At 35.7% G+C, this 288,358-nt stretch overlaps 1 protein-coding gene across 3 annotated transcripts; it reads left to right on the plus strand.

The window, feature by feature from the left end:
• The first annotated feature begins 35,525 nt into the window (after positions 1-35,525).
• LOC150101559 (uncharacterized) lies at positions 35,526-201,573 on the plus strand. 3 transcript variants are annotated; one of them, XM_090400083.1, is made up of 14 exons: positions 35,526-36,693; positions 46,409-46,723; positions 84,120-84,291; positions 124,672-125,102; positions 161,228-161,405; positions 168,371-168,580; positions 168,830-168,923; positions 189,591-189,788; positions 191,446-191,595; positions 191,702-191,788; positions 191,921-192,074; positions 195,541-195,703; positions 197,527-200,998; positions 201,139-201,573. In XM_090400083.1, exons 2-14 carry the CDS (start codon positions 46,470-46,472, stop codon positions 201,345-201,347), a joined length of 5,772 nt encoding a protein of 1,923 aa, XP_090256209.1. In that variant the 5' UTR covers positions 35,526-36,693; positions 46,409-46,469; the 3' UTR covers positions 201,348-201,573. The 3 variants fall into 3 exon arrangements, with proteins under 3 accessions (XP_090256209.1, XP_090256210.1, XP_090256211.1); XM_090400084.1 differs by lacking the exon at positions 35,526-36,693 and adding an exon at positions 45,529-45,661; XM_090400085.1 differs by lacking the exons at positions 35,526-36,693; positions 46,409-46,723 and adding an exon at positions 53,219-53,720.
• Positions 201,574-288,358: the final 86,785 nt, after the last annotated feature.

Raw genomic sequence — 288,358 nt, forward strand, 5'->3', positions numbered from 1 at the left:
GTCTAACGAGTCTAGCAATCGTATTAGAAACTGTCCCTAACGTATAACGTATGTCATCTCGTTGTCTTTGTGTGGGGGGGGGGGGGGTCAGAGAAAAGTCCAATTCACTCTAGAACTTGAAAAAGATAATCAATTACCATTTCTGGACACTTTAATTAAGAAGCTAACGAATGGTGGTATCAACCTCTCAGTTTTACCGCAAACCTATCAATACAGAACGTTATTTATACTTCACTTCCTCCCACCACATTTCTCAGAAACTTAGTATTGTACACATGTTGAAGAACCGTACCTCTCTCCTTACAACAGATCAACAAGACCTCCAGGAAGAACTATCCCTGATATCTAACCACCTTACCATGAATGGATTTCCTCGAAGACTCGTCAACAAGATACTTTTCTCTGCCCCCCCCCCCCCACAATGACAACGAAATGACATACGTTATATTTCTTTCATCGTCATTCCATACTTAGGGACAGTTTCGAATAAGATTGCAAGACTCCTTAGATTACATAAAATAAGGGTGGCCTTTAAATCTACACAAACGATTAGGCAATTCTTAAGATCTCCAAAAGACAGCCATGCTTTCTTCAAATATGTCGGAGTTTACAATATACCCTGCTCGTGCGGCTTGAATTACATCGGCCAGACTTCAAGGAGCCTTGAAATTAGGCAAAAAGAACACATTGGTGACGTCAATAATAACAGAGAAGAAAAATCGGGGTTAGCTTTTCATTTCTCAAGAACGAACCATACCATAGAGTGGGATAGAAACACAATTCCTTACATAGAGGAGGACTTCCGCTCCCGAATTATTAAAGAAGCCACAGCAGTTGCCCGCTCTACACAAATCCTTAACAAGGACTAATCTTGCCCGTGATCTGGAAGACCCTTATTAGATCTCTCAACTCGCCAGAACTGAATTACAGTGCCAACTATAGAACGTTCCTAAATAACAAGTGAGATCATGCACGCTCTATGCATGTATTGTACGCGCTCTGTTCTTTGTTTATTATAATTGGAATCGGTTGTTTATAGTTTGTAACAGTTTTTAACTTTTTAGTGCCTTACATCAGTTATGTACCCTGAAGATACCAACAGCCTTAGTTGGTGAAACTAGTTGGTATACCATAGTTGTTTATTATATGCACTTGATCAATATAATCCCATTAAAAGTCATTTCCATAGCTTTTGTGGTCAAGAAAATTAAACGTTTTTAACATGAAAAGATCGTTCTATGTTCGATTTTAGACGTTTTTCTAAGCCTTCCTGCGGCCGGTCCATCTTTGTCACTGGCAAGTAGATTTTGTATCGTCCAGAAACTCAGGATTTTTTTAAACTCCCTATCTTAAAAAAAAAATCGGTCGTAGAACTCTCATTACATACAATAATGGGTTAGGATTTATGGCCATGATACGATGGCAGTTGTCTGATTCCCTCTTTGGGGAATAAGTGTTGCTGATTCATTTATTGTGAATTTATTTATTTGTTTATATAACAATATGGTGTATTAACTGCTAACCATCTCGAACGAAAGCAATCATGTGTGTGTTAGAAAACAACACAGTTCCATGAGTGTTCGGTAGATGGCCTTGGGATCAACAATGCTTAACGTATGACTGGTCTCAAGCTTATCCCATTGTAACGTAATAAATCATACGAATTAAACAGAGGCTATTATCATGTGTAAATCACACGTATGTTGTCTAAGTTACAGATACTGTTCGCAGTATAGCATTACATGGTGGGTAATTCATTTACCAGTACGTTATGCAAGCTATAATTTGGAGATAAACTGAGGTATCGATTGTTCGCGCCATAGCAGATGTGAAGATCATTCTTGGAGCTGTTAAGAACAAAAATAATAATGCACGGCAATACATGTTTCTTGTTAATGCAAAATTATTCTTCCGAGATGGATGAATTGGATAAATTGCCTAATTTTTGTCCTAATGTTCTTATTAGCCATCCAAATAGGAATATTATTTCGCTATCCAAATATGATACAGAAAACTCACCTACACTCATTCAGCCTGCTATTGACATTTTGTCCTTGTTCCGGTCCTTTTTATATTTTATTTAACCACAATCTATGATCTCATAACTGAAAACAAGGCTCGCACCTCTTTTATGGCAATTATTACTGATGTAGAGAGATTGTCACGCGATCTCCGAACTTGAACCCACTTGCCCATCGTAGCAGTGGCGCGAATTTCATGGGAAAGTGAAGCCAGATCTTCAGTGAATCATTCTTGCAGTAATTATCAATTATTGCTCCCCCAGCTGGCTTGTGATCTAGTGGCGCAGCAACATCCAGAATGCAGTGATGCACACAAAAAAATCAGCGTTGCATCTTTTGTCCGATTCATCCCTCGTTTTCGGTATTTAGAGCACTTTCTCTTTTGTCGCACCCGCCTTCGTTGTGCTTTACAGGAAGCGACCAGAATGGTTTCCACGTTTTGCCGCAAAGACCGGAGCGTTTTGAACCGTAGGACGGAACTTTCGGTATCAATCAATGGAGGCAACGGTTGAAGGAATTTAATGGTTTATAGTTCTGTTTATTAAGTATTTTGGCAATCTGTTGTTGTAGGTATTGTTTAGGAAAAATATTTTTAGATAGGGATCATACCTTGAACATTTTAAGAGATACTTTTATAAACTCCATAATAAGTAGCAATCTATAATATTTAAGTCTGTTTTTAATAGCGTATTGTATTGTGATTTACGTAATTCTATTAAAATATTTGAGCAGACAAATCGCTATGTGAGAGTTGAATGATTAACATGATGAACAGTTTGTTTATTCGAACAATACTTTTTTTTAGGCGACTGTTAACAAGTGTCTATGGTTTTAAAATCACACGCAATTTCACCACTTAAAACGTCCTGTAAACTTTTTGAAAGCATCTTAAATTAGAAAACTGTTGTAATTCTAAGGTAGCTCTCATAGTAATCTATTTCTATCAGCTAACTATTACAAGTAATACACCAATACAAATTTGTAAAATTTATTCATTTGATAATGCTCTCTGGTCCTCCCGCATATGTAAAATATAATAATACTAATAATAAATAAAAAAACTGTACTGCTTCATGTTGTCCCAGAATGTATAGAATCAGTCTATAACTGGTAATTTTCGTCTGATAAAATAAGCAATCCAAACCGGAGTACGCATGAAATTCAGACATCAGAGGTAATAACAAAAAAAAAACTGTTTTTCTTTGTTGTTGTTATTGTTGTTAAAATCTCTGAAGTCAAAGATAACTGTGTTTACCTGTCTGTTGTTCTCTTACAACTTGATACAGCGAACCAAGCTTGTATTATTTCTGAAAACTTTTGCTAAATTTTTGTTCGAACTAGTAGTGTTACTATTTTCTTTTTCAATCAAGATATAATGTAATTATATCTTCCAAGTTTCAACATGAGTTTTATAAAAAGCTCCAGAACTCCAGATCTATAAATAATAATTAAAACAGCATCCATTCAATTTTTGGCTAAAAATTTTTACAGATAGAAAGAAGAATGAGCAGGTGCATTGTCGTGATGGACAAACTGCATCGTTACTTATATCGTGTTCAGCACATCTCACCGTACAGACAGGGGGAATGTAAACAGAAGTGTTATCTAACCTTTGCTATTTACTATCTGAATATCAAAAAATTAAAACTTGTTAAACAATGTTTGAATTTCATTATTTCTTCTCCTAAAGAAAGCTTAAGATATCGAAGATTTTTCTGCTTTCAAATCACAACAACCATTACAATTTACGAGCTATTACTTCTCAATGCCTCAATCTATAGCTTTGAAATAAACGACAAATGACACAGCAGATTCTATTCCACTTTCCACGAGCGAAATTACTTTGGATGGGATAGAAGGGAGATTGTTGTTTGGATTAGTGTGAAGGTATAAGGCCATGTAAGTAAGAAGCTCACACTAATCCAAACAACAATCTCCCTTCTATAACCAGAAATGAAACCGAGAAGGTCCAGGATGCTAGAATTCATGTTAAAATGAGTGATTGAATTCTGATAAACTCTATTAAGGAAGAGATCAAAACATATCATTACATCATTAGAGGTTAACTCTTACGATTATTTAGAATCATAAACAGTTATGTATATCGATAAATTTAACTGGAAACAGTTGAAACTCTAGTTTTCTGAAGACTGGATGATATAATCATTTTTGGAGGCGAAAAGAAGGGCAATGAAAAAGATAATGTGACCCCTTATTCTTCCCCTTAACATATTAGGTTTAATAGCCTGTCCCGTTGGAAGCGACCTGGCTTTACAGAATGAATGAACTGACAAATGAATGCAATGATAAATTCGATTGGTTGGTTTGAAACAACCGAAACAACTCAAGCTATGAGGCCAGTGTATTGTGTCTGATAATTGTATGTGTTCTAATGGCTGGTTTGCCTGTTTCCCCCGGATGAAAAACCCTGCCACCTCCATATAAGATGACCTACCTCACCTATAGTCGAAAAGTCCTGATAAAGGTTCTTCGGGGTCCTATTCGAATCCAGGGTTTTCCAACCACCTCAGTCGAAACCAACTGAGCTATGAATTCTCGTTATGATCAATTTAATTTGGTTGGGTTTACAGAGATGTAAATAACGCCGTGAGGCCAAGAATTTATGTGACCAGACAAGATGGAAACTAAGGTTTACGGAAAAAGGGAAGGAGGAACTTCCACGTCTATAACGGACTCACCTTCCGTTGAAATGTCTTTATAAATATATCGCATATTTAAGAGGATTCATATGTAGGCGTTTATAAATATAGGACGTATAAGATATCTATTGCATTCTGGAATCACTTTGAATAATTACTAGAAAGAAAATAATAATAATAATAATAATAATAACCCTGAAAATTTCAAAATTACTGTCTTATAGGAAGATATACTGATCTTAGTTTATACTATGCATTTCTTATAACTAACGCATTTAAACTATTTCGTTTATCCTTCGGAAGTGTGCGTAATATCATTCTCATGTCAGAAACTCTGGCATCTGTAATGTGATTTCCATTGGACCCATTGCTGCACAAATGACTAATGAAATATGCCCATAAAAGTCACTCATTTCCCAGCTCGAGTGATGAGTCAGAACCTCTTACAAGACTTGGCTACAGTGGACACTAACAATGTGTATCGAAGCATGAAGAGCTCAGCTGAAATAATGACCTTTACGAACAAGCGAGGCCACTGAGGACTTCTCCGGCAATGCATGTGGAGTAGTACGGAATAGATTTGCTCTTCTGGTTAAGCCGCGTTCGGTATGTCGTCAGGGATCACATCAGCTGTTCAAAACTTTTGTTTTCTACTACGGAAAACTTCTTTTTTTTTTTTTTTCTGTGATTAAAAGGGAGATTTTGGATAGTTTTTCTTTTTCTTTTTCTTTTTTTTTTTCAGGGTGCGTCTGTGTACTCGCACGCGCAAACAATTAGCCTCCTGTCTTTCTCCATAATATTTTTATTATTTTTATGTACATTTCCGCAGCTTCTCATCTTTCTCCAAGAGTCTCTCCATTCTCCCATCCATCATGACGCATTTTGATCCCTGCCAATCATCTTTTCATAATTACTCTCCTCTAACCTTCACTATTCAGTTGCTTGTTGTGGTTTTTCCATCGAAACTGTCTCCCCGTCTCCATTAAGATGTTTCTTGAACAATGAGAACGTAATTATCGCATCATTCTCTACTTACTAACTAATTAGCAGCAGACAGAGTGGCCATCTTGACATATCGTTGCCCAATTAGGTTCGAGGTTCCGGTGTCACCACGACACAGAAGGTACCATTCTAGCCATGACCCTGCAGGTAATCAATCACCAATAGCGGGCAGCTCGATAGATGCCTCTTCTGAGAAGGGGTTGTTAACGCCCATTCCGGATCACATATCGCACACTTGGGGTCGAGAAAAGGGTTAATTATCGTCGGAAGTTCGACAGCTTACACAAACCAGGCGGACACTTTACATTTCCGTGTGCCACCGTAGCTTGTTAAACCGACTGTTGCGCCGATCTTAGCCACCGCCAGAGGGCAGTGATGAATGTCATGAACGCTAAGCAGCTACAACACGTTAGCATTATGTTAAATACCTCAGAGTGATTGTGAGATGGTGTGTCGCAGCCTCTTTATTGACAATTGTCTTGTGCATACAAAGAAATTTGATTACTTAGAACCTCGCATAAGAAGTTATGAACAGTAAGGAATGTCTCTGATTTAGTTTCGGCTACAAAGTTCAAACATTATCAGATTACACGACTAGAAAAGCGAACTACTAAGTGGCCATTAAGGTACTAGGAAGTTGATGGCAATTTTGATCAGTTTTTTTATATTTTTTTCCATTGTCTCGTGGTCTTTAAAAAAAAGATGTAAAGCTCCTAGACATATTTATTTATTTATATCAGATTGGATTATTTTACACTTCTACCTATCGGACACCGTACAGCTGCATTCTGAGTCGGCTATAACATATCGTCATAATTAATGTAAACAGTTTGCATTCCTGTCAATTTTGGGGAGCAGGATGAACAAATACAAAGAGTACATCTAAATGTATAGTCATAAATAAGCATACTACATGAAGACGAGAGAGCTTCAAGTACAATTAAATGGTACTTTGGAACGATTCGTTACATCGTTTCATGTTAACTTCAATTTCAATCCATAAACTCGTAATTTGCTTCGCGACAACACCACATTATACAGCGAGCTATTGTTAAGTGTAGTCTGAGTGGGTTTATTATTTTCAATAATAAAAACTACAAATTATAACAATGTAAAAGAATTTCTGATCGCATCTCGCATCAACCTACTGATTCAATACAGTTCAGTGACGTCACAGAACTAAACAAACATATCACCGATGTGCTACTTATTGTTATAAGTATCACTTTCCATGGAACTGTTTGTTTGGTCACGTGTTCTTGGAAGCGGTTTCAATGGTTGCATTTCTGTTACCATAGAAACTTGTAATGTTGGTTACGAAGGCGAGAATATTTCAGTGTTTTAAACGAGAGTTTTGCATACAGAACCGAATGGCGCTATGATTTGCTGACTATTCAACTTAGCGTCAACAGTTGCTAGTAATATCAGGGATACGGTCGAGATGTGTGGGGGGGAGTAGGGGGGTGGGAGAAAGAATCGGATTCATTCGACAGTTGTATTTCGCACCCGACCAACTATATTCGTCATAAACAAAAACCTTTCCCGCAGCTGCTGTCACGCGCCTTTTCGGGGGATTCTGAAAAGCCGTTTGAGTGTATTACTCCTCTCCAACTTCACTATAGAAAAGGGAAGGGAAAAAAACTCCTTTTATTTTCTTTCGCTCTATTTTACGTATCACTTTCTGAAGAGCCAGTTGGCTGCACGAAAAAAAAAAAAAAAGACTGGAAAGCCACAGAAAATCGGAACAACCCCCACATGCACTGTTCCTCTGTCAAAGGGAGGTAGAAACTGTTTTTCCTCTATAAAAGCCAGATGGTTCAATCTAACAGCGTGAATAACACATAACAAGACGTACATAATATTCATAAGATTAGAAATGATGTTGCCATGGTAACCCATAAAACCATTGCATTTATGAATACAACATCTTTATATAAATAACTATCGAAGAAAAATTTTCTTTGATTACTTACGTTTTTACATGTACCTCCTATGCTTACAAATATAGTGAGCTATTTCATTACCAAAAAAAAAAAACTTGTTTTTTTTAATATTTTTAGTAAGTGCCGCTAGAGGGCCAAGCATAGCAAGTCATTTAATTACCTAAAAAATGTATTGGATTTTTAATATTTTCAATTTCTGCCGCTAGAGGGCCAATATACACAGATATCTGTTAGGAAATTCAGTTATCAGATTTTTTCTTGATCTCATAAAACAAAAAGTATGTTTGCTTAAAAAATATGTACGTATAAATAAATGCTTGAAATATTGCAAAAAAAAAAAAAACATACTGTAGGAATGCATTGCTTTACATCAACTAGAAGAAAACTGAAAGATCATTAAAGATGGCAAGTTTGTAAAACTTGGTATATATGTATGTATGTAAATCCCGAACAGTTCTCCTGAGACTTCTGTGGATGATGCAACCCCTGGATATCGACTGAATTTTAGAAGACACGCATGAAAAAAAAGGTAGTGGTAAGGAAGATATCCACACATCTAACCGTGCCAGTAGTGTGTCACTGGAATTCCCAGAAAAGACGCCAAAACGTGTAGGAAGAAAAACAAAAAGTAAAATAAAATAAATGTGGTGAATACTTAAATACATGGACGAGATAATTTTTAGTAACTTACATACGCATGCAGCACCATCTGAGTCTTGTTTAGAAAAGGAATCTGTAGAATAATCCGATATATATAGTTTTATATATATTAACCACCATTGTAAATAAATAATAGTTAATATTCTGACGAAGAAGCATTCAAAGAATGCTCAAAATTGCTAAAAATGTTAAAATAATAATAATAATCAGTGTACCAGGAAAGAAGATATTATCCTGCATTGAGTTTGGTTCTTTTCATCAAAAGCTGGTAAGCATATCTCTGCCATTCTACGCATCGCATCGTGTGTCATCATAAATACAACTCCAGCGTGAATCTTACACGCGCAATAGCATTGTTAGTCAATTTCAAATACTGTATTTTGTATTATTGATACCGTTAACTCGATTGTTGCAAAGCCCATTCAGTGTAATATCAGTTTAGTTGTTTTAGGATCTCTTCTAGTTTCGTGTGCGAAACTAGAAAGGATCAAAATTCAGATTGTTCAATATTTTCCATTTGTATATATATATCGGATATAAGATTTCAACACATTTCCCATCCACATAAGTCTCTGAAACAAGATTATTGCTAACTGTAGAGATAGATCTAGTGGATCAAGAATTGTTAAAAAATTCAATGTTGGGAAAAACCATTATTTTGGATCATCACGTTAGGACTAAAAGTGCGATACTTTTTCCAAATCCAAAGTCCATAAGTTTGTTTAGTGTAGGTTTCATTCTACAGGAAAATGTGTTTCTTTAAGCTTTTTTTTTATAGGGAGCATATTCTTCCGAATTAATGAACAGAAAATGGGCTTCTTAACAATTTGAAAAGAAAATAAGAGTGCTTATTCTAGAACTAATCGAGTTGAATGGCTAATAAGAAAAAAAAAAGTGACTTTTAGAGAACAAACCCCAACTAATGGACAAGAAAAAACTGAGATCAACGCAAAGCAGGGAAACACGGAGAAGCTTCGGCACTATAATTAGTAGCGAAGAAATTGTGGACTAATATTTACATTGTTTGCAATCCACTAGTTCCTTTGAAAACAATCTCCTCGAAAGATAGAGGTAGATCTCAAATATTCACCAAACACTTGATGCATTCTACACATAATTTACTAGAACGCCTGGCGTAGCAGCTGTGTTTCCTAATTAACCAGAGGATTGGCAACAACGTTCAACACATTAACAATGGGTGTCTACTCGTCACAAGAGCCCTCGTACTATTGACGGTAGCATCACAAACTCTACTGTTGCATTAACTGCAACACTCCAGCGCTAATTAGGAACCACTTAGAAGAGGTTAAATATTAGCAGTACCTAGCTTCAAGAAGATGGTTCAAATAAGAATATCCGAGACGGAGACTCGCGAAGATGGTGTTGTAATTAGCAGCCTTGTTAAGTGGATACAATTTTTGTGTTTATACTCCAAAACGGCTTCAGTTATCCTATTAAACAAGCCCAAAGAGTTTTCTAAAATCTATCTTTCTTTAGTCTTGTATCTCTCTATCTAAACTGTCTGCTTCTAATTGTTCTTTCTATTCGTCTGTCTGCGTGGATAGAATGTGTACATAAAAGTTTTTTTTTTTTTTTTAATTCTAACGACACTTAAGGAACTGCTGTTTCCATCCATCTATCTGTTGGCCACTCTATCTATCCATCTGTCTGTCATCACTCTCTTGGCCTGTCCGGTTAGCACGTGTCTTGTTCTTCATCCACGCCCTCTCCTCTATTGTTTGCTATCCCGTCTCCCAGATGGGAGGTTTAGAGGCGAAGGGGGGGGGAGGATGATCTGCATGCCTGAGGCACAAGAAACATGATGAGATTGCCGTGTGACCTATAATCTCTTGATAGAACGACAGCTCTTTCCTCCCCCTTCACCTTTCATCAGTCCAATCCACGCACACCTCCCTCTTAATTCTTCACCGGTGACCGTGTGTAGTCCGGAGGGAGGACTGTTTCCCTGCGGTACGCTAATTAGGATTGTGACGAGTCTCAGGAATAGCAGTGACTAATCTTAATGTTTGAAGTCTTCACGGATCACCAGCATCCAGCTTTCCACTTTACTACAGGGAGTCACTTTTTTTTCCTTTTTTTTTTTTATTCTTCCCTCCAAATCAGTAAGGCTTTTAATAGTGTTGTTCACTGATCTGTTCCGAGATAACTTCTTCAGATCAACGGATCCGTCCTCTCTCCTCCTCCTCATTGATGGACTAATAGGACATGAAACAGATCAGTATTTAGTAATATTGAATAGCCAACGGGGCTTCAAGTTCCTCTATTTCCTATAGAAGAATGGCCTTATGTATGTTTGGTCGGAATACTAGGTTATAGTAAATCGCCTCGGATCGTAAAGAGATTGTCAATTTTAACAGCAAAAATCAGGATTTTTTTTTTATTTACCTTCAAAGGTAATATCTTTTGATAAAACTCTTTCAGTAATAACTGAATATTTGAAGACAAACTTTTACCACAAATCACACGGATTCCCCAGCCCTGAGAATTCTAAGCTGTAATTACTTTTTCAGAAACAGGACATTATTTTTATTTACTTACTGCGATTATGCTTTGCATTATGGGATACATACTAAGGCAAGTGATATGAAGTCATCAGCCTCTAAATGCAAATAACTCAGAAGTGAATATATTTCACGCGCAAAACTTTGTTTTGCTTCCTTGGGAAAAGGGTTAAAACCAAGTATAAACTTTCTTGGTATCTTTAACGTATAATAAATCCAAGGTAAAAAAACTTTCTACATCTTTCTCTCATCCGGAGATGTTTATTAATAAGGTCAACGTTGGTAGACGCTTTTCCCTGGAATATGAGAGGCTCTGCTCGGTGGTAGGGTGAGCCTGAAATTTTGTGTGGAGCCAACGCTGAGTTGGACGATCTTTCGGCCACTATGGAGTGGTCTAGGGATCGTTCTAATTTTTATACAGGGCTTTACTTAACAATCGCCTCTAGGTCGAAACCGGTTGGATGCCTGGGTGGTGGATAGCAATGCTGCAGCCAATGAAGTTCATTGAGGCACAGCTGTTGCTGCTACCCAGGTGGTGGTGTGTGTGTGTGGGGGGGGGGGGGTAATGCTGTAGCCTATGAAACTAACTGAGGCACACGGCTGTTGCTGTTACCCCTCAGATGAAATCCGAGCGGCTTTGCTCAGTGGTGGTGGGGTGAGCCTGCCACTGGGTAGAGCCAACGCTTAGAGTTCTTCTCGGTGACAGGGTGAGGGGAACAATGTTGAGTTTTTGATCCTTCGGGTTGCTCATTGTTGGGAGATCGCACCAGTTTTTGGAGATTGATCTGTACTTAAATACTCAATAAAGGTCGAGACCGGTCTGGGTAGTGACCCTTCCCATTATGCATTGCATCATACACGTCCGAAATGAGTGTGCTTTGCATTATGGGATACATACTAAAGCAAGTGATATGAAGTCATTAGCTCTATATACGAGTAGCTCAGACATGAATATATATATTTCAGCGGGAAAAAGATTAAAACCAAGTATAAAATTTCTTGGTATCTTTAATATATATATATATATAGTTTAACTTCACTTCCTGTAGCATCACAGGGATGAATTATTATGAGACATTCTGAGAAACAAACAAAAAATGTTGCACATGGTTTGATTAACTGCTAAGTATGCTGTTCTGTTTTTAATAGTATATATTTAGTTTATGAATCCTGAAAATGTTTCTACCATCCCTATCAGATAAAATTTACATTTTTTTTTTCAATAAATAAAATCTGTCGCTATCCGTTTATACTTAAGATCCTATATCTTTATATAATACTCATTTGTTGTTTCTTTTTTGTTTGGGATACAAGTAATTGCCTTTCCTCAACTAGAATGGTTGAAAACGGTGCTTGTAAGAACCCAGGGGGGAGGGAAGTAGAGTTTTGCATGTGGATGTCAAAGAGAGGATAGAAACGAAAATTCTTTAAATCCCATTTTTTTCTATTGGCTCCGTTGAAGTAAGTGAGCTGAGAAAAACCATTTACAGCATACCGGATTTCCGAGTTAGTCAAAACGAACTAGAAATATAAAAGAGAAACTCAGGATTACACCAAACAGAAACGCGTTCACCATTTACCACTTCCTACAGTGCGATTTTTCTCTCCGAACAAACTCTTTTGGGTGACAAAGTAAACTCTGTTCGAGACCTGATCGATGGAATTGAATAATTTGCTGGAGATACCTGACGGAACAAAATATATGCAAGTGTCTCCATCTCTCCAGTGAATTAGATGCGAATTTAAATGGTAAACGGAAGTCGATTTATTCAATTGAATACCTCATTACAGTTGCATCCTTGATTATGCAAACGGGTCTGCCACATTCTCCCAATTCCAATATTATTGATCGGAGTTGGCTTTTGAATAAGTACACAGAAATCCTGCTAAGTGTATCGCGCCGACTACGGTGAACACACATACACAGACGACTCCATTGAACTCATTAGTTATCCACTGGAGGACTTAATTTTCAAATGGACAGGAAATAGGTGGGAAGGTAAGTTAGCGAGTGGGGAGGGGGAAGATTGAACACGGGGGGAGTTTGTATACAAGGTAAATGTTTGCAGCTATCCCAGTGGACGGTGACATCAAAGCACCAGTTAAAACTAAAAGACTGGAATAACGGAAACAGATCTTGAAAATGGAGCTTCTATTCCCCTCCAGGTCGGTACTAGTAATTCCCTTTGATCTTCTGCGTCACGTTTCGCTCTCTCACACATCCCGCCCGCATTCTGTCGGCTGTTTGGAACGTGATGTATCGAACGATCGCCCAGTGGTTAAGCCTCTTTTCCAAGTCTTGCCATTAAAAAGTAGTAGGTGGGCAATAAATGGAGCTCGCAAAAGAAAACGTGCGTCAGGAAAACCACCCTGTTCAGAGCTATTTCTTTAACCGTTTCTTTCTCCGCTAACTCACTTTCTTAAGACATCAAGGAGGTAAGAAATGTTTTTTTGTTTTTTTTGTAGGTCGTTATGGATTTCCAATTTCGTGAGTTTGTGTGCATGCGTCACTGATGGGTAGAGGATAATTTGAGAAGGCTTCGTGTGATATTTTTGCATCCTCGTGATGTTAATGCATTGTCGAGTTATTTTGCTATTTTATAGTAGTACTGCACCGTAAATTTCAAATTCAATGGGCTGATTTAAGTCTAGTGAACAGTTCATGACAGGAGGATGAAGAACAATTCTTCTTTGAACTGGAAATTGAATCTCTAGAATTTCACCATTTAATTTACAAAAAACGTCAAAGCAGCCAATTTTCTATTCTTACTCTATGTATAGTTCAGTCTTGTTTTATTTGTTTAACTGGTTAGTATCTCGCTATCTATCTTGATAGATAACAAGGTAGAAAACACACACGCACACGCTCCAAGCATAATAAAATCTTTTACACATAAAACGAATACATAAACAAAATAATTAAGAGTTTCATGCCCGGTTTATTTGAGCTTACCAACTGAACGCAGTGCTCATATTCGTGAATAAAATTTGACCTTGACATCGAATCAATGAAATACAAACGCTTGTTTTATTCTTTCCTTCATAATTTGTACTGCTCAGAGGCTAATGCTGGTCTCGAAATTCACGCTTGCTCTTGTTATCATTCAGGGAGTGAGAGGTGTGATTGAAGTCTGATTAGCGATATAATGAATTACTGACCATTTAAAACTATATATTTAGAAATTTATGTACATTTAATCATACAAATACAACCTTTATTTTACAAATGATATTCTATCTTTTTCAATTTAGCTACTTGAATACAAATTCTACCCTACGGTTCTTCTTTATGAACTGGTCAATAACATCGTCATAAATGGTTGTAACTTAATTTTCCCAAGCAACACTCACACTTGTAAAGGCTGGCTGAAGCTCACTGGCTAGAGCTTCTTTGACTGCGTATGGCCTGTGTTTCTTTCTTATCGAAGGCCGATGCTTGCTCTGTTGTGGGACCTGGAAGCTCCTACAACCGAGCAAGCCAAGGTAACTTTGACTAGACGAGCAAGCATCGGCCTTCGATACACAACGCAAAGCTCAATGATTGCCGCGCAAGCTTAAGACGTCTTCTGTCTACAAAAATAAAAGCCTAAATGGAATGCTTATAAATGCGTGCATTTATTAACAAATAAATATTACTTCTTTCTCAATTAATGAGCTTGCGCAGCAAGCATAGAGAATTCGCCCCTGGTACTGCTGGCATTGAACTATATACTGACTATTCTGGTCATATGCCAATTGGTAGGCGAAAACAGAATTTATTTTTGTCATGAAAACATAGAAATATAATGGTACATACGTTTAAACCGGGTCAAATAAACAGATAATTTTGTTTACGTGATTGATTCAAAGTTATAAACATACGAATCCAGAAATCTTGGAATGTAGATAAAACAATGGGTAGAAACGCATCTGTCTTTATCTGGTAGACAGGCTATTATTTCGCAGGGAGTTGTTTGGTTGTTTATTACTATTTATTTTTCCTGTAATTAAAGATAATATGAACCTGTAGATAGCATAATTCTGTTTGTAAGTCATCCAGGAAGCCATTGGAATTATTAAAACGGTGACGGTTAGGGCTAACGGAATCTTAAAGTTTTCGTATCTGATTTAATATGTGTAAGTAATCATTCACGAGGCAAAAACTTTGGTCTCCTGCTCTAGGGGAAACAGTCTATAATCTAAATAATGTATCCCACAATTCCTTGCAGCTACTTGCAACCTCCGTCCCCCATATTCGTCCCTCGTGACATATTAATTAGACCGACATGGGCCTTTACTTTGGTTTTTTTTTCTTTGTATACCCGCCTATTCCCCTATCCTTTCCCCACCCCCCTTTGTATAGGATGGGTGGTAATAGGAAAGAAGTGTACAAAAAAACATTGCCCGAGGGTGGGAGAAGCGTTCATATAACACTTCTTTCAAACATACGACACAGCGGTATGGGATGAAAGAGGACAGCAGTATTAATGGGACTGTCCCAGAAAAGGCAATTAAATGGTTCTCTCCTTGTGAGGGGATAGAGACGGGGGAAAGGAATAAATGGGTGATAGGATGAAAGCGAGGTGATATGTTCGTCTATCTGGGAATTATTTCAAAACTAGATGAAAGAGGAAGGATACCCAGCCCTCCTCCTCGCTTAACCAACTCCATTACTCGGTCGTTAGCAGCTTTTGAACAATGAAGTGTAGATCCCATTTGGCATATCTATCTGAACGCACACCCCCGTCTAACTTAAGTAATATACATTTGTATTACTTAGTGCAGGTTTTTTTTTTTTTTTTTTTTTGCATACTCAAATCACGATTTGAACTTATATGAAATACACATATACAGTGCATCAGTGCATTGAACTGGGCCAATTCATTAGCTCATGTAAATTTTAATTAATACAAGCAGTATCCTGCAGTTTTAAAGGGACATGTATTATTAACTAATAAAGATAAGTAAGGACATTTCATATAGAAATGAAACTTACCTACAGAATCCTTGTAAATCAATTTCTAGATGGATTAGGTTAAGTATAAGTGATATGAGAGTCAGATGTCCTTCTACATCACTTCCGTATGTGCTCTTCCCACAGACGTTGCTTCACCTGCTTTCAACCTCGGTGTCCATATTGAGGAGTAGGCTAATTGTTCTTCTACAGAGGAACTGGACCCTACATTCCGTGTCCTGTTAAATCGGCCACTAAAAACAACAATAAACTATTTTTCAATACTATTCAATAATTTAACATAACGAAAGATAGAATGAAATAGATGCAACGTATCGGGAATCTAAATTTCTAGCTTAAAATTGCAAATGTCAATAGTTTATGGGCTTTTACATAAACCTCAATGCATAGGTTATTGAAATAATTTCAATTTGTAAATCAACTGCATGTGTTAAATAAAGTATCTGATATAATATTTAAGGGTCTCCAACTTTCTTAATCAAGATGCTCTCTAAATCGTAATCATACGTTAACCCTTTTTCTTGTTTTATTTATTTATTTATTTATTATTTCATGTTTACTTTTAAGGAAACTGGAAATATCAGGATTCGAAACTAGTCTAGTATGCAAAGAAACTTTAGAGCCGATCAGCTGGTCCCAACACGATGAGCATCCAAGTTTTTCGTGCTCACAAAAAAGAGGCAAACCGCGCAGAAGAAAATCAAGCATGTAATCAACAAACACAATATACTAGTCTCATTCCATATAATAAATTATATGGAATGATAGTTTATTATATGGTTAATAGACCATATAATAAACCATATAATAAGCTGTTAATCGAATTGATTTTATTGAGCTCATTATATAAATACCTATAAATTAGTAGTTATATACCTTGATGGAGCTGTTGTTTCATTTTGGGTGTCTTCATGAATGCACGTCGCAAAGTTTTTCCAGCAGTAGCGATCTTGGGCCATTCTTCTCCATTTGTTTCCTTTTCACTCTTCAAGGGTCTTCCCATCTAGTTGAAGGTCTACCAGGTTTTCTCTTAGTTGATCTTGGATACCAGTTTGTGACACTGTTGGTCCACCAATACGTCTTGCAATATGTATTTGCAAGACGTATTGGTAGTTGTATTTGTATGTGGTCTTTTCTTACTTATATCTAAAATTCTTCTTTCCATGGCATGCTGGGTGGTTTGTCGACTAAGTTCTTTAGGTGTGGTGCTCCAAGTTTCGGAAGCGTAGGTTAAAGATGGGAGGACACAGCTGTTGAATATGCTAGCTCTTATACCTAACTTAGGATCTGTAATTATGAATTTGATACGATTAAAGGAAGTCCATGCAACTCTTTTTCTGTTTGATATTTCTACAGAAATATCGTTGTCCATGTTTATTGTTTGACCAAGATATGTGTGTAGGTTTCTACACTTTCTATGGTGAAATTATTTAGTTGGATGGTGTGGATTTGGCAGTATTTGCTTTTCATCCATTTGATTTTGTCAGGGCGAAGTTTTAGTCATGTTTTATTACAGGCATTATGCACTTGAAGTATTGTTTCAAGTTGCAGAGGGTCTTGAGCTATGAATATTATATCGTCTGCAAACATTAATATTATAAAATGTATCATAAAAACATCGATGGATCTCCATCGATGTTTATACTACCTTTTAAGTCGATTTTCTTTAAAGTGCTCTCTCCAGAGCATAACCTCGGTTTATGTCTTAGGCGTTTGTCGCACACATTCGGTTTATGTCTTAGGCGTTTGTCGCACACACTCGGTTTATGGTGATAATTATAGGGCTGTCGAATAAGGTTATTTGTGTAGAGCTACCGGTGTTAATTTATTGAATTAGATTGATGTAGAGTGGATCGATGACTTGTTCTAGTATGTTCTATGGTATCGAAGGCTTTTTTTAAAGTCGATTTATCTGGTATTCTTTGCATTGTTCACTGCGTTGGGTGACTACTTGTATGTGATCCATTGTAGAATAACCTTTTTTGAATCCTACTTGTTCTTTAATATTATTTTTTGAGGGGTGGTTTAGATTCTATTTGATATGATTTTTGTCATTAACTTATATATGTGATAGCAGATATATAGGACGGTAAATTCTTGTTGTATTCTATGTTGCCTTTTTTGAATAGAAGAATTGTTTTTTCTGATGTCTTCCATTTTGATGGTATTTTTCCTTCTTTTTAGGTATACCAAATAAATCTTTCAGCCAGAGTTCTATAAAGTTGTGGTCCTCCTTGTGGTATAATCCTCAATTTTCATCTGATGGATGCCGGGAGCTGTATTTGGTTTCATGTTTTTGAGTGCATAGTCTGTTTCGGTTGGATGAATTGGAGGAAGATGAGCGGGATCCTGTGCGACAAGAGAGTGAGTTGTAAGAGGAAAGGAAAGCTCTATAAGATAGTGGTGAGGCCGGCGATGCTCCATGGTGCGGAGACGTGGCCTATAACCAAGGCACAGGAGAGGAAGATGGAGGTAGCGGATATGCGGATGTTGAGATGGATGAGTGGTGTGACAAAGAAGGACAGGATAAGGAATGACTACATCAGAGGGACGGTTAAGGTGGGACCAATTGGCAAGAAGATACAAGAAAGTAGGCTGAGGTGGTTTGTACATGTTGAGAGGAAGGGTGAGGAGTATGTTGGTAAACGAGTGGAGTATATGGAGTTGGAGGGAAGGAGGAAAAGAGGCAGGCCCAAGCTCAGGTGGAGGGATAAGATGACAGAGGATCTTAGGGAGAAAGGATGGAGTCCGAAGGATGCCCTGGACCGGAGAATTTGGAAGAGGAAGGTTAAAGATCGGTGCGCCGACCCCGTTTAACATGGGATAAGGCAGAGTGAAAGAAGAAGAAGAAGTCTGTTTCGTCTGGGAGCACTTCTGATACATCGTATATTGTATTAAGTTGTGGTTCTCGTAAAGGATATTTTGATGCAAAAAGGTCATTGTAAAAGTCAATAGTTATATATGATTTAATTCATTAATTTTACAAATAAGGACCCACAAGAGACATAGTTTGCATGTAAGTTCCCTGTATCGCTAGGCCGATAAGGCAAAAAAAAAAATTGTTTTTTTTTGTGTTTTTTTGTGTGAACATTTAAATGAGTATTCATTTATTAGAATGCTACAGAAACAAAAGTGTTTTATTTAAAAATAATCAAATAAATAAAGCTATATCTCATAATGAAACAAAAATCTAAATTCTGATAGTATAGAAGTTGATCTCTATGCTATCTGTTATACTGTACGTGTGTTACTCAAAGTGCAGTAACTTAGTCCGCTCTACGAGTCGCCTCGGTATTTAATTGTACTCGAAACAATTCCTGCAAAGGAAAAGATGTCATTAAAGATAATGGCCTCTTCATTCTTTCTTCTGATAATTGGTTGTTAGTGCAATTTATTTATTTTTAAAACCAATACTTGTAAAAGGAAGGGAAAAAAAAACTGAGAGGAAAAAAGTACTTAATCGCTGAAAAATCTTAAATGCGGAATGTTAAATTGAAATTTCAAGAACGCTACTTCTTATTTTTATCGTTTTATCTAACCATTGCATCGTTCTCATCCCATCAGTAAAAGTTTTTTTTTTTTAGCCTTATAATGCTGCACATTAATTCTACATTTAAAATAATAGCGCACGCAGTTAACAACCGAACTGCTACGTCGTCTTCAAGATAATGAAGTAATCTGCACTCCTATCAGATAACTTTACTCTAGTGTCGTTTTAAAATTATTTCTTGATCATTTTACGGTGTCATTACCCTCTCCGCAACGTTACATCAGAGGTAGAATGATAATAAAAACCAGCATCCATTCAGCTGCACGCGCAATGAAATACGACAACATCCAACTAGACCAGCATTCATTTTATGTGACGTAACACACATTGCCAGTTACAAAAACACATTTTTGACACCTTCCATTAAACAGACGACAAAAGATATTGACCAGAGACTCTTTATCCTTAGGGAAAGAATCGTTGTATTTCTCTACATTCATAATCTCCCTCACTTATGAAAGATAAATAATACCTAAAGAAAGAGAGAAAGGATTCAAAAAAAAAAAAAAAACATTCAATAATTGTTAAGAGGAAACGACTGGAAAAATCTGTTTTTGCTATTAAAGTCTGCTGATAGTAAACGTAACAATGCCTGTTTCACACAGCACTTAACGCGTTGCTATGGAGACCGCTGAAATCGACCTCTAGAGTATTTTAATGATAAAGCATGGCTTGTTTCCCAGGAAGATGAGGAAATGCTGGTTAATGCCATTAAGGGCTTTGGCTCTCTCTCTCTTTCTCTCTCTCTCTCTGGTTTTCTTTGGTCGATTCTTCATTGCAAAATGCAATCCCTTAGGTGGCTTTTTAACAAAGGGCATTTATTTGTTCGTATATTACAAAATCAGTTAAAAGAGTAGAATTGATTGCAATTTTTCTTTACTCGGCACCATCTCCACACAATACAATATCATTACTTCACTATCTTTTTATCAAAATGACATTTCTGTTATTACTTCTTCTTTTTTTTTTGTAGAAGTGGTAGTTGTTTCAAAATCCCACTAGATGGCGCTGATACGAAAAAGACGCAACGCAGCCGAATGTTTAACTACACACTTATGAAAATATTAAGTGCACGTGGAATCTAGTACTTGAAAATCCCCTCAACTATTCCTTGCTGTGATGGAAGGGTAATGGATCTTAATGTATTTGTGTTGTGCTATCGAACTCTCTCCCATTAGGCAACTTAACGGCCGTTACAGTTGATGGATCTCCAATAGAATTCTGCCAGTCAGTCACTGCACCGGTTTGAGTTTAATGGAAACCCTTTGTTGCTAGCCTGCTTTCCACTAGGCCTAAAAGTATCGGAAATGAACACAATTATATATAATATAGGCATTCAATCTATATAAGACAGACTCTATCGCATCTATTGTTTTATAATACACATAGATTAAACTACAATAAAAAAAAATCATCTGAAATACTGTTAGTAGGAAGAGGTCTATAACTTGCGTGTGTCTAGCAGATACGAGCCACTTCCAACAGGAACACAATATAAAGAAGAGATTGCTACTCTCTTCATGTGGTTCCGAAGTGCTGTAAACATGTGGGTGTATTGGAGGCACGTGAAGGCTGTCAATATGAAGGGAGGAGATTTACGATAGAGATGGATGACAGTGACAATCTGAAGGGATTGATGAACTGTTGGCATCATGTCATCAACAGGGACAGATCGTTCTGTGTGTCAGTAATGGGTCTAAACATATATAGTTGGGTAGACACGTATCTATATTTCTTTCTTGAGAAAGAGAAAAGTAATTTTTCTTCAGTTTTTTCCAAAGGTTGTCTTTTAATTTAAATAAAATGCAAGCTAACATATAAACTTGATTTCATATGTTAAACTGGAAATGTGCTATCTCTGAATAAGCCGGCAAAAGTGGACGCAACTGCTATAGTTTTTTTCTTAATTATATTTTTAATTTTATAAATATAATATTTTGGGGGGGCACCCTTATTAAAATGTTCATAAAATTTATCGGGAAGTAATTATTATAATGAGATTTTTCGTAGCTCAGTATAGAAGAGTTCTTTGGTTGGAAAGACTGGGTTCGAATCTCGTTTCAACCAAATTGTGTGTGTGTGTGTGTGTGTGTGTGTGTGTGTGTGTGTGTGTGTGTGTGTGTGTGTGTGTGTGTGTGTGTGTGTGTGTGTGTGTGTGTGTTTTATTGGTCTCATACGAAGATGGAGAACAGGCAAACCAGTTCTTTATTTTTTATTTATTTATATTTATTTATTTATTTATTTTATTTTATTTTTTTTTTTTTTTTGTAGCTGCTCACCATCATCGTTTCCTTTTTTGTAAAGTTAGAGAGGTTCGTTTAGATTCCTTAATAGTATTTTAACTTTTTTTTTTTTTTTTTTCTTACTCATCAAATGTCAAACTAACTCGAAACGCTGTTTTCAAACACCACACGTGCAGGTGAACCCTTAGGGAAATGGGTTACAGAAAGGCTGATTCAGAATAGGGTTTATATCTTGCCAACCCTCCCCTTTCTGAACGGGTACTGCGCCAATTACCCCACACACACACTAAACCTTGGTTATGTCGGCAAATTAACATCCTGTAATCTGGTGGGTAATCGTGCATGCCTGGCACGAGGGACAATGGTCACACGACCTGCACGGTGAGTTGCACTTGTTAGCCCGTCCTGTTGTAGTTTGCTCCGCATGCTTCATTGTAACCCGAGATGTTAGCATTTGCTAGCAAATCCGATTTTCATTCTAAAAGTCTAACAACAAGAGAAAGCAGACTTTGTATATTCATTCGCGCATGCGCAAATCAACATGCCATCATTTACGTGGCGGTTAATATTTCAATCACAATTGTTGGACAATGCAAACAATCAGTGGCGCCCTCAAGTGTGAAAAAGTGAACTCTGTCTGTGTTTACTGAATTCATGAGATGGCAAACGGATTGTTTCTTCCATTTAAAAATATTCCTGAGCACCAACCTCCCCCCCCCTCAGGCCCGCTGGAAGCTGAACGAATCAACATCATTTACTGTGCCACATCATTGTTCAGGCTCATTTTTTTTTAACATTTCAAATAGCAGTAAAATTCTGCTCCACGAACTGTTTCAATGGCAGTCCTCGCTTCCAAGACCTATTTAGGGAAATACCACTCCAGCGTCAAATGCACGTTCAGAGAGGTACCCATTGCTACTTGAATGAATGCAGTCATTGTACGAGCATGAAACTAAAGGACAATTCTCTACTTTTCTTACAATTCACGCTATTTCAGGGGTGAAGGACAGTGAACAAGATAAAAGTCTTATCCATACCCCCACAACGCCGGTTATAAAAAAAAAAAAAAAAAAAAAGGAATCTATAAATAGCAAGTCCATTATTTATTAGTTTCTGACACTGTTTCTTAAAGGTATTTTTTGTTCTAAGACATACGAAATAGAAAACGTGAAGAGTGATTTTTATGTCTCGTGCGATGATTGGAACTTTGTGGGATAGAATGTTGCCGACCGTAGGTCTACAGAATTAAATCATTCCTTCAACGCTAAGCTATTTATAAATTGCCATCAGTCATTTAAGCACACCTGATAACAGTTACAAAAATAACGGGGGAGAGGGGGAGGCAGAATCATAATATAAACCGAAATGAATAATTATAAGTGATGTATTCTTTTTTTCCTCAACCTAATGGTTGGTGAGTAGAGCTGCTACTTTATTAGGGAATAATGAATAGACAGGGGGGTTTCCCCCGTTGCCTTCTTTATCGAGTATTTTGTCAGTAAATATGTGTGTGTTTGTGGGGACTGCTTATGGAATGAAAAACTCGAGTTTCCCGGAGGAAAATAATTTCACCATCATATAAGAACGGCTTCAGTCGAAAAGTCTCACATCCTAGACGGGATGCGAATGCGGGTCTTTCCAACTAAAACGCTTCATGTATACCCACGGAGGCTCTCATAAATGATATAATACAGAATTTTTAATATTTCTAAGTGTGGATGAACATGTTTTACGATGCTTTCTAAACGAAACCGAACCCAAGGAGGGATAATAGCTTTGCGAATGAACATAATTTTGAACTCTCTTTATGAATTTTTCATTGTGATTAGACGGACCTGGATTGTTAATGAATTGAAACCAGATTCTAATCAAAGCTAGGGCTTTGAAGACCGAGATTGCTAGATCCATGTAAAAAGAGTCTAATAGACAACACAAAGTGTTCGATTTTTTTCCCAGATATTTTCTTTAATAGTTTAAGACGTTCGTCACTTATATGATAAATAATTCTAACCCGAATATTTCTTTCTCGTTTAGAAATTAAATTTGACCACTTCCACTTTTCCTATAATCTTGAAATTTTGAAAGTACATAAGTAATTTCATATCATCATAAATAATTCCTAATAATTCCTTAATCATTCCTAAGTCTACACTTTGCAACGTGCTGAAGAAATGGAAATCCACAAGTGATACCGAATCCAAAATACGACCGGACAGACATAAAATACTGACTGAGCCTTCTTTTTTTTTTTTTTTTTTTTTTTTTTGAGATGCTGAGTTGCCTTTTATTGGCATCAGACGTTAGTATATAAATTTATTTATTATTATTTTTTTTTTATATTGATAAAAATCATTGATCTGATAGCTGTAGCCGATCTTGATCTTACATAAGAAGGAATTCGATACTTTTTTTTTTTTTATCGGCTGTTATTTTGATGTTTACCGAGGTCGATGGTCTAAACGCTAGGTCAAGCTCTTCGAATAATGTCCCATATTTCTAACTGCGTCTACTTCAGCAAAAGCATATCGAGTTTCTGTCTGTTTGACGCCTAAACTTATCCGGACTGATAAGGCACAAGACGGAGAGTTTATCGTTACACTGCAGTGTTCTGTCGAATCTCGCGGCACGAGCGAAAAGACTAATCGTGATGGACACAAACAAACTGAATCCAACTGCGAGATGACAGGTGTCCTGAACGGGAATGGTCACGTGAAATGGACAATCTGTTTGATCGCTTGGTCAGCAAAATGTAGCGTGGGAAAAAAAGAAGAAAAAAAAAAACGTGATGTTTCTGGAAAGATCAAATAGAAAATATCACAGAACAAATGTTTGCATTTACGTGTTTCAGTTAGTTAATTTGGTCACTAAAATACTGAACCAATCCGCATATGAATCATTCACTTCAACTTGTTTTTATATCTTCGGATTCAGTCACAGACGGAACAAGAATTAATGCAGTTAAAATACTTTGGTTATTGTTCGCAATGTCAAAAATATGTTGGCCACAAATTTCACTGATAAGTTGATTCGTACGCAATAAAAATCAACGATTCTTCGCTTAGTGTTTAATACAGTAAATTACAGATTAGCACACCGGAATTTCTGATTCCTAATAATTCACCATCATTACTGATTTTATGATTTAAAAAGTCTTAAAATTAACAACAAATATTTTTGTTAATTTTAAGATACCGTACAGATAATGAACCAAAAAAAAAAAAAAAATAGAAACAGTGACACGTTTCGATTAATACGGCGTTGGTGGGCATTTAGTACAGCCTGTATTCTTCGAGGAAGAGGCGCTATCAATGCTTGGAACTCAACAGGAGGAATTTTACACCATTCCTCCGACAGAAATTGGATCAATTCTCCTTTGTTCTTTGGAGGTAGGAAACGTTGCCTGAGAGCTCGTTCAAAATGTCCAATAAATGTTCTTTAGGATTTAAGTCTGGCGATTTGGATAGCCATGGCACACAGGACATCTCACATCATGTTCCGTAAACCACTGGGTAACCACAATTGCACGATGAATGGGAGCATTATCCCGTTGCAACGTGGCTGGCTGCGTAGGAAAAAAGTGTGTCACCATGGGAGGAAGGTGATCACTTATGATTGAAGGATCACGTGGAGCATCCACTTTGCCTTCCGATACAACAAGTGGTAGACCCAAACCATACCATGAGAATGTGTCAAAGACCATTACTGAACCACCGAAACCTTTCACAGTTGGAAACAAGCATTGTGGCTGGTAAGCTTCCTTCGGCTGACGCCACACACACACGTAGTCGTCCGTTTGCAACAAAAAGTGTGAACGTCAATTTATCGGACCATATCACATCCCTCTACAGTTGTGTAGTCCACTGCCTGTGATCTTTGCACCATCGGACGCGATGACGGGAATGATCAAAGGCTTGTGTAAGGCAACCAGACCGTGATATCCAACTTTGTATAGTTCCCGGCGCAGAGTTTTTTTTTTCTTTTCAACTATTGCATTACTCTGATGATGATTGTCCTTTCGACTGCCATAACCTTAGAGACTATTCCTCAACTACAGTGTGCAATTTCAGCCATTCTAGTCACAGATGCTCCTGCTAGCCTGGCTCCAACAATCACTTCCCTTTCAAAGTCACTGAGGTCCTCTCTGGATTCCATTCTAACATACAATAAAGGGTGGCAGGCCTCCGTTTGCCTTTATACACCCGTCCCTAGGAATGTCGGGAGTACATTTACATATCAATTGCATCTGTGTTTGGTGCAGCATTGCAACTACCGATAACGTGACCCCATATGTCAGTGTTTCCGTTTTTTGTCCATTACCTGTAGATTCTTCATAAATTGTCCCCATTAAAAATTAAATTTCAGTTATGATAATAATGAGATTGCTATTTTCCAGGCCATCATAATCCAATTCTCATCTATCCGAACTGGATCGAGTCCCTTAACTGGGACTTTTAGGCAATTAATGCAGCAGGCTTGCCACTTCTCGACTGCATCCCCTTAAAGGCGAGTATTTTACGGGGTGGCCCAAACCCGTGTTTCAGGGAGCAAAAACTTTCCTTCTCCTAGCCAGACGGAAGAACTCACCTATTAATTGAAAAGTCCCGATAAAACTTCACGTCATAGACGGGATTTGAACCCAGATCTTTCGAAATAGAGGGCACTGTCGGAACCAACAGTCACGGATGTTCCACCATCATAATACCGAAGCATATACAACATTATTCTTAGCACACTTCTCCTGACAGTTTTGTGTGTTAAATTCAACAGTAGAAAATATAATTTTTTATTATTATTTAGTGTTTTTTTGAAAGGGAGGGGGGAGTCGTGTAAGACATGTCAAAAACACAAAAGTTGTGAAGCAGTTTTTGCGCCACTCCTGTTGACAGGTCTTAAATGTGTTTTCGAATAAACAAACTCTTCATCATGTTAATCATGAAACTAGTTACTGGAACATTTGAATGTACAACTACATAAATTCCCAAAGACATATCAAAGTAAGAAGTTTATTAACATCTGCTAATTAATAAAGTTGAGAGTCTCCGTAGCTCAGTCAGTATAGATCCCTTTGGTCGGAAAGACCATGGGTTATTCCTGTGAAAAGTGAGTTTGCCGATCTCATGCGGAGGGTTTTTTTCTCCCAGAAACTCAGGTTTTTCGTCCCTCAGAACACACACAGCTACAGACATAGAACATACACACTGGGAGGCATAGGGCCAACCCACCTTAAAAGCTTAAGAAGAAGAAGAAGAAGAAGAAAAAATTAATAAAGTTAAGAGATGATTTTCATTGCTGATGTGACACTACTGCCTTGTATACAAGGAATGATAAGAAACCACATTAGTTTATTATCACTTCGTGTCGCACGACTTCCCAATATGATTGATCTAATCCTCGTTCTATCCATAATACTATAGAGTTTCAATCTTCTGTGGGCCGGTAAAAATATTCACAAAAATTAGAATCTTTAGCGCACAATTCATCACACTGGAAGAATAATTTGGGTCATATTTTGTTAACAGACAAATATTAAGAACAACGGGTTCTTAAAAAAAATAAAAGAAAGAAAGAAATGAAATGAAGAGATAAATGGGTTGTAAAGAATATAGTTTTTTCAAATTAAACACTAAAACTATAACGAAAAATAAAGTATGATATGAAAATAGCATCACAAGATTTCAGTTTCAGCAAAATTTCATAAATGAAAGTCACAAACGCACTCATTTGGCAAGACAACTCGTGCAGATAAAAACCTGATGCATAACTTAAAGAACAATAAATGAAAACTGTTACATTTACAAAACCTCTTTGTGACATCAAATCTTTCGCATTGGTTAGTCGAACAAGTAAGATGCATATCTTCCAATTACATCCGTTAGTTTTACATCTGACACAGCAACTACGGAGAAGTCGAATTTTGCAAACTCGGCATTATGATTTTGAACAAGAAAAGGAAGTGAGGAAAAGAGGAGGAAGGGCACAGAAAGAGAGAGGGGGGGCAGAGGAGAACGACGACAAGAGAGAGAGAAGGCACTCTAAAACAAAGCCGCGAGTGGCGAACCACGTTTCCATAGCAACGAGGCAAATCTGTTGCCTAAGGGCCGCATATGCTTCCTTGTTCGAGATGCACTCATCGCGAGACGTGCATGCTCCACGTGAAAGCTAAGTTGTGTCGAAACCGGCAGCTCTGAAACAGCGCTTTGGAGCAGGACGGAGCCAAAGAACAAGGGACCGTCAGAAAGCTTGGGAAAATCAAGAGGCTTTGGATGAATCATTAGCCATAAAAGTAACCGAAACCCGATGCTGTCAAGCAGTGATCATTGCAGGGGACGCACAATTCTGATTTGTACCGCCGGCGGGACACACACTTCCTTTAGGGGAGGCCGAAACAGGAGGGTGGAAGGAAATTGCTAAAAGGGGTGACGTGCTATGGTATTGACGCTGATTTTCATACAGACTCGACAAATTCAGCCTCTTCCGTAGAAAGATGCCATAAAACTCCATGTCCAAGCACCCTCCAACCGTTATGAATGAAACAGCGTCCGGTCATGGTATCCCCCCCGCCCCCCTCACACACACAACCAGACCCAGGTTTCCCTTCATTTCACTGATCCCTCCCAACAGAGATACGACAGGGTGGTATAACGGGGAGTTTACAATTGTTAGTGGCTTCTGGGAGAGGGCTTTGATTTGTTTGACAGTTATGTTCGCGCTTCTATTTCTCCCCAATACCTAATACTAGTCCGAGTGCCGTATCGCCATTACTGTAACGAAAATTGCTGTTACGAGATGAAGACTCTCTCTCTCTCTCTCTCTCTCTCTCTTCCACTTCTCTGAATCCACCGAGGCAAAATTAATTTTGCCATATTATGGCGTTTCTGGCGTTTAACTACACTCTTGCACGCAAGCATCGATACCGGAAGCCAGAGCAATCATCCATGAAGGTATTAGAGATGCAACGGGTAGTTAGAGGAAACTTACAGTGAATTTGGGCTCTCTTTGCTTCTCTCTCTGTACCTGGCGGTTTATGCTCGGTCTCACTAGATAGCATGGAACAAACCAGGTGAAACCAAAGTTGTTCCAACAGCAGTTGTGAAAATTACCACCATTAACCTTAGTCATCAAAAGTGGATTGTCATCTAGTTTTCTAACAATTTTGTAGCCAACGTATAGTTCTCAACAATTTGTAATTCATATTCGAGTTTGCGATTGTTATGTTACTGCGATGTGGAATTGCTCACGTTAAGCCAACCGGAACTTTTAACTGTAAACAACTTCTAAACATATCTACTGCATTTCTAGTATAATGATTTATAACGTGTGTAAGGAATTGGAGAATAATCAGGATGAGCTAAAGAGTTCATATAAGTTCGCGATGGCTTCTCTGCTACGCACATGCGTGTTGTTGGGTCATTTTTCTCACAACTTAATATTCGCTCACTAGTTGGTTTTCATTTCGCACCCAAATGACGTATTTAAAGATGGAATCCTAAAAGTGCAAGCACATGTTTCCGCTATTAAAGGTGTTTGTACGATGTCGCATTCAGAAAAAAAAAAAAAAAATCGATTGAAAGTTGAAATTGCCTCGTAAATGCAGAGATTTGTGATAACGTGAGTAAATTGTAGACCTCTAATCTCGTGCTCCGAATAACCACAGTAAAAACACTTCAATTTAATGTTTACACTAGAGGTGATGATACATGCTTTTTACGAATAACCACAATGATTCAAACACTAAGACTCAGAACGGGTGATCTTCGTTTTTTTTTTAATTTATTTATTAATTAATTAATTAATTTTTTTTTGTTTCTAGTGTTATTCCACATTTATAATACTAAGAATGAGAGCCACTTGTGAGCTATCTATCATTTTAAACTCACCTCGCGGTCTCCTGGCAACGACATTTTATCAACAATGAATGTAAATACAATAAAAATCTCCACTCTGACATGGTGGGCAATGGTTTGCTTAGTAACCATGCCACGAAAGGCAACACAAAATCCTTTTATAGCACTGCAAGTGCTGTCTCCATGTATGACTCTTCAAAGTAAGTTCGGTCAAGAATTAGAACTATCCCATCTCGCCAGGCAGATTACATAGCAAACATGACGGACAGGAAAAGGAATTTTATCGTAGATAAGAAATATGACAACAAAATAAAAGTTAGGCTTATGAGGGTAGGCCTGGAAGTTTCATTTTGTGTGTGATTTGAAAAGTTTTACGACTGACTGAAGTTTAAGATGACAAGATCGCTGCCAGGAGATTTGTTATAAGACGAAGCAAATAAACAGAAGTATTTGAAGAGATTATCACGAAAATCTGACGGTTATAGGGAAGATAATGTTCATCTTTCCAGTTGGCATTTCTACTCTCGAGACAAATTGACTGTTAAGTCATAGGGAAGAGCTTAAATATATACGAGATGGCTTATAGAAAAGGAAGAATGAGGTCAGTGGACCTTAAAATTTCTAAAATTATAACTTTTCTAAAAAATAATTTATATACCGGCACCTTTATATTAACGACGTGTGACACACTGATGCAGTACATTTAAAAATGTGTGATACTCAGTAATTTTTAAACATTTATGTAGTAAACAAATACTTGTGTTCCTTAATTATTTAATTAAATTTAGATTTTCCGCTACGACTATTTACTATATAAAACTTTATAACTGCTATGAAACTTTTGTTAAAATGATTGTTTACTTGTGCAAAAAAAATAATGCTTAATAAATTGTGTTTTATCTAATTTATTTACTGTTCTTATTTCAAAAACATATCACACTATGAAGTAAAAAATATATTTCAAAAACATAACAATTTTTTTCCCGTTTTTATTTTTATTTTTTCCCCCTTTTTATTTTTATTTATTTTAACATCTGAAGAAAATGAGAGAACTGGCGACTGCAAGGGAGATGCTGGCCACAACACATATGATTGCATTCCAATTCTAATCAAAATTTTATATAAGATAAATTTTTAGGTGTAATCACTAGATCTAAGATATAAATTTTAATTAAAAATATGTTAGCAATTATATCATTTTATTTGAAACTATATAACTGTTACATCATAACTTTTAATGATAAACTTATTAAGAAGTACCGCTGACATTCAATACAGTGTTTATGTTAGCTACTTAGTTTACATAAATTTAGGATACAGTCCACGTAATAATGCTCTGTCAACAAACACGAAAATGCATTGATTGGGTGATCCATAGCAAAGGATTATATTACCGACATAACCCGAACTAAATAACTATTGACATTCTACTTCCATCACAGGTAGACATGTGGAATGACCTTCGGCAGCGACCACCCACGAGCCTAGAGCGATTTCACAAACCAGATGTCCACTAGTTTGCCTTAACAAGTTGAATGCTTTCATACATCTTCGCAAGAGGCGAATACACTGTATACTATCCTTTGAGACAGCCATATGTACAGCATTTAAGTCAGCATGCAAGCGGAAACTTTAGAGGAGTGCAGTCATATTTGGTTTTTCATATCGATAATCATAACGAGAGAAAATTAAGTGCAAATGTTGCTTGAGGAGTCATTAAATTCAGATTTCTTATATCATCAGAAGTGTAAGCTTGTTGGATGAGAAGATAATAACGTCTGTGTTTATGATAAAGTGCCTCTATAAACACCTCCGGTTTCATCTATGTTATCAAAATGAACTATGTTTATTAATTCTTGTCAACACGCTGTTCTATGAACCCATACTCCTTCGGCAATGGTAATCGTAGGTTACTGGCACGGTTAGGTCACAAAAAAAAAAAAAAAAAAAAAAAAAAGCAATCTATGGATGGAAAGGGATAATATGGAAACACGCCTCTTCTTTGAATCATCTGATATTTAGTGTGTGTGTGTGTTCCTCCCAATAATAACCCGACCACCGGGAAGTAATTTATTTCTTGCGTGCTCCACTGCATACCGAGCCCATTACATGTACTATATAAATAATCTGATTAACATTTATATTACATTTATATTTTTGTATCTCCGTATATTTACACTATGTAATCTAAACATTATGAGTAGTTTATATTGCATTGTAAAGATTGGTAGTTGATCCTATTAGCAAAATTACATAATTTTGAATAACAGTTTTGGACAAGTCTGTTTTGACACCAACCACTCATCTCCTGAAGTGATGACGTGTTGTATTAAGTGGATCCGGATGGAATGCAGTAACTGACAGTCAAAAGAGTAGGTGGTCGACAGATGCAGAATGGTAATTCCAGAATATGGGATCTATGTTGATTTGAATAGTTAGTTCCTTTGCGGTTGATACATTTTTGAAGTTTTCCATTCTTCTTCTCCAAGTGTTTTTTAATTTATTTTGAATACTTTTTGTAACATATTCTAAGTGTTTGCTAAGACTTGCTTCTTTGGCTGAGTGATCCACTCTCTCGTTTCCTGCTCATCTAGTATGCGCCTTCACCCGGTAAATCCTAATTTCTCATCCCTCTAGAGTGAGATTCCTTACCGTATTTGCTCTATTAACGCCAGGTGGTTGTTCTGGTTTTTAATGCTGTCAATAGTACTTTTACTGTCACTGTAAATTGCTGCGGTCTTGCGATCAGAGATATACGTGACTAAACAAACTATAGCAAGTTGTTCTGCTTGGTTATTTGAACAGAGGGGATGCAGTCTAAAACAGCCTTCTGTAATATACTGAGGGGACAACCGACGTTTATTTTTATTTTTTTTTCCCCGTTGGTATTTCATTAATTACAGCAAAGAAATTTGCTGTAATTAATGAAATAATTATACATGTCTACAAATCGAAACTTGTGAAATACAATTTACATTTGAATAATTTACTGTGCTATGCTGATTTCTAAACCTTTCCCTCAGCCTCATTACACAGGCAATCATCACAATGCACTCTTAATTCTGTTACTAACTTAATGTTATTAATTATAATAAAAATACATTGGATGTATTACCAACGACTGATGACGAATCTTACTCCCTCCGTATTCTTCCGCGGTGATATTTTTTTTTTTCCCGGTCTACTGATGAGCAGATGGTGCACCCCACAAACGACAGTTCAGTCTAACCTTAGCACCTGGTAATTACCAACTGTGTCCGATGTTGACAAGATAAATATATCTATATAAGACTTCCCTCAACACGTTTTCATTTTTCTTCCACACCACACTACAGTATATTGCCATGTGTCGAGGCGTTCTGTAGATAGATGAGGAATTTGTCCTTGGCGTTTATAACTTCTCCTCTCTTTCTCTCACTCTCAATCTGGAGTTGATTTGTATTCGTATTTTGCCTAAACAAGATAGCTGCCATAGCTTGTAGTTCACCATACTGTAATATACTCCGCTCGATGCTGAATAAAGACAGTAACAATAAATAAAATAAAATAAGTTTAAACAGAAGTTTCAAAGACGACAAAAAATTACAACTCTTGATTACAATTCTTGAAAAATTACAACTCTTGATTTACATTCTAGTCCTTATAAGGATAAGGACTGGCTTAAAGGGGTGAAGCAAGACTGCTTTTCATCTTCCCCGTTATCTGTAGAGGACAGTGTAGGGATAACGTGTTATTGAGCTATTAAAGCTCTGATCATGGCAGGAGGGTAACAGCAATAGCCGAGCCTCAATGAGAACTTCATTGGCTACAACATTATCATCTGTTAAGGTAAAGCCGTCTCTAAAAATTCGGACGATCCCTAGGCTACTCAATCGTGGGCGAAAGACCATCCATCTCAGCGTTGGCTCCGCTCAGTGATGGCCTTAGCTGAACTGCTCATATTCCGAAGAAAAGCATTCACCGACAAAGCCCCTCAGCGGGCCGTGCCGGAGAACACCTTCCCCGGAGACTCAAATTGCTCCCTTAAGGCAAAAACCTTAACAGAGCGAACTCAAAACTCTCGAATCTCAGCGCCCCAGGGGGTAACAGCAACAGCCAAACCTCAGTTAAACTTCATTGGTACAACATTGGCATCCATTATCCATTACCTTCCAAGGGTATTAACCACCGCATCTCCTCTTGATTGATTGACATCCTTATAGTCCGCGCGGTTAGCCTAGTGGCTTTCGCTTCGCAACCATATGCCTGGGGAAGGAGTGTCCTAGGTTCGATTCCCGTCCACGACGTGAGAAGCTTAAGGATCTTCCTCAGCCATAGCCAAGTTAGCCGGTCTTAGGCGTGGGCAGCAGGGTTTTTTCCGCCAGTTTATCTGGGGTTTTTCATCCCGCAAGCAGGCAAACCGGCCCCGTGAACACACAGGTTACAGTCATAAATACTTACGGCAAGGAAGGCAACGGGAAACCACCTTGCCCATAATCATCTCTCCCTAGAATGGTAGCATTTAGCTACCCTTCCGCGGCCGTATGGCAGATGGGAACCAGAAGATAGTCCTTATAAGCACTGGCTTAAAGGGGCGAAGCAAGATTGCTTTTCATATTCCCAGTTGTCTGTAGAGGACTGTGTAAGGATAAGGTGTTATTGAGCTAGAAAGCTCTGATCATGGCAAGAGGGTAACAGCAATTGCCGAGCCTCAGTAAGAACTTCATTGGCTACGGCATTGCCATCCATTACCCTCCCTGGGTACCAATTTTAGTCGCCTCGTACGACATGCATTAGCTACATTGGTGCTATTCTTAACCCGGCAACCACACGGGGTTTGTGATTAATGTGATTGATTGATAATGCAGGAAATATGATATATATAAGTACATTATATAATAAAATACAAGGTATGTTATATTTATATATTATATAAATAAAAACATAATTATTTTACAGGTTTATTGATAAATAACAATATTTTATATTAAAAGCATGTATATTATATATATTTAATATAAAACATCTTAATGCTATAATGTGTAATGTTTCATGGATAACTGGATGAGCTTTTTTTACTTTATTTTGTATGATACTGAGTAGATCAAGTTTAGTTCCTTTTAATATACATGCGTATTAACATGCTTGAGCAAAATCTTATAATTTACTCAAACAAGTCTGTATAAATATGAAATCTAATTAAATTTCACATTTGATTTAAATGTTCAAAATTAAATTACAAATGTACATTAAATGTACAAATATGAAGAAATGGAATAAGAAGAAAATATCATTGCTAGCCGGTTTAGAAAATATTTTAAGAAAAATAAATCAACGCATCAGGCTAATTGAATTTCTATATTATTCTCAGTTCAAATTAAGAATTTGAAAATAAAACTGTCACTCAAATAAGCACAAAATTATAGCAGATTATGATACAATGCGCCCGTGTTTCCATGGTAACAGCAAGTTCCACTATACTATACTAGGTGGCAGAACTGTGTATTGTTTACATTGTCAAATGAACGAAGTTACCAAATAGATATTTCAGTGTATATCAAATCGCGCAGAGACTCCAGAAAACAAAGTCGCCAAAAATATATTTTAGTCATTTCGCAATCTATCGGCATTTATCTGAATTATTATATATTGTGTATATTATAAATAGCCTTCACCATACTGTGTTTATCAACAACCACGACCTTCAGCTGTTGATGGAAATAATAATAATAAAAAAAGACAGATCTTCTTTACCTTCTAATCACTTGCGCATGCGCGCTATAACACTATTTACGCGTGTGTTTTCCGTATGGCAAAGTTGTTGGATAACACGCCCACAAACAAACAAACCACCCCAACCAGATTGACCGAAATAATAGATAACTATGAAAATATACTAACAGGTATTAGTTGATGTTATTTTTTCGGAAACACCAGTTGAATGCATCTTAAACAATTATAAATACATGCTATTCTATACTAGTTTTGTCTTTTACAGGGCAAACTATTTACAAGTATAATATTCTTTATGACTGTGAACATATCAGTAATTCCAGGGAAAAGATATCTGAGTGTAACTGCGAAGTTCGATCAGGGAGTATCGTATTAGACCTCATGATGTGCGCGTACTTTGTTCTATCCTCGGGAACAGTGGCCGGGACAGAACAAAGGTAGTGAGAACATATAAGGGGAATAAGCCGGATATTGCGGGTGTAAATCCATTGTTCACTTCCGTCTTCCATATGTTACCCAGCATATTCCAAGTTACTTTCCCATACAAATGCATTAAGCAGTCATTTCTCACTGAGTATGACCAGATGTCGTTTTGCGGGACAAAAATAGTCTGATATCGCAACTTGGGAAATGCTATACTGGTCATGTAGAGCAGTTATAAATATTTCTACGCCTCTCTTTCATTACGGAAACATGAATGAATTATTATTTTTTTTTTTTTTACATCGCATTTGAAATATGGAGAGCCAATATGTTATGCATGCTTAGAAATAAGGAGGTCAAAGTCCTCTGGCTTTCATTATGATTTAATATTTATTTATAGTTTCTTCCGCTGAGTATTTAAACAAAGGAATCTTTTTCTTATATCCGATTTACGCACTGGTGGGGAAAAGAAATGGAGAAACTCGATCTGTGTCACTTGATAGGCGGAAAGAAATACGAAGCGTCTGATTAGCTCGTGCCACTACTGAACTGCCGTAGAAAAGTTCGTAACAAAGAAAGTCGGATGTATTCTGCGTTGCCTGTAGCGTTTCTCAGTGCTGTACATCGTACATAGCCGCGAAAGTGAAATTGGTGAATGCCACTCAGTACTTCAGCTCCCTTCCGTTAGCCCCTTTCTTAAACTCCCCCTTTCCCCCCACTCCAAAGTCCTCCCCCTTGTGACGAGTGTGCGAAGCCTACTTTGGTTGGTGGTCATTGTCGAGGTTGGCTTTGCCGGGGGCGGCTGAAGAGAGAGAGAAAGAAAGAAAGAAGGAGAGAGAGAGAGAGAGAGAGAGAGAGAACGCCGTGTCTAGAACGCACTGGTATCACATGGGCCTCGTTCCTCCAGTACTTACTTGTCCGAGTGGAGCTACTGTACCTACTCGCGTGCGGGGTGATAGTCCGTTACTAGCCTGGTTTAGTGCATCGTAAGTTGCTGTAAAGTATGGTGGTTTGGGAGGTGTACTGCTCAATGGAACAATAGCATCAAAAGGTGAAATCTCCGCCTCCCCTTTTTAAATTTTGGGGACCAAATATGCATCGTGGGAAGTTTTGTCAGAATAGTATGAAGGATGACAAAGAAGAACATACTTAAAGAAAGGTAAGCACAATACACGATTATATAAATTTCAATAGATACATTTGTGCATCCGTTTTTGGTGATAAAGTTCTGTTAAATAAAACTTCTAAATTCGAAGTTTTTTTTTTTTAACATGTTAAAAATGCAAAACACTAAGTTAAAAAAAAAAAAAAAAACTCTTATTGTTGCCAGCACGTGTAGACAGTCGAGATGTATTAGTCATAGTTTCATGATATGAATTGATGTAAATATTTCATGTTTTGCCAGTAGGTGGCGTTTTCATAAAATTACGATCTCATAACTTGTCGTTGGGATCAATTTCAGTTATGAAAATCTATTAATATTTATATTTGGACCACGTATTTAGAATTTAGATAGCATTCGGAGCTACAGAATACGATGAAGGCTATAAAATTGCTAAGAAAATTAAAGTTTCCGTTAAAAATATGGAATTTCAGGGAGTAGATCGTAAACTCGTTGGTGGTGCTCATTTCCTCCCCTCTCCTGGGTTCCAAATCCCTCCAAATATCGAATTTCCTATTTCTATTCCACACCACACCACCCATCTGTGCAGAGCATTACCAACCGTAAGCCTCGTTCAGAAACCCTGCCAAATATGTTTGGTATGCGGACTCAGCCCAGCTCCTGTCATGCGTCTGCAAGAAGTACTTTCCTCTCGTAGCAGCTGGTGCTGACCTTTTAAAGATTTCTTGAAAGCTAAGGACTCCTTTAAATCTAATATCCGCACCTTCTCTATTCCGCCGGTACGACCTGGATAACTCCACAGATTCGGTTGGTTTCTATGACTACAGTACACGGTAAGAAACACGCCCGTCTGAGACATGTAATACAGATGTGGTTTTAAAACTGAGTTGGGATGATCTCCTTCACCCCCCTTATACAGCCTTTCGTAGGATCGTGACTGAACAACGCTAGTGCAAGATGAACGGCGTGAAAGAAAATAATAAATGATTACTTAAATACCCGGATGCAAACGCCCTTTCTTGACAGGGTGTTCACGAATGTATCTGCATACAGAGACGGCCAATGAAATTTGGCTGTATTTCCGAATCGAGTTGGACTATTAATGGTGTAATGTATTGAACGATGTAGCCTTGGCTAGTTTATTCGTATAGTAAGAGAAAGCTCCTTTCCAATTATCGTTCCATTGCTCTAGCCTCAAGCTTTAAAAAAAAAAATCCTTTAACAGTCGATTTGTACGATGTTCAACTTTGGAAAGAAGTCATGAAAAATGTTTTTAAAAAGTCTGGCAGTGGCTCTAGTTGTTTTTGGCGTCTCCTCTATTTTTTTTTTTTTTTTTTTGTCTTTTATTTGCCTATTTCTAAACCTCTGTATATTAATGATCATCCCTCTATTGACTACATACGTCATCCCGAGTTGTATTAAAAAAAATAAACATTACGAATTATCTGTTCGTTCTTTATATATTGGTTATATTTCAAATAATGAACATTTTGACCGAGGTTTACTTTATAATGCATTTCAATTCAGAAATTTGAGATCTTTATCTGATTGACAGGTTAAAGACTTCTGATAACGACAACATATATTCTTAACAGAAACCAGTGTACTTTGATACCATATGAAACGCGAATTTAATAAATTATCTTTTTATAATAAATAACAGAGAAATATCGTATTGCCATACAATTCAATACTCACTGAAATTCAGTTAATATAGAAACATGTAGGACACGATCTCCCTTTAACTTTAAAATTAAATGTCTCTTTTTCTGAAGACAATTCTAGAAACAATTCCATCTATCTCTGTTGCTGTTAAGTATCATAACTGTTATTATTCTGGTAACCCTGTATACACATTCAAGTAAGTGCAGATATGTACAGATATAGACATTCAAGTACTGTATATGTACAGATAAAGACATTCAAGTACTGTGTATATATATATATATATATATATATATATATATAGACATTCAAGTACTGTATATGTGCAGATATAGACATTCAAACATGTAGGACACGATCCTACATGTTTGAATATATAGACATATTTAGACTAAATGTCTATATAGTCTAAATTTCTACTATATAGACATTCAAGTACTGTATATATATATATATACATATATACATATACACATTCAAGTCTGTGCAGAATATATAATAGTAAATAATAGTATATATATATATAAAGTCTAAATTTCTACTATATAGACATTCAAGTATGTGCAGATATAACGTCTAAATTTCTACTATATATATCAAGGAACTTCAGCAGATGCCTATATATATATATATATATATATATATATATATATATATATACAGACATTCAAGTACTGTATGATATTTAAATAAATGAAATTTATAAATTACTATGATAAGTGTAGGAACTAATTACAACGAATAATTTTAATTATTAAATAAAATATTAAAATCATTCTTTTATAATATTTAGAATAAAATATTATATTTAATTTTATAAAGAAATATATTAATATTTTATAACTAAAATAATATATTTAATTTTATATATTATTCCGTTATTAGCTGAACAACGTTATTCATATTTATATACCATTTGGATTTTTTTTATTGGCAGGGGATTACAAATATATTACGTCATTTTTGCTGGATGTTATTATGTATAACAATTTGTGACAAAAAGTCAGGAAAGTTAAAAATCTGGCATAATAAATGCAAATTTTCAAAAATAAGTAAATAAATTAAAATAAAATAAAAATATAATAAATCATAATTTCCAAACATTATATTTTTTTTTCTGGAATGCCTGTTTATGGAGTATCAGTCTATCGTTTATTTCTACTAACAACAAATCGGTTTTTGTTCAAAACATGGAATCTTTCTCCCCCCCCCCCCTTCACGACATGCTTCACCCTGAAGGGGTAAAGCTTATCATCACAGCGTGTACCATTCAAGCCGACCTTAACCACACGTGTGAGTTATTGTAGACGGCTTTCCGCTGACCTCTAAGGGGTAAAGTAGTAATTAGGGGAGTTGAGGTCAAAAGTAACAAATCGCTAAGAGAGAGGTGGAAGAGATAGTGAGAGCATACATTAAAACTTCTTTAAATAAAGGAGATCTCTAAGTCCATTTTAATGCTACAGTTTTATTTTACGCTTTCTTAAAATTAATTTTATAAAAATTTTATAAAAATTAAAAAGTTTATAAAGATAAATATGTAAGAAAGTTTTAAAAAGAAAGTCGAGTAGCTCTCAAAGGTGAACTGTAGACTCCAGCACATATATATATATATATATATTATGGGAAAAAAAAAAAAAAAAAGAGCCCCAAACCATTACTTTACATATCCAGAGAATATATAGAGCAATAATTTGTGCATGTGCATGGTGTGACACGCAAGAAATCCTGTAAATCTGAAGTGCATCAGTATCATGGGTAAACGAAGGAGTTTTTTTTTATTTTATTTTTATTTTTTTTTAAAATTACTTTGAAAGACTGTTAAATGAAACAAGCGGTGACGCATTCAAGAATATATATTAATACTTGAGGTACAAATCAAAAGCCTGAAATGTGGAAAGGTAGCTTAAGATGTCATTCGACAAGAAATATTCATGTATGGAGATGTAAAAGTTTTACAGTGGTTACCTTGCATAATTTAGAATTCATGGTCAGAAGGTCGAATTCCTGATGATTGAAACAGAGGATTCATTTATAAAAAGGGAAATAAAACGGTAGATGACAGAGGAATTTTTTTCACTTATAAAGAGGATAAGAATTTGTGGAAGATGAACTTGGAAAATAACCAGAAAAACACTAACTGTATACAAGATGGTATTCAAACTAAATTTAACTTGCAGATCGAGTTGGGTTAGCAATGAAACAGTTGATCAAAGATTGGAGATATGATAGTTGAGAATGATCAGTGGCATAATTATATTAAAATGAAAATATTAAGAAGGAACTTGACATTATTATTCAAAAATGTGTGAGCAGAGCTAATATGTGGTGACGTGGAGGCTTAAACAGAATAGAAATGTTAACAAAACAGGTGTTTGATGTGGAGATGTCAGGGAAAGAGACCCAGAGGAAGACCAAGATCTAGTTGATTGACTGAGTCATGTCTGACTCAGTCAATCAACATCAATCAGACATCCCTTGAGGTATATATCAAGAAGTTGGATGTGGGAAGAAAATAAATTCTCTTCTAAGAATAATCAATACAAGATACACCCAACTGTGTGTGTGTGTGTGTGTGTGTGTGTGTGTGTGTGTGTGTGTGTGTGTGTGTGTGTGTGTGTGTGTGTGTGTGTGTGTGTGTGTTCAATTAATTTGAAATAGTATTCGAGCATAAAAACAAATGACAACGTTAGGATACACTGAATTTTATAATATAATATATTTAATTAACCATGGAAGCCAAATTAACACAGTTAATGATGAATAACTAAACTATGAAAATCCCTTTAAAATCCCGGTTTTGAGAAGAGTTTTTAAATCATTTTAAAATGATTTAAATTACATCTTTTTTATGATGTATGATTAATTATGATTATTAACTAAATTCATTACCGTATTTGTTATTTGTTTAGTTTTTTCTCACATTAATTTTTAATTATTAACATTTTATTTGTTAATTTCGATCTTACTTCTTGTGAGAGGGCGCTGAAACTTGTAAAATTATTGTACTAAAACATTTTGTAGCAATAAAAATTATACAATGATATTTTTGCGAAGTTCGAAATTTGTTTTTCTAGAGATTGAAGTAATTTTGTTTTTAATATGAAAACTCAAATAGCGGCATTGGCAGCCACGAGACTTCAAACTTAACGTGCTACAGACAGTTACTGTTGTAACTCTATGGCACTTTAGCACAGTGAATGGGTGGTCAAAGGGTTAGATAATCCGGAAACCCTGCTATAGAGATCGAATCTTTTATGTCCCCGTAGCAGAATGGCGGTCTCCCACCGCGCGATGACAATTATTACCACGTCAAGACATTCACAAGCCATCTACGCTCAAGGCAGGATTGAAACCCAGATTGGAAAATGTTGACTGTCCACTCGGTCTAGCTGATATTGGCTGTTTAGTCTTTGAGCAGGTTTTCTGGATTATGTATAATAATAATAATGATAATAATCAATGCATAAAAATATGTTTGTCTGTTTTTACATTTAAGTATTCACATGCGAAAAACAGTTCCTACTGTCAAAAACCTCGCCTCTTTATGTGACAGCGTTCATTTCCCCATTCTTGTTTCTTTTTATTTCCTTTCATGACTGTTTCTAACTGCAGATAAAAAAAAAAAATGGAAAAAAAAAAAAGAAATGGAAGTTTAATCTAACTCGTGATCAGCTTACATCAACCTGCTCTGCACGTGCAAACTCGAGGTCTGCCCGCGCACAAACTGACAACATACACAATCACGAGCTTACATTGTTACGCACTCACGTCTGATGGTCTGATTGGTTCGCGGAAATGATGTGCAGAGAGAGATTAAACAGTAGGCGGCCATTCCTTGTATAGTAGCCCTAATGATGGCGACATGCAGGCCATGTGGAGCATTAGCGCCGCTTAACGGCAGATAGTGTTACTTATCAGGCGTCGACATCGCGATAGTTTTTTTTTTTTTTTCCCTCTCTACCAAAACTACCCGGTTATTTCTTACTTTTTGAACCGTTCGTTAATGGGTTCTCAGCAGGAAGTAAAGATGTAGGCGTCTGCCCTTTATGGGGTGTAATTGTTTCCCAGTGTAAGGGGTCAGAATGCACAAAAATGAACGTTAAAACTTAATTTAGAATTTAGAATGACTTTTTGAAGGATTTAGCTGCCTTCTTTATCTGCTGAAGGCAAAAAAAAAAAAAAACCTTTTTTATTTTTCTTCTGGTATGTGTAGACCACTCACAGCGATGCGGTTACATAAAATACTCTTGTGACAAATGATGAACTCCCATTCTGGGAATAGGTTAGGCTTAGAGAGGCGTGTCTTAATGCGGTGATAAAATGTCAGTATTGTTGATCACACCATTCTATAGCAATGTATATAATAATAATCAAAGTAAGTTGTCTACCTTAAATTATGGAATTACTACAGTAAAAATGACTGAGTAGGCTGGGGGGGGGGATTGTACTTCAGTATTCTATGGATATAACTACGGCAAGGAAACATATACAAGCCCTCCGGTTATAGTTATTCGACATTCATAGGTGACTTGCAATGTGAAATAGGAATTCCAAACGGATGAGAAAGCGACTAAGGGGCCGTCCATAAATTATCAACAGGCACAAGCAGTATTTTTTTAGATCTATTTTGAAGATACAAATGATTGAGGATGTATTAAAAGCTTCAAAATCGTTTTCGATGTATGGATAATTTTTTGTTCAAGATTACGACAGGATTTACCTGTTAAAAAAATAAAAATTAAATTTAAAAAAAACATGAAGGTCAGTTGGGGGACAAAGAGAGGGGAACATAATCAACAGAAAGGATTCTATGACATCTTAGCTGCGTTATTCTGTCTTTCAAGGTTGCTAAATCAGGAACATGTCCTTCATACACCACAAGTTTCTGATGGTCCCACAACTAAAAGTCACAGAGGCTGAGATCAGGCGAACGAAGTGGGAAATGAAGGACTCGTCACTTCTGTGATCTGTGGAGGGTTTTCGTAACATTCTGTACCGACAATCGAATGTGAGGCGGTGCTCCATCCTGCACAACAAAGTTGCGCAGCATCTCTCGATACCTGAGAACAGAGACGGTGCAAGTCATTAGTCCTATCGAGTGAAGTTCTTCAAAAAGGTACGAACCGATAATAGACGATGCAGTGAAACCGCACCACTCTGTGACTTTCGATTGAGTGGAAAGGGATTCGTGTTGTTTATGGTCAAGACTGACTTGATCATAAACAACACGAACGTTCTGGTAAGGTGAGATCCATAGCACGTTAGTCTTGTGAGAACGACACGAATCCGTTTCGGTCTTCTTTATATCCACCAACTCGTCGGCAGAAACAGTGAGATTATGCAAAAATCTCGTGACTCTAGCGCCAATTGTCCGCTGGTGACAGAATTTTGTACTTTTTTTTTCTTCTGTAAATCAAAAAGCCCCATGTTCGAGAGTGTACTTACGTCAAGTTTAGGTGAATTTTGTCCAATACATTTTCCGGTACAGGACTCTGAACACCTCCTCTTTAATTCTAGCCATCCAGTATATTTTTCATACGACAAAAAACAAAATTGATTATTGTTAAATTAAGTACTGTATTCGAATATAAACTATTACTTTATAATATTTTGAAAAAAAAAATTAACCTATCTAGATAAACAGAAACAAGGAACTTCTAAATTGAATATTTTACACGTTTCAGGATTTGTTATTTTTTCTTAAAATGAGATAAAACATTTAATATTATTTTCTTCAATTTTTCTAAGAAATTTGAAAAAAAAAAAATCAGCTAACGCCTTTTTATTCCCGTATATACGGGAGTAGGCGAGGCCATTTAGCCCTATCTAACTTTTGGAGACTGAGTGGGCAGTTCAATCTCCACTGGTACCCAATCAGAGACAGATGGCCCAAGGCTATCACTAATTAAGCGGTACGCAGTGAAGAGAGACGGCTCAAATGTGCCGCCATCTCGTGGTCTCTAACCCTAACACAATATATTTTAATGTCTGAAATAATGTGGGTTCTACGGTCGATTTTCTTGAGTTTACAGGACGAAAAACCCGAGTTTCCGGGAGGAAAAACCTGCTTGCCCGTGCCAGAGATCGACTAACTCGGGAACCGGTCGAAAAAAGGCTTAGAAAAATTTCCTCTAGTCGCCGACTAGACTCGAAACCAAGACTTCCTTCGTGCGGCCTAGCGCGATGGTGTGCAAACGCCACATCCCGAGTTAGTCGACCTAAGAAATTTAAGACGTCATAAATTTAAAGCTAAGCTTGGTGACATTAGTATCGAGGCAACCATCAGTTGCATGGATTCTCATAGCTGTTAAATAAAATCATTCAGAGACTTTAAATAATCAACCTGCGTCTGACAATGGACAACTTAGCCTGAGAAGGAAATTCGTCTAATTTTTCATAGGAATCTTGAATTATATTTACAAAGTGTATTAACTGTAAAACTGCAAATATAAATCTACGAGCAAAGTCGTTTCAAGCGCTGCCACCTAGTGATTATTTTGCAATTTAGCAAAACAACTACCGTTGTATATAGTTAATATTCGGAAATTGCGCACGCGTCAATATTCGACGAGTAGTTGCTGTTGATCACCGACATTAATCACATTTCGCACATTTACGACCGAACGTCCCGATCTAACGGCAATGTCCATCTTTGGGAAAAAAATTTTACGGCACGGTAAATTTCTCGGTGGTATCGTCAGCGGTGTATGATGAAAAATTGTCGTCAAAGCTCTTCCAAGGTCGCAAGTCTCCCGAGCGGCAATTTACGACTTGAACGTGAACTGAAAGACTCATTCATTCCCAACCCTTTCTGTTTCCTGCCATCGGAACGATGTAAGGTCACAACGTAAGATGATATGTTGACCTCTGTCATCCCCAACCCCCCTTCTGAATGAACTTTTACCGACATACGCATCTAGTACCAAAGGCCACGTGTATTATTGGAGACACGAAGGAGGTTATAAACGGGGAAAAGTAGTTTATCGAAGTTTTTGATGCAACATCAAAGGAAAAGCGAATAAGGCGCCGCCTAGAATGGCGATAGGAATGTTTACGATCATCTCTTATCGCAAAGGTCAACAGTAACATCAACGGCCAGCCCAAGAGATAGCTGGTCTTTATCACGGCCACAAGTGAATCAAAAAGGAAAGACAAGCCTTTAAGATAATATTCTTTTGGTTGTCTTCCTCCTCATCATCAACTTCTTCTTCTTCTTGTTCCTCCTCTTCTTTGTCTTCCTGTTTTCATTCTTCCATTTGACATCAAGTTCTGTGAATTCAGCAGCTACTTCCTAGCCTTGGTTCTACCAGTTTCGTGAGGTACTGCCCCCTGGTGTGAGGTATGTGAATAATCTTTCCTCAAATGTAACTAAATCATGTTAACAACTCATGGTCGTACGTACTCTACGAACACTAAGCTGATAAGGCAGGGAGAGAGGACTTAACATGGAACGCAGCTATACAAACAATCTCAGATATCAGTAATGCTTTATCGGCTGGCCGGAAGTTGTGTGTGTCAAAATATTACACCGACAATAGTACGACTGGTCACTATGGCTACAACGTTTATTTAAACACCCCCTTCGCGATAAGAGGGAAGTAAACAACTGCGTTAGTTTAGCGGAGAGACAAATACCATGTCTGCCCTACTGTACGACACACACACACCAGCAGCGGTGGCCTACACGCGGAAAAAAAAAAAGACTTGTTGCAGGATTTTCACAAAAGCGTGACCGGGTGTCAAAGTAGAATGCGATTTGTTCGCGACCCCTTTAGGAGAAGACAGATTTATGACAATGTGGGAGTCCGATGACATCCCATTATAGGTTTTTGTGTTGATGGGCATGTGGGTTTGTAGAATGCGACCTCCCCTGAACCCCCAAAGGGAGGTAAATGATGACAAGAAAAGGATTTAGAGACTGTTTGTCATCGGAATCATTAAGAAATTCCAAATAGAGCTTAATTAATATTTGTTGACAAGTTTTACCTAATTTTTAATATAAATAAAATATTTCTTCAAAAAAGTTTTTTTTTTTGCCTTGCTGGAGTATTTTTAGCTTATTTTGGTTCTTATGATCTCATTGCAGATAAGTCATCATATGCCACTTCAGGATCACCAGTGGCGCCACCTGCCTATATTTCACAATAATGGTATATCCATCAATAGCCTCGACTACATATCACACAGATGGCACCTTGTCCCACGGAATTCCTTACAGCAGCCATTGTGACAGCTTTCCCACCAGACGCGATGGGAGCCATTTACACAGTAGGATCCCTGTGTTGACATCCCATTTGAGAAGAAACGGCTTAACATGCAGCCCACCCCCCGACCGTATTCCTTCTCCTATGCCAAGGCCTCGCGTTCTGCCAATTCCTAATGGTTACAACAATGTTTATAGGTAAGTGTCATTCTACATAATGGGACATTGCTACGCCCTCTAGTGACATTTTCTGAAAATAGTCTTTTTTTATTATTTTTTACTTTTAGTTTATTCAAATACCTCTTAGCATGAAAAGGATTTTAAGCTTTTGGCATGTGTAGTGCGCATGTACTGACATGAACAATTTCTTCTTCTTTTTTTTTTTTGTACTGTATTCAACTTACAGTTTACGGAAAACAGGTTTTTGCGCTGAAAAGCACAGAAACTTCTAGAAATTGTGAGAACTTGCAGGACGTTGCCCTTCTATTTGGAGCACCTGGAACTCCATCCTGATTTCAAGAGGCCCTTCAGTGTGTGTGTGTGTGTGCCATATGTGGCGGCGTCTTTTTGCATTTGTTTATAACAGGCGCTGTGAGTGATTGCATCGCCGCTAGCTTTTGACGAGGTTGTCTTTTTATCGTGCAACAAAACCTTTTTTTGTACACGTTCCTTGCCAAGAAAATAAAAAGGAAGGAAGGCAAAGAAGACATTGTTAAAGTGGTCAGCAAGCTACAACTGAAGGATGGATAGTACCTTAATCATTGCTTATTATTCCAACGTTTTACAGAAAGCAGAACAGTTGTTTGGATTAAAAAGAAAATGTTCTTCATATGATTATAACTTAAAAAAAAAAAAAAAGAAAGTCAGTCATGGAAAGAGGAGAAAATCCCCAATTATTAGATTAAACAAAAGTGCTCCGAACAATCATATACATATATATATACATACACGGGTATGATATGTTATCAAAAATGTAACTTTCAGCTAAAATAAGTAAATTAAGTAATGATAAAAATAAATGGTGTCCTTAATAAAAACTTATTTTTTAAATTAATTACAAGAGACTAATCTATAAAACCAAAATATATTAAAATATACATAGATTAAATATAGATTTTTGACTTTTAATTATATTTTAATTAAAAATTCATATATTGCAATTTATCTTCAGTGATTATTACAAAAGTATTTTTATAGATTTAGTAATAATTTTGCAAGCACAGAACATATTTAATTAATTTTCTTCTTTAATTTCTGTTCATTGTTAATTTATTATATACGATTGAAGATGCTTATTGCAGGAAGTTTATGGCAAGTCACTGGAGCCTGCTTCTGTATGAATTCCTCCATTATTTATTTTATTGATGGCTAATTCTGAAAAATCCTCAATAAGTTGCATATTATTTTAATACTCACTATTTAGCAATAAGTTTAAATTCTTCGAAAATTACTTCCATTATTAAACATAGCCAATTAACGAAATAGATTTTTATGGAATTACACTACTAGATGATTGCACATTTCTTATATAGAAATATTTTTAAGTAATTCCAAAGCAGTTGTATGGTGCTGCCACCTAGTGGACAAATAAAGAAACTACACGATCCGTAGTTATGTGCAAAACTTGTTTTTTTCGTTTTGTTTTTTCTTTGTGTTTTTAGTGAATGTTCTCTGTTGTTTTTTTCTATAACTTTAAAAAATGATATTCGAAATGGGGATTAAGAAAACACAGTATGGATTCACAAATAAGAAATAGGGGTTGGTAAATTGTATGAATAAGTGGTTGTAGCGGAAAAATCTCTTGAATAGTTTCTTCAAATTATTGGATTATTGATTGTTTTGTTCTTATTGATCATACAGATCAATACGTATTGACTAGCGTTTTCTGTATGCATCCTGCATACAGAGGGAAATCAGACAAGCTGTAGCATGTGTGTGCGTCCTTGTTTAAAAGAAATCTTTTTCGGGAGGGGATAGTTTAGGGAACATTTTACTCCCAGTATTGAGGGAATTTCCATTAGCATTGGATTTACCCCCACTCCCCATGTAGTCGATCCCCGTTCATGCTTACAGCAGTCAGAGAAAAACTAATGGCAATTGATCACAACCCAGCAGTCAAATATAAATCAATGCAAGTAAAATCGTTCAAATGTATTGAACAGTTAACAGGGGGAAGGCGTACAAATAGCGAAAAAACATAGACAGAAACTGCTAACTGATGAACCTTCAAAATGGTGAAACAGAAATTCCAGCAATCCGTCTGATTGAAATCCGGCTCTCTCACTCTTTCTCTCTCTCTTCGAGATGAATATGAATACGAAGGATGTGTAGCCTTTGTCCTGGGTAGTTTCAATGAACTCCGTCCGTTTGTGTCGGTAAACAACTTCCACAAGTCCGTAAACATTTCCTGCTGCCGCTGTTTGGGCAGTAGTGGTGTAGTTCGGGTATCGGAACGGAGGGTGATCGATAATCCGCACAGAAACGGACAATCACGGAGGAATGTTGGGGAAACGCAACATTAGCGTTCTAAGCTGATTGTCATTAAACGTCTGTCGGTCCGATGATGGCGGACAGGATAACGTGATCAGTTGATTAGATCCCTTGTTTCCGGACAGAACACATCTATCAGACAACGACCCTAGGATTACAAGTTAAGGTTACTGAATCAGTTAGGTTCCGCGTGCGCTGATGAAACCCTGCAAAGGGTGTCACTCCTCGAAGGACACTCAATACGTTACATTCACAGATGGAGAGATACATCAAACACATGCATATGGTGAAGAGATAATGAGGCCATTTGCACCTAAATATCTAACACAGAATTTAGTGGTCGTCGCATCGAATGACTTTCTTGATGGAGGGAAATTTCCACTTGGTTTTCCCCTTCCAAGTTCGAAAAATTAGTTTTCAGTGTAGCCTCAAGCTTAGGAATGTGTAGCTTGCTGAAACGTGGTCTATTTCGTAACATGTCTGCCACCTAGCAGATTCCAACGAAACTTAACGTTACCATGGAAACAAAACGTTGAATACGCAGAAAAATTTTCTTATGTTTTATGCTTTGACTCCATCACCCAACTCAAATGTGTTCCTTAGCCTAAATTTCATTAGGATACTGCTCGTGATTACATCAAGCAACTAAAGTGAGGAAGCAATTACATCCTTTCTATTGACTGCGCATTTTGCAAATGATTAAACATTTACCACTGTCATGCGAGATCGCCTAACTCCGTCCATGTTCGAAAATGCACGTCTTTCCGATTGCGCTATTTTTTTTTTAAATTATTTTTTTGAAATCTAATATTATTTTTATAGTCATTAAAATGAAAGGGCTTCATGTCTCAGTCAATAGCAACGATGCTGTCGAGAATATATATAACATGTTAAACAAATAAATATATTTAACATGGGATTGCCCTCCTAACCTCGTATGGTCAAAAAGGCCAGTCTGAGCAGATTTGGACTTTGGGACATGTGTCACTGCCGCAGATTATACTTATCATTAAAAAGAACGAATATTGTCACAAATGGAATACGACAACTTTAAAATTTCAAATATTCATAAGTTTATGACCACCAGCCGTTTTTAACAAATAATAATATTATTTTATTAGCATTAGCAGCTTCCTTCGTAACTATCGCTCACACAGAGTATTTACTCTCGTCCTTAAAAGGACTGCTATATGGGAAAAGCAAGAATGTTTTTCATATTCCCCGTTATCTGTAGAGGACAATGTATGGGTAGGGTGTTATTCAGCTATATAAAGCCCTGATCATGGCAGGAGAGTAACAGCAATAGCCAAGCCTCAGAGTTTCTTTGGATACAGCATTGCCATCCATCACCCTCCCTGGAAACCCATTTTAGTCGCCTCGTACGACATGCATGAGCTACATGGTGCTATTCTTATCCCGGCAACCACACGTCCTTCTCCTTATAAGGACTGGCTTAAAGGGGCGAAGCAAGAATGCTTTTCATCTCCCCGTTATCTGTAGAGGACAGTATAATGATAAGGTGTTATTGAGCTATATAAAGCTCTGATCATGGCAGGAGGATAACAGCAATAGCCGAGCCTCAGTTAGAACCTCATTGGCTACAGCACTGCCATATGTTAAGGTAAAGCCGTCTCTAAAAATTCGGACGATCCCTAGGCCACTCAATCGTGGGCGAAAGACCGTCCATCTCATCTCAGCGTTGGTTCCACTCAGTGATAGCCTTCCACCCACACACCACCACCGAGCTGAACCGCTCATATTCCGAAGAAAAGCATTCACCGACAAAGCCCCTCAGCGGGCCGTGCCGGAGAACACTTTCTTCGGAGACTGAAATTGTTCCCTTAATGCAAAAACCTTAAGAGAGCGAACTCAAACTTTCGAATCTCTGCGTAGCATCCGGAACTTTACTTGTACTTTACAGATATATAAAAAATAAAGGTTTATATTAATAAATATAAAAAGAAATATTTTTATCTCATTTTAAAGAATATTTTTTCTAAAATTTCGAGATGGAATTTATAGTTTTACCTTTTGATATAAAATATTCTGACTTATTTTAGTATTTTATGAAGAAAATACTGCAATCTACTGTATTTCTCTCTTAACAGACTATGTTATTACAAATATTTATATTAGGATTCCTATAAATACCAGCGATTTGAGAGAAAAAAAAATGTATCGCATAAGTATAGGCTTAGATCAAGAGATGGCGCCACAGTCACCGGAAGTCGAAAAGAGGTTATTTTAGTTACTGGAATTTCTTTCAAGAGCAAAACACACGTAAAATTATATAAGAATAAAATTCGGGAATAAACAAAATCAAATATTTATTCAACGTCTGTGGTATAAGTGTGGCTTTTCATGACGATGATCAGCCAACAGCTTGACATCTTTTAGACAACTTAATTTAAGTTGCGAGATGAAGTCAGACGGAAACTTAAAGAGAGGAAAAAAAAAAAAAAGGCTTCATTTGAGCCGCGAAGCAAAACAAAAGAAGCCATCCAGCTTGTCTTGTCAAATAATTGCACTTCTTATTTCTCTAATGTCATCCGGAGAGGTGGAGTTAAGGGGACTCAAGATGGGGGGGGGAAATGAGGGTGGAAGCGAGATTAGAGTCGAGGGTGTGCTAGATGAGCCGTAAAAGTAATCCACGAGCTCCTCCCTTCGGAGACATGTCGCCCGTGTCACAGTGATGAGGTCTTGTAACGGTGACTCGAAGACAAACGGCCGCCCCTCTCGGACGCAAAAGGAACGGCGCGTTTAGCGGCAGTTCAAAGTGTCATCAAGGCAAATCCTCGTGGCTAAAGGGACGAGGTCCACTTGATGGAGTCAAACGATGATTTTTGAAAGAATTCGAAGTTCAAAGTTTCGAATCGTCTTAGAAATTATTTTCTTCTATATGAACCTAAATGATTAGGTACACTTAACAAAAAATCAACTGCTAAACATAACATTGAATGCTATTGATGAGAGGATTTTCGTCCCTGTTGTCTGATGAGACCCAATTGTTCGAAACAGACAACAGAGTCGTGTTAAGGCAACTCATGTGTTGAATGCTGTCTGTCCTCGCAAGCTCTCGGTCAATTGAGAAACTAAGTTTTCAAGGCACAGCTCTGTTTTACTATTTCGCTACAAGAAATGATCATGGATATTTATTGTCCGTTCTTTCAATAATTTAACTAATAATTGATGCCGTTCCATCCTCCCAGTCTCATGGGTGTCTAGAGCTTTGAGTAGAAGCCCAATGCCGATTGGAATATGTTAAAAGTAAGAGAATTCAGAATTATACCCATTATAATTATAAAACATAAATTGGTGGTTTGTGTTGATTCTTCTTATACTTTGGATGCTTCCTAACGACTAAAAGCTGTTGATATGCGGAATGACCTCAGGGATTAGACCAGACAATAGCACATAATGGTTGTATTGATCTGGATTAACCAAAGGCCATTCAGACTATGGTGTGCTATTGTCTGTAAAGAGTATGGTGTCGAAAGCTTTGTTTTAAGTGAGATTTTACCGATCAGTATATTCGCTATTGTCACCTGATACCAGATGAAGGAAGGTTTTTATAGCTATTTCTGTTATTCTCTTTTTTTAGAATCTTTGGGGAAAATATTGCTTTTCAGTGCAAGCCAAGGACCGATTCTAATTCAGTGATATAACCAACCCAACGTTTAGGTGGAGGGGGGGGGGGGGAGGATATCCAAGAACAACTCGAATACCATTCAAAACTTTTACTTTTTAGAGGTCAACATTGTGGAATAAAACACGAGTAGATAAGTTAATAGTGGTGGTGGGAGGGAATCTTAAAAATATCCTGAACTACCAGAGATTTCTTGTTGAAAAAGGGGGCGTTGGATCATCTATATTTGATTACATCATTCCGATTCAAATCCCACGTTCGTACTTGCCTGGGAACCGACAACACGCCCGTTCTAACCCCGATCGCGAGTCACATCTGCATCCGTGCTTGCAGCTCCGCCAGCCTCCCTCTCTCTCTCTCTCTTTCTGTCTTCCCTTGTGTTTCTACCGAGCAGTTCTCCTGCCGTAGATCCTTCCGCAAGACCCGTCGTGTATCGGAGCGCCGTGGGTTGTGAGCAGGCGTGTAGTTCCCGCACGACGAGGCGGGTATGTCCCAGGAGCTCTAGCAAAACGGGGAAAGCACGCGGTCGGAGCAGCAGCAGCAGAAGCCGCCACTATTACTCGATTCAGTTCGGAACGAGCAGGCAGGAAACGTGCACACACACATATACACACACACACGCTCGCGAGTGCGGTTGTCGAGTGCTCGCTTCACTTCGTCTACCTACGGCGACGGACAGCAGCACAACACCTGCTTCGAAGATCCAAAATCGACGAAGCTGTTTGTTCTCCGTCTTTTGGAAACCTCCTCGTGCGGTACATGGATTTTTTTTTTTCTTCTCTTTTTGTTTGTTTGCTTTGTCTTCGCCGTACAGGATGATTGTGGACGGCAGTGAAATCTTAGTTAAAGTGCCGATGACAGGAGGGATGTCTTCAATGCAACCCGTTCACTTTTAGCTTCCAATTCTCACCGAGGAAGTGTTTATAGAGAAGGAAGTTGGTGCTATACGGTCTTCCCCAGACCCCCTCCCCCCCATAAAGGAGAAAGAAGCCAATTAACAGGATTGCGCGTGCATTTATGATCCCCTGAAGTTGATTTTGTGTATAACTGAAAGAACAGGTATTTATCTGACTTTTTTTGCATTCCTTTTTAATATTTAATGTTTGTATAGTCAATACGAATCACCAATAAAATAAATTGCGCACCCAAAGTGCGAGAATTTGTATGCATTTTAGATTTAGACCAAGTCAAGGATTTGATTAGAATTAGGCCTAACTATATCTTTATGTCCAGAGCGTTAAAGATTGAGCTCTTTCAAGCTTACAACCCATTCCTTTTCTAGCCAAGGTGTTGTATATGTACATCTCCTCCGTAACCATGGAGATAAAGTAATCTATATTTGGTTTTAAGTCATCCCATTGTTTGCTTACTATTCATTCATTCTCATAATCAAATAACGACTATTTTTCCATTATACAGAAATTCATAATATAAAAGCTTGAGACTTCCAAGTACATTAGCTCATTTCGCGTGACAAGACAGAGGAAAACAAATTAAGAAGGTCGCTCGGATGTAAACATAAGTCATATCGAAGAATGAAGTTCGATCTTGTTTTATTACCTTTTAAATGTCTCTGCCATCAGTAGATCTCTACTATCATAACAACAATGGAACAATGCTTAATATCGTTGCTATGACAATACCAATTCAGACTTGTAAACTAAAATGCATATCTAAAAGTAATTGTTGAAACATTCGACATTAAAAACAACAAGGGAACTAAGTATCCATTCTCACTTCTCAATAAAACGTGTATTGGTTCGTTCGTCTGTCGCTTATCGAATAATAAGAACGGGTCAAAGGGTCAAAGAAGTGTATTGTTTTGTGTGTGTGTGTGTGTGTGTGTGTGTGTGTGTGTGTGTGTGTGTGTGTGTGTGTGTGTGTGTGTGTGTGTGTAAACGAGACAGACAAATAATGGTTATTTGTCATTGGGATTATTCTTCTTATTCTCAGGAGAGCCAAACATCCCCCCCCCCCCAAGCTGGAGGAAAATAGGGGTTAGAAAAACGGAGGAACCATCATGCATGTATTTTTCATATGTAGCAACTCTTAATGACCTCCGAATAGCCTTCCACATCCTTGTCAGGTGGTGGGTTTCCGAACATGCACAGAAGACCACCGCGCGAGCGAGCGCACGCACACACACACACACACACGTAGGAAAAACTGAGCAGGTATTGGCATAAACTGCCACACTTTATTGATTGACCACTACGGTCGTAATCGTCATTTTCATTATCGCCAATGCACGGTGTATGCGTGGCATTTCTCAAGTACCGCACGCAAAACACTGCGGACAGGAACGTGTAGAACCAGAGATGGTCATGTGATCGATGACGTCACGTGCAGAGGTGTTACGTGGTAGTGGATGGCGCGCGCAGGGGGGGGGGAACATTGTCACGGAAATATACACGAGATCTGGGCCATTGTTTAAGTATCGATATTTTGATGGCTGTATGACATGTTACAAGTCCACAACACTTGTCTCATACACGCGTGTGTGTGTGTGTGTGTGTGCGCGCGCGCGATCACTTGAGATGCATCGAGTAGTTTTTTTTTTTAATTTTTTATACTGTTGATAACATGCTATCCAGTCATTTAATGGATACCCCATTACTTTTCTTGTAATTTTACGGTCGATAGTTGCTTTTAGTTAGTAATGTTTTAACATATTGCGTGTTAGTAATAGTATCAGTTTTACCAAGAAATTTTTTTTTTTTCCATTTCGGTGAATTCCCCCCCCCCCCCCCCAACACACACATACACACACACACACACATACGCGCGCGCGCCTGCATGTTAAAGAACCCAGCAAACAATTTGATTATATCTGTTAGTTTGTAGTTTAGCTACTAGATGGCAGCAGCAACGAGCGTCAGGTTAGCATTTAGTTTAGCTGCAAGTTTTTTTTTGTTTTTTTTAACCGTCCTCAGCTATTATTTTAAAGTTCGAAATTATTGTACAAAAGAATCAAAGATACATTTACAACATCGCACATTTCACAATGAAAATATTGTACTCCTAGGAAGACCTCGATTTTTCTTGAAACTACCAATTGATCCCAGATATATCATCAAAAAACCGGTTAAAAGTGGGGGAAAACAGTTTATCTCTCTTTCAATTTGTATAATAATTTATTCTATTTTCAGAGCAATGAAACGCGACAAGACAGGCAATAATCCTTTAGTACTACTGAGTTACAAAAGAATTCTCTCCACATCCCCTTCATTTCCCTACTACATTAAATGACTTAAAAGTACAAAAATGGTAGCAATCAAAAGAAAGAAGAATAAACATGCATTTATTGTTTCATTTAAGTTTCAATGAACAAACAGCAAAACAATGTGGAAGCGATCGAGTAGACAGATGAAAAGAAGACAAACTTGGTATTGCACGACTTAAGAAGACAAATTCTGCTTGGAGCACGTGTTTTCTCCTTTTATTATTCATCCTGCCCTGTTTCTAATATTTATTACAATATAATTCCCGCGGAGGGCACAAACAATTGGGAGAGATCCAACCGTAAATAGATGTACACATATCGAACTTGGTCAAAATGCACATTTGATTAGCTCGAACAACAAACTATTTACATTTTAAAAACACTGCGTATTTTAATATTAATAAAAATAAAAATACATATCTAGATAGATAAGGAGATTGGGTGCCTAATCCGATGCTATTTGACTGGCCAAATACCATCGGATAAACAAAGCCAACATTTATGTTTAGTTTCCAAGACAACACAAAAACATGTCAGTTGAAGCCTGGTAATATTTATTGTTACATTTGTTTCAACGCTTTCAACAAAGATTGTTAACAGAGGCATTCCCAAATTAAAGACTGTAGAACCGCTTCTAAATGTGTAGATGAATGTACAAGACATGAAGAATTACAATCCATTTGAAGAATGTAAAGACAACAAAATGTAGGCAACTTAATGGAATAAGACACGATAATATTGAGTAGGAAATTAATGCTCATCAAACAGCTAGAGTTAATGGATTTAGGCACGACTTTGTAATGGAAATTAGTAAATAAAGATAGCATGAATAAATTCAGTCTATCCCTTCTTGTGAGGGTCAAGATTTTTATGCTTTTTTTTTTTTTTTTTTTTTGAGTTGCGAATTACAGAAATAAACGGAAAATTTTATTCAAATAAATTTAAATATAAAGAACTGACTTTTTTTTTTTCTTTGAGGCTTTCATTTAATATTTCAGATAATTCATAATTAGCGATCTGTAGGATTTCATGACCTAGTAGTTTGACAAATTCCGACAAAACAAGTATTTTCTTCTCAATTAGCTTTATTTCGCGAAATCCCCAGTTGAAGTTCCTCCTTTTGTTAACCCAAAGGTCACCGCTGATCAAAGTGCGAAGCTATTTACTGTCCTGCACCCCGCGGACTTATCTCGTAATGAGACTGAAACTAAATGAACGGTCACGTGACCACTTGGTTAGTTGCCTTTCATTAGCAGCGTGTGTGTGTGTGCCACGTGGGGAAAAGACGCCAAAGAACGAAGCTTCCTTTAGTAAAAAAAAAAAAAAAAAAAAAGAAGAAGAAGAAGAAGAACAATACGAAGAAAGGCACGAAAGGGTCTATGATAGAAGTACTCGGAGAGAAGGTATTGAGGCGTATTGATCGCACGGGACCTTTGAATCAGCGAACAATCAAGAAATTGTGTGAACGAGTAGATGGTTCTCCAAGTGCCAGTCGATCGGCTAAACGATGGTCTAATCAGGTAAGTGTAGTTGCTCAGTCAAACATGAACACAGCCGGTAAGATTTAGCTGCGTGCTCTTCAAACACCTTTCTTTGAGATAAGGGACCCCAAAACTTTTTTATTTATTCTTCTTTCTGATTGAATTTAAAAAAAAAAAAACATATCTGAATGGCTAGGCCAGACTAATGTGCAACTATTATCGTATTTTTAACGTATCTGAGTGCCGTATTAAAAATTAAGAATGTTGTACGTAATAACAATAAATCTAACCCTTCTGTGACTGACTCTGGCGATTTACATTTTTGTATTCATATGTAGAGGCAGATAAGTAGATGTAATTAGGTGATAGTTTGCCACTTGGACAATAGATGGCGTTTTGATAATAAACATTTGCCCTTCAGATTTTACGGCGTTGTGATAATAATACTCTCACTTTAGCTTAAAAACAAAGGCGAGAACTGCATGAAATAAGTTATCACTGCTGGCTGAATGTAGGGTTACCCAAAGATTATTAATAATTAATATATTGTACTTATTTCTTGACAGACATTTGTTTCTTGGATATACTATTTGAGAAAAAATATAAAGTATTTGACAATCTCTCTTAATCTCGATGATAGACGTCATTAGATGATGTATTTTCTGTTTCGGTCGAAGCATCTAAGGCTATGAGGCCATCGTATTATGTCTGTTAATTGTGTGAATTCTCATTCAGTCCCATCATTTGCCCTTTGGAGGAAAAATCTTACCACTACCGCATGAGACGACTCATCTTCAGATTCATCTGAAACATTTCTTATGTTATTCGGGTTCTATACGGGGTTCGAACCCAGGGCTTTCACGTCATAGGACATTGTTGATACCAACTGAGCTAAGGAGGACTCCCTAGACTTAATTAACAATACAGCTTTAGTACATCACATATCATAATAAGAGGCCAGGAATATATCCTTTTAATTTTAAACAGAGAAAAGCTGTAAATTCGAACCGTTAGGCTAATTGTTGTGTTTTAAATGATTTAAATTTGAAACTCATTAAGATAAGCACTTTTAAGATATTCGGTTAAAGTGCTTCTGATAATTGTGCTGATTGGTCTAGCAATCATATAAGAGGAAAGTTGTATATGCTAGCTTCAAGACAATTAGTACTATTCGTGTTGGGTGAAGTCCGTTTATTAAAAAAAAAAAATCTAAGTTAATTACTTGAAGTGTAATGTTGACTACAACGTGTATGTGTTTTAAATTCCAAAACAAGTCATTCTTTTTCTTGGTTGTTTAATTAACTTAATTAACGTTTAGCTATTCTGAATAACAGTGCAAAGTTTATGACAAACTTGAAGCAGATAATTAAATTTTATTTTTCTCATACATTAGCAGAATTACAGTCTGCGTAGGAACTTGACGAATGTGGTGGTAACAGGAGAGTCGGCCGTGAAAATCTAGTAATTACGAGTTCAACCATCCCTGCATCTTGTTAAAGTAATGAGAACATTAAAACTAAAATATATCATCGTATCTGTGACAGAAACAGGGATGACGTCGTGGCGGTTCAAACGCAAATATTTGCGAATTAGAACTAAGAAAGAAAACATGGTACGAACACACTTCAGATGTCACTCGACATGAAGAGGGATTTGAAGAATGTAAAGAATTCAATTTTAAGTCGCATCTAGAAGAAAGGGATAATCTGTCATGTGATGACAGGCGCTTCCCCATCACAAAAAAAAAAAAAAAAAAAAATTGCCCTAACACAGACGGAAGTCGAGTGGTCATAGTCAGTAGCTGGAATTAAATCGTCTCTTCCCACATCCTTCCTTGCACCCCCTCTTATCAAAGATCGTTGCTGCCATCGCTTCGGAAACGGGTTCGGGGAGGATGATGAAGGATATAAAATATGCACACCCTTTAACCCCCCCCCCCACCCCTGGAGACCTCCCTTGCACGTGGCTATTGCAGACATGGTATTATTATTTTTTTTAGCAGTTCCTGCGAAGGGTGTTGTAAAGTAAGCTGGTTGTACTAGCGACTGTTCGGTCGGGTGTACAAAGTGTGAATGATAGAAGGCCGTAATGTCATTTGATGCCATAATTGTGCGGAAGTTTTGCTTTAATGGGTTAAAGAACTGAATAATCGCTTGGTATTCTAGGATTTTTTAAAATCCCTTTCTATGTAAAATCAACGTATGTGTATTAAAGCCTACATATATTAACAGTGTTTGAGGCACATTGAGATGGAATAGCACTATTCGTATTTATGTTACAGCTTATAATATAATTAAAATCATATTTCTGTTAGAAATAATGGTGTAACTTATATTTATCTTAAAATATTTAAATTATATTTAAAATATTTTAAAAAAATTGTTTTAATTAAAAATATTTTCATACACCTATTGTTATACATCATAATATTAATACAATTTATCCCAGATTCCATGATGAATATCGGGAGTATGTAAATGTTTTATATATATTGCTTCTATCGGGAGTATGTAAACGCTTCATATTGCTTCTATCGATTAGCTTAGCAACTCTTCTCAAATTCTATTAACGTAAAACTTCGTGTATCTTTAGGACGTGGATTCCATTCCAGGGATGCATGAGACATGAGATATTTCTTCATGATCTTTCCTAAGTGTATGTCCAGTCCATCTAAATTTTCGTTTCTGATTTCAAGGTTGACTTTTTTTGCTGATTTGTTCTTTTCCAGAGGTCTTCGTTAGTAATAATTTGTGGCCACTAAATTCGAAGTAAGCTCCGCAGACATCGGTTTATCAATGTTTGTAGTTTTCTTTGCATTTCCTTTGAAACCAGCCACGTTTCGCATCCGTATAAATAAAAGAACGGATTTAATATATGCATGAAATATTTTTAATATGAAACAGTTTCCAGTTTCATTTGTACTTGGTGTCTTGTTGTTCACACTGATTCTTCTTTTGTTTTGTTTGTATTTATTTTCAAACCAACTTTCAGTGATTCTTCTTGTAATGTGATTAGTTTGCTTTGGATATCTGTGAGCAATTAGACATATACATCATCTATAGATCACCCAAAGTTTTATTTATTTCCCATGATATTCCTTCGGCATGTTTCATTGCTGTCTGTTCTAGAACTTGATCTAGCACCAGTGTAAATCATAAGGGAGATAGCAGACATTCTTGTCACACTCCAGATACAGTTTGAAAGGGCTGTGATGACAGATATCCATCATGCAGCACATGGCCTTGGAATTTTTATATTCTTCCTATATGAGGTTTATTATCTTCTGTGGCATTCCTTTGTTTTGAAGTGTATTCCACCCAATCTCTAGCAATGGAATCGGAATCTTTTTCATAATCCACAAACAGCAAATATAAAGGAGAGTTAAATTCACCCGACTGTTCGATTATTATTCTTAAGGTGTTAATGTGGCTTATACATGATCTATTTGGCCTAAAACCAGACTTCTCTCTTCTCGCCCTCAACTAAAATATTAAAGATCCTTGAAAGAATAATTCTGCAGAAAATTTTGCCAATGACACATACCAGGTTTATGTCCCTCCAATTATTGCAGCTTCCTAAATCTCCTTTCTTTGGTATTTTTACTATTATTCCTGCATTCCAATCCCTAGGGGCCGTCTCTTTTCCCCCAGATATCTTGGGACAGTGGGTAGAGCATATCTGTGATTGTTGTCGTGTCGGATTTTAGAAATTCTACTGTGATACCATCATGTGTTGTTGCCTTCCCATTTTTAATTTCTTTAAAAGCTTTTTTTTTATCTCCAATTTAGATGGTGGGCTGGTATCAATTTTTAATTCTTCTACTCCTTTTTTTTATTTCTGTTTGTATTTTATCTCTGTTGTTCAAGATTTGAATAAAATGTTGTCTTTATCTTTCTAATTGTTCTGCTGACACTAGAATTTTTCCATTGAGATCCTTCACTGGGACATTCTTTTGCATGGCTTCTGTAGAAAGTCTTCTTATAATACTGGGTAACTCTCTAATGTTATACTTCTCTGCAACCTGTTGTGCCCTCGATGCCAAATCTTCAAAACATTGTCGTTTATCTTTTCTAGCACTTAACTTTTTAATTTAGGATCTTTTTATTGAAAATCTTATATTTGTCTTTAAGTTCGTTTTCCTTTTGAGGAGTATTTCTTGCACATAATTTCACCTTTATTTTTTTTTTTCTGTCATTCACTAGTCTACAAATTTCCATCGATAACGTTTATTTTTTCTTTCTTTTAGCATATCCTAAAACATGTTCTACTGTATTATTAAGGACTTTTTTTACCTTTTTCCATTTAACTTCTATACGTCATTCCTTATATCCTCTCCTCTTTTAAAATTAATATCCATATTTTCCCTTAACTTTATTTTAAACTCATTGCAGACCCCAGGTTTTGTAATTTAGAAATATTAAATTTCCATCTATTAAATGTTTTTCCCTGATGATTATTAGGTGATGATCTTAGCCAATATCAGCACTTCTTTTATTTCGGACATCTAATAACATTTTCCTATACCTTTGGCTAATGGCAATATGATCTATTTGATTCTGTGTTTCGCCATCTGGTCACACCCAGGTTACTTTATGTATTCTCTTAAGCTGGAAGATTGTGCAACCTATTACTAAGTTCTATTTGCGACACAGTTCCACCAACAGCTCACCATTTACATTTCTCTTTCCCAAACCATGCTTGCTCATTACATTTTCCAGCCCCTCATTATTTGTACCAACTTTAGAGCTGAAGTCACCCACGTGTCGTCATCAAGGTCTTATCAAGCAGACTAGAAAACTTTTCTTTTTCTTCAAAGGATGCATTCTCAGTTGAGGCATAGCACTGAACAACTCTTAGTCTTCCAAATTTAGTTTTAAGATTAACTGTTATTATTCGTTCTGAAGTTGGTCCCCAACACAATCGTTGCTCGACTAAATCTTTTACTTATGAGGATTCCAACTCCATATTGATGCATATCAGTTATATTAGGCATCCCTGAATAAAGAAACACATTCCCACTGGGAAAATTTATTCTACCAGTACCATTCCATCTTACTTTGCTAACCCCCAATAATTCAATTTTATATTTTTCCATCTCCGCTCTTAGTTGTGCTGATTTTCCTGTTTGATTGTGTTTTAATATTCCACTGACCAGTCCAATTGCTGCATTTATCCGACTTGAGAACAGTACTTAAATTTACCGACATTTGCGGGTTTGTTAACTCACAGAGTTCCTATTGTGGTAGTAGGCAACCTCAGTATCCAGACATGCATTTCATGCACAAGCATTTACTCTCGTGTAGATGTTTCGTTATACCGTCGATACTCGGTCACCAGAGCCTCGTTTGTGATAACGGGTTCTACCACGAGAAGGTGAGGGTGGTATTTGAGTGGGAAAGGCTATACGTTATATATCATGAAGTCAAGGACTTCGTATTATTACGTAATCACCACCCCTTAGAACCCAACACGTATAATTAGTGCTCGTTTTATTATTAATCATCGTAATGTAAAATACGAAGAATGCTACATAGGTTAATATTAATAAAATAAAATTAATATGAGTAATTCTAGAAATTTGAAACGAAGTAATTTTTCTATGAAAAGTATGAGAACACTTAAGAAAGAAAATATATAAAATAATAATATATATTTAAAAAAAAAACGTTATTCGCCCACGGTACTTTTAAACCTATAGTACTACTGTACATAGGTTTACAAGTTTTCGTGGGTACCATCACATAAAACTATATTAATAATATATTAATTATTTAAAAGAATAATATCATGAATGTTAATAAAATTAATATTTTAATTCTAACAAAATTCTTGACAATTATCACATATTAATTTGTAGTCGGGCAAAAAATTAAGCATCTATCTTGCGATAGCTAAGCCTAGATTATTGAAGAATATTCCGATGCTTATAACAGATGATTAATATACTGTATAACGTAACTATATATTATGTAATTATCAATATCTATGTAATCATTTAATCAATTACCAGTCTCGTGTTTAGACGGTAGGTGATTTTTATCCTGGTGTGAAAACTCCTTTGAGATACGTTCTGTATTCTCTGATCCATATATTTATTATTATTATTACGCGAAACCTCCAAGGGCTCATTGCGGGAGGTCGCTACACGTAACTCACTGCCTACAGCTTAATCCTACATGCGCTCACACACACACACACACACACACACACACCGGCATTATCCACCAACTAACACACGCTATATACAGTAAATAATGAATAATGGAGAAGATAGACATATACTGTCTTACATTGAATTTTAACTGCCGACTTAGAACTTAAATATTGGCTGTATACTGAGGTGATAAGTCGGCAGTAAAAATTCAGGTGTAAGATAGGATACAATGTATCGTTTTCGCCGTATAATTGTCAAAACATTCTGGAAACACGTTCAAATGATTCTGATGTTTTTTTTTTTTTTTTTCGGTGTTATTGGCAACATTTACGGAATACTGTAAAGTTAGGACACGAGAAACATATAATTACGCACGATCTGAATTTCGAGCTAACTACAACAGACACAACCAGAAAGCGGATGTTTATAGATTAAAAGACACACATTTACGTCAAGTCCGCTATTCAACGTCTACTACCCTATTGCAGGTCATACCGCTCTGCTAACAATGGGCTTAATAGAAAATGCGCTACTCACGTGCATTATCGTTTGACATCGTTTCAAAAGGACTGAAACAGGGAGAACAGAAACTCATTAGGTGTTGTTAATGATCACGGTCAACAGTCATGACCGAATGGAAAGCGGGTGTCAAAGGTCAAAGCAGCGTATCAAGGTCCCAAAAGCCGACTAATTTCGAATATGCGAATATCAAACTTTTCCCATTAACCGTTAATACTTAAACAACGATACCTTCAGAGGAATACAATGCACAGTAACCCGGATCCACACCTGATTTCAGAGGAACGAGTCACGAGAAATGCGTGGATAAACTCACAATTAGGCATCCGTGTGATACATTGTTGGAATTCTTAACGTTTGCTTACTTCCCTCAACAATAATGGACTGCGCGGAGCTGTTGTCATGACAACACCCATTAGAGTACCGCTCTTTTAGTGACAGCCTTACCACCTGTTCTAACGTGCTGATAATGCAGGTCTGTTAACTTAGCTTGGTCTTCGAAATCTGGGTGTGTGTAATTAGACCCGATTCCTCAAATAAGAGAGCTTGATTAGCACGAGGAGTTTAAGTGTGCGCATTTACTGTGAGGTATGGGGGGGGAGTTACTTGTGGATGCACCCATATTGTAAATGATGCAGAGTGTATTCCGACAAGTTAAATTGATTTTTTTTTTTTTTTTCATTCCTGGAGCTCCTAAAATTAATTTGCTACAAGACCAGTCATCTATTTTTACGCAGCTGTTGATTATTGCATCGAGGGAACAAATCTCTCTCTTTCCCAATCCAATGTATGGTTTTTATCTTTCACTAATAACCAGTCGAAATAAGAGGGGGGGGGGGATCAGTTAGATCGGAATTGATTTCAATTATTTCTGAAATATATTTCAACTCCAAACACATCGTTTGTTATTTCAAGTGCCTTCATTTAGGCAAATAATGCAGACAGAGTGAATGAACTTTTTCATTTGTGGAATTTGCATCCATTATATTGAACAGTTTCCATTCACGTCAATAGTATGGTTTTGCAGACATTATCAGCTCTCAAATCCGAGAACTAAATCAGTGAAGTAATCGATTTTCAGTTGATTTCAAGAGCTTTCATTCTCATGTAAAATATCCTGTCAGTGGGATACAAAAAAAACAATGTAATGCATGTAAAAAAAAAAAAACACCTCATTTTTATACACAGTTAATGTGAAGCAGGGTTTTTGTTTTGTTTTAATGAGTGCATTATTTCGTACCATTCATATACTTATGATGCGCAATCGCATAAATAGTAAATCATCTATGGAATAATCCTTTAAAGATCCCGAAATGGAACATAAATGGTTCACATACTAACATGTAATTATGTCGTATTGCTGTAGAACTATTCTTTAAAAGCACTTATGAAAAGTGATGTAATAAATTACGGTGCTTAGTTTTGATTCATTATTATTCGACTTTACTCTTTGCATTTGTTCATCCTCTGCGATGGATTGATTTTCTATCTAGGAGTTTATTTTTGTTGTAATTCACGAAACAACTTATTGCTTGATCTAACTGCGTGAAAAGTTCATAATAGGAATAATAATAATAATAATTTGAATGGAATATAAGAAAGTTTTTATGATGTACACTACTTATTATTTTTCGCTTTTATTCACATGAAGTTCGTGGTGTAGTCGTCTTTCTTTTGCCCAAAGTCACTAAAACAAACCCGTTAGAACTGAATTAAAGTGATTTTGGTTTAGATAATGATAAGAAATAAACGTCTATTTGTTATTTGATTCTAGTTTTTGTTTTAATTATTCTTGAAAGCCGATTATAATGAACCTTAGCCATAAAGTACTTCTTCAAATTGTTGTTAGGTGTATCATAAAGGAATTTTTTTTTCACTGAATAAAAAAAGAAGCATCTATAGAATTTTTTTTTCTTTACATTCCTCCCCAGTTGCCAGGGAGCAACACAAAAATGCGCACCTGTCCTAATTAGCATACCCAAAGGTATTTTGCCATCATGCGTCGCACCATACCTGAGATAATTGGTGTGATATCACAAAGTCACCTTGATTGGTGAAAGACCGGTAGCTGCCCTCAACAATGGGTGTTAACGGCACCAAACGATACGCTCATGCAAGTGCGAGCACACACACACACACACACAGTTAGCGAGGCACCGTGCCGTTTCCGTAGATATAATTATTGGTGATTCTGTTCGCAGTTGTGATTCCGCTCATCAATCTCTAAGCAATAATTAAATTACGGCTACTAAGAGCAACCTGTTTCTGCGACAGCAACGGGTCATTATATGGAGATACGGTCTGAGAATACAAATTGGTAAGCACATTACATTAATTAATCTTTGCTCTTAACTAGCAGCTATCGTGAGGGGAATTCGTTAGAGCAGTACGCGGGTTGGAAAACTGTGCAGAAGTTCCCGACAAAACGCCCCCCCCCCGCCGCCAATAACTTATCACGATAACGTACGCGCGCTGGAGCGAATACACACATACAAGAAAGTACACACACAAAATATCATTAAGAACCGGAACTGCCCATGAACACATTTCTAATAGTAAATTATTAATAACTGCTCTGTCACAATACCGAATTTTGCCAGTGGTTCGATAGTTGGTGTACAATAACAGATGGGCTGATATCTTAGTCGCTATTAACGAAGCAATTATGAGGTCTGACGAGATCCCTTCAGTTTGGGTTTTCCCTGTCATAAATGTGGGTTTTTTAGGGCTAGTCACCTTATCCTCGGAACGAGTACGACTTAGAAGGGCTTAAGATAACTCTGTAACAGGCCAGTAGGCCTAGCACGTAGAAGGAAGAAGTCTTCTGTCCTCACGAACTGTGTGGACCGTTCTCGTTATGAGATGGATGCGTTTATCTGTATCGTTTAGAATTCCTCCCCACCCTCTGTTTATGCTACAGTGTACGTTAAGTGAGGTCATTTCAGGTGTACACTCCTTGGAATAATCCCTAAGTGTTGTGTCCCTATTTACGATTATTAAACTTTCCTTTTCTCCTTTCAAGTGAATCTCTATATTTTCTTTAATCAAAACTTATCTATGCACGAGATATTACAAAATTCTAATATTTAAGTTTTTTCTCCCCTTAGTGTCCCTAATATTTATATTATACTGCGTCTTTCAGGACATTTAGTTCAAGATATACAATTCGAGAACAAGGAGCAAAATACAAAAATATGTCTGAGCCTGAAACTATTAAATAGTCGTGACTCTCGTAACTTAACACATTCATTTCCCGCGTGATTAGGTTCGTACGTTTTTCAAGTGGTGCATTAGGCAGCAATTTCAGACAACTGTATTATTAATGAACAAAAGTTTATTTAAAATCTTATACATGGTACAATTCAATTTCTATTATATAAAACACAATTCAATACTAAGAGTAAAATTGCAAAAATTTCACAAGCGAAGTACAAGTATTAGGGCAAAATTCCTATATGGGAATTAGCGATCATGCCGTCATAACGGACTTTATACATATAAATATACACATATAATTCTGGAACAAATTAACACTTTACTTAACCCTATACTAGTCAGAATGCTCTATATTGCAATATTACCATTGGACATTAATGTTCATATTCAGTTTACCTTATCTAACTTACAAAACAAAACAATATAGGTTAAACTAACCTAATTTACTCTCACTTTACTCTGATTTGTACTAAAGTCCTAGTATATCTTCGACTGCACAGTAATTAACAAGGATTGCAATTATATGCGATTTCAATTGATACAAGATTTTACAGTACCTTTCTAGAACGAACCCTGGTTTTCACGATCTATACCTTTCGTGCTTGAATTAAGGACACACACAGGATCTTCTATTCTATCGCTATGGAACTCATCACGTGAGCACGGATTTCTGTATGGATTTTCTTTCCCTCGATACGAGTACTGGATGATGAGATACACAGACAATTTCTTCCTTCTTGTAACTATACGGCGTTCCTCGTCTCTTGCAATAGGAATATACGGGATCGAATTCCCGCACATTTTGTTTCCGTGTTGCGTCGGACGGAGATAACGCCTACCCCGTCACTCAGGAAAACCCGTGTTACCTCTATGAAAAATTCGTGAAGAAACTCTGAGGAAAAAAAAAAGCCTTCTGGGGGGGGGGGGGAGTTCTAACCCTTTTATCTGCATGGTCCTATCGGCACCTTCTTCAATTTCTTTTCTCTCCCCACCCCTACTGGAGTCGATCTCGTTCACCAATTAAAGTCGTGTTGCCTAAAACATGCTACGGTTCCTTGCACGTGACGACGTCTCACTTCGGGAGTTGACCTTGAGCGATCGTCATTTGTTTTAAGCTAGCCTCTATGCTCAAATTAATCCCCTTTTTTGGATTTACTTGAATATTTTAATCTCCTTTTTTCGAGTGTTAAACTAGCCTCTCACATACCAATTCTTACCTCTAATCTTCTTTGTCTCTTACTTAATCTATTTTTTCTATATCCTTTTTTTTATAATAAGAATTTGTTTTAAGCTAGCCTCTATGCTCAAATTAATCCCCTTTTTTGGATTTACTTGAATATTTTAATCTCCTTTTTTCGAGTGTTAAACTAGCCTCTCACATACCAATTCTTACCTCTAATCTTCTTTGTCTCTTACTTAATCTATTTTTTCTATATCCTTTTTTTTATAATAAGAATTCCTTTTTTATTATTTAGTTAAAACAAACAATTTCTGCTATAATTAATTTTCTTGGATGCAAGCATATTTTCTGTCTTTAAATATCTTGTATTAGCGACTTACATAGGATTTTATATTCTTATTTTCTTGTTTTTATTTTCTGAAATTTTTACATTCTTGGTTATCAGGGTGTAACACTAGAAGGGGGATATACTTACGTGCAACAACGTAAGACTATCATATGTTACAAGATGGCTACTTAGACACGTTTGACCTATACCTACGGGGCAATTTTAATCCAAAGATATAAGAAATTGGGTTTATAAACTATATGAAGTAGAATCATCAATATGAGCACGTACGTTTTTAAGAACTCCCAATCACAAATTGTATTCATTTTTGTACACGCACACATGCTTCGGCCATAATTCAAAACAATCCAACCCAACAATATACAAGAGTATTAAAACATGCACTTCGACAAGCCAATGAATAGCTTGTTCTGTTTTTAGTTCTAATTTCTGTTTACTATGTTGGCATACATTTGTAAAAAAACGTTTTCTCATATGAAACTGAGCAAACTTAAAGTTCGAAAGTATACACATAAGACAATAATCTTTACAAAGTAATGGCCAGTTAGTGTAATATCTTTGAAATATTAGATAAAACCCAAAACGTTGCTAATATTCAATCCCAAACCTCCAGTCGATGTGCATTTTTGTAACACAATAGATGCAGAAGTAAATAGCTGCTCAATGTGTATTTAGTTCATTAGGCTTTACTCTTTGCATTTGTTCATCCTACGCTAAATGGTTAAATTTCGACATCGTTTAATAAAACCAGCTTTTTCATGAATTCAAAAATGTATTTCTTTCCTACACATATGTGCATTTTATTGTCGGCTGTCTTGCAATGCATCTCTCTGTAATTTTTGATACAGATAATTCTGTTTCGGATCTTTTAACAGCACGTGGAAATTAACATTTCATGTGGCACATTGCTATAGTTTGAAAATTTTATTCGATCCGTGATCTAACGTTCCCTAGAGGACAACTGAGCAGATAAACATCATTAACAATTTATTATTATGCCATCTGCACCTTAGTTGAACCGCTGAGAATATTGTGGTACAAAGAGCAGAACAGTATCGTTTATTCGTGTCGAAAGCCATTCTCTTCCCCCCCTCTTATACTTTACGAGATTACAACCCAAGTCTTTGTAATCGTAAATGCACTTCACAACTGTAGCCTGGGTGTTGCTGCGATATCTTTCATAAATAAACTACTTTACTTTATTCTGATGGTAGATGAAATTGGCCACATTTTAATTCATCATAAGTATAAAAAATTTTTAAAAAAAACCACCTAAAATAGCACCAATTCTCTTAAATCTATTAAACAGTACAAAATTTAAACATGCCCGCATATCTTGGAAGTAACGCCAGTTTAAATATATTGTACTGAGCTTAAAATTGCACCGAAACATAAATTCGGGAGGGTGGTGCATGGCAGAAATGAAACAAATAAAAAAAAGCGATTAAAAGACAGAATCAGAACTATTGATTATGAAAAAAAAAAAAATGAAAGAAAGAAAAACAAGTAATGTACATAACAAAGCCAGAGGTGTGAATGATGGTGTGCTGTCCATTTCGAAAAAATCGTCATCAGATAACATGAAAATTATATGTTGTTATAATTTGTAAGATAAATAGGTTTAGTGGAGTTTGGTTAGTTTGAGCATTAAGAGAGAGCAATTTATCTTATTTGTTACGAGGACAAGATGAGATAGGGTCTTTGCGTGTTAATCGCATACTAGTTGGTTCTTATGGGAAAGCATTCTGAGCAACGTAATTTGCTTTTATTTTCTTAGAAATCAATAATGATGATCTTAATGATTTCGGGGGAGAGGATATCGTATGTGGGGGATTTTTGTAGATATTGTTGGTTTTGAAGAACGGATGGCGAATCCATAAGTGCAACCTGATATCGGATTCACCATCCAGTATCAGGTTAGATAATGTTTCAGGTTTTAATAAGTTTGACTATCCTGGTTGAATATCGTTTCCAGTTGCATTTCGACATTTCAAATGACTGTTTTTGATGGCTTTTTCTATATCACATACCGATATGTACTCCTGACCACCCTCTTCATAAATATTTTCTATTACACTTCTCTCACTTCTTGTTTCATTTAGCAATCTCTCCAAGTAATGACTGCAGATTATCTTCAGTTTTCATCTTTGATTCCATTTACACTATGCTTTCTTCTAAAACTTTTTCAAATAATTCCTTTTGCCACCTTCCTGATATTTATTTTCGATATTCTTACCCATGTCTTCCCATGATTTTCTCTTAGTTTCTTTTACACATTTCGCTTTCTTATATTTTGCTCTCTGTGTTCTCTCAGAGACATGCTAACTTACTTGCTAAGAACTGTCGATACACTTTCTTCTTTTTTCATGAGTGTTTATTTATCTTGATCACATCCCTCTCTGGTTGAGTGAGTTTCCACGGTTTGGTTCTTGTTTTAAAACTCTCATTTGTTCTCAAATAATATATATGAGCTTGTGTACTGGATCGACGTGATGATTTCGCTCTGTCATGAATAACATTAGAAACAAATACCAAATAGGATACTGTTTATTACCTACATAATAAAGCATAAATATGCACCTCTGTTACACCTAAACCTGCTAATGGTTAAGATTATTACGTATCCTAAAAACATAACGGATAGAGAAACACAGCCCTAATCGTGATACATAAAGAACTTTTGTCTTTCGGTTGGAATTACTTGAGTTCGTATTCACTGTAGGATGAGGATTACATATTATGCTTAAACTCCGCTTCACCTTAAGTTGAAGCCTCATCCTAACAAGTATAGATTATACGTGTTATGTTTCATCTATAACTAATTGTGACTGACTGGGTTCTGAACCTTCTGCTTCCTATTGTAAATGCATACTTCGTCAAATGACTTCCTATTGTAAATGCATACTTCGTCAAATGACTTCATATTTTGATTCCCTCCCTACTATTCAACGTTAAAATTGTTCACACACTAACACTACTGAAAATTTATTTTTAAACGCAGTCTATCAATACTATGTACAGAAAACAGTGGAGAACGTCAAAGTAATAAACCTAGAGGTGGGATTCAACGTAGGATTCTAAAGGAAAAATTAAACAAGAACACTGAATTTCTGTCTTCTGCTTGTCAATACTCAGAGATAGAACGAAAAATGAAGCAGGGAAATTACCAAGGAACAAGCTGATAATAAACTATTTCGTCGTATACACGTGGTTGGGGAAATTTGCTGTCGTAACACCATCAGCCACCAAAAATATTTCCCAGAATGGAATGCCGAAGGAGAGGGTTGGAGTCTCTACATTCCTAATTACTTGAGCTGTGCTCGTCTGTCAAACAGAAACTAATGCCTGATAAATTGCATCCATAATCCTCCCAGCTGGATATGACAGTTTCTACATTAGCTCCCACGTCTTCATTAAAACCCCATCGCCAAACATCACTGCTACAACTATATAATAATCTGCTAAGGGAAATTGAAGAGGGGGTTGCGGGGAGGAAAGAGAAAGGGTACATGTGGGTGATGGGATGTTGAAACCTTCTTCATCCCAGCAACTTTTAATTACATAGTGGTGTCTGGTAGACGAATACAGTATACATCATGGCTGAGTGATTGGACGAGAAGCAGACACGTGTTCCTTTGCTAATATCGTCATTTTCTGTTTGAAAAGACTGATGATCATATTAGGGAGCACAAAAGCGTTTTACGTTGTTACAATAACTGGATTAATTTAAACGAAATATTTAAACTCAACGACTGAAGAATCTTTCTATTGTTCGGATGCTTTTTCTGTTTTGCAATTAATGTTAGGTCCAATTACACAAGTTGTTTTCGTCCTGAGCACAATTAACAAAAGATTTATTTTTCTACAACCAACATAACCGGACAAATGAGTTTTATTTTATTTTTTATTCCCTTTACTCTCCAAATGTGCCTCATTGTCTCCATTGAAATCTGCCATTAGAATAATTCCAAGTGGATAATTTTCCTAGTGCAGTTACCATGGTGACCGTTTTTGAAATACACAAGCATTACCCGTGTGTTCTCTCTTCCATAACAAAATGGTTCGTTTTCCCCTTCCCAAAGCCATTAAAAATTCTCCATGACTTTTCCCTCTTTTAATAATTAATTAAAGACGACTTTCGTGTTGAATTTTTGGCACACAAATTCGTATCTTTTAATGTTAGTTTCGTAATGGTGCTCATCTACTAACTCCTCTTTTTCGTCTCCTGCTGCTGAGTTTTCTCTCTTCAATCTACTTTCTATTCCCTAACGGCTTAAAACAGCTCTGACTTGAGTATTTTGCCCATTTTCACTCATTTGCAACGTAGCGTTTATTTTAATTAAAAATCTGGAGAGCAACGTCATCACGTGATTTAATTAGAACAAGAAAGTCTGTCAGGCTTGTAACACTCTGACTAGACAGGTCATTTACCAGTGTGTTAGCACTAACATAGACAGAGGTGGGGGGGGGGGGGAAGCTGGGTGGTGTTATAGGGGAGGCAGAAAGGTGTAATTTTGACTGTTTGCTAAAGCGGTGTACCGTAATGACTGACTAAAATTTGCCGCCCCCTTCGTTATGTTAAAAAGAGCATCCATCAGCTAACATACTGTTATTAATGATCCGAACATACATTTATATCACAAGGCGAGCACCCCTGCATATATCTTTGACCTAGCGTTATATATACGGCAGTTAAAGATTCATCGGACATTTCTCTTTGTGTAGAATGACCAACCCTGCACTTACGTTATACTTGGAATGATAGAAGCTGGCTTGCATCAACAATGAGATACGATAATATAAAGAGATACTAAAGTACTACATTGAATCCACATCTGTGTTTACATTTTCACAAAACTGACCACAAGAGACAGATCAGTGAAAAGCTTATACTGTATATCAATAGGGAGTCATTCTGATCCATTGAATACCACTGTGCTGTTAGGCGCATCTAAATGATATCTCAGGGAAATCTATGCACGCATACCTGCACATAAACTACATCACTTCAATCACGTCCATTAGTTAGCCGAATGGTTAGCGTAACTGTTTTCCAGCCAAGAGAACAATTACGGGCATGGATGTTTGTGATGTTCTTACTAATTCTGTGTGGAAGAGAATTTGCGACCCTACCACTTCTTTTAGCACACGGCTTCCCTCCCCCCCAAAAAAACCTTATGGTGTACAGGAGCGACCATACGGCGTTCAGTGAACACCAAATATGAATGAACTAAACGAACATGTTCACCATCGCCATATGAGCTTGAAATTTTGCGCAGAAAGGATACCTCGTAATTCAGTATATGTTGTCTGTCTGTTTGAATAGACATTTTTTTTTTTACTCCTGCTATGAAATTTTTATTCCCCTTATTAGCATAAAGCTCTCCCTATTGACAGAATAGTTTTGCTTGTCGACTAAAGTAACCTGATCTGATGCAGTGCTGACATGCTACCATGGCAACAATAGGTTCCATGGCAAACATGCTACCATGGCAAAAATAAAGAAAAACTCAGGCTGAACAAAAGGTAGTTATTGAATAATATGAATGAGTTACAGCGACAGGAGGAGCAACATCACTGCGCATCTCTATAGCATAGGCCGAAAAACTAAGTTCGAATATATGACATGAAAAACGTTTAGAAGGACTTCTAAAACTGAGTTACGTAGTCTCATACGGGGGTGGGGGAGGGCAGAGAATTAACTAACTATTCTGCCTCTGAGGGGGATGCTAATTTGCACGCCCCTCTAACAAAGAATATACCACTTACTTTTAAAATTTTATTTTAAAACTGTTTCTTCATATCAGTTATATTAATATATTATATTAATATAATATATAGTGTGACCTCTGCCGTCAATTTGTTCTGAATTGGGACCAGGTTTTTTGCCCTCTAGTTGGTGGCTAGTATCGTACTTACGGTGGCTTTCTTCTGGCTGTCTAGCGTCATAGAACCAGGAATTTTCCACAAGGGTATACATATCGAATTTAGGTCGATTTTGCAAATAAAATTTTATTCGTATTCAGTATATAATATGCAAGAGGTAAAGGAAATGAAAAACTTAATCATTAATTAAAATCTTATTCTAATCTTAATAACTATTGACGTTTTCTTTACAATCAATCCACATAAGTGTTATGTGCTTTTTAGCAACTACTACTACTTAGTTTTTCGATCTTCCATATATTCACTACAAGCAGTATTTAAGCCTGTTGTTGACTGGATAATTCTCGTGTGTGTGCGCATGCGTGCGTACACGAGCGCTTAACTAGACGCATGAGAATGTACATTATTTCTTAACGATTCTGTAACAAGATATCTTTTAACACATGCAGCAATATATGACAGTTCATACACGCTATAAACTATCACAAAAAAAAAAAAACTCAAAGAAAAACAGCAAGCAACGTATACAAGATGCGCTATCTCACCTTCGGCTGAAAAGTCCTTATAAATTGTTATTCGCATTCTAAACGGGATTCAAATCCAGGTTTTCCAATCAAACGGGGATCGTATGACATCGTCTTCGCGAAGGCGCTATGAAAGTGTTTGATGGCGACAAACTAAATCACAATCATCCATCGATTTCTTTTAAAAACTGTAAACAGAATGCCTTTTTTTTTCTGCAACAATATAAAGAATGAATTTCTGCGCAGGCGTGCAGAAAAGTGAGAAAGAAAACTGAAGACATGTAAGAGTACAATCTATGTTTCGCGAAGTGAACACCAGGGAGCACTCCATTTAATGGTTACGGGGATGCTGCATACTTTTAGCGTTATTAGCGTGACGTGAATGCCAGGCTTTGTTCTCTAAAGGTGCGAACAGTGTAGAACACAGCGGGGCTTTGACCTCTTCTGGAAGCACCGATCTTCTCAATCCCATTTAAAGACGGCACGAAGTTGTATTTACAACATCAAACGTGCTCGTATGTTATACGAAATCATAAAAAAAAAAAAAAATCTCTGTACAGTTTCAAACGTATCTTCCAACATCCTCTTTCGTCGCGGATCAATTTCCTGCTTCGAATGAGACTGCAATAAGCTAGTAACATAGAATATCGTCTCTATGCCAGGCTCTCCGACCTTGAAACTATTAGGGGAGACTTGAAAGTGACAGCAATGACTGATGGATGCCATGTGTTTTCCTCTGTTGTCATCTTACTTGGAGGCCGTAGGAGATTGGGGTTTGCCTTTTGTGTTTTCAAGTAGGATGTAGTTCCGTTTTCGATGCAACGTAATCAAGACTGACTACAAAGAAGAGACGCTGGGATATAAAAGGAGAAAAAAAAATGACAAACTCTCGTGGCATTCTTTATTTATTTTTCAATTTCCTTGACGGGCTCTATCGTGTTAAAAATCCATCAGTATTGAATTGATGGGAGAGGAGAAGAATTATAAACAAAGTGCACTAAATAGAAGGCTTTGATAAGGATTTTAGACATCTGACTTCTCTTCTTTTATCCATCAAATCAGAAAAATGTTAGAAATGCGCTGTGAAGTAGATACTTTTATAATAAAACAAGTTCACTTCAGTTACTATAAAAATAATTTCTGGTATATCCAATATTTCTAAGCCTAACTTAATAAAAATTCCGATCGTGCTAATCACAGTTGGTTTTATCCTTTAAATCCCTTTGCCACCAAGACTATTTGGCTTTATGTCATAATATGGTCTAATTTATATTTTACTACCATTTTCCTGGGTTTCGTACGAGTATTATTTTAATTTCAGTAATAACAACGTAATCGTTTGCAAACGTCTTTTCCAAGTGGCGTAGGTAGTTTAATAGTAGTAGAGGCAGAGCAGCTCGTTAAAAAAAAAAAGATAAATAGGATTTTTGCTTGGAGTATTTTAATGGCCTTAAAAGTGTTTTAACTAGTTTGTTACTGGAGTGCATGACATGATCCAGGTGTTTGAAATGATGCCTTGAAGGAAATCCATCCACCATCCCGCCTTCCAAATTATACCACATGTGCATCTCATCAAATTTCCCTGCATTTATCACAAGCCTTCGTCAATGATTCCTTTCGTACGTCACTTCAAATTGCAAAAATGCACACAACTGGGAAAAAAAAGGTGGGAGGGTTGGAGTAAGATAAGAACTTGAGTGAGAAAGTTTTATGATGTTCAAAGTCTGTAAAAAGAAAACAGAAATTCGGATTTTATGATAGAGTTCCATACTTATTTTTAGTAATGATATTCACCTTTTTCTTACTGTCCCCCCTTTTTTTTTTACTGTTCTTCTCCTCCACTTTGTGTTCTCTTTACTGCATCATTTTAGCTATATCCATTTCTTTCTCCTTTTTGTCTTTAACTCTCTTTCTATTCATTCTTTCTTACCTTTAATTTTTTTTTTTTTTTTTTTTTTTACCTTTGATTCTCCTCTTGAATAGAAAGAGAATAGAAAAACAATGAATAGAAAGAGATTAGAAAATGTATAGAAAAACTGAATAGAAAAAGAATAAATATATTTTTAACTTTAATTCTCTTTCTATTCATACCTGTGTGATATATTCTTTCTCTTTCAATTCGTTATCTTTCCATCGATTCTATAATTCTCATTCTTCTCTCCAACCATAAATTAATCTGATTTTGCATGCATGTATACTTTCTCTCTGCGCCTTTTTCTTTCTTTCAAGATACTTTTACATTAAATAATGTGAATGATTACCTTTTTCTTGATGAGTTTGGAATAGTTGCTATGACAGTGGAAAACCACCAAAACGGAAAAATCTATTTGTTAACATGTTCGGTCTTTGTAAGACCTGTTCTGGATAATCTTCAACGTTCGAGAACAAATGCTTTCAAAAAAGAAGCCGATTTAAAAACCAATATCCTTTTTCTATATCGTATTTTCGTATTTATTTCCAAACCTATTTCCTTTTGGATGCTCATTTTTGCACGGCATATGAATACTTAGTTCGATTGCATCTCATCTCTTCGAGCGAAAGAAGCGAACAGGTGCTCACCTGTTCCGACTTCTTAGATATTAACGGAGAATGAAAGAGCATCGACACCATTTTTTTTTTTTTTTCATTTATCGAAGCACGCGTGGCCAAAAAAAAAAAAAAAAAAAAAAGGATATTTTGTGGCTTTGTGCAGATGGGCGCGATATTCGAGTAGTGGTGCGTTATTAAAATTGTCATATTTCACATGCGCCAGTCCGTGCCTATTCAATTTGCTAGCTCTTAGAATTCAATTTTCTGATTCGTTCCAACAGGGTAGCGATGTTATCTGCAAGTTTTTCAGGCTTCGCTTGTTTACCACCCCACCGACCATCCGGGCAATCCAAAACAGAACATGAAATATTCAAGTGCGACTCCACACGCGAACCAACGCGCGCGCGCTAGGCAAGCGACTGCTGTTAAAATGACAGCAGGCCAAGCCCACTGTCTGCACGCAACTTCCTCGCTAATCGGCAGGGTTATGATTGATTAGGGGGTAAACACGGGGTGGAAAACATTATCACATACCCAAGGCAGGTTCTTCATAAGGGGAAACTGCTTGTGATTAAAGTCATGAACTCCAGGGAAGTGAGAAGTTCACAGTACGCTGGAAAAACTCGGCACAAAACCCTATTGAGCTCTCTTTGTTGCACCACCAAAGGGGGTCGAAAGAGATTTCAACTCATTAATACTATGCTTTGCATCAACAACCTTCCATTACTGCAGATTTTCGTCAAGGGAGGTGGACTTCGTGTCATAAAGATGCTTCGTCTGTATAGTTAGCATTTAGGCTACTGACAGTTGTTTATAGAGACCCTGCTAATGATCGTGGACTAATTTGGATGAGCACTTCAAACAGTCAATGATCTGAAATGTTTGATGCACAATAATATGTTATCAATTGCATGTTTTATGATGACTAGTGTACAAACATTAGTCTGATACTTGGGATACAGTTTGCTTTCAAAGTGTCCGCAGTTATTGTTATCCATAAGTGTGAATTCACTTATGAATAACAAGAATTCATAAGTGAATTCTTGTTATCTCTCCCTGGGAAGGGAGAAAGCTCATAGGAACGCTGGGAAACACTATTACCATTATTATTTATGATTGATATAAATGATAAGAATTAATCGTTATAGTAAGACTTAACACTAACAAATTCTGTATTGTTTTGAATTGCATATTATAAGCCTTGAACACATTTTGCTACTATTCATTCAAACTCAAATAACTAACCAAACAGGAATATTCTAATTAATGTTCCTTTTCGAGTTTCCTAAGAACATATAAAGAATAATTAAAGCAAAGACAGTTTTCGTGTTAAATTGTCATGCCCTCGAGTCTCCATAGATCACGGCTATTTACAACAATTAAGGCGGCCTTTAACTGTAAGGAGTACTGTGTTAGTAGGCGTACATTACGTTCACTAGGTGTTTGACCTTACAACTAATGGCGGGAGAAAAAAAAAACAACAGAAGAGGGAAAGAAATTAGCGCAAAGAGACTCAATGCATAGTGAACGAATTGTTTGTCTATAATGAGAAAGCTAACTAGAGTTGATGTAATAATAATAATGTTAATTTAACGTGGATATGTATATATATATATATATATATATATATATATATATATATATATATATATATATATATAAAAACACAGACTTGCACATTGAAGTTACATTATTGTACCAATAATATCAATACCAATAATACTTAGTTCTTATAAGAACTGGGCGATGGACTGAGTCCTTGACTCTTTATCCCGTCATCTGAATGAAGTAAATCTGTGTGGATGGAATGTTATTGAGCTAAAAAGCTCTAGTCATGGCTGGGTAACGGCAATAGCCGAGCCTCAGTTAAAACTTCATTGGCTACAGCATTGCCATTTGTTACCCTGGAAGTCCTAAAAAGGACTTTTTTCGCCAACTATTATTTCTCTACCAATAATAATTTAGTCCTTATCCTTATAAGGACTGGCTTAAAGGGGCGAAGCAAAATGCTTTTCATCTTCCCCGTTATCTGTAGAGGACAGCGTAGGGATAAGGTGTTATTGAGCTATTAAAGCTCTGATCATGGCAGGAGAGTAACAGCATTAGCCGAACCTCAGTTTGAACTTCACTGGCTACTGCTTTGCCATCCATTACCCTCCAAGGGTATTGGATTGAATGAATCAATCACCATTCTGGATTTTTATCATGAATAATTATTTATTTCTTATAGTCCTTATAAGGACTGGCTTAAAGGGGCGAAGCAAGAATGCTTTTCATATTCCCCGTTATCTGTAGAGGACAGTGTAGGGATAAGGTGTTATTGAGCAATTAAAGCTCTGATCATGGCAGGAGGGTAACAACAATAGCCGAGCCTCAGTTAGATCTTCATTGGCTACAGCATTGCCATATTTAAAGGTAATTTAAAGGTAAAGCCGTCTCTAAAAATTCGGACGATCCCTAGGTCACTCATTCGTGGGCGAAGGATCGTCCATCTCAGCGTTGGCTCCACTCAGTGATGGCCTTCCACCCACACGCCACCACCGAGCAGAACCGCTCAAATTCCAAAGAAAGGCATTCACCGACAAAACCCCTCAGCGGGTCGTGCCGGAGAACACTTTCCCCGGAGACTCAAATTGCTCCCTTAAGGCAAAAACCTTAAGAGAGCGAACTCAAAAACTCTCGAATCTCAGCGCCCCTGGGGTAACAGCAACAGCCGAACCTCAGTTAAACTTCATTGGTACAGCATTGCCGTATGTGTAAGTAAAGGTGATATCTCAAAAATATATCGGACGATCTCTAGGCCACTCATTCGTGGGCGAAAGACCGTCCAAATCTCAGCGTTGGTTCTACTCAGTGAACCTCGAGTACCGAGCAGAACCGCTCATTCCGAAGAAAATAATTCACCGGCACGTACCCCTCAGCGGGCCGTGCCGGAGAACACTTTCCCCGGTAACTCAAAGTGCTCCCTTAGGTCAAAACCTAAGAGAGCGAACTCATTTACCCAGGATAACAGCAACAGCCGAACCCCAGTTAAACTTCATTGGTACAGCATTTCCATATTTAAAGGTAAAGCCGTCTCTAAAAATTCGGACGATCCCTAGGCCACTCATTTGTGGGCGAAGGACCGTCCATCTCAGCGTTGGCTCCACTCAGTGATGGCCTTCCACCCACACGCCACCACCGAGCCGAACCGCTCAAATTCCGAGGAAAATAATTCACCGACAAAGCCCCTCAGCGGGCCGTGCCGGAGAACACTCACCCCGGAGACTCAAATTGCTCCCTTAAGGCAAAAACCTTAAGAGAGCGAACTCAAAAACTCTCGAATCTCATCACCCAAGGGGGTAACAGCAACAGCCGAACCTCAGTTAAACTTCATTGGTACAGCATTTCCATCCATTACCCTCCAAGGGTATTGGATTGAATGAATCAATCTTATAGTCCTTATAAGGACTGGCTTAAAGGGGCGAAGCAAGAATGCTTTTCATCTTCCCCGTTATCTGTAGAGGACAGTGTAGGGATAAGGTGTTATTAAGCTATTAAAGCTCTGATCATGGCAGGAGGGTAACAGCAATATCCGAACCTCAGTTAGAAATTCATTGGCTACAGCATTGCCATCCGTTACCCTCCAAGGGTATTGGATTGAATGAATCAATCCACCCCCCACCTGAATCAATCTATTTATGGGAAATAATATTTTAAAATGGTAGATGAATTTTTTTAAAAGGTGTTTGATCAGAACTCTGTTTATTGAAGGACTGATGTAGATTTGAAATATTTTTATTATAGATTCTAAAACAGAATTATATAAAAAGTAAAAAAATATATAAAAATATTAATAAAGATCAGAAAAATGGGCACACTCACAGTCTACACAACTTTTAATGAGTTGATGGACACAACAAACGAACCATGAAATGATAGAACTGGTGCCTACCAGATGTCTCTAAAATTAATATTTTTTTAAAATTTGTTTTGAGTAGTATTCGTGTTATATTTGGAACCATACTGTTATGTTATGGTATTTTTAATGATTCAAAGTTTAATCTCATGAAATAACTTCTCTTTCAAGTGGAATTATAGACAAAGTTGACATATTTTTAATGTGCATAAAAATTAGCAAATAAATTTAAAAAAATATCAGTTACAAATTTTTGATTATTTTCATAATCATTTAAAATATTTTTGTCTATGTTAGTGAAGAAAATAAGTCAAAATCTATTGTTTAAAGTTATTATTAAAAAAAAAAAAAAGTGCATCAGATATGATTTCAAATTATACTAGTTCCAAAGGGGAAGAAAAAGTATAAATTCAAATCTAAAGAAGGTTTGACTTGCAGATAAGAAGACCTACATACAAGAGGGTCATCAATTAAAAGCGAAAAAAATTGCATTAGCTACTTGGTCACTAAAGATCACCCTAAAGAGACAGTTATTCTTATCGTGCTTTGTGATGAGTTTCGACTGCGTTTTTCCTTATCTTTTCCTGAAGGGGAATTACATGCATTCCCATTTCGATTACTTTCTCAATTACACATCTCATTTCCGAACAGGTCTTAGCTAGCTGATGAGGACCGTACTTAGTCACAGCCACAATAACAGTATGAGAAGATTACTATTTCTCCTTACACTAAAAAAAGTTCGCCATGAAGAGAAGAATTAGGTTAAGAATACGATACGAATTTCTAGATTTCGTATCGTATTGTGAATGATATTATTTTAATAGTAATGATCGAAATAATGCTTAAAATAGTGAGTGCTGTTATACCAGATTGATTTTATTGTGTATTGTATTGCTACATATGCGGATCGATTGATGGGGGGGGGAGGAGGAGAATCCGAAACTAACTTGGCAACAGAAATAAACCTAAGTCTAGGAAGCCACGGATCGTTAGAGTTGAGTACATAGTAAAGGATGGGAACAGTAAAAGTCAAGGACAATCTATATTTTCGATGTGCTGTTAGGTGCTTTCGAGACTAAGGAAGATATTTTGAAGAGTCTATTATACAAAAAAATTTAAAAAATAATAATATTTAAATTTATGAATGCGAACATTTTAGCAGGTGCTTTAATATTTATTCTTGGCTGTAGAAAACTCCATAGCTATTACCAAAAAAAAAAAAAAAATCAACCATTTATTCCTCTAACACTTCCGTATTGAGCCCATATTCATACGACGAATTAACTCAAAAAAAAAAAAAAAAAGGGATTGCTATAAACTACCGAAATTATTCACACCGCACAGGTCTCATTCCGTGTATATTGTTAAAAATTCAGAATTAGACGCAGTAGTTTCAGTTGGATGCCATTCTAACAGCAAGCGATTTTAGTTACTATTTTATATCATTAGTAGATACAAAGGATTTCCTCTCTCTCTCTCTCTCTCTCTCTCTCTCTCGTGTGTGTGTGCGCACGCGGGCGTGTTTTCCTGGGTGCTAATGCGGAAACGTATGTTTGATATGTTGCCAGTGTGACAAACTCAGAATAGCTTCAATCAATTTAATCAACAGGTTATGGGTTCAAATGGATATCTGTGTATATGTCTTTAGGTCGTAGATAAGTTTCATCCTTCAATGCAAGACCATCACCTTGTTAACTGAAAGCTTAAGGTGACTTGAAAAAAGTTCCATGTTTCGTCTCTAGAGCAGGGTTTGCAAATTATCCAACTCTTAACTCATTTACAGTAGTAATGTACTACAAGTTTAAACTTGTTTTGTGGGTAGGATAATAATAATAATAATAATACTGTGCAGACTTTATTTGTAATAAGAAATGTTAGAAGTTTTTTCCAAATATTCACATATGGATTACTTATTCTGCAATATTCATATTGTACATGCATATAACTTATATACAGTTATATATAATATATAAAATAAAGATTGATTGACTAGAAAACAAAAGGTGTTTTGGGATAACGGCTATCATTTGGCTTCCATCACTTCTTTGCCCTTCCCCAGCAAGCAATGACAATTTTAACATGGAACCACTAAACCCGGATTTAAATGCAGCTTCAAACAACTGAAAGCAATAACGAACAGCAAACCATGCACGAAATGACTACAAGAAACAAGAACCGGGCGATGGGGGGGGGGGGATTAGAAACATAACTGACCGATCGATGAACTGCAATCTTGCCGAAGACCATGACTACAAATCGGGTATAAAAGAGAAGTAGTGAACCATACTCGCTATTGTCTTTAACTTTCCTTTTCAGTTATATAAATAATTAAAACGTTATTAAAAATATAACTAATGATAACATCGTGAAAGTCAAATTAATTGGGTAATTACTTAAAAGGTTGTTAAATATTAATCATACTAGCTACTCATATGAATGTAATTCAAATATATATAAGTAGCCGATCTATTCCTCATTTATAACTCGTTTATTTTAAAGAATGTCCCGCCACGGTAAAGTGTCCGGTTCAGGAACACCAGCGCCCTCTGCTGGAACATCGCATACATCATCTACTTCCTCTTCTGCAGTTCCTGTTCCTGTGGCTCAGCAAGCTCAGCAGTATCTGGAGCAGAATATAAAAGCTTGGATGCAGCCTCAAACTCGAAATCAGGTAAGTGATACAGTTTTGAATAAGATTCGAATTCTGTGATTTTTTTATTTTTATTTATTTATTAATGTGAGTTACTTGACATTAAAGAATGAATATGGCCTAGTTTCCATTGCGATGTACTTTTCTTTCATATGACCATTACACGCATGCGTAATATATTAGGATATTTGCGCATGCTCAATTCGTAAAATTAGGCCTAATAGCTGTTCGCTTCCTTACTGATGTAACTGTACTTCCAAATAGCTACTGCCGAATCTTTCACGAGATCATTTGAGGCAAAAGACATTTCTAATATATAAAATATTCCCGTGTAGAAGAACGCATCGTAACTACGGTTGATTTACGTCAAGTCATAAAATGCGACACGTCTGCACATTGATCGAAAATTCATTTTTCTACGGTTCATTTAACATTTAAAAAACTTTTACAACCACGATTGTTTCTTTTTCTTTTTTTTTTTTTTTGTTTAATTTCTTTGGAAATTATTTATTTAAATATCATTTTATATTCAGTATTTTTTCCCCTATTGCTAAATGTAAATTCAACTTTAAACAGAAGATGGATTTGAATTCAAATGCATGCACATAAAGGTGTCCAAAAAAGTAAGCGAAGGGAACGTCGATGTGAATAAAAGTAGTTGCCAGATGTAGTTAAGTTTGTTCTTAATTCTTTTGTATATATAAAAAAGAAGTAATTTCTGCTGACTTGGAATAAATTTGTAAAGTCGTGTTCCTTCACTCGAAAAGAAAAAAAAAAAAATGCAGTTCCAGAAAAAGTCCGTTCTCCTACCATCTGCATCTTTAATTGCTTTTCCTTTGACTCCCGCATCCCTATTTGATCATATTTTTAAATTTTATAATTCTTGAAAGAAAGATATTCTAAAAGGTCTGAACGATTTTTTTTTTGTTTTTTTTTTTTTTTCCGTACAAGCTACGCCGAAACAACAAGGGAATGCGAACACACATAAAATGCGTCATACAAGAGACCGATCTTTCTCTTTCCCCTCCCCCAAACCCTACCCTTATTTGTTCTTCTCCATCTCCCTTAGTCATTTGAGAATGGCACGAGGTCCATACAGAGAAGACAGTCATCAATAAGTCCGCTATCCTCTTCCACCCCTAAAGGATGAAACTAAAATTTGATCTCGCCAAGTGGATGATAGTTGCAACATCACCAAAGTAAGCCTATTAGGTATAATGTTTTTCTATCGTTCGTTCCATTTCTTTTTTTACACCGATCCTTACATTGGTCACGTGTGTCGGGAACATAAGCCCCTTGAAATTGCAGTTATTTATATGTTTGCTCCCCCTACCAGAAATTACCGGTGAAATGACCTCTATACTGATGGCAGTTGTTTGCTTCTTAATGTACTGTAGAAACTCACTTAGAAAAGTTGATGAACGATAAAAACATCTCTTGAACAATGTCTCGACACACAAAGAACTTATAGTTCTTCGTTACACACTACACTAAATACATTTGTCCCTGCCAACTGAAAATTTCTTCCGACAACTTCTTTTTTTATCTTGATGGTTAAGTATTAGAAGCAAAGGACAGTTTTTTTATATACAAACATAGCAACGAAGTTTAAGTACACATACTTGCATCCATTGAAGATTTATTAAAATGGAGATGTCAAATAAATGAAAAATTATGAATTAATTTATTTATCATATAATAAAATAGTTTTATTTGTTGATTTGTTGACAAATAAGACGAATCGGATCAGTTCTTCACTAATCCACGTTCGTTCTATAATCCGCATCACCATCATCCATAATCGTTCGCTTATCCGCATCTTCACTTATCCACAATCATGTTATATACGTGTGTACGTAATATGTCAAAATGTAACAGATACAATTACCGTCTGATAACCAACTTTTATAAAAACTGAATAATGCAATTTTAGCAACAATATAAAACATTCATATGTACATATTAAACTGTCGTTTGTTTTACTGCTACACGAATGTGACGTAATGTTTCCTTGAAATCATAGGCTTTACTTGCGTACACTGAGTGGCAGAAGTTAGTGTCAATAGACTAAAATAGATATGGCATTGTATGATGATAACAGATCCTGATTGCGTACACCAGGAAGCAGATATTTGGTTGGTTAAATATTCACTGATTGGTGTTACGAAACTGAAGATATTTCAGCAATTGTGCTTGCTAATAATACTAGTTATATATTTCGAGTTTAAAAGCTACAGTAATTAATAATTATTTCATATTGTTAGCTTATTGCTTTGCCCATATGCATCATCCACACGATTCACTTATCCTCCTCATCTCCATCATTGACAGTTCTTCACTAATCCACGTTCGTTCTATAATCCGCATCACCATCATCCATAATCGTTCGCTTATCCGCATCTTCACTTATCCGCAATCATTTCATTTATCTACATATCTCCATAAAACTATCATCCATCACTACTCCAGTTAAATATTCAAGACAGATCAGCAACAGTACTTGCAGAGAAAGGGGAAGGAATTAATAGCTCAATGTAATACAATTAGCTTCGATTAAAACAGACGCCAGTTGATTTTTCGAACCGACAGCCAACTCGGCGATAATCTCATGGTGGCACATGACATAAATTAGAGCGAACAACAGCGTACAAGAATCCATTTATTTTGTCAGGCAATTAAGCTAAGTATTCGGTGAAGAAAACCGTGAAGGGGAGAGGGGGGGGGAAGAAAGAAGAAAAAAGAAAAGAAGAGAAGAGGCAAGATTTGAAAGGGCCATCGACTCCCCACGCACGAGTTTCTGAAAATACATTAATCTTGAACAAGGTGAGCACAAGTTATTTGAATTCGACTTCCATAGCGATGCTAGAAATATATCAAAAGTGATGGTAATAGGGCACAAAGGGTGCTTTGGGGGGCGTATATAACAGCTTGTATTAATATATGTCAGCATTACAAAGAGAAAGTGAGTATTTAATAATCCTTGCTATCGACAAAGATTTTTGTTTATGACATGTCTGGAAGAGTATTATTGGTGTTATTAATATTAGCTTTCCATTGCCATCGGGTTCGTTAATGGCAATTTAGTCAATATTTTAAACAACTTCGTCAAATTAAAGTTAGAAATTTTATTGATTGCATTTATTTTTGACATATTTCATTTTTTTTCCCCTTCCTTGCCTCGTAAAGTACCTCTAGGTGGCGCCACGGAGGTAGCAACGTTTTTCCAATTTATATACCAACACGCAGAGGAAAGACATTTATTAATTCGTGATTGTCAGACATTGGTTTCTCCATAAGAATAATGAGCACTCGAATATTTATTGTATTGTTCTCAGTATTCGGTAAAATAAATCATCTCTTTTAGTTAGTAATAATTAAAAATTGTGACAATTATTAACAAAACACACACCACCTTATACGGGGGTGGGCTGAAAAGTTTTCGGCCTAACAATGAAAAAACGAATTCATAATTTCAAAATTACTTTTATTTTTCAACATAATCTCCCTTAAGACTAATACATCTATTCCAGCGATGCTCCAGCGCCATTATCCCGTCCCTGTAGTGGATCTGCAAAATACCCTTCTACAGCTGCCTCTTGATTCGAAGAAAAACGCTGACCAGCGAGGAAGAGTTTTAGTTTGGGGAAAAGATAGAAGTCAGAGGGAACCAAATCTGGGGAATAAGGTGGATGTTCCAACAATTCATAGTGCAGATCCCTTAATTTTCCCATTGCCAAAACACCTTTGTGGGCAGGTACATTGTCCTGATGAACGATGATTTTTTTCTTCTGCAAACCGGGTCTTTTCTCACGAATTTTTTCGTCTAGTCTGGTTACCCTTTTCAAGAATGCCTTTAGCATCCTCAAACACCGATGCCATGACCTTTCCTGCTGATGAAACTGACTTTGTCTTCTTTGGCGCTGAACAACCGGCTTCTATCCACTGTGTTGGCTGCTGTTTGGATTCTGGCGTATAATGGTGAATCCAAGTCTAATAAATCGACGCACAAAATCAGTTTTATTCTTGTTAAAACGCTCCAAGCAATGTTTCAGAGATTTTCATGCGAGTGCGTGTTTGATCTGCTGTGAGCAAGCGCGGGACCCATCTTGCTCAAAGCGTTTTCATTTGCAATTCTTCATGCAAAGTATATCCTACACGTTCTTTTTGAAATGCCTATAGTCTCAAACTACTTGATAGAATGACTTGCAATTTCACATGGAGGCTTATGATAAATGTATCAACTGCGAAAAAAATCGTACCGATAGTGTTGCCATCTATTGTCGAGACCGAGAACTTTTCAGACCACCCTCATATATGCACTATATATGTGCATTTTATTTCTACCCGAAAAGGGGGATGAAAGGGAATTAGTTCTAGGCAAAATAGCCCCCCCTTTTTTAATCAAGCAATACGTCCTCTAACTGTTCAAAAGGAACATCAATAAGTGCGTTCTCTTTTCTTAACCTCATCTATAAGATAGCATAAATAGCAAGTGTGGAGCTGGATTTTATTATGTTTCTGGTATCTTCCCTAGTTGACCAAGTTTTCCATCTCTCTCTCTCTCTCTCACACACACACAGTCTGTATCCGTCAATTTAGTAACTGCTAATAAACTAAAATACCATCTATTTATTGGCATTCCATGGTTTTTCCCCCTAGTGCCTTATTTCTAAGTAGGATATTGCATAAAGGAATCAAAAACATCAAAAAACGAATAAGTTAGTAAACCGTTTGCGATGGTCTAAAATGCCTTCGGGAAGAGCAGTGAGCCAGTTCATATAAAACCGATTTGTGACTCGCGCCTTCTGTGCTACGCATCAACAATCCATAGTAGTTTTTACCGTTTATGTAAGATACATCGTACAAGGTACAGCTTAACCTGGTGCAAGGACCGTGATGTATGTAACGGTGCTCAGTTCCCTAAAGAGATAGTTGGGCGCAGCTACAGAACACTCCAGAAGTTACTTCGCTATAAATATTTGAAGTTGTTCTCACGACAAGTGAGAAGAATATACCTTCATTGCCATTCTGTCAGAATGGACTCTCACCAACTGTGTCTGTTTTCGCAATGACCCTCTGGAGATTACGAAGGTCGAAGGCTTGAAGTTATGGACAAATGAGATAGGAACTTGGATGACCTGTTTGACTTTTCTTTTGTATGAGTACAAGATGGTGGCAATCGGTAGCAATTCATGGAAGCCTACGTTTTAACTGGGAGTAAAAAAATGATGGCTGTCTATGACGCATCCCGAAAAAAAAATAATAAATAATAAAATATATAAAAAGCTGAGTAACCAGATAGAATGGATCGATAATGAAATCGAACGACTGTCACCGCATCCCAAAGCCTAAGTACTACATTTAGGCAGGTGGTAGGCAGCCTTCAGCTGCATGTGTAGAGAAAGGGCGGAGCTCTGCTTTTGGGATAGTAAATCCCATGACCTAATTGAACTAACCTATTCCATTCGATTTGTGCTGGGTGGGTGGGCCAACTCTATCACGTTTTTTTTTTTTTTTTTTCCTTAAACCACTTAACCACAATTCGGGCTATTTAATCAGGAGGCTGCAGTGGAGAGGATGGAGTGAACAACAAACGAATAAGGAGGGAAGAAAGGGGTGCACCAGATGGCTCTGTCGGGTGACCTTTGAAGTAGTGGATTACGGTGGGGAAAGTCCCATTTGCGTGCACAGAAAAATTAGCAGGCCTTGAAAACGTTATCCAAATGGAAAGTGTAATGCTCATCAGAGATGATGACGGCGCCATCAACAGCTGTTTGCACGCATGCGTGTAGTTTTTCCCTGTCTGAAATGCACTTGCAAAAGAATATGTTTTGACAGTAAATGGAAGTGAAATGACGTGAACGATTTATGATTGTTGTATGCATTTTAATGCGTATTAATAAGGAAATAACTCCAAGTTTTAAATGTAGGAAATGACCACCAATAAATGTATTAAGGTTTTATGTATTAAATATATTTAATACATAAAATATATTTAATTTAATAAATGTATTAAATGTAAAAATGCATTATTTGAGAGCAGTGGCAGCTGGTTTTTTTAAAAAAGGATATTACTTTATAATTTAACATTCTCGATGGTAGCAATAGGTTCTCTTGCATCTAAGAGGGAGCCTCTGTACCTCAGTCGGCTTCGAATGGAAAGACCCAGGTTCGAACCCCGCCTGGTAGGCGAATATATATCAAGAAAAACCCTGTGTATTAGGGTTTTTCAAATGAAAGTAAATTAGCTGGAGGTAAAAGGGTTCTCCTCCAGGAAACCAAACAGACAAACTGGCTAAATGAACACACCCATAATTACTCTATGCAAATAGGTTAACTTTCTTATCAGAACATGAATTAGATTTGTAAGAAACCAAGTTACTTGCGTGATAGGTCACTGAGCCTAAATAGGAGGAAGTTTAATACTTCCCATCCACCCACACTGCATGCGTTTTTTTTTTTTTTTTTTTTTTTTTTTTTTTTTTGTCAGGCAAAGTGAAAATCTTGACCAACCCACCTCAACGAAATCTTAGTATTAAAATCCTCATATAATCCTTTCGTTCAAACAATGCATGTGCTGCAGCTGTGGCGTCAATTTTTTAGATTCCTACTTAAACAAATGCATCGGGCGGGGGGGGGGGGGAAACAAACCTTTACGGGAGAAAATAACAAGATTTATGGGTCGACCGCTGTTTCACGCATCTTTTCGAATGGGATTGGATGCCATATGGTAGTCTAATCATTTTATGTCTTCATGACATCACCACCTCATTCATTTAACTCCCTCAGCCACTCACAGTTGTGGATGACAGTCACGATGATGTGACCTAGTGACGGGCTCTACGGAGAGAGGTCTCCCATCACCTGAATCGTTTCCAGCCTCCGGGCACAAGGGCAGACAACCTGGGATGATGAAAGGCAGTGAAAGAGCTGGAGGCCACGAGCCAATGCATAATAGCAGGGCAGCACGTGGTCCACAGCTGTACAGGAAGCGGTTATGCTATGAATCACGCCTGTTGTATTTGGCATCTTTTATTTGCGCGTGCCATCTCCAGGACGGCAATGATGGATGGATACCAAAGAGAAGACCACATCGCCGTTATGGTTTGTTAGACTCTGGTCATAACGTTGTTGTGCGTCCGCAAATACACGGTAATTTCCGCAAAAACATCGTAAGCGATGAGCCGTATATGAATGTTTGTACTTACTCTCCCCCTCCCTGATCTAGCTTTTAATCTGCTCTTTCGTTTGTACTTATTCGGGCATGTACACGTTCTGTTTCTCTCTAGCAACAGTGAAATGCCATAACAGAGCACGCGCCATTTGATACGCGTGCTTATTTCTCATTGCTGTTGTCGTTACGATGCAAATTAAACATAATGAAATGTGACTAGAATTGTAACACAAACTAAAATTGCTACAATAGCGTTTTGAATAAATAATAATAAAAAAAAAATACGTTTCCTTGTCAGCAAATGTTCCAGAGGTGTATTTCTGTTTATATTTAAAATACGAAACGAAATAAAATATTTTTTTTAAAAATTCAATCTATATTAATAAGAAAAAGTTAGGGATTTAAAATAGCAATAACCGGTAATGTTTTCAAAGGATCAAACTGATTTATTTCAGACAAGTGAAATTGAAAAAAGAAAAGAAAAGTTATTACTTATGTTGCTTAAAGAACAGGGGTGGGATGAGGTGAGGGGATAAAATCACTATTTTGATTCCATCCTACCCACCAAACTTCATTATCCCACCTAATGTTCGTGTAGGCCGTCACCAAACTATTTCTAAATCGACCAAGACCATTAGAAATGGACGAGAAGTTGCGCATGCGCGATTCACACCTCGTAATGGTGCAGGAAAGACTACAACAACGTAATCACACATAAGCCTTGAACCTTTGAAAATAATCCTAGATTGCGGCTTACTTATACCATTAATCAAAACCACTATATAATCACTTATGCAAATATGGAAATTACGTAGGAAATACTTTTCTAAGTGACCAATAGTGTGCACTTAGGGAAGAGAAAATTGTTTTAGCGAGAAAAAAAATTAATGTAGCATATTCAGTAATGCATTTTCATTATTAAAAAAAAAAAAAAAAGTGTTCTACCAAACTTCTGTTCCCAGATCACTCAGGCTAATATTCCCTTGAAATTGAAACTACGTGAGTCGATAAATATGAGGAAATGTTTCAAATATGCAATGAGTGAAAAAAAAAAAAAAAAAAAGGTGGAAAACTATTCTTTACGCCAAACTCTGAATAAATAAATAATAAAATCTATTCCATACTCCAAACAATGAAAGAATAAAAATAAATCTACTCCCTACTTAAAAAACAGTGGAAAAAATGCCTATATTTTGAGCCTAACTATGAAAACAACATTTAAAAGTAAACCAATAAAAATTCAAAAGAAAACATAATTGGATAAACAACTTGATGACGTAAGCAATGAATTCCAATTGGCTTTGAGCATTAAAAATATTGAATTTCGTATAGATGTCAATTGCAACTTTCCCATTGTTTAGTTCGTGGCACGAGCGTGGTATTTTAAATGTCAATTTCACGTGACGCGCTTCTGGCTGCAGCTGCATGATTGTGCTATCACAGTGAACTTGTAGGTATATTAGTGCTTCCGTAAAAAAAAAAAAAAAAATCAAATGACGTAAAACTGCAAGTTTATCGATTGTTTGCGATATACAGTAAAAAAAAAGAAGCTTAATAATTAGGGATTTAAAATAAAAAAAAAAAGACAGAAATAGTGGATTTTCTGATTCTTTTTAACAGAACATGATTGCATTATCGGATTTCGTTCGATGTACAAATTGTAGCTTTGGGAGAACACCAATTTGATTATTAGCTCAAGGGATGAGAGTACTTATTTATGGTTAGACGTTGGCCTTTGTTAAGCACTTGCAATTTAGGAAAGCGAATTACTTTATTGTTGAATCGTTGCCGTTATATTCAAGTTTTCGCGAGGTAAATATCCTCTTTTGTTGTCCACAGACGACGTAGGCTATTTAATTAGATATAATAATGAGAAGCGTTGTGCAAACATGGAAAAATAATTCTCTTAAGGAAAACTCATCAGCACAAGTGGAACCCAAGAGAGTGCGGTACAGAAATGGTCTTATTCAGAGGATAATTTCGATATTTTAAATTATTGTACAGCGTGTATTATATAACAGCCATAGATAGAAATGGTGTGTAGCCAAATTGGTTTTGGTACGGTAGTTTCAGCTCTTGTTAATGTACAATCCCATTTGATGCTGTCCGAAACCAGTTTCTCTCTCTAATTATTTGCGTTTAAAGTTAACCGTTGCATATTTATATCGACATAATGAATTCTTTATTTATGTTTTAAAATTGTAATCTATTAAAGCAGTTCTTCAAACGTTCTAAATTTCATTTGTATATCTTCAATGCATTTGGAGATATCGTTTAGAAACCTGCTAAATAGCAAAACTTTTGTGAAGCATCTAAATTTGTGCATCTTATCCACGAAAGGAGGTTAGTACAATATTTTATTAGTAGTACTGCAGGTGTGTTGATGGTTAGCTAATCTTTAAACCATGCTCAACAATCCAAACATGGAACTTAAACTCCAGGCCGACACACTGGTGATGAAGTTGATCATCTAAAGTAGAGCCTTGTTTGTTCTTTGGTTTCTGTTGTTGTTTTTAATGACGTCTAGTTAGTTAGATGTACAGATGACGTCAAAGGCCAAGAACACAGAATCAAACTGTGTTCTTGGGTTGGTTTGAGAGATTAAAGACTGGAGTGCCTGGAAGCGAAAGCCTACCTACGTCGTATAAGACCGACTGTATTGAGTTCGTAAAAATGGGAATGGTTATACTAAGAAATCATATGATGAGATAATCTCAAGTTTGTATGGGTGAAAGAAGCAGAAATGTGATGTATTTACGTTTTTAATCCACTTTTTTTTTTTTTGAGAATTGTTACGTATAATACATCCTTCCCCCTAAAAAATGTCTTAATAAACTAGCACCAAAAATACGACGAAATATTTCTGTGTACTACAAAAGATATATACTACTGAAGTAGAATGAAGAGAATGGATCAACATGATTGTTAAACCCTACTCTCCTCCCCCCCCCTCAAGTTTTATTATTCTTTATTTTTGGAAAACAGACTAGCCGGGGAAACTCTTATAGAAGTGAATGTCTGAATGGTTTTTATTCTTTATACGGGCATTCTTTTGTGTTTTCTTTTTCAGAAGCTTTACCAAATCAGTGGGGAAAAAAAATGTGGGCCATAAAGCGAAGTCAAACTGACATTAGGAGACAAAGAACCTGTTTTTATGTGAACGCAAACTTCCCGCTACTACCATAAAGTGCGAGTAGTGCCATAAAATATTTACAGCCATTCCGCTCTCCCCCCCCCCCCTTTCCCTAGGCACAGAGAAAAGAAGTTTTGGTACAGCGTTTGGAGTAATTAAGGGTCCAAATTACAAGGCGATAGTGTGAAGACGAAGATGGCTCCCAGGGCGCCACAGTAAACATAGTCTACGTGGACAAGCGACTGTCCCAGTGTTGTGTTGGGAGTGTGCTTCGCAGATAAGAAAGAAAACACGCTGGAAACTGAAGAGACGTACAAGATTGGTCTGAGTTTACGTAAAGACTGATGGAAGCAGTTAACCAGCTACTTGACAGCAACTAAAAAAAGAAAATAAAAGGTTAGAAATTCTCACTTTTCTAGAAAGCAATCACATTTATTCTTAACGCTCTGGAGAGAAAATAGAGTGATGAGATAACCTTTTTTTTTTTTTAATCGACGGCATTTGTTGCATTTCTTTTAATATGTTATGGATCTTCAGAATAAGAGAAAATAGATTAAGTACACTTAATAACAAAAATTACTGTTTTAAAAAGTTACACCGGCTGAATTAAAAAAAAAAATAAACGATTCTATACAGTATTATGATAATCCAGTTCTGTTTACGGAGATTCCGTAGCTCAGTCGGTATAGAAAGCCCTTTGGTCTTACGGAAGTAGGCGGGGGGGGGTCTTTCACCCGGAAACTCGGGTTTTTCTTTCCCCAGAACAGACAAACCGGCCCCGTGAACACACATGGATTGCAGTCATGAATGCGTCCCAGCTATATGCCGGTCCTGAGTCCGGAAAAAACTGGGGGATTGGGGAAAGCAATGGTGAACTACCCTGTAAAAATCTCAGGGATAGCAATGCTGCAAAGGAATACTTTGTGGGCAATGCCTACAAAAAAAGTTCACACAAAGTCACCCACAGTCGGAACGACTGTGGGTGACTTTAAGTGTGAACATCCGTAAACTAGCATCGGACAGTAAATATAACGACAAACCTTTGTCTCACAACCCTCTTCGGTAATTAGGTTTTTAGTGCACCCTCTAAAATGCCTTTTTTCCAGTTCCAAGGAATATGTGTGTGTGTGGTGACTTGTATTCAAACTTAGAGTTCATCTTACCATTAAGGTACAAAACTTCGCCAATTTCATACTTGACGACGAAGATATACAACGATCAGTCTACTACGTAAACAAAATCTACTGTTGTCATGGGAAACCACGTCTCTCTTATTTAAGGAGATTTAGTGTAAATATTAGGAGCGACATCGTGACTATGCTATGATTTGTGCGTGTTGTTATCTTAGGAAGAGTCTCAACATTCCACTGGCCTATAATCAGTACCGTCGACAGGGTGTAGCATAGAGGCAGTCTGCCTCACGGCGCGGCTTAATAAGGGCGCTCGTTCAGTCATATTGCGGTAGGCGCCTTCGCTACTGACAATTCCTGTTAGCGTAGCAAATGCGGAAAGAGGTTTTTCCCAAGCTTAAACTGATTAAAAATTATTTGTGAATATTTGACCCAAGAAAGATTGGTTGGTCTAACAACAATATCGATAGAGGCGGACATAGCTTATAATTTAAATTTAGAAGAGCTTATAAACAGTTTCATTGTGCGATATCCCCGTAGAGCAAACATTTAATTAATATTATTATGTCGTCATCTTGCATTAATGTTTCTCTTGTAATAAAAACAAAATGGCAATTGGCGATTTTCTTATATTTTTGTCTTATAATCCATTAGGAGCGATATTTAATTGTTTGCCTCAGGGCGCGATCTAATCTGGCGAAGACCCTGCCTATAATATATATGGTTTGGGTCCAGTTCATTTTACAAAATCAAAAAGAGATTATTTACAGCAATATCTTAGAGCCGATTAAAAAAAAAAAAGTAGCAACTACTTGAATACCCAAAATGAATTCAAGATTAATCCCACGGTAGGATTAATTCAAATCGCTTGCTGACTTATGAAATCATTAGACTTTCACCATTCTGCTATCGGACTTAAGCGGAGCCCCCCAGTTACGACCAAATTACTTAAAACCTCAGTTTCGATTCGCATTTTAATAGTCCACACTTTTAATACATGTGAAATGTTAATGGAGAAGTTGGCCTAGTTTTTTAAAAGAGTAGATTTCAGTTGCCAAGAGGGGGGGAAATCAGACAGCTCTAAGATAGGCAATTCAGCAGTTTATGAAAAATATTGGCCTCAAAAAAGTTTCTCTTTAGTGATGGAATACGAATCGAAGTCTCATTTTTACGATTCATTTATGTGAATTTCAACAAATAACTACATTCAACAGGAACACAACACTGAAATGTCGGATTATATTTGCATATGTCTTCAATATTTTTGTTGTTGTTGTTGTTTATAAAAAAGAATTACGAAGGAGATAAAGCTTTCATCTTCAAAGTTCATTTAAACTTGAGAACATTTCGAAATTTCAAGCAGTCGTTTGATTTAATAATACCCTTTTGTGATTTTTTATTTACTGTATTACTTTCTTTAAGATACAAATTTATTTGTCTCTAAATTTCTTATAAATAATAATTAAAAAAATTATATTTTTATAGTTACACTCTTTTTATTTAAAAAGTTCTAATAATATTCTTTTAAACAGAAGAAAAAGTTTTGATTTTTATTTTTTGCTATGTAGCCTGCTTTAAATCTCTTTACACATGTAAAAAATGTGTTTTCTTGTGAATGGCTCATAGTGCGTAACTTTTTTTTAAAAAAACATGTCGGAGTTAAAAAAAAAAGCCATATTAAACCTTCTCATCGGAGCCACGATATTCAGCACCTTACGAATAAATACAATACAAATAAAATATCAGAGAATATCAAATATAAAAATCTCCACTTTTGGATCCCCTCCGGCTCAAAATTTTCTTGCTGAATTTTGTCCTATTTATATTTAACTGAAGTTGCTTTCTATACAATCTACATTCTCTAACAAGGAGCTCATCTTCCCTTTGGGAATTCAACGTTCACGGCTTCAACTGTTTGATGCTATCAAAAAGAGGATTGGGCCAACTAGTTTGGGGCCGGGTGCCAGAAAGAGGATAACATTTCCTCCTTCAAGCCAAGAGACTGTGGTTTCAAATTCCCCTATGACATAGATGCTTGTGAATGAATCATTGGGGGGGGGGGGTCGATGATTTTCATCACCTATGCAAGACCCCTGTTCTACCTATTGGAGGCTGAGCTGAAGTGGCTTAAGTTCCGTATTTGGTCTCTAGAATAGGATTTCTAGGTTATTTAACTCAATTAATTGTTCCGTGTATGCAATAGATTTCCAAGCTTTAACTGGAAATTCACACTGCTTATTTGATTAATTAGTGGGTAACATTTCAAGAGCTTGTTAGAAGTTTCAAAATTTAAATTAAAAAAAAAAAGAAAACTTTTTTATTATTTTTTATTTTTTACTATGGCTCACTGCTACAAGATCCACTTGAATCCGCAAGCTCGCGCCTTAGTCTCCGCGAAACTCTGTTTCATTTGCGTCTGGAGGCCAACTTCCAAACCATAAAAAAACCCTTATAAATCATTTAACATATTATTCGCTTCATTCCCTCCCTCCCAGCACTACTAAAGGGATGTTTTTCGTTCCAAATAGTTGCGGAACAAGAGCGACGCACACGGTTTGGTGTAAATAAAACAGCCGGAAAACGTTGCAAGACACTTTTGTGAAAGAAACCGGCTTGTACAAAAGAAGGGATTCCCAGAAGATGGCTTCATCTTATTTTTATTGTGGTTTCTAGAAGACCAATAGGAAGGTAATCTACATAGGTTTTACATCTTTAATGGGATTTCCCCAACGCTTCACTTTGCGAGGAACTTCGTTGTACGCTTCAGCGCTCGAGGTCAACGGCCTGAGATATCTGAGAATCAAGTAAGACAAATTTACGGTTGGAACGTTCAAAAGACGAGCACAACAGGAGAAGTTACTTAGAACTCATTCCGTCTCTCACCTTTTGAATTTTAAGCTGGGAGAGAAAATGGATTGAAAAATTATGCGATTATTGTTGAAAACTAATTACACTTCGCTCTGTGAACTCTTTCCCTTTACTCATGGATGTGTTAAAAATGTCTCAAAAGTTATGCAACAAATGGTGAATTACAAGCATCAAAAAAGTGCTGTCATTCTGATATCTTCGTCTAATAACATAAAATAAAATTAAATGTATTATTTATTTCTTATTTAATATCAAGATGCTTTGCACCGCTTAATCAATATATATATATATATATATATATATATATACCTAAACCTCTTTTTATGCGAATTTTTTTTACGCGAATTGGGATATCAAAAATAATTTTTTTACGCGATTTTTATGCACTTTTACGCGACTAACCTAAAGTCTAAGTTAGGAAAAAATCCGTAATTCAAGAAAATTCTGAGAATTTTGTAGAATTGCATTCTCGTTTCAATTAAGAAAATTCTAAATTCTAGAAAATTCTGAGAATTTTGTAGAATTGCATTCTCGTTTCAATTAAGAAAATTCTAGAAAATTCTGAGAATTTTGTAGAATTGCATTCTCGTTTCAATTAAGAAAATTCTAAATTCTAGAAAATTCTGAGAATTTTGTAGAATTGCATTCTCGTTTCAATTAAGAAAATTCTAAATTCTAGAAAATTCTGAGAATTTTGTAGAATTGCATTCTCGTTTCAATTAAGAAAATTCTAAATTCTAGAAAATTCTGAGAATTTTGTAGAATTGCATTCTCGTTTCAATTAAGAAAATTCTAAATTCTTACGAATTTCATTTATTGGGAATTCCCCGAATTACTTACATAACTGACTGCGCATAAAAAAAGCAGTTCTTAGCAGTTTGAATTTGGTGTTTGAGTAGACAACATGGTTACCGCATTTTTTGCATTTGCATTTTTTAAGTGAAATCAAAATAAAAATTGCGTTATAAAATTAATAATTTTGCCAAGAAATAATAAATGATAAGCTATATGTAATTTTCGAACTTTAATTTCATTAACCGAAGATTTTAATCCAGCCCTCACACGATGTTGCCGATAACCAAAAAAAAAAAAAAAAAAAAAAGAAAAAAAGAAAGCCGTTTCTTTGGATATAAAAATTCAAAGTTTAGATCGTCTTCAAACTGGGGGAGGTGGGACGGCTGTGGGTAAGCATTTTGAAGTCTGTGAATCAACTGTCAGATCTATAAAGAAAAATGAAGAGGCTATTAGAAAAGCGGTATGTTCTGGTACAAAATCGAGTGCGAAATTATCATCATATACAAGAGATGTTGTTCTAGAAAAGGCCGAAAAAGATTTTGTGATGTGGATAGAAGATAATGTACAAAAAAGAATGCCAGTTGACGGAAATTCCATCAAGCAATCAGCATTGAGATTTTATGAACAGATTAAAAAAACTGCAGCCAGATACTTCATCTCAATCGAGGAAAAAATATGAATTTCATGCAAGCAATGGTTGGTAGGCTAAGTTTATTAAAAGACATGCTCTTCGTAATATAAAAATTAAAGGTGAAACGGCTTCTGCTGATGAAACAGCTGCTAAAGCATTTCCACAAAAACTTGTAAAAATAATTGAAGATGGAGGTTGCACTCGTGAACAAGTTTGGAATATGGATGAAACCGGCCTTTTCTGGAAAAGAATGCCAAACAGAACTTACGTATCAAAAATGCAAAAAACGGTTGGTGGGTTGAAAGCAGCAAAGAATCGCATAACACTCCTATTTTGTTCGAACGCTTTAGGAGATCGGATGTTAAAACCACTGCTCATAAATCGATCATTAAGACCACGCCCAATGAAAGGCGTAGATTTTCAAAAATTGTCAGTTCATTGGATGGCCAACAAAAAAGCTTGGGTGACCATTGATATTTTCAATGAATGGTTCCACAAACATTTTATGCCAGAAGTTAGACGCTATTTGAATGACAAGGGTCTCGAATTTAAATTGCTTCTGATTCTTGATAATGCACCCCGTCATCCTGCCATAGAACACCCAAATGTGCAATTTTTTTTTTTCTGCCGCCCAATACCACATCATTGCTACAACCTTTAGATCAGAGTATAATTGCGACTTTTAAAACATAATGTCAGACGAACATTTCAATACGTTTTGAACAAGTTAAATGATGATGAAACACTGTCAGTTATGGATGTGTGGGAAAAAAAAATTTCAATTATGGATTGTATTGATCAGGTTCGATTATCGTTATCTGAATTGAGACCAGAAACTATGAATGCATGCTGGAAAGCTATTTGGTCCACATGTGTTAAAGAGAATGTTCCTGTTCCCCTCAATCATACTGCAGAATTCCCCAATATAATAAGTTTGGCATGTGAAATTGGCGGAGAAGGATTCGATGATCTTACTTCGGCAGATATCGAAGAATTGTTAATTGATAAACCTCTTAGCGAAGACGAAATAGTGGAGATTGTTTCTAAGACTCCTGAAAGAGAAGAAGTTAATAATAATGATCAAGATAATCCTACTTTTATGCTGATATAATTAAAAAGGTCTTAAAGTGGCCAGTAATTTAGGCAATTATTTTGCCCGCCATGATTCAAATGCAGAACGTGCTGGGAAGTTTTCAGGTCTTCATAGAGAGAATTATATCGCGACTTATATAAAGCATCAACACAGCGATTAATAATTGAGTTTCATGCCTAAAACTATTGAAGCAACTAGTGGTACTTTTGTTCAAGACATGACAAGAATAATTCCACAAGTTGAGGCAGAAGTCGATGACGATAATACCATTACTATTACAGTCTCACGAAAACTTTCGCGTTTATTGTCAGAAACTGATATCGAATAACATAATTTTTTTATATAGAATCCTTAGCAAGCAACTGAAATGAATGTTTTTTTTTTTAAGTTATTAAAATTCATTATATGTATGTGTGCTCTCCGTGAAATGTAAATAAAAATCTTATGATCCTAACGAATTTAATGTTTGTTTTTTTTCATCATTTTTCATTTCATATATATATATATATAAGCAAAATAATGTAAAATAAGCAAAAAAATATAAGCTTATATATATATATATATATACATATATATATATACACACACACGCCTGCAAAAATTTCATACGAAAAATATTATGAATAGAATTTCAGATAATTTTATTTTTATAACAAAAAAAAAAAATATATATATATATATATATATATAATTTTACTAGATTTTCTTATTATAATAAAATTACTTTTACAAACAACAACTTACAACATTACTGAACTAAGGGGTGAAGCAAATGCTTTTCATATTCCCCGCTATCTGGAGAGAAACTGTGAGTGGAGAAAACTTTATGAGCTAATTGCTCACCCTGAGTGGGCTTGGAGATTGGTTCTTAGTATTGTAGTTTAGGATGGCTTTTGGTTTTTTATGTTTGAAATAATCCGTTGTGCCATCTGCAGCCAGTTGAATCAGTTTGTTCGGGTGCACAGATGCTTTTGAGAAGAATTTGTTGCTATAGTCTGCATGAGAGTGTAGATATTGGGGACATTTGTGTCCCGATGAAGTTGCACAGTTCGTACGAACCATGGGGCTTTCGGGGTCATTCTGAGACATTTATTTTGCACACGTTGTAACTTAAGAATATTAGTATTAGCGGTATGACTCCAGGCCGGAGAAGCGTAGGTGAGTATTAGACGAACCATCAATTTATATATGAGTAGTTTGATTCTGGTGCTCAGCTTGCAGTTCCTGTTAATTAATGGATAGAGCTGGGCTATGGTTTTTGATGTTTTTACCAAGAGAGTCTTGATATGGGAGCTAAAAGTCAATTTTCTGTTTAATAGTACACCAAGATATTTGATCTCAGTTAGCCATGGAATTTTTGTGTTAAATAGGAGGATGTCTCCTTTAGGAAGCATTAACCTTCTGGAGAATAGCACGGCTACGTTCTTCTGAAGATTCACTTGGAATCGCCATTTGGCAAAATACTGTTCGATTAGCAATAAATTTTCCTGTAGTTTCTTGATGGCTAGGTGCGGCTTTAAATATCTGTCTAATATCGCTGTATCATCAGCGTATAGGGCTTTGATTGATGACAGTGGGTTGTGCGGGATATCATATATATGGATATGGAAAACAGTATCGGTGCCAGTAAGGATCCTTGTGGAGAAATTGTTTTTAAGTCCTTAAAAGGACTGGCTTAAAGGGGCGAAGCAAGAATGCTTTTCGTATTCCCCGTTATCTGTAGAGGACAGTGTAAGGATAAGGTGTTATTGAGCTATTAAAGCTCTGATCATGGCAGGAGGGTAACAGCAATAGCCGAGCCTAACTTCATTAGCTACAGCATTGCCATCCATTACGCTCCCAGGGTATTAATCACCGCATCTCACGGTCGATCAACCTCGCACAAATTGTTTTTAGTTCTTAAAAGAACTGGGCGATGGACTGAGTCCTTGACTCTTTATCCCGTCATCTGAATGAAGAAAATCTGTGTGGATGGGATGTTATTCAGCTAAAAGCTCTAGTTATGGCTGGGTAACGGCAATAACCGAGCCTCAGTTTAAACTTCATTGGCTACAGCATTGCCATTTGTTACCCTGGAAATGCTAAAAAGGACTCTTCGACTCTATCTCTCCTCTTATCAAATGGTTTTTATAGTCCTTATAAGGACTGGCTTAAAGGGGCGATGCAAGAATGCTTTTCATCTTCCCCGTTATCTGTAGAGGACAGTGTAGGGATAAGGTGTTATTGAGCTATTAAAGCTCTGATCATGGCAGGAGGGTAACAGTAATAGCCGAGCATCAGTTAGAACTTCATTGGCTACAGCATTGCCATCCATTACCCTCCAAGGGTATTATTAATCACCGCATCTCTTGGTCGATTAATTCTCCTGCTTCAAATTGTTTTTAAATTATTTGAAATTATATTCATAATATTTTCGTATGAAATTTTGACAAGTGTATGAAACACTTTAGTATATTTTCAAAAAATTTAGAAAAAATTAAAATATTTCATAAAAGGTTTAAGTTTAATATAATTAAAATTATTTCTAAAACAAATAAAACTAATTATTTGAATTTGAAAAGCTCTGATCATGGCAGGAGGGTAACATCAATAGCCGAGCCTCAGAACTTCATTGGCTACAGCATTGCCATCCATTACCCTCCAAGGGTATTATTAATTAATCACCGACTATGTAAGTAAAGGTGAAATCTCAAAAAATCGGACGATCTCTAGGCCACTCCATAGTGGGCGAAAGACCGTCGATATCTCAGCGTTGGTTCCACTCCGTGACGGGCTCCCCCACCCCCGAGCAGAACCGCTCAAATTCCGAACAAAATAATTCACTGCCAAAGCCCCTCAGCGGGCCGTGCCGGAGAACACTTTCCCCGGAGACTCAAAATGCTCCCTTAAGGCAAAAATCTTAAGAGAGCGAACTCAAAAACTCTCGAAACTCATCGCCCGAGGGGGGTAACAGCAACAGCCGAACTTCAGTTAAACTTCATTGGTTCAGCATCGCCATCCATTACCTCCAAGGGCATTAATGAATCAATCACCGCATCTCACGGTCGATTAATTCTGCTTCAAATTGTTTTTAAATTATTTGAAATTATATTCATAATATTTTCATATGAAATTTTGACAAGTGTATGAAACATTTTAGTATATTTTCAAAAAATTTAGAAAAAATTAAAATATTTCATTAAAGGTTTAAGTTTAATATAATTAAAATTATTATTTCTAAAACAAATAAAACTAATTATTTGAATAAACTAAGAAAAGGAAGCATTCATGGCTCCACTTTAATTTCAAATAGTTCCTATTCCAAATTGATTTACATATTAGGTCCAAAGGTTACAAGTAACTTGGTTTATTATTATTATTATTATTATTATTCCTGACGCCTCCAAGGAGTCCGAAGACTCATCGCGGGAGGACACCTACAACTGTCTCAACCACTACCCCGAACCTCTACTAACGAATCATCTCCATAATTTTATAAATGTACTTTTGGTAATGATAGAAAATCCTATTTCCATCATGTGATTTATATTTGTCAAAGTACTGTTTTTCTATTTTAGATTTAAAAAAAAAACTTTCCTGGAAGAAAAATCTCTTTTAGCAAAGAATATTGCTGCGGCTGAACTACGTTCTATAGTTTCATCACCCTATTGTACCTTAGAATACTGTAATCTAATAAATATGAAAAGGCTACAAATTCATTCTGATGATACCACTCTATTTTTCTGAACAATAAATATTGTAATTTCGTTATTTTTTTATTTCACAACGATCTATATTGGATTCATTTCTGGAAGTGTTGTTGGATTAATTTAGGTAAACGCAAATGGGTTTTAAGCGGTCAGAAGGATTAAATATATTCTACATGTTTTGTTCTAAAGTTTTACTTAATATCTTAATAATATAATATAATTTATTTATTTGTATTTATTTTATACTTTTATATTTCTTGTTTTAGAGAGTTGTGACATTTTTATATAACTAGAAGACACCATTTTAAAAGAAGAATAATAAAAAATGAAATAGTTTAATCAAATGTGTTACATAATTATAGGATCTTTTCGAGATTCATATGTTCTTCTAATGATGTTCAACTTTTTTTACTATGCGAGCTACTTTTCTATAAAAAAGTTATTCGGCGATCTATTCTCTTATATAGATATCACGTTCCTCCAACCTGATATAGATATCACGTTCCTCCAACCTGATATCTGATTACGCACAAATAAACAACTAAAAAAAAAATACACAACTAAAAACTTTATTTGTATGTTTAAAAATTTATTTATCACTTTTAATTATTTTAATACTATATATATATATATATATTGGAATAAAATATTTATTTCTCTATTTTGGAAAACCAAAGTTAGAAAAAACAACAGATTGATCACAAGTTACAGGAAATGCTGGTCGATTAAAAACAAAAAAAAAAAGTTTATGTGAAATTTGGCATTGTTTGGACCTCGCAATATTTTCATAGTCAAGTTGATATGAAAAAGTGGCCAATCGCAAGACAGTCATCCAAATGATCATTTGTAATTTGGTTTCTTAATTGATTTTTTATGACGGTCATATTTGAAAAAGTGGATTCTGACAAGTATGTCGATCCGATACACGACAGAAATTTTCGCGCAATATCAGTTAATATTGGGAATTTTTCCTGTGCATACTTTCAAATGACTTCATTGTTTATTGATTTTAAATGTAAACTATTCTGAATGTTTATTATCTCAAGTTCTACTTCAGCTTGGTTTGTATTAAACAGCCCACTAATTTTTATTTGAAATTTCTGTGATGTTCAAGTTTTCTTGAAATGGATTATTGATAAAAGATACAATCATTTTAGTTTTATTCAAATCTTTAAATCTTGAATTTATTTCTTCCTCAACTAATTCTATTTCACGAATAAATTCTTTTAAATCATAGGGAAGCATTTCTTGATTTTATTCAAAAACTTTTAATAAATATGGGAGATGTCTAAATTCGCGGTCATTTATATTTTTCTTTAATAAAAGTAAGTATTGTTGGAAAGTTTTTATTGAACTTAACATGTCAATTATATTTTTATCTCTACCTTGTAACTCTAAATTTAAATTGCTTAATTTCGTACAGAAATGTACTAAAATTATAGGGGAACAACCATCTTTTATCACTCAATAAATATCTCCTTTTTCATCAAGAAAAATTTTGATATCGTTAATTAATACAAGAAATCTTTCTAAAAATTGACTTCTGCTGAGCCAGCGAACATCATTGTACAACAGAAGTTCCCTATCATCATGAGGCTTTTCTTCGAACAGAATTTACAATTTTAAATGTAATATCCAAAACATCTTTTGTGTTTAATCTTTTACTACACAGTACTTGTTGGTGAATAATACAGTGATACGTTAAAAAATCTGGATATTTATTCGTTTTTACATAATGAAATGAAGCCTGATTTATTACCCATCATTGCAGGAGCACCATCAGTAGTAATAGATACAAGTTTAAAAAGCGGAAGTTTGTCTTGTTTTACAAATTCATCAAATGCCTTCTCCCCTAATCCTTCCCAATAATGGTATAATGTTCAAAAGTTCTTTACTTGAATAATCTTGAAATACCATGCGAATAAATACCATTAACTGAGCAATATCAGTGAAGTCGTTTGATTCATCAAATTGTAATGAAAACGCAACACACTGGTGAATGTCTGATATTAACCTGGCCTGGAAACTTTTCTCCGGCAATTGGAATTCTTCCTTTCGGCAATTTGAAACCTTGTTTGCAGCCTAGAAGTAGTCTCTCTCTCTCTCTCTCTCTCTAGCGACGTCTCGAACCGAGAAGCTCCTTTCTGGAAGCATGAAACTCCTCTCTCAAGCAGCGTGAATCAGGGCAGTCTCTCTGACGGCGACTCTGGACCGAGCGGCCTCCTCTCTGACAGCAAATCTGGAACCGGGACCCCTTCTGCTTGCTTCAGTCCCTTTTTATTAGGCCTTTTCTGAAACCTCGTATGAAGTTTAGCAACTCCCAAAGAATAGATATGAGTCTTTCATCTTAAGTTTCATGTTCGGCACGCCTTTTGTTCTCCTCCACTTTCTTTTGATTGTAAGTTGCCGGCCATCGAAAAGTTGTTTGAACTCTTTCTGACTGATTTCGGAGATGTTTACACCTAGAGCCTGCAAGCCTTTCTCATACATACAAGTTTCAATAACAATCCTTCTAATGCCGCCATGTACAGCTTCGGTGACAAAAACATTGCCTTTGTTTTTAACACTCTAACATATTCTTATTAAAGCAGTATATACAGTTAGCTTCAAAAGAGTTATTTACAAAAACATCTAATACAAACTATACCGAGACAAACAAAGTTTATTTTTTTTTACAATATTCACATGGGACTTAACTGAAGTAAAAAATCGATGTAATGTGCTTTGGAATATTTAATATTTAAGCTACAATCGAGTTTTTACACTTTGCTTATAATCGTATTCACTCGGCTCGCTGTTTGACTTCCCCTGATCCAAATTAATTCATTTATTTTACCCGGATTTATAAGAAAATTACTGATTTTCTTATACATTATATATTACCCGGACTTATAAGAAAATTACTGATTTGATAATTTTAACGAAAAATAAATAAACAATAGCAATACACTTAAAGCGAATTAAAAATAATACAAAATAATGATAAATAAAATATTATGTTTTCAGTTTTAATTAAATTTGTAAGTAAGGAGGAATACACAAGAGATCGACCAAAAATCGCTCCGCGATCGACGGGTTGAACATCCCTGTAATAGGTGATATATACAATTATAGGATCTTTCCGAAATTCATATATTGTTCTAATAGTGATTTTAGGTTACTATTAGGATCTTTCCGAGATTCATGGATTGTCCCAATAGATGAGTTTAGGTTACTATAGCTTTGGACTAAGTCACTGCTGCCACTGAGGCATGTATTTATTTTTTCTTTCTGTAGAATTTTGCTCATCTTACCGAAAAGTAAGCCGTCTACTGTCGAATCAGTGGTCAGCGTTCCATAAACAAATCTTTTTAACAAATGCACTTCCCGTAACGGGAATGTCCATCATACAAAACTCATTTCAAAGCATGAAAGCATAAATGATTTTAAAGAAGAAGGATATGTTGAAAAAATTCTGACGAATAGCGTATTTGAGAGAGAGAGAGAGAGAATAATATAAAATGTTATGCTTTTTATTTTATTTTATTATTTATTTTTTATCAATCTACTCACTACTTTAAGTTAAATTTTTCGTCCTATTTTAAACCAAATCTCTACCGCAGCTGTAATAACCTAAAATATACAAAGTTTATTATCCATAATTAGTTAGCATTAGCAATACCACAAAAGTCTACGGAATTTGCATCTTCTTAAGATGTATGACCACAGATCCCAAACCTAAAACGACGCTCTGGTTTGGCACTTTTCCAGAGGCAAGTGCCAGTGATAATGAACTCACGAGCGATGAAGTTCCATCCCGTTTATAATGAATTGCTAATGAATGCAGGACGGTTTTAAGGTCATCATTCCACTTAACGATATAAGCTGAAAGATGGTACACGTTCAAAGTGGGGGAGAAACGAAGAATAAAAAAAAAAAAAATCAAGAAAAAAAAAAAAACGTCGCTTAGATTCCAGAATGCCAGACATTATTGAAATAAGAGTCAGATGTCATTAGCGGAGTTCATCTTTAAATATTTAGATGCTGGTTGGAATTTAAAATTATTGGAGACAACAGTTAATGGCATTCCAGTGGCATTTAGTTGCTTGTTATAAAGAAGATGGGACTTATCCTTGCGTTTCTAGGAAATCCATCTTCATTTGTGTACCGCGCCCCCTTTAGAATACTTTTCAACCGTGTTTACTCCTGGAAAATGTCGATCAGGTATGATGAATTGTGGGATACTTTTCTGTCCTCCTATCATTTGTCTCGGTGCATCTAGGAATTATTTACACACAGGATCGTCTTGGTGGGTGACTTTCTAAAAGTTTTTTTTTTTGGGGGGGGGAACAGTTCTTTTTTTTTTTTGAAGATCAAGATAAGTACTGGGTCTGAGAAAATTATTTTCAAATCATTTATCGGATACAACCATGGGATAGCAACTGTAATTAAATGGATTGTGACATCTCCGCCTAGATATGTTTCATCGGATAAAGGATAAAAAAATTTGAAGACTGATGACTTAAGGAAACTATTTAAGTATCATAAAATGTGTGTAATGACAGTATTAAATATATGGTGAAACTTTGGCTATGTCAACAGCAGGATATATACAGTGCAAATCAATAAACATGTTATGTCGTACTTTACCTTGGCAAGTTTTAGGAAAAGAACGAGATGAATATCACTAGCCTAGTTATCGATCACATAAAACGAACGAAAGAAAAAAATATCCGGTCGTAAACCGTGCTGATGTACAAACAGTCACGATTCAGATTAGGAAGATGAAAATAAAATGAAATTTTATAGAGTTGAAATTAATCAATTCTCTCTTTTAACTTGCAAATGACTTATCATTCTAAGCATTCAATTCAAGCAACAGTTTCTATGGTTTTAATGAGATAGTTGATTAATTCATGTTTATTCAATAAATAACTGTATTTACTGAATAAAGTGTAATGCATTTTGAGAGGATTATATCTACTTGTTGATTAACAAAAGCGATAGAATTAATGTCGCATTGAAGTCTAAAAATTTATTAAAATTACATACGAATTTGAATGGAGAGAATTAGCATATCTGTGCAAGATGTTCTGTAGGTACCCTAATTATATCATTCAACAAGAAGAATAGAGTATAGATTTTCAGGTGGTTCCTTACGTTGTAACTTGAAGGATGTACCTGGCAATAAAATTGCGCCACTCCTGATTGGATTCCGCACCTCCTAAATAGGCCTAATGGATAAGCGGTGGCGATGACGACTCACTGATGTTTTCAATATAGTATTACAGTTAAGTATAAATCAATCAATGTGTCTGTTGGGGAGGGGATATTTATCGCTATACAGGGGCATTTTCATTCCAGTATACTGAAATTTTTTGTTCTTGCGAATAAAAAGAAATGATATGTGTTATCGCAAGCACATCTCCGTTCTCATTAAATATTTCCTAATTTCTGTTTTTGTATTGTTTGAAAAAAATTTCAATATTGTATTTAAATATTAATGAAATAATGTTTGATATTAACTTTATTATATTATATATGTAATAAGGGGACGTACGATATTGTTTCGTGAACGAGTACTACGCTTTCCGTATCTCAGCCTTTTGGCTAAATTCTTATCACCTTAATTTCTAATGAACTTCGTCACGGCTGAAAAACTTTTTATTGGAAAGCGGTGAATTGCTTGGTTTTTGTTCCATCTTTGCTACGAGTTGCTTAGTATTTTACTACCTCTATCGCTTTTCAGGGGGAGAGCCACAATTGCGATGACAAAAGCCTTGGAAGAACACTAAAACAATAGTGATTGAACCATCTGCTAAATATGCCATAGCTTAAGTTCTTAAAAGAACTGGGCGATGGACTGTGTGGATGGGATGTTATTGAGCTAAACGCTCTAGTCATGGCTGGATAATGGCAATAGCCTCAGTTAAAACTTCATTGGCTACAGCATTGCCATTTGTTACCCTCTGTTTAAGTAAAGGGGTAAAATCTCAAAAAATCGGACGATCTCTAGGCCACTCCATAGTGGGCGAAAGACCGTCCATATCTCAGCGTTGGTTCCACTCAATGACAGGATCCCCGACTGAGCAGAACCGCTCAAATTCCGAGGAAAATAATTCACCGGCAAGAACCCCTCAGCGGGCCGTGCCGGAGAACACCTTCCCCGGAGACTCAAAGTGCTCCCTTAAGGCAAAAACCTTAAGAGAGCGAACTCAAAAACTCATCACCCAGGATAACAGCAACAGCCGAACCTTAGTTAACTTCCTTGGTTCAGCATTGCCATTTGCTACCCTGATTAGTAAGTAAAGGGTAAAATCTCAAAAAATCGGACGATCTCTAGGCCACACCATAGTGGGCGAAAGACCGTCCATATCTCAGCGTTGGTTCCACTCAGTGACGGGCTCCCCGACTGAGCAGAACCGCTCAAATTCCGAGGAAAATAATTCACCGGCAAGAACCCCTCAGCGGGCCGTGCCGGAGAACACCTTCCCCGGAGAATCAAATGCTCCCATAAAGCAAAAACCCTAAGGGAGCGAACTCAAAAACTCACACCCAGGATAACAGCAACAGCCGAACCTCAGTTTACTTCCTTGGTTCAGCATTGCCATTTGTTACCCTGATTAGTAAGTAAAGGGTAAAATCTCAAAAAATCGGACGATCTCTAGGCCACTCCATAGTGGGCGAAAGACCGTCCTAATCTCAGCATTGGTTCCACTCAGTGACGGGCTCCCCGACCACTGAGCAGAACCGCTCATATTCCGAGGAAAATAATTCACCGACAAAGCCCCTCAGCGGGCCGTGCCGGAGAACACTCTCCCCGGAGACTCAAAGTGCTCCCTTAAGGCAAAAACCTTAAGAGAGCGAACTCAAAAACTCACCGCCCAAGGAGGTAACAGCAACAGCTGAACCTCAGTTAAACTTCATTGGTACAGCATTGCATTGTTGCCATCCGTTACCCCCAAGGGCATTAATGAACCAATCACCGACTATGTAAGTAAAGGCGACATCTCAAAAATACGGACGATCTCTAGGCCACTCCATAGTGGGCAAAAGACCGTCCTAATCTCAGCGTTGGTTCCACTCAGTGATGGGCTCCCCGACCACCGAGCAGAACCGCTCAAATTCCGAAGAAAATCATTCACCGACAAAGCCCCTCAGCGGGCCGTGCCGGAGAACACTTTCCCCGGAGACTCAAAGTGCTCCCTTAAGGCAAAAACCTTAAGAGAACGAACTCAAAAACTCATCGCCCAAGGGAGTAACAGCAACAGCCGAGCCTCAGTTAAACTTCATTGGTACAGCATTGCAATGTTGCCATCCATTACTCCCAAGGGCATTAATGAATCAATCACCGACTATGTAAGTAAAGGTGAAATCTCAAAAATACGGACGATCTCTAGGCCACTCCATAGTGGGCGAAAGACCGTCCTAATCTCAGCGTTGGTTCCACTAAGTGACGGGCTCCCCGACCACTGAGCAGAACCGTTCATATTCCGAGGAAAATAATTCACCGGCAAGTACCCCTCAGCGGGCCGTGCCGGAGAACACTTTCCCCGGAGACTCAAAGTGCTCCCTTAGGGCAAAACCTAAGAGAGCGAACTCATTAACCCAGGATAACAGTAACAGCCGAACCTCAGTTAAACTTCATTGGTTCAGCATTGCCATCCGTTACCCTATATGGGCATCTCATATAAAATCAATCACCGACTATGTAAGTAAAGGTGAAATCTCAAAAATACGGACGATCCCTAGGCCACTCCATAGTGGGCGAAAGACCGTCCTAATCTCAGCGTTGGTTCCACTCAGTGACGGGCTCCCCGACCACTGAGCAGAACCGCTCAAATTCCGAGGAAAATAATTCACCGACAAAGCCCCTCAGCGGGCCGTGCCGGAGAACACCTTTTCCGGAGAGTCATAGTGCTCCCTTAAGGCAAAAACCTTAAGAGAGCGAACTCAAAAACTCATCGCCCAAGGGGGTAACAGCAACAGCCGAACCTCAGTTAAACTTCATCGATACAGCATTGCATTGTTGCCATCCGTTACCTCCAAGGGCATTAATGAACCAATCGACCGCATGTCACGGTCGATTGATTCGTCTCTTTCCACCATATGCATAGCAATCCCATGTCAAAAAATTTAATTCATCATAAGTGAACTCTGGGTAGGTGCGTAATCAAATTTTGAATTTAACAAAATGAAGTTACTTAAAAATAAATAAAGATTAGTGTATTTTTGAGTATATTATAGATGAATTTATGTTTTATAACCAAATGTGGAAAAATTTAAAAGTTTCGATAATTTACTGCAATTTGCCTATAAAATATGGATAGACCCATAATATCGTCCACTATAATATCTGACTAATGACAAATTAAAGCCTCTAGTTTAACATTTTACAGTTTTATTATATTTACAGAAAGCAATTCTAAAGGTCTTCATATGTTAAAGATACCAGGCTATTTTAATTATAAACCTGGTTTTAATCCATTTCCCAAGTAAGCAAACAGAGTAGTAAGTCAAGTTTGCTCCTGCAAGTAGTGCAAGTCTGGATGACCCGCGCGTAGTGCAAGTCTTAAGCAACTCGTGGTAAAGGTGGAATAAGCTCTGATCACTATTCTTAGTATTTACCCTTAATGAAAAACATCTCCTCAAGGAGATGTATGATGCTACGCATTAAAGGCAAGGGGCCACTACCCAAACCGGTAAAGGTCGAAATAAAGGTCAGTAAATAAATTTCGACCTCAATAAAGGTCGAAACCGGTCTGGGTAGTGGCACCTTGCCTTTAATGTGTAGCATCATACATCTCCTTGAGGAGATGTGTTTTGCATTAAGGGTAAATACTAAGAATAGTGATCAGAGCTTATTCCACCTATACCACGAGTTGCCTAAGACTTGCACCACGTGCGAGTTACCCAGACTTGCACTACTTGCAGGCGCAAACTTGACTTACTTGGGAAATGGATTAAAACCAGGTTTATAATTAAAATAGCCTGGTATCTTTAACGTATATTATACCCAAGGTAAAAAAACTTTCTACATACATATATATATATACACTATGGGGATCCCCCCCCCCCCGAGTTCCGGACTGGTAGGCTGGTTCTCCTTGAATTCTGATGACTCAAATTTTGAAGACTCGAAAGGGGGTTCCCTCCCCGGCGCCCAACTTCCCGAGTTCCGGACTGGTAGACCGGTTCTCATTGAATTCTGATGACTCGAATTTTAAAAACTCGAAAGTGGGTTCCGTCCCCCCCCCTGGCGCCTACGGCGCTCAATCCTCCTGAGTTCTGGACTGGTAGGCCAGTTCTTGAATTCTGATGACTCGAATTTTGAAAACTCTTAAGGGGTTCGAGTTTTCAAAACTCGAAAACTCCTCCTAGCGCCTACCCCCCCCCCTTCCGAGTTCAGGAAGGCCGGTTCTCCTTGAATTCTGACGACGCGAATTATTATATATATATATATATATATATGAAATTCTCTGACACAGGATTCCTTTAGTATTAAATGAGAATTTTTGTCCTCTTAAGTTTCTGTCTGATCTCTGATGACGACCAACAGTTCGAAACGACTGTCGGGCCATCGAAACTTTAATAAAAATAATAAAAAAAAAAGCACTAATAAAAGGCAAATGTATCGGCATTTGGGAAACGGGGATGTTCTTTTAAGTAGTGCAAGCTAAGGCAACTCCGATGCCGAGGATTGTATTCTCATAAGCTCTCTGGTCGTTTTTTCAAAACTTTCCAAATTTGCTGAAAGTAAACCAAACTTGGTGGAGGATTGAGCCTTGGTTTTTATTACATTGTAATAAAACAATTATGATAAATATATGGCATTTCTGTTTCTTGATAAATTACTTGGTGGCCCGTATCTGAACAGATTTTATGTGTTCAGACACATAATTCTCAAGACTGTGCCATAATTTTGAAAACATCTGCTATGTGTGACTAATCTTTTCTAGTCTTTTATACAGCTATGTTCCTTTGACGATGTAATTCCTACGGCTTACGAAACTTGTCGAGTTATATGGTTTATTTTAATAAGTGTTTCAATAACAATAGGTCATGAGAAACATTCGTGTGGCTAAAAAGATAAAACTGCGTATTTATCTTTCATCGTCTTCCTAGCATTCTTCTTTCCACCTTTTTTATGTAGACAGTAACTTTATATAAGGTGAAGGGTGGAGAAAAAAATAGGAAAGATACAAAAGACAGAGAGGATGATGATGAAAAAGATCAGAAGGGATGGAGATAGGAAATATGGAGAATAAATAATGCTGATTAGAAGGTGAAAGAAGAATAAGAAAGATGGAGAAGATGGAAGTGAGAGTCTGGGAAAAAAGAAAAATAAGAAAGACATTTATCAAACTACTTGTGTAATTTAATATGTAACATCTACAATAGAATGTCAGTTGTTCGATGGGGAAAAAAATCATCTCTCTGAATTTTTGGTATACTGGCTAACTGCTCCTAATGAAGGTTTACAGGGTGTCCCAAAATTCACGCAAGAAGTAATTTTGATAGAAAACACAGGTTTTTAATTAAAAATTGTAATTTCTTATTGATTCATAAAGTATGCAGTATAGGGTTATGCATGGAATAGCACATCGGGTAAATGGCCTCCACGGCTTTGCTGGCACATACGCACTCTTTTGTCGAAATTTTCCATGACCGTTTTGCATAAATGTGGCTGAATTTCGTTGATACGGCGCTCAATTTCCTCCTTCAAGGCGTGGGTGGTCGTGGGCTTGTTGGCATAAACCTTAGACTCCAAAAAACCCCAAAGAAAAAAGTCCAACGGCGTTAAGTCACATGATCTGGGCGGTTAATTCTGATCACCAAAACGGGAAATTACACGACCAGGAAATGACTCATACAGTAATTGAATTGTTTCTCGGGCTGTATGGCATGTGGCACCGTCTTGTTGAAACCACATGTCGTCCACATCCATATCTTGCAATTTAGGCACAAAAAACTGGATTATCATGTCGCAATAGCGAGCACCATTAACTCTTATTGCCTTACCACCCGCATTTTCGAAGAAGAATGGACCGATGATGCCTCCAGCCCAAAATCCGCATCGAACAGTGACACGTTGTGGATGCATTTGTTTCTCAACAATCACTCGTGGATTTTCTGGACCCCAAATGCGACAATTTTGTCGATTAACGAAGCCATCAAGATGAAAATGAGCCTCATCGCTGAAGATGATTTTGTTCGAAAAATAAGCATTCACTTGTTGTTGTTCCATAATCCATTCAACGAACTCTCTTCGCTGTATGTGGTCATTTTTAATAACCCTGAACTGTCAGCTGTCACGCTGTCTTTTTTTTACTCGTTGGCAACACTTTACCGCACAAATGGCGCTAAATTTAAATTTTGCGTGAATTTTGGGACACCCTGTATATACAAGTTAACCCTTGAAGAGCGCGGATCCACTTATACGCTGTTTTTTTTATCAATAAATATACTGGAGAATTTTTTAAGATTTGCGACAATTTGAAAAAAAAAAAAAAACTCGCAGACGAACAGCGTAGCTTAGAAATATCGAAAAAATTAGGAAAACGTTAGGTATGTTATGAATGCACAAAATATACATAAATCTATTATAAAAAAAGTTAAAATTTATCAAAACTTACGCACACAAACACTTACAGACCGTACATGGCCATTCGCAGTCGAGAGAAATGTAAACAAACTTAAAGATGCAGAGTGTTAAATCATAACTGTTATTAACCAGTCAAATTAATTAGCATAAAATAAAAATTTTATAACATTCATTCATTAATGTATAGGTTAGACTATTACGAAGTAGTCGTGTCGATTGCACGGGGCTACCATAAAGCAATCATATTGCTGCTTCTTCGTTATCAATGTATGAATCGTTATACCTGTAAATAAATATGAATTTCTTTTTTCCAAGTGATCTTTTCATTTTTGATGTCTAGTGTTAATAATACATAAACCATCTATAGTGATTTGTATCATACAAGATAATATCGATGCGTAGGTACTGAGAGACATACAATTCATCTTGTAAACAGATGATGTAAACTTACGGTATCGATAAATACAGTCCAGTACAATACCGTAAATGTATTTTCACTTCCGTATTATTTTCTGTAATAACATTATTTTCTCTAGCTTACTTTATTGTAAGAATACGATATAATACATACCGTATAAAATGTGTGTTAATTGACTGTTTATGTTTCCGGTAAGGCTTAAGGTCAACAGTTCGACTATTAGCAGTTAATTGTTTGGGAAGTCAAAAGTTATACGCGGATTTTCGAACAACGCGGGAGGGTGCCTCAACCCCCGCTTTGTTCAAGGGTCAATTGTATTTATATAAAGGCTTTCATTGTTTGTGTGGGTTACATTTATTTTATTTCGATAAAGTAGTTTCCAAATATGAAAATAGAGGGAGCTTTAAAACATGTCAGTACTTTTTTTTCTAATAAATTTAGAAAAAAAAAAAAAAAATATATATATATATATATAATATATATATATTATATATATATTATATATATATATAATGTTTTTTTTTTTTTTTCTTAATCCATTATAAAACTTCCAAGACAGACAGACATTACAAGCTTTGCTATTATTGACGCTTACAGTAATTTGGGTCTGAAGCCACCAGGTGCATTCCAGCCGATATCGATCAACGGATATTTACCACTTAAATGCGAGTGGTCTTCTTTAAAAGAAAGAAAGAAGAAATGGAAAAGAAAAAAAAAAGTAAGAAAAGAAAAGAAAATCACTCACACTGCGGCTTTACTCTAACCTTAATAACCTCATTCCAGTTGTCATTTGGGTAGATTGAGCCATTTACTCATCCTGGCAGATACCATTTGTCCCTCACCCCCCCCCCCCTTCTGTAATCAGCTACCTCATAAAACTGCAACACGGAAGATGAGAGCAAGGCGAAATTGTTTCAGATGTGATAGACAAAGTAGTTTCTGCTTCCCAAACATAATATCTGGCTATCCCACCGTCTACTTTCATTTACTTCTTCCAGTCTATATACCGATATTTTGCAAGAAAAGAACATGCATTCACGAAATTTCATCTTTTTTGTTTCATATAAGAAGAGTATTGACATGTTTTAACGGCTCCCTCTATCTTCATATTTTGGAACTACTTTATCGAAATAAAACAAATGTACACGAGACTCACCAGAAATGGATTATGATTGATTTCCATTTCGTAGATGATAGAAATTGATGCGTAGAATCAGAAGGCAGATAAAATCCTCAAAACAATGCAGCAAATAAGGATAAATGATCACCTCCCAGATCATCATTAAAGATCTACAGAAATAGTTGGAAACATACATTGCTGATTGAAGGAAGTTCACTAATTTTGGGACGAAACTAAAGATGAATGATAATTGTACTAATAGCGAAGGCAATAAATATTAAAGGTATTCACTTATTACCTGATATGAGACCACACTCTGCTTACTGGAGGTTTGAAGTGGCCTGAAAAAATATCATTTTTAGACTAGTGTAAGTTTTCTGAATTTTAATCTCCCAGTCTTTAGATTACTGATTACATCGACATAAAAAAAAATAATAAATAAATAAAAGAAATCAGCTTCCATGTTTAGACTACTAGTTAATAATGAATGAAACAAAAGATCGTGAAAAAATTTAATGAGGAAAGCATATTAATGTAAACACTATATTATTCAGGAACCATTATTTGGAATATTACTCTGAATCAATGGCCTATTGAAAAGATTAAATGCCATTGTTGGAACCATAATGGTTCTGGGTTGAAGATGACTGCTTTGTCTACGATTAGATACATTGTCGGCAAAAAGTGGAAAACAATTTTGACTACCGGGTGAAAATATTAGTCTTTTATTATTATTATTATTATTATTATTATTATTATAATGAATAAATATCACTACAAAGAAATAGTAATTGAGGATTTAGCCATAGTTCGAGCTGATGTGTCATTTCACAGATTTTCTTTTTTTTTTTATGATACGAAAATATAACATGCGTTGCTTTTTGCTACTAAGCAATGAGTCGCCTAATTTTATCCATTGCGACTTGTGAATACAACAATGGAAGTCGTTATCTGTGAAGTAGATGTTTTTAGTGTATTATGCATACACTAAAAACATCACTGTATCTGTGCTCCGAGAACCTATACGACAAGTATAGGTTCTCGGAGCACAGATATTTAGGCAAAAGTTTTAGTGAAGATGGCAAATTAAATATGGAAATACACAGCAGAATTAGGAAAGCTGATATGGTAGGAAGTTAGCGGAATAAATTTATATGGAAGTATACAAGACAATGTGCATGCCATGGATCGGAGAGCTGAGTTAGACAGGAGACCACAGATAGGAGAAGATGTTCGAAACGAACTTGTTCTTAGCATTCAGGAATGTGTTATTAGAGAGCTAATCTCAGATGGTTTGGTCACATAAACAGAAATGGGTGCGAAAAAGGTTAGATTCCCGTCTACGACGTGAGAAGTTTAAGGATCTTGCTCAGCCATAGCCAAGTTAGCCGGTCTTGGGCGTGAACGTTAGGGTTCCTCCCCTCCCCCCCCAGTTTATTTGGAGGGTTTCATCTCATCCCCGAAGCAGGCAAACCGGCCCCGTGAACACACACACACACGGATACAGTCATAGGATATAGTACGGCAAGGAATGCAAACCACCTTGCTCATAGTTATTTCCCTAGATGGTGGCGTATATAGCTGCCCATAACCTCTGCCTATTACCTCAACATAAGTACGTTATTGATAAATAAATATATAACAATTAAAAAATATATAACCATGACGGGCAGGTTGACAAGCAGATGGAATTCCCCTGTTTGTAACACTTTCAGTATATTCTATTGATTGTTATTCAATAAATAAAAAAATAAAAAATGTAATCTTTCTATGATGAAAATAAACGTCTTAAAATATCTCGATTTTTCAGAAGAAGTCTACGAAAAGTACACAGAATGTAATATTCCTCTTAATTAAAACGACTTCAAACTTAATTAGTGAAAGAGTTATCCACCAATTATCTTCAACTCCGCAAACGTAACCTCCTTAAGTCTTTCAAAGATTGGCTTTTTCTTCTTCTTATTTTTTTTTTTTCTTCTTCAAGTAATAAATGAAGAAAGATCGTTCAGCCATGAGAATTAAAGAGAACTATCTTGCAAGAATCACACTGGAAATGAATGACACACCTGAGCTGCCAAGCTAATTAATACATGCTCGGTTAGATGCAAATAATTCGAAAACTCCTAGAGCGCATGCGCAGATGAAGTCGCGAGCCTTAATCCGGAGAACTATTTAAATCTCAGAAACCTTGTGGTTTTCCTGTCTGTTCCCCTCTTCGTAATTATCTTCTAAGTCAGTGCTACACTTAATGAAGGCAATTAGCCCTTCCAGCTAACCGTGAAAGCTACCATTACCCCCCTTGCCTAGTCCAGTGTTAGGCTTCACACATAGAAATTACCCATAATCCATCGTAAATACCTTCCACTTTGCAACACAACGAATCCACTATACCCAAAGGTTTCAAAGGAGTTAATTGCACAAAAATTTCCTATTCGTTCTCTTAAATGGTTCGATCATTAGAGAAATGAGAATTTTTTTTTTTTTTGAAAAGAGTTCGGTTTAATTACGTTTGTGAAAATGGAATCCAAAGATGAACGACTCGCGTTTATTGGATATTGTTGGCACTGCAGGTGAAAGTGTAGAGAAATGGTGTGCAGCGTATGAATGGGTACGTAGAAATAGTTAACTTGAATATGAAAAAGGAAAAATAGTAACGCTACTATCGTAAAAATCGGAATAAAAATAGTGTAAATAAAAAAAAATGAAATTAAACAGCCTATTTGAGCCTAAAATAATAAATCACGTGATTAAATGTCAATTTCCACAACAATTAATGGCTGATTTCAACAATGTGATATTTTTATAGGTCAGTTTCAACAATGACTTAAAGTGTCAGTTTCCACAACAATTGATAATCGATTTCAACAATGCCATATTTTTGTCAGCTTTAGTTCTAACAATGATGGAATAATAATAATAATAATATAGTATATTTAAAATATGTAACTGATTAACATATTTTAAGTTTAAAATTTCTATGAGATGAATCAGAATATCTTGATTCGTATTTTAAAAATGGATTAAGATAATTACAGTGAACAATTCAGCGCAGAAAGTATCAAACTACACACAATTGATTCTGTAGGAGATCAGGAGAGCAATACGAGAAAAAAAAAATTACACTCTTTTAATCGAAGTGCTATGTTTAATTGCGATTTTATATTATTTTATTTATTTTTTCATTACGTTCTACGACGCACAAGGATTCCTGACCGAGGTCGCTACTTAACGTACTCTTTTGTTTACTTCTTTTGTCACACCTGACTACCGTATGTTGACACAAGAAAGTGCTCCAGCAATCAGTCAATATAACAAGTAATAGACAGACAGACATTGCGTGCAACCCCACTTTGCGCTAATTCAGCGCAGTCTGTTTCCAACAATGACTGCAATAGATTGAGCGCGCGACTGTTTCGCGCGAGACTAAGCTAATTCAAAAGGTTTGATACACGTGAGGAAATGTACATTTTCCTGTGTAGTTTGTCACGTGGGTGAGCAATCTACCACAATGCGATTATTTGCTGTCTTTTCTCTTAGGATAATTTAATTATTTTTAAAGGGCTTTGAGTGATTTTTTTTTTTTTGTGTAATTGGCTTTTATTATTGGGCTATTGTGTGCGTTTTCTGTAACACGAATAACATTATCATTAACTCAAAGACCGCTATCATCAGCAGCACGAAACTAGTTTATAATATTACTTTGGTTCCACTATATTACTAATGATGTTTTCCCAAAGCATCTTTCAAATCCAGTTGTAAGTTACTGGCAGACATCTGCATAATTGTAAACAACTCTTCCATCATATGAAGCTGATGAATTACAGTAGCGAAACTTGGAGCAATCTCCAAGTTGGAACAGTTGTTGTGAAAAGAATCTCTTGAACGTGAAATGAGTTCGTGCACACCTTTCCCACTCAAACACGTGTTCAACACACACCGGAAACACGCACCGTATACACCGTATATTCTAGCAAAAGGGAAACGTCGAAATTGCTTTAGATTCAGTGCGAGTTTTGTAAGAGAAATTGAAGGCAATTCCGATGAAAAAAAAAGATTGGTAGTCTAAAAGTACCAAAAACTTTAAAGAAATATTATCCAACTCGAATAAGAGAATTAATTCATTCCTACTGTGATTAATGCAGTTATATTGTATTTATTGCAAATCCTCCCTTTTTGAAATAAATAACGGAAAATAATCCTGAAGTATCTTGTGAGTTTTCATGTTAGCTAAACCTTAGTCTACTGTGGTATTTAATGTATGTTAGGCCTACAACCTTTTGTGGATCGGTGTAGGGGGGGGGGAGAATTTACATAGAAATGGTTTAAATCTTTGCAGTTCTTAGAGCATATAACAACTTGAAGGATCTCTGGGACTTCTTTATTTTTCCTTCCACAGTTTAATGCGAATTTTGCAATTTTTAACTACGTTTATTAACTGTCAAAGAAAGGTTCAATATCATCAGTGATTGAAGATCTTTCCTGTTCCCCCCCCGCCCCAAGAGGGTACATATCATGAATTTGATGACAAGCACTTTTCTTCAATAGTTTAATTTCAGCGGACATTAATCCTCACCCTCTTATGGTTTCTAATATATTACGTGCTGAATTTAACAATTACAGAAACGATGAATTTTTATTCAAATCTATCATTAAGAGTTTCACTAAACTACTCCTTTTGAATTTTAATTTAAAGGACTATTTTAATGATCAAATTCCCCAATACATTTCAGAGAATAATACAAAATTATACGTTAAAATGCAAACAAATAGACTAATAAGCCAAGAACAGCTTTTATTTTTAACCTTAAATAACATTGCTATACAAGAATCCACTTTGTTTTATTGTATTCTTGTACGAAAATGGTTCGATTGTAACCAAAGCCTAAATTTCACCAAAATTCGTCATATAATTTGAATACGTACAACAGAGTGTTATACGTATTCGAATGGACCTAATAATTAACATATATGCGTTAAATGCATCCGCAGTGATTTCTATAAATAGTCAATCCATCATCTGTTTAAAGGGATTTGTCACTGAAATCCACAAAGATTTAGAATTCCTTCAAATCAACAAAACCGACGTAGTTTTTCTGCAAGAAGTTATTAAAGAAAAGGAATCCACTGCCAGGGCGCGCCCCCTGTATTAAATCATTACTTCCTGGGGTGATCTCAAGTCATCCAAATCCAGTGGAGGTGTCGAGTTCCCTTAAACGAGGGAAAAAAAAAAAAAAAAGAAAAAAAGAAAGAAAGAAAAAGCTGCCAGTGGTCGACTGTAGGAAAAGCGATTTGTGCGTGTCGGTAGCTAAGCAACCATGAAATAAACAGAGTTTCAAGCTGTTTTGGCGCGTGCCGATCTGTGAGGAGTCTTGTTTCCTCGTTGCTTCCACTGACATTTCTATAGAAGAAGAACATTATTAATGGAACACAAGTCTTTTGTCCTCTTCGAAAAGGAAAAGGGGGATGGCAATAAGGTAGAACGGCCGAGTGATGCGGGAACTTAAAAAATAAAAAATAAAAAATAAGACACCGGAGTGAAGATTAATGACACTAAGACGACGAACTTGGTAGATATGCAAGATAACGTCACATATGTATATCTTACTGCTGGAAAAACGGGCATTAACCATAAATATGAGCAAAGTCTCATTTTCGAACAGGAAGGGGAGAAGGATTATTGGAAGAAGATGACGAAAAAAAATCTGTTATTTGGAAAGATGTATAGCCAGAAATATTTCTTAAATGACAGCAAAATTGATGGTAGAAGACAAGTAAAGAAGGGAGGTTTAAGTTGCACCACCACCACCAGAAGATTGTAACTTTTCCATTTGGTGATACGTCTTGAATTTGTGTAAGCTTTTCTTCAAATTCCATCTATTGTTACGTTAGCAGAGTTTAACAGGAAAACAAAATTGTTCCATACATGTCGTGTGACTAGAAATATAAACTGCCCGATGCATAAACATGAAAAAAAAATAAAAAAATAAATAAAATTACTCTATCAGTCATAGGAGGTTCTGATATGTTACTTTTCTTGCATGATTTTGCTGCTTAATCACGACTAACTGTCTCCCCAAATTTATCGTGGTTACTTAATATGATGCAAATAATAAAAAGGTGTGTTATAATTTTTTACTAAAATATTCCTTTATTGAAAAAGATTCCAAAAATTCTTTATTATAACAAACTATATTATATTTAACAAAGAATTACATTTTTTTATCTAATATAAATAAACAAAATTGGTGCGTGAATATCTGATGTGAAGTCAACAGCCTATATATAAATAGATATTGTACAAGTAGCCTAGTCGTAAAGATACTTCACACGAAACTGTTTGCTCACACTTGGATAAAGGATTTAATAAGAATATAATTCTTGTCGAGTATAACATACACCTCAATTTCTTCCAATGACACTAAGAAAACACAGGGTAAGAAAAATCAAACCATATTACCATCCTTGCATTCATATGATGTCAAGTCAACTGACTCTAATAAGCAAGTAGCCCAAGTAAAAATATTCCGTTAAATCATTATTTGCGTACACTTGAGTAAAATAAGGATAAAAACAAGCATACGTATATATTTGTTAAGTTCTTACGGCAATTTCTTAAACTTAGATTCAGTGCTACAATGAGAACAAAAATCATAATTGATTATTTTTATGATAGTAATAAAAAAATAAATCGTTCACCTTTTAATTTAATAGTTCTGTAATAAATGAAAGTTATTTAAATTTCAAGTGTTCTTCTATTGCTTTCCAGATGTCGCTATCTACGCTGAATATATCTGGAACGCCTGCTAGTACGTATAATCAACATCACTATCCACCACACACGTCTGGTTTCAATCCTTCCACAACAGCTCTTGGTAACTTTACCCAAAAGGCTTTACAAGAACACAATCTCAGTCAACCTAGCCAGCCAACTGTATCTCGGCATCCTATGCATGTTACATCTCAACTTACATCTCCTTCGAGTGGTTACAGCGATCTCAGTGCTCCCTACTTCTCTATAGGTCTAGCAGCGGCATGTAGTGGGACCTCTCCATCTAAGCCTCCTTTTCCCCACTCCTTGTCGTTTAGTGGATATTCCCAGCATTCTTTTCTTCAAGGGACTTCATACAGTTCGCCTTGTGTCGGAAATACCTTTGGAGCAACAGCCCAACCATCAGCTGCTGCCTCTTTTTTTGCAAGGTAAGTTTTGGTTACATTAAATCAGATATATATAATGAATAGTATAAGCGCTAAATGTCCTTTGAAAAATAGTGCGGTAAAATAAGTATTGGAGTACTCCTTGTTTTAGAATAAAACATACGGGTATGTGTATTCTAATATAGATATGACCTATAGTTAGCAGTACGTCTGTATACGTCAATGGCACATGGAGATAATGGATTATGGTATTCCATAACTGTGTCGTTATGGAATACCATATCATTGGCCTATCAGGTAGCTATATTGACATAAGACTGCATTACCCAAAATCAGGTGCAAGAAATTTCATTACTTCATGGAATTATGAGGGGGGGGGGGTGCTACCTTAGTCAAGAAGCTCACATACAGATCTTGGAAACAATGTGTGCTGAAAAAGAGAAGGTAAAAGAAAATCTCAGAAGTCCTATGGGGAAATAATCAACCAGGAGTTTAGCTATTCTGCTGAGATTCAGGTTTATGGTTGGATACGTGAGCACCGCACATGAATTGCTACGGAATGGCAGCTGCCATGCCATGAACGAACAGTAAGAATGGTGACACACCACTGTAGATTGTCACTGTTCTTGTGGTTGGGACTGGGATCTTCAGTTGTAGCGCCTGAAAGAATGAATGCCAAATAATATGCAATACTTCTGCATAATGTAATTATGAGATAACATTGTGAGATAACATAGTTGTCTCTTTTTATCACGGCAATGCATCATAACATACTACAGGTACTATTTTTTATAGCCATAGCTTAATAAAAGGGCAAAAATGTATCAGAAAACTTGAGTGGCCTACAAAGAGTTCCATTCACATTTCAATTGCACACATTGAAACGTGTGCAATTTAGGATTGCGTTTTTTTTTTTTTTTTGTGAGAATTTACTCACTCTAAACCAATCCCATTTCAGCTATTGTAACTTATTCAATTAAATATTACTTTCACAAAGAATCAATATATAACTCTGTCTCTCTTAGTTCTTCAAATGGTCTTCAATAATTTGATTTGAATTTTAAATTCAATTCGAATTAGTACACCCTCGGGAAACCTCCCCCCCTCCAACACACACACACCTCTATTTGAGAAGCACTACTGTCAATTTTCTTGATATTTACCATGTTATCTTTAATATCGTTTTCTATGGCATAATGAATATGAAGTTATGAAAGGCATTAAAAACAGTGACATAACTGACTTAAGCTGTAAGATACTAAATGGGAAGTTTTTTTTTTCATTGTTTTGCATAATGTATATAGCATAATATGAAATTCTATCAGTAGTTAAGAAAATTTACTTCTTTAATCTTTTATAATAAAATTTCTTAAAATTTTATGAGAGAATGAAATACACCAACAAAAACTTTACATATTGATTATAGATGAACACAGAATAGGAGGATCAGAGGATTCAATCGACCGTGAGATGTGGTGATTGATTCATTCAATCCAATACCCTTGGAGGGTAATGCTGTAGCCAATGAAGTTCTAACTGAGGCTCGGCTATTGCTGTTACCCTCCTGCCATGATTAGAGCTTTAATAGTTCAATAACACCTTATCCCTACGCTGTCCTCTACAGATAACGGGGAAGATGAAAAGCATTCTTGCTTCGCCCCTTTAAGCCAGTCCTTATAAGGACTGAAATAACATAACATTTTAGGATTATGATGAAGTATGGTGGCTCGCGTGTTTCGTGTCGTGTATTATTGATGATGAATTGTGAATTTGACTGATATCTTTTTAGAGATTTATGCTTATTCATTAGTAATAGCAGTTAATTGCTTGCTGCCATAAACAGACACTTTATTTTCCATACTTTATCCGGGTAAGTCAATTGAATTTACAAGGGCGATACGCTAGGCCTACTGCCGCTAGTGTCGCCATTGTTTTATATATTATATTGTGACATCTTATTGCTGGTAGACACCTTAATGTGGTTATGGGATTTTCTAGTGGATCCTCAAAAGTCCACAGGATTATCTTTACCTGCTCGGAACACCTGAGCAATCTCTACTCTTTCTTCATCTGTGTCTTAACACATTTCTAAATTATTGTTATGGCAAAACTTCTTAATGAGGCCAAATTCGAGGAAGTATACATGGAATTCCTCAGACTAGGAAAACTGCTGAGTGAAGGACAGGAAAAGTCAAGCTCTTTGACACATTCTCCCCCCACCCACAGCAGTCACAGAGGACAATATTGATGACATAAGTGAAGAGCCCATAACCATGACGCAATCTTTTTGCGTCATGGTTATGGACACTTATGGAAGATGCTACATCCCAAGACAGCAGTTATCATACCTTGGAAACAGATACAGAGTTCCAATTGGTCAAAAAGAAGAGGAGAATCTCCACCAATGTGGAAGAACCCAAAACAACAGGGATAGAAGCACTTAATGATCCTAAAGAAAAGATACCACCAATCATATTAAGGGATAAGGAAATATGGATCCCTGTCTCATCAGCCCTCAGAGAACAAAACATCTCATTCTCATGGGCTAAATATTCAGGTGAGGGAGTTAAAATACAACCCACTACTGTCTCGGATTACAGACAGATGACCAGATATATGGACAATGCTAACGTCCCATATCACACCTTCACTTTACCCAGCGAAAAGAACCTGAAGGTAATTCTACGTGGGATAGCTGAAGGTATCGCTCCTGAAGATGTGACCACTGATCTCTCCAGACAGGGCCTGTCCCCAGTTAAAGTGAGCAGAATGCTCAGATCAGATAAAAAACCAATGCCTTTGGTGCTGGTGGAAATAAACAACACACAAAAGCAGATCTATGAACTGACTGTAGTATGCGTCTCAAGATTTCAACTGAGCCTCTTAGGAAAAGAGCATCTGCAGGTCAGTGTCATATATGCCAAAGGTTTGGACATGCCCAAAAATTATGAAAGGCAGCCTCCAGGCTTGAAGTGCGGCGAGGGACACCAGACCATCACATGCACCAAACCACGCACAACTCTAGCATGCTGTGCAAACTGCAGAGGACCTCACCCTGCCAACTACAAGGGGATGTTTTTCCAATCCAAAAAATCGAGGATCAACAAAAGTCAATCTTGCTCCTCCACGTAACAACGTTTTAAGCAACTAAACAAATCATCCTCAAGTCCGAAACACCTTTCCTTCTACCTCACAAGAAGGAACAACCATAGCCAAAACATATGCTGAGGCTGCAAGAACTAAGCCTCCTACATCTCTCGAGCTAGAAAGCTCTTGCCACTATGCTGCAGGAATTCAACAAGACATGCCCCTCAACATCTTCCAGAAAGATATTCCTGCAAGGCACTCAAAACATTTTAACAGCCACCTGTCATGAATAATAAATTCAAACCATTTTAAGATAAGATCTTAAGATAATCGCATGGAATGCAAATGGATTGATGAACAAGATCTTGGAACTTCAAAAATTTTCAACTCGTCTCAGTGCTGATATCATCTTGATTGGTGAAACACACCTAAGACCAGCTAATAACCCAAAAATCCGTGGATACACTATGTACAGAAACGACAGAATTGGCACAAGAGGTGGAGGCACAGCCATATATATTAAGAGTTATTTGAATCATAATACAATAGACAAGCCCAAAACAGTAAACTTGGAGGTGGCCGGTGTAAAGGTACATACCTTCAATGCTGGGAGTCTCAAGATCTATGCTGCTTATAACCCTCCAAGCATTCCTCTACTGATAACAGATCTGGACTCCATACTTGGTCCAAATGACTCCATAATAATAGCAGGAGATTTCAACTCAAAACACACAGCTTGATACAGCTCATCAACTAACACCAAAGGCCACACACTTTTCAACTATGCAATGCTCAACTCTGTTGTTGTGGCCGGCCCTACCGAGTTCACCCACTTCAGCCCTTCGGGTGGCTGGGATGTGCTGGACATTGTCATCTTTAAAAATTTAAGATACCAATTCAAATTGGAATCAGTCAACGAATTATCTTCTGACCACAGTCCCATAGTGCTTAATCTAGGTTCATCAGATCAATTCTCTCCTCTGCACACATTCATACCATGGGACAAGTTAGCCAAGGTTCTTCCCGATCATATTGGTCTGGTGCCCAATATCAGCAAAAAGGAAGAGATTGACACAGCAATAAATAACTTAACCATACAAATTCAGAAAGCAATAGAATCAGTCAGACAATCCACTGTCTTCCACCCAACTAACCGTATCCCTGAAGAAATAATGGATCTAATCAGAACAAAAAATAGAGCCAGGAAGAGATACCACAATACCAGAGCCCACAAGATAAAACAGTATTGAACAATTTAAACAGGCAGGTTTAAATTGTTCAATACTGAACAATTTAAACCGAGAAGCTCTTCAAAAGCACAGAAACCATCAATCGGAAACCAAATTGGCTAACATCAATACCGAAGATCATTCTGTATGGAAATTCTTAAAGCAATCCGCACCAAAAAGCAACTCATACCCCCTATACAAACCAAGAAAGGGACAGTTCACAAAGATGAAGAGAAAGCCGAAGCACTAGTAGATAATCTAGAATCTCAGTGCAATCCATCTTATACAAATCTAAATATCAACCTTATGTACAAGATTCATCGACATGTTAGGACAACCTTAAGACAGAACACTGTTAACTCCGAACATATCACGCCTACAAATCCGGCAGAAATGATAAATATCATCTCCCATCTAAACAATAAAAAAGCTCCAGGACCGGATGGCATAACTAACAGAATAGTAAAACTACTTCCAAGAAAGGCCATAGTCCATCTCGTCAACACTACAAATGCCATCTTTGGATTCCACCATTTCCCTACTACATGGAAAACAGCCACAATCATCCCACTGAAGAAGCCAGGAAAAAATGCTCACCTTCCTGAAAGCTACAGACCCATAAGCCTATTGTCCAGCCTCGGAAAGGTGACAGAGAAAGTGATCCTCTCAAGATTCCAAGCAGAAACAGATAAGGTAGGAATTTTGCCTAATGAACAGTTCGGCTTCCGTAAGGCCCATAGTACAGCTCAACAAGTGCACCGGTTGGTAGAAATCATTACTAAAGGTTTCAACTGGAAACTCAATACAGCTGCCATCTTCATCGACGCAGAGAAGGCGTTTGACAAAGTATGGCATCAAGGCCTTCTCTACAAACTGATAAAAATTTAACTTTCCAGTCAAGTTAATAAAAATAATACATTCTTACCTGAAAGACAGATATATGTAGGTCAGGGTCGGCGAAACGGTTTCGACCAGACGCAGGATCTCGGCAGACGTACCTCAGGGATCTCTTCTGGCACCTCTCCTGTTTTCAATCTATGTAGCAGACATCCCTCTGAACCCAAGAACAACATTCACTGCATTATATGCAGATGATACTGCACTGATGGCAAGATCACTGAGCCCAAAACTTGCAACTAAAAGACTACAAACTAGCTACACACTTTAGAAAAGTGGATGGCATACTGGAGGATACGAGTTAATCCCCAGAAAAGCTCAGCTATATTGTTTACTAGAAAGAAAATCCATACCATGGAGGATATTTATTTATTGGGAGTAAAGATTCCATGGCAGACTGACGTTAAATGTCTTGGAGTGATTCTTGATAGTAAACTCCTATTCAGCAAACATATTAGTTACATTTCCTCAAAGACATCCAACGTCTTAGCACAGCTCTACCCTATGATCAACAGACAAAGTAAACTGGATACGCAAACAAAATTAACAATTTACAAGATGGTAATTCGACCGGTCATCACTTACGCATCCCCAGCATGGAGCCACACCACAAATTCAAACATTCTAAAACTTCAGAGATTACAGAATAAGTGCCTGAGGATGATTCTGGATGCCCCTTGGTTTTTAAGAAACACCCAGATCCATAGAGAAGTTAATATCCCTTATATCTCTTCCTTTCTCATAAATCTAGTTCAGAATTTCTTTACCAAGACAAGTAACCATCCAAACCATATTCCGAGGCTTCCTTGAAGGAAGCCTCGGAATATAACGAAGCAGAAATCAACAAATATAAAAGACCAAAGTCTATCTTAAGTTCAGCTGAACATAACTAACTACACAGCCCTCAATGGGCGAGCATATAGCTCACAAGCACTCCATTCAAAGTTCTTCCATTACAAGACAAAGGGGAATATGAAAAGCAATTTTGCTTCACCCATCTAGCCAGAAATGTTAATGTTACTGAAATAAGATGAATCTAATACATCCTATTTCTGTAATCTGTTCTGTCAAAACCGACAATAAATGAAGCACACAAATTAAAATTAAAAAAGTAAACCAACGAATCTCGGTAAACGTCCGCAAGCGTTATATAAAATAAATATATACAGTATATATATATATATATATATATATATATAAGTTTAAAATAAACATTCAAGTTTTTTCCTGTCATAGCTGAATGACGTTGAAGATAGTTCAAATTCAGTGTCAGTCAGGAGCTATCATTAAGTCCATTCAATTCCTTGTACATTGCCATGTATTTCCAATCAATACACAAGGAAGTGTACTGACATGTAATACATTATAAGCTGCTAAAAATGAAAGGTTGGGTGTTTTTTAAAAAAAGTATGTAGTGAGCCGGTGGGTGGAAAAATCGTTCCGCTTTTACTTTTGACTAACATAAAATTCCAATATCATTATTAGCGATCGAAACGCAGGTCACCAAATGATTCGTGTTTCCGACCTAACAGTCCCTATTACGGGGACGGGTGGATATTGATAATCTTTTAAACTCAAAAATGTCGAATATCATTGCATATTCCCGTCTCTATTTCCTCCCCTAAACCTTATCTGATAAACAAGTACAGATATATGATCGTTGCTATATACATAGTAAAGCCCCCCCCCAACCTCATCGTTGCAGTTCTTTCCACCACATTAACCCTAATTCCCTTCCCCTTTGCCAAAGTTTTAGTCGAATTTCTGTTTCCCCTTAGCAATAATTGCTTTTATCGACCTGCTAACTTTCAAGTAGATGCAATTGGTAATAGCTGAAGGAAGGTAAGGCAGCACCCACAAAAAAAAAAAAAAAAAAAAAAAAAAAAAAATCATTAATTGGAACAAAAGAAATCGACCACGCGTATCGTAGTTGCGTGCGCGAGCCCTGAAAGTGAGATCTCGCGTGCACGTGTCTGCTGCCTCATGTGTCCCAATAGGAACCAACGCTATTTTGGCTTCTTTTTTTTTTTCTTTTCTTTTTTTCTTGCCTCTCTTCTCTCCCTGTGTTCTGTTTGTTTCTTTTTTGAGGTTATGTAAGAAGTAGTGTTTTTTGACCAACCCATCAATTAGCAAGGGTAAGTTAAAAGGAAGGGGGGGAGAGAAGGGGTGGTATTAATTTAAGTAGCTTCCCTTGCTTGAAGGCTAGGTCGATGTTTGTACGTAGATAAAGACGGGGTGCAGTTAGAGGGGGGGGGGAGGTTGTAGTACGGTAATCATTGGCTTATCGACTAAATAGACCCCGCAATGAATTTAAAGACGATTTCTAAATAGCTTAATCAAATAAAACATTTCTAGAGGGTGTGGAATGTTAGAGGGGATCATTTTGACAACGATCTCTTCTGACAGAATTAAAAAAAAAAAACTCTAAGAAGTCTTCTAGTTGTAGATGAAGTAATGATGAGTGGTCATTGTCTTCGTTGGAACAGGGGAAAAAAAAAACATCAACAAGCAATACCAATGTAAAAAATGCGCTAACTTAAAAGACTCAAGTAAATCCGCAGCTTTTCAAGGTTTAACTACAGTCAGAGTGGGCACTTAGCTTTTTTTTTTTTTCTTTTGGAGACGATAAAAAATTGTTTGGAGACTATTAATTATTCAATAAAGATTTTTTATAAGTCAACTATTTTTCAAATTAATTAATTTCTAGAAATCGAGTTTTTAATTTGAGTTTGGAGTAAAAGATTCACTCCTCCCCCCAAAAAATTGACTACCTTCTAGGAGGGTATCGGTTCTGAAAACCATTAACATTGCACACCTGGGCCATTTAACACAGCTCACATAAATAAACTGCAAAAAAAAAAAAAAAAAACTTCGATTTATATATATTTTATAGGGATATAAATAAAATATAGGAGTATTTTCTAATTATCATAAGAATTAATAGTGGTGTCGCCAGAAAATGATAAAAATGCGACTTCATTTCAATTAATAATGTTATGTATTCCTTATACATATAAACGCTTGTTGTCGCCTAAGACGGATGCGAGAGCATGCTTCATCAAATATAAAAGTTAATAATGTCATCAAGAAATAAATAGATTATAGATGACGACATTCTTGTAAAATGTCTTTTTTATTTTATTATTATTATTTTTTTTTTTTCGATTTAATTCATATTATCGCGCTAATGCGGGTTTAGGCTTTAAGTACTTAATGGTTAGTAAATATTATTCTATCAATGATTTTAAATTCTGAAATTCATAGATACAATGGTCCTATTGTTTCTATGAAAAATATAAGGGGGATCAGTGTTTTGATGTAAGCATTGGCTTTATTATTATTATTATTAGTAGTAGTAGTAGTAGTAGTAGTAGTATTAAGAAGAATCAGAAATGGGGAGTGACAACAACAGAAATTCTAGAATAAATTGATATTGTTTGTCAAATAGATAAATGAATAAATCTCAAAATTAAGAAAGAAAAAAAAATTAAAAAGCACGTGCTACCAGTGATTTAAAGATCACTCTCTATTATTAAAATATATTTTATAATAAATATCTGTTTGCCTACGTTATTCGCTGTATGAATTTCCAAAAGACGATACATAATGCTCAGTAAAATTGAAATAAATAAAAATTATCAGATAGATTCTATTTCTAGTATCGTTAGACATTGGAAGACTGTCATGAACATTTTGTATTTACGGAAACATAGTTATCAAACATCTGCTTTAATTTCAACCATCACAAAATGGCTGATTAGGCTTCAAACACCTGAGCTTGAAAAGGAAATCCTGGCACCATTTTGTTTATCGAACGGATAGACAGTCAGGGTAATCTGCTATTAAATACTCTCGCCTTTAACTTAAATAGACAAAACTTAAATATTAGAATGTTACAGTCAATTGTACATTTCCTAAAATGTTCATTTCATTAGACCTAAAAATAAACAATAAAAAACAACCTTATTTCAATTATGTAAATTTCAGCACCAGATACATCGAGAGTACTATCATGTAAATTTCAACAGAGCACTGGTCTCGAGAGTAAATCCTGTAAGATGACAGAAAACCGTTTCGAAAGACTCTTTTAATTGATGAAAATAACCTCTCTAGCGCGTGTACACTCGCCACACACGTGTGTGTGTGTGTGTGTGTGTGTGTTGTATTCCTGAAACGATAAGGCGCACGTACCTTGAAATCTTAAGAAAACAAACTAAACTCAAAAGGAATTATGTGGTTTATTAAAAATATTTGTTCGCTCTCGGGCCAGCCGTCGAGTAAACCAGCATTCAAGCTAAGTCCGTCTTTCAAACAGTCATCTGTCTTTCCATTTTCGCGGACGAGGGTGGATGAGTACGAGAATGAGGAGAGGGGAGTGGATGGGGAGGGAAGAGGAGAGCCGAAAATTCATCGCATCAAATTAATTAACGCCACAAAGAGTCGACCGTTATAAAAATACATAACGTGCCGCATCGGCGAAGGTGATCCACCGTCGGTACGTGCTCTCTCTCAAAACGGTTTCGAAGGGGCAGAGCACGGTAACTAATGACCTTCCGCAATGTCTGTGAAGAAGTTATTAATGGCATATTTTGTCACGTCCACCGTCGCTGAGAAAACGCCATCTGGATGTACTACACAGATGTAAATACGGCATGCAAGGGAATGCAGGTTCGATTGTTTTTTTTTTTTGTTTTTTTTTTGGTCCGTAAGGTTAAGATGGTTCGTATGAAAGGAAAGATATTAATGTGGGTGGCCAGGTTCTTTTTAAGATTGCGTAAAGAATCTTTAAAGAAAAAAAAAACTTGGGTAATTTATTGAGAGATGTAAGATTTGAGTTCAATGACAGAAGCCCGCTTTCGTATGCTTCTGTTCTTTAAATCTTCTCTCAGCGTCTAATGAATACGAGTTCTGCATCAATGGGTTCTTCCAAGTGTCGATTATTTGTCTCTTTTTTTTATTTTCATATTTTGTATTATCCAAGTCTTTTCCTTCCACAGAACAGTTTGATCTTATTCTAAAATCTCAATAATATTTATGTTGCGAAAACTTTTTTTTTTTTTATTTCGTTAGCAATCTATGACCGATTTATTTAAAAGGGAAAACTCAAGCATACCCTAATATATTTAATTGGAAGGTGATTGGTTTTCATTGAAAAATGCAAGCAATTCATTCTTTCAAATCACTACATTCCGATAAATCAGTAAAATATATGCTTGGATGTGGACTTCATTTTGACTTAGTTCTTTTAAAAATTCCCATCATTTCATAAAAGAGAAGTTTAGTTGGCTCGCTATTTTAGTATCGTTAATAATCTGTTTCCCCCTCTTCCCAAAATTTCACTCACACACACTATACGAGATGCAACATAAGGTCTAACTAAGCTTGAACCCATCCCCTTTTAAAAAAAGGACGTGTGTGCCCATCTCTACCAAAAACCGTGGTATTCTACAATGATGATCTCTTCCTATTTTATTTTGAATTTTGTCTCTATTGCATTTTGTGAATTTTGATTGATTGCACATAAAATGGCATAAAATCGAGGACTATTCTACGTACGCTCATTTGTATTCCATTCATTCTATTTTTATGCAACGTATTATTAAGCCCGAAATCCTGTCATGGCCAAGTAACTATCTTCCATAACTTAATTCTGGTTATGATAGGGCGTGCTAATTTTTCTTCGTAATCTTGCTGTGTCTTTTACATATATATTTGCCAGTCATTCTGTCTACCTCTGCGTGGGAGGAACCTGTTTCTGGGAGAGAAACCCTCATCTTGTAGTATGAGACCAAAAAACTCGAGTTCAGTCGAAATGTTTTTATAAATGCATCTTACATGGAATTTGTCTTTCTTTCTACGAATCCAAGGGCATGGTCGCTCTTCTGATTACGGTATATAATGTACGCTACATCATTAAACATAAAACAAAAATCATATACCATCTTTTTTGTATCTATCCTATTCCCTCAGCCATATGGTGTGTGTGTGTGGGGGGGGGAGGTTGTTATATGCTACTATATTAGGGAGATGATTATGAGCAAGGTGGTTTCTCGTTGCCTTCCTTGACGTCGTATATTTCATGACTGTAGCAGTGCGTGTGCGTTCACGGGACCGGTTTGCCTCTTATGAAGGATGAAAAATCCCTCCACCACCGTATGAGACCAGCTAACTCACCTTTCTTCGAAAGAGACCAGATAAAGGTTCCTCACGTCACTGACGAGAATCGAAACCAAGCTTTTCCAACCATAGGGCTTGGTCTATACTGACTGAGCTACAGAGGTTTCCTGTTGTATCTATTCATTATATATATATAGTTTGTTCTGGATTTAAATCTCTTCGAGAACGATCGAAATTTTGGCGTTTGTTTCTTTACCAATGTTAAAAGAAAATGTGGGGATTTTTTTGAAAATTCTGATCGTTTTTTTCAACATGAGTCATAAAAATGGATTAAAATATCAAAATTATGGTAAAAATTTAAAAAAAAAATTAAACATGAAAAAATATTGTTTATTATCGATAAAATTACACAGTTTAGTATAATTCAAAATTACTTAAAAATAAAATCCATTCCTTTAATTGTAATTAAAGAAATAGAGTTACAATTTTTGGACATTACAATTAAATCCTTTAATTGTAATGTCCAAATATTTAAAGAGACTGAGTAAACACGATAAGCACTACGAACACTCTACTACTGGCGCAAACTGCATATAAACAACAGTGGAACTGCGCGACGGACAGTGCCGCATTACGCTAATAGCTCGCATCTCACCATGACGTGCATATGCTTGCGCGCGTAGCAATATGACACTGTGGTAAACACAGTGCTGTTAGCGTCCTTGGCCCTCCTAAGTGCTACAAGATGGATTTTTATTATTTTTTATACAAAATAAGAGAATTGTATAGGATTGTTGATAATAAAATTAAATATTACAAGCAAATATAAATAAATTAATATATTTATTTATATTAATATTAATTTGGGGTGCTGCAGTTCCGCAGTGCCTATGCACGAGCCTCCCCTGCCTACAGCCTCTATATTCTAATTAAATGCATCAATAAGAAATAGTTCCAAGTATTCAATAATACCAAAATGTAAACATCAGAGCCGATTTCAAGAACTCCCCCCCCCTCCAAGTTCTTGAAATCGCCAACCAGCCAATCATCTACAATATACGAATCTGTATAATAATAATAAGCTGCGTCAGGAAATCCCGAGTGCCATTTTTACCAACCGGCTAACTACCATCTAGTTACAGTTATAAGAAAATCCTACATTCGTCTTAAGAATTCATGTTTGCTATAAGTGGTTCTTTTTTCAGTAGCTCGTTGTTCGTTCGTCTTATTCAATGTCTTCCTTGTGATGTAAGCAATGGGCTAGAGTAAACTGTTTTTTTTTTCTTGATGTTTCTTATGCATCTGATGTATTCATAAACATCTAATGCGTCTTTCTCTTGGACGAATCACATAAGAGAGACATCTTTTAATCCTTGTCCTTAATATAGTCATTAAACGCATTCTTTCTGTGGATCTTCTAAAAGAAATATTAACGTAAAAAGAAAGTTGATAGCGTAGCACTTTAATTTTTTGGCTCTTTTTTTTTTTCTATGTTGTTGTTTTGACATACCAGTGTAAAGCGGAAGCATGGGAAAATGCCTTATGGTTTTTTAAGCCATCCTGGGAGCAAAATGAACACAAGAATGTTTTTAAGTCTACTTCATAAAAGATGGAAAAGTAAGAAAAAAAATACTTCCTCAACGCCTGAGAATGTGCACTCTCTCTTATTCTTTTCCCTCAATTCCCATGCTGCCGTAATCAAGGGGAAATAATCAGGAACATTCTCGGCTGGTGGCGAAAGCTACCATCATTAATTTTGCTCTTTTTTTGCGTCATGTGGAGGTAGCTGTGAAAGACTAAACGGCCACTGTGTGCTCTTACTCAATACACTTCCTTAACATTGCAAGGGCAGCAAAATACGGCTAACTGTTGTAAATATCGCACACCACTGCAGATTACACACTACTCTTACTATCTGTCCATTAATGCAATTGAAGTGAAAGTCTTTAAATAGCTTTCCCGTGTCGAAGTCTGTTGTGTGAATATTAAAGATTTCTTGTTCGTGTTCTCTCTCTCTCTCTCTCTCTCTCGTTCCCCAAGTATACAGAATGCTAGATTTTTCTTTAATTAATCACAAAAAGATTTTGTTGATCTCAAGATATTGACATCCGAAAGTGTTTTTATCAGGTAAGACTCATTTTCAAACTCCTCTGGAACAAAGTTTGGCTTAAAAAAAATGAGTTAACTCGGAGATCAAAAAAAAGTGAAATAGTGCAGTCAGCAGGTATTACTTTTCCCATATCTCTTTTAAAACAAAACGTCGGAAGTGATTGTCATTTTATTGTCAGAAAAAACTCAATTGTTTTATTGCGGATTATCTACAGTTAGAAACAGTAATTAAATATTTATAGTCTACCTTATACAGATAAGTCTATTTTAATTACTGACAATAGTGAACTAGTAGGAGTCGAGTAACAAGGTCCTGCGAAACCACCACTAAGACTTATCCATCAATGAAAAGTAGATCGCTTAGGAATTCGTTAACAGATACAATTTGTAGTGCATCCAAACCTGAAACGTACATTGCTGCCCCTTTTATATTAGGTCAGGTGGCCTATTATGATCGGCCATATTTCATATCGTCTTTCACCAAATCTTTTCCTTTTAACGTGCATATTAAAATTAGTATTGGAATAGATATATCGTCTGATTACGCTGATGAAATGTAGGCTTCATCTTTTTTTTTTTTTTTTTTTTGAAGGTAAAATTTGGCCAGTTCTATTAAACTTAAAAAAAAAAAAAAAAAAAAAAAAAAAAAAAAAAAATTAAAACCGATTTGGACAAAATGCATTCTGTTCGTTCAAATTTCAAGTCATTTAATCTTGAATAAATGTAAATTTACTTCTTTCCATTATACAACATAGCGTCTAATGTGTAATCACTTTTGATGGTGTGGTTCCAATCCCCCGCTTTGTACAACGGCAGCCATAATATATCTGAACGAAGTTGTAATTGGCATTTATTATACATTTAAGTAATGCACATATTTCCACTTTAGAATAAACCTTATTTAGGTATGAAACCTAATCTCATTGCGCCAATGAACATGTCACTTGATATGTATTGGACGGATATAATTAAGTTCTTCCGTATGTATATCATATTTACTTTGCATATAAACTAAGCCGGAGGTAATTAATACCACAATGTGTTCAGCATGCTTATCGCTACTTAAGGAGAGTAAAATCGCGGAGCTTTGTACGGGGAGGAGGGGCTGAAGGGAGAACGAAATAGTAAATTTTGTAGACGACACTTCTAAGTGAGTGGCCAATAGTCTTAATATACGATCATTTGCATTTTATTAGTCGTAATGTGTCGTCAATCGCTAATCTGGTCACAGCTTGGATCAGTGTAAGAGCTAAAAAGAATTAAGACCGTAAAGGTGGGGGTTAAGGGGTGTCTACAACCGATATTAATCTGCTAGAGCGAGACAGTCGCATAGAGTAGCACGAGGATTAAATTTGTTTGTTGTGTTCCGGACGCGTCAGCCAGTTTCGGTTTAATGAAGAGTTAGTGCTATTGCGTAGCGAGATGCGAAATCCTCTTTCCCCTTACTAATGTTCTCATATATTTTCTACTTAAGTGTGTGTAGAAGTTTAATCACTGGTCTATGCTAATGTTACCTAATTGGCAGTCTTCACAATGCAGTTCAGGATACGAACCAATGGAAATGGACTGAGTGTTGATGTATAATGGAAAGGAATAAACAAAGAATGTAAGATCAATGGCGAAGATCACCAAAATGGTAATCGTGTTTGGATGATGAGGAACACTTTGAATAGAAATGATTATAAAAGTAGTTGAAATGAGTCTTAATATTAATTATCTATTTTCACTGTTGGAAATGTATATTAGATTTGGATATTTGGAGCTGTACATATTTCGCTTTTATTTTTAGCTTATTTTCTCAGACGAGAATATAATAACTTTTCATTTGTCGATAATTTTGATATGAGTTGCCTCGGTATTGTCCTTTGTTACCTCTTTTTCATTAAAGGTTCTATCACCTGTAGTGGAGGAAGTCTGGGTTCGAAGTGCAGGGAAACCGGGTTCGAATTCCGTCTCTAAAACACAAGGAACATTGATAAAGAGATTTCAGTTGACGGAGAATTGGTCATTTGTATGTGAAGGTGGGATTGACAGCTGGCATACGACAATCGTATAGTATAGTAGAGTAATTATTGATTATTGGAATCGCAATCAACATGAAACTCAAAACTACAGTTTGCACAATAAAACCAACCAACCAACTCTATGCAATGCTTCAGTAAGAACTGATTGAAAACAATGCATTTTGAATCGACCAAGTTATATGAATGAGGTTCGGGTCTCATTACATCTGTTCAAGAATATCTACCTATCTCTGTGTTCACTGGGTATCTACAAATGCACATGGTCACTCCGATGCTCGGTGATGTGCCTCGCCATATAGTCCTGCTGTTTGCTTTTCTGGAGGCCTCAACTCTCAAGATCAGTCACTCCATACACACCATTCATCCATCTCATTGATGGTCTACCCCCCTTCCTCTTTTCCCAGGAACTTTACCTTCTATTATTGTTCTGAGAGGTCCTCCCTCCATCCTTTCAACGTGACCAAAATATTTTAACTTTCTTCTGTCAATATCCTTAAGGAGCCTTAAAGTTCTACTGATCTTTTCTAACACCCATTCATTTGTACGCCTTTCAGTATAATCTCCTCAACAGCCTTCTGTAACACCAGTTCAAGAATATCTAATCATAGTTTCCACTAAATCACAGTCCATAAAAATTAACTTTGTTACACTGTCGGATTCATATTTATAAACTAATAAGTGTTTCAAGTGAATGGAATTTAATGTTTCTTTTTTAAATTCAATTTTCTCTATTTTTACTATCTGTGCATAAAATTTAAGATCTCCCCCCCCGTTTTTCTCTATTTTATTCTTTTATGCTAACATTCCCAAGCAATGTCATGTAACATCCTTTCTTCTAACCACAAAGAATTTACGATTTTTTTCCTCCCTTCACTATAACCACGGTTACATGAACAAGAAACTAATCCAGTTCTCACTTGCAATCTTAGGCTGCAAATAATAAACTTCTCTTACCTCAAGGCCTTCCAACGCTAACCACGAGAATAGTGTAGACATAATTGCCTCTTATGGCTTGCTCTAAACAGACCGATGGTTTATTATAACTAGCGTGCTCTTATTGTACATAACTACGACGCTCTCTCTATCTTGCATTTATTAGCATATCGTAAGTAATTTAATGAAGGAGCTTATAGTTCCCGCTCTCTCTATCCATTGCAGGGTCACGTAATTTCCGCATCATTTGCCTTGTGTTCTATTTTTGCCCGCCTAATAACGTGCAACAATAGATTTCCAGGTTTCTTTGTGTTGGTGTGGTGCTTCTAATTTTTCATCAACGACATTCGCTATATAATGCAACAGCCCACGTATTACCTAAAGAGCGAAACAATCTTCGGTTACCGCGTTGTGTTTACTTAGTAGAGCGTGCTAGTTTTAATAGAGTTTGGACACAGCTCTTTATTAGCGAGCAGAACTATTAATACATGATACGATCGTTGGGGATACGGCTACATATTAAAAGCAGGTAAACCGAACATAATTTACAGAACTTATTTATTATTAAATAACGAAAGTTCGGCATTTACTATAAGTCATATCGAGCACTCTCTCGATTCCAATATCTGTATCTTAAGTGCAAAATTAACTTCAAAGAAAAATGACGTCATCGGTAGAAGAAATAACAGAAAGCGTTATTATAAATCAATCAAACACTTATTAGTAAGATCCCACAGGTAGAGAAATATCTAGAGAAGTTATTTCGCCAATCATTATGCTTCTGTGAACTTTGCTTATCATTCTTTCCTTTTTTTTTTCTTACTTTCCTCTTCGAGGCATTCTTTTTGCATTACTTTGGGCAGTAGTAGTACTTGGTTCGTGCAGTTTTTCTAATGGACTTATTTGGCCTTTCTTTCTTTCTGGTTGTTGGCGCGAGACTGGCTGAATGGATGGAGGGAAAGAGAGAGAGAGAGACGCCAGCTAAGCGTTTTCCGTTCTCTCTTAGCTATGAATCAATCATGATCACTTCCTCGCTTCTGATGCCGTGTTGCTCTCAAACCCTGATGAACCCGATGGAGTTTGCCTTTAGCTGACAGAGCTTATCAAAAGGAAGGGTTCCCTCTTTCTCTCTCTTTGTTTTTTTTTTTACTCCTAATGCAGAAAAATAAAGTGTTGTAATGACCAAGATGGCGACCTTATCATTACCAAAACTGACCAATTAACAAGCAGTGATTTCTACAAGTTATTTTTAGCATTATAAGAGAAGTTTGTATTCTACATTTTTTTTTATTAATTTTTAAATTCTTATGTTCATAGGTCTATTTACGTTAGGATTAATATAAGAATCAAAATGAAATTAAAAAAGAAAAATGCTTTATAGAACTATAAAGCATTTTTCTTTATATTTCTTCGCTAACCGTTTCTGTACTTTGGTTTTATGACTGACACGATCTTTCGTTTCATTAAACAACAGACAACTCATGTAATACCTTTTACAATGGGTAAGTCATGTATGAAGAAAAAAAAAAGTTAGTTTAATGACTGGGAAAAAAGGCTACATTTTTTGGGATAAAAATGGAAAATAATCCATGTCATTATTCTTTTTTTTTTTTTTTTTTATCAATTTTCTGGCCTGTCAAACAGATGATTCGCTAACGTTTATTGTAAACTTTTCAAAAAGTCGCAGTTTTTATAATTATTTTATGCCTGTTGAATACGTCAAATCTAGATTATATCACAGTCTTGTCTCCTTTGTGCCTATAATGACGATGCCTGTTATACTCAGCGGTAATACAGCCAAATATAGTTTCGACCTTGAAGTAAAAAAAAGTATAGAAGTCGATTAGGTAAAAAGATTTAGTTAGCAACAAACACGAAATTACTAAGAGCTGCTTGATCTAAAGAACTTTATATTATTATTATTATTATTAATTAGTTTTTCTTTCTTTCAATTTTCAGCTTCTATAATCTTTGTTAGTTAACTTGATATTTGTACTTTACTCAGCTGATTTTATTACAAAAAAAAAGAAAAGAAAAAGAATGAATGAATTTGTAATATGAAGTTTACACGAAGAAGAAAAAACGTTGAGATTCTACACTACCCACAGCTGAAAGTTAACACTTGAGCTTTTCTATCCATAAAAATATGGCCCATACAATTCTAAAAATATAATTCAGAAATATTTCAAAAATACTTCACACAATTCCAAATACTCTACTTGACTATATCTTCAAAAATTACAATAATTAACTTTCATTTAATTAATATATTAAAATGAATTTATAAAATTATTTATCAAAATAATAATGAGAATATTAAGAATCCATCGTTTTTTTTATAGGCAACTAAAATGGATCTTAAACGTTGGAATTTTAATAGATTTTATATCCTAGTATTATAAGTTACCATATTGAAAATCAGATAATGCTTCTACAAAAAAAAAAAAAAAAAAAAAAAAAATGGTACAGGTGAGAATCGACCGTGAGATGCGGTGATTAATGCCCTTGGAGGGTGTTGGACGGTAATGCTGTAGCCAATGAAGTTCTAACTGAGGCTCGGCTATTACTGTTACTCTCCTGCCATGATCAGAGCTTTAATAGCTCAATAACACCTTATCCATACACTGTCCTCTACAGATAACGGGGAAGATAAAAAGCATTCTTGCTTCGCCCCTTTAAGCCAGTCCTTATAAGGACTATAAAAACCATTTGATAAGAGGAGAAATAGAGTCGAAGAGTCCTTTTTAGCATTTCCAGGGTAACAAATGGCAATGCTGTAGCCAATGAAATTCTAACTGAGGCTCGGACATTGCTGTTATGATCATGATCAGAGCTTTAAATAGCTCAATAACACCCTATCCCAACACTGTCCTCTACAGATAACGGGGAAGATGAAAAGCATTCTTGCTTCGTCCCCTTAATGCGTCTACAAATAACAAAAAAAGTGAATTATTCATGTGGTATAGGGTTCTTTGTATTTTAATTGATTAAAAGACAGTTCCTGACCATAGACAACAAAGCTTAACCAGAAATTTATTAAACTAAATTGATTTAAAAAATATATATATATATATATATATATATATATATATATATATATATATATATATATATATATATATATATATATATATATCATCTGAACCTCTTGAAGTTTTTCTTCTCGCAAAATAAGCACACAAGCAAACCAAATAATTAAATGGAAAATCCCCTATTTGGATTAAACTAAGAAAGATTCCAACTTCTTGTACTGGTATTTTTATATACTTTTCTACGAATGGCATAGAAAGAAAAGAAAATCACTGAAACGAAAAGCAATTGTGGAAAGTATGACAAATCACCTACCGACTGAGCATCGTTAAGTTTGTGTGTCCAAAACATGATCAGAAGTGTTTGCAGCGATGCACACATCTCACCGAAACGTAGCTATGGTGTGCAAAAATCTGGAAGGCACGAAGAATGAAATGACGACGGAGGGGAAAATGGGGAGGATATGAAATATCAAAGAAAAATCAACGAAATTCGAGACGGCGGCAATGCTCGTGGATGTGAAACTTTACAGTTAAGTCCAACCAGCGGGAAAGATGTGAGAAGTGCTGACAGGCTGTTGGTTTAGTACGTGGATCTTTTATTGATGTCGCTGCTTTTAAACAAGTGGTATGTTTCGTATGTGCTGAAATATGGTCTTTCTGGTTCTTTTCATATCAATCCATATATATGTACGGTCACAGAAAAGAAGTTGGAGAGGCTTCGCACTATTCTGAATTCGGTAGAGTAGAATAACAAATAAGGTTGAAAAAGCACATGGTGTATGACTTCTCTGTAGAACTTTGGAGGTGTACAGAGAAATCACCACTACAGGGTGTTATACATAACCACGCTCCGTTTGGCAATTGCAAAACATGAATTCTGTTAGAAGCGAAGAATTCTGCTTATTAATACAAAATTAAATGAATAAATAACGTACTGTCCTTATAAGAATATGATTTTAATTGTATTTATAAATATGTTAATTTTACTTATTGTTTTTCAGCAATAATAAAAATATATATAAAAGTATAATAAACACCAGTTTAATGTAAATTACTTCATTAATATATATACATGAAAATTAATTTTATAAAAATATTAATTATTTTAAAAACAAAGATTATTAAACTCTTTATCTGCACTTACGGCTATTTATAAGAAATTTTAATAACTGCAATTAGATGCTCTTCAGCAGCGCCACCTATTAGCAAAATTAATAATTCTTATACATTTGTCTACAAAAATAGACAATAACTATGTATGTAATAAACAAAACTAATTGAATGTAAATTAATTAAAAAAGTATATATATGAAAAAATAGTTTTCTATAAGCATTATTGATTAAAAGTAATTACTAAATCTGTCCTCTTAGCGAACTCTTTATAAGAAATTTTATAACTATAATGGGCTTCTTAGCAACGCCACACCTATTAGTAAAATGCTTAACTAAATATTTTATTAACAGATGGAGTTTAGTTTTATATATATATATATACTGGCGGTGATGAGAGGGAGAACTAAATAATCGAATGTAAGATGCAGTGATTAATATCCTTGGAGGGTAATGGCAATGCTGTAGCCAATGAAGTTTTAACTGAGGCTCGGCTATTGCTCTTACCCTCCTGCCATGATCAGAGCTTTATATAGCTCAATAACACCTTATCCCTACACTGTCCTCTACAGATAACGGGGAATATGAAAAGCATTCTTGCTTCGTCCCTTTAAGCCAGTCCTTTTAAGGATTAAGTTTTATCCTATCAAGCTTTTTCATCTATGAAAAAAATATATATACAAATTGACATCAACATACAAGGCAATTCACAATTCCACCTGACAGAATTCAGTCCCAAAGGACGTTTTCCTTTTGTCCAATCATATTTGGAGGAGATAAAAAAGAAGTATATATCAGGCCTATTCGTATATCTTAATTTCAGAGAAGTGCATGAACAAAGGAAGTCTGAAAACAAAGCCCGGCACATTCCTCATTATTATCTTCTGATCTCGAACCCAGATGACAGGCTACGATAATTAAGTCGAACTTTAAGTGACAGTCCCCCAGCCGCCTCCGATCCAAGACAAATCGCCCGTAAAGACAGTTCTGTTCAGTTGAGTTGTTAGAGCGAGGACGTACCAGTCTTTTACGATACGACAGCCGAGGATTTGCCAGTAATGTTTTCGACTTGTGAAAGCAGCGTCCCAAGAAGAAATTTTAAGGGGGAGATAGATGGCGTCGGTGTAGTGTAAAAGACACGTTGACAGGTAGACAGCTATTTTTGGGGGAAAGAGACACATCTCGCGAAGCTCTGCCGAAAGATGTTTCATGATGTTCATCCTTAGAGATTTCTCTCTTGCGCGCGCAGGCTAATGTGATACTTGTGCTCGCGCCTGATTGCCCTTTTGTTTTATTTGAAGCATATTCTAGTCCGGATGCAGAAATGCATTTAACAAATAATCAGAAAGGATATTCACACATCATATACTGGATTGATAGGAGTTCGTTTTTAGCATTCACTGTATTGTTTATACACTTCAATACCTGCATTGGATGTTTGTTAAAAAGGCACTTCTCATCTCAAAAGGATGAGAACCATCTCCCAGTGAATCGTGAAATTTGCCGATTCTCGAAGATTTGCAGTTTCCTCGTAAATTACTCCGGCAGCATGTTTTTCATTTTTTTTTGTTTATTTTTTCCTCTGATTTAGATTCCCTACCAGACCTTGAATTTCTGTATTAGTTACTAGGAAACTAGACTTATGTTGGATTTATTTACGACTAAGAAAAGGCAACTAAGGTAACAATAAATTGTGAATTCTAAAGATCAGCTTGTCTGTTTTTAAAAAATGAAAATTGAAAGAGCAAGGATTATAGAAATTATAAAAAAGAGATCTTTTTCATCTTAATAACCGTAAGAGGAGTAGATGAGTCATCCTGGATACAATAGCATCTATTCTTGAAGGGGGATTCTTCAAGAATCCTCCTTGAAGTCCCGACCTTCTAATCTATTACGCATGCGCAACAAACGACGTCGATTTAGGAGACAATTGTGTGAACCATGTTATCAACTAGTCTGTATTGTTCATGCTAACAATGCAGTCAGTGCACTAAACACTCTAAACTGGGCTCTCAAAAACAAGCAAATAAAACTGGAGGCCCGGTTAACATTATGAATGACAACAATCGAAAACCGCGCATTCAGAACAGCAAAAGATTGGTATGTGATGCTTGGATATATATTGTATACGTTTTCCCAAAATGACTCATATTTCGGAGTTAATTTTAATGAACTAAAAAACAACAACAAAAAAAAACTTGGAAAAAGTGAGTTATGATTCCAATAATAACTAAAGGTTGAACTAAAGTTTTAGATCGAATCAGGATGAAAAGGCCAAGGTCCCGCACTGCCGAGGTGATTGCATTTTTTTTGTTTGTTTAATATTAAACTTGCTTATACGAGAGGTCACAAAACTTAGGTCAAATATTATTTTTTATATAAACTATAATCACTTGCCCACACAGTGTTCTGTGTATGCCAACCCAAATGTGAGAACAGTATTCTAAGGTCGGGGGATTTGGGATTGAGAGTGTGAGAGAGAGGTCATACATGAAGTGGACAGTGTCGTGCATTCGTAAGGTGGTTTTAGTTCATTCTCCCCCCCCCCCTTCCCGTGAAATGTGAGATCATTATTCCATGGTTGGTTGGCTTTGGGGATTTAAATAGTGTTAGGAGTTGTAGAGGTGAGAGGCAGTGTTTTGAATGAAAGAGAACATCCATTATTTTGGAGGTTGATGAGGCTATGGATGTGATGTGTTTGTGCCAGAATAGGCGAGATGTGAAAGTCAAAAGTTACGAGGAATCAAGTAAGATCAGGGGAATAAAACCATGATCGTGTTTTGAGAATTAAAATTCATTAATTTTACTCCAACAGGATTAGTGAAGAGATCATTTTTAAGACATCGATTATGGAAGAACTTGAAGCTTGGAACCTTTATTAGTGAACGACAAGTGTTGATACACTGAGATGGAGTCATATGAGAAAGGCAACTAATTTTCTCCTTATCCAAATAGCACATCATCTCTTGTATTGATATCCAGGAAAGCTCGCCTTATATTACCAGCGGACAATGGGTAGATAAACATCGTAGCAATTGAGCACTTAAAGGTTTCTCAAACATCAGGGCCACGGTAGAATTCTAACCTACAATTTGTTGGGTGGAATCTAGGATTTTCATTCTCAATTCTCATTGGTTTACACACTTTTTGAAAACTTTAAAATATGCTGACTTTATTCTCGAATATTAATAAATAATTCAGTAATGAAAAGTTACGTTTATCATCAGATAATAAAACTAGATAATTTCAAGTTTTAAAAAACAACTCGAAAAATTCATATGAATGTAAATTAAGTAGTTATGAAAGCTACACTGGCTTCCCTATCCAAAGCAAGGCTCATAGTTGCAAAATAATAATTCTCCATTATTGATTGCATTTTTTTATAGAAACGTAAAGTTACCATGACAACACGTGTCTCGAACTACGTGCTCTCATCAGTAGCTCTCAAGTTTTTCGTTTGCTTTCATGTATGCTTTAAAAAAAGTTTTTTTTTTTTGCTTACAATGAATGCAAGGCTTCTTTAAAAGTGTAATATTATTTACAGACTACTGAGCTGGATTTTTCCCTTTACATAAAAGTTCGTTCCCTATAATCTAATACAAACAATCGATGCTTCTGATAATAGTTCAAGAAAGTTTGTTGCCGGACCAATGATTCCTGCTGAACAAAATCATAAAACTATTTAGTCATAACCAGATTAAAAAAAAATGAAGATGACCAACAGTAAGATCAATTAAAACAGTTAAAACTCGATTGGTATTAGGATAAGATGAGATAATAAATTTTTCTTGATTATATTTTTCTGCATCTAGGATAATGGCATCCACCTGCGATGCCATTATCTTAGATGTTGGCATTCCCTTGCAACTTCACACATTGAGCCTAGTTTTCCACCTACTGTTAAAACAATGCCCAAGTGTGTTTTATATTTGAAGTACAACTTGTGATTTATTTATTTATTATTTGAATCTTGATTATATTTTATCTTCCCAAAGCAAACTTGAGTTTCGGGAGAAAAAAAGAAAGTAACCCTAAAGATACAGATCTGCAGTAATAACGAGGATGTAGAACGCTGCTCGTGCTATATTTGATTTTTAAAAATCCTATTATGACAAAGCATAATGAGCAGGAGCATTGTCATGGTGGAGAAATCAAGTAACATAGCGGTCGCTTTGTTTTCTTTTATTTAAAATCATCTCGTAGAAACTAAAGAATATTTAAATAAATATATTGACTCCTAGGTTTTTCACATAGGAAGTTTATAATCTCATAAATGTAAATAATATAAAAACTTTGATATGAACTTGATTTAAAAAATTACTATTCAAATAGCTTGATCGTTCATTATTTCGTGCGAAAAGTAAGTTATCACTAATTTGTTTATTTTATCATTTTTTCATGGATTACGTGGCAGTTTTTTTTTTTTTTTTCCCGAAGTCTGCCGTTTTTGATGGAGCGAAAATCTTAAAAGGTGTTTCAAACTTGACTTCTAAAAACAGTGAATAACCTAAATTCAAAATTCATAAACTAATAAGAACTTCAGTAGCGTCGTCATCTCCTTCTTTACAATCATCTTCACAATTTTTAGTTTAAATTTTTTTAAAAATAATCAAAAAAGATTTTAGTTTTAACAAATTTTGAGAGACAAACTACAACGAGCATAGCATATAATCATACCGTATAGACCGTCTTTTCTTAAAAATAACTTTGAATTATAATTTTCAAATAATTTAAAAAAATAATTTTCAAAGAATATACTGGGAACATTGAAAGGGGACACTGATGTTGAAATTAAGATTATAATTTATATTTTCTGAATTCGTTTACTGGACAATAATGAGAAAAGAAAACCTTAATTTAATTCACCCCCCCCATCTTTCACTATTTGATGACACTCTTAGATGAAAGCGGGGAATAAACAAAGGAAAATGGTTTCGCTCAATTGTTGTGACAGTGACGTCATTATGCAACAATGTGATTATGAAAAGACAATTTTTCTATAATTTCCATATTTTCTACCGACTTACCAAAGGGTCCAAATGAAACCAAAACTGAGAAGCATCGATATATTTTAATATCAGATCGTATTACTAAATTTCACCAAAATTCATCTGGTCTGAGTTGATTTTTTATATTGATGGATGAAAAAAAAAAAACATCTTACATGAAAGAACGTACATACAAAAGTCGTTTTTTTTTTTTTTTTTGAGAACCAGAGTGCACTGGCATCTACTGTTCGCTACCGATTCATCTGATGACAATTTCACAGAAGACGAAACTCCCACTTCCTTTGACACACCAGGACTTTAGTTGTATTAGTAAAGCGATCTTTAATAAAGAAAAATTGCTGCTATTACAAGAATCCTATGAGTAATGTGACCACTATGCAGGCTTTTGATCCAATATCAGTTATAGATACGACTTTGTGTCGGTTTCCCATGCTCTAATGATAAAGTGTCATGCTCCGATGTAGAATCCACACACAGAGACAAATGCAAGATTCTGACGGTATTTGATTACATCTCATAGAAATAAGTGCCATCTAAATGACTCCTTTAACAGCAGCAAGGCAATTTTTCTCTTGTCGGAACAAGAATGTACTACAGTGGAAGCTGAGAGTCCATTAATCTTCCTGGGAAAAGTGGTCCTGATAAAGATCGCGTATCTCCATCTATTATTTTGCCACCAGCCAGGTGTCGAGAAGCTTACACTGCAACTGTACCTAATCGATTATAAGTAGCCACTGTGTGGAATAAAATGTCTCGAACTATATCAATTGATGCCATTTTTTTTTATCTTTTGTAATATGCTTATCTGTCACATTTGCAAGTATTGAACGAAGCCCGACCATTGTTTACAATACCTCTAGCATAGCGCGTGCATCATTAACAATTCTCTTATGGCTTCGATGTTGTCAAAAACGTTTATTGTTGTACATATCACGTGTTTGACAAGTCCAAGTTGGTGTTCTGTCGTCTGGTTTGATAGATTGCCTATAATTACCCAAAAGCTAGGCTTACTTGTCAGAATTTTAAAGGCGATACTTGCTTTTACTAAATCATTCTTTTGCACAGTAAGTTTCCTAATTCTATTGGGTTCGCGCAGACATAAGTATGCTTTACCGATTCCTTTTAAACATTACTAAGATTACCAAGTTAGACAGACGCTTGCATTGAAGAAAATCAATAAAAAAAAATGATAATAATATTGGGAAGCATCGCTTTGTTAAGATTTCTCTTTAGCGCTTTCATTGTCAATAGCACGTCATCGGGATCTGAATGCTGCCATTTATACCCACGAATTGTTCTTTCTTTTCATCTTCTTCCATTAAAACGAGCTGATCTTTTCAATTAAGTGCTAATTTCCCACTTCAATAGGCATTTAATAGAACTTTGAATGCATCTCTGTCCGTGAGTGCTTGCTTACTCTCCATACTCTTTTATTCTCGCCATATATTTCTCTCCACACACCATTCTTTTTCTTTCTTTGTGCAGTTAATTTTTTTTCCCCAATTTATTATGGAATACGTTAGAGTACCTGCATAACTGCTCAACATAATAAAATGGAAGCTCTACCCATCACATAGATTTCCATTTTGATTTCCCGAACCTAATTTTATCCTCTTCTTCTATTTTACTGCCTCCCCCCACCCCCTTATAGCCGAGTTTCCCAAATATCAGTACTTGAGAACATTTATGTAATATCCAACATCACAACATGAGCTACTTCTACTTTTTATTTTCCCATTTTGATGTTATTATAGAACATATTTTAACTCTAGAATTATGCATGGATGTTCATCATCTGAGCATATATAAAGAATACAGTTTATTTCACCGCCAAAATAGTAAAGTACATTCTAGTTATGAGGTCAACTTAAGCAGTTTTTCTCCGTTAACCCAGAAATAAAATTTACTATATACTAAGGTGAATTTGACAGTTTCGGTTTTAACTAATTTTACTAACCTATTTTAACTAATTTCTTTGTGTATTTACAATTAGTTTAAATTTAAATTAGGATTAATGACAAATATGACAATATTGACCATATCGAACCCGCTAACTGATTCTTCTATAGCATGAAAAAAAAATGGGCATTCAGAGTGTTCTATTTATATGCAAATTCATTTCGCTTTCAAATTATTTATTTCGTGTAATACATATATTTAATATGGGGTTCAATTTGACTGACTAATGCAATTCAACGAAAAAAAAAATCCATCTGTCTCTATCATTTTTAGCTTTTTCATTTTATTATACGTCTCATGTCTTACTTCTAGTAAGGTTGCATTTATCCTTTATAAATATTCTCTCTGTCTTTTAAAGTGGCGTCACTATCCATTCCATAAATAATGATTTCTACTGATTGTGTACTGGACAAAACTTTAATTCTGTTTTCACTTCATAAATCTCACTTAACCCTTTAAAACATCCACGACCATTCCAACAAACATCGAAGAAAACATCCATCGCATAGAACTTCCAGTTTTAGTAAACAGACATTTGTCACAATAAAGTGATCATTTCAATTCTCCTATCTTGTATGCATAGAATTCCAACTACAAGAAAACGTCAGTGAGGACCTCTAGCGGCAACTTTATTTACAGTGACAAATACTTGTATACTGGAGAAAAGGGAAAGCGCCACAAATCTAGTAGAGGGACTAACACTCACTCTCTCTATCTTTCTTTCTTATCTCTTTCTGATACAAATGATGAATAGGACCCGTTCGGCTTATCGATCTTCTAACGAATAAATCCCGCTTGAGAAAGTGAAACCCCTTTTGTCATTAAAAACTTATTTAGATAATATTCGCGTCTGGACTGTATTGTTTTTAAATCATCAGGCTTTTGGGTCCTCGCTTAGGACATTAAAATAGTACGGCAAAGATAGGAAGTGGCCGACGATGAGCGTGTAAAAGATAAGACATCTGCGGTGATGCTGATAATTAATTGTTCCTATTAATGAAGTAGTGCTTCTTCCCGCCACACCACGTGCGTCGTCGTCGCTTTGGACTCGTTAATAATTTTCTCTTATCGTATCTCGTCTTCCAATCTTGGTCATTATAATGAGAAATTAAGTGATGGGGTAAAGTTAGTCAAATCAAGTCATTGAATGGATTTTTTTTTTTGCTTTGTTTTCGAACATCGCCACTAGATGGCAGTTCAGGCGAAAGAAGCCATATATTTTTCAACAAGAAATAGTGCTCGTTTTATTTTTTGGAACACTTCGAAGTTCGAAAATTAACCGCTAGGTGTCACTGTTTTGTAAATATTGCAGATTTCTACAAATTATTTCAGATTTTTTAAATTTAGATTTTTTTTTTCATTTTGCAAACCACTTTTTTGTTTTAAAAATAAGTCAATTTAGTAAAAAAAAAAAATACTATTTTCCACATTCACCAAAGGTTTTTTGTTTCAGAAACTATATCTAATTATTATTACGTGATACCTCCAATAGTAGAGTGCCTTCCCTCGAGGAGTCCGGACTCCTCGAGGGAGGGCACTACAACTCTGTCTCCACCACTTAATCCACCAACTACAGTGAACCATCATCACCTACACCAACGTTATCTACTGCCCACCACCACTAGTATTTTATGTCGTAAATTGTGTGTTCTCAAGGCTAATTTGTCTTTATGCAGGATGAAAAACCCAAGTTATTCCTGCAGAACCTAGTTTAAAAACTGCTACACCACTTACCATTCATTAACACTATTTTGTGCCTGTTAATTGCGTGTGTTCTCTGGCCGATTTCTCGGTATGCAGGCAGGATGGGGAAAAAATCCGAGTTTCCTAGATTTAATCCCGGTTATGACATCGACTAAACCCACTTTCAGTTGAAATATGCATGTAAAGTTCCTCCTGCCAAGGCAAGAATCGAACTCTGATCTTTTCTAATCCAATCAAAATGAGTAATTATTGAAGTTTATTAATTAGTTTAATATTTAATGAGCTTTAGAAAAATGTAAATTAGATTAAGTTTAAGGTATTTATAATTAAAATTTTGAAACCTTTCCCGATTAGATAGGCACTGATATTTTTTTTCTAGATCCAGTCCAATCCACTCCTTTCTCGTTACAATCTCAAACCTTCCCAATCCTATCAAATATGACATCATTTAGGGATATTTTGCATCCACACCGTTAAGTAAACTGATTGACACATTTAAATAGAACGAAGAAAGGGGGAATAATTGATTTTTCTTTTTTAAAAAAAGCGTCTAATTCAGATCTAAGTTCAAGCTTCACATCCTCCTATGTTTATCCATGCGATTATTCAATTGAGTTTGATCTCATTGCATATCAGCAGCTTCGTATTCCCATTATAGTTCCAGATTTAATTCAATGTTTTAAAGACAAATATTGTATAAAAACAACAATTAAAAAAGACTTCGGTGGCACGTGGTAATACGTCAGCATGTTTCAACTATTAGTTGACTTATTGTCTCTCGGGCCAAATATCATTGTAGGCTCAGATAACCAGGGAGAAAATGACATCTTGCCAAAGAACTTTATCTCTCTACTACTATTTTTTTAAGGGTGACTTCTTTTTCCCCCTTTGTTAGAAGTATCTCTGAGAGGTTGGTAATGAGGCATACCATTAGCAGAGGGCATTGTTGGAAAAATCCTTACGTTCATGTCAGAAGACAGTTTTTTTTTTTTTTTTTTTTTTCTGTTATAAGGTAGAAATTCCTACTCATTGACAAAGATGATCCTTCAAGGATTGTTGTGGGATGACGATGCATTGCCTTCGCCAACGAGAAAACACAAGGAACGAAAGACAGTACCATTTGGCAATGTCAGCAATGCAGGGGGGGGGGGGTTAAAAAGAAAATCTAAGATGTCACGTTTTTGTCTTTGTACTAGGATCACTGTTAAATGGAATGTCGTCGGCAAGCAAAGACAGTAACCCCCCCCCCCCCCCCAAAAAAAAAAAACGAGTCTTTGACTACCGGAAAAATAAAAAAATGCACTTTTTTTATCCGTCCGAAGTTGGTCTAATGATAAAGGTGGGTTTTCTTTTCTTTCTTTCTTTTTTTATCGCCGAACTCTCTAGTGTGAATGTGTCTTCTGAGATACATCGGAAGTCGTACGAGAAAAAAAAAAAAAAAAAAAAAAAAAAAAACTAGACATGACTTCTATCGGGCCGCGACTTCCTTTTTTTTTTTTTTTTATGTATATATATTAACATCGTATCCAAAACGGTTGTCGGCATCAATTAAAGTAGAATAACTTAATATATCCCTTACTGCCATCCCCCTTATCTTCATTATCTGAAATACACCAAACATTCATCGAAAAGTGATTTTTATATATATATATAAGGAAAAAAAAAATCTTATCTAAATGCAAATATAATACTTTAATTGTAAAGAGCTTTTCTTGGGGAAGAAGTCTTTGAATAAAAATTTCGAAGTTTCTTTGAATAATTGTAAAAAGCTAAATCAGGAAATGCATCACGTCTTTAACATCAGAAAAATAAGAAAGAAATGCATAAATTAAGGTTTTTGATCGTTTTTGGTGCATGTAATAAATTGTGTCAACATATTAAAATGCCTCAACACGATTAGGCCTAATAGGTTCATTCACTACAGTAATAATGTAAAAAAATCAATAGAAAATACAAAAAAAAAAAAAAAAATAGAAAATGAATAAAAAGAATAGAAAAAATTCTTAGCCCATGGTATTACTGTACCGTAGATTTATAACTTTTCGTGAGTGGAAATTATATTAAAGAAAAAAAAATTAATCAAAGGATGTCCTATCCCCCTTACTTCATATATTATCTTTAAACGTATAAAATTTTTTTTATTACATTTTGCCCAATTTCCGGGTCATCATTGTAATAAATATATAAAATATACTTGTTTTTGTGCACATCATCAGTACTGATTTTTTTTTTAAACTATGCAGTCTATTGGCACGAAGTTAGAAGACAGTGAGGCTTTTACATCTTCTGTTATGACACCATTTACGACCACATCATAGAGATAGTGCCTTATCAAGAATTGTACGCTGTCATTTTTTTTTTTTTTTTTTTTTTTTTTTTTTACGGTCATGACGCATTAAAGTCACATTTACTGCATAAAATAAAGCGAATTCGATAGATGGTGCAGAAAACTGTAAAATTGTTATCTATAAAAAATATCGTAATGAAATTCTACGTAGAAAGAACAAGGGGAGATAGAAAAGATGTTTCATCTCCAACATGACGATAAAAATAGGCGCAAATTGCGAGCGAAAATGGACAATAAAGTAGGCTTCATTAGCGATATGTCAGTGGTAATCTCACCACTAAAAATGAGATACGGACGCAAGGTAGAATAATTAATCACCGTTTTTCCTTTTAATGGTGGTTGATGTTCTGCTACAGTCAAATACTGTACATTACACACTATGTCGATTTCATAGTTGCCAATGCTTCATTTTTTGTCACACTGGTGGCGCTGCAGTCGATCATTCTTGATTGTTGGAACGTATGGAATTTACAAGTAACTTTGATGACGTATTACAACAATAGCGGAGTTTTATTTTAGATGCATGACATGCATGCGTGTTTGGAAATTTACTATTGAAGAGTAGATTTATAGATTTTTACAATTTCGTTTCTGTATTTTGAATTGGTATGTGGTGTGGTGATTTATAAAACCAACAACTATGCTTTTTTTTTTTTTTTTTCTCGAACACGTCGGTACAGTAACAGTAAAGACGTTCAGGTGGGAACTAATATTGTTCTTTTCTTCCACGGAGATGGAAAGACGGTTTCTCCAGAAGAAAAGCACAAACAGAATAGAAAGAGGGGGGAAATGTAGAAAGATTTCTGTGCCAGCCACAACCATTTTTCCTCTTTGACTCTCTCTTTTGAAGTTCCTGTTCAAACACGCACTATCTTCTCTACTACTTAGAACAGACGTGGATCTTAAGCAGCCGTGAGACCATTAACTTGACACTGGCTCCGCCTGGTGACAAATGGTTTTCTCATCTGCGCTGACAGAAACGACAGTACTTTATTTGTTCCGGAGCAGGTTTAGACAAATGGTAGACTGCATCCAACTTCTTGGTTTAGAATGGGGAGGGGAGTCAATGGGGGAAATACGAAGTTTGCGATTTTTTTTAAAGACTATATGGAAACATTCACATTAAAAAGTTGGTAAATTTTCATTTTATATATAACTGTTACACGAGGGACCAAATAATTCAGGAGAAACATTTAATAGGGCATTCTGTCTATCATTTAATACTTTCTTTCTAAATTAAATAGCTAACATTTTAATACTTCTAACACACACACACACACACACACACACACACACACACACACACACACACACACACACACTAAACATTCTATAAGGCTAAAAAATGATTTTTTGTTGTTTTTTAGTGCAATTCCATCCTACATAATTAGTACCGTAACTAGGGCGAGAGGAGAAGGGCAATCGCCTCGAGGTCATAAGGTCACGGGTGTAAATATTTACAGAAAAACAAAGTTTGATTTAATTGGCATTGGCAGAAAATACTACAGCAATGAAGCTGGTGTATAATTACGGTAAAAAAGACAAAACCTTCCACACGCCTGAGACTAGATAACTCAGCCTTATTAATATTTCTTAATACATTGTTTTTTTTTTTAAGAAAGCTATTCCTGTATAATAATTATGAAGTAATGGGCGTACTTCAGTTAGAGGGGTACGCCTGATTAGCGCCTAGTTACGGGTCCAAGAATACTAACATATGACACTATACACAAACAAACACTAACGTTTTGTAGACCTTATAGGACAGCAATAATGTTCAACTTGGGTTTCCAGCCTTTCGTGGCGAGATTCGCATGAAAAAAAAAAAAAAAAAAGATAATAATAATAAAGTAAGTATACGGTGGTTGAGGGCTCTCTATCCTCGAAAACTCAGATTTCCCAAAGCAGACAAATTAAAAATACTGTTAAGGCCAGATGTATGCACACTAATTATGGAGCGAACATCTTCTTAACGAATCTTTTTCTCCCCCCCCCCTTTTTTTTTTTATAGATGACGATATGAGAAATATAAACCTTTTAAAAACATGAAGAGATGTATTAGGAGGGTGTCGGAATTATTAAACAGCGAGAATTCTCGAGACTATTTCCTTGATGCAACCATATAGCTGCCCTTTGTAATGTTTGCTCTGCTGATAAATGAAAACTAGCTACGTTTCTTGAATAACGTGCATTATTAGCAATCACCTTGGAGATTTTTTTTTCTTTTGAAGTACTGGTACTGTAACGGGTACTATTCCATTTTCTCTTTGCTTAAGTTACTGTTTCCAATCTACTTTCTTCAGAGAAAACGAAATGGAATAGAATTTTTAATGATTTCTTTCTGTTCTCATTTTTTTCAATGCACTCTACACTAACTAGACGACCCAACAAAATATACTCTTTTTCCTTGGTTTCACAACTGTCACCATGGAAACGATAATGGCTAGTAATCTACCTGAATGGGACATGCGTACTAACACGCATCTATTTCTTCTGAACAAAAACTTTATGTACATTTCTCTAGTAGCCGAGTATTTATGTTTTTTTTTGCTTTATTTTATTGCTGTTTTTTTTTTCAGCAATCTAGTTTGCATGAAATTGAGGAAATATACATGCTTATGACAGAATATTAAAGTATTTTGTATCTTAATTTTTTCTTTCTTTTCTTATACGAATATTTTATGAACCACACACAAAAAAAATCCTGATATGAATCTAAAGTCGAAAGAAATGATTTTCGATCTATATTTCTTTCCATTTTTATCTCAAGTTCAAAGTTCTTGACGATTTCGGAAAGACATCTCATTGTTGGTAAGAAAAAGTTTTTCATTCCTAGCAAAAGATGCGCGCTAGCTCGCCAATCAAACACTGATCATGTGTGGGCGGTTACGCTGTCTGCTCTGTACCCTTCACTTCTCTTACCACGTGCGTTACTCAAGGATAACACAACGTCACGCATCGGACACGGTGTCTCATCAGTTCATCTCACGTTCCATTAAAAAGGGTACCGACAAGATTGGAGTGGGGGGGAAAGAGAAGAAGAAGCAAACTTTCTTCCCCCACCTCAAGTCCTTTTTCTTTTGGCAATCTTTAACCTTCGCTTTCTTATAGAACTTCCTCTATTCTTTTCCCCATCTGCCTCCCCATACCCGTTTTCTTCAAGAGATTGTAGCGTAGCGTTTCTGTGCCATTTTTATCCCAGCACCTGGAGCATAACGTCTACAAACAGGGGGTTGGGAAGCAATGATACAGAAAGGTGTAAAATAGCGATGACAAAACGCAATTTTGTGAAAGAAAAAAATAAAAGAAAGCTTCTTTAATGCACAGGATCTGTGGAGTTATCTGTGTCTTAAGGGATCGAGTAAAAAAAAAAGGATGGGAACAAAAGGGATCAACTAAGATACAAGTGAAAGTGATGATGTGAATGCAAACCACATTATGGAGAATACTAAGGTAGGTTTAGCAGGCAGGTATGTTCGTGATGTTTTATAATGCAATTCGAAATACAAAGTTTAAAGTTGTAGAAATATTTCGAAACACAAATGCTAAAATACCTACTATATATATATATATATATATATATATATATCAAGCAATTTCATAAGATAGGTTTTTTAATCCTTTCTCCCAAGTAAACAAACAGACAATTAAGTCAAGTTTGCGCCTGCACGTAGTGCAAGTCTGAAGCAACTCGTGGTAAAGGTAGAGCAAGCTCTGATCACTTTTCTTAGAAGTTCCCCCTAATGCAAAGCACATTTCCTTGCGGAAATGTATGATGCTATGCATTAAGGTAATTGTCATTACCCATACCGATTTCGACGTTTATTGAGATCTCGTCAGTGGGAGCCAGACCAAAAAAATGCCAAGGGTGAAGTAATACAGAGCTTATAGCTATTTTACCCAAACAAGCTGCCATAAGGTGCTTTGACCTCATTAAATTAAATATATAAAATATAAATAAAAATCCCAGGATGAGAGTAATATGTAGAAAGTTTTTTTACAGCGTAAGCGAAGACAATTAAGTCACTTTTATCAAGTGCGGTTGCACTGACGCAAACTTGATAAAAAATTTTAGTAATACGGAGCATTATCAACTTTACCTATAGAAGTTGTAACAAGGTGTTTTTATTTTTAATAAAAATTTCTGGAGGAGATAGAGATATAATTAATTTTTTAACTTGGAGATATTATATATTATAATAACCAAGTAATTTTATAAATTTAGTTATTTTATCTCCTAATCCCAAGTATGCAAACAATTAAGTTTGCGCCTGAAACAAAGTTCAAGTCTAAAGATGGTACAACACCAGGGCAATTGTAAAAGTGGGTAAAGCTCTGATCACTATTCTTAGCATTTTCCCATAATGTAAAGCACATCTCACTAGAAGATGTATACTGCAATGCATTATGGGTGGGGTCACAAATATATATATATATATATATATATATATATATATATATATTTTTTTTTTTTTTTTTTGTGAGGGGTAACATCTATTTAGACACCGCATAATTACAATGCACGTGTATATTGAGCAGATTGCTGCAATATTAATGAATAGATTAATTTTAAAATACCTATAGAATAACCACTTATTTGTATTTTGCAGGGCGGCTCAAAGGCTCAATTTATCATCTAAGAAAAGGAGAAGAACTCATTTACCTTCTGATTCGGATATGTCTGTTATGCGTAGTAATTTTGGCGAAATTATTAGGGTTTCACCTCCTGCTGCACCCCCAGGATTGTTGAGGGCTGTGGGACGCAAAGAAAGTGCTGGAATTGGAAAGGTAAAAAAAAAAAAAATATTTTGTTGAGAAATATCCGCGACCTAAAGTGTATTTATAATTAAAGATTTTGTTAAAATTAATTACTTTAATTATATATATATTTTTAAAAAATCTTAAATATTTGCTGCATACAGCACTAAATAGTTTATCATTTCAGATTTATTTGGATTGCATGCGTCTTTTAAATTGTATACCTTTTAATTATTTTGTTTATTCGATTAAATGAATGAATTAGAGCTGCGTAAAAAGTTTTCAAAAGTAGTTTTCGTTTTACTAAGAAAACGTATTCAAGTAAAAAAATAATAATAATAAGCATTTGTTTAGCTGTCAGTTATGAAACAACAATTAAAACATTGATTCTTTTGGTTTTTCACTTTTAGCGCTTTTAATCTGGCGCAAATAAAAAAAAAACGTTTAATTTGGCGCTAAAAAAACTAAACAATGCTACTAGTCAATTTCATTGCCAAATTATAACGCATGCCTACCTCGTGTTCCTTTCACGCCACGTTGGCATTAACCTGCAACAATTACTCTCGTGTGCGCGCGACCTAGTTGGATGAAATGTAACATTAAAGGCCAGAAATTGCTGTACTAGTAGGATTTTCTGTTACGTAACATTTTGCTAGCGTCACAATCTGGTTTGCTCTTAAGAGAATTACATAATAGCTACGAAATGTGTAAAGCCGATAATGGGTTCGTTTACAAGGAAATTTCTAAAGGCCCTTACTATTACATTCTACGGGGATGCCGTTTAAAACGTGTGGAAATGTGCAAACCGAACAATCCGCGAATTTTCTGAGAAAGCAAGTTAATCTCCGAGGAGAACCTAGTTACGTAAACACTCGACGTTCGTTGAACGCTAGGAACGCTACTGCTAAAAGGATAACGGCCAATGTACCCATGCTTCATTGTGGTGAGGTTTAACAAGATTATCAGCTACTTACACTGTTTCTTTTCTACGGCACGTAAAAGGTACTCCGTGGCGAGCACTAGATTCACCGGCTCTTGTTTAAGAACTGCGGCTTGGAAGAAAAAGAAGAAAAAAAAAATGTTTTGGAAAGACAAATATTCGTGGATGGGAACTAAATTTGTGTTATTTGAGTAGTCATTCAAGTTTTCCTAAAATAGAAGCCGGTACTGTGTTTATAAGTAGCTGTAGTTGTGTTCTAAACAGCCTATTCACTATTCAGTAAATATATTTGGTTTTTTTACTACATATCTGCAATTATTCCGATTTATTTAATTAAATTAATTTTAATTGTGAAATATAAATTATTAAGTTACTATTATCATCCTCATCATAACACTCGTTACAGGTATAGACCGTATTGGTCTGTTCCGGTCTCATTATCCCTCTAAATTCCTTTTTTGAGGTCTATCCTGCCTTTTCTTTTCAATTGGCTTATATTTTAGTATTTGTTTAGGATAAGAATTCTTGGATTACTTTGCAGATCTTTGGACGGATAATACTAGCATCAAAAATAATTACAAATCTTACAAAATACTTTATAATAATTAAAGAATTAAAGGGCAACCTAAATAAAATAAAAAAATGGCAAATTAGCAGGAGAAGATGGGATAAACTCCGAACTGTATACATTTGCTGGAAAAAATGTCATCAAAGATTATTAAAATTTTTAAATAAAATGTATACAAATTGACAAATACCAATTGAATGGAATACGAGTATAGTAATACCTATAATTAAAAAAGGGGATAAAACAAAACTAAATAAATAAATAAAAAATAATTAGTTTATTGAATACATGCTAAAAATATATTAGCAGAATACTTAATGAAAATCTGAAAATATACAGTGAAAAAATATTATTAGAATGTCAAAATGGATTTAGAAAAGGACCTCTACTGTTTAAAACTACATATAGAAAAAAGAAGGGAATTTAATTTGGAAACTCATCTTTTGTTTATAGATTACAAAAAAGCATTTGACAAAGTAAAAAGATATATACTGTTTGATATATTAAAAAGAATAAATATACGTAATATTTTACTACATTCAATATTGAATATATACAAAGATAATGAAATTAAAATAAGTTGGTATATTAGCAATAAATTCGTTATTAATTTGTTTAGCGCGTAATCTTGAACAGTTTGTATTAGTTAAGAGAAGGGTTGTGTGAACAAAACTACTACGGAGTCATTATTCAACACTGAAAAAAAAAAAAAATCTCAGTTAACAAACCATTTGACCTTTTATTAATACGATAACAGCATCCGCACAACCACTGAATTCGAGAAAAATTGTAAAAAAAAAAAAAAAAAAAAAAAAAAAAAAATCATACCAATACTTATCGGCTGTTATTTGCATGCAAAAATTTATCCAGTTATTTATCATTCAAACAAGAAGGATCAACGTTATCCCTAAATCTCATCACAAATTTCATGGCATCATATGATCCCAACATACAGCCGTTAACACTTTAGAAAATTGCTTGTATTTGATCAATACCTAATGAGTGAACTATTATTAGGAAGCCAAAATAGATTTATGTAAATCCTAACGAACGTGGAATTTTGTTTTATGTTTCTGATTTTTATTTTAGCTTAACTTTGTACCCAAATTCATAACCAGTCTGTCATTTTCATCAATAACCAACAAAGACGTAGCTTGCATTACCTTGCTCCGTTACCATAGTAACTACATGGTTGAATGCATTTGTTTCGAAGGGAGCAAAGGTTTTCCTACGTTACGTACTGATTGGGAGTTGGAGAGGGGGGGGGGGACGACGACGAAGAATAAGACACTGATTACCGAGAAGAGTATCCTTTAAGTTTCGGCGTCAAATAATCAAAGAGACTTACACGTGCACGCCGTCGGACGTTGCTAAGGCAACGGGGGTAGTGATTAATGTCTTTCAAATAGCTACCTTAACCGATACGCATAGTATCGGGGATCAGCTCTCTGTATGTACTTATTTAAGGTGAGGACTCCAAAGTACAGAGGAGTAATTGAAGACAGATATGTCTGTCAGTTGTCACGGACAGGGGTGTCCCCGTCATTCATTGTGACACTGGCGTTCGCGTAAACGCTACATGAAACTCTTGTAGCTGTCGCCCTTAGAAGTAGGTGCTGGTGAAAGTCAAGACTTGATGGGGCTGATATGAAGCATATTTGGATTGCAAGAAGGGAATGTTTTGGCAGCTACCGAGAAAAAGGGAAGATCTTTCCAGTTTTTTTTTTTTTTTTTTTTGTGCTTAGTAAAAGAAAAAAAAATAGGAAAAACAAATTACGTTTTTATTTTTTTGCACGAAATCGAGTAAATAGCATCTCCTTGTATTGGTAAAACTGCATCTGTTTGTTGATCATATCGAGACCAAAATCTATATTATTAGATCTTCCCCTCTGCTCTCAGGTTTCCAAATAAGTATTGTTGTGTCACACCGGGTGATGAAAATCATCCAGCATACCTTTCACAATATTTATGTAGCAGTGAGGGTCTCATTTTCTATGGCATGGATGAAAAAAAACTGCTTCTCCTTTCATCTATCTTCCTATTTGCTTGTACTTTTTTTTTTTTATCTATTTTTCTTCCTCTTAACGCATAAACTTGAACGTGCGTGTGTTCCATCCCCCCCTTTTTTTATTTGATTCACGCACCTATTTTATGAAAACTGCACGTTTGCAAGACGATCTTTGTAACAGAATATCACAAGTGTCCTTTGTTGAATCCTAATTGCACGTCTGGTTGGTTGCCAGAAAACCCTACAATGATGGATTGCACGTCCACCAAAAGAACAAAACAGATAAGAGTTCTCTCTTTCTGTCATCTACAATGAGGCCTCCGCGAACCTATATAATAAAGATTCTTCTCATTCTCCAACACCTGAACAAATTGCTTTGTGAAATAATGAACTCCAAATGTCTCAGCCACTAAAACTCGGTTATCAAGAAACTTCCTACATGGAACACGAGTGTGGAAACACATATTGGTTAGCGCCCTCTACATCACTTTTTTTTTTCTTTATTAACTTTGCAAAGACTGGAGGGAATTTTTTTTTTTGTTGTTGTGTTACATTCATTTGACACAAAACAAAAAGTCAACAGAGCCTACGTTCCCACAATAAATAAAATCATTCTGTAGCCTTAAAAAAGCACTTTTTATAACTGGTAAAGTAGACTGAGCTATAATTGAAGGTTAAGTAATACTTTTGCTTGTGTCCACTAATTAATTTTGGAATTTGAATGCGCTATAAACTAGCATATGGTAATAAACTCCTGCCCACACACGACACTAATGTGCCAAAGGTTTTCAGATCCCTGTGGGATTGTTATATAAGTATCTTACTAACGTGATCTTCAACTTTATAGTGCAGTATTAATAAATCCTAAAGTTCTCGCATTGAAAAAAAAAAAAAAAATAGTACTTTAGAGGCCCAACATCGCCCAAGTATTCTTAGCTTACAAAACCATAATTTTAATAGGGAAAGGCAGTTAGTCTTAATCATACATATTTCTAAACTGTTGTATTGGTTGGTTTGCAGAATGAAGGACGAAATCATCTAGTATGAAACAGGCTAATTGACCTTCACCCGAAATAGCCCTTAGAAAGGTTCTTTGCGTATAAACGGGATTTGAACCCGAATCTTTTCACCCAAAGGATATTGCAAACTGAGCTACGGAGGCTCGCATCCTTCATTGAGATTTTTAATAAAATTTAGGTAAAATTTTAGTGAAAAACGGAGAAAAATTAAATGGATGACTTTGTATTTTATTTAAACTAATTAAAAAAACGACTTTCTTCTCCATAGAGGTGATTGAAAAAATTCCCTCTCACCACCCCCCCCCCCCCCGAAAAAAAAAAAAAACGTAGACCAGCGAACATGCGACTGAAAGATGATACTAAAGCATCATTGTCTTAGTTGCACCCCCCCCCTTGCTATTCCATTGTGAGCGTAAGAATTATTGGAAGGCTATTTGATTATTTACGATATGCTAGTACATTATGTCTGTTAATTAGAAAAGTAGTCAATATGGATTTCATTGGAAATATCACGGTGGTAAGACGTACTATTATTCCAATGTTAAAGATTAGCCCCCCCCCTCTCTACTAGTTTCCAAAAGTTAGGGCTAAACGACCTCGCCTACTCCCTTCGGAGAATTAAAGGCGTACCGAACTTATTTATTTTAATTACATTTTGTTGCCGCTCGCATGCTTATGGTAGATACGGTACTGCATCTAATTTACTATTATGCGTTCTTACAACTTTTAACGTGTTATTAAACTTGTTAATCCTAACAGTAAAATCACGTTAGCTGTGATTTATTGGAACGAAGCGAGATTTCGGATACCAATGGAGAAAGTTTCATTGAAGTCAGGAATTTCTTATTCTTAAAAGAACTAACTTTGCAGGACTTTTCCATCTCGTCTAAAAGTAACACACACACACACAAAAAAAAAAAACCTAACGAATAGAAAATGTAATAAAAATCAATAGTCCACCATTAATTTATCATCAGAGCTCAAAAGAATTAGGCATAAAAGCAGTGGCAATAAAAGTGACGTCTTTCCATTTAGACTTTAAGGTCCGGTGGTTCACATACTGCATTAGAGAGTGTCGCCAACAAGACCGAGTTCGCTTAAAAAAAAAAAAAAAAAAAAAAAAAAAAAAAAAAAAAAAAAAAAACGCACTCAAACTTAGTTTTTATCTTTCAGCTTTTACTGAAAAGAAAGTAAGAGAAAAAATGAGAGAAAGAGAGATCGCGAAAAAGAAACTAAAAAAAAGGCACCCAATTAGTTAGGGAGAGGAAATGCCTGTTATTGAAATAAAAGGAGAGCTAATTACTTTATAAGCTAGCTAAATGTCTCGAGACCAGAGCATTTTTTTCATTCCCCTTTTTTTTTTTACACCCGTTTTTATTAGTATCTTTTTTATATACATAATATAACCTACGTGAGAAATTCTAGACACCACCTGTACTGAAGGGGAAAACGTTTATAGGAAAATTAAATGATTAAAAGTGGTAGTAATTTACTGGGATGCTCCCATGGGAACTGAAATTTCAAGTTTTTCTTTAATGAAAATGCAGACTATTAAACTGCACCGCAGTTAATAGGCTCAGTGCATTTTCTTTGGTATAAACAGCTTAGTGACCTGCTATTACAGTCTCAACGTGAACGAATTTTTTGTACGTTTTTATTACAATCGTTACCCCTGTATGTTCCTATTAGTACATTTTTTTAATTATTTGAATGTTTTTCATTTCCTTGTGTATGCATATGTATGTATTCTTTTTATGATTTTTCCCCTTTCTCTTCTTTTATGGCACCTTAAACTTGTCCGACCTATCGATATAACAGAATCAAGACCTTAATAAGAACTACTACTCCTTCAGGCTCCACCCTATTTACCGCGCACTACTTTGTTTCATAATGAAAATACTCATTTACACACCAGCGAACTGCAGACTTTAATATATTTTTTTTAATCGAAAGAAGATAGTTTTTAGTTCCCAGAATTCTAATTCAACACGTTTGCGAAGTCAGAGCCATTAGCTTTCAAGAAATAGAAGCAAAGTAAATTATTTCAAATTTTAACATATATAACTAAAATATTCTAAAATATTTTATAAAATACTTATGAAAATATAATAATTATTAAAATTATGAAAAAATTAAGGTTTATTCTTTAAAATTTATAATTAATAATAAATTTGAAGTTAATTTCAACACCTTCATTTTTTTAAAATAAATGTATTATAAGAATATAAAAAAAAATATGGTTATTTTGTTACGTTAAGTGTGGTGAATTAAATATAAGGGGCACTCCTAAACAAAAGCAGGCAAAAAATATATATGTAGCGGTAAAAATAATAGTTTTTAAGAAGAGTAACATGGGAGTTTTCCCAGAAATAATACCTATATTTAAATCCGAGATTTTTTTTTGAAGATGAACCATTTTTGATCTATACGTATAAGGGAACTTTTTTTTTTCTGCCCAAGATCAAGGTGATGCTCAGGATATGTCCAGCAAATGATGGAGGAGGTGGAAACAACAGCTTAACTTTCATGAACGTGGACTCTCGGAAAAAGCAAGTGACCTTGTATGATCCTTCGGCTTGCGGACAAGCAACCCCAGCTGATAGGAGAGCCGGAGTGTCAGCTCCTAAGATGTTTGCCTTTGATGCTGTTTTCTCCCAAGATGATTCACAGGTATGTTTTTTTTTTTTTTTTTTTGAAATGTTTATCAAAGGGTGATACAATTATTATGATTTTGTTGAAATTAATTGTATCATAAATTTAGTCATTTAAATACTTAGAAAGTACCGAAAACTGGAGACTTATTACTAAAAATGTTTAAGATGTATTAACTTCTTAATCTCGCTAACGTAGATTTGATAATTTAATGTAAGCTACATTTTTATTGTACAAAAAGAAAAACATAATTACGTTTCCTCACAGACCGAAGTCTGTTCCAGCTCTCTCTCTGACGTCATTCAGTCTGTGGTTAATGGAACTGATGGATGCCTTTTCGTGTATGGCCATTCCAAACTAGGTAAGGAAGTTTTTTTATATACTAATTAAGAATAAATCAAATATATTTTAGTTATCTCATTTTTATTTTATTTAATCAATATTATTTCATAGTTTTTAATATTTCTTAATTAATGTTGGCAGTATAACAACTTTGTTTCAAAATTTATTTTCCAACACCGTTTTATGAAATAAATAAATAAATTTGAAATTTCGATGGAAAGTTATTTATTCCAGTTTGTTCATTTCCCACGTTTTGAATGCCGTTCTATGGCAGGACTGTTTCTTCACATGCATAATGCACGACTTAGTGAGATACACTGATGTGCTTAAAGGGGAAAAAAAATAAAGACGTAAAAAAATCGTTTCTTTCGTCAAGAGGAAGGTGTTGTTTTCTTTATTCTGCTGGTCATGTTTCCAAATCTTTTGAACTTTTCCCTGCCCGAAGTAAACGAAATTCTATTTTAATCTTGAATAAATTTTCAAAAGTTACCTCGACCCATTTTGTAAGTTTGATTTTTTTTTTTTTTTTTTTGGTCCTCTTTCTCTTACGTTTCTGCTGTCACGTTAAAGTTGTTTTCGAAACGGAAGACCCTCCTTGTTCATGAAAATTTAAAATTTAATTAAAAAACTGTTCTTTGCGCGATGAAAGAGAAAATAAATTTTGTATCCAAGTTTTTCTCCCAAACTTTTATCACAAACTATTTTACATTCAAGCTGTAGAATATACATTGTTGCGTTTACGCAGCTGCAACCAGCTTTTTCACTAGCGCCATCTCCTTGAACACGTGTGCGTTCACTTACCAAACGAGTTATGAAGCCACTATTATATTAGAGATTTTAATGTAATTCAGAATATTAAATAAAATAAAAAAATGTGATCAGTCTAACCCAGAAATCTCATTATATGGAAATGAATAACCAGCTTAAATGAATCCTCCCAAAGTCCTCAATACCAGTGAGTATTCCGTATTTTTTATGTTTTAAATTTTTAATTAAAATCCCATAGCGAGAATGGATTTTACTTGAACTGTCTTAACTTGTATTATAAGAAGTCATTAGAATCTCCAACAAAATTGGATTTACTCCCCCCCCGTTTTTTTTTTTTTTTTTTTTTTTTTTTTAAGAAAACGTATTATCAGGAAAACTTTATGCATAAAATAAATCTCTTGCCTCTTTAAGAGATGTATAACCCAACTTCTTGTCCCCCCCCAAAAAAATCTTCCTAAAAGTTACATAAAAGACTATATTAAAAAATCTCAACATTCCCACATACTTCTGAAGGGGGGGGGGTACACAGGCTACTATGATAGTATCGTAATTAAATTCTCTATTATAATTTCAATTTTATTCAAAATTAATTTGGTCATATCTTATATTTTAGCCTTCTATCGCACTTATAACAACATCACTCCATTTGAATCCTAATATTTCTCTTATCCTCCTGAAATGGAATATTTTTGCTAACCTTTTCCATTTTGGTTAAGTGTCTGGTTGGTCGAGCGGTTAGCATATCCACTATCCCATCAACTGGTCCGGTATTCGAATCCCACCATGGGTATAGATGTTTGTAATTCTCTTTACAAATAATTTTCATTGCCCGGTGTTAGGCCACAGTGCTACTATTATTGGAGGTCTGTAATAACTTGAAAAAGTTCCGTGATTGATCTCTACAGCAAATTTTTTACTATGTAAAAAAAAAAAAATCCTCAGCCTACTAATGTACTATTTTAGAATCTTTCGTGGATCGTCGCATAAAATGTGGCCAAGTCATCTTATACTAGCTCTGCTCAGACATTCTTAGTGCTAATGATGTCAAGTTCCTTTTTAATACGGTATGGCGCAAAAATAAATAAATAAATACTGAACTTCGACACCCCCCTTCAGTACACGCGCTATGAGATATTCCGTTCGACCGCATGCACAATAATAGAAAAGCACGTGTAGAGTCTAAGCCATTATATTGAAGAAAGGAAGTTTATTGTTGAGCATTATTTTCGTGCATACTGAGTTGGTAGAGCATCACTTGACGCCTTCGTTTGGGGTATTCCACCATGACCCACCTTCAAACCTTGATGAACTAAGGGATAAAATTACACGATATGTCCAGCAGATGTCCCAACGGTTGTTCTCCAAAATGACAGAGAACCTTCGCATGAGCTACGAAATCTGTCTTGAAAGACAAGGTGTCCATGTGGCGCACGTAATCTACCGTCGTTAATGCTTTATTTGACCAAGATTCCACCGATAGTTGTGGATGTACATATCATGTGTAAACATATATTTCTTTGTTAATAAACCCATTTATTCCATAACATATATCGTTGTAGTTATTCAGTACTGTACTGTTTTTTTTTTTTTGTGTCATACTGTATATTTATTTTAATAAGATTTCGTCATTTCACAGAACTCTCATACCCGCCTCCAAGTTTTAGGTTAACTGTTTTCATTTTTAACCCTAAATTCTAAGGTTTTTATTTGAGACAGCTGACCATATATATTGAAACAGATTATCGTAATACAGTCATGCTATTATTCGGCTTATTTTTAATAATAAAAAAAAAAAAACTAGCAATTATTATCATTCCTTCAGCATCTCAAAATACGAAATACGACAAAATTACAGGAGGTATGAAGAATTTTTTTTTTTTTTTGTTACGTAAATAAATCCGTATTATCATTTACAAGGCCAAAAATGTTACACTAACGATTTCAAGTTGAAAATATGGTTTTACCTTTCATTTTAGTAGCTCTGACGGTATACTAGTATTCCCAAACTGAGCTTCGTCAGCCTAAGAATACTCTAAATATTGGAAATGCTGTATATAAATATTTGGTGTTCTTGCCAGAAAAGATGGGCTGCCATCTAAATAGTATAAATGCCGGTCTTGCACCAGAGACGATGGACCATTATTCCTATTTAAAATATGAATTAAATATATTTATCTTGGAACATTCCGTAGCTTATCAATGTTATTTATAGCCAGTCAAGTAAAGACAGTAATATTGCAGCCTGTTGCAAAATAAATGACCTGTGGATGAATGCTTATAGTAGCCTACTATTTCATGCATGTCACTCGCTTTATGAAGAATCGTTTAAGTTGAAAAGAGAGAGTTATAAATTCCATCAAATCGACCAGGACAGCTGAGAGTGATGGATTAAAATGAATGACCAGCTCAAGACCCTCACTGATTTGAGAAAAAAAAGACGTGTGGTTTGAAGGATGTCCTTTGATACGTCTGTTTATTGAGCTATCAGCTATTTTAAACTCGAATCCATCAAAAAAGTTTTCATTTAATTTTTTTCTGACTGCAAAAAAAAAAAAAAAAATTAAGATGACAAACGCGTTATTGTGATCAGTGTGTTCACAAATAACTTTTCTATCTTGTCGCAATTTTGGTCCAACATTATGTATTTACTAATTTAACGAACCAACCTTTGAAACAAAAATAGGTTCCAAAGAGCGCACACTGATTATGAATACACATAGCTGTAGAACTAAGTCGACCTTCATCAATCATTTTGATGAACTTTGAAGTCTGAATAGTGAGATCTTTGAAATTTAATTACCACAAGAATAATCCTTTTACTTCTTGTAAGCGGAATCCTTTTTGAAGTAACAATTACAGTTGACAATTACATACCAGCTCTTTCACTGCTTACTCATCATATTCCGACCATTTTTTATTCACGCATTTGCGAGAATGTTTGGTTACGGTTAAAAAAAAAAAAGAAAAAAAAGCCATATTCAATACTTAATGAGGATATAAAGATCCATCTTTTTCCAGTCAAATAACATAACACAAAAAGTTTAAAAAATTTCTCAGTAAGTTTATGAGAATGTCTTTGGCATAGCAGTTGCCTTAGCCTGCACTACTTAAAAGACAGGAACTCTGCTAAGGCCTTACGGCTGATGGTACGTTGAAGTACAGGAATAACTCTCCAAAAACTCTGAGTGATCTACCAGATCATTCTAAATCTCACTGAGTGAAGCTGATAGAATCACTGCTAAACTCATCACTCTAGACTTGAATTATTCAAGGTCAGGAGATTCAGCTGTGGCTCCACTCAGTGACAGGCAAAAACCAACCGCCAAGCAGTATTCCTCTGCAAAACGAGCTATCTTTCCCCCAAAACTCTGGGTTCAGTAGGTTTTTTTTTCCTTTTTGGCTAGATGGGTGAAGCAAGAATGCTTTTCATCTTCCCCGTTATCCGTAGAAGAAAATGTATGGATGGGGTAATATAGAGCTCTAAGCTCTGGTCATGGAAGGAGGGTAACAGCAATAGCCGAGCCTCGGTTAAAACTTCTTTGGCTACAGCATTGCCATCTGTTACCCTCTCGAAAAAAACTAAATTCGTTGCATCTATGTTCCTTATAAGGATTGGCTTAAAGGGGCGAAGCAAGAATGCTTTTCATCTTCCCCGCTATCTGTAGAGGACAGTGTAGGGATAAGGTGTTATTGAGCTATTAAAGCTCTGATCATGGCAGTAGGGTAACAGCAATAGCCGAACCTCAGTACTTCACTAGCTACAGCATTGCCATCCATTACCCTCCAAAGGTACCCATTTTAGTCATCTCGTACGACATGCATGAGCTACATTGGGGCTATTCTTATCGCGGCCACCACACGGTGCATCTATGTTATCAACTCAACTTTACTGACATAAGGGGTGAAGCAAAAGCTTTTCATATTCCCCGCTATCTTAAGAGAAACTGTGAGTAGAGAACGTTTATGAGCTAATTGCTCGCCCTGAGTGGTGTTGTGTCCCATTTTTCGATCTTTATTCTATCTAACAATTTCCGCTTATCTATATTCTTCTATTATCTACGCTCGAGATATCACCAAACATTTTTCTAATATCTAAGTTATTTCTCCCCTTAGTACCCCTAATATTTGTATTTATACTGCGCCTTTTGGGATATTTAGTTTGAGATATTATATACAAAAACAAGGAGAAAGAACTCAAATATGTCTGAAAGTGTAACTATGTTGCAGTCGTGACACTTTATCTCGTTTCTTAACATTAATTTCCCGCGTGATTAGGTTCGTATTTTTCAAGTGGTGCATTGGACAGCAATTTCAGACAACTCTTGTATCATTGAACAAAGGTTTATTAAATTCCTTAACATGGTACAATTCAAATTTTATGATTACTCAATTTAATTCTAAACTAAATACTTACAAACTAACATTAGCTTATTAGAAGTAATTAGGCTATGATCCTATAATGAGTATTACGATCATGCCGGCATAACAATTCAACACATAAATTCACTTGACATGGACAAATAAGATTAATTCACACTATTTAACTATTCAAACTTAAGTAGATTAACTAAACCCTTTTCTGCACTAACACACCACAATGACATTTTAACTTTCCAATACATTACAATAGACATGCAAAATTTTTAGGACACTTAATTATTCACATAACATTAACACTAGTCAGCTTACTTTTAATATATTCTGTCAGATACTAAAGTCCTAGTATAAATTTTCCTTGGTCACTTCAACAGTTCCGTATTAAATAATGATACTTATCACAGACAAATTTTAGTTAACATTAGATATAATTTACAGTACCTTTCTTTCTTGGGTTTTTCATATGGGCCTTTACCTTCTTCTGATTGAACTAGCTTGGTGTAACTTCTCAGATAATCTGCTACTCCTACGTTCCCTTTTGAGTTGAATTATGCTTAGACACACTCTGAATCATCTATATATCGGCTGTGCAACTCGCGACGTGGACATCTATTTCTTTACAGCTCTCCGTTTTTCGTAGTTGTCACTGAAGTTGGAACACAAAGAATATGCTTTCTTTTCCTCGACTATATGGCATTCTTCGCTTCTCACATAGGAAATACGGAACCGAAAATCCGCTCATTTTTGTTTCCGTGTTGTGATGTGGAGATATAACCCCTATCTCGCCACTCAGGAAAACACCGTGAAATCCCTACGAAAGAGCTCGCGAAGGACTCTCCTGGAACGGAATCAAAACCAAAACCAAAAAAGCCTCGTTGGGGGGGGGAGGGTTGAACCCTTTTATACCTGTTCTCCTAACGGCACTTTTTCTAACTTCTTTTCTCCTCCCCCTACTTGTTTTTACTTCACCGACCAATTAGGGTGGCGTTTTTCTGCCAAACGTCCTTTGATCGACGAGCTCGTAACGATGTCTCAATCCGGGAATTGACCCTAAGCGATTTTCTGTTGTTTTTCTTGTGCTAGCCTCTAACTTAATCCCTTCCAAAATTTTTCTATGAATTTACTAAATAACTTAATCTCTAGCCTCTCACATACCATCTTTTATGACTAATCCTTTTCTGTCTTATTTATTTAACTTTTCTTATTTAGATCATATCACAATATTAATATATTCTTTCTTTTGTTAGTTAGTTTAACAAAACTTTTATATTTTATATATTTTATTGGATGCAAGAATCTTCCTTTTTCTTTTAATTAGTTCAACTATTATCTTTTATGCAGGGATTTTAATTTATTTTATTTATTCTTCACGTTACACCATGATAGCTGAGAATTCTATATTCTTAAGATATCAGGTGTAACAGTGGGCTAGGAGATTAGTCCTCAGTGTTGAAGTTTAGGATGGCTTTAGGTCTTTTATGTTTGAAATAATCCATTACGTCATAATCTGCAGCCAGTTGGATCAGTTGAAGTACATAAATGTCTCAGAATGATCCTGGCCGCCCCGTGGTTCATCCGAACTGTCCAGCTACACTGGGAGACAAATGTCCCCTATATTTACGCTTTCATGCAGACTATAGCAATCAAATTCTTTTCAAAACATTTATTCTGGATACGTTGTAATTAGAGAATATTAGTATTTGCAGCATGACTCCAGGCCGGTGAAGTGTAGATGAGTATTGGACGAACCATCAGTTTGTATATGAGAAGTTTGCTTCTGGTGCTCAGCTTACTGTTTCTGTTAATTAGCGAGTGGGGCTGGGCTATGGTTTTTGATGTGATGTGAAAGTCAGTTTTCTGTCTAATATTACTCCAAGATATTTGATCTCAGTTTTCCACGGGATTTTAGTGTTGAAAAGGAGGATATCTTCTTTAGGAAGCACTGATCTTCTAGAGAATAGGATGGCTACGCTCTTCGGGGGATTCACTTGGAGTCGCCATTTGGTGAAATATTGTTCGATTAGCAGTAGTTTTCTTGCAGTTTCTTGATTGCCTAGGTGCGGCTTTAAAGATCTGGCTAATATCTCTGTATCATCTGCATATAGAGCTTTAATTGAAGATAATGGGTTGTGCAGTATATCATACAAGTATAAGGAGAATAGGATTGGTGCTAGTAAGGATCCTTGTGGAACTCCAGCCAAGATGCATTTTTGTATCGAGACTACCCCACACATCCTGACTTGCCTGCGCCTATCGTAGAGGTATGCCTTTATAAGATGAATGATTCCGATTGGTACACCAGATGATATCAGTTTGTATAGCAAACCATAATGCCAAACCTTGTTAAATGCACTGGCTATGTCAAGGAAAACAGCCCTAGTGCATTGACGCCAGTTAAAACCTGTGATGGTGATGTGTTCCACTAATCTGTTTATTTGTTGCGTGGTGCTTTGCGATTGTCGGAAGCCAAACTGCTCCTCAGGCAGGATATTTAGTCGGAGTACTGAATCTTGGAGTCTGATAAGAATTACCTTCTCGGCAATTTTGCCGAGATTTGAGATGAGGCTGATTGGTCTGTAATTTTGAGGCAATCTGGGATCTTTTCCAGGTTTATGGATTGGTATTATGTCCGCCAGTTTCCAGTAGGAAGGGAAATGTTTGTAGTGAAGGATGGAGTTAATTATATTTGTCAGATGGACAATAGCTCTACGTGGTAGAAGCTTTATTACTTTGTTAGAGATACCATCGTGTCCAGGAGCCTTTTTGTTCTTAAACTTCTTAATAATATCATATATTTCAGCAGGTGACGTGGAATATGTGATAACAGAATTGAGTGAATATCTGACGTTACGGTGGATCTTGTATATATGGTTAAAATAGAGGTGATAGTATGCATGTTTACATTGTTTTTCAAGATGATTTGCTATTGCTTCAGCTTTATCAGCATCAGTGTGGATGAGACCTGAATCTGTTTGGAGGAGGGGGGGGAAAGAGGTTTATTTCTGTTTTTAATCTTTCGGATGAGATTCCATATGGAGTGGCTAGAGATGGAGGTCAGTTTTTCTTCCATTGTTGAGTTCTATGAGCTATATCGAGGGCATCTCTCACTGTAGAGTTGAACCTCTTCAAGATCCGTTTGTCTTGCGGCGCCCTGGTGTTGTGGTATCTTTTTCTTGCCTTATTTTTTTCTCTAATCAGATTTATAATATCTTCTGGCAAGTGGTTGGATTTGTGGGTAGTTGCAGGGGTAGTAACTGCTGCACAGGCTGCTTTAATCTATTCTGTTAGATTTTTAACGGCTGTTTCAATTTCCTCTTTTGATTTAATGATGGGAACTGGACCAATATATTTTGGAAGTACCTTGGAGAGCCTTTCCCAAGGAATGAATGAGTGAGGGGGGGGGGATTTTCAAGGTTTTCAATTTTAACCGTATTGGGTTATGGTCTGATGAGAGATCGTTAATCGTCATTAAATTGTATTGGAGTCTGATGTGCTACAATATGTCTATGTCCAACACATCAGCCTGACCATAAGTGTTGTGATGGGTGGGGTCAGCGGGACTTATTACATGAAGGTTGTTGAAACCAGCATAGTTTTGTAGTATCTGTCCATTTTTGTTGGTGGAACGGCTATTCCAGGTTGAATGCTTGGCATTTAAATCACCTGCCACAATGATAGGCTCTCCGGTATCGAATAAGGCGTTCAAATCCGAGAACAGTAATGTTTTTTGTGGAGGATGATATGCTGCAAAGATTTTTAGTTTGCCAACAGAACTAGTGAGAATCTCAATGCCGGTGACCTCGAGGTTAGTGTTAGGAAGGATGTTTATGGAGTGATGAGAGATGAAATTTTTAATGAAAATGGCTGTGCCTCCTCCTCTGTGGGATAGTCTATCAGCTCTGTACAGTTGGTATTCACAAATGTTGGGGTTGTCTGAAGATCTTTGCAGCATATCATCGCGTTCCACGCAATGAGCTCTGGAGATTCTTTTTTTAATTTGTTACTGTTCATTAGTGAGCACTGAGATAATGGCTTGTGTGTCCTTTAGAAATCTGTTAGTAGAACTTTGTGAAGGGTTGGATCTGCTAAAATCCAACAGCATATTTGCGAGAGAAGAGGTAATGATAGCTGTCAGATTTGTGTGTGGTGTTGTTGTTGTCTGTTCACGGGATGACTGTTTAGGACGAGTTACATCCGCATATGTCCTAGATTGTTGTTTCAGAGTTACTCTTTTGGGAACCTCTGGCTTCGTCTGAAGGGCGTCTGACCTTTTATATTGAACTTCAGGAAACTGTGAAGTAATCTCTGATGTAGGTGTGCTGAGTGAGGAAGAAAATGTTTCTGCTTCTGATTTTCCATTTCTTGGATTGTGAGCGCATCCTTTGTAATTGGCAGTGTGAGGACCACCACAATTTGCACATTTAGCCGGGGTAGATTTTGGTTTAGTGCATGTATTTGTTGGGTGGGCGATCCCACATTTTAGACATCTGAATTCAGCTCTGCACATCTTCTGGGCATGCCCAAATCTTTGACATCTGTGGCACTGCCCTGTTGAAGCTCTTTTTTCTAAGTGGTTCTATAAGTAATTTTTAGTCCACGGATGGATGTCAGATCATATATTTGCTTATAAGCTTGACTGATCTCAATTAGAACCAGTAGCATTGGAGTCTTGTCTTTTTTGGTCATTCGACTGACCTTAACTGGTGGTAGGTCTTGGTGGTGTAGATCCGCAACCACTTCTTCTATGGATACTTCCGAGACAAATCTGATTACTTTCTTGAGGTTTCTTTCTGATCCTAGTGAAAAGGTGTGATACTGTATACCTTTGGCATCCAATTCACCAGTCAACCTTCGATAATCCATCACTGAGCAGGGCTGTATTTTAATACCTTCTGTGACATTCTTTGCTTGACTGTATAAAATCTTTAAATTGGACATCCAATTTATCTTTTCTCGCAGAATAATCGGAGGTATCTTTTCCCTTGAGGAGGTAGGAGAGTCTGGGTCAGGACCGTCTTCTTCCATTCGATCCGCTTTGGGTGGTTCAGAGGCTGCAGTTTTGCGAGCGCGAACCTCCTGATAATCGCGGTGATCTGCAATGGAATTGTCACCAGCAGTTGTTTCTATTACGCTGGTGCTATCTTGATGGATACTGGGAAGAAGTTCAAAGAGTTGAGGGTCATCTGAATCAATCTCTTTTATTTGATGAATTACGACTTTACCTGGCCATTTAGTGTGCAGTAGATTGCCTACATGCTTGAAGACAGCCAGATGTTCTTTGAAATTTAGTTCTTCATATGGTGCCTCCATGATTTGCTCAAAACTCTGTTCTGTGGAACAGGACATGCCTTGCCCTTGTCACGATAGCAAATAGACAGTTGCTTATATGAAACAATGGCGATCCTAGCGGCAGTAGGCCTAGCATATCGCCCTTGTAATTTCAATTGACTTACCTGGATAAACCACTATGGAAAAATAAAGTGTCTGTTTATGGTAGCAGGCAATTAACTACTATTACTAGTGAATAAGCACAAATCGCTAAAAAACATATCAATCAAATTCGCAATTCACCATCAATAATACACGAAACACTAACACGCGAGCCGCCATCTTTTTCATAATCGTGATCATGTTCAATAACTTATCCTTATAAGGACTGGCTTAAAGGGGCGAAGCAAGAATACTTTTCATCTTCCTCGTTATCTGTAGAGGACAGTGTAGGGATAAGGTGTTATTGAACTATTAAAGCTCTGATCATGACAGGAGGGTAACAGCAACAGCCGAACCGCAGTTAAACTTCATTGGTACAGCATTGCCATCCATTACCCTCCAAGGGTATTAATCACCGACTGTTTAAGAAAAGGTGAACTCTCAAAAAATCGGACGATCTCTAGACCACTCCATAGTGGGCGAAAGACCGTCCATATCTCAGCGTTGGTTCCACTCAGTGACGGGCTCCCCCACCACCGAGCAGAACCGCTCAAATTCCGAAGAAAATCATTCACCGACAAAGCCCCTCAGCGGGCCGTGCCGGAGAACACTTTGCCCGGAGACTCAAATTGCTCCCTTAAGGCAAAAACCTTAAGAGAGCGAACACAAAAACTCTCGAATCTCATCGCCCAAGGGGGGCAACAGTAACAGCCGAACCTCAGTTAAACTTCATTGGTACAGCATTGCCATCCATTACCCTCCAAGGGTATTAATCAATCACCGCATCTCACGGTCGATTCCAATTATCTCGATTGTTCAATAACACAACATTAACATTTCTGGCTAGATGGGTGAAGCAAAATTGCTTTTCATATTCCCCTTTGTCTTGTAATGGAAGAAGTTTGAATGGAGTGTTTGTGAGCTATATGCTCGTCCATTGAGGGCAGTGAAGTTAGTTGCGTTCAGCTGAACTTAAAATAGATTTTGGTCTTTTAAATTTGTAGATTTCTTCTTCATTATATTCCGAGGCTTCCTTGATTAACGGGTTTGGATGGTTACTTGTCTTGGTAAAGAACTTCTCAGCTAGATTTATGAGAAAGGAAGAGATATAAGGGATATTAACTTCTCTATGGATCTGGGTGTTTCTTATGAACCAAGGGGCATCCAGAATCATCCTCAGGCACTTATTCTGTAATCTCTGAAGTTTTAGAATGTTAGAATTTGCGGTGTGGCTCCATGCTGGGGATGCGTAAGTGATAACCGGTCTAATTACCATCTTGTAAATTGTTAATTTTGTTTGCATGTCCAGTTTACTTTGTCTGTTGATCATAGGGTAGAGCTGTGCTAAGACGTTGAATGTCTTTGAGGAAATGTAACTAATATGTTTGCTGAATAGGAGTTTACTATCAAGAATCACTCCAAGATATTTAACGTCAGTCTGCCATGGAATCTTTACTCCCAATAAATAAATATCCTCCATGGTATGGATTTTCTTTCTATTAAACAGTATGGCTGAGCTTTTCTGAGGGTTAACTTGGATCCTCCAATCTGCCATCCACTTTTCTAAAGTGTGTATGCTATTTTGTAGTTTTTTAGTTGCCAGTTTTGGGCTCAGTGAACTTGACATCAGTGCAGTATCATCAGCATATAATGCAGTGAATGTTGTTCTTGGGTTCAGAGGGATGTCTGCTACATAGATTGAAAACAGTAGAGGTGCCAGAATAGATCCCTGAGGTACGCCTGCCGAGATCCTGCGTCTGGTCGAAACCGTTTCGCCTACCCTGACCTGCATGTATCTGTCTTTCAGATAAGAATATATTACCTTTATTAGTCTGACTGGGAAATTAAATTTTATCAGTTTGTAGAGAACTTGATTGCATACTTTATCAAACGCCTTCTCTGCGTCGATGAAGATGGCAGCTGTATTGAGTTTCCAGTTGAAACCTTTAGTAATGATTTCTACCAGCCGGTGCACTTGTTGGGCTGTACTGTGGGCCCTACGGAAGCCGAACTGTTCATTAGGCAAAATTCCTAACTTATCTGTTTCTGCTTGGAATCTTGAGAGGATCACTTTCTCTGTTACCTTTCCGGGGCTGGATAATAGGCTTATGGGTCTGTAGCTTTCAGGAAGGTGAGCATTTTTTCCTGGCTTCTTCAGTGGTATGATTGTGGCTGTTTTCCATGTAGAAGGGAAATGCTGGAATCTAAAGATAGCATTTGTAATGTTGACGAGATGGACTATGGCCTTTCTAGGAAGTAGTTTTACTATTCTGTTAGTTATGCCATCCGGTCCTGGAGCTTTTCCATTGTTTAGATGGGAGATGATATTTATCATTTCTGCCGGATTTGTAGGAGTGATATGTTCTGAGTTGACAATGTTCTGTCTTAACGTTCACCTAACATGACGATGAATCTTGTACATAAGGTTGATATTTAAATTAGTATACGATGGGTTGCACTGAGATTCTAGGTTATCTACTAGTGCTTCGGCTTTCTCTTCATCTTTGTGAACTGTCCCTTTCTTGGTTTGGATAGGGGGTATGAGTTGCTTTTTGGTACGGATTGCTCTTAAGAATTTCCATACAGAATGATCTTCGGTATTGATGTTAGCCAATTTGGTTTCCCATTGATGGTTTCTGTGTTTTTGAAGAGCCTCTCGGACCTGCCTGTTTAGATTGTTCAATACTGTTTTATCTTGTGGGGCTCTGGTATTGTGGTATCTCTTCCTGGCTCTATTTTTTGCTCTGATTAGGTCCATGATTTCTTCAGGGATACGGTTTGTTGGGTTGAAGACAGTTGATTGTCTGACTGATTCAATTGCTTTCTGAATTTGTATGGTTAAGTTATTTATTGCTGTGTCAATCTCTTCCTTTTTACTGATATTGGGTACCGGACCAATATGATCGGGAAAAACCTTGGCTAACTTGTCCCATGGTATGAATGTGTGCAGAGGAGAGAATTGATCTGATGAACCTAGGTTGAGCACTATGGGACTGTGGTCAGAAGATAATTCGTTGACTGATTCCAATTTGAATTAGTATCTTAAATTTTTAAAAATGGCAATGTCCAGCACATCCGTGCCACCCGAAGGGCTGAAATGGGTGGGCTCAGTAGGGCCAGCGACTACAACAGAGTTAAGCATTGCATAGTTGAAAAGTGTGTGGCCTTTGGTGTTAGTAGATGAGCTGTACCAAGATGTGTGTTTTGAGTTGAAGTCTTCTGCTATTATTATGGAGTCATTTGGACCAAGTACGGAGTCCAGATCTGTTGTCAGCAGAGGAATGCTTGGAGGGTTATATGCAGCATAGATCTTGAGACTCCCAGCATTGAAGGTATGTACCTCCACACCAGTCACCTCCAGGTTTACTGTTTTGGGCTTGTCTATTGTGTTATGATTCAAATAACTCTTTATATATATGGCTGTGCCTCCACCTCTTGTGCCAATTCTGTCGTTTCTGTACATAGTGTATCCACGGATTTTTGGGTTATTAGCTGGTCTTAGGTGTGTTTCACCAATCAAGATGATATCAGCACTGAGACGAGTTGAAAGTTCTTGTAGTTCCAAAATCTTGTTCATCAATCCATTTGCATTCCATGCTATTATCCTAAGAGCTTTTGGTTTGAATTTATTATTCATGACAGATTGCTGTTATAATGTTTTGAGTGCTTTGCAGGAATCTCTTTCTGGAAAATGTTGAGGGGCATGTCTTGCTGAATTCTTGCAGCATAGTGGCAAGTGAGGCTGTTAAAACGGATGTTATGTTGGAGCTTTCTAGCTCGAGAGATGTAGGAGGCTTAGTTCTTGCAGCCTCAGCATATGTTTTGGTCGTGGTTGTTCCTTCTTGTGAGGAAGAAGGCAAGGTGTTTCGGACTGGACGACGATTTGTTTGGTTGCTTAAAACGTCGTTACGTGGCGGAACAAGATTGACGTTTGTTGGTCCTCGGTTTTTTGGATTGGAAAGGCATCCCTTGTAGTTGGCGGGATGAGGTCCTCTGCAGTTTGCACAGCATGCTGGAGTTGTGCGAGGTTTGGTGCAAGAGATGGTCTGGTGTCTCTCGCCGCACTTCAAGCACTGTAGGCTGCGTTACATAATTTTTGGGCATGTCCAAATCTTTGGCATCTGTGACACTGACCTGCAGATGCTCTTTTCCTTAGAGGCTCAGTTGTAATTTTGAGACCGCATACTACAGTCAGTTCATAGATCTGCTTTTGTGTGTTGTTTATTTCCACCAGCACCAAAGCCATTGGCCTTTTATCTGCTTTTATCTGGGGACAGGCCCTGTCTGGAGAGATCAGTGGACACATCTTCAGGAGTGATACCTTCAGCTATCCCACGTAGAACAACTTTCAGGTTCTTTTCATTAGGTAAAGTGAAGGTGTGGTATGGGACGCTAGCTTTGTCCAGAAATCTGGTCATCTGTCTGTAATCCGAGACTGTAGAGGGTTGTATTTTAACTCCCTCATCTGTGTTTTTTTAGCCCATGAGAATGAGATGTTTTGCTCTCTTAGGGCTGATGAGATAGGGATCCATTTTTCTTTATCCCTTAATATGACTGGTGGTATCTTTTCTTTAGGACCATTGAGTGCTTCTATCCCTGTTGTTTTGGGTTCTTCCACATTGGTGGAGATTTTCCTCTTCTTTTTGACCAATTGGAACGCTGTATCTGTTTCCAAGGTATGATGTCTGCTGTCTTGGGATGTAGCATCTTCCATACTCGGGGAGTGTGCTAAATCTGATTGCGTCTGAGTTATGGGCTCTTCACTCATGTCAACTGTATTATCCTCTGTGACTGCTGTGGGGGGGGGATGTGTCAAAGAGCTTGACTTTTCCTGGCCAATTATCACTCAGCAGCTTTCCCAGTCTGAGGAATTCAAAGTAAACTTCCTCGAATTTGGCCTCATTTAGAAGTTTTGCCATGATAATATTCGGAAATAAGTCACAGATGGAGAAAGAGTAGAGATTGCTCAAGTGTTCCGTGCAGGTAAAGATAATCCTGTGGACTTTTGAGGGTCGACTAGCAAATCCCGTAGACACACTAAGGTGTCTACCAGCAATAAGATGTGGTGATATAAAATACAACAATGGCGATACTAGCGGCAGTAGGCCTAGCGTATCGCCCTTGTAAATTCAATAGACTTACCTGGATAAACCAGTATAGAAAATAAAGTGCCTGTTTATGGCAGCAAGTAATTAACTGATATTATTAATGAATAAGTATAAATATCTAAAAACATATCAGTCAAATTCACAATTCACCATCAAAAATACACGACACGAAACCCTAACACGCGAGCTGCCATCTTCAGCCGAATAAAATAACACAATAATCCATTATTATTTTATATATCATTTCTAAGTAAACTGCTGATAAGTGTATACATATAGTACTAAGATATAGAGCTAAAAATAGTTTAATTTAATAAGTTAAGTAAAATTCAATAAGAATATTAAAGATCCATCTTTTTTATAACCAAATTTAATTTCGTTTAATTGAATCTATGATGTATTACAGGAAATTTCATAAATAAATAGGCATTTCTGTATTCTCGAATTCCTGATATTTATGAAAACCCCAAATACAACTGCGTCTATTGCATATTAACACCCTGAATATATTGCAAAATCTTCCACAAAACTAGTCACATCAAATATACAACTCGCTTACAAACATTGATTCAAGTTTGCTCACTTATATTGTTTTGTGCGTACTGCTGCATTCTTCTTACAAATTTCCAATGTCAGCGCCAATTTTTGCTGTACCGACTGTCTAAACGAGGAGGGGGGAGGGAGAAATCGTATTCTGACTCTTTGGCATTTCAAAGTCGTCTATTTCTTATAGGTTTTGCACAAGCATTTTATGAGAGGAACAAAAAAAAAAAAAAAAAAAAAAAGATGGCAAAGTGGAAAAATAAAAGCTATTGCTGTAGTTACGATAAAATGTAGTCGTTTTTTTTTTTTTTTCTTCAATCAAATAAAATGAAACAGTAAGACAACGGGCGAGACGAGTAATGGGATGGCTGACTCATCTATTCCACATCCACAAGCATCCTTCTGGCCTCGTTTCTCTTCAATATGCCACCGGTCTTATTGTCTTCTTTTTTTTTTCTCATGTGGATATTTTTTATTCTCCCATAAATCCTTCGCACTTCAATAATTTCCTACTTATTCTTTTCCTCAGCTATTTGCCAATATTCGCAGAAACTCAAGGAGCCTTTAAGACATCTCCCCCCCCCCCCCTACAATTGGTTTTATCTCATTGCTCTTTCATCTCGCCTTGGGAGGAAAAAAAAAAATGAGCTTAGCGAATGCTGCACCAAAATCTGACAATACATCTTCACTGAATTTTGCAACGGAAATTGTGAAGTTAGAAGGAAAATATAAGTGATTTAAAAAGTAATTCTTAAATACCTCCGTTCATTATCAGTCTTAAATTTATTGCAATTCTTATGCATTCAGGCAACTCTTTCCTCTAAACATTAAAAATGAATGTAATCTATATCTTAGATAAAATATAAAAATTTAAACATCAGAAATGACTTTGTTCATTAATTTCATAATAAATTATAAATTCTTTTAAATGGTGTTTGTCTTATTAATACAATTTTAATGTTAATTTTCTGAAAAGACTATTAATTTATATTGTAATATGTATATTATTTTATATTTTATATTACTTATTAAAAAAGCTAATTTTTTTAAATCTTCATTTTTTTTGTGCATAATACAGAAGTATTCTTATGTTATATTTAAATTATTTCCTTCTCATCTTTGGTTATTTATGTTAACTATTAGCAGTTGCTTGCACGAGAAAGTAGCACTTAGAAGAAAGAGAATAATGATATTTTGTAGGCTGAGAAAACTACTGACAGAAGCTGTCTGTGCAGGGAAAGATGGGATTATCATTAAAAAAAAATAAGGCGACAATAATCATTTTATTTTGGTAGAACTTGTATTTTTATTAGAAAATTTGTTACTGTTAAGACTGCATAATACGAATAACTAAGATCGGTATTATGATAGTATAAGATGGCTATTTTTTCCTTAAATAGAACCCTGACAAATATGCTGACAGTAATTTTGTTATTAATCTCTTTCGAAAAGAAACCATTATTCTTTGTAATTCATGACATTTTTATTATAATTTTCAAAAATAATCACGTTCTTGGAGACAATGATTTGTGGTTGTGTATCTCGGGTTACAAATTCTCCATTTTCACATCAAGATGGTATCAGAAGCAGTAAATTTTTACTTGTAAACAGCTTCTACCAGCGATGTTTTGTACTTTATTGATATATGTAGTTCTATATCATATTCACGATGATATAATTGCATTTATTAGTTGCATTTTGATGCACTGTGGGGCGCGACCCACTGGGGGAGGCGGCATACTTTCCTACAGATAAAAATTAAAACTGCTCCAAATCAGTTTTAAAAATAACAACAAATAAAAATACAGAAAGAAAAACTTTTGATGATACAGGTTTTAATTATCATGAATTTCAAAATAACTAGTAATTATTTTCTTCTCTCGCACTTATAAAACGCGTGTGCCAGAGGCAGTGTTGATAGTTCGGCAGCGGCCGCATCTTTGTCAGAGTTCTGGATACATATTGACAAGGAATTCCCAACTTTGAGCCAAAAAGCATTGAAGATCTTTATTTCTTTCGCAACAACTTATTTATGCGAGAAAGGCTTTTCTGCTTTGACAGCTATGAAGTCAAAGTATCGTTCAAGACTAAATATTGCTAAAGAACTTCGAGTGGCCATTTCTGATATTACACCACGTTTTGATAAACTCTGTTCTCAAAAGCAGGCAAAATCCATCACATTAGACTTTGACATTTAAATGTTTGATTATTTTACAGAGAAAACTTAAATACTTGTTAGTTAAATATTGTTTCATTTCAATACATATTTTGGTCAATTGCAAGGTAAAACTAATTTTTATGGTAGGCCTAATATTGTGATACTTTAATTATTTTGTGTCAAAAACTTGTTAAATAGTATGTAGAAAACACAAAATAAACTGAATAAAACATCAAATTTAGTATGACTTCTATTTTGATAAATAAAACGGGCGGGAGGGGGCGCTGACAGTGTTATCTTTGTAGTGGGGCTCAGAGGTAAAAAAGTTCGAGAACCACTGGTCTACACCATCAGGTTGTGGTAAGTAAAAATAAAATAAAATCAATTTCAATATTGTTAATGTTGATTCAATCAATATCAGTATGAATGCTAAGCAAAAAAGTGTAATCTTGCACAACAATTTTATATCTTATTATAAATAAGTTATGGGAGAAAAAATGAGCCGAGAAATGCCAAAACATAAAATAATAACAGGAGTATTAAGTTTATCGTATTCTTGTTCTATTTTCCGAAATAAAAGAAATATTAAATGCCGATTTCTCCATGTTCATTGCGATCAATTTACCAAATATTCCGAATAAGTTAGCCAGTAGGAAAAAGCACCAGAAAAGAAGACTACATTTCTGATTTCAAAAATAGGGTCTTCTTTGTACACAATTTTTAAACAAAATTAATTAATTCATTTCGAGGAAGTTGACTTAGTAGATAACTACGACAAATGAAAAGTGCAGTTACACGAAAGACGAAGGCTTTAATGATCCATGGGGGTGTTGTAATAGCGAGTTCTTCTGTAGAATTAGTGATAATGACTACACTGCAAATGGTGTCTTCAAACATCCTTCGTAAACTGCTCATTCCATCATCTCCTCACTCTTTCTCTCTCTCCCCTCACTGCGACCATTTGCCTCTTAGCAACGGTTAGGATGCTATTTAACTTTTCAATCGATACACGCACAGCAGTATACACTATGGGAAACGTTCACTAACAAAATTAAAGCTCTACTTAAAATGGCCTTCATTTTCTTCTACCCCCCCCCCTCCCCATCTCTCTCTGTCCTCCAGAAGCTATCTGCTTCCCGAACTTCCTCTGTTTCTTTGAAGCAAAAAACACGAAAAGACGGTGCCTTTCTTTCTGTCTTGATTGATCGGTTATTCAGTGAGAAGATCATCTCTTAGGACCCAAGTGCAAAGTGTTGTACTTTCTTCATAGGGGTTGTATCTCTCTCTCTCTTTTTTTTTTTTTTTTCATTCACTACTGAGACGCTACGTGGCAATCGAACAAACACCTGAAGAGTATAACTTGAAATAGAGAGAGAAGGCTGTTCATTTGTCTGGTGGAAAAACATTGTCGTAAATCCATAGAAACGAAAATACATTTACATTTACAAATTACAGTCTTATTAAATATTATTACAGTCTTATTAAATAAGGCTTTAGTATTCAATTTAGTGTGTTCAAAAAAAAAAATTGGTGGTATCTCAGAATGAATGCTATAATCAATTAAAAATTACCAAGTAACAATTACGCAGCATAGAAACTTTATCAAAGCTATATTTAAGAAAAATAAGTGTATTTCTAAAACTTCTTGAATAATTTAATGACTTAAAAAATCCTTCAATATTTTTCTAAAATTTCATTTAACATATTACTTTCTTTTATATTCTATATGAAATATTACTGAAGTTTATTTACTTATTAAATACTTAATTTTAGTGCATAAAATTTCAAGTTGGAAAATAATATTTTTGCACTTTTACAATTTTGTGAACATAATCTTCAAGCAACGATTACTATGATAGCCTGTTGTGCGAGACAAGCTAAAATATTACATATTTTGTTCTTTCCGTCCCTCTCCAATTCAGAGAACAGATTGCACAGGATTGTGACCCCCCCCCCCTCTAAATCGACTTATAGCACCACCTAACGGATAAAAACTGCAACATCATAGTAGTATTACGTAATATTTTATTAAAGTTGAAATGAATTATTTCAATTGCTGGATTCAGTATTCCAAACAGTCGTGATAGGTTCTTAAAGTGTTAATATTTAACCATCTGAAACAATCAACAGAAAATGAAAATATCAAAATGTTTATATCGTTGAGATGAATAAACAAAAGAAGAATGTGAAATGTAAAAATAAAAATACTGTTGTTAAAGTTTAATTTTTTATTATTTTTTTTTCCGGATTTATAATAATTTCGGAAATGCATTGAATGGTCTATTATATATTTTATTTACAGGGAAAACATATACAATGGTTGGGAGTAGTCACTCAACACAAGAACTTGGTGTTATTCCTTGCGCCATCACCTGGCTTTTCAAACTGATAAATGAGCAAAAACAGAAAACTGGAGCTCGATTTTCGGTTAGAGTATCAGCTGTAGAAGTTTCCGGACGTAATGACACACTAAGGGATCTTCTTTCAGAGCATGCTACTGGTAAGTTTATTTTTCTTTCAAATATGATTATTATTTAAAATTAAAAAAAAAAACTAGAATCTCTCGGCAGATTAGTCAAACACATTATCAAAACACGTAATAAGTCCACTTTGTTATCTAAAAATAAGGAAGTGGTTTTTGCCTTTTTTTTTTTTAGTTATGAATTATTGTAAGACAATGAGATAACTGTAAATGAGATTGTGCTTATCTAATGCACATAAAAGTTAGAAAAGAAATAACAATAATATTTTAAAATAAATATTGTTATTATTTTTAATATAAATTCTGAATATTTTTTATCAAACAACGAAAAAATACTAAAAAAGTTCAAACACCTATCAGTAAAATACATGAATAATATTGGTATATTCCATCGTTGGGTTGAATTGGAAAAAGCAGTAAAATAAAAGTAAATTTGGTCGTTAGATGGCGCTAGTCGAACATGCTATATTCAGAAATATACATTAAAAATTAACGAATTTCGAAATGTGGTGAACTCGAATACACTGAAGCCAATGATAATGAAAAATGAAGGAAATGAAACGATCTTATCCAAAAGCTGAATATACGTTTTAAAAAATTGGGTGCTAAGAATCTGAACGTGCATATCTTTAGCAGCATTTATTATTCCATCTCAACTATATATGTATATATATATATAAAAAAAGGTTGGAAACTCGCAATTTTTTTTATTGCAGTGCATGTGTCCAATAATCAAATAGTGATTCTTTTACAAATCTCTATCTGAAAAACTGATAATTATAATGATCATGGTATTCATTTTTCATTATCATGGGCTTCAATGTATTCGAGTTCACCACTTTTCGAAATGCGTTCATTTTTAATGTATTTCTGAGTATAGCATGTTCGACTAGCGCCATCTAACGACTAAAGTACTGCACACGACCTGGAGCAAAATTTGTTTTATTTATGTTTTGTTTATTTGCTTCTTCTTCTTAACGGTTGAATTAACATTTAATAAGTTTGGCACGACCTAGCGTTTCAATAAAATCACAACTTACGAATGCACCTTCGGGCAAAATATATTTTATTTTCCTCTTCATCGTGTATCGTATTCAAAAATGGGAAGAAGATCAAAGAAAACCACTTGAGTGCTGGAAACGAAATTTGGATGAAGAACGAGGAAAGAGTGCAGGCAGAAACTATCAATCTTCGTTCGATTAACGTATCTTAGACACTCTTAAGCCATCAAGGAAACTAAGTCTCAACAGAAGAAAAAGAAGCGCAGGAAGAGGGGGAAAAAAATCCAGGCAGCCTCTGAAAGGAAACTTCGTAAACCGTTTTATCTTATCCAGCCTAAGGAATTATTTAATTAAGGTAGTCAATAGTGATGAGAAGTAGAAGCCAAGAAAACGGAGAAGATAAATTAATTATCTAATTAAGCCGCCTAACAGACGGAGCCTGCTTGAAAACACACACAAGTAGGATATTGACAGCGACATGATTTCTTCGTGTTTCTCAAGAACTTTTCTTTCTTCTAATTTTATCAATCTAACGTGGTTTGTTAATCTTCCATGAAGAAACTGCCACCTAGTAGCAACTTCTGAAACTAGATGCAGTACTTGTATATTTCAAGTTTATATTTTTCTACACATTTTTTTGTAAGTAACTCATAGTAATTCATTTTACTTGGTAGGCACGGAAGGTAGCGGAACATCCCCTGGTGTATATCTAAGAGAAGATCCCATATTTGGAGCTCAGCTTATGAATCAATCCGAATTGAGAGCGCCTAATGCAGAAAAAGCTGCCTTCCTTCTAGATGCTGCTCTTGCCAATCGCATTGCTGGTACGTATTTACCATTTATGGTAAATTCATGCCATTTATCACTAGAATTCAAATAAATAGAATCTGATTTCTGGAAATTGAAATATCGTATTGTTTTTTTTTCCAGATTCAGATGAAGACTCAAGGAACTCCCATTTTCTTTTTACTTTACATGTGTACCAGTACAGAGTAGAGAAAGGTGGAAGAGGTGGAGGTAAGTCCTTAATGCTATATATATATATATATATATATATATATATATGACATCTATATCATATATATGTCATACCAGTGTGTTAATTAATGACACGATTCTTTTATTAATTTTTATTTATTTATCTTTTAGTGGCAGGTGGTCGAAGTCGCCTTCATCTTTTTGATCTTGGAAGCTGTGACAAACAGGTTAAATCACGAGATGGCGCCACTAGTAGTTTGTCTTTGTCTGCCTTAGGAAATGTCATCTTGGCGCTATTCAATGGACAAAAGCATGTGCCTTACAAGTAAGTAAAGCAGACGCTCAAAACCCATAACTAATACTTTTATTGCAGAGACATACCTTTTGTTATTTCATATAATTAAGTTGTTTAAAATAATTTTAGACTAAACCATTAACGATGTAACAAATTTTTAGGCCAACTTCCAGTGGATTCCTTCAGTATTTATTTACCAATGACGCTATGTTTACTTACTGATGAATCTGACAAAAACTGATGTAGCATCAAATTTAATTGTCCTTAGTGAAATCTACTACTTTTTAAAAATTTATTTCAACATTTTAATAAATTGATGCAAAATTATATAAGGGGGACCGAAAGTAATCAATTTTTTGAACTACATCTTTAATATAAATTTTATTAAAGAATAAATTAACATTATTGAATTCTATAATCGCCATCGTTAATTATAACCTTATTCCAACGATCTACTAAGTTTAGAATTCCTTTTTTGAAAAAAGTTTTTTCTTTGGAGGCAAAAAATGATATCGAACTCCTTTGGACATCATCTTGCGAACGGAAGGTTTTGTTTCTTATGCTGTGTTTTAAGGACCTGAATAAGTGATAGTCACTAGGGGCAATATCCGGCGAATATGGAGGACGTGGTAGAAGTTTCCATCCTAACTGCCTAATTTTTTTCTTGAGTCATTCTTGCAGAATGGGGTTTTGCATTATCTTGCTGCAAAATTACCCCTTTTCGATTGACAAGCGCAGGACGTTTGATTAACAATGCTTGATGTACTCGCTCTAATTGTTCACAGTAGATGGATGCTGTGATAGTCTTACCTTGATCCATGAGTTCGTAATGAATAATTCCATGAATATCCCACCAAACGCACAACAGAACCTTTTGTGGATGAAGTCCATCTTTAGGTGTTGGAATTGGAGTTTGATTTAGAGAAAGTCACTGCTTTTTGCGTTTATTATTCTTATACAGCACCCATTTTTCGTTACCAGTTACGACTTGTTCCAAAAATGGGTCATTTTGTTGTCTGGTCAACAATGAATTGCAAATCGCCCGTCTTTGTGTTTTATTGTTTTCTGACAGTTGATGCGGTACTCATCCACCCTGTTTAAGAACCTTGCCACTCTTATATAAGTGCTCTTGGACAGTTGACCATTATGAATTAAGTTTCTCTGCTAATTCTTGTATGGTCTGTTTTGGATCTGATTCAACGAGTCTTAAGAGCATCGTCATCTAGAGTATACTAATTTCCAGTCCTCCCCGCTAGATGTCACTGCGTTCAGTAATTATAATCATCTTAGATATTCATTAATTTTAAGTATTTTCTGACAACTCATCCAGTGTTATACATTAAAGCTTTCATTTTTCCTCTTTTTTTTTTTTTTTTTCATAATTATTTAGCATTTATCTTACTCTCCACCTGTCAACATTTACTCTTTCACCCACTCGGTAAAGCTGTGTAAATAACTCCATTCACTCCATTATATATTTTTTTCCTTCTTCGTTTACTCTGCTTATTTCTTCATTGAATTTTCTCGTACACGTTGTACGGGTTCTCCTGATTACTTTCCCATGTTAATCTATCCTCCTTTTTCTGCACACTTAATTCCTTTTTTTTTTTTTTTTTTATCAACTTTCATTTTCCGTTTTGTCTCGCATCTCTCTTTGTGGGTTTCTTTCACTCGAACTTTAATTAATGTTAGAAAGGTGACACCCATACTCGTCATTCTCCGTATACTCTCGAACTGAACCGCTTGGCGGAAACCATAAAGGTTTGTGTATGGGTGAGAGAGAGAACGTTTGCTCTCTGCAACGGGATCTCTGACAGGTGAAGCAAGAGCGCCGATCTTCCCAGCGTTCCTCCCGTCTCTAGTAACAGATGCCAGGGACTAATTACCCCGCCAGTAATGAGCTTCACTTCCGTAGGAAGAGGTTGCTATACGACAACACTGTAATCACTAAGGAGCCCGTGTTAATTATAATTGGATCTGGACTGTCGCTAAAGACTTGAATCGTACTGGAACATATAATGAAGTTGTACGGACCTTGTTTCTGTCGTCACAAGAGAGGAGTGGGTCTTCTTCCCCCCCCCCCCCCACTTCATACTTCTTTCATGTCTTGTGCTCGGAGGTTCTATTAATATGACACCTACCATCACAGTACCACGTGAGGGTCGGCATCACCTCTATTGTTTCACGGATGCTTTCCGTGGTTCCCGGAGGTCATCGCCAATCATTGACTTCGCTTTAATAAGCTCTTCGATAATCTCAGACGGCGAAGACAATAATGTTACCATGGCAACCGGTACGAGGTTGGAGTATTCTGAACCAATAATGCGTCTCAATACTTTAGCACCGCAATCCGCAGATATTTTCCGTTTATTGCACGGTTATTAGTTGTGGATGTGCATACAGAAATCAAAAACAGTATTTAAACTGAACGTAATGCGAAACTAGAGAAACTATTGAGATTGTTCAGTGACTGTAAACTCTGCACTCCGATGTTAAGTGCTGTATCAGAATTTGCCACAAAGACCAAGAGAGATGAACCTCAAAGTAATAAACTCGAAAAATTCGGAAACACTGTTTTAATGATCATCTGAATATTTTCAGGATTACCATCAAAATAGTCTGCGTGATATTTTCGGGTGTATGATTTTAATAGCGTCACTGAAATTTTCAAGAGTATCGGAACATTTTCAGTTGCCCCATTAAAATGTTAAAACTCAAATGCTCCTATGTTCGGATGCCTGTGTACTAAACGATGAATTCGCACCAAATAATTGAAGTATAAATTACCATAAAAGAGAAGTGAAATGTAAAGAGTGGAATATGAGATACGAGACCATATTTCACGCGATCTGATCTAATGGAAAAGTATGAATAGCAGTACTTCCCAGTTACCCTCCATAGCGTCCTGAACACCATCATTCCTCCAGACTTCGATCCGTAACCTAAATAAAAAGAACTATTGCGTAAGAACACTTTACCACCATTCATGAGGTTTCTGATGAAGTGACACCCGACTTATCAAATGTCACCATGGATTTAAATATATATATATATATTCTTTATATTAAATTAACAGACGGTTCCAAAGAAAAGCCCCCGAACTCGGTAACTAACTACAGTACATTTTAGTTGAAAAACATGGGCTCGACCATCTAGCACATGGAGAATCTTTATGAGAATGTTTTGAAGAGGTAAAAATTAGTTTTTCTTCCCAGAAATTGTTTTTTCATCCTGAAAGTCTGTCAGAGAGCACATGCAATTAACAGATATAACACATAAGTCTCATAGTTGCCTCTCTCGTAAGCCACAACCCAAGGGTCAGCATAATCATTCTCCATTATTTAACCAACACTTAGTGATACAGCAGTTACTTCTCTTCGCACTTCATATTAGGAAAAACCTGGTTGTTGTTAACAGCTAAAAATTAATAAATCATGAACTAAATCAACACATTTCAGAACTCATTTTATTCCCATTTTTAAATTTTATTTTCCAGGGACAACAGACTAACCCAGCTTCTTCGAGAAGCTTTCAGTAGTCTGACATGTAGGGCTGCCGTGATCGCCCATGTATCGGCAGCACCCTATCACTATGCAGAAACCCTAGCTACGATTCAGTTGGCCTCAAGGATACATCGGCTAAGGAGGAAAAAACTGAAGGTAAAATCTTATATTGATTTATACCAAATAGTCACACTATATAGAACAAATATTTCGTATAAAAAACTGGATTACTGTCTTTTACAAGATCTTAACTTAATACTGTAGTAATTGCCACTACCTACACTTGCTATAATAATAATAAAAAGACAAAACATGGTAATAATTCAAAAGAAGAAGCTTTTTTTTTTTTTTTTTTTGTCACGCATGACATGCTTCTAAAGATTCATAACATCTCTCGAGACAGGTTACGAAGAATTTTGTTTGATAGTTTTGTAGGCGCGGTTTAAGAAATGAATGTTTCTGCAAGCTTGCCAAGACAAAGAAATAAATGAAAGCAGCCATAGACCAGGGAGAACGCAGTGGAGATACATCCTCAAGAATAGATATGAGGATGGCACGTGTAGCTCGCATATTACAAATGGTTTTTATCACTCACGTTTAATGATGCAATGCGGAAGTAACTTTTTTCCCCCCAACACCGAATGCAAATAAAAAACAAAAGACAAAAACCACGCATTAACTAAAGGTTTGTTTCGACGAACGACATGTTACCCTTTTAAAATATGTTGTATTTTATGTAAGTAGTTGTCCAAGCAGAAGAATCGTCACCCAGTGAGTTTTGTGGATTTTATTAGGATTGGACATCAACAGTCCAGTATTTAGATTAAAATTAACTTTTTTCATAGTAATGATAGTATATTAATAGACCACGGAAGTTCAAAACTGTAGCAAACTCTCAGCAGGTTGGCCAAGTCTATAATACTTCTGCTCTTAAACCAAAGGTTGTAAGATCACCGTCGTCCTTACTGGAGGCCCGAAGTGGCTTTTTAAAAAAGTTCCACGTTGTTCAAATCAGTTTCCATAGCCTACTTAAGGTACTAAGATCCAATAGGTTCGCTACCTTTTTTTTTCCAGTATAATTCATAAAAAAATTAATACACATACAGTTTCAAACACTAATAAAGTCCTTTTAAATCACTTAAGAATTTCATTAGTGAGATTTTGCATTTGCCGAATTTGGGTGCTCAGTCTTGAGGAAAGACTTGGCTTGCATTGATTAACAAACCATTAAGATAGTGAGTACTATCGGTAGAACCTAATAAATACATTTATTTAGCATCACAAATGATACTTCATCATTGATCAAACCAATATAAAAGAATAATAACAGAATAATGAAATACAGATTTGAATAATAAACAAAAGAATAATGGTTGAATGTTAATTTACATCATTTCATTCATCTCGCTTTCTCCATCTCTATTGATGCGAGTTTAATGTCATTATTTACTTTGGTGATATTAAGCAGCTTTCACTGGAAGGATGATATTCATGTATACAAACATAAAATCCGTTCGTAATAGAAATCACTTGACTGGCAAACATAGAACGAACTGTGATCAGATGACTAACAAACTATATGCCGATAAGAGGAAGCATGTCATATTTACAAACTGGATCCCCTTGAGATGTATATTCTTGAAAAAAAGAATGAAGTTTCATTAAAGTAATGTCTAGAATGTAAGTAGCGGGTTTAGAAGTTTAATTGTTCTAATAAAAAAATAAAAAAACTGTTATTCGCTATATCACTCATCAATTAGCTAAAAAGGAAAATCCGTGTATGTATATAGCCACATTATAATACTTTACTAGATTAATGAAAGCTAGATAGAGATGTTGATCATAAAATCAATTTCTTTACTTTCATACAATCACAAATTCTCTTGTTCTTATTCCTTTCAAAGTCTAATAATAATTCATGTTTCTATCTGATTAATACAACACTATGCGTGTTGTAATGCTGCAATTTTTCGTTCCAGTTCTCCACGGCTACAGGCGACAGTTCGGGAGATGACCGAGGTGCATGCCGACCATTCACCCGAATGCAAGCAGTAGGCGAAGAACCTGTGAGGACAGGAAACAGCGACCCAGACTACACCTCGAGCAGTGAACAGTCGTGCGACACGGTCATTTACGTGGGAAATGCAGGAGTTCCTTTAAGCGAACGCGAATTTACTGATAATGAAGGACCACCTTCTTCTCTTCCCATCCTTAAGGATCAAGTCCTTAAGGACTGTCCAACAATTACTAACAGTCGAGCGGCGGCAGCTGGAGTCCATGGAAATAAGCAGAACACTCAGCAGCAATCAGTGGGCAAGAGTGGTACAAAAGAAGAAAAGAAAGGAGAAGTGCAAGGGAGTAAACGTGCCTTACCATCATCTGAACCGTCAGTGACGGCCTCCCCAAGTCCCTCACCTGCAGCAATGTCTAATGTGCAGTCTTCCCCTCGAAAATCCCTCACCCGTCACCAAAAAGATGCTAGCAGCTCACCTAAACCTACCAAACATGTGATGGCTGGAGCTTCCACCTCCACTGCATCTCCCCTACCTCAGAATAGTAAACACACAGTCTGCCAAGGTTCATCTGCCGATCTGACAAAAGGGACAAAACATTCATCTCCTCATCATTTGCCCAAATCTGCAGAAAGTTCCTCTTCCCCTCAATCTCCAAGAAAAAGTGCCACCAAACATCATTCTCAAAGGCACAGTAAACACGAACAACATGCAAGTCCACGTTCGTTAGAACCAAATCCTAATAAGTTGGGATCAAAGGATCCCAAAGTCCAAAGTGATGAAGCTTGGATTGATGGACCGAGATTTACAAAGCCAAAATTTGACTCGCGAACATTGCACCAGTTGCAAAAGGAGCAGTGGGTAGACGGACCAGCGATTTATGGATTCATGGATGTCCACAAAGAGAATATGATCAGGAAGTGGGTTGAAGATCATTCTCGTCATGTGCAAGAAAACTACACGCAGATCCAAAAAGAAGTTTGGATCGATTTTCCACCAAAAAATGATGACCGTTTACTGAATGGAATTCTAGAAAAGTATGTCCCTCCATCTGATAAGACTGCCAGTGGCGATTGCAGCCGGACTGTACTAGAAGCTCGGAAAGAAAATACAGAGGTTGGAGAAGAACTAACAGAAACCAAATCGAACACTGCAAACAGAACAAGGTTGGTTGTGCCAGAAGTGAGTGCTGAAATATCTTACAGGAGAGAAGAAGCATCACGAACTGGTGGGGGTGATGACTGTACTTTGGTCAGTATGCAGTCACAATGTGTGACAGTTGGAGAAATCCATCCAGGTGAACGGTTAGCAGATATTGACAACCAGGAATGCAGTCGGTTCAGCCAGCGGCACTCTGGTGGAGTCCCTGAAGAGTTTGACGACATTTCCAGCAACTCTGCAGATGTCGATGAGTTAGATAACGACGAAGACTTCGAGTTTACTGATACGGAAGAACCCATTGGCCCAACTGCCATCTTCAATATTCAACATCGAGAAGCAGAAGCGTCGTTTAGCGATTCTCAGAGGGTGGAGTACAACGAGAGTGATGAAGAGAATGCAGAAACAGTTGAAGAAATCGAGCAAGAAGTTATCATGCAAGATTCTTGCATTCAAGTAACAGAGGAAGATATTTTTGCAGCTTGTTGTTGGCCAGATGAAACAAACATGTCCGAGCATCCCCTTCCATGTGACCAGGAAAGCAACGATGGTAGTGAACATCCATTGCGCATTCTCAGTGCTGAGGGACTTAATCTTGCATCCTCCTTCACTGACTCGCGTGCTGTAAGTATGGACTTGGACAGCATTAGTGTGCCAGACACGTGGAGAGACGATGGAGGAAATAACTATCAAGGAGTCACATGGCGATTGCTTCGTGGTACCACACCATTAACAAAGAAGACATTTACAGAAAAACGACTTGGTGAAGAATTCAGTAGCGGCATGAAGAATAATGCACTGACAGAGAAGCTTCAAAGGATTGTTCGGTTGAGAGAAATGCTACAAAAAAGTTTGGAAGGCAAAACCGAAAGGAGGTATATGATGAACGCTCTTGGACATGTGCCTTTATCTTCCTCTCGTCTGACTATGTCAGAAATGATCTACAATAGCAGAGACTCTAGTCTAGAAGATCTTTCGGAAAACGACATCAACAGCATTCACAGTGAACCAGCGGAGTTGGACCTGGACAAATACGACTTCAGTTTTAATGTCAAGCCAATGAACGGACTCCGTCTAGAAGCTTTTTATAATCGGATACACAAAACTCCTCTGTTTAGTGAACATCCTTTGTATGCCAAGCCAACACAAGTAGTGCCTCCTATTGTCAAGAAGCCACAGAGGAGATCGTTTGTGGGAGAAAGCTTGCATGGTTACTCTGAAAAGAAAATTTCGGATATCTATGATAAGGCTGCTCTATTAAAAAGCTCAGGCACTCTCAAAAGGAAGATAATGACCTCGTTAAGGCATCCGGATGGATCATCCAATCCTCATTTAGATAGATATCCATCAGTGAATGAACTAAGTAAAGAACCTTTGGAAATTAACACGTCTTCTGGTAACAAACCTTCTCCAAAACAGCAACGTTCGCCCGGAAGTGGTGCTATAAACGTAGAAGAAACTCCGCCAGATAAAGAAGTTCGTGATGTCTTGGAAGAAACTCGTCCTTTAACCCAGGAATCATCTCCAAAAGACCTTAGAAATTCCAATTATACAGAAAGTCCTGCAGAAAACCCTGAAGTTTCTGATAGTCAACATTCAACAGTATCTTCACGAATTTCTAGGTTACTGGGAAATAAAGGACGGGCGATGTTCAAAGCTGACAAGCACGAATCGTCGCACAGTTTTCGCCATTGCAAGCGAAAATGTTCCAAGATGAATCATCCTTGTCTGCAGTCCAAGTTGAGCCCTCTGAAAAGCCTAAAGCATCCGGATGCTAATCAACCACCTTTCATCCATCCCTGCCTTAGCAGCAGTTCTTCCTGGACCCCAAATACCACTGTGATGTTGCCTCAAAACGAATCGCTGTACGTCTCCCCCGACTTATCTCATCGCACGGCAATCCTGTGTCGAAGTACTTCCACTCCGATGAGGCCTTTCGTCGATGGAAATGGTTGTCTCGTCAGTGACACGGATACAGTGGTTAGTGCCAGTAGTTTTCCATCGCCGTACACAAAGGTCGCGGCTCCGTGGATGGTCCGACATTCGAGTAGTGGACACGGCAGTGACAGTAGTGTGAACAGTACGGACTTGAAGGAGACCAAAGAATTACTGGGAAAACCAGTGAAGACGCAACAGTTCAGTGGGACGAGCAGTGGATATGAAAGTATGCCGCGAGATAGTGAAGGAACTCCGCTGTCGTCATCTAGTCAAGACTCGAGCAGTGAAGTGGGTGGGAAGAGAGAAGGAAGAGGCAGAAAAGGGACCAGAAAAAAATCTCAAGGTAAAATACATTCATATTTACACGTCATGAATAATTCGTTATTGTTTGATAGGAGAGGAGATTCTTACGTTGATTTCTTTTTCTTCTACGTTCAATAGCTAAACATTTTTTTCTTCTTCTTTTTTTCTTTTTAAATTTAGGTTCTGGAAAAAGAAGTCGATCTGTTCCTGCGAGAGCCCCCATTACTACGAGTACCACATGGCAGCACATTTCCGTTCCCATAGAGCGCCAGCCAATGACGGGTAGGGGGAGATTAGGTCGCGAATGGAATGACCCCTCTCTATGGAAGTCCGAAGAAGAAGTTTGTTGTACTGGTTTACTCTGCTGTAAAATAATGGACTTTTACTGAAGAGAAAAAAAAATTGTGTGCGTGTGTGTGTGTCATTCCGATAGGGAAGAGTATCAGATGTTATGCCTTTGTCAATGCCGGCCATTGCATCGGTACATTTGCTTATGAACAGTGAGAACTAGAGATGTACAGGCATGCCAAGTTCCTTCACGATCGACCTTTTTTCATACAACTTTGATAAACCTGATTTGGTGTACAGCACAAAATAAAGAGATAAAGCACTGAATTTCTTCTTTGATTTATCGTACACAACACTTTTCCCCATTCTTCCTTGTTCCCAAGATTCGGTGAAGAAATGACGTCACTATTCACTCAACAGAGTAGTATCTTCTAACTATCTGTTACAAGTTAGAAGCAGATACAAAAAAAAACTGGTATCACAAAAAATCGTGGGGATGCTTTCGAAATATACATACACACTGCAAGTACAGTGTATACGTGTTTGGATAAAATATCAAAATTATGGTAAAAATTTTTAAAAAAATTAAACATGAAAAAATATTGTTTATTATCAATAAAATTATACAGTTTGGTATAATTCAAAATTACTTAAAAATAAAATATATTCTTCTTGCTTTGTTTCATGAACAAATATTGTTTATTATCGATAAAATTATACAGTTTAGTATAATTCAAAATTACTTAAGAATAAAACCCATTATCATAACCCCAATAATGTTCTAAAATAAAAACTATAACAAATGTTATGTCTTTAATTGTAATGTCCAAATATTTAAAGAGACGGAGTAAACACGATAAGCACTACGAACACTCTACTACTGGCGCAAACTGCATATAAACAACAGTGGAACTGCGCGACGGACAGTGCCGCATTATGCTAATACCTCGCATCTCACTATGACGTGCATATGCTTGCGCGCGTTGCTGCCATATTGCTACGCAGTATGCTATATTGCACTGATTTTTATTATTTTTTATACAAAATAAGAGCATTGTATAGGATTGTTGATGATAAAATTAAATATTACAAGCAAATATAAATAAATTAATAAATATATTTATATATCGAGAAAAATTGGGGGTGCTGCAGTTCTGCAATGCCTATGCACGAGCCGCTCTCCTGGTTGCGAGTTAGCAGCAGTTTCAAAAACCTGGTATTTTATTGGTCATCCTACGAACAACCATAATTAAATGTCTTCATTGTTTTAATATAATAATTTTCGCTCGTTTGAACTACTGGTTGATAGCATTATCAATGTCAAATGTGAAAGGTGTAATATCTAAATGGCAAGTTTTATAATATTTAGCGAACTGTTCAACTTTTAATTATGCAAATGACTTTGCAGCCTTCCGAGAGTGTTGATATCGGAAACAGACCTGCTCCATTCTCTCTTGGTACGGTATACGCAAGCAACCGCAAAGAGTCCCAACTATTACATGATAAAGAAGGGAAGAATGTTGCTCATACAAACTTATAAAAATTATAAAAATAACGAATATAATTATATAAAAAAATAATATAAATATATATTTATAATATAAATATCGCATATAACGTGACATACTTTTATACATTATAAAATTTTTTTTAAAGAATAAAGTGCTAACTAAAACCTTGATTAAATAAACGAATAATTTTAAGGGTGTTTTTCTTTTTTTTAAATAAAGGAGATTGTATAAGGTTATTTAGCACGGAGTGGAGTTACTGCTGAAGCAATTAGGACATGAGGCTATTATGTCTGCTAATTATGTACGTTCTCTGGGCTAATGTATCTGCTTTGCGAGATGAAAAATTCTACCACTTTATGAGACCGACTAGCTCACATTCGGTTGAAAGCCAACCGAATTATGTAAATAATTGGGGGGTTTCACTTTCGTTGTTTTAATGCCAATGTTTTTTCAACGACCGATAATAAACTCCATACTTCGGTCTCCAACTATTCTACATAGATCAAATATATAGTTTTTTTTTTTTTTTTTTTTTCTTTATGAAACGTGGCTAGGTTTTAATAGCAAGGAGAATTGGCTAGGACATTTTTTGTAATATAAGTTTTGAATACTTCGTTTGGTGTTGGGCCTTACTTTAAATTTCTCCAATGATTAAAAAAAAAAAAAAATTAAAAATAAACTCCGAATTTTCAACAGACACCAATTAGAATTAACGGTTTTCCTCATTCTTGTTACCCTTACATCCATAAATCGTTGGTAGACATGAACTCAGTTATGCTGAATATATCTAATTACTGCTATCCCAAAAGTTATGTATAAAAAGCGCTCAATATGGGGATAAAAAATTAACAGAGGAGTTATTATCCTTATTTCTCTCTTACACACCGAAGTTCACTGAAACCCATTTGCAACTACTAGAACAAATCAAAATACGTATTCATGTAGAACATTTGTACACAATAATGATCTATGGCTAGTAAAAAATTAAGTTTCAACAGAAATTCATTAGAATATGCTCGAAGAAAATAGTATCACAGAGTTGCCAAGAATACTGAGCCATCGATTTAGCGAGAGATTTAATATCGGTAACTGAAATAATTCCTAAAGTGACTAGTTATTACATCTCTGCATTATCTGATTGGAAATCTATGATGTCGCATTAGTTCACAAAACCAATCATTGAATCTGATGAAAAAGAATGATTCTTAGACGATTGGGATTCTTATTCCTGCAGCCATACGCATAGGATCATGATATCGTTTTCAAGCAAATGACATTAGAAAAAACTACAAATTCCTTAAAATCTAACAGCATGGATCTCTGTTAATTACGCACGTGATGGGGGGAGATGAGAATAATGTTGCAGATTTATGATTCTTCCGAAGTTGTATTTTTTAGAATACCAGATGTCTTCGTTTCCTGGATTGGATTCAGAACCAGATCTTTCAAGTGATGGCATCTTCTATATCGACTGAATTGGATGCTAATTTTCATCAGAGTCCAATTCAAATGTTAATTATTAAACCTGCAAATATTTCAGGAAGTCATTAGCAAATAACAGGCATCGTCGATATCCAAAATAGCATAAGAAGTTGCATAAGGACTTTCAAACGGGTTAAGAGATGTTGGAATATCATCTTCCATCGCCTGGTGTGAGAGTACTGCTCCACTTCATTGAATACCTGCAAGAGGTTTGTAAAAGTTTCATGTTGGATCTACAGAGCACGGTTTCCTGACTATGTGAAGAATAAATAAAATAGTAAAGTGGTAAAAAAAATACTTATAGTACAACAGTAGTGTGGGCAGTCTATGTTTACAACCTTTGGTGGGCAGAGGACACATTTAAAATAATATGTGTGTGTGTGTGTGTGTGTGTGTGTGTGTGACTGGTCGAAATTAAGCTCCTATAATATTCCTCAATTCGATTTCAGTCGAACCATCTTATTAGCAAGGCATTAAGCAATATTAAGGAATGGTGACAGATTATCAGTGCTACAATTATGTATTGAAATATATCCTCTCTGGCTGATTATATATAATCAATCAATCCTTTACACGAGTGGTGATATAGTGTTTTGTAAATCTCTCGTATAAAGGATTGATTGATTATCCTGAAATATTTGCAGGTTTAATAATTAACATTTGAATTGGACTCTGACGAAAATTATGCCTGGCCAAGCAACGTGGTTAGGAACACTGGAGATACCAGTTAATTTTTGGACAGCTATAAGTTATAGCCATTTGAGAAAAAAAAAAAAAAAAGCACGTGGAATAAAGTAGGGCAAAGAGAAGTTGATTCGGTAGCCGTGGACAGTGTCTTCGTAGCCTTACCTGCAAGTGAAAGTAAAGAATTGTAGACAGGATTTGGAATCGCCGAAGCAGGCAATGCTACGAGGACACTATTATGCCTACACTAGCATTGCTACGAGGACACTAGAATGTCCAATAAGCAGTGAGTCTGTGGAATTGGAGTCCTCACTTAACTGGACTGCCATCTTCAGGACAGTATCGACCATGTTTAGGTTTCTAGAACACCATCCAAAATGTGAGAATGGTAGATGCCCTTTTCGCTGGTTTGCGGAAGAGGAGAAAAACCTTGCTACCTTCTTCCGAGAGCGGGTAATTCGCCACATTAAAAACCCTTATAAGGTTCTTTGTGTTCTAGATGGGATTCGAATCTAAGACATTTCAACCAAAGAGCATTGTTTCGTACCGAAAAGGAAAGAACAGCGGATGCTAGTTCAGCCTACCCGCACATATGAAAATAGAGAAGAGGTATTAAACAGAAAGAGAAGGTCCAGGAGGCAGCTGAATTTGTGAAATTGGAGTCGTTACTTAACTGGACTGCCATCTTCGGAACAGTATCAATCATGTTTAGGTTTCTAGAACGCCATCCAAAATGTGAGAACAGCATTGAAACGCGGGCTGATTGGGGATTTATAGTGATGGGAATTGTAAAAAAAGGAGAAGAGGTGATGTGCTTATGCTAGGAAAGGTTAGAAGTGCATCCCAATAAAAGATTTGCTCTTCCATGGAGCTCTTAGCATTATTATTAAAGGTGAGAAAGGAGAAGTGCGGTCTTTGTGTGTGTGAAATAAGACAGGACTGCATTTGGTAACATTGTATTTGATGAGATGTCCTCACTGGTACGAAATATGGCGAGATGAGCGTTTAAGGCATTGATTATGGAAGGTCTTGTGGTTTAGGAACTTTTATTATTGCATAGTTTGTCAAATGAAAAAGAGCAATGGGGTGAACTGTCATCAGCAGCATAATTATAGACAGGATTTTAGGTTAGTGAGAAAAGATCATTCACTTATAAGAGGAATAGAGCTGGGTAAAGTACGAAGACGCAGGGCACATTGGATTAGTTGTTAAATCCGAAGAAAGCCATCCAACTTGAAAGATGAGAAGTATGCTGAATAACCAGAGGAAATTCGAAATACAATTGCGAAGGTTGGACGAAGACCATAAGATGGTAAATTCGTAAGGTTTCCAGATGCAATCAAATATCTCGTAAATATCTAGATAGATACGAGTTTCTTCACACCTCTGTTGCCAAGGAGATCTGCAGTGGATCGAGAGTGATTAATCCATGTCAGCGGTCACTAATTGGCAGGTTTCTTGGTAGTGAAAAGTCGATTGTTGGTTACTTTGTTCATCATTTACGAGGTGTTGAGGTGAAGGAAACGAGAGGATAGCGTGACAGTTGGCTATTATCTCTGTCCTCTTTGGAAGGGCTTGAATATTGGTTTGTTTGCATGCTGCAAGAAAGATGCCAGATGAGTATGAAGGTTTGTAAAAGATGGCGGAAATAGGATGAATGTTAATTTAGTAGCAAAAGTTTTAGGCACTGTTGGGAGATAAACTTTGGCATGTGTTCTGTACCTTGACTACCTATGTTTCAATGGATGACATGCGACTATATTGTAAAAATGAACAAGTAAAATAATAGTTATGGTGTAAGAAAATCCTATGAAATTTTAAATCCAACGGGTATTGTGCATTATGAACAGCATTTTAAATATGCAGCTTGCAATCATGTTTTATAATTTTCGTGTGTTCAGGTCACGTGTTTTCGATAATCGGTCACTCAAAATACTATAAATTTACACAAAGAAACAAAAAAAAAGGTGAATTACATAGGAAGTAACAATGAATTTTAAGAGCCAACGTCAACATTTTTTTTCTATTTTTTTAATAATTTCTCATGCACAAGAATCCGTACAGCCATAATTGTTGTTATAATTGCTTTGTTTAATTCTTTAATGCGATGACTGTCATACTAAAATGAATGCTTAATTATTGTAAAATTAATAGCAACATTTGTTGCTGCGTTTTTAAATATTGATTTATCTGTAATAGTTTTTCGAGGAGAATTCTGAATAATAAATTACTTTTTCTTTCCAAAGGAAGAAGATAAGGTTCTTTGCGATGTATTCGTAGAAACAATTACATCAATATAATTTTTTTTTGTCGGTGTGTGACTTATATTTTGTCAAAAACGGAAACAAAATTCTGCATAATTTTCTTAACATATTTCAACGCTTCAACTTTTTCCCATTTACGTTATTTTTTCTGTTATTTAAAGTTATATTAGTTTATCTCTGTGATAAAATAAATTATGTTTAATCAAGATGGATATCTCTCTCTTTCTGCTTTTATTTCCATGGCAACGTTCTGCTTGCGTATACCAGGTAGTAGTGGTCATACTTGATTTCGGTATCAGCTTTTAATTTAAATGTTAATTCCCGGTCATATTACATATACTTACGAAAGTAAGTACTCAGCAGAAATCCGAACAAGAGTGTGCTAATTTTAAGCAGATCACTTCAGGTATAAAACTTGAGTCGGTAGCAATTTCATTCCTTATTATGTATCTGTTATCTTTTTAATTTTAATTTCTTAACATATGCAAATAATGTTATCACGAAGATAAGAAAAGTCGTAAAATAATAGAAAGTATTATATTTAAAATAAATAATTCAAAAGATATCTTTCTATAGCAAAATTTTCGATGGAATAATGAATTTTTGAATTACACCTGTTATTTATCTTTATAACGTCAGTAGACTTTCAGTGCCGGTGGATAAATAGAATCGACATTGAGGTGAAAATGAATCAATCGGCCGTCAGATGCGGTGAACTGATTCATTCAATCCAATACCCTTGGAGGGTAATGGATGGCAATGCTGTAGCCGGTGAAGCTCTAACTGAGGCTCGGCTATTGCTGTTACCCTCCTGCCATGATCAGAGCTTTAATAGCTCAATAACACTTTATCCCTACACTGTCCTCTACAGATAACGGGGAAGATGAAAAGCATTCTTGCTTCGCCAGTCCTTATATAAGGAAACAGAATCGACCGGAGATGATATGGAAAAGGCATGTGAGTGATGGATGAAACCCTGGGAGGGTAATGGATGACAATGCTGTAGCCAATTAAGTTCTGAGGCTCTGCTATTGCTGTTACCCTCCTGCCATGATCAGAGCTTTAATTCCCCAATAACACATTATCTCCACACTGTCCTCTACAAATAACGGGGAAGATGAAAGCATTCTTGCTTAGCCCCGTTAAGTCAGTCCTTATAAGAACATCCAAAATTCGAAACAAAAATGGCCTGGGTTTGTTATCTTGGCTTATTGTACATTAGATTATTACAATAAAGCGCCAAGAGGCTGTTTTTTTCGGCGACGTAGTCTCTTGGCTTTTTATTGTAGTAATAATATAATATATGGGTACACCTTTCTGGCAATTCGCATAGTAAAGTATGTAAGTTCGGTTCACTTAAACCTTGGTATTATCCAGGTCTCCCTACTCACTGATGAGACCTCATTAAAGGTCGAAACTGGTCTGGATAGTGACCTTCCCTCATAATGTAAAACAGTAATACATCTCCTAGGAGCTGCGTTTTACATTATGAGTATATATTAAGGACAGTGATCGAAACTTGCTCCGAGTTGCCCTAGTGTTGTACTACTAGGTGTTGACTTGCGCTTGGACTCGCCGGAAGTTCTTTGGCATGAAACTCTTAGATTTCCAGTTTTTTATTCGGTTTTGAAATAATTAGGGATTTATTATACCCTTAACTTAACAATCTTCAGTGCCGTAGAGGCAACATTCAAAACAAAAACGACCTGGCTGTTATCTGGGCTTATTGAAAATACTAATTTCAGGATGTTAAAATACTCGTGGGTTACTAACATGGAAAACATTGGAATCAAATCACACTCTCAGAAATTCTGATGAAGTATTTTCTTGGATTTTTCCTACCTTGTTTCGAGACTAACGGCCACGGAGGTGGAGTTAGAGTAGTACAGTTTTTACATCAAAAAGACTTTTAAGAAATGGAATTCGGGGTGCTTCAGCTAATTCCGAAAGAATTATAAAAGAAACTTTTTTATGACACGACAGACTAGAGCACGAACATCCAAAACAAATGGGAACAGCCATTCCACAGGCTTGAAGGATTGCTTAATAGCCAACTTCCAGTGAAGTTGGTGAAATCGCTTTATCGTTCGAGACCATGCGATTCCTATTGAGACATATGCCATGCACTCAAAACGGTGGAGCATTTCTTCTATCATTGCTCACCAGCATAGCGCAACTTGGCTGAAATGCTTAGAATCCCAATGCCAACTTTTTTTTTTTTTTTTTCGGAGTTGGTCCTACTGCATTTCCCTCGCTCCTAGAAACCCACACGTATCTAATTTTCTTCGTTAAAATTCTAAAGTACCATATGTGGAAAATGCGAATAAAATACCTCACTGATGGGGAAAATAGAATCTATCTATCTACCTCAATTCTTGGAGCAGAAAAGATGCATCTTAGGCGAAGAATGAATTTTAAGGAAGTCGTGTAGCCACCAATACTTTGTAACGTCATACAAGGAATCATAGATGGATGCTGACTTTCCTTTAACTTTGGTATCCATTGATTCCATACCGTTTTTGATGATACATTCTTTTTATTATCAGTATTGTACTTTATTTCATTTGATTTTATACCAAGCTGGGGGAGAGAAAAACTGGCTTGAATAAACTTGGGCTGCGAAGACATTGGGGGGGGGATCCCCCAATCTTATTAGGGTCATGTCTTCCCAGTTCGTTTTATTGGTTTTTCCATGTTTTTATATAAGTTTTAACGTTCACTTTTTTATTCCATTATTTCTTTTTCTTTTAACTTTTTTCCCCTTTTTGGGACTTTTCCTTTAAAGAGTGAAAAGTCAAACGACCGTTGTAGAAGTCAGGTGGGACAACAGCTAAAACTACTCAAATGAGGTCTCTTTCTCTCCTCTTTTACTATCTCACTATCTGTGTTCATTCCTTTTCTGATTCTCTGAATCTTAGCCCCACTTTTAAACTATGTAACGATGAGAAAATGGAACCCACAATATATTTAATTTAATTGAGTTGCCAGAAAGAAAAATTAATTAAAAAACATAACGAAAGAAAGACATGCAGAATGAACGATTTCATGTGCGAAAGTATGATGATATAACTGCAGTCAACTGTTAAGAATATTGCAGGGATCATATTTGCAATAATACCATCTTTATAAGGTGGAGATTCAAACAATAAACCTATATTTGAATAAATGGCAATTATAATTCGGAGTTGCTTAATATGATTATCTATTTGATGGAGTATTCCTTGAAAAAAATTCTATTTCATACACTAAAATCAGATCTCATCCCCTTAGTAAAACTGCTGCCAAACCTCCGTAGTGTGTCTGTTATAAGTCAACCAAGGCTGACTCACCTATTTGGCAGAATCGAATACCTTAGAGATTTATTTAACATTCCGATATTCTAAAGCGTGCGGGTAGCTAATCCTGTTATATCGCGAGGCTTCCAGCTCCGCTGTATGTATGTGTGTGTTGAATAACATACATAGGAGTCATGAGAGTGCGAGGAGACGATGTTGACGTTTGCAAGGTTTCTGCCTTTCATATTCCTTCTTCACCAACTGTAATCCAATTTGTTCTTCGAATCCGAAAACCACGGATATCCCTGTGTTATTTCGAACCTTCCTATGTCGTGCGAAATTGCCCATTGTTTTTAAAGGCTTACATTTATGTATTTTGATACTATTTCTGTCTAAAATCCCCAGCATCATAACACGAAACGTCTTCTTTAGAAATTTCTTTCGGGTTCTTGGTTTTACAATGGCTTTCTCGTCATTACATATTAAACAATGCACGATTTCAATAAACGGCGAATCAATCCAATCGGAAATTTATTGGTATTTATTTCCCAGTTTCCAGTGGCCTGCTGCCATCTAGAGTGTGGGCAATACAAAAGAAAAGAGAACAAAAATACAAACATAAAGAATAGACAAGCTAGTCATGTGATTTTCCTTCATGTTTTATTATGGTTATGAAATTCAAATAATCTGAATATGCCCTCCAAACGTGGGGGGGGGGGGTGAGAGTTTTTCGACATTCGCGATTTCATAAATAAACGCATATACCAGAAAAGACGCTATGATATGGTCATTTTTTTTGGGGGGGGGAGAATGGACTTGACTTTTTATCCCTTCATCTGAATTAGAAAATCTATGAATAGGGTATTATTGAGCTATATAATATGAGCTCTGGTCGTGGTGGGGTAACAGCAATAGCCGAGCCTCAGTTAAAACCTTTATTGGTTGGCTACAGCTTTGCCATCTGTTATCTATTACCTAGGGAGTCTCCCCTAAAGTGTCACTGATATGATAGTTTACTTGAAATATTTGAAGTATGACAATAATAAAAAAAACCTACTTGAAATTAACTTTTATATTAATATTATTGATAATAATTTTAGGTTAATTTGAAAACTAAGTAATTTTGTTTAATTTTAAAAGTAGAGTTAAATATTATCTAAATACTTAATGCTTTTATTAAATACTAATATATTTTATTTGACTTTTTTTTTTATTTACGGAAGCAATTTCTTCCCTCCACTCCATCCCTTGATGGCTACGATCGACTATGTCATTGGCTTTCATTTTCATGCGTAGAGCAATCAAAGCGTCACATTTTCTACAACAGAAAACAATTTTGTTAAAATAACTTTTGTAAAACTACAGATTTATTTTTCTGAAACAAACAATCGATTCCAATTCCTCTTTATTGTTTGTTAAATTCCAGTTGGTAGTTTGTTACTAGAAAGGAATATTATAGGTTTTAAATATTAACAAATCTTGAGGTTAGTCTTTTTATTGAAATTTAATTATTGGCATAAAATCTAAAAAATAACCATATCTAAAGTAGAATTTCATAATAGTTTTTGTTGTTTTCCGTTGTTTATTTTATATATTCTTACCGGTGAGCTGAAATCATAAAAAAGACCATTCTTTTTAGTGTTTACTTTCTGAAATGAGTTATAGGAGCAGGTGTATTTTATCTACACCTGTCAAGTACGGTTAGGGAAAAAAAAAATGTCTGGAAGATTTTGTAGTCTACGAACCAGTATGGACCATATTTTCGGCTTCTTCATGCTTCGATCCATCCGTACATTTCTTTAGAATGGTTGGTGTCACAAACGACAGTCAGTTCACCTGTCTGTCACATCAACTAAGTCTTTACCCACTTAGCTCTCTCTTAAATTAGAACCGGAGACAACGGAAGTATAAAAACTCTCTTCCTTTTTATGTCGGCATTGCCGTACTTTAAGTGCGGGAGCCTCGTTAGTAAACAGTCCGTGTAGGGAAAAGACGTCAAGCACACACTTGGCTACTTAATCTTTCATGGAAACGGCAGAGATAGTGAACTGAAGTCCAGAAAAAGAAAAACAACTATCTAACATCACATAGACTTAAACCTATTATCGGATTACAGATGCGTTTCTCGTAAGAGAAAAAAAAAATGAGTAAAGAAAGACATTTTTTATCCGAAGTGTTCCATGGTAGCTTTGGGCTGAATGAGGCAACAGCCAAGGACTTAAGTGTGGTAGTTAGTTTAAAGCCACCCACAAAAATCTCTTGTGTGGGCAGTAACAATAACTTGCCATCAGTTAGGATGAAAAGATATCTAAGAGGTTGAAATAACAAAGTATATTCGAGATGGAGAAAATACTATGATATTTATGCCACCCCTAAAAAAAAAAAAAAAAAAAAAAAAAAAAAAAAAAAAAAAACGAAAGTTAAGATAATTCACTTCAAATCAATTGACTATTAGATAGCTCTACGTCTGTTTTAAAGTGTCATTGAATATACGCAATTAACAGACTTAGAGAAGAAAAAAAACACCCTAAATATCATCTAAATATACGAAAAATGGCTTCATACCACTGTGAAGTCACCAATATTGGCTTCGCAACACCATTCTAGCTTTAATGTTACCTTACTTCTGAAGGGGAAAAAAAATGTAAGTACGGGTGTGGTTGGTGTGTTGTTTTGATTAATGATGGATTTTTTTAATCAATAGCGGTCGCCATGGCAACTGCCAAAAGTTTACAGTCGACTGTAAATTGTTTCTTTTCAGTTGAGAGAGAAGTGCAACCGTCTAGTAGTGTGAAAATTTAATGACACGTTTGCAGAGCAAAACAATTGTTGCCAATGACGTAAAGTCTTTGCCCAAGCCGCTAGGTTAGCATCGTGCAGGCGCGTGCGTGATGCAAAACTAGCCGTCGAGATGAAGGAGAAAATGAGAAAGATAAATTGTACGGTGAAATTAATTTGTGTATTTGTGCAGGTGCCTGAGGGGGGGGGGGAATGAACTATAATGAAAATGTTGGAAATGTGGAGGGTGATATGCACTGGGTTAAAAGTTTATTAATGCTTTCTTGTTTTCTTTATATAAGTGGATGGTGCAGAATGTCACGAGTTCGTTACAAAGTAGCTAAGAGATAAAGACAAATTACGGAAAAGAAAGATCAAAAATAACCGAGACAAAAGAACATAGAACAGATAAAAGGAAAGATTAAATGACATAGAAAGCACACTATAAATAAGCAAGAGAATGAAGAAAGAAAAAAGAAAGAATAAAATCAATAGAAACGGTTAGTAACTCAGCGAGAAAGAAGGAATAAAAGAAAATTAATCGTTCACAAACTATCGCATACCCAAATATATCTGCAATAGAGAAAATATAGTTATTAAAAATATGACGTAACTAGAACCTCAACGCGCATAGTATGATAAAAGTTTATTTATTGCACTATTGACAATAGAAACATGCGCAAATAGAATGTACTCTTTTCATAGAACCAAAGATGTATGTTTTTGATATTTAGAAATACATCCATTGTTCTACTGCTTGTTATACTCAAGAATCTACTGTTGTCATGGAAATGCAATATCAGATCTGTGTTAATTAAATCAGTAATATTTTATTATATAGAGAAAAATGTAGGACAAAAGCAAAAAAAATCAAGAAAGATAGAAAAATGAAGGAACGAGTGAGGTAAAGACACCAAAATGTGAAAACTATAAGTATAGTACTAAGCAAAATACAAGAGTGAAAAGTTCATAAATTTGGTTCACGCTTCTACCCACTCTCTATTCTGGAGATTGACAGAGGGGTTGTGTCCCTAAGAAAACAAAGACAGTGTTTGCAACTCTACTGATGCTGAAGTAAGTCCCAGAATGAAGGTGAGCCTGAAGCATTTCATCTAAAAAAAGTCACAAAATTGTCGTAAACTAGAACAGCTCGACGAAATGCGACACCTTCGAGATCAGCGAGGTGCAACTTACGATCCCCTCTTTAGCTATCTTACCGCTCTGTAGAAAGCGAAGGACCAAGCAGAAAGTTAAATACATCAGTGATGCGAAAGTTACGAACCAGATGTTCATCCACGAACTTGTACGCGTGATGGATGATGGAGTTAAATTTACGACGAAGTCTTCCACTGTAAGACTCCGGAGAGATTTTAAAGGCGTCCACCCCGCTGCTTGTTATAACTTCAGATGTTCGCATTTGTCCACGTTCTAACCGAATTGGTCCTTTTTGTTTTCTAAACGTGAGGTCAATTTCCGGCGCTTTATTCTTCTTTCCGTCTATAATAGTTTCTCTCAGTACTTTCATATAAATATACGTAAAACTGGTCAACCGTTAAATGGAACAAATGGTTATTAACATTGTTTTCAGTTCTCCAATCGCTTCGGTATTCAATTCGCAGCGTAGATAGCCTCCTCCTTTCTCCTCTTAGTTGGTCTGCACCGCCCATAGCATCCCTTCCATTGATTCGGTTGAAAAGACAAAAGAAATACAACTTTTATGTGACATCACTAGAAAACAAATCAACAATATACTAAGACGGTTTCTATAGCAACTCCCATTCGTTTGTTGCACAGCGATAGGCCTACAACAGAGAATAACAATAAGGGGAAAATATTGCTTCCAGCAAGTAACAGAGGGTTATTTGCTATTGTAAAGATAACTTGGGCAACTTTTTTTTTTCTGGTTTGCTGTTATCAATTAGAGTTGAGCATCAGCAGGTAACTGAATTTCTTGAGAAAACTTCACCAAGAATATTTGCTGGACTCTAATTTTCATAAATCTTGAGGTAAGTTTACGACCATAAAATATCATTTTTGTAAAGATACGAAAACAAAAACATACTTTCTCTTTTTCCAGAGGAGTAAAAAGAGAAGGAGTACGTTGAATTGCTTGCATCAATTTTGATTTAGGTAAAAAAAAAAAAATGTTCAGAGTGTTTCCATCGAAAGTTCAAAACTCTTCCGTCAGATATTATCGTAATGACTTTAGTTGAAGAGGTCTTTAAGCTTGGTCGCCTCTTCCCATTCACACCATCGCGCCTAGAGAATTAAAGGAGATTGTATCTGAGTACCTGGAGTGAGTAATGGAGAAAACATGAACGCTTTAAGCTTAAACGTTTTTAATGTATCTTAAAAAGAAAGGAAGAAGGAAGTAGCTACTAACAGAGGAAAGGGGTGGGATGCGATAGAGAGTGGCGATAAACTACAGATGCTGTCAGGACTGTTAATGTTTTTTTCTACCTGTTCGAGAGAAGCTGTTGCTTTAAATTTTATTTCTTTACCCAAATATCTATTTCTAAAAGAAAAATACATTTAAGTTTCAGAAGCTTAAGAAAAATAAATTAAGAAGATTTATGACTTAAAAATACGATATCTACTGCTGTTGAGAAGCTATTATTTATCATAGCTTGTTATATTTCTTCGTATTGTGCACATTTTCCACCTCTAAGATGATTTCCAGGGATTTGACATCCCGTTAGCACTAAAGCATAAATATCCATTCTTAAAATAAACAATATACACAATTCATGCTTGCTATGTAATAGAAAACTATTATTCTTGGACAGTTTTGTCCCATTTCATACGGAATTTTAATCAGGTATAAGGGCAGAGAAGTTCCTAAACAATATCGTGCACTATTATATTTTAATTGCATGGTTCACTTAAACTACTCAACAATTCTCTGAACTCTCCCATTCCACAAGAAATATTTTTACAATCCACTTACATCACATGAAATAATATTCATAATTTATTTATATTTATAATGACTCCCACGCTTGAAAGATTATAAGACCTATAACAGTGTTAGGAGAGATTAAAATCCAAGATTTTAATATTTAAAATCTTGATGTTCATTCATAATTTAAAATAAATTATATAAAACTTTATGGAGGCTTTTTTGTAAGCTTAATCGTATTTAATAATATTTTTACACAAAAGTCATAACTGAGTTCCGTAAACGCTATCAATAATACGCTTTGTTTATAAACAGATTATTATAACTATATAAACTTTATGGAATTGAAATATATTTATTTCGAAAATTTCAATAAAATTAAAATTTTATTTTTTATAATTTATTTAAGTTAAAATATTTAGAAACCTAATAATTTTATGAAACTCTATAATTAAAATATTACGTGTATTTAAACGTACTTTTAGCAAATAAGATAATTAATCACAGTTTGCTAGGAAAAATGCAAATTTTTAGGGACTACAGGAAAGAAATGCGTCAGAATAATTTACATTTTCTTGAGGAAAAAATATTTTATTTTACAATATCGTAAACATTTATAGAAGGCTGTGTTATTGAGAATAAGAATTTATCTTTATTTTGAGAGGTGATGATGGGCTCTAGTCATAAGAAATTTTGATTGAAATGCGTGGGATAATAAGAAATAATAGCCAATGACTAAGTTAGTCGAAGTATCAATCGGAAACATTTTATTTTCCGGTCTTGTCTATGCCAAGTCCCTCACTATTGGAACATTAATTCTTATTACGCAAATTATTGCACAGACATTTCTCCTATTCAAAAATGCAGTCAACTTCTGAGTAAAAAAAATATTTTAAAATAACCATTTATCTGCGTTTAGTTATTTTAAAAAATCTCACAATGATTACGGTTTGTTTGCAATATGTTTCTAAAACAGAATTGCACTTAATGGTCCGATTACTTTGATGTTTTCATTTCCTGCTCTTGTATTGAAACTTTTGAGAATTATTTATATAAAAACTAAATATTAATAATATCGCCCTTTATGAAGTTTCCAAAATGAACAAGTAAAGTAATGCAGTAATTTGATAATTAATATTTATTAACAATGTATCAGAGTGACAGAATCGTTACTGGAAATATAGAGTGGTCTCTCCTGCTGTTAACACCTGGAACAAATAAATGATAAATTATGATATGTCGGTTTCAAGCAGTTTAATAATAATATAGTAGATGAAGCCGATGGTTTTAATTTCAAAAATATATGAACAAAATAAAAGTTAATTATATTTTACTATTGATTATTTTAATATTAATTTAATTTTTTATTTATTTAGAAGTAATTTTCATTATTTTTAAATTTATTAAATGTTTCGAAGGACACCCTACATAAATTAATATAACGAAGATTGATTCAAAGTAAAACAATTCTACGCATTTTTTTATGTAATCTTGCGGTTACCAGTTATTATAAGAAAACTGCTTCTTTTCTGATTTTGTAAGGGGATTAACTACAGAAATCTATTTATTCTCTTCTTTGAGACACTAACAAATAAAGCAAAAACTGCTTGTCTTATCTCTCACTTATCTTGTTATCCAACCTGGAAGGCAATCGGGGTCCAAAAATCGTTTCGCTCGCTAAGAATTAATCCACTTGTGTTTGTTACTTAAGATGATATTTGACACAAACCTTTTTCCACTAGAACATTCTGTTCTCTCTCTCCAGCATCCAAACAAATGGTTTTCGTTATTCGTTTTTCTTACCACTTTTCTAGCCACAGTAATTTTATGTGTTGTCTTCCTTCATCCATTCGCGTGCTCGCGCTCTGCCTACTGTAATTAGTTTATGTGGTCACCGGAAGTGAAAATAAATTGCATTTGCTTCATTGCATTACTTCGTTCACTTCATTTGATTTTTGTGGGCTTGATTCTTCTAACCTTCTTCTTATCGTCTGTGTTTTTTTTTTTTTAAAGCGCCAAGAGAGAGGCAGAAAACGTATTGTTAAAAGGTAGAAATCCTTATAATAAAACAACCCGACTCTAATTTGATTGCATTTCAGAGAGATATATTAATAGCATCTTCTACCACAAGAAGTGTTTTATTTTTATTTTTCGTAAACATGAAATTATTGTTGATCAGTTAACAAGCAATTTATAACAACAACAATTATGATCATATAATTCGCAACTGTCTATTCTACAGGTACTTCCAATTGACAACCATCATTCCTCCACTTTCTGTAGCACCTCTTAATGCAAAAACAGCAGCTTCACAATATCGCATTACCAATTGTTAACGCACCGAACCTGCTTCTATTCCTCCTATTTGATTCCATCCACCTCTGTCCTCTGGAGCAGCCTTCCCCGTGAAGTATCCTAATCAACTACAACCCGAAAAGCTTCGAAAAAAACATCAATAAACTTTTGTCTCTGCCATCTTCTTCACCTCTATACAAGGCATGATGTACTTATAGGTTACACGACATCTATTTATGGGATCCATAGAGAAAATAATGCTTATTTGCTAATAAACTAATTTTCAATGACTAAATGACGTTGATTTGGTGATCATCGATGTCTAAATGTGTTGATCTGGATCGATGATGATGATGGCTAAATGATGTTGTTCTGGTGATCACTGATGTCTAAATAATGTTGTCTGGATTCATGATGTTGTCTGGTGATCACTGATATCTAAATGATATTGATCTGGATTGATGATGGTGGCTAAATGATGTTGATCTGGACTCATGATGATGACCAAACGATGTTGACCAGGATTCATGATGATGTCTAAATGATGTTTATCTGGTGGTCAATGATGTCTAAATGATCTGGTTATCACTGATGTCTAAATGATGTTGATCTGGATTGATGATGGTAGCTAAATGATGTTGATCTGGACTCATGATGGTGGCTAAATGATGTTGATCTGGATTGATGATGGTGGCTAAATGATGTTGATCTGGATTGATGATGGTAGCTAAATGATGTTGTTCTGGACCCATGATGTTGATCAATGATATCTAAATGATATTGATTTGGTGAAAAAATGATTCTGTTTTGGAATCAATGATGGTGATTTGATTATAAGTAATGATGACGACCAAATAATAATGGCTTGATTATAAACAAGTACTGTAAGGCAATTTGATAAACAAATGATAAGCTATTTTTAAAGGTGGCATTTTAATCATGAAACACACCATTCTTTGGGTGTAAATTTTCTTTATAATAATTTGAGCGTCTTCAAAGATAAGTAAAACAAAAGATCCATACTGAACAAAAAAAAAAAGAAAAAAAAAAAAGAATATAACAAGCTTTCATTTCGTTTTTTTTTAATTGAGAACTTTTTACCTTCCAAGCTTTTAAAAAATATTATTCCCTTCTCTCCCATTTTACATCATTTATTGCTCTCCAGAGATTACTTTTGCATCAGTGAGTTGCCGACTATCGTGATGAATTTCTTAATGTAAAATAGTGATGAGCATTGCAGCGAATGGAGCGTCCTGCTGAACGTCGAAGTGTCTATCAACAATGGAGTCACCCACGTGCATCACAAAAGTGACACATTGCTGCAAACTAAATAAATCATCGTGAATGCCGCGTGCCAACATTGTTCAGCTGCGAAAGAGCTTCAAAAGACACGAGAAAGCAAGCGTGACCACGCGAAGCTACAGAAGGGATTAGATAGGGTGGAGTGCGAAAAATAAATGCAGTGTCTTTTAATCAAAGTGAGTTATTAATGAATGATGAGCACAGAATTTTTTTTTTAAATAACCGCCTCGCTGATTGGTTAACCTTCTATTCATATAAAACCGGTATAAACTAACTAGAAAGAATACATGAAATTTTTTCCAAAAACTAAATAGTAAAAACTTATATTTTATGTATAATTTGCACATTCTTTTTATGTATATGTTATAATTATACTTTAAGTTTTTGGTAAAACCTACTGTTGCATCGATTCGATTAAATGCCTTTTCGATTAACTCTCCGGATACCAAAGACACTAGCAAATGCACATTTCAGAGTTTTAAAAAAAGTCTTCAGCTATTTGTTGCAATCTTCTTCTGATTAAAAAAAAAAAAAAAAAAAAAAAAAAATTGAGGTCAAGTTTATATTTTATTCGTCAACCATACTAAGTGCGTGGCTGGCTCTCTGATTGGTGTTTCATTAAAGTAAACAACCAATAAACATTCTGATCGTGCGAAATTAATTATTTATGTCCGTCTTGGAACTGAATTTTTCTAATTCGTTTTCAGAAACATGCTTGACTGTTGTAACTTAATTCATAATTTTACATGTTTTAATAAAGCAATTTGTTTTATTTCTATTGAATAAGATAAAATAACGTATATTTTAAATAATTTAAAATTAAATATTTCAAATAGTTTAGAAAATTTTTTGAAATTTTAAATCTAATAATTACACCTTTTAAGATTTTACATTAGAATTTTACAATTGGGAACAAGCCGTTACGTAAGGTACGAAAAATTCATATTTCGCATAAGGCGGTTTAAGTATTTTCACTGTGATGCTCTCATAAAATCTCATAAAATTTGGTAGTAGTAGTAAAGCAATTGGAGAGTGCGCGTCTAAGCAGGAAATGACATAGCAACGTGCGATGTATATGTATACAGTGGTATCTCGCTAATCCGAACCTCTTTAGTCCGAACCCTCTAGTAATCCGAACTGCGGTTTGAAAGAAAAAAAGTTTTATTTATTATTATAAATAAAATAGTACACAATTATTATATTGTGTACTATTATTTTTATTTAATAATAATTATTTTAACAATTAGTATTTATTTTAATATTATTACTGTAGAGTATTTTTTCATACTGTCGATTGTACGGTTATACTGTAGGTCTATTTTGATTTATTGCGTGTTCACGTTTGCTTGAGAAGCCGTCGAATGAAGCAATTCGAGCGTCATGGAAAAAACTGTGGCCTTCTAGAATTTACCAAGATAACTACGGTGATACACCAAAAGAGGAAATTCAAAACGTGCATAATTTGGTTAAAATATAAATCCAGATGTTGAAATTTCACAAACAGATGTTACGGAATGGATTACAGGTAGAACCGAAAGTGAATTCGAAATCAAATCAGATGCTGAAATTATAAATATGACAATACAGAATGAATTAGAAGACGATGATGACGATAAAGAACTCGAAGAAAAAAAAAGTAAAACATGAAGAGACAGTTGACAGTTTTAATATAGAATGAGCTAAGCAGAATGATACGCCATTCCACAAAATTTCATTGTTAATGCACTCCGAGAAGAAGCATTCGAAAAACGTTTAGCTTCCAAGAAGCAAAAGAAAATCAGTGACTTTTTACAAAGAAATGAAAAAAAAAAAAAACACGTTTTTTGTGTTATTTCGTGAAACTTTGTGTTGTGTACAAGAAAGTGATATTTTTTACGTAAATTAAGTTATGTACTGAGCTATGCGATTTTATTAAATCAGAATCCTTAATAATATAAGTACATATAAACTAAATTGTTTACTAAAATAAACTTGTGTACTGTATTATTTTTTTAAATTTTACATTGCAGTATAGTAGCTTTTTTCTATTAGATACTTCATTTATTTACCGAATTAAATTGATGTACCATTAGAATGTGATTATTTTTTGTCTTAAACTAGTTATTGTTGTCTCTTGGGCGAAAATTCACTTTTTCGTTATTAGCACGATTTTTATTGGTTCGGATTAGCGAGATACCAATGTATATTGAACATTTAGACAAGCACTACACAAAAATTGTATAATACATAATATATAATCATGAAATTGTGGAATAATAAATTAAGTACAGAGTAGAAATTTTGGTTAAAAATTGTGGAATATTTAGCCGTTTTACCTTAAAATATTAACCAATTTTTCAATCTACTAACTTTTATATGCACTTTAATAATGTTAAATGTTACAATAAATACAGGCCATAACTTTTTTAAAGCTATTACAGTTTACAAACGTGTCTGGAAATAGCAACCGACTCCTTGGAATTCAGATGATTTTTAATAAAGCTAATGTGTTTTATTTGTATAGAGTGCTCCAGACGGATTCTTTTAATTTTCTTTATGTGCTTTCTGATAGAATAGCATAAAAAAATTAAGACAAAAAATTAGTTTTGTAGCTGAAATAGATTTTTCTTTCATGTACACACTAGAGGGAGGATACGCAATAGAATAGCTTATTTATTGATAAAGGATCTTGGCTTTTCTCTCTCTCGTAAATAAATTGCGTTATTTTCTATCTTCATTATCTTTCATAAATGAAAGTGGAACTGGGTAAAGAAGAAAAAAAAAAAAGGAATCTTTCTTTTCATTTTCTTCCCTCCCCTAAAACTTGTCTCGATCCTGTCCTCCCCCATCTAAAGTAAATATATAAGGATTTATAATGAATTTTTCTTACCTCACTTTATGCATGAATGCAAAATATAGCAAAAGATAAAAATAAATGCAATCTGATTATAATCAATTCTTTTGTGGACGCACTGGTGGATTTTAAAATATTTATTATGTTAGCTAATCACATACCAGAAGCAATTTGCGCAGATACCTACAAAAGTACTGGAGCACTTGGGAAATACAGAAGGTAACAAATACTGCCTTAAAAAAAATTTGTACTCGAATTTTTAACCTGCATTTTCAGACTTCATATTGTACATTTTTCATGTAACTCATCTCAAGTTTGATGAAGAATCGCCGCCATCCTTCAAGAAGAACTGTCTCCTGCCACTGATGTTAACTTTTCTTCATTCCACAAGTGTTTAGTCGGGTTTAGACACGTGTGAATTACAATCCTGCATTTTGTTTCTACTGGTACTCATTGATTCACTCTTGGATCTTCTAAGTCGGAGAATGGCAGATTTTCTTCAAGGGCTGCTCAATAGCATTTGCTACAATACTCAAATCCTTTTCAATGAAAAAGTTCAACTTCAGAAGCCGAAGTGCCTTTCGAGAACACAGACAATTACACTGGTCTTATAGCCTTAGTTGCATCTGCAGTAATTTAACTTCCATTTTTGGCCACTTCCATTCAATGTATACCATACTGTTTTGCTAGGAATGTCTGCCGTTTAGAACAGCCAAGCAAATTAAAACACATATCCATGTTTGAAGTACTTAAACTATACTCAGCCTGATGATTTAGTTCAAAGTGTAATTGCCTGTGTTCTTGAAACGCACTAATTAACAGACACAACACACTGATTTGCTTGTTCGACTGGTTCTTATAAAGATTCTTCAATACCAGGACAAGATTCAAACCTAGCTGTTTCCAACAAAAAAGGGCATCGTTCATACCGACTGACCTACGGAGACTAGTCAAGTATCGCTCTGCTTGTATGGTCTAGTACTTTGAGCAATAGTGTATATCACCCCTCCCCCCACTAAAACTTAACTCGATCCTTTCCTCCCCCTTCTAAAATAAATATATATGAATTTTTCTTACCTCACTTTATGCATGAATGTAAAATATAGAAAAACAAATGCTTTGATTAACCCCTTAATCAATCTCTGATAATTAATTATCAGAGATCCCTCTTTACATCCCAGGCCACCTGCAAATGCCCATAGAGGGCTCACCACCTAGATAGGATTTTAGTTTCACTTTGTATTGTATTTGTGTGTGTTGTTACAAAAAGTTTTTGTAATCCCCGAAGATGTCTCTGTGACGGATACGAAATATTGGAAGTATTAAAATTAGTTTTAATTCTTTCTCAATGCTGTTAATATTCCATTAAATCTCTAACATGAATTTGTTATATAATATAAATAATATACTTAGCTATAAAATTTATTATATATAGTTTAAGTGTAAATATTTAGCGATAAATTCAATCCAATTTCTTTGAGTATTATTAAATTTATCCTTTCTGTGAAGTGCTAACAGCAATTCTAATAAAGTTTAAAAAGCTTCCAAAAGGAGTTATATTATTAAACTTTAAAACATATTTGTTAAAGCTAAAATAATATATATTTTAACTTATTTTTTACACCTTTTTAGACCTTTTCAATAATCCACCCTACCCTAAAAGACATCATTTGCTCTTATCTACATTTCCTTGTTAGCGCGCAGATATCTGAAGTGCTAAGTGATTTATTACACTTGTTGTCTTATTTCGAAGTGTGGGTGCAGCTGAGTTATCCCTCATGCTGCGAAGACTTCCAGCTGATTAAGAAATGGGAGAGTGACTTTTTTTTTTTCGGTATTCGACTCTGAGATTTCTCACCCTGATTATATCCTATGTTTCATAACTGCTTTTTTTTTTTTCGGGACTTTTCTAACCACCGATAGATGGCGGCATTACAAACAAAACTACGCACAAGACATAATCAGTGAATTGTTGAGAGCTTTCACTTTTGGCCTTCTAAAAATGAATTATGGTATAAAGACCGGAACTCTTTTCTTTTTCTACTAGTCATTTAAATCACTGTGAAAATTTAATGGACATTTTTCGCACACACAGAAATCAGACAGCATGTCATTAATCTTACTGCAATTATTAAAGAATCTTCAGATCCTTTACTTTCGGATTCTTTGTTATAGAAACTTAGGACGAAGTATTTCGCTTTCCTCCTGTCCCACTGTTGCGTAAAATGACAGAGTCATTAGCGATTTTCCATAATTACAAACCATGAAATATTACAGACGAGTCTGCTTTGAGTGGTTGTTGTGGAAGCTTCGTCAATTAAGTCATTACTAGTGAGAACAACCTCACAGCAAACAAAGGCACAAAGTAAAACATTGCGGCAGTGCCAAGTTGTCTATACGCGGTCATTACTCAAACAGATAAAATTAAACTTACATTGTCAGCTGGTGGAAATGACAGATGGCGCAATCGACTCTTGTCTGTTAGACTCTTGTCAACAAATAGAGGAATGAAGTCTATAATCAATAGAAAATGGTGTTATAGGTAATTTTAGCAATCTAAAACACTTTTGTCCACTTATCAAACAATTGAAACCAAAAACTAAAAGTTAATTAAAGATTATTTAAAATTATATATAGTATAAATGATAAAAACAATATTTTTACTATATTTTCTATTATATAGATGACAAAAATAAAGTTGTTAATTCCTATAATCATAATTTTCAGTGATATGATATATTTAATGCTATAAATGATTATATTTATATTAAGTAATATAAACAATTATATTTCCAAGAGAAAAAATAATTTCTATTTCCAAGAGAAAAAACAATTTCATGTTAGCGATTACATTATATATATATATATATATATATATATATATATATATTACATTATATATATATATATATATATATATAATATAAATAATTTAATTTAAATAATTTATATAAATAATTCATGGGATAATATCTAATATCAATATGTAAAACAATAATAAGTGTACGAAAAGGGGATTATTAAAATAATAAAAATATAAATAAATAAGTTCAAAATGTAGCTATTTTATATAAAACTTATTAGCAATGAATTTAAATATTTAAACAGAGTCATTTATTGATATATATAAGGTAAACAGATGTATTCACAGGATTAAAGTCATTTATGGACATCCGAATTTGAATCCATATTAAATAATTCTAAAGAATTCTACATAATTATAATGGGTGACTTTAATGCCAAGATTAGAAGCAGAGATGACCATCTGAACTCCATCGGTAAATTTGGATTTGGACAGAGGAATGAAAGAGGAGAAAGACATTGAATTCGCAGAATAACTTCTTTAATTAACAACTTTTTCAAGAATAAAAATTTGTTAATTAAAGAAACTTATGAACAGTTTTTTCAAGAAGAAAATCAACCGAAAATGGACTTGGAGAAATCCAAATGGACAAACTTACAATGAAGTAGAGTTCATCCTCTCCAACAGAAGATATACAGGGTGTTTCAAACAGAACGTCCCGATTTGAAAATTGTATATCTCTGCAACTACGAACCACAAATGAATGCGACTTGTACCATATGCCATATTATACCATATCATAATAAAATATATTATATTATAATATTTTATTATATTATACCAATTACTATTCATTCTTTTTGAAACACCCTGTATAATAAATAATGCCGAAGTGCTTAATAGATTTAATATAGGAAGTGAGCACAGACTAGTAAGGGCAAAAGTATGGATTAACAAAAATGGGAACGGAATAAGTTCATAAGAAAAAATCCAATTTAGTGAATCCACAAAACCTCTACCACAATAAAAGCTGTTATAGAAAATCACTCAAAAAGAACTAAAAAAGTTAACACAGCTACTATCATCGATGATGCTAATGAAATCTTAACAAAATCTATCTTGAATTGTGCACTAGAAATAGGAGGTGTAAAAAGGCACCAAAGAGAGGAAAAACTAAGAGAGGAAATCTTAGATCTGATGAAGAAAAGAAGAGATATGAAAAAAAAGAGATTTGAATAACACCAATAAAATAGAATATGCGGAAATTTGTAAAACTATACGTAAAAGGATGAAACATGAAATTAAATCGTATAATACCAGGAAAATTAAAGAAACAATAGTAATATGAAGGTCTTATGACGAACATTATCAGTTGGAACAAAGGAAATAGCTGCTGTAAGAGGGAAAATGGTGAACTTATAAAAAATAGAGATACAATAATCAAAAGAAATCAGGAATTTTATACTGAAATCTATGATGACAAAGGCCGAGACATCCAAGAATCATCTATAGATAACTCGAGTGAGGAAGAATACGATGCCCCTCAGATCTCACAAGCTGACAAGGTTACAAAGCGGAAATGAAGAATGGAAAGGCCCCAGGAGAAGATGGAATTATGGTAGACTTCTTAAAACTGGGAGAAAGCCCTGTCATCAAACAGTTGAGTAAACTCTTTAATAAATGCCTAAAACAGAGAAAAATTCCAAAAAATTGGAACAATTCACTTCTAATAATAATTTTTAAAAAGAGCAATAAGGAAGAAATTAAAAAGTACAGACCTATTAGCCTACTCCCTACCATATATAAAGTCTTCATAAAAATTATAACAGAATAAAATCTAAACTAGAGGGAATGCAATCCTGTGAACAAGCTGGATTCAGAAAGAATTACAATACTTTAGACCATATTCACACATTAACACAGCTCATTGAAAAATCAATTGAATACAATAAACCCTTATATCTATCTAGACTACGAAAAAGCATTTGATTTAAAACATTTGCAACACTAAAAGCACTTGAAACCTTGGGAACTGAGGAACCATATATTGAAACACTAAAACATATTTACAATAACGCAACTTCTGTGATTAAATTATATAAAAACAGTGAAAAGTTCCCAATACAAAAAGGCATCCGGCAAGGCGACACCATATCTCCCAAATTATTTACAGCTACACTAGAGAAGTCATGGTGAACAAAAGGAATAAACATAAATGGAGAAAGGCTGCATCATCTGAAATTTGCAGATGATATTGTCCTAATAGCAGATAATCTTGAAGAGATGGAAGAAAGACTAAATCAGCTAAATGAAGCCACCAGATTAATTGGATTAAAAATAAATAGAGAAAAAACAAAAATAATGATGAATAAATACATAAACCATAGAACTGTCAAAGTTGAAAACCATGAAACAGAACAAGTTATTCATGTTTATATTTGGGCCAATTGTTATCCTTTGAGGAATTGACAAAGAAAAGAGATTGAACGAAGAATTCATCTTGGATGGATGGCTTATGGGAAAATGAGAGACATATTCAGAAATGACATCCCTAAGAGTCTAAAAGGAAAGCTTTCGACCAGTGCATACTTCCTGTCCTAACATATGGAGGAGAAACATGGACTTTAACAGAAGCCCTAAACAAAAAGTGAGAACAACACAACATCGCATGGAAAGAAGTATGCTAAAAATAACATTAAGAGATAGGAAGACAAATACCTGGATAAGATCTCAAACAGTTGTTATGGATATTGTAAAATACATAAAACAGGCTAAGTGGAGATGGGCTGGTCATATTGCCAGATGCAGTGACGGGAGATGAACCAGGAAGACAACAGAGTGGAGACCAATGGATGGAGCAAGACAAAGAGGAAGACCGAGAAGAAGATGGAGGGATGAACTGGAAGAAATTGCAGGAGTGAGATGGATGGGAGAGGCAGAAAACCGAGTGGTCTGGAAAATTATGGGGAAGACCAGCAGTGGACAGAACCAAAAGTTTGAAGAAGAAGATGGACTTCAGAAGATATCATAGGATTGCATAGAACTTCGTAACAAAAGTCTAGGTTTCTCTAGAAGGAGAATTGACTTAAGCAAATAAACTTGTCTAGGTAACTGCATTTAATCTAAACATTAACCACGGAAAGCAAAAAAGCACAGACTACACAAGTGTAAAGAACATAGCGATTGGTTCACAGAACACTGGAATTCCGCGATGTGAAGTGAGGAGAGAGAAGAATCAGTGATTCTTCTCCACAGGTGTGTGTGTGTGTGATTCTGAATCACACACACTTGATTCCGTTCGGGCGTGGCAGAGTGTGGATATGCGGATGATAGGGAATACCTTGTGCGTTAGTACATTATTTCTACTGCGCAATGTAGCGACGAAAGGCATAATAGTCTAGAATTGTTTCTCTTGGTTGTACTATGTAGGAAGGTAAGGTCCAATTGATACGCAGCACTTCCAGATAAAGCAGTGCTCACTATATTTTAGAAATTTTACGGAACACACTCCAGTATGAACACTGCAGAGTATCCTTGAATAACACGATAGGGTACATTGTCATGGAGAACCTGAAAATATTGATTGGCATGCAACGTCCATTTGGGAACGTTGTGAGAAAGCTAATCAGCAATCTAAGAACAAAGGGTATTCCGCATGCTATAGACATGTAAATATTATACTTCCTGGAAGTATACTACTGTCCCAATACTTATTTCAAAGTAGTATATATATCCTTTATGAAATATATCCAACTACAGGAGACTATCGATGAATTGACTTGGTGTCAGACGTTGCCTAGACAGCTGACTAATACGTAACAACCAATTACCGTAACAACATGAAATCAACTTTATACGCTACGAAGGTCACAAGATTTCTGACCGTAGACGCATTTACGGTTTTCACAAAATTCTATAACGAACATGCTAGTCATACGACAAAGAGAAAGTGTCGAAAGTCTACATATACATTATAATCATCATAATGTCGCAAGCTTTAACTGAACATTTAATATTAAATGTTCAGTTAATAATAGCTATTTATTTATAGGTGGTATTCGTTTATTGAATATGAGTAACACAAGAACTGGACAATTGTGATATGAACATATGCTTATCTAGGAAAAAAGAGAGGTTGCACCCAGTATATAACATCATCTTACTGATGATGATGATCTTACTTCTATCTTCTTGAAAAATTATATACAAATCTGAGGAGGGCATTTACTGGTGACTTATGGTGTCGGAAATAGTGAGTATTATCTATATAAATAATAATTAACATTTTACAGAGAGAGAGAGAAAAGAATGAATTAAAATCTCGTAGTTGACAAATTCATTTTCCCATACAAACTATACGTGGGTCGATGACTACCATCTGTATAGTAGCATCTTAAATTGGACAATGTGGAAAAAGGACAGCACTTATTAAATTATCTGATTAAGAAAGAAGGAGGCTAAATTACATTATCCTCCCTCCATAATGCATACAAAATGTTGACAATCTAACAACTGAAAGAAAACATGTGTACTAAACACTCCGATTAAAATACCAGTTTTTCATTGTAACTTCACTTTTATGATAAAAAAAATATTACATCCATCAAATAAGAATGCACAAAAAATATTCGTCAAGGAAATATAGGAAGAGAAATGTTAAGAAAAAAAATACTAAACTGATCTAAAAAAAAAAAAAGATTTTTTAATGTCGGTGATCAATTGTTCTGCTCATTACTTTACTTTGATCATTTTGTTTGAGATCGGTTGCCTTCACTTCTGCAATAATTCTCTCTTCAAAACCCCACCCCCAAAGTAAAGGCAAAAGGACAGGTTAACCCAATTTTCATGACAAATCCAAAAGGAGCCGAGATAACAGAGAATTGGAGTAAGTCCATTACTGCTAGGAAGTCTCCCGACACATTAATTACTGGTGTTAATGACTTCGCTGATTCCAAAGTTAATTAGAGGTGGTGCAAGTGATCTAGCGCCTTTTTAAACACTCTTTCTCATCTTTTTTCCTGTTCTTCTACAGCTTCGGTTGCAAAATTTATGGCCCGCAAGGGAGACTTCTTTCGTTTCCAATGACCTCCACTAGTGGACTTTTCTTCAAGAGAATTTAGGAGAAAGAGGTTTGTCCTTCCATGAATAGTCGACTATTCATGGAAGGACAAATTATGTAATCAATAGTCAGAGAAATAAATGAGTGTAATGTTGACTGAACTACATAATACGAGAAAAGATCATTTGTACATCAGTGCTAGAGGCATGCTAGCAAGAAAATAAAGCGTATATAAAAAATTATTGCATTCATTGAGCCTCCGGAAAAAATATTGTAATTTACGTGCAAGTTAAAACAGTTAAATAAACAAATAGTTGTGCGATTGTTATCTGCTGGGAATTTCCCATAAAGATTACTCAAGCATACTTCAACTTCCAATTTTATCCTTCTGCTACCATGGAAACAAGAATTGCCAGGCAACAGGGAAAATATGTTATCTTTAGAAAATTATCATACAGTTCAAGATCGATTACATGCAAATGAATGGATGGGAAAAAGTTTTAATTAAAATGTATCTATGGGTGGAATTTCTGAGTAGCTATAGAAATCATTTCTTGTGGTTTATGGTAGAAAATTATAATAGAGATATAGAAAACTTTTTGGAGATTCTTTTCGAGTGGATCATCTCATACTCTAAATAAACACTAAGAATAGCAAGGATGGTGATGGTGGTGCAGATGCTCTGATAATCACCGATTTATAGAATAACAAAATTGTAAAAAATGAAGAAAACATAGAAAAAAACCATTAATTTGAGAAGTGAGTTTTGTTCTTACTTGGAGAAAACTTTGAGTAGAATTAAATTCACAATATAATCAAAGTAGGATACAGATTCCAGTTGGGTTTTGAATGATGCATTAAAATGATTAGATTAGCTGGATTATGTGAAGTGCAATTTGCATTTACCATCAGAGAGCCTAAGATCATGAGACGTCAATATATCGTGCTTGAGAGACGAGAAAAAAATTCTGCCTTCTTAGCAGCAACTGAAAGGCGAAACTCTGAGGTATGTGCCATTCTTCCTGCAGGCATAACTGAAGGAAATGCTATTCAGTGAATTATACAAACTATAATGCGATTAATTTTGAACTCTCAGAGAAAGCCTTTGCATTTTTCAAATGGAAGAAAAAGCAACTGTAGCTCTAAGAAAAGAAATAGACAACTCTCCTGAGTGGACTTAATGGCACACTCTCAAAGAGCAAGGTTTCTTTTATAACAGATAGATATTCCAAGAAAGCAGAGAAAGAGGAAAAAATTGTTTTAAACTTACGATAACTGAATTTCATGGGAAGTAAATTTAATCTGCGAACTGACGCAGCTTGGGAAAAATCAAGAGAGACAACATTAACTTCGCGTTTGTCAGGTCAGGAAACGAATGTTTAACTACAACCATACTTCACTGGATTTCGGATTCAAATTGCTGCAATGAGCGGAAGAAATGCATAAAAAAGAAAGAAAGAAAGGAAGGAAGGTAGAATGACTGATATGATTGGGGGAAAAGTTCATAATTTGGAACGTTATTTCTGCAAAGATTTTTTTTCCCGTTGGGAAACGTTCTTTTAACATGTAATTTATTCCATTTGATGACATTTTCTTTCTCTTTTCTAAGCAACCTCATCGTTCAGACTTATGTTTTGATAAACAAATCATCTATCACTGTCCAAATATCTGTGTGATTATTCAGCAGTCTGTACCCCTAATTCTATTCACATTTCAGGGCATATTTTTATTTCATTTCTCGTAGCCCACAATCCATCTAAAATCTCATTTGTGTTATCTGAAATTTTACTTATAAATCTTAATGGAATTTCGTAAGCGTTTAAGGAGGTATAATTCTGTTTTTATTAGTTGCGCAGATTTCATTCCTCTCTTGAATTTTAAATGCAATTTTTATTAATATAAGAACATCTAAGATAATTGCTTCTAATTTGGAAATTTTAACTCTGATTTATATATACTGAAGCTATAGCACATAATTAACTATCGACTGTTTACTATCATGTTATGACAGTTCAAAGGGGCAGAATCGGCTTTATTTCATCTTATATCATCTTATTTCATCTAACCAATTACTTGGAACTAAAGTATCATATGATAACTGATTTGACCATTGATTCCAGTTCAAATTTTATTCTAATTATTATTATTATTATTAAGAGAGACCTCCAGGGAGTCAGAGACTCATCGAGGGAGGCCACATACTACGCACACCAGCTATCATTCTTGAATTCATTCACACTTGCTTGCCCTCACAACATCCAATGGCAATCCATTCCAATCACGCACCGCCCTCTGAGAGAAAAATCTGGCCCTTACACCCTTCTTGGCAGCCTTCATTCTCAGCTTCCAAGGATGCCCTCTCGTCCTTTCCCCACCCTCCATATATTGAAAAATCCCATCAATTGAAATCCTGTATGACTTTTTCAGCAGTTTGTAAGTTTCAATCATATCGCCTCTCTTTCTCCTGTTTGCTAGTGTCTGCAATCTACAAATTCTCAACCTGTCTTCATAATCAGTATTCCACAATCCTGATATCATTTTTAACATTCGCCTTTGTACTCTCTCCAATATATCAGAATCACATAGGAAACTAGACCTGCGCGCAATAGTCCAAGTGAGGTCTTATCAAGGCCTTGTAAAGAGGCAAAATAACATCCTTATCTTTACATGTGAACGTTCGTTTCAGCATTGCAATTACCTTTTGAGTTGTATTTGCAATCTTTGCTACATGGCCCCTGAACTTCAATTTCCTATCTATTAACACTCCAAGATCCCTGACCTCATCAGTTTCTTCTAGCCTAATCCCACCAAGATAATACGACATTGGATAGGTAATCATGCCGAAGTGAATGACTTTACATTTACTGACATTGAACTGACACCCACTTTCCCATGTCCACAATTTCAGCCTAATCAAATCATTTTGCAAGGACTGCATATCAGCACCATTCCTGATTACCCTGCCTATCTTTGCATCATCAGCAAATAACTGTATGTCGCTTGTCAAATCCTTCCCAATATCATTAATGTACAGATTGAATAACAGTGGACCAAGCACCGATTCTTGTGGTACACCACTTGTTACCTTAAACCTAGTAGCTCAGACCCTCCCCCCGTATAACACTTTTTGATATCTGTCAGTCAGCCATCCTCTTATCCATGTTAATGTTGTATAACCCATATTCTCCAGTTTATGTAACAGTCTACCATGCTGTATTCTGTCAAAAGCCTTAGCAAAATCCAAAAGTATCATGGTTTGAAATATAATCCTCAAAGAAAACCTGTTGGTTGAGTTAAGTATTCTTCATATTTACCTATTAAAACGAAATTTCAATTTTTATTTTGTTATATATAACCAATAACTGCTTCTCTAAAAACACATTAAATTGAGAAAATCAACATAACTGCTGTTGAATGCTTAGTGTCATTGAAATATCGCTCAACTCGTTAAAAATAAAAAAGCTACATGTTACATACAGCTATTTCTAAATTTCGTTTTGTGTGGAAGTTACTCTATACTTGTCTATAACTTTCCAAACAACACCCTAATAATCCACCTTACTTCGGAACTAACCTTAATCGTAAGGAAACAAACTATAAATGGATATATAACCTATTCTGCATTTTCCAGTCCTTATAAGGACTGATTTAAATAAAGGGACGAAGCAAGAATGCTTTTCATCTTCCCCATTATCTGTAGAGGACAGTGTAGGGATAATGTGTTATTGAGCTATTAAAGCTCTGATCATGGCAGGAGGTAGCAGCAATAGCCAAGCCTCAGAACTTCATTGGCTACAGCATTGCCATCCATTACCCTACAATGATATTAATCCTACCATTCCACATTTTCCAGTCCTTATAAGGACTGGCTTAAAGGGGCGAAGCAAGAATGCTTTATCTTCCCCGTTATCTGTAGAGGACAGTGTAGGGATATAGGGATAAGGTGTTATTGAGCAATTAAAGCTCTGATCATGGCAGGAAGGTAACGGCAATAGCCGAGCCTTAGTTAGAACTTCATTAGCTACAGCATTGCCATCCATTACCCTCCAAGGGTATCACATTATCCAGTCCTTATAAGGACTGGCTTAAAGGGGCGAAGCAAGAATGCTTTTCATCTACCCCGTTATGTGTAGAGGCCAGTGTGTGGATAAGGTGTTATTGAGCAATTAAAGCTCTGATCATGGCAGGAGGGTAACAGCAATAGCCGAGCCTCAGTTAGAACTTCATTGGCTATAGCATTGCCAATGGGATATTTATTTATTGGATTGAATGAATCAATCACCACATCTCACTGTCGATTGATCGACAAACCCTGCTCACATTATCCAGTTCTTAAAGTTCTTAAAAGAACTGGGCGATGGACTGAGTCCTTGACTCTTTATCCCGTCATCTGAATGAAGATAATCTGTGTGGATGTAGTGTTGAGCTAAAAAGCTCTAGTCATGGCTAGGTAACGGCAATAGCCGAACCTCAGTTAAAACTTCATTGGTTACAGCATTGCCATTTGTTACCCTGGAAGTCCTAAAAAGTACCCAGTTTTGTTTTATCAAATAGAAATAGCAATATGATATAAAACATTAAAAGGTGAATTCTATATTTTCAGAATTTTAAGAAAATTTTAAATATATAAAAGAGATAATTATTTTTTTTTAAAACTAAAATAAAGTTTAATTATTATTTATAATAAAATACTTTGAAACTTTTTAAAAATAATGATGTAAACGATTATTTTTCTTTCAAAAATAAACTATCAAACCAAATCTCTAAAATCATGAGTAGGATTTTGGCTATGATTACTGCTTACACTGCTTTCGTTCTAAGATCAAACCTTACCATCTAAAACACCAGCATTTCATACAGTGAAGCCAAAGTATTATTGTAGTTTTCAAAAATATTTTAATTTATACTGAATGATCATAGAACTTACATATCCATTTCGAATTTTGCAAAATCGTTCGATAGGTTGTTGCTAAGCAACAGTTCGTCCAATACGTATTGGCAAATCTATAATAATGGTGTGAGAATAAGTCTTTAATCTACTTACCAGTTGTACGAATCACAATATGATCACAGGGGCAAGAGCTCAACTCTATTTATTATAACTTTCAAAATGTTTAAATATGTGAAGCCTAACATAGAATCCCCGCCGCTGATTTTCTGATCGATAATAGTCTATAATGTTAATCACTTCCTCTTATTCTGGTAGCTTAAATTGTGAAACCTTCGATGGCACACGTGGAAGCTATGACCATGTGACAGCTTTGACTAAAATCCAGACAAAGCGTTGCTGGTGAAGCAGACAAGGCTGAACGTGCTTGCTAATGATGTAACTCATTTCAGTCTCACATATCTTGGGTAATGTATGCGCTGACAGAAGTGGCGAACCTAAGTAGGTGGTATTGCATTATAGAAATAATGCAATACCACCTACTAAAATAAACAAGTATACTTGTAGAGCTATCGCAAATACTTGATAAAACAAGTCCCAACAAGTTTACATTCGCATCAATTAATCATATAATTAATTATGATTTTTCGTGATTATATTTTTATGATTTTTTATATTTTACATATTTTATAATTATATGATTATGTGCTTTTTCGATAAAAAAATTATTTTTTGCTAATATTTTGGGGTTCCACTAATAACTTTTTCCCCAGGTACCACAAAACTTACAGTCGGCCCTGACTATCGGTGAAGTGTCCACATCAGTAGTTCAGAATATTTCATCCTTCAATACTTAGAAACATTTATAATTACCCACGGGAAAAAAATAAATACACAATTTTTGTGTATTTAATTAAATAAAAATCTGAGTTAGGGACATCGCAGTATTCAGTATGTTTTTTTTTAACAGCACGAGTTGTATCCACTTAAATTTTAAGTGTTCAGAATTGTATGAGAGAGAAAGAATAATGTAGCCGAAATGTTTTCCATTTGAGAGAACGATTAGATGAAAGCAAATCTTATCCATTTTATGCTTTTTTCTTTCGTTGTTTTTTTTTTTTTATTTTTATGTTTCTCAGCCTGCCTTTAGTTTTCTAGATTTATTCATCTCCCCTTCTCTCTGAGTCCTATTATCTATTCATCTTCTACATTCAAACTTCGCCTGCTTAGCGTTCTGAACCCCCCCCCCCCCCATACACGCACGCACACACACGCTCTTATTTCTAACATTCCACAGAATCTAGCAGTTGGGTTTCTCCATCAATCCTATAATCCTAGGCATTCCGTATGCAGGAGAATAATAAGGGGGGTTCTTTCTACTGATAGCAAGATTACAATCCATCCACTAGGTCGACGACAGCCTCGTTACGAATACAACTGACACTCGCCAATAAGACGTTACGGTGTTCCTGTGGAAAACCCTCAAGTATACATTTCGCAGAGACGAACGCAGTGATGAGAGTATCACTCTTATCTCTGGAGAGGAAGATTCTTCATTCAGACTTGTAGGTTAAAGATGCGCGCGCGCGAGAACGAAGCGGAGGCCCCCTTCAATGCCTTCTTTACACTATCACCTCTAATGGCTCGCTTAATTACCTCGAGACCACCTCGTAAAATCCACGAACGTCTCTCGTTAAACATTTTATAGTTCGAATGGCTTATCTTCTTGCATACCTTTCGGACTTGGGATCTCGTAAAAACGGCTACGGAGCGTGTTAGGTGGTATTTTAAGATCTCGTGGCTTTAGAAGTCTTAAAGTATATTCCATAATAATGAAGACATAAAAATATATGACACTACTTGTCACTGCAATAGCTAAACTTGGCATTGCTCTAAGAGATCGTTACTGTCCCAACTTATTTGGCTGTTTTTCTTTTTCGCTTTTGAGAAAAGATTTCATTTATTTGCTCTTTTGTCCTGATTTTAATAAAAATTGTTTTAATGGTTTTTAATCACTTGTAATTTTATCAGTTCAACAGTTAAAAACAGAAAAAACGATAGATTCGTTGTCAATACTTAATAAGCTACGTTTAAAATAAAATTTAAAGTTTAATGTTTAAACTTTAAAGAGGGTTTATAAACTGCCTATTCTGTTACTTTTAAGATTTAATATAAACAAACATATTTACATATTTACTTAGCAGAATATGAAAAGGAATTATTTTTAAAAAACAAAAAGCACCTGTTTATAAGCACAGATCACTTGCCTGGTGCAAAAAGGACAATTTGTCATATGATTGGATAAGCATGGCTTCGAAATATCGTCTAGAACGGACGGGAGAAATTTTATAAGAGATCAGATGAATCAGCTGGTGTCATGATTTTCCGTCTGGAAATTTGGGTTTTTTATCCTATAAACACAGACAAACCGACCAAACAATACATATAATTGGCACACACAGAAATATATGGAAATATATTTTATCAACTTAAGTCCATGAAACTAAAGGTTGTCTGTAAGCGAACATGTGGCCAATTAATCTTTGAATAGAAAGATGAGAAATATTTGTAGGTTGAAGTAAAAATATGAACATGAAAAAATTAATAGTACAGTAGAATCCGTTTATTGTGATCGCGGATATATTATCAATCGACTACTGTTATCAAAATCCTCGAATGTTTAGCCTTTTTGCATCTCAAAATTCTAAAAAATAAGAGTTAATCAGGAGAAAATTTGACAAGAACATTTGTCGAAATCTGACTTTTTTTTGTTACTCTTCCTTTAATATCTTAATCTTCCGTAAATCTTAAATCTTCCAGGCAAATGTGGGGGGGGGTATTTATACCCCCGGGGGGTATTTATGGCAAAAGCAAGTAAAAAAACGTAAAGATTTATCTTTTCAAGAAAAGTGAAGAATTTTGGAGTGCTATGATAAGTTGCCCAAAACGAGTTAGCGTAGTGCGGCTGTACACTTAAAAATTTAAAACAAATTTAAATTTCACAACCATTCTTGTGTAAGATCTTAAAAAAACAGATCAAACATTGAAACTTTAGCTCGTACTAATGAGAACATGGATCGGAAGAAAGCCTGATCTGCTAAGGATACTCAAGTTGAATCAGCATTAAAAATTTGGTTTAGTAATGTTTGTGAAAAGAATGCATCGATTTAATGGGCTTTTGATGCGTCAAAAAGCAGAACTTGCAGAAACAATGGGGAAAGAAATTTTCACCGCAACTAATGGATGGTTTAATAGGTGGAAAAAGCGAGAGAATATTGTGTGAAGAATAAAGTGTGGATTTTTTTTTTTATCAGCTGATGCCTGGATTAATACTGAGTGGCCAAAAATTATTGCTGAATATCCTCGGAGGATATTTACCAGGCAGACGAACGAGGACTCTATTTTCGTGCAAAGGATTTAAATTTTCAAAAGAGCGAGTGACAGTTCTTCGTTGTCTATGAGTATTATGAGTATGAGCAATTTATTCATGAATATTTATTTTTAAAATAAATTTTATATTTTTGCTTATTAAAAAGTTGTTTATAACATTCAGTTAAATAATTTTCATAACAATAAATTGAAATAAATGATGCAATTTTTTATTATCCTTTGATTAATGTTATCAGCCGGTTATTGTTATCGCAAAGCGACTATCCCAAAGTGATCACAATAAGTGGCGTCTACTGTATATATCAATTTTTTTAATTATATATTATATTCTGTTAATCTTTAAAAGTTATGTTTGGTTTTTATTTGTTTTATGGTCTAATAATAACAAAGACCAACTTAACGAAAGAAAATATTCTATGTATATAAGTGTTTATTCAATACAAAACTCCATTTATCTGGAGATTCACCGCGGCAACAGTTCCATTACCAAACTGAAACATCTGAAAGTTCAAATAATAATTTCAAAGCAAATAAGTATATAAGTTTTAAATTATCCAAATAAACGACATGGTTTCCCCCTTGCAAGATTGTGTACATCACTATGTCGAGCGACTAATGAGAGTGAGAATGTCATATAATATCTGTCCTAATTTTTAAGTTAATGTAAAATTAATCCGGAACTTGAACCTGCTTAAACTGTCGATAATATCAGGCACGTACCAGAAATAAATAAAGAATAAATCATTCTCGTATGCGTACTAAGCATTACTATGACGTGATGAGAGAATCCTGATTTTGTTGTTCGTTTATACTTGGCATAACCAACATGCTCCTTCCCTCCCCAAATTTTTTGCGATCTTAAATATCATCCTATTTGCAGATTCAATTTATTTTTCCGCTTTAAAAATACTATATACTTAAGTGTTTGTTCTAGGATACTTAAGTGTTTGTTCTAGGATACTAACAAAAGTTTCAGTTCGTTCGTCATTATTATTTGTGGCTACCAAAAAAAAAAAAAAAAAAAAAAAAAAAAAAAGGTGTTAAAGAGAATTTCGGCCTCTGTGTACGCTACCGGGTTTGGTGGAAGATAGCAGAGATTTTCTTTTAATAACCTTGACAGTTATCAAAATAGCTGCTACTTGCATATGAATCATAAAAAGCATCCAACGACATCAACGTAATACGTGAAAAAACAAACTAATCCAACATACTCCATTAGAAGTTCACATATTGCGTTGGACTCTGAGAATATCAATCAAGAGACACTTAAAGGATACATCCAGGAAATGATGATGAGGTCTATCACACAGGATTTAATGTCGTGTCCTATACAAGAAGAGAGATGGGAGGCAAATGATCTCATTTATCTTATATAATAAAGTGCAGTTTTCCGTAGTTTGATAGCCAACGGTTGAATTTTTTATCTAGTGTGTGTGTGTCACAGACACGGCCATAACCTTGTTCGAAGTTCACAAATTGCAAATGATATGTTACTGATTGCTAACACGTGTTGAACAAGTTATTTATAGGAATGTTTTGATTACAGTTTACGTCTTGAATTCAATGTATTTTCATACGGTAGTAATTTATAGCTTAGTTATAGATGGGTACACTTAATTTTAATGTATTTCAGTGGAAAAGTAGGTATAATTTTAAAAGTATAAATCATTCAATTTAAAAATAAATAATTCACTTATATTCATTTAATATAAGAATAATAAAGTAGTGTTTAAAAATAAATCTATGTATCATAAAAATGTAGAAAATTTGTGGGAAGATAAAAGAACGATACTGATGTCCTATAAGGTTTACAACTTTTTTAATGAGAAACATTTTTAAAAAAATGACAGAAAAAGAATGATATATGCAGTTATATAATACCTATATCAGGTGCATATGACTATTATTTGCGGACTTGAGATAACCATTAATAGTAATGGACTGTGTTGTGGACTAAATATTAACAGCTTAACTAGGGATTATGTATTAGTCTCGGGCATTAATGTTAAGCATGTTAAATATATTTTTATTTCGCATTCGAAATCGTTTATATATTTAGAAGTGCGATGTTTGCTTTGCTAAAATCAACACCCCCGTCTTCTTTTCACCGAGCGATATTTGTATTTTTCTCCAGACATTCCTTTCGTATTTGACCATTGTGTAACCCCACTTCGTTCATCACTATCTTTTGCGTTGTCGTCGAAAAGCCTCGCGTTTGCTCCCAACATAATGGAATTAGATGGGGGGGGGAGGACTCGGAATGCAAACGAAAGTTGAAGAAAGAGATTGAGGTTGGGAGGGGGGGCGACGAGAAAGGGCATGGAAGTCGTGCAAACATCACTTCAACAGATCTCAAACTCACCTCGGCAGGTCGTACCCACATATACACACAGAAAGGGTATGAAAAAGAAAAAGGGAACGAGAAAACTCCAAGTCACGCAGAAAAGAAAAAAGGACAAAATTCTTTGCTGGAGGCCTTCGACGGAAAAGAATTCACAACCGCTTTTATACCCCCATCGCAGACATTTCCTTAGTGTTCGATGCTTCCAGTAGATGGCGTCTCACTGATGTTATAACACAAAGCACTACTTGACGCGGTGCAATGTGGTGTAATATCAGAAATTCAAAAAGTAACTACAGCAATCCCTCGATTAATGCGCGCCCAATTAGTGCGTGGTTTTTTTTTCGATACACAGATTCGATTAGTGCGCCTCTAAAATTCGATTAATGCGCCTACATGCATCTTAAAAATAAATGTTACAGATTTTAAAAATTTTCGATCTATACATTTTTTAATGGCTAACTATTTTAAAAAATCACTCACCAGGATGAAATAATTTAGCTACCGATTTAAAACATTTTACAAAGTTATTTTTAATGGCATACTACACTATTTCCATGTACACTATGTTCCAAATTTACCGTCGAAATTTATGTCGTCTGCTTTACATAGCATATCTCGTGCAATTGTTTTCCTTATTTTTTTATTTTAAATTATTTTCCTACCCTTTAATCACGAGTAAAAGAATTAGTGAGCAAAAAATAGAAGTGTGAAAATGATTCGAAAAGTAATCTGATTGAAAAAAAAACTTGAAATAATAAAGAAAAATGAACAAGGCGAGTCCAGAGCAAAGATAGGACAAGAACACAAAAGTGGGTGAATCAACTGCTGAATACAAAGAGAAAGGTAAGGCTGCTTCAAGTTCATTATGCATGCACTCGAAATCAAAGTATTATAATGAATGAATTAGAGAGACTTCTTTTTACATGGATCGAAGATTGTAACCAAAAACGGATTCCGCTAAACACTGGCCTTATTAAATCAAAAGCATCGTCTCTTTGTAACCTGGAAAGAAAGGGCTATCAATGATGGAAAAGAAGAATTCACGTTAGTGCTGGTGATTTGAGCGTTTCAAAAAGAGAAATAGCCTACATAATGTTCTAATCACAGGCGAAGCTGCAAGTGCAGATAAGGAGATATCCAGAGATTTTGAAGAAAATTGTGTAAGAAGGAGACTATTGTAATCAACAAATATTCAATGTCGATGAAACCGACCTTTTTTTTTTTTTTTTTTTTTTTTTTAGAAGCGAATGCCTTCCAAGACTTTTCTAGCCAAATCAGAGAAATCTCAGCCTGGTTATAAAGTCGCAAAGTCGAATGAAATTACTGCTAGCCAAATGCGAGCCGTTTGGAAGCACATTCTTTCACATTGTGCAAATGATTTTAGAGGCTTTTCAAATGAATCTAAGTTAATTAAATCTCGTTCTGAGAAGTTGAGCGATTCCGACCTGCTAATTTAGATGCACAGAGGGAAGATCCTGAAGAATATGAAGAAACTTTAATCACTGACAAGCCCAAAGAGGTTCACAGAAACAATTTGAAAATAGTTTTCGTACAATCGAAGTTTTTAAGCAGCAATGCTTAGAGACTGACCCTGGTGAAGAGAGAGAAGCAGTAAAATTTGCAGAAGAGGCAATAGGGCCATAACGTCAGTTGTATGAAAAAAGAAACAGAATGCCCTCCAAGCTACGTTAGCTCAATTCTCTGTTATTCTTAACAGAATTCTCTGTTATTCTTAACAGAGAATTGAGAACAGAATAAATTTATATTCTGAATATGTTTTATTGTCTTTCAGCTTCGTGGTTTTCTTTTAACTAGGCCCTGAGATATACCCTAATTCTTTTATAAAAAACTTAAAGGCCAAAAAAGAAATCTGAGGAACGAATTATACATTTTCCAGTAGGTTATTATATTCGATTAGTGCGTTTTCGATTAATGCGCCTGTTTTAAAGAACGCATTAGGAGCATTAATCGAGGGATTGCTGTATATTTTGAGTATTTTTTTTCATTTTTTTTTTCATCCTAACTTAAATATGAGCTAAAAACGGGAAAAAATTTCCAATCGAGGTTAAAATAAATAAAAGACGCCAGCGCTATTGGAAGAAAAATTTAATTGGTTTTAAGGCAGATACAAATATTTGATTCGTGACAATGAAGAAAAACATGAATAGCTATTGCAAAAAAATCCCAAACTACAGCGTAAATACAGAAAAATAACTGAAAGAATTAATGATGAAATAATTATCGAAAATAGTATGAAACTAATTTTTGCATCAGAAATCGGCACGCATGCGTATGTGTGAACACGTGAACTGTGTTCAACAATGCGATGTCAGTTTCATCATAAAATCTCTTTAATAGATTATATCCCAATTTCCTACCGTTACTGAATCATTCTCCGGGTATGTAAACCCCCTCTTTCCTCTTCAGCTTCCTGTAATCCCACGAGGTGTCGCTCTTCTGTCGAGGTTGAAATTGACTCGGATCATTACGTTGTATTATTCTCTCAGACAGCTACATATGACCCCGGTGAATTTATCGCTTATTTTGATAGCAGCCTTTTGTTACTTGTGTGAAAAGTTTGTCTACAAGGTCCCTCGTAATTAAAGGAAATAATTAATTTCGAGGGGAAACGCTAGCAGTGTGGACCTGCTATCAGTGCAGGGTGTTAAACTGCTGGTGTATACCACCTGTCACCAGAAAACGTTAATCAGGTGCTCGGCTTTTAACCTATCACAAGAAACATTTAATAACCGAATGAATGAGGTACACAATAATAAACCGGATGATAATTATTAGAGATTCTTTTTAAATTGTTTGTGTAGAAGTGGTTTTGTAGGAAGCATGCTAACTTTAGCACATTAAAAAAAGTGGAAAATATTCTCGCATTTTTGATTACAAAAGGGATAAAGTTGTAACATATAACTATTGCAGACAACAATAATCATAACAAAAACATAGCTATTTCTTATCTAGTTTCTTTATGTAATAAAAATAATGGTGTGTTATTAATACATGAAAATAATATTTTTTTGTACTTTTATTCATCAAAAGTGTCAGTGTTTTATTTAATAAAATAAAATATTTTATTAATTATTTTCAAATTTTCATTGAAATTCTGGTTGGCTAAGTGATTGATAGCTCTGGTGTTCAACTAGTGGATAGTGGGTTATAAACTCATTACGGCCTGTATGTTTGCGATTGTCTTTTAGGTGGGAGATGAATTTCATTGAAGGAATCACGTGCCCACTTACTGGAAGTCTGAAGTGGATTGAAAAAAAGGTCCATGTTTGGAATCCAGAGCCCGGTTTCCGGATTATGTAAAAAAATTAAAAATAAAATAGAAAAACTTTAGGTGTAGCCAATTTAAAGGAGTAGTCAATATACCGCTTACTTGAAACATATGAATCAGTAAATGAGTAAGCAAAAACACACTTATAGTAAGTTACTAGAGTACTAACCAAGCACGAAAAAGGCATTAAATTTTTAACCGAGTGATTTTGAAATCATTTTAAATATTATACTAGTATTTCAGAGTAAGTATGCGTATGCTCATGGTAATCTCCACGACACTAAATTGGCAGACGGAATAAATAGATAGAATGAACTTAACAAGTGGAGAAAGACTGCCTAACGGTTTTCCAAACTTTAGAGGGTCAGAGGATTTAGTTCTTTTTATTATTTCTCCTTTCTACCAAGAGATTATCCAATCGATTTACACGAATTATCCAATCCCTACAGTGTATCAAAGTCAACAATGCTACAAATCCGAAGACGATTTATGTTCTGAAATAAAACCGGAATACTCGGAGACCACAGTTCGGGCACAGAAAATTCATTTCCAAATATCAAATATAATTCGAACTTTATTTATTGAGCCTAGAATAGAACCAGGTTCAATAATTCCATGCGCATGACCATTGTAAAAGTGCAAGACGTTCAACTGCAGACTTATTTTCGTGAAAAAAAAAAAATGCTAAAGAAACTATCCAAATCGACATTTCATCCTTAAACAATGCAAATGTACCATTTCTCTTTCTCTCTTTCTTTAATCCAAGCCAAACTGTTGCGACGTAAAGTGTAAAGTTAAAGAAACCTCTTTCTACGGAATGCCATTTACCTTTTTCCGCAGCTATAGCCGTAATGCCACAGGAGATTACAGACAGGTTGGGTCGAATGCACGTGTCGCTGCAGATTTAAAAGATCTGTACCTTTTTATTGAATAACTTCTCCCTTCGCCTTCGGTTTTATTTATGTAGCCTGGAATGTACACATACAGCCAGCACAAGCCGCGTTGCCGAAACGTTCCGTTTTCACAATGTGTAATTGTGAGCAGAAGACGAAAGTATAGTCGTTCGGACAGTAGGAAACTGCGGACGTTTTTTTTTTTTTTATTTAATGACCAATGTCCAGCGGTTCAAACGCTCCGTGTACTCAATTAATGCGTGGCATTTATTAATAAAGTTTAAGTCACGTGATGATCTTTTTTTTTTCCTTAAAGGATAAATGTTGGGTTTTTCGATAGTTCAGTGTTTATATTAAAATTCTTACTTCCAATGCCGCAAAACTTGGATCCGAATAGCGAGGTGCAGAAATGATTCAAATGACCGATATGAAATATTTTCAGATATATCGAAAATACACTTCAAGTAAACGCAGGGCGAGGGTTGAATAAATAAATAAAAAAAAAAATCTCAAAAGAAAAAAAAAGAAAAGAAATTCTTGTCCGAGAGGATGATCGAAATTTGTTATTTTGTCTTATCTCCTCTAACTTTTCATAAAAACCAATAAAAATCAACTTTCAAATTAGAGTTAAAAAAATCACAATAGAGATTTGTTCCGTTACATGAAGCACATATTTGTGTACTGTACCAAATATATGCATCCTAAACTTTCAACGCCTTATTGTTTCTACTTATTTCTACTACTATTGTTTTTAATGACATACTTTTTTAAAGATAAATATACAAAAAATATTTAATATATATATATATGCACAATAAAACTATGTAAATTTAAATAAAATCTATAAAAATTTTATTTTAAATTTGTAGCAAAATTAAACACCCGTAACTTTAATATATACATAATTCTTAAATTATTCCATATATGCATGTATAAATTCTTGGTAGGGGTTGGGAAATCGACCGTGAGATGCGGTGATTGATTCACTCAATCCAATACCCTTGGAGGGTAATGGATGGCAATACTGTAGCCAGTGAAGTTCTGAGGCTCGGCTATTGTTGTTACCCTCCTGCCATGATCAGAGCTTTAATAGCTCTGAAACACCTTATCCCTACACCGTCCTATACAGATAACGGGGAAGATGAAAAGCATTCTTGCTTCGCCCCTTTAAAGTCAGTCCTTATAAGGACTATAAGGTATAAATTCTTTTGAAGGTCCAGCGTGTAATCTATGGTAATGCTTAGTCAATGAAGTATCAACTGAGACTCGGCAATGCTGTTACCTCGCCAAGGCCAGAGCTTATAGCTCAATAACACTCCATCCATGCATTTCAAGTGTCTGACCTTTTAATTTGCAGAATAAAAAGCTAAAATATGCTCATGACAGTGATTTTGTGAAATATGCTCTAGTTAATAACAGCATAGACACAATTGCTACTTTTTTTGAAGAATAACTCTTTTTCTCTCTCTTTTCCCCTTACACATACTTCCAAATTTCTTTTCCTACCCTTACTACAGGATGGACAGCGCTTCAGGACATCAATTTCTCTTACGAGAAGTGACATATTCCACGTGAAAAGGATAATTTAACTCGCTGTTCGGAGATATTTCGTTGTTTAAAGCTGTCACCAACAGACACGTCAATTTCCTTTGGCGATTTGTAGCAGCATTAACCGAAATAAGAAAGTGGCACAAAAGAACATGAAGATACTTTCGACATCAACACAAGACTTGGACAGCTGCCACGCACACCTGCTTACCTGAGATACGAACTTTAAGTAGCTCGGGAAGCGTAGATAGCCACTAGGTAGGATATGCTAAACACCGGATTATCTTTTCTCCCCGTTGGGCTTAACGTTTCTAGGCAAGTCAAGCTGAGTTGGTTGCACTTATAAAGCCTCAGACTGCTTATTAAAATCACTAGTGGCATGTTATTAAATCTAATAATGGCAGAGTAAATTTTAATAATATGCAGCTATTTATGAAGGATTACTTTATCTTTATATATAAGAGAGTGATTTTAAAAAAATCACGAAACCCAATTCACACAATCAAAATAGTTTCGGAAAAAAGAATACCATCACAAAAAAACTGCTAAAAAGCACGAAATGGTTATTAAATGTAGTAAGAAAGTTACTGATGAGTCCATTATCAATTAGAATCTAGTATCTGTATAAGTTCATAACGCCAGGATTTGAATTTCAGGGAATCATTTATTTATATGGCTTGAATAATTCCAATTATTATTGTATAACTTTTTTATAATTAAAAAACCTGGTTGGTTTTATTTTAGTAATAAACTCTACTAAAAAGAATAACTTTAAATATTTATTATTTATAAAGTCTTCTTTTTTAAATTTAACCCACTGTTTTTTTTATTATTCTCAGACATTTTTAGACACCAACAAAAAATTCACTTAAGAAAAATACATAATTTCAAATGATCGTGGGTTTTCTGAATATTTATATTCCGTGTTTGAAACTAAATATATTCCAATTATAGTGCTGGGAATTATGTGTGTGTGTGAGCGCGTGTGCAACAGAGGATATAAATAAACATGAAATTTTAAGAAAAAATGTTCTGATTTGAATAAAATATTTTTCATATATTATTATAGAAAAGACGTTATAATCAAGTTATATCGCGGATTTACACATAAAGGCTTTATGTGTAAATAAAGATTTACACATGAAGACTAGATGGCCAAATTTATTCAGTCTGTGAGTTAGTTATTTGTGGTACATAATGCAGACATACTACGCACCTGTGGTATGATGATGTGTAAGAGCTCTTCCTTGAACCATCCTTCACACATTATTTTCAAAAATTTTGAAAATCTTACATAAACTCAGGCCAGTCAACTTTACTATTTGAATACATTTATTATTTGCAGTAAAGCGAGAGCCCCCATCCCTTTTTCTCCTTTAGGGAATGTGATAATCTGTAGGTAAAATTCTATCAATGGTACTGTAGTGCGCAGAGTCTGATTTCTATTTCCGGTAGCCAATTTAATAACGCAAAAAGGAAATGAAAAAGTCGACATGATGTGAAATATTAACTCTCAACTCGTGTGTTGCCTTATTACTTAGTTCTCCAATCACCCACCTAAAACGCAAAGATGAACTGCTTCCCCACGTTTTATGTATTTTTTACCCACCAACTCCCTACCTCCTTGTTGTAATCTAGAAATAACTCGACAGTCGTAATTGGGAGCGTGACAGCTGAACCTGTCATAGTGACAAGTTTTCATTAAAATCGCCATAAAAGAACTCAAGATTCACTCAAAAATGGAGAAGCCAACTTTGTTATCAAATAGAAATAGTGAAAACAATTATCACTTTTAAGACGTCATCAAAATCTCACCTGCATCAATGGAAGCAACTACGTGTCATATTAGCCAAGTAAAAACGGCTTCTTTTTTTTTTAATTTATACATTTATTGTGATTTTCAACTTTATGAATTTGAAATTAACTTAGCTAAAGAATTTTTTCATCAAAATATAGTTTACTAGTTAAGTTCTCTTATAAAATTAAAATATTTATAAATAAATTTATAAAAAAAAATATGTTATACATTTGGGATAGCTTTAATAAATTTATAAAACATTTTGAAATTAATATATTTCCTTAAGCAAATAATTAAAATGAAAATCACTGCGTACTTCGAAAATATCAATCGGTGTCAATAGCAATATTATCAATGTAATGAGAAAGTTTACTGATAAATATTGTGCATGAATTAAAAATTATTTTATATTAAAATTTAAGTCACATTTGGTTTAAAAATCAATAAATTTATTAAAAATATATAATAATTACATTCTTTTTCTTAATGTTTCTAAATTTTCTTATTCCAAAAAATAGTTATAATTCCACACCTTTTTGTATTGCTCATGTTCTCTCTTAAATAGCATAAAAACAATGGATTGAGATGAATCAATCGACCGTGAGATGCGGTGATTGATTCATTCAATCCAATACTCTTGGAGGGTAATGGATGGAAATGCTGTAGCCAATGAAGTTCTAACTGAGGCTCGGCTATTGCTGTTACCCTCCTGCCATGATCAGAGCTTTAATTAATAGCTAAATTTTAAAATAACTAATAGAACAGATTACAGCAGCCTGTGCAGCAGTTACTACACCTGCAACCACCCACAAGTCCAACCGCCTGCTTGAAGATACTATGAATCTGATTAGGGAAAAAAATAAGGCTAGAAAAAGATACCATAACACTAGGGCGCCACAAGATAAACGAATCTTAAATAGGTTAAATTCTGCAGTGAGAGATGCACTCGCAGCTCATAGAAATCAACTCTGGGAAGAAAAACTGACCTCCATCTCCACTGGCAGCCACTCTGTATGGAATCTTATCGGAAAGATCAAGAACAAAAATAAACCTCTTCCCCCTCTGCAAAGAGATTCAGGTCTCATCCACACTGATGCTGATAAAGCTGAGGCAATAGCGAATCATCTTGAAAATCAATGCAAACCCGCATACGGTCACCTTGACATTAGTCGTATCTACAAGATACACCGTAATGTCAGATATTCGCTCAAGTCTGCTCCCACACATTCTACTCAAATTACACCCACCTAACCTGCTGAAATATATGCTATTATTCAGAAATTCAAAAATAAAAAGGCTCCTGGACCCGACGGTATCTCCAACAAAGTTATAAAACTTCTACCTCGCAAAGCTATTGTTCATTTGGCAAACATAATCAACTCCATACTTCACTACTAGTATTTCCCTTCCTACTGGAAATTGGCGTACATTGTTCCAATTCATAAACCTGGAAAGGATCCCACTTTGCCACAGAATTACAGACCAATCAGTCTCATCTCTAATCTCGGAAAAATAGCTGAGAAGGTAATTCTTACTAGGCTTCAAGATTCTGTACTCCGGTTAAATATCCTGCCTGAGGAGCAGCTTGGTTTCAGACAGTTACATAGTACCACACAACAAATACACAGATTGGTGGAACATATCATTACAGGTTTTAACTGGCGCCAATGCACTGGGGCTGTTTTCCTAGACTTAGCCAGTGCATTTGACAAGGCTTGGCATTATGGTTTACTATACAAGCTTATATCATCCGGTGTCCCAATCAGAATCATTCAACTCATCAAGACGTACCTCTGCGATAGGCGCATGCAAGTGAGACTAAGTGGAGTAGTGTCCCCACAGAAACACATCTTGGCTGGAGTTCCACAAGGGTCCTTACTAGCACTAATCCTATTCTCCTTATACCTGCATGATATACCACACAACCCATTATCTTCAATTAAAGCTCTTTACGCTGATGACACAGCGATATTGGCCAGATCATTAAAGCTTCACTTAGCCATCAAGAAACTGCAAGAAAACCTACTGCAAATAGAGCAATGTTTTGCCAAATGGCGACTCCAGGTGAATCCTCAGAAGAGCGTAGTCGTCTTGTTCTCTAGAAGATCAGTGCTTCCCAAAGAAGATATTCACCTCTTTAACACAAAAATTCAGTGGAAAACACAGATCAAGTATCTCGGTATAGTAATGGACAGTAAACTGACTTTCAACTCCCATATCAAGACTCTCTGTGCAAACACATCCAAAAGCATAGCCAAAACTCTATCCGCTAATAAACAGTAACAGTAAACTGAGCACCAGAACCAAACCTCTCATATACAAACTGATGGTTCGTCCAATACTCACCTATGCCTCACCGTCCTGGAGCCATACTTCAAACTCAAATATCATTAAATTACAACGCATTCAGAACAAGTGTCTTAGAATGATCCTGGGCGCTCCATGGTTCATCCGAACTGTCCAACTGCACCGCGACACGGAGGTCCCCTATATCTACACCTTCATGCAGACTATAGCAACCAAATTCTTTTCAAAGGCAACTGTGCATCCTAACAGACTGATCCAACTGGCCGCTGACTATGATGCAACGGACTATTCTAAGCACAAAAGACCTAAAGCCACCCTAAACCCCCTCACTGAGGATTAATCTCCTAGCCCACTCAGGGCGAGCAATTTAGCTCATAAACTCTTTCTACTCACAGTCTCTGTTAAGATAGCCGGGAATATGAAAAGCTTTTGCTTCACCCGTTAAGCCAGTAATGTTACTAGTGTTACTAGATTTTAAAATAATGTATCCTTAAAAAAATAAAATATGAATATTTGTGGTCGATTCATTTTACGTAAATTTATATTTATACACATATAATTGCTCATATTACATAAAAAATAACTGGACATTTGGTTGGATTCGTTATTCTTTTGGTTGGCTTAAAAAGCATGAATAGAATACGCATCAAGCGACTTGCATCCTGATTAGTATATCTCATGATATAGTTTATATTTTTATTGATAGCACATTATGTAACTTGGTTTTGAATAGTTTATATTTTTATTGATAGCACATTATGTAACTAGGCTTTGAAATTTTTTACAGTAATCGTTTACCAATATCAATTGTCGGTGATTAACAAACTCAGCAGTAATTTTTTTAACAATACATAATTTTAATAACATAGCGTCGATGTATTTCACTTGATTTATAAGTGAGCTTTTTTTAACTTTTTTCTTGATTATTTTGCTGAGTAATACACAGATATCTATTAATAAAAAAGGGTCAATCGTTTTTATTGTCTACATTGAAAATAAACTGAAATAAATATTTGATGTATTAATTTTTAAATTAATATAATTCGTATGTTTCTTATTTTATTAATTTAATATCACGCCAATGCTGATTTAAAAGTAAAGATATAAAAGAAAATATTCTAGTGCTCAGTAATTGAACACTGACTGCTGAGGTTAGATTTAAAAGTAGTAATGGTTCTTGCTTTTCAGGATAATGTAACTATAATTCACTCAAAATCCTTCAGAAATGTACCTGACATGCTACGTAGAATTCGTACTCGGGTTTAAACCACATTGTCATTATTCTTAAAACAAGTGATTTAACGTGTTTCTTGCAAAAATATTTTTCCTTGGGCTTCAAAAGACAACAAAAACTATTGCAGATATTTTTACAAACTCTCCATAAATGGTTTAACTCTAAAAATGCATATTTTTAAATTTCTTTTTATTTGTCACTGTCTTCAACGACCACTTGGGCATCACCACTTGTTCTAGGCAATTACTTACAAATGCTGCAAAGGTCAGTATTCGCCAAAGTGTTGATCACAATGGGAAAAACAAAATCTTTCGGAGTTCGATAAAGGGCTTATTATCGGAAGATGGAAGAAGTCGCTGTCACTTCTGTTCAGCAGTGGTTCAACAAGCGTGTCAGGGACTTCTTCCATCTTCCCTGGCTACGTTACCACAAATCCCGCATCTGAATCCCTAAGAATGTATGGGACATGTTAGAAAAACAGATCCAGGAGCAAAGTCCTCTTCCCTCAAATATGAGTAAGTTAAAGGGCTGTCTGGTGAATGCCTGGTATGCTGTGCACGTTAAATGCAATCCAACACCTTGTGGAATCTATGCCAAACTACTTATGTGATGCAATTTGGTGTAAAGGAGGTCTAACACGATATTAAAAAAGTTTCTAATTCAGTGGCCGTTATGTGTAGATGGAAATACCTATTAGCAAAGTTTTCCGTCTAAGATTGTATTATATTGTCTTTCTATATATTGCCTTTCAAGCTGGACAGATTTTGATGAAATTTGGCATTTGATTTCTTCACTGAACATTGGCGAGAATTTCCAGTCTTAGTAATTATATTATAATAAAAATGTTTAGAAGAAACCTAATAAAGCTAAAGCAGTCAAAATATTGTTTTACTTTTATGACATTCGATGTGACACATTCGAAGTGTTAGCCTACCAGCACAAGCTTCTTTCGATATGCGCTGCTGTAATTAATCGACTCAAAAGATCTCCGTATACTGCCTTTCATTAATGTATTATACTGTCTCCAGTTGAAAATACACATCCAACTTAAAATTACTGTCGGCATGTACAACAGGAAACTAAAAATATTTGAAGCCTGTGTTTGAAATATTTGAAACCAATGTTTGGAGAATTCTCTGAATATTTTTGAAAAAATCACCCCTAACGTACTATTGCACATTCGAACCATCAATTTCATAAAAATAATCCAATATTTCGATGCTATAGTTTGGTAGTAAATACGAATCTAGCATTTCTGTTTAGAAAAGTCTTCGAGCAAGTTGTTTTAATAGGCTTCAGATAATCGTAAAAGGTATGAACATCCCAAAGGTCAAAAGGTGATATGGCGTCTTATTCCACCACATCATTCGCCATTCTTCATTGAGGATACCTTCGCTAATATACGTTTCAGAACTTTATATTCCCACAAATAACCAATCCTGAGTCATTTTTCAACACAACATTAATTTACCTGATCAATAAGTCGATGAATTGGAAAAACAGATTGCATGACTTCTGTGAAGCCTGACTTAATGCTAGTACACATATTTCCAGACTATAAAAGATGCTATCTATACAACAAAATGGACAATCTTGTGGAAATGCCATTCGTTGCATTGGGTGTGGATTGAACCGGAATAGACGAACGCACATATATCGACAAGATCAACATACTTGATTGCACTAAATGACATGGAAACTTAGAAATGTTTAGAATTCAGACAAGGAAACACATTGATTAATATTAATTCCAGTGTTCTTTCGTGATAACCATTGATGATGTACAGTGTATAAATACACAATCATTAGAATTGATTATGAAATTTGTAACAGATTTAAGCGAATTTCGCTTAAACAGATTTGACCGAAATTCGTCAGTTTTAGAACCACAAAGCAAAGGATTAAAATAAGTTCTTTAGGATTCCCCCACCTTCCAAGGTAGTGCAGTGGCATTGTTACTACAGTGTTACTCCTATAATAGATGAGTTTTACAAACCGTTACTATGACAACCGTAGTGACACGCTTACAGAGATTGAGAAGAGAATGGTAGTTTCATTTTCACAATCTATGTGACAGTAATCACAGATAATATCCACTATCCATAGTTAAATAAAAAGTGGATATTATATTACTAAGGCTAGGCAGAATCCTCCAAAATCTCCATCCTTGTGGGAAGTGAAATCCAGATTTTGAGACAATCAATGTGCATGCCTTATTCTGAATGCACTACGGGAATGTTGAGTATTTTACGATCCGCAGCCTTTCGTGTATCGGATTGTAATAAAAACTTGGGTATTTTATTGCTTCGTAAAAGAGTTCTTTAATAACAGCGAGATGAACATCACGCAAAATACAAAATGGCTCAGGTAAGTGGGAGATAAACATGCCATGCTTATATTCGTTAGGATTGGGGTGTTTGTTGATGATAACAGTCTACAAATCCATAATGACTAGATTGCATGCACTATGAGAAGGTTTGGTTTTCGAAAACCAGCTGCATGACCCATGCGAAACAAATATCGTTTTAATGAAGAAAGAATCCATCTAATTAAAGACTCAAAATAAAAATGGGATGATTTTGTTTACCTATAAAGTCAAGATGATAAACAAGGTTATTTCAACTATTTGATATAGTTGATGGTATTTGATTAACCAAGCTATTGGTTCATTGCTAGGTATTTTTAAATCAGTTTATTAAATTATTTAATACATCAAAACGCAAATTTTTTTTATTAAAAATGCCAATAATCTTGCATTTCATTGAATAAAATGTAATTATTTGAAAATAAATAAGAGGGAGATTTATCAGTATCAAATTATGTGCCTCTAGATTTATTTGGTTTTTGAATTAAATTATGTTTCGGGGGGGGGGGTGAGATTTCAATGATGAAATTGGAAAGAATATTACAAGAATAACAGCGAACAAGAATAATATTATAAGAAAGAATAAATAACGATATTTAAGACTCGCTTTCTCTTTGAAATGTGTGCGATTTACTGAGCAAATGGAATACGTATTCCTTTTCATTGCACTTAACTGTAATCGGCAAGTTATGTCATATTCGCAGAGTCTACCTAACCGTTATCACAGAATGGTTCTTCCAATGTCATTTATTACGGACAGGCGTGTCCTTGTCAGAAGCAGTGTCATCGTGTCGGAACAAGACAGAATGACAAAGTTCAGTAGTGTAGTGTTGAAGGCTTTTCTCGTTTTAATTCAGTGAGCGTAGAATGTTTGATCTTGTACTACAAAGGATGGCAACACAACCGAGAGTATGATAGTGGAAAGGAAAGTGTTTGTATGGAAGGAGAGGAGTCGATCTATCATTTTCGTCTCCCGTCAAACACTATTCTGCCTATTATTTGGTTCAAGGTAGATGAATATTCGGCGTTTTCGCAAACATTTACAAGAGTAACACTGAATATGGTCTTGTCAGCAGTGGATAAATGAAGTTACTCTTGAAGATGACACGTCATACGCTTACTGACTGTCAAAATTCTTGTTCGGAATTATGTTCCTGTATTAAAGGCTTTGTGTTAATAGACTATTCGCTCTTTAACAGTCTTTCTCTCTGGTTTTTCACAAAGTTTTACAATTCTTTATGCAGTGACAGTTGTTGACCGTTATTGAAGTCATTTAATAATTTTTTTTAATAGTTGTAAAAATTAGTTACAATTCATTTCATCATTTAATTCACATATGATAGATATGACACTTGTAACTCTGTTAAAACCTACTTATTAAATATTCGGAAATATATTTCCCTCGATTTCGGTGAACTTTGAAGTGGTTCACACAATATTCTATCTCATATGTTACTGTTACTATACAAACAATTATTATCATCGTTAACTTTTACTAATCCAAAAAGTTCTCTATATAATGATGTTAATATAATAGGTAGCCTATTTATAATCAGTACGGTTTTAACGAACTCTCTCTTTAATCATTAAATGCATCCAATAGAAAGAGTATCGTATACTTTATGAATCTTAGCAATATATTTTAACGTATTTTACTGGGAGTCAATTATAGTTCCTATGCTTCAGAAACTATAATAACGAGCACTCCTTCTAGCGTAGTCTCAAGGCCAACAGCGCCCTTTGTTTTTGAAAGACCTAGATTTGAATCACGTCTGGGATATTTAAGGACTTAGCAGCTGAGGATGATGTAGCCGGTTTCATGGGGGGGGGGATGACTGCAACGTTTTCCTCCTACAAAAAATATTCATAAAAAATAGACAAACTCAACTAAGATTGGCCAACCGGATGGCGTATTGTTTTCTATTAGAATGGAAATATATACTGTGTATATATATATATATATATATATATATATATATATATATATATATATATATATATATATATACAGGAGGTATAGGGCTAACCACCTTATCCTCGATACGGTAGCGGTTAAGCGTCTAGAAAATCTTCGACATTGCAAGGTAGAAGAGGAGGGAAGGAATAATAATAATAAGAAAAAATAATGTAATAATAATGGTTATGATTATAATAATTATGACAAACTTGTTCCAGCCCGGTTGGTAGAGGTGATAGAGTAAACCGCTCTTTATAAAAGAATTTAAAAATACATCAAACTTTAGTCTTCTCACAATATTAATGTACTATAGATTTACAATCTGTTGTGGGTTGGAGGGATCATATAAAAGAAAAGATAACAGTTGTTATATATTCATACGCAGGGCTCAACAAATACGCAACTACGTGGTGAGTAGATTTTATCAGCTGATGAGTAGCTGATGGAAAAAAATAATATTTTTTATTTAATAAAAAATAACTTTCTAAACAAAATCTTTTTTTTACTTTAGGAACCGGGTTTAGCACATCCATAATCACTTTATGAAACGTAACTTCTATTGACTTCCTGGAATATATAATTTAAAAATTAATAAGTTTAATGGAACATGTGCACTAGACATTTAAAGTAACTTTAATGGCTTACACGTAATAAGAATTATATAGAATTTATTCAAAAACTCCAATCATCAGGAAGATACACCGTTAACTACATTAAAAGATGAATCAAAATAATGAGTCATAAATCATGCGTATATTAACTCATGTTTCGGTAGCAGCTGAAGTATATGCTGTTAGAGGTCAAAAGAACAATATAATAAGTTGGGTAGATAAAAACAAAATTTAAATAATTATTAATTTTTTAAAGAAAGACGTATGAACAGTTACCAGTGAACACTTCCCAAAACTTGGATATTTGCATCCAGTGTGTACGATTTTCGTAGCATTCCGCATGTTTCGATGAAAAGGCGATCGAATTTGAACTTGTTGAAATGAAGAATTTTGTATAATTCCAAAGAAGAACTTTGTGCCTAATTTCAACAGCGTGAGAAGCAAAGCCACACTGGTCAGATTCCAACGAGTTCGAATCTTTACTGGAAGAACATTCACTCATCACAGACTAGCTTACGATAAACTGAAAATTCAACATGACCTGTAGGATTACGAAGACAGTATCCAAAAAGGGTAGTTGGTTATTGGATTCACGTTGAATAGTGAATTTGATACGGAGTACAAGGAGATTTTCTCTAGGAACTGAGGTAATTCTGACTCGATGTGAGACCAGATTGCAAACATATCAACAAATCGTAACCGTATACGAGGCTGAGGGAATACAGTGTCAAAGAATTATTTTTCTAAATAATCGCTAAGCCTAGTGAGATAGAACTGCCCATTGCTGTTCCTTCTATCCGTTTGAACAACTTATTAGCTATTTTACAAGCCATGTAAAAGAGCTTGCGTTGATGGTAAATTTAAATAGGTTGACAATTGTCTTCAAGGAAATCATATTGTGAAAACTGTAGAGTCTCTTGTGATGTTATGTTGGTGAATAGGGAGACTACATCAAAAGAAACCATAATATCGTTATTAGACAGATGTAGATCTTTATTTTCTCTTTAAAGTCAATACTGCTTTTGATATAAGAGCCGGTATGGCCAGTGAGATTCGAAATATGACGGTTTGCAAGGTAGTATGAGTAGCTCACCTACTCGTAAGTGGGAGAGCCAATACAGTCCACTATTAGGCGTAGTGGGTTGCCATCCTTATGCATTTTAGGAAGACAGAGACAAGGACGACGGGATGAAGAATTCGTAGCTTCTCAACGTGGTAGAATCGCAAGATTGTGCATTGTCTAATACAGTAATTTAATTTGATTTGACATTTTGTTGGATCCCTGATGATGATAACACCGTACGTCGATTTTATCACTTAATAAGATATTAATTTTACGATTATACTCGGTGGTAATCATAACAATGGTAGCGAGCGAAGAGCGTGTACTTCTGAAAAGGGTAAATTCAAGACCTTCTTAAAGGAACCTCCGAATAAATAGCAAGGTTTCTTCGTAAAGTCAGTCTATACAATTCCGTCAAACCAGCTCCGGAACTGCCTTTCTTCTTACCATCTACGAAGGATATATTACCACCAATTTCCTTAACAGGTGCTTATCAATTATCCTGCTTATGTCATCTTTCCGATTTTGGACAAACTGGTCTGGTCGTTCTACCTTGATTAGAAATGAAGCACGTCAAGACTGTCTCATTTTTGGAATCTGACAATTTTCATTCCAACGAGTTCAAATTCGATCCTTGAAACATGTGAAATGCTACGAAATCGATCGTCCGAAACTAAACCGATCAGACTATAAGCCAATATCCAAGTTTCGAGAAGTGATCACTATTAAATGTTTATAATTTTTTTATTTAATAATTATTCTAAACAATTTTTATCTACACATTTTGCTACAATTGTTCATTTGACCTCCAATAGTGAAATATCACATACCACAGTTGCCACAGAGACAAGAGCTAATACGAGCTCGTATATACGCATAATTCGTGATCATTATTTTGATTCTTTTTTTTTTTCCAATGTAGTACACAGTCCATCTCCTAACGATGTCCTCCTAACGTTGTATGAAATATATTGGAGTTTTTGAATAAATCATATAATTTTTGTTACATGTGTAAGCCGTGAAAGTAATTTTAATATATCATTTAAAATGAGGGGAGAGAATCTTGATCGAATACATTTTTTTTTTTTTTAAATGACGAGTAGGTTTTTTCTAAAGTTTGTCAAGCACTGTTCATATGTAATTATTACAGACATAAGAATGACCAGTCCTATGCTGTGTATGATTATAACAACCAGCCTGTCGACACTTGTGCTAACCGGCTTATAAGTCTTGGACTTCGAAAATTTCAAATATCATTGTTACTTAGTTATAAAACCTTTAAATCACAGATTTAGCAAAACTTCTTCGGTGTACAGTATACAATTCTAATATATCGTTATTACAGGATTATAACAACCGTCAGGCAGGTTCGCTCAGTGGATAGGATGCACACAGCATGTGGGTTGGAAATAGATGAACTGAATAGAGACCAACCCGCCACGGAAATAGCCATCTGTAATAGTCATTCTAATTCTGTGTGGAATGAAAATTACGATCCTTCCATTTCTTCTAGCAGGAAACTTTACAGTTTCAAGTATAAATTTAAATGCGTTATTTAAACATGTTTTTAGAATTATCGAAAGATTTTTTAAGTTCGATTTTGTAATGCGATATTATTAGTACTCGCTTTTCTTATTATTTTTGAAGTTTATTAAATTTAATATGATATTAATTACACATTTATATTTTTTGAAGTACAATTCAGAATAAATAAAACTGATGAATCCAGAAAGAAATTAATGGACATAACACACAAAATAGAGCAGGAAATTTGGAAGTGCAAACAAGAGAAATGGCAGAGCTTTGCGGTAACCTGGACCTAAGAAAAGACAGCCAACACTGGAACATTATTAGAATCCTAGACGATAATATCAAAGAAGAGAACCAACAGAAAACAAACTTTATCATAAATGCTGAGAGAAAAGCTATTACAGATCAAGAAATTGCAAACACACTGGCAAATTCTATTCAAACAACTCCAAACTTCAGTAAAATAGAGAGGACAAGACCCTCAATAAACTCACAAGTAAAATACTGAAACAAGCAAGAACATACCAAACTAATGACATCTTCTCCGAAGAATTTGCACTAAGTGAACTAAATTCATCAATCGAGAAAACTGCACCTAATAAACCTACTGACAATGATCTTATCTTTGGTCATATGGTCAAACATTTTGGCAAAAACGCCAAAGAACAACTTCTGGACATTCTCAATACCTTTTGGCGAACAGGCAAACTTCCAAAAGAATGGAAAAAATCAGTTATTGTATCCATCCTGAAACCTGACAAAAATGCTGCAGAATGGCACAGCTATAGACCTGTCGCATTAACTAAACTAGCATACTCTGTAAAATTACTGAAAGAATCATACACTCCAGGACTATAGAACCCGTCATTCGACAACGCATCAATTATTCCACTTCTGCCAAACAATAATAGACTCATTTCAGGAAAAATCAACAAAAAAGACAACTGCCATATTCCTTGATATGACTGCTGCTTTCGATCGTGTTTGGATCAAAAAATTAATACAAACAGTACATGATATTGGAATTAGAGGAAACGCTTTAATCTGGATTGCTGATTTCATTAAAGGAAGAAAGATCAAGGTTAGAATCAATGTAGCAATATCAAGAGAGCGGAGAACCTGGGCTGGTGTTGTTCCCCAGGACTCAGTACTCAGTCCCTTACTATTCCTTTTATATGTCAATAACATTCATTCCTACCTTACAGAAGATACAAAAGTAGCTTGCTAAGCAGATGATATAGCCATCTGGGACACTAGTGCTAAAATGAAAGAATCAGAGGAAGTTCTAAATACATCCATGAAAGGATTAGAAAAATGGTCAGATGAACTTAAACTCAAAATCAACCCAGACAAAACAAAACTAAGCCCCTTTAGTACAGACAGGAAAAATAGACATTCCTACGATCCCAAAGTCATGATCAACAACAAGCTAATTGAAAAAGTCACAAATCCAAAATACCTTGGTATTACCGCTTGATCAGGAATTACGTTCTGCACAACACATCTCTAACACTTCCAACAGAGCTCTAAAAAATTAAATATACTGAAAAGGCTTTGTGGAACAAATTTGGGGGCAAAGCCAAAAATCTTCAAAACTACTTACACTACACTAATAAGGCCAATAATGGAATTGCAGCACCTATCTGGTCACCTTCGGCCTCATCAGTAAAGGAAAAATTAGACAAAATACAAGTAAAAGCATCCAAGATTATCATTGGTGCAGTCTTATCCACTAACAATATCAGAGCCCAACAGGAAGGAGGCAATCAAAAATAGCAATACCAAGCTCTCACACAAAACACCCATAAACTCTTAAATCAACTAAAGTGTTTAGGGAAATGTTGCATTTTACAATGGATTCTTGCTCATGTAGGCATTGATTACAATGAAGCAGCTGATAAATTAGCAAAAGATTCCAGAGAACTCAACCAAGAAACTCACATAACTCTTGCTGATGCTAACGCACTAGCAAAAGCTAAACTAATTCCACTGAAATCAACGATTACAACATCAAATTCCCGAAATCAATGCTGACAGAAAGACCTTCGCCACGATAGTAAGACTACGAACAGGACATTATAGAGAAATGATGATCAACACTGATGATACAAGAACATATAGACACTGCAACAACTGCCCCAAAATACTGAACTGACATCTTTACCTGTCCAGCAATTACAGCAGCTTTCCAAGAAATAGATCCAAATCCTGAACAACAGCTCTATACAAACAAAATCATCGACATAGCCAAAGCAGTTTATAGAAATATCTAATTGTAATAATATAATACTACATTACATTTCGCATAATTGTAATAATATAATAGTCCTTATAAGGACTGGCTTAAAGGGGCGAAGCAAGAATGCTTTTCACATTCCCCGTTATCTGTAGAGGACAGTGTAGGGATAAGGTGTTATTCAGCTATTAAAGCTCTGATCATGGCAAGAGGGTAACAGCAATAGCCGAGCCTCAGTTCGAACTTCATTGGCTACAGCATTGCATCCATTACCCTTCAAGGGTATAAATCATAAATCACAGCATCTCCCATTACATTTCACATAGTCCTTATAAGGACTGGCTTAAAGGGGCGAAGCAAGAATGCTTTTCATCTTCCCCGTTATCTGTAGAGGACAGTGTAGGGATAAGGTGTTATTGAGCTATTAAAGCTCTTATCATGGCAGGAAGGTAACAGCAATAACCGAGCCTCAGTTAGAACTTCATTGGCGATGTGTAAGTAAAGCCAACTCTAAAAATTCGGATTCGGACGATCCCTAGGCCACTCAATCGTGGGCGAAAGACCGTCCATCTCAGCGGTGGCTCCACTCAGTGATGGCCTTCCACCCACACACCACCACCGAGCAGAACCGCTCAAATTCCGAAGAAAATCATTCACCGACAAAGCCCCTCAGCGGGCCGTGCCGGAGAACACCTTCTCCGGAGACTCAAATTGCTCCCTTAAGGCAAAAACCTTAAGAGAGCGAACTCAAAACTCTCGAATCTCTGCGTCCCAGGGGGTAATAGCAACAGCCGAGCCTCAGTTAGAACTTCATTGGCTACAGCATTGCCATCGATTACCCTCCAAGGGTATTAATCCACATTTCACATATACCCTTATTGGCGCATTATATTATAAAATGATATGAAAAACTTAATGGTGCTTTGTATTCTTCGAATTTTTGAAAACTAATTTAAATTATATACAAAAGTTTTTATTTAATTTCCATAAAACATAAGTTTTGATACAATTTATTATAAAAAATTAATGTTTTTTTGAAACTGTATAAACTATATAAAACTTGCATTACGCCACGTTTATCACACTTTTTATAAATATGTAATGCATCTTCAACGATATTTCTTACACCATAAATGTTTTGCATGTCCAAAATATATTTTCAGTATGATAGTACGATTCTTCACAATTAAAAACATAATTAGTTTGTATTTTATTAATGAATTACAATATATATATATATATATATATATATATATATTATATCCTGCTTACCTTCCATTGGAACAGAGTTAAAAATAACTAAACCTGTAACTCTAGACGCAACGTTAATTTTACGTCACGTTAAGTACCTGATGCAATCGTAAAAATCGAGTCAAAAGTGGAGATGATGGGAGAATTAGCTACAGGGAAAGATTGGATCGAGTTTTTAAATCGCGTCTTCGTCTGCTTTCAACTGCGCATCCTTTAACAGGTACACCGAGCTTGAATAAAACGAGAAGTTTCTTAAGAAAATAGCACATGTCTTTATTCCCACGCTGGTCGAAGAGAGAGATAGCTCGAGCAGGCAGCGTTTTATTTCTTCTCTCGAGCACGTTTTTATCTATGCAGACTTTAATTCACAAACTGGCAAGCCGTTGTCTCTTAGTTCGCCTTCCACTTTGCAGTTTTAAGTAGTTTTCCACGAATAGATATCTGTATTGGAAAATTGATCCTGATTGTTAGGAAGATAGGAGAGGAAAAAGAAAGAGAGATGGCAGTGCACGAGGCGGCAGTTCTAAACGGGGAGATTGTACTTGATAAGAGAGAAAGCTTAATAGGATGGCGCACATCATTAGTACTACAGAATTAATTTGTGTTATTTACGGAATTTCATTTCGATGATGCACGAAATTAACTGCCCCCTCCCAAGATATGAATATTATGTTTATGTCTGTGGAGGTTATTTATATTTTATACGTAAAACTGTGCGTAATTATAACAGCATATTAGCATCCTCTCGATGCTATTGCCTCTGTGGAGAAACAAGTCTAAACATGTCAGGGCTCGTTTTGTTGTGTTAAATTTCAAGTCATTGACTTTTTTGGTACCATAAATCAAAATTATTTTTAAATGAGAAGACAGAGGAGGGGTAGACATTGACAGGATTCCAAAATTAATTGTTCTGACACCTTTTTGTATTATTTCAAATAATTTTCTTTCTTCTCTTTTGTGGAAATTCTTGACAGGTCATCCTCACAGCTCGCATAAATGAATAGTAACAAACTCATTCTAGCATCTCTTCAGATAGTTCCTTGGAATGCAAATGGCCTTCAAAACAAAATTCTGGAACTCCGAGATTTCACATATAGGTATCAACCAGATGTTATATTAATCAGTGAAACTCATTTAAGACCCTCAGACAGTCCTAAAATAAGGGGTTATCGCCTATACAGAAATGACAGATTGCTCTACAGAGGCGGCGGCACTGCCATCTTCATTAAAAACTACATTAAGCACCACTAATGTAGTTTTCATTAGTGGTGCTTAATGTTTCCATTAGTGGTTGAAGGTTTTCAACCCTACAACCACCAACCTTGAGATCACAGGCGTGGAAGTAGTCACCAGCTCCGCTGGCAAACTGAAAATCTACTCAGCTTACAACCCTCCCCAAAAATCTCTACTACACTCTGACCTAAATGCCATCTTATGCGTCAGAGAGCCCACCATTATAGCCGGGAATCTGAACTCCAAGCACCATGCGTGGATTGCACAACCACCAACAAGAATGGTTGCATCCTTTCCAATTACTTAGGATCAAGCAATGCTGTTGTGGCAGGCCCCACTGAATCAACTCATCTCAGTATGTTTGGCACTGCTGACATCCTGGATATAGCTATCATGCAGGATATCAAACTTCAATACAGCATCATATCTATAGATGAACTACCATCCGATCACAACCCAATTCTACTACAGCTGGGAAAAGAAGAATACATGTCTCCTCCTTTTCACTCCTACATAGCATGGGAAAGACTATCAACAGCACTCAAGTATTACATTGAACCTATTCCTCACATATGCACAAAAGAAGAAGTAGAAACTGCAGTTACAAATCTCACACAACAAATTAATTCTGCTATAAAGGTAGCTTCCTCCTACAAATCTGCCCGCAAGCCAGATCGTTTGCCTGAAGATATCATGAACTTGATCAGATACAAAAACAGAGCTAGGAAAAGATTCCATAACACGTGTGCACCACAAGATAAAACAGCTCTAAACAGGATAAATGGGGCAGTAAGAGATGTACTCAAAGCTCATAGAGACCAAGTATGGGAAGAAAAATTAGCTTCTATTTCACCTGCCGATCACTCCATCTGGGGACAACTGAAAAATATCAGAAACAAAGACAGATCCCTTCCCCCCCCCAATATTCTCTGACCAGGGATTTGCTCACACAGATGTAGACAAAGCAGAAGTTATAGCAAACGACTTGGAGGGAGGAGCAATGCAGGCCTTCGTATGAAAACCTTGACTTTGATCACATATATAAGATTCACAGCAAGGTCAGACACTCACTCAAACTTCCTGTCACCAGCACTGACCATATTGCACCAACATCACCTGCTGAGATATATGACGTTATTAAAAAATTAAAGAACGAAAAAGCTCCTGGGCCAGATGGCATTACTAATCGGGTGATCAAACGTCTGCCCCAAAAAGAAGTAGTGCACCTGATCATAATTATAAATGCAATCCTAAGTCTTCACTATTTTCCTTCCACCTGGAAACTGGCTGATATAATTCCTATACATAAGCCAGGCAAAGACCCACACCTACCGCAAAATTTTCGTCCAATTAGTCTCATCTCCAATCTGGGTAAGGTTGCGGAGAAGGTCATCCTCTAACGACTCCAAACCTCAGTAAATGACCTAAACATCCTCCATAAAGAACAGTTTGGATTTCGGCAACACCATAGTACTACCCAGCAAATCCACGGAATTGTGGAATACATCACCACCAGCTACAACTGGCGCCAGTGCACAGGAGCTGTTTTCCTAGACCTATCCAAAGCATTTGACAAATTCTGGCATTTTGGACTCCTACAAAAACTTATCTCAGCCAGTACCTCACTAAAAATGGTTCATCTAATCCATTCATATCTTCAGAATAGATCAGTGCAAGTCAAAATCAACGGTTCTACATCGTCCCAGCGCCATATCTTTGCTGGAGTGCCGCAGGGATTCCTACTGGCTCCATTGCTGTTTTCTGTATACATGTCGGACATCCCGCACAATCCGATGTCTTCCATTTTGGCCCTGTATGCGGATGATACAGCAATACTAGTCAGATCTCTCCGACCCCATTTCATTACAAGAAAGCTTCAAGAAAACCTTCTAAAGCTGGAGGATTGGTTCTCTAAATGGAGATTGGAAGTCAACCCCCAGAAAAGCTCAGCCGTTCTTTTCTCGAAAAGGACAATGTCTCCTGCAGGAGATGTGTTACTATTCAATACTAAAATTCCCTGGCAGACGGAAACAAAATACCTGGGTGTAATTCTCGACAAAAAGCTATCTTTCAACCAACACATCAAGTCTAAGTGCGCAAAGTCATCTAAAGCCATAACTCAGATCTATCCGCTGATTAACAGAAATAGCAAGCTCAGCAACAGAATCAAATTGCAGCTATACCAGATGACGATTCGTCCTATAATCACCTATGCCTGTTCAGCTGGAGCCACACCTCTAATACTAACATTATCAAGATACAGCGAGTGCAGAACAAGTGCTTGAGAATGATTCTGAACGCCCCGTGGTATGTTAGAAACAATCAACTTCATAGAGATACAAATATTCCCTATATTTTCTCTTTTCTGCAATCCTTAGCATCTAAGTTTTTCCTAAAGACGTCCACACATCCCAACGATTTGGTTCAGCAAGCTGCAGCATACGAGGCAAAGGACATATTCAAACATAGAAGACCAAAAGCTATATTAGCCTCCTATAACGATGCATAATCTCCATGCCCATTCAAGGCGAGCAAACTGATCATAAATTTTACCCTCACTGTAACCACAACAGATAGAGGGGAATATGAAAAGCATCTTCCTTCACCCCCTAAAGACATAAATGTCAATTGTCAATTGAGTTGGTCTGTTTGGGTATTAATGTTGATCTAATGATGAAACCATGGGAGGGTAATGGATGGCAATGCTGTAACCAATGAAGTTCTAACTGAGGCTCGGCTATTTCTGTTACCCTCCTGCCATGATCAGAGCTTTAATAGCTCAATAACACCTTATCCCTACACTGTCCTCTGCAGATAACGGGGAAGATGAAAAGCATTCTTGCTCCACCCCTTTAAGCCAGTCCTTATAAGGACTATAAGGACGTGAATTGGTCTCACCGTGTGGTGGCGTCATTTGCATTTTCGTTACTAGTTGTGAATACTGGATTGTGTTGTCAATTAGTGAGAAGTATGGCGAAGTCAAGCAAGGGTAAAGGAGGAAATCAAGATATTTATAGGTAAACTTTCTACGTTTTGTGACTAGGGATCTCTCTTTTGGTGGTAGATCATCGATTTGATCTACGGGATTTCACATTTAGTTCTAGGACCAGCCTTTTAAACTTTAAGTTTTGATAATTGACAGACATAGACATGGAAAAACTGATAGACGAGACAAAGTTTGAGGACGTTTATCGGGAATTTATCCGGTTGGGTGAGGTGCTTAGTTAGTAGTAGGAGGCCAGGAAAAGTAAAACTCCATGACACGTTTCCCCACAAAAATTTTCACAGATGACAGTCTGGATAACATGACGGCAATAGACGTCGGACAACGAAGATCGGGTCAGTCACTAGATTTTGAGGATGCGCAAATACCCCAAAACAATGCGCACCATATATTGGATACAGCTGACGCAGAGGAAGAATTCCAAACCGTTAAAATTAAAAAAGAGAAAATTTCCGTTACTGTAGAAATGGAGACTGATATTAATACAAATACTAAAGAAAGAATACCCCCAGTCATTCTAAGGGATAAAAATTATTGGACATCAGTTGTTACTTCACTCCAAACTCTAGAAATATCATCTACGAAAGCCACTAATACAGAAGAAGGAAATCGCATCCAGCTAAAAACTTTCACCGATTACAGACATCTAATTAAATTTCTGGATAATAACAACCTTCTCCTTCCTTACCACACATTTGCACTCAATAGTGAAAAGAACCTTAAAGTTGTACTCAGAGAGGTAACAGAGTCCATTACAACAGATGAAGTACAAGCAGATCTCCAAAACAAAGGCTTCAGACCTACAAAAGTCAGCCGAATGCGCAAAGCTGATAAACCCCTCCCCCCATATCATCTAATATTGATAGAGATCAGTAAAGACCAAAAACACATCTACGATCTTCACACTATTTGTGATTTAGTCGTAAAGACTGAATTGCTAAGGCATAAGCAAACAACGACGCAATGTCATCGTTATCAAAAGTTTGGCCACTCATAACGCTACTGCAAAGCAAATTTCCGATGTGTCAATGTGGTGGCAAACACGCAACCAATGAATGCCAGAAACCCCGCACACAACCAGCAAATTGTGCGGAGGCCAACACCCCGCAAACTATAGGGCCTGCATAGCATTTCCTGAAAACCAAAAGGCCCTACTCCAAACCAACAAACCTATACAATAACGCACATCCTCCCATCAAACCACAATCTCCCCAACGGACAAAAGGATGTATGCTGAAGTTACAAGACCAACTTACCTAAAAGGCCCAAAACCAAAACAGTCACAGTAAACCAAGAAACCTATCCTACAGAACATAACAAGCCACATAGGAGAAATGCTTGCTGAACTCCGGCAAACCAACCTAACTCAAGAAGCTAAGGATATCATCTTAAGACACACTCAATCACTGCTTGTTGAAATCCTAAATGAATAAGACAAATAGAAAACCTAAATCATTACAGATTGTCAGCTGGAACGCAAATGGACTATCCAACAAAATGCAGAAACTACAGGAGTTTGCAGCAGAAACTCAAGCAGATATCATCCTTATAAATGAAACACCTTCGTTCCAGTGACAAGGTCAGAATCAATAATTATAGCACTTAACGTACAGACAGATCCTATGCAAGCGGAGGACTTAAATATAAAGTATAATACAATAGCCGAACCCCAAACAGAACACATGGAAACCACAGGAATAGAAATACATATGGAAAACACAAGCAGTATCAGGATATTCGCAGCATACAACCCCTTAAATAAAAAAAACTCCTAGGCGGAGCAGTAATTGTAGCTGGCGACTTTAATTCCAAACATTCCACATGGAACAACGGAAACTCAAATATCCACGGCAGACTACTGAATTCATATACCACTACAAGAAACAAGTAATAGGACCCACAGAACCCACACACTCCGGGGCAACTGGCGGTCCAGATGTACTTGATATAGCAATACTAAAAAACATTGCGCACAGCTATCAAATACAAACAGTTAACGACTTAAGTTCTGATCACAACCCCATCATTTTGAAATTAGGAACCATACAAGAATTAACGGAAAACACCACCACCTTTATAAATTGGAAACAACTTCCCTCATTTCTCCAGAAAAACCTTGGCCCAGTATCACATATAACAACCACCGAAGATATAGAAAAAGCAGAAAACCTTTGAAAAACAATTACTAACCGCAATATCACAGGTAAAAAATATAACTAAGTGTGCACCACCAAATAAACTCACAGAGGACATAAAACGTCCTACCAATGAGAAAAACATATTAAGAAGACAATACCACAGAACAATGGATCCTACAGATAAGCAGGCAGTTAACAGAGCAACAAACCAGGTTCGGTATGCTCTAAAGAACCACCGAAACCAACTTTGGAATAACAAAATACATCACCTAAACACAGAGGATCAGTCGTTGTGGAGAATGATCAGATCACTTCGTCCAATTCAAGGTGAATATAGAGTCGCCTACAATGATGAAGAAAAAGCATTAGCATTTGCAGACAGCTTACAAAGACAATGCTGCCCTAATTATACCAATATAGATATAAACTTCATAAGAAAAATCCATACACAAGTACGTAAAATTACTCAAAACGTTTCATTCCAATCCAATAACAAACCTGTGTCACCAACAGAAATATATGAGATCATAAGAAAGCTAAACAAAAAAGATTCCAGGTCCGGATTGAATAACGAACAAAGCACTCAAACTACTCCTAATGCCATCCTTGGGCTAAATTATTTTCCAGAGCGATGGAAGCTTGCGGATGTCTTCCTAATTCCAAACGCTGGGAAAAATACACAATTTCCTCAGAATTCGGCTCTAGGAAATATCACTCCATAACGCTCCAAATTTATAGAGTCGTTGAATACATCTCACAAGGATTCGAATGGCACCAACATTCTGGCGCAGCCTTCCTGAATATAACAAGCATTTGATTTGAGTGTAACACAATGGTCTAATTTTTAAATTACACGAAGTTGGAATTCCATTACCACTAGTTCTACTTATCAAGTCATATCTGAATAACAGAAAACTTTAAATAAAACCCAATGGAATCAGATCCACAGAGAGGAGAGTCACGGCTAGAGTCCCTCAAGGCGCTCTGCTTCCCCCCCCCTACTGTTCTCCATATACATAGGAGATCTTTGTCCCCATCCATCACCACTCCTTATGCCAATAACACAATTATCATAGCGAGATCCCTCCGTACAGAGAGCAGTTCACGAATTAGAGAATTGGTACAAAAAATGGCGTATTGCAATCAACCCAGGAAAAAGCTCTCCAGTACTTTTCACCAGACGTAAAGCAGAACCGAATACAAGCATACAAATGTGCCAAGGGATGACTTTTCCAAACAACTCTACTAAGTATCTAGGAGTTCATCTGGATAAGCGCCTAGATTTCAAGACACACATAGATAGTGTTTCCACCAAAGCAAGTCAGGCTATTGTACAGCTAGCTATATCCACTTTTGAATAGGAATAGCTTCCTAAACATTCACAACAAAATTCTCCTCTACAAATCAGTGATAAGACCTCAGATAACTTACGCCTCAGCAACTTGGGGACACACGTCTAAACAGAACATCCTCAGATTGCAAACGATACAGAACAAATGCGTTAGAATGGCATTTAATGCTCCTTGGTTCATCAGAAATTTGCAATTATACCAAGAAGCCAACCTTCCAGATATCAAGACCTACATGATAGGCATTTGCAGAAAAGTTCTTCATGATCACAGATAATCACTCAAATCAACTAATTCGACAGGCAGCAGAACCTTCAGATCGTTTCAAATATAAAAAAATCGAATTCCGCCGTCGCTAGAGAAAGCTAATACAGCTTACAATGTTCACAATGAGCGGGTAAATTACCCACAATAAACTCCTCACACTCAAGCTAAAATAAGATGAAGGGATGAAGAGTTAAGGACTCGGTCCATCTCCCAAAGACGTTCCAAGTTCCTGAATTGCTTAAGGTTTTACAATGAAATTAATTCATTCAGCAAAAGAAGAAAATGCTATACGTATATGGCACTGTATTATTTAACCATCGATTTAATTTATGTTGTACGTTTTAAATGTGTGCCTTTTCATGGGTTTCATTATACACATCTTGAAGAAAGTTGAGGATCTTGGTTTACAAGATCCTCAGCTCATAATCAACAGAAAAATAACGTGATATGTTTTGGCTGCTGTGTACGAGTTCTTCTAAAGATCTGTTTGCATTTTGAGGATAAAAAATATAGTTTTCAGTAAAACATCCTCTGTTATGCATTCACAATCGACTAATTCATAGTTAAAACCAAACATGAAAGAAATTCTCAGAATAAAAACTCATTATACAGGGTGTTCGGGATAAATTTGACATATTTATAATTAATTATATTTTTCCGTAAGTTACATGTATTAACACACACTTCTCTTCATTTAAAAGTTTGGACCCTTCTTCATTCACATACAAGATGTCAGAAAGGATGGATAGCTGGAACCCACCTGAATCATGGAAGAGAATAACTTGTATCATGATGATTCGTGCCCGCCATCAAAATAAGGATATTACGACTGCTGCCCAATGCTCCCTGAATACAGTAAAAACAATCAGGCATGAACTAGAGACTTGCAATGGTGACTACGAGGATGTAGCAAGAAGAAAGATCCCTAGCAGACGATCTGATTGCGTTCGTACAGCAGAATTCCTCGCAAATCTGCAGGAACAGGTGTTGAAGAACCCTGGCATTGGAATTCGGGCTTTGTTCGTGGAGTTGCTAACTGTAGTCAAGCCCTGGATAACAAGGGTAGCCAATGGTAGGCCGTATGTATGGCAGCAGGATTCGGCCCCTTGCCACACCTCTGGGAAAAGTCAAAAATGGTTGTCTGAAAATTTCTACGACTTCACCAGTCCAAATGTTTGGCCTCCAAACTCCCCAGACCTTAACCCCATGGATTATTTTGTATGGGGCGCAGTTGAAAAAGACACCAATCGCACTTCCAGTAATACAAAAGCCCAGTTAATGGATAAAATTAAAACAGTTTTTGCGGCCCTTCCCAGGGAGACTGTAGCATCAGCTTGTTCGAGGTTCCGAAGCAGAATTGAAGCTGTGATCGATGCTAATGGTGGTTATTTTGAGTAAATCTTGTTGATAGTATTGTAATTAACTCTGCCTGTAATGTTTTTTTGTCAATTCATTAAATTTAATAGATACAAAGAAGATTTTCTTTTTCCTTACGAAACTGTCAAATTTATCCCGAACACCCTGTATATTAAAGTTCAAGATTAGCTAAGATTAGACAATGATACAGATTTTCATCGATAAGAAATGAACAGTATCAAGCCAAGGATATCTTTTTCATTCTGAAGAAGTGATAGATTCCTTCAATGAAAATTAAGGAATCTATCACTTCTTAATTAATTGCAATTTAGTCATCTTGCAAGGACTAGAAATTGAGAAATACACTAGTTAATCCTAGTCTCAATTTCTATCCATTTTTTGATGTTTCCATTTGGTTTAACGATCCAAATTTGGACTGCCGAGTACGTTAGAGATTCACAATTGATTCTCAGTTTTCTAAACAACTAAATGTTAACTACATGTTCTTTCAAGTACTCGGAATGATACCGTTATACAAGTATTTAGACAGGCCAATAATTGGATTATGGCTCTTGCTTCACTCGCCAAGGTTTTTCAATGGATATAAAGAGAATCGATGGTATTCAAAAAAGATTGGGTGTGTAGAGAAACTGTATTGTGATAATTATGGGAATCGATTCATTACTTGCAGTCTGATTAATTTATATAATAGGAGGTGGAGAGGAGATCAGAACATACAGAGTGGTTCAAAATTCATTCCACTACAAACTTTGAGGGAAGGTAGAGAACATCAAAATCAACCATATTCACATAGGAAAGCATGACCGGAAACGCCACCCGAAAGTGATAGGTGGCGCTGTTCGCCAGCGCTCCAGGTGAGCAACTGGGGCTTCCTCATTCAATCTTTCGACGTTGTACGAAGAACATGCGTCGTTTTACGAACGCTGAGATGGCAGACATGCACCTCGTTTACCATATTATGTATCCAACTACTATTGAACTGTTCGGTTACATCTAATAAAGTTTTTTTAGATTACTTACTGCCTTGTGTTATTTCTGTATCTTTGTGTCCCTGTTAGTACCTTCCGGTGGCGTTTCCGGTCATGCTTTCCTATGTGAATATGGTTGATTTTGATGTTCTCTACCTCCCCTCAAAGTTTGTACGTGGAATTTTGAACCACCCTGTATAAGATAGCAAAAGTTCGTTGCATTTGGCTAAACCAGGCTAGAGGACGTTTATTGGTGTTTTTGCTTCTGAATGTTCCGGATTTCTCTACACAAATATAAAACCTACCTTCTACACATTTCGTTATTTTTGTTACACGTCCCTCCCCCTGTTATAAACACGAATTAGGTATTTAGTGGAGTTTATGCAGTTGCTACCCTAGATGAATATGTCTTCTGATCAAATACTTTCATTACAACAGCAAATTATCCTTTCCCATATACCAATGCTGCTAAAATAACGAATTTAATATAAAATAGCTTTGCTCTTGAGTAGAATTAATGCAGAGACAGCTAAGGCCATGAGGCAAAAGTACTGTTAATTGTGTTTAGCGGTGGTTTGTCTCCATTGAAAGAATAAAAATAAAGATGTTAAAATAAAAAAAAAAAACTATTACAATAACGAATTTAATATAAATAGCTTTTATATTAAATATATTAATAAACCAACTAACAAGTGGAAACTTCTCGGTAAATAGATTCATTTAAAAGCAGTTGCTAGTGTGTACGACTGTTGAAAGAGAAGGGTGATAATCGACAGGTAATCTCGAAATTATGAAGAAACAGGTACTTTATAGGAGCAAGTTAAGTGTTTGTTACTTATGCAGATATATTTACCAGAAAGACTACCCAAGAGTCATTACTGGGTGTTACTAGAAAACTCCAAACTTTCAAGGGTTTATGTAAATTATTTTAATGGCAAAATGAATGCAAAATGTGTCCTCCTAAGGTCTATTTAAATTATTTCTGTAATGACAATGAACAGCAAGATGCAGTGTCATGCTTCTGATTCTTGAAAAGATTAATGACTGATAGAAAACATCAATATTGTCATTTGCGTCCAGTGAAGAAATACAATATCAACAGGTTGAACCGGAACATCTAGGCACCTGAACAGTATTTAAAAAAAAAAACCTTTAACTACTAGGATATCAATTCAGTAAAATAAATTATTAACTAAAGATATAAATTATAAAAAAAAATAAAGTAGATGCTAAAAGTATGAAACATTAAATATTAATTCAAATTGATATAGTTTATAAGATTATTTTAAACATTCTTAAAAATTTCTATTTATTGTAGCTGCACCTTTTAATTTTGTATATTATGCAATGCGGGATTTTGATAGTTGATACAAAATGTGATTCAAGGAATTTTGAGTAGTAAATAGTTTTACTACTATAATCAATCGGTTTATTTTTTTAAAGAGGTCCAAAGAATCAGCTAAGTAGGTAAGTCAACAAATTTCAAAACAAGGGCGATACGCTAGGCCTACTGCCATTAGTATCGCCATTGCTTCATTAGAAACTGTCTATTATTACTATTGTGGAAAGGGAAAGTCATGTCCTGCGCTACAGAACAAGGCTTGGATCTAACCATGGATGCACCGTACGAAGAACTTAATTTTAAACAGCTTCTGGCAATATTTAAACACGTAGGCAATCTGCTTCACACAAAATGGCCAGGAAAAGTTGTAGTTCATTAAATAAAAGAAGTTGATACAGATGACTCTCAACTCTTAGAACTTCTTCAAGACAGCGCTAGCGAAATAGCAACAACTGCTGAGGATAATCCCCTTACTGACCACACCGATTATCAGGAGATTCGTGCTCGCAAAAAACGCAAAACTGCAGCCTCTGAACCACCCAATGCGGATGAAATGGAAGAAGATGGCTCTGTCTCCCGGACTCTCCTACCTCCTCAAGGGAAAAGATACCCCCCCCACAGATTATTCTGCGTGAAAAGAATAAATGGATGTCGCTAAGGACTACGATGTACAACTTACAGATCTCATACACCCAAGCGAAGAATGTCACAGACGGTATTAAAATCCAAGCCAGGACAGTGATGGATTATCGACGGTTAACTTCTGAATTGAATACCAGAGGTATTCCGTACCACTTTTTCACTAGAATCAGAAAAAAACCTCAAGGTAGTGATTAGAGGTGTATCTGAAGATGTTTCCACAGAATAAATCACTGCAGATCTACACCAGCAAGATTTACCACCCGTAAAGGTCAGCAGAATGACCAGGAGAGACAGGACTCCAATGCCACTATTAGTAGAGATCAGTCAAACTTACAAGCACATATATGATCTGACGTCCATCTGTGGACTGAAAATCACTATAGAACCATTAAGGAAAAGGGCTTCAACAGGGCAATGCCACAGATGTCAGAAGTTTGGTCACTCCCAGAAAATGTGTAAGGCTGAATTTAAATGCTTAAAATGTGGGGTCAGCCACCCAACAAATACATGCTATAAGCCAAAATCCACCCCAGCTAAATGTGCCAACTGTGGCGGTCCTCACACTGCCAACTACAGAGGATGCGGGCACAGTCCAAGAAATAGAAAACCAGAAGAAGGAACATACTCTTCCTCTCTTAGCACACCTACCTCAGAGACTACTTCACAGCCTCCTAAAGATCAACATAAAGGGACAGAAGCCCATCTGCTGAAGTCAGAGGCCTCCTAAAAGAACAACTCAGAAACAACAGTCTAGGATATATGCGGATGTAACTTGCCCTAAACGGACATCCCTGGAACAGCCAACATCACATCCAAATCTGATAGCTATCATTACCTCTTCCTTGGCAAATATGCTGTTGGAATTTAGCAGATCCAACCCCTCACCATGCTCTACAAATAGATTTCTAAAGGACACACAAGTCATTATCTCAGCGCTCACTCATGAACAGAAATAAAATAAAACCAGATTCTTTACAGATCATAGCATGGAATGCGAACGGATTAAGAGGTAGAATCTTGGAGCTCCGGGAGTTCGCCCAAAGGCGTCAGCCAGATATACTCTTGATAAATGAAACCCATCTACGACCATCAGATAATCCAAACTGGATACCAGATGTAGAGAACTGACAGATTATCCTGCAGAGGAGGCGGCACTGCTATTTACATTAAAAATTACATCAATCATCACTCTATAAATATTCCATCCACCATTAATCTTGAGATTACAGGCATAGAAATTCTCATGTGCACGGTGGGCAAACTAAAGATTTTCGCAGCATATAATCCTCCGCAAAAAACATTAGTTTTCAGATCTGAACGATGTACTGATCAACAGAGAGCCTGTCATCATGGCTGGCGACTTGAACGTCAAGCATCCTATCTGGAATAGCCGTTCCACAAATAAAAATGGTCACATCCTCGCTAACTACTCTGGATCCAACCATGTGGTTGTGACAGGCCCCACAGCGCCTACCCATCACAACACATACGGTTGGGCTGATGTACTAGACATAACTATCCTACAGAATGTAAGACTCCAGTACAGTGTAGTGACTCTAAATGATCTTTTGTCTGACCACAATCCCATTCTATTAAAGCTGGGAAACCAGGATAACCTGTCTCCTTCCCCCCCCCCACTCATATATACCTTCGGATAAGCTATCCAAAGTATTCCCAAAATATATTGGTCCTGTACCATTAATTAAATCCACAGAGGAAATTGAAACAGCTATAAAGGATCTAACTAAACAAATCAACACTGCCGTTGCAGCAGTAACTATTTCCAGAACTACTCCCAGATCTAACCACTTGCCAAAAGACATTATGAACTTGATCAGAGAAAAGAACAGAGCAAGAAAACGATATCACAACAAGCGAGCACCTCAAGATAAAAGAATCTTGACCAGATTCAACTCCGCAGTTAGAGATGCCCTCACAGAGCACAGAAATCAAATTTGGGAAGGAAAATTGAATTCTCTCTCTCTTGACAATCACTCCATATGGAATCTTATCAAAAACATCAAGAATAAAACAAACCTCTTCCTCCTCTCCAAAGAGATACTGGCCTTATCCATACTGACGCAGACAAAGCCGAGGCAATAGTAAAATCTCTAGAAAAGCAATGCAAACCCTCATATGACCATCTCGACTTCAATCACATATACAAGGTTCATCGACATGTTAGATCTTCGCTCAAACTTTCTGTCACATGCTCTAGTCAAATTGCACCCAATCAAGAAGCTTAAAAACAAAAAGGCTCCTGGACCTGATGAAATCACAAACAGGGTGATAAAACTACTACTCCACACAGCTATTGTGCATCTGACTAACATTATAAACTCCATCTTACACTACAAATATTTCCCTTCCCACTGGAAACTAGCAGATGTAATTCTAATCCATAAACCTGGAAGACCCGCGATCACCTCAAAACTACAGACCAATTAGCCTCATCTCCAACCTAGGCAAAATTGCCGAGAAAGTCATTCTAATTAGACTCCAAGAACTAGTGCACAAATTAAACATTCTTCCTGAGGAGCAATTTGGATTCCGATAATTTCACAGTACTACACAACAAGTATACAGATTGGTAGAATATGTTACCACGGGATTTAACTGGCGTCAATGCACTAGGGCTTGACGCCAGTTTTCCTTGACATAGCCAGTGCATTCGACAAAGTCTGGCACTACGGCTTGCTATATAAAATGATAACATCTGGAATACCATTGGAAGTGGTTCACCTGATCAGATCATATCTCTATGATAGGCGCATGCAAATTAAGTTAAATGGCACACTCTCCATACAAAAACGCATCTCGGCTGGTGTCCCGCAAGGATCACTACTGGCACCAACTCTTTTCTCCATTTATATGTGATATTCCGCACAACTCACTGTCATCTATGAAAGCTTTATATGCAGATGATACAGCGATATTAGCCAGATCTTTAAAACCGCACCTAGCAATCAAAAGACTGCAGGAAAATCTACCGATAATTGAACAATATTTCACCAAATGGCGACTGAAAATAAATCCTCAGAAAAGCGTAGCCGTACTGTTCGCCAGAAGTTCAATGCTTCCTACTGGACACGTTCTCCTGTTTAATGCAGAAATCCCTTGGCAGTCTGAGATCAAATATCTTGGCATATTGTTGGACAGAAAATTGATTTTTAGCTCCCATATCAAGTCTCAATGTTTAAAGACATCAAAAATCAAAATTAAAATCAAAACACAGCAAATTGAGCACCAGAATCAAACTACTAATATATAAATTGATGATTCGTCCTATACTCATCTATGCTTCTCCAGCATAGATGAGTATAGGACTGCTAATACTAATATCCTCAAACTACAACGTGCGCAAAATAAATGTCTCAGAATAATCCTGAACACACCATGGTTCATACGCACTGTGCAACTTCACCGAGACACAGAAATCCCTTATATTTATACCTTCATGCAGACTATAGCAACTAAGTTCTTTTCAATAGCATCTGTGCATCCTAATAATCTAATTCAACTAACTGCAAATTACGACGCAACAGATTACACCAAGTACAAAAGATCAAAAGCTATTTTAAACTGCAACCTCAATGATCAATCCTCAGGCCTACGCAGGGCGAGCAACAGGCTGATTAATATTTTCCCTCTCACAGTTTTCCTCATCAGACAGTGGGGAATATGAAAAGCATCTGCTTCACCCTTTAAGCCAATAAAGTTGAAAATTGAAACTCAGACCATAATCGTTCATGTAATTAGTACGTTGAAATTGATAGCGCCCCCATAGTTAATTTTCCGTCTCTATTTCTGTTATCTTAAGATTATCATGGAGAGGATTTACCAAACTAGGATAGTTCTATTAAAAACTGGTGAATAGATGAATGTTATTTTCGGAAGGCATTGAAATTATTCCACCTGTAATAAACTAAATCCCAAGTAATATTTAAAATGTGACCTGGGCCGTCATCTTTATTGCACCTTTGACTTCTATTGGAAAGTTAGCCTATAATTTTGTGTTTGGGTGGATGAAATATACATCAGATCTTTTCTAATACAGCTTCAGAGCAGTATTAATATATAAACAAGTTAAGAAATGAATATCACCACCTGTATTTCATTTCATATCGTATACAAAAAAAAAATAATTCTTTTGATTGAAGATGCAGTCTTGGGCGTGTTCCAAGAGAAAATGGTGAAGATTTTTCTCAACATCAATTTACCGACGCGAAAAATATGAATACATGATTTGGTAAGCAAGTACATTTTAAATAAATAATTAAAATTACAATAGTTGGAGAAAAAAGAAGCCTTTATCATTCAGCGTAGCAAGAGCTGTATGGGACGAAATTAAAATATGAATATTTTAATACTGGCAAACGAGAAGTGAATTCATTAATTCATATTTATTACAGAGATATGTTATGTAAAAGAAAAAAAAGGTTGAGAAAGATGATGTAACTTTACTATTATTTCAAGGCTAAAAATAAAGAACAAGGGAAAGTTTTGAAATGGAAATGTTAATCTAAATTATACCAGAATAGAAATGATGCCATTTATATGGAAATTTCGGAGACAATAATTGACCATCTAAACAAGGGCTTATTTGCAATTACAATATGTGGGTTAAATTCGGCCTGGTGTGATAATTATATAATTTAGAAGTCAACATTAATCATTTGAATAACACGTGCTAATCGCTCACAAGACAATTGCATCTCACACAATCTTGAATTTATTAAATGCATTTCCACCATTTACCTGAGTTAAACATTGCAGCATTTTTAGATTCATACATGCCTGATTGGGTTTTAAATGATAGTTATAATTTTAAAACGTCGATTCTCAAGTAGTAACTGTGATTAAGCAACAATAGATGTTACACGTATATTAGGGTTGGATAGCTTCATACATATTATACTTCATACATTTTATAATCGCAAACTTTCGATTATAAAATACCATATTTTTTACTAGTTAATATTAATTATAATATTATTAACATTTTAAATAGTCCCGATTCTCAAACAGATCTTCAATAATGCAGATTCATATGTTTTTTTCCGTTATTATTATCTTCCTTAGGCATCCATCCTTCAACTTGGCATTTAGTGTTGTTTCCTTTTCCGTATCCATCTTTCTCTTTACTTCGTTCTCTCTATCTCCTATGTATTTTAATCCGATGCCTATAATTAATTCGTGTTAGCAAAACCTTCGAAAGTAATACAAAGAACTCCACTATTTAATTTCCTCCCAACTAGTCCAATAGAGAGACTTTACATTTCAAAGGAAGACCCTCCATTGATTAAAGTTTACAGGGTGCAAGTGCTGAAAGGTAAAGAGGAAACCAAATAAAAAGCAACTAATTAATTAACTTTTAAGCTGTTTCGATGTACTCTTTTCCTATGTGGACGTAGTCCCCCCCCCGTCTGACAATGAATTGGAGGATAATCCTCACAAGGGATAATGAAGATTAACAGAATTTTAAATGAGCAATAAAAGAGGAGGAAGACGAAGGTTAGTTTTGTTTTTATCTTAAGGAGACAAAACACCCATTAACAAGTACTGCTAACTCCACAAGGTTCAACAATTAAATCTGAAGAGTTCATTTTGTTTGGGAAAAGAGAATAAGAGCGACAGGGAGAGTAAATCAATTATTCACGGGCGATAGAAAAGCTCCCATCGTCTTTAACCTTTGTTAACTGCCGATTCTAACAGAACGAGAAGAGATTCACAAAGTCCTTCAATTCCCTGAAGGTTATTGACGAGGTAAGCATAAGAAAGAGACTCACTTATGTGACTTATTCAAATGAAGGTTAAAATGAGATGAAACTTGTATCGGAAAGAATATTTTTATCGATTTAACACAATTCTCTGTGTATGCTTGAGTGATGCAGTTTCTCTTTTTTTGATTTACGCTCAATCCAGATTGACACTGTCAGTATGCATTCACGTTATCAATGAAAGGAATATATTAGACTAAAGAAACCCAACCTAAAATCATTACCAATTCAAAAAAGCACGCGCTTGCGAATCTCTCTTTCTCGGCGATTTTTTCTTTCAGTATACAAGAGAACATTAAGCCCGTGTTTTCGACCAGCTGTCATACAAAATTACAACTTTCTACCTTGCATTGGCACACGAGAATTCCAACATACAACAAACAGTGATGTATCTCAAGAAACGTGTAACTCTATCTTGTAGAAAAGCCGCAAGTCTTTTTATAATCTGCCGCTCTCTGAACTGTATATTGAACATCGGTGAAATTTCCACGCTCTTGGATGCTTCTACCTCTTACTTCTCTTTTGTAACGAAAGAGGGGGGGGGAAGGACAGGCACAGCGCAAACTTCAAAGAATTGGCTTCCAACACTGTAGCTTAGTGAGTATTGTTGAGCAGCTCTCTACGGTTTTTTTTAAACCGTGTCTCTGTAGAAACTATCTTTATCAGGTTGCTATGGTTACGCAAAAAAGGAAATGGGTTTTTTTTATGCAAATACAACAAACTGGGTGATTGTGTTAGCTGAAGAACTCTTGGTAGTCTATATACGATAACACTGATTAATTTTTAATGTAATCTTTCTTCGCGAATGTGACATAAAGAGAAATGTAGTAACTACTTTTATTTCTCTATTTAACTCTAGTATAGCAAACACCTAACGATCTACGTGAAGATTTACTTATATGTAAATCTTATATTTACATTGCTTATGAATATCGTTACGTATTAAATAATACAGTGAATTGAGTATAGAATAACATCAAGTGCATTTCGTTTAAGAAATATAAATTATCAATAAAACTACTTGGGTATTCTCAATTTTTTTATTAATTTTCGTTTTTTATTTTTAAATAAATACAGTTTTTAAAAGAACTAATTATTTTTTCTATTATCAATTATAGACAATGTATAAAAACACCAAAATGTTTTTTGTATGAAAAAGTACCACCTGATTCAGAGGTCATGCCAGTAGAATAACATGTGATCAAATCATTGTTTCTCTAGCTTACAGTTTGTAATGTAACTCAGCTTGTCTTGTATATTTGTGTATGCTCCAGATGATGATCTTGATATGAAGATTGAAACGTCAGGATAATAAAATGAGTTAGTTATAACACGGTTGTAAAATCCATAATTTCGAAAATGAACTCAAATAATTCTCTTCATTAAACTGAAAAAGAAATATTTTTGTCCTTTGGAGAGTAATGGATAGCAATGCTGTAGCCAATGAAGTTCTAACTGAGGCTCGGCTATTGCAGTTACCCTCCTGCCATGATCAGAGCTTTAATAGCTCAATAACACCTAATCCTACACTGTCCTCTACAGATAACGGGGAAGATGAAAAGCATTCTTGCTTCGCCCCTTTAAGCCAGTCCTTATAAGGACTAAAGGGAATTAAAGGAACGGTATATTGAAACCACTGTCATAATGTAGGAAAATTCGTTAAAGGAATGATATATATATTCAAATCACTTTCATAACATATATATATATACAGGGTGTTCGGGATAAATTTGACATATTTATAATTAATTATATTTTTCCGTAAGTTACATGTATTAACACACACTTCTCTTCATTTAAAAGTTTGGACCCTTCTTCATTCATATACAAGATGTCAGAAAGGATGGATAGCTGGAACCCACCTGAATCATGGAAGAGAATAACTTGTATCATGATGATTCGTGCCCGCCATCAAAATAAGGATATTACGACTGCTGCCCAATGCTCCCTGAATACAGTAAAAACGATCAGGCATGAACTAGAGACTTGCAATGGTGACTACGAGGATGTAGCAAGAAGAAAGATCCCTAGCAGACGATCTGATTGCGTTCGTACAGCAGAATTCCTCGCAAATCTGCAGGAACAGGTGTTGAAGAACCCTGGCATTGGAATTCGGGCTTTGTTCGTGGAGTTGCTAACTGTAGTCAAGCCCTGGATAACAAGGGTAGGCAATGGTAGGCCGTATGTATGGCAGCAGGATTCGGCCCCTTGCCACACCTCTGGGAAAAGTCAAAAATGGTTGTCTGAAAATTTCTACGACTTCACCAGTCCAAATGTTTGGCCTCCAAACTCCCCAGACCTTAACCCCATGGATTATTTTGTATGGGGCGCAGTTGAAAAAGACACCAATCGCACTTCCAGTAATACAAAAGCCCAGTTAATGGATAAAATTAAAACAGTTTTTGCGGCCCTTCCCAGGGAGACTGTAGCATCAGCTTGTTCGAGGTTCCGAAGCAGAATTGAAGCTGTGATCGATGCTAATGGTGGTTATTTTGAGTAAATCTTGTTGATAGTATTGTAATTAACTCTGCCTGTAATGTTTTTTTGTCAATTCATTAAATTTAATAGATACAAAGAAGATTTTCTTTTTCCTTACGAAACTGTCAAATTTATCCCGAACACCCTGTATATATTCAAATCACTTTCATAACACTGGAAAGCTACAGTCCAACCTTTGATGGAAGAGACAGCATGTCGAATGAGATGATAAAAATGTCTTCGACATAATTCGTCATGTTCTGTTTTGTGCAAGCCATAATATCCAACACATTAAACAATACAATTTGCTAATAAAAGCACAGTGTCTATGGTTTGCGTATCTGAATAAACACATTGTATCATCAATAATAGATTAGTTGGATTCAAACTGCAATATTTCACTTATTTTTCGGAATATGTTTGTGTGGCTTCTGAGCTTCCTTGTTGCCATATTTTCTGCGTGTATGAGATCAATTAACTCATCTTGAGTTAATTGACCACATAAAAATATTCTGTACAAAGGTGTAATAATATTTTGTGTAAACTGGCAGACGACATAGCATTGTGGTTTCCTGATTTAATGCAATAAAAAATGAAGTGAAACAATAAACAACTATAGTTGTCTGTTTCAAGAATGTGTTACGTAGTTGAAGTGTCCTCATTAATAATATACAAACAGGGTGGCAAATCCTTTAATAGATAGAAAAATCCATTGTTGTAATAGTTTTGCCTGAAGAGGAAAAAAGAAACTAATATCAGCTCTTTCTTTGTTCTTCGTCTGCCTATTTGGACGGTTGAGCCCGAGTGTAAACAATAATTAGCTGCAATCAAGTCGAGAGAAATGGCCTTAGCCGTAAAGGAAGAGAGAAAGAGACAGAATAGAGTATCATAAACAGAGGTACTTCGTAAATGAAGAAAAGAATACAGCTGTACTTACTTGGCAACACAATTGAAAAAAGATAGAAGAAAAATACTAGTTTATGGCAGGAAAAGATAAATGAGGAAATGTTGATAGGGGGGAAAAAAAAAGCCGACTGCTCTTATCAACTGATATATTTGTACATAAGGGTAATTTTAAGAGGCACGAAGTTTAGAACACAAACTACTCGCTATCATCCATAATAATGGAAAAGAAATCATCACACTCATCCATTTTGGTAACCTAAGTTCTCTAAGAATACCAAAAGGACTATACTTGGTTCGTGAGATAAATTACTGCCTTATTTTATTTTTCGAAAGAAGTTAGATACAGATGCTGATCATTTGGAAAATGTTTGGAACAATAAAAAAATGGGATACGGAAAGCATCCAAATATACTTTATTATTACATGGGAGATAGTTAATCTGAAAGATTGTTTTCATTCAAGCCTACTCAGTTTCACTGCGTTTCGAATGTAATTAAAATGTTTTCTTGACTACGAGACTATTCCATGCTATCACCTTCGAAATAAGCGATAAATGATCCAATGGTTTCCACGGTACCTACAGCTGGAACAAATGTTTACTAACTACACAAGAGTCATCTGGCGGTCGGTCCGGAAACTCTTCAATGACACATCGTGTTTTTTTTTTTTTTTTTTTTAATATATATATATATATATATATAATAACAATCACATTTTTTTCTAGCATTAGTCACTGCTTTCCTTATGAAATTTTATTTAAATTTTATTTTATTTTTATTTTATTTTCACTTCTGGGAATGGTGCGAATTCAGGGATAGAACAACTCTATTATTCAGTTTTTATAAAAATATTAACATTTAAAATTGTTTAAAAGTTTGAAACACTTTTAACCTTTTGAAATATTACTGTATCTAGAAGATTAACAGTGCTTCCCAAACTTGTGGATGCCAAAGCCCCCTTTGGAAAAATTAAAATATTTCACGGCCTCCATCGAAAAAAAAATCGTAATATAGACATATATTATTATAATATTTATCGTATTTATATTCAATACAATTTATATTCAAGATTATGCGTTCGTAATCTTTTTTGTGTTTCTTATCAATACCTTTGAAATGAAACTTATATGAATAAACATATATTTACTAATATTCATTAAACGCCGAAATACGCAGGAAGAAAATTTGTGTACTAACACCAATGTGTGATTTTTTTTACATTAAAATATAAAAAAATAACACAAACGAAATAATAAATAATAAAAATTAAATACGTTTCTTTTAAGATAAAAAAATCTATTCAGTCTTAAAACATTTTAAATTTGTTTTTATTATTTCACGGCCCCACTCAACAAAACGTACGGCCCCCGAGGGGGCCGCAACCCACAGTTTGGGAAGCGCTGCTCTAGAATGGTAGAGCATGCCGAAGAATATTCGCAGAAAACCCGAGTAAATGATCAGCATGTGCTCGTTCCTTCCAGGCTGTATACCTGGAAACCATTAGAATATATTACTCGAACAAAACTGTTCTAATAAATACTCAATTATTCAATTTATTTAAGCCAGCAACTAAAACATTGATAATTAATACAATCGCTAAAGTTTGCAACGTGAATTAGTCACGTGAAAAAACGTGTTACCTACGTCATCAACTAATAAAAATGAAAATCCAATGGCAGTTGATAATATTTTGGCACGCATCCAAATCTCGTTCAGTTTCACTTAAGGCTATTGTGACGTCATGTTTAATTTGCAACTAAAAGCTATTTATTACGAGCAGATTGTGCTGTTTTAATTTTTAACTTTAGCATGTTATGTTTTTTTTTAAAGCTAGGAAAATGGGAGTACGTATTTTCATGGCTAACCAAAGAGATTATCCTGCATCAACGACAACTAAGAAGAATGTACGGCTATTTACCGCTAAACATGAAGCATTAATGTCCATTAAGGAAATGGCTGACCGCCATAGAAAACAGCGACAGTCGTAAATTACGTTTGCCAATTTTAAGAGTCACGAGACCAGAGCGTGGAATATGCGTGCGTTTAACATGGTTCCCCTGTGAAGTTAACAAGACACTAAATTATTAAACGGACACATATCGGCTATAAATTCACGCGGGAGATATATAGGGTACACGAACGTGACGTATTACTTGGGCAGGGGTATCGCACGTGTTGCATTTGGACGTTTCATTAGGGAGAGAGAGAGAAAAGGCATAGAGAAGAGAGATTGTCACACACACAAATTTACGTTATTAACACAGCATTGCCCAAACGCTGTACATAATCACCACAGTACTAGTAGGAGGGGGGGATGGGGGGATTGTCGGCACGCGCAAACTGGCAACACCGATAATTTATGTGACGATTAATCCGAAATGACAGTATTTGGAAGGCCAACACTGTTTATTGTGTTGCAAAAGTGACCGCAGCCTACCGAGAAATATGGAGTTCGTGGAATGATCCGACTTAATCGCGTTTCGCGAGTCTTTTCCGTGGTATTATATTAATGAAAAACGCTCACGAATTCTCCATTAAAAAAAAAAAAAAAGAATTACTAAAAACGTCATGATCATATTGTGAACACGTTTGAACTGATTTTTAGTATTTAAGCCAACAAGCGATTGTTATGGCGAGTATTCCATTGTAATCAATGATTGCTGTGTTCACCTCCTTGGTTAGTCCGGCTGCATTGCACCCGTTACATCTTGCAGCTGGAATGGGAAACATTTTTGCTGTTGCACATTCCAGCTGACCAAGGATGTCCATACTTCAAATTGTACCCTGTAGCTGTCACACTATGCCTCAATGAGAATCTAAACCACGTGCTACTATGGTTTTTATAATAATATATAATGATATATACTATACTTTAAATATATATACACACACTTTAGCAATAAATTAGAAGCAAGAGTACCATACATCGAATATGGGATTCTTTACTGATATGTAGCTTTTTTTTTTATAACGCAGAGCATGCTTCATTCCTCGACTAAGTGGGATGATTACCCTATTCACTTGGTCAACTAAGCCATCATTATTCGTTATTTTTTAATTGTTTTATTTTTCATTTTTATAAACGTTCTTTTATATACATTAATTACACAATAATAATTTGAACTAACCACTTATCGTAAATATTATTTTACTCGCAGCTTACAATAATAGTAGTTTAAATATAACACCAACAATATTTATTATTCTATTTGTTATTATCTTTATTCACTATATTAGCATCAGTTAATGTACTTAAACATCGGTTATAATTTTAGCACTAATATCAATGTAATAAACATTGAATTTCTAGTTGCATAAATATTACTACTAATATTTTGTTTTATTTGTGAAAGACATATATGACCTGTTGCTTCCATGTAAAATTAATAATTTTAAACAATGGTAAGTAATATTTTATGGATAGCACGCGAAGGTAGAACAAGTAATAATAAAAATACAATGGTGTGCTTTGCAGATGCCAAAGAAGACGGTATATTTACGAAGCATATTTAGAATTAAGTCAGAAATGGACTGTCACATTAATGACACAGTGACCCTCAATAATAGTCGCACCAATTGAAAACAAGTTTCAATATATTTGGGGGCATATTTTTTCCGCTGGTTGACGACTTTCCTCCTAATCCTGGTTTCAAACAGAATTAAAATGGTTGTCAAAACTTTTAGTTATCAAAGAATTAACAGATTTATTATATGACTATAATTTATTGAAACATTTCAAA

The sequence above is a fragment of the Typopeltis vanoorti genome, chromosome 11 (assembly GCF_054136105.1).
Source record: "Typopeltis vanoorti isolate ZY-2024b chromosome 11, IOZ_Tvanoo_1.0, whole genome shotgun sequence".
Classification (NCBI taxonomy): Eukaryota; Metazoa; Arthropoda; class Arachnida; order Uropygi; family Thelyphonidae; genus Typopeltis; species Typopeltis vanoorti.

Bases quoted from the DNA above. Each gene is read 5' to 3' on its own strand.
- LOC150101559 (XM_090400083.1), top strand. From the start codon at position 46,470: ATGGTATATCCATCAATAGCCTCGACTACATATCACACAGATGGCACC. The intron at 84,292-124,671 runs GTAAGTGATACA...ATTGCTTTCCAG, and splicing joins AGCCTCAAACTCGAAATCAG to ATGTCGCTATCTACGCTGAA. The intron at 168,924-189,590 runs GTAAGGAAGTTT...TTTTATTTACAG, and splicing joins GTATGGCCATTCCAAACTAG to GGAAAACATATACAATGGTT.